Raw genomic sequence first — 209,116 nt, forward strand, 5'->3', positions numbered from 1 at the left:
AAGCTTGGAAAACCCGAACAATGTAAAATTCCCGGTAAATATTTTGTGACAACAACCGGCTCGTCAGTTTGAAGCAGTTCCTCGTTACCAGTCGTCTGTTCTTGGCTGTCACCCTCCCCTCAAATGGAATTTAGACCATCTGTTGGCTGCCAGCGCCAAAAAGACCCCGATGTTAATTGAAATAAATTTCAGTGAGCGATCAGAATATCTGATCTAATTTAGCCGTGGAAAGCACTTGACCCGCGAGGAGCTGTAGAGATGCTTCCCGCCCACAAGAGACGGCTCAGTCAACCGCCACGAAGCGACATGCTAAAACAGAATCTGTGAAGAAATATTAATAATACTGAAAAGAAAAAAAAATCAAGTAAAATTTTGAAATGTTCAACGTGGCTATTTTCACCAAAACCGAAGAGATGAGCGACTCTGAAATATGCTGGCAAAGGTTCTTGAGACAATTAGAATATTAGGGGATTAGCTTGAATCATTATTAAAAAGCTCTTGCTGCCAGAAAGATTCCTGCCAGGAATTTTTGTGGAATTGAATTGTTAATGCAACACTTGAGCATAAGAAGCTGATGGACGGCCATTTACAGACATCAATCTCTTTGACTTCTTTCCTGCTCTAGGAGAAAGTGAGGAAAATGAATAGCTTTCGAACAGAAACTTGCTGCAATGCAGCAGCTCAGACTTTGACTGGGAAACACTTTCTCCTCGTCAGTCCCCCAGCTGTGAAACGCTCGACTTGTTTACGTTAAATAAGTTCAAATGAGCTGAAACAGTTAGCAAGACACCCATGGGACAATGTCAAACACCAACGGGAAATAAAATCGGTTTATGAAATTGCGAGTAAATGTGGGATTAAAAAGAAAATAAAATAAAGGATTTTCTTGTTTTTAGTGACTTCCTAATGGGAAAAAAAATTATAATCAATTATAGCTAAACGATAATTGTTGGATTATTTGAATGTAAACCTGATCTGACAACACATTGCAAAGTAAGGTGTGAACAAAGTTCCCAAGCGTCTTACATGTGAGCAGCGAGCTTAATTTTATAAGCACTGAGCTGTTGTCGCGTCTTTTGTAATGTGCTAAAAAAATAAATAAATAAAAGTCTACGTATTAAAGTATCTTTTCATCAGAATACCTGAGCCAGCTGCTGCTGCAGTGATTACAGAACTTCTACTGCGTCACTGTTTGTACGTCTCCTGAAGAACGACGACGACTCTGTCGGTAACAAAAAGTAGCCATTTTACTCTTTGCCAAACATCAATACATAGATAGAAATTGCTTTAGAAAAAAACAGAGCACAAAGCACGGCTAAACCCAATCATAATCATTGTGCTGCAAATAAAGGGCCACTGATGATTACCAACGGTAAATCACACAGCACTGACTTGTAAAGTGTGCAAGTCAGTGCACCTTTGCTATAGGTGCATAAATTGCACAAATAACAACAGCGTAATCAGTCTGTTGGAAAGTTGTTACATCTATGTAGCAAATATAATTCCTCAAGAGGAAAATTGAATCCTTTGAACACAGAAGGCAGAAAATTGATTCTATTTGTTTTTTTCTCTCCCTTCGCTGCGGTGACCATGTTCTAAAGTGGAAGGGAAATATTTTTCAGGTGAACACATTGTTCAGAAGTTTGTGCTCATGCTAAAAAAGTAAAGAAAGTTGTTTTTTGACTTTGGAAAATGGTAACAGGCTCCCGTAGAAACTGAAAGGCACATCACAACGGTCTTCTGACCCACTCAGCTTCATCTGCACACACTTTTCATGCTATATATTTGCACTTTAGCACTTTCTCTTTTCATCTTGTTGGTCAAAAACTAAAAAAAAATAAAATAAATGTTTGAATAACTGTTGATGGAAAAGTGTTAGACCAGCTGAAGTACATAATGTCAGCAGCCTGAAAATACAGATATGATATATGAGGCTATATTTGAAAAACTGGAGCAAATAAAAATTGAATGAAAATTTGGGTGAATCTGAACAATTCTGAAAAGGATCTTCTTCTTTTTTTTCCAGTGTATGTGACCATCTCTCAGCTAGGATCCAGCGAACACCAACAAACACCAAATATGATTTAACTATGAAATATAGCTTTTAAGAACCATGACATTTTTTGCAACTTTCAAAACCACATAAGAAATGTAACTACACAACACAGAAATGTTTATCCAATGTCACAATAAGTCACTAGAATTCCAACAAAGGTCACACAATACACCAATCTCACCAAAAAAAAAAAAAGTATCGGATGTGCTGCAAACTGAGCTTTAATTATATCTGGGCCAAACAAAAACAATAGAAAGATATTTTATTTATTACTGTCTAAATGTCACATGAAATTGGGTTGCTATAGTAACAAATCTGGAATTTGACATCCTCAGGATCATTCTGGAAGATCTAGATGTTCCCATGCCTTTATTCTCCTACTAGAGTCACGTGTTGCAAAAAACCCCCAAGAATTCCAGAGAAATGCATCCAGTCGCCCCGACCGCCATAACTGACCCCTTTCCATGCAGAGGAGCGGGGGCTCTGCTTCCATCTTTTTCCCCCAAACCTTGGGCTCAAACTTAGAGGAGCTGACTTCCCTGTAAATGACTGTTTGCTCGCTGAAGGTCAGAAACACGCACTCAAACCAATACGAATGATTTAAAGAACAAGCAAATGTATCGCTCAGTTTAGGGAGCCATTTAATCCCAAATGCAGATCTGAAACTGGCCAGCAGGACGCTGAAAGCTGATACTATAGTTTCTATGGGAATCTCATTTAGCAGATTTTCCTGGAAGTGACCGACTTTGTTTGCAAGAGAAAAGACAAAAAAATGGCACAGCATTGCACGCATGCTAATTACTACTTGAGAAAAGTAATAAAGAGCGAGCTGATCAACAACGTCGGCTGTGCAAAAAGAAGAGCAAGTGAAATGAAATGAAATGAAATGAAATTTATTCGAACATGATACAAATATAAAAATAAAATAGTGCACAGTAACAAGAAGTGCATAAAAAAGAAGAGGAAATACAGATTTTTTGTTTCAGTTAACATATCATGCTCAAAATGGGGTAGGAAGAAGTGAGAACTTATAAACTCCTACCCCCTAAACACTTGAAACTTTAGAGTCCTACTGTCATTAAAAAAATCAAAATCAAAATGGCAGTCAGAAGTAACAGTTACTAATATTTACCCATACATTTTCCTATTTTTTGCTGGTTTGTCTTTCTAAACCCTTACACCAAGTTGTTATCTGCAATACACACCTTATTGCTTTCTGTCACCCATATGTGTATCTATTGAAAATTACCTCCTTGTACTTTCTTTTGAATTGTATTAAGCTATTGCTTTGTTTTAAATCTTCATGTAACTTGTTCCATAACTTTACACCTTTAATTGAAATACAGAAGCTCTTTCTTGTTGTTCTAAAATTGCGGATCTTGAAGTTTGAGTGACCCCTTAAGTTATACCCCCCTTCTCTTTCAGAAAACGTGCTCTGTATGTACTCAGGTAACAACTTTTTAGATACTTTGAACATAAATTGAGCCATTTTAAATTCTACAAGCTCCTCAAATTTGAGAATTCTAGATATTATGAAGAGCGGGTTTGTATGCTCATAATAACCGACATTATGGATGATTCTAATGGCTCGTTTCTGTAGGACGGTTACCGGATGTAAAGAGCTCTTGTAATTAACTCCCCACACTTCACAACAATATGATAGATATGGTAAAACCAGAGAGTTATATAGAATATGAAGTGATTCAGCATTCAATACATGTCTAGCTCTAGCCAATATGGATATACTTCTACTGAGTTTACTCTGTAAATATTTAATATGAGGTTTCCAACTGATTTTGTCATCTATTATTAAACCGAGGAACTTATTAGTAAAAACCCTTTCTAGAGTTACGTCCTCTATTTGAACTTGGATTTCAGTATTTTTATAACAGTTCCCAAAGACCATGATTTTCGTCTTGTCCAAATTTAGGGATAATTTATTATGGTCAAACCATATCTTTAACTTACTAATCTCTGAGGTGACTGTTGAGAGAAGACGCTCTAAATTGTCGCCAGAGACTAGAATATTTGTGTCATCAGCAAATAAGATAAATTTTAATACATTGGACACTTTACTGATATCATTTATATAAAGATTAAATAAAACTGGTCCCAATACTGATCCTTGTGGTACTCCACAGACAGTCTCCTGCCAGTCAGATTCCACATCTCCCAATATCACAAATTGTTTTCGGCTCTTTAAATAACTCCTCATCCAGTCAGAAACTACTCCCCTAATTCCATAGCGTTCTAATTTTTTAAGTAGGATTTCATGATTTATTGTATCAAAAGCTTTCTTTAGATCTATAAATATCCCTACTGCCAGTTTCTTACTATCTGTTGCGTTGGTTATTTCTTCTATTAAGTCAGTTACGGCCAGCGATGTTGACCGGTTTGCTCTGAATCCATATTGACTGCTGATAAGTAGCGAATGTTTTTCTATGAATTGTTCCACTCTTTTCTTAAAGAGTTTTTCCAGGATTTTAGAAAATTGTGGGAGAAGAGAGACAGGCCTGTAGTTAGTGAAGAGGTGTTTGTTGCCAGTTTTATACATTGGTTTAACCTTAGCTATTTTCATTTTGTTGGGAAATGATCCCGTTTGAAATGATGAATTGCAAATATAAGTTAGTGGTTTAGAGATTCCTTTAATTACTATTTTAATAGTTTTCATGTCCAGATCATCACAGTCAGTGGATGTCTTATTTTTACATTTATTCACAATGTTTATGATTTCTTCTTCTAGTACAGGTTGAGATATAAGGAGCTGGAATTATTCTCAATTTGATATTGCTGAGTTGCAGTTTTTGTAATCGGTATTTTTTCTGCTAATTGAGGTCCTATATTAACAAAATAACTATTGAATTTATTGACGACACTTTTCAAATCAGTAATATTCTGTTCATTATCTATGAAATACTCTGGATAGTTGTTATTGTTAGATTTTCTAATAACTCTATTTAAAATATTCCATGTTTCCTTAATGTTGTTTTTATTCCTATCCAGTAATTTATGATAATAGTCCTTTTTACATGTTTTTATAATATTAGTTAACTTATTTTTATATTTCTTATATTTATTTTCTGATTCAGACGTTCTATGTTTTAGAAATTCTCTATAAAGTTTGTTTTTCTTTTTACATGCCTTTTGTATTCCTTTTGTGATCCACTGTTCATTTTTTTGATTGCTTTTCCTGTTATATTGTTTGATTGGGCAGTGCTTGTTATATAATATTTTAAATGTTTTTAAAAATTCTTCATATGCTGAATTCACATCATTCATTTTATATATTAATCTCCAATCGTAGGCCAACAACTCAGCTTCTAGAGCTTTTAATGTCTCTTCAGACGTAACCCGTCTGTAATGCGTCTCTATTTTTTGATCGTCTGTTTTGCACTTACAGTCGTACACTATGAACACTGGTAAGTGATCAGTTATGTCATTCATTAATATTCCACTAGTTAAATTATTTTCCAGCACATTTGTAAAAATATTATCAATTAAGGTAGCGCAGTGCGATGTAATGCGACTGGGCCTGGTGATTTTAGGATACAGGCTTAGACTGAACATGGTGTTAATAAATTCTTCAGTCATTCTATGTTTATTTGGATTAAGAAGGTCAATATTGAAATCCCCACAGAAAAATGTTATTTTTTGATTAATTGTTATAAATTTTTCTTCTATCCAGTTGTTGAGTACTTCAATGTTTGATCCAGGGGCTCTATAAATGCAACTCACTAAGACATTTTTCCTTTTTTCCACGAGTATTTCTATAGTCACACATTCAAACATGTTGTCCATCACAGTTGACATTGTTTCGATCAACTTATAATTAATCTTCTTGTCAACATATAAAGCTACCCCCCCTCCATTTTTGTTTTCTCTGTTCTTACAAACCATTTCATAACCATTGATTTCAAAGTCTATGCCCTTATCACTATTGAGCCAAGTTTCTGATAAGGCAATAACATTGAAGGTCTGTGAAAGTTGTTGGAGGTATTGTTTGATGCTGTCAAAATTTGCATAAAGGCTTCTGCTATTAAAGTGAATTATTGATAGCTTTTGTTCTGTTTTAATGCTGTTGTTGAACTGATCATCGCTGTAATAGTGACAACTATCATTGCTGACATTGTAGAAGTTGTTATCAGGATCAATGTCAGTTTCAATATCTTGCTGATGATAGTTTCTGTGTTGGAATACGGGTAGCTCTATATCCTCATAGGCCGCGATCTGTTGCATGTTTCTCTTTCAGAAGTGAACGTCAGCTATGTCTGGCTGTCTGTCATACATTGTTGGATAATTTAGGGGTACTAGTACGTGGATGGGTGATCAACTTATCATAACGTAGGTAAGCAATGTCCCCTCTTTGACGTGCTGCTCTTAAGTCCGGCATTAGTTCCGCCCTCCTTTTCCTTACTGCATCCGTGAAGTCTTCGTTAATGAAAATCTTAGATCCCTTAAGTGCCTTGGTGCTCTGCAGAATAGTTGATCTGTCCTTGTATCGTAAAAATTTGACAACAATGGGCCTGGGTCTGTCTCCTCTAGGTTTACCGGTGCGGTGAGCTCTCTCAATGTCAACCTTATGTTGAAAGTGTAGCTTTTCATTTAAAATAGTTTTCACTTTCTCCTCAGTCTCAGCCCAAGTCTCATTTGGTGATTCAGTAATTCCATCAAAAACCAGATTGTTTCTCCTTGATTGCCCCTCAAGGTACTCCATTTTATCAGTGATAGTCATCATGCCCTCACATACTTTAAATATGTCTGACTGCACCGTGTCACTTCGGTCCTTGTGCTTAGCACTTTCTACTTTAATATCGTCAACGTCTTTCTGTGTAAATTGCAGGCTGGTTTTAATGTCCTGTAGTTCTCGTGTCATTGCGTCCATTCTAGTGTTAGTAGTGTCCACAATGATTTTAACAAAACCTTTAAAATTGTCCTGTTGTTGTTGGAGTAACTCCATATACATTTGCTTTTGCTGGCTCAGCAGCTCTTTGACTTGCGTGAGTGATACATAGTCCTCATCTTGTCTCCCGTCGGTCTTGGATCCTTTTGGAGGCATTATTTCGCTTCTTTTTGCCTGTCGCTTCCTTAAGGCTCCTGCTCAGCAGTTGGAGGCCACTGCGCTGTCTCTCTCTGCTTGCTGTCAATCCAACGTGTCGTTTTCCACTGGTTGTTTTCTCGGTTAGCTCGGTTAGCTGCCGGACGTTGGCCTCGTCCCGGTTAGCAGCCGCGATGTTAGTAAGCTAGCCGCAGCAAGCTAGCCGCAATGAGGTGATTGCTCAAAAAAAGCAAGCCTGCTGATTGGACCCCTATTAAAATAAACAAAGCGGAAGGTCGAGCTTCACAGTGAGGTTTGGAGGCTGCTCCTTCTTCGATCTGGAAACTGGAAAGTTTTAGTTTTGCTGCTGATTGTGTAAATTGCAATGTGATGTCATCCCTGTGTGACACAACTATCAGTCAAGTTAGGTATCATCAATCAGTGCCGCTGCCAACACCGTTTGACAAATTAAGATGAATGCCAAAAATGTGTCCGCAGCATTAATATCGCATCGATTTTGCTTCCGAAATGCTGAGTTTTAATCTCGAAAAATTTCGGCCCGTCACTTTCCGGGGGCCCCCTCTGACCAACCCATTACGCCAACAGATGCGGATACATCCATCAGTTACCTGTCAGGTATGTAAGTACCGCAAATTAATGGGCTATCAATCACCTATTCTCGCCTCTGTCAATCTGCATAAAAGAGATGAGTTTTTTGTTGTTTTTTTCCCCCCCACCCCTCTCTTGCTTTGGCTGTCTTGATGTTTTAATATCATAAACATCAGAGAGCGAGAGTGACGACGAAGAGGAGGAGGACGATGATGAGGAGGCCAGAGCTTGCTAGACGGAGCCTTGGTGAGTGCGCCGGGCCTGACTCAAGAGGATGAGATGTTTCCAAAAATATAAAGGAAAGGAGGAGAGAAGGAAGAATGAAGGGAGAAGAGGAAAGAGGGATTGTGCTGAAGAGGCAGGAACACAAGAAAACGAGTGGATTAACTCCCACAACAACCCCTCCACCCACCCTGTCGTTCTCAGGCGCTCGCACGGAGCCCATCCCCCGTCCCCCTTCCCGCTTTTTTTTTTCCAAAAGCCCCTGGATTCGTCACAAACAAATAAGATGCGGAATTAGAGGGAACAAATCGCCTGGATAAACATCCCTAAACACTCCTCGGTTGCGGTGATGCAGAAATAAATGAATTATTAAAGAAAATATTCAAAATAATCCACATTTTTAATGAGATCTGTGTCAAGTTTAGTCTCCTTAATGTGCTTTATTTTTTTTTCTTCCTTCATTCCTCCTTGGGCAAATGTACCTGAGAGTGAGCAGATGTAAGCAGTTGGTTGGACGTTTTAAATAGACAGACACCATGTTGGCTTTTGATCACAACGAGATGCACTTCTGGGAGAATATACGCATCTGTACGCCATGAAGGTTTGCCGTCTCCTTCATGCAGGGTTATTGTTATTATTTTTTCCAGATTCATTTTACAATCTTAGTATAATTTGACGGAAAAAAAAGAGAAATACAGCAAACATTTGTTGTACAACCGGGGATGTAAAATACCATCGCATCCAGTCTTGCCGCGATTATATCATAATGTCAGACTTGTCAACACATTCATGGGGAAGCAAATGCTCCTTCTAATCTGATATTCCTAAAAAAAAATAAAACCTTTAGAAGTCGCCTAGTAACAGGAGTGCCCCCGTGTGTCATTTAATAACAATATAAATACAACAGTTCTCCAAAGGCATCAGAAAGCATCAGCAAACAAACAGCATCAAGACAACCAAGAGACACAACAGACAGCCGAGAGTTTCAAACAATGTCCAATATTTAGAATCTGAAAAAAGGGGGCAGTGTTCAATCCATTATTTCAAAACGGCAACTAGTTTAGCTCAAATAAGGAACAAAAAAATGTGAAAGTAAGACTTTTTCTTGGCAGAAAGCTGCTGTTTAATGGTTCTGTTTTGTGCACATAAGGTGTGAAAAGGTCTCAGTTAAATGTCAAACCTAAATACAAATGTGTATTTGTGGTTAGATTTGAATATTTGTACAATGGTTATAGTTTTTGTTTGTTTTTTTACCGTTAAAAACAAATCTGGGGAGTCAAGGAAACTTCAAACCCAGCCCTGAAAGGAAAAGACAACAACGACGATGCCGACAATTTATCATCCAGAGCATTGATTCCACATCAGGACCCAGACAGCACAGCAGGGTATCATGGGACCCTTTAATCTAGCATGAAAGACATGGGTAATCCTCGTCAGGGGGATTACCGCCGACCAGTACTCTCTCTTTGCATATTCTGACTTCGGTGAGCTCTGGTGCTTAAGCACTAACCCACCAATCATGTTCAACCCAAGTCTTCATCACTCATCCGAAGTATTAGCAACGGAGACGTGTTTACTCTTGAACTCCTACCAAAGCGGGGAGAGTTTTAGAAGCTGAACCTGTATAAGATCACAAGCTAAGCTCCACTTTAGCAAAATATGCTGCTGTCATTTTTATTTTATTTTTTGCCCTGTTTAAACCAGCCATTAGTGTGTGGTTGTGTTATCCTAGCATGTTTGTATTCTAATAAGCAGCTTGGTCTGGGCTTTTTTTTTTCTCGCCAACAGATTGCAGAGGTATCTTAGCTTAAAATGTTCAAATTTAAGCTAATATAAAGCTTCCTACCATTTGAACTACTGACTCAGAAGTTTGGACCGGCGTAAGGCTGTTAGCTTAAGCTGCTAGCTTTATAAAACTAGCAGCTTAAGTTTGCTAGTACAGCAAACTAGTGGCTTTGGTGTACTAGTTCACAAAAGGCTCAAGAAAATATTCTCTAAAAACAACTATGGTTACCAGGGGGACCCATGCATAGTAGGTAACTGAGGATAAAGGTTTTAGTATTTTTCATTTCTTTTTTTGTATTAATGGGGTTTTCTGCTTCCATTCACACATTTTGTGTTTTTTCCATAGCTGCCCACAGATATGGTCCATATAAAATGTCTTTTGGCATTTCGAGGGCAGCAACCACCTGCTCCTGGTCACTGGAGGAAAGCTTCTCACTGGGACCAACCTGTTTCCATTTTACTGCCTCCACTGTCATCAAACTTTGGTTCCTGTGCCACTGGTGGAACATGGGTAGCCTTCTGTTGTAGCCAGAAGAAACTTTGGGATCAAATGGGCGTAAACAACCAAAGTTTTGTAAAAATAAAAAAAAAAGAGGTGAACAGGAGAATTTTCCAGAAAATCCCAATGTAAGCTAAGGATGAACGATAGTAAACTTCAAACAGTTTCTCGTATCAAGTCAGATCTTATTGTTTCACCACCGAACATTATATCAACTCAAAATATCTCCCTGCATTGCAGTCTCAAAAAACATATACATTTTTTGTCCACAGAACAAAAAAAGGTAATTTTCTGTTTGAAAATTACAACAAAAAAAATACCCTCCTTGTATAGCTACGTTAATTGAGAAATAAATGACAATTAACAAACCGAGCACCGTTTTATCAACATACATTCTCAAATGTTGTTCACCGATACCACCAGCAGTAAATATTCTGTCATGTTCTGTTCTTTCCCCACAGGTTACACTTCAGGATATCATTGTTCTTATGAATGACAAACATGAGAATTGGCAGTCATCATCTTACATTCATTTATATTGATGTGATGCCAGTGACACACTTAAGAAAAAAGGGAATCTTAAAAAAAAAAAAAAAAAAAGCATCAGCACATTTCCAGAGAAATAATCCAACTATTGAATATAATTCTACTAGGGAAGAAAAAACAAACAAAACAAGTTTAAATATGCAGGAATAAAAAACATTTGAAGCTTCTTCAGCAGTTTAATCAGTTAATATTTAAAGCAAGGGGATTTCTTATCGTCTTTTCAGTTTTCCACAAGCTGTCACGATGTACGGTTGAGAGGTGGTGAGAATGACGCTGAGGACCCAGGTTGGAATGAAAGTGATGTTTTAATGACGAAAATCCAAATCCAAAAGTCCAGGCAGCACAGATTGAGCAGGAGGCTAAAAGCTCAAATACTGGTAGCAACTGGTTACAAAAATAACTGACAGCAGACAAGACCGAATAGACAGGAACAAGGAACACAGGTGGGTTTAAATACACAGGGAGACAATCAGGAGAAACAAGGAACAGGTGTTACTAATCAAGGGTTAGACGGGACAACACAGAGACTCCACTGAACACAGAAACCTAAATAAACACACAGAAACAACCAAATCCTTACACAAGACATTTTGGGGACGCAGAAAACATGTGGAAGAAGGCAATCTGAGCAAATTAGACCAAAATTGAACTCTTTAGCACAATTACAAAACACTGTATTTGGCAGAAATCTAATACTGCACATTACACTGAACACAGCATCCCTCACTGTAAAACATGACAGTGGGAGCATCATACTGTGAGGAAGATGCACGAAGCTAAATACAAGTCAATTATATACATAAAAAATAAGCCGGGGCCAGAGGTTAATGTCCTGCAGCGCAGTGACCCTGAGCAGCAGCAATGGAACAATTGAAATTAAAGCATGTTTATGTAGTACAATGACCCAGTCAAAGTAAGGTCATAAATTGAAGTTATGTAATGAGATTTAGAAATTGCTGCTCTGCTTTTTTATTTCGATTTGCAAAAAGATTCGGAAGACAGACCATTTTTCCCAATGTACGTGTATGGACTATTTTCTATGGTCCATCATACAATCCCAATTATAAAACATTGATATTTGATAACTAGTCATTACTGAAAACCATGGTTTTAATGCAGGCTTCGCTTGCAGTATCCCAGATGTGTTGGTAAATTGTGTGATGTCATCGCGTTCAGATACTCTGGAATTTAACCGTAAGGATTTTTGGAAAAGACCGACAATTAGTTGAAATTTATTGGGGGGGTTTTCAGGGTTTTTTTCTCGCATTAGCAGCTTTTGGCTGTAGTCAGGCAGATGTAGCACATCAGCCTCAAAGCCGTAATTCAGTTAAGCAAGAAAACCACTGCAGCGCCACACCTCAAAGACTTTCCATCTCCAAGAAGAGAAAAAGCAATTGGCTGTGTTTTTTCTCCTAAATCACTGCTATGAACCCAACACACTTAACCTCAGAGGTCAAACAGAGGCAGCGTTTGGAAAGATCTCACGCCAAAGTCCGCACGAGTCGTTGCTCATAAACATCTCCATTCCTGTGCAAAGAATATCAGCCAGTCCTCATTTTCAAGCTGCAACGGTGAAACACATAAGACATGTCTAGTGAATAATAAATAAAAAATAAAAATAAAAACAAAAACACAGAAAGCTATTTTTCCTCCCCTAAATAGCTTTTCAAAAGATTAAGTTATTCACTTCATTTCATCCCCATTTTTGAAAGCTTGTTGTCATGGACACTTACTGCTCGTTAATTAGGGTTTCGTGCGATTAAACAAACTCAATGAGGCCTATTTTTTTCCTTCTTTTTTTTTTGTATTTCCAAATGAAATTGTGTTTGCAAGTCGCCAGATGGTATTGATAATAAACATAACACAGAGGCGTGTTCTATTGTTCTTAACCCATTCTTAGTAATAAAAATCTCTCCAACTGCGTGCGCCAATCTTGGTAGGGAACTGGAGAAGACGTGGCTTGATTATTCATAGGCAGCCAAAAACCTAATTGAATAGTCTTCTGAGCATTAAATAAAAATTACATCCAGCGTGATTATCGTGTTTTCCGTCTGCCATAATCTAAACACGTGAGCCCGAAATCAAGCAGTCAGTTGGTCAGTAATTGCTTTGATTGTGAATGATATGTACCTCCCCGTTTCTCGGAAGAGAAGGTACCTCGGAGGGGAAAAGTGGCTCAGACAGCTTTCAAGCCATGCCGTCACCTCTGCCTGTCATATTTTCCTCAGATGTAAAGAGAAAGAGGAAAAGAAAGATTGAGAGAGAGAGAGAGAGAGAGAGAGAGACAGGGAATTACTGGGGCACTCGAATCAACATGCCAGAAAATGGGCCAGTGCTCAAAAGTGACACCGTTTGCTAATTTGCATGTGCTCAATGAGAATGAAATATGCATCAGTGAGATGTTAAACTCGTGCCACAACCGTCAGTAGCGAAATTTCCACCTCACTGTGAATAAGTGGAACAAATAACAAAAGTGGAACAGATAAAAGTTGACACTTTTATCTCCCTCATGAATCTAAAGAAATATTCCCAAAAGGTAATATTTGGTGAAAACCCCCCCCAAAAATACATTTTTTTAGATGGATATATAGTTTGATCTGGCCTCTTTGGACTGTGTTTTTGCAGGCTTGGAATTAAAATGAACACCGACTGAGATTAAAACAGCATAATTTCCAAAGACCGGTTTTATTGAATAAATTATGACTTTGTTGGGCACAGAAATGCTAATAATAAACTGCATGCATGCTCTTGGGGTGAATAACAGGATTTGTTTGTTGTGAATTGGGCTTGTATGGATAAAAAAAGAGCAGAATATGGCAGCAAGACTTTTACATTGTTCAAGCTTTAGACCAGTCTTATGGCGTTGGCCATTGTCATCATGAACGAAATACAATAACTTTGCACAAAAATTACATCACAAGTAGAGAAGCTATGTAGTCAAGAATATTCCAGCTGAACCAAGTCTTCCAAAACATCAGAAGCAGAAACAACCAAAGAGACTAAAGCCTTTCATGAACTGGTAGATGCTGAAGCACTGGTGTGACTGACCACTGGTGGTGAATTTAACATCAATATGGACTGAGAGAGGGGTGACCGCTAGGTCAACCTCAAACCAACAGCTAGTTGGTTGAAGATTTGACAAAGCTAGATGTTTTGACATAAAACAGGTTTGGTCTGAATGACCTAATTCCAATCTTTTCAACCCTCCAAAAAAAAAAAAAAAAGAGGTTATTTTACCCGGTAGTTTTCAAAGCGTCTGTAGTCTGAACTGTCAAGTTGCATTTTATCCGGCTTTTATGTCATCAATGTGAGACATGCGTCATAATTCTGTACCAGAAAAAAAGCAAGACGCGGTAAATCAGGATGTAAACATTGGTTGAAAGTTATTGTCACTAACATATGAAAGACGTCTGTGCCGTTTGAGGGAAGACAATGACTAACACGTTATCTTCCCTCAGGTTGTTAGGATTTTGTGACATGACTGTCGACTCCCGTCGCTGAGTAAAACTTTAAAATCGATCCTTTAGCGGCTCCATCCGTTGTCAGGGCGGTAAGCGGTGCGCTGCCGTGTGACGTCAACGTTCCTCTTCTGCGCATGCTTTGGGTCGCTTTGGGGACGTGGACTGTTTTCACGGTTGTGTCATTCACAACAACAACAAAACAGATTTAAGCAAAAAAATAGAAAAGAAAATTCAACATCAAGACCTCCTGTGTGAAAGCAGCACAAGCTACGAATAAATGACATTGCTTAAACTTCTGAACAGAACGGTCTCCTCAGTAGAACCTTAGGAACATTGTGGAAAAACCTTGAGAGCCATTTCAGCACCATGGTTAGAGTACTCTTTTTTTTTAAACAGCCCTCATGTCATTGGCATAAAGATAAAATTTCTTTTTTTGTTTAGAAATGCTGCTCAATAACTAGACATGTCTGGAAGAGCTGTTAATTGTTTTCCAAAGGGTAAAAAGTTAACTATCAATTAATTGAACCATTAATCTCTGCAGAGGAATTCTATTATCATATAGTTACATTTATTTCCTACAAAAATAACAACAAAAAAAGCAACATAAGAAGTTTCCCCTTCCCCAACCCACATGCATTCCAAGGAAAATGTTAAATTGACTCATTTCTTCAGTTCTCATTTCCATAATTTACAGCTCATCTTCAGTGCAGCTGCAAAACAATGTGACCTTAAAAAAGAAAAGAAAGACTGGAACAAACTGCTGGGGGCCCCAGCTAAAGGGTTATTGGGCGCCATTGTTCTATATGGTGGCTGCATATATGTCATGTGAAATTCACCGGCGCTCCTCTTTAACACAGAATGACACCCTGTTAGGGTGAGCGACCCCGGGAGATCAATCCAAGCAGATTATTTCCATTAAATGTCCAAGCCACTTCACGTTTCGCGGCGAGACGCAGCGCGTATGCTGCTGCGATACGCTGTTCCACACAAACTGGAGCGAAAACTATGCTCATATTTAAAAAGCACTCACATAAATTATACATAGGGAAACCTTGTAGAAGTGCCAACCAGCAATAGTCACTTAGAAACCCACTTTAAAGCGAGGCTTTTACCCTCCGTGTTTGATGTTTTAAACGTTTCCATGTAAAGCAGAGGGGAGCTTTTCCCGACGCAGGGTTCTTTGGAGAGGATGTGAGTAATCATCATCTTACCTGCAGTAGATAGCGCCGTTAATAAACTCAGTTTGGACAAAGACAAATGAGTTCAGGCCATACATGTGATAAAATGGCTAGTCAGAGCTACGCTATTAGCCAACTTAACTCAGCTAATCAGGAGCATTTGTTTTTTTAGTGCTTAGTTGACATTTTGTATTAGATGGTAATTTACACAGACATCTACAGTTATTCATGCAAATAAATTGACTTATGGTGAAAAAAAGCACAAAAAATGTTTCATAATTCTACAGAGGCCTGCTAATAAATAATCCTTTGATTCAGCCGTGTTGAACCAAGGAAGGAATTAAAACATGGAGGAAAATTTGAGCTTTGTAACAATTGCACAGCTAAACTTTACAGAATAGGTTCAAATAATAATCTTTTTAAAAAAATATATAATAATTACCTCAATTACAGTCCACATTGGAAAATAATAATCTCCACAATAATCTAAATCTTTGAGTTATGCAGCTGAACCTTATAAGTGAGCTCATAATAAATCAGATTCCTAAGGCAATTGCTGTTTTTGAATAACAGCAATAAATGTTGTGTCTGTTTATCCCTAACTGGCCCTGCTAATATTTACTGGCTAGTCTTTAGAAATCTAAACACTTAAGTTGGTAAAAATCAACTTTCTTGAAGACTTTAACCAAAGGAAAATCAACGAGTATCGCACAAACCTGATTAAAAGCAATCTTTAAGGTAGAATAAATCAGTTTTTATCTTGTCCTTGTGAATAATTAATGACCTGATAAAAGTGTACAGCCATTCACTATCTAAAGGCAACTGAAGATTGTTATCGAGTGTAGGAATTAGTACAATTGACTAGTGACTATAGTCGCAAATGTATTTTTCTTTATCCAAACCAAAGTTGCTAAAGGAGTTATCTACTACGTCGCTAAGCTAGCGCCACAACAATAAGTAAATCCCACCAGTTTTCCTCACTTTGAAACTAGAACAAATTTAACTCAAGTGGGACTTGGTTCCGAGTCCCAACGTCTGAGGCACCGAAAACCAGCAAACATAGCATAAATAATCAAACAGCCCAACTCCAAACACAAATAAAAAGTGTTCATGTAGCCATGTTGTGTTGTCTCCACTCAGCCACATGCATTTAAAAGAAAAACAGGTTGTTTTTTTTTTGTTGTTTTTTTGTTTGGTTTTTTTTTTTCAAAATTGATAGTTTCTTTTATTTCCAAAAAGCAACAGATTACACAGTTAACTTTCAGCAAATGCAATCCTAACTGAAAGCGTTACTCACATTCGGGACTTCAAAATGAAAGACTCACATACTGACACACTATCTATAATATACAAAAATGAATACATAATAAATATTAAAATGGCCACAAGAGAAAAAAAAAAAAAGAAAGAAAGTAAGTCATCGAAAACAATCAGTAGAGAGCAAATGTAGGGAAAGTAGAAACAAGACAGTGTGCCTTAAATGTCTTTTCTTTTTTTTTTCCTTTTATGTTTTTTACAAATTGTGCAAGATTTCATACTAAGGCTCTGGTCTTGAAGTGAAGGTTGTCAAGCTCACGCACATCTTTGCTGTAATACACATCCACTGCAACACACACACACACACACTCTCTCTCTCTCTCTCTCGCTGTGCTCGCCGCACTCTGTGGGGTGTAGCAAACCATTGCAGAATAAAAAATGGGCTGCTCAGTGTACGGCCTGCGATGCTCATGGGAGTGGACCAGCTTTTTAAAAAAGATGGACATGCATTTCACGCTGATGTGACAAAGAAAGAAAGAAAAAGAAAACAGCTCCCCTTGCATCTACAAAAGAAGAAAAAAAACCGTTTTCTTCTTTTTTTTTTAGGACTGAATGGGAATAAATAATAATAATTAAAAAAAACATGACAATATCATCACCATTAAGGCAAGAACACCCGGAGTGGCATCGGCAATACTGTCACAATATGATAGTGTTTAGGTACATGGATATGATGAAACATTAAACTACGTCTTCAATGTCTTTTTTTTTTTAAGCACAAGATCCGTTTTGTTTTTGTTCTTTAAAAATCAGTCTTTTTGTTTTTTTATTCCGAACCCATACATTGCTCCATCTTTTATTTTATTTTATTCTCATAAAATCAGTTAAGAAAGTAACAATGCGAGACTATGGACTATGGACATATGGATCGTAAAACTACAAGAAATAATTTCTAGTCTTAAAGTTGCAACTTCAAAAAAACCAAAAAAAACCACAAATGGTAAACCCTCGCCCCCGGTAACGCCCGCCCGCCCTCCCGGTAAATTGAAAAGGAAACCACTTACATTAAAACCATCTCATCCTCTTGTGATGGTGTGTATCCCAACGTCACCAAGTTTTGCTTTACGTACGGTAAAGACAATTGTGTTGTCTGTTGCAAATTAAAGCATTCATCGTTTACGCTGAAGGAGAACAAAAACAAAGAGGGAGGAAAAAAAGTTGTCCTTGCAATGCAGATGGCAACCATCGACCAAAGAAATGCAACTTTACATCTTCTTTTTAGTGCAACTCTTAAACTGTAAAACATTTCCAATGATTCCTTGAGAGGTATTGTTTCTTCATTACATGTTCACTTTTTAAACTTTTTTATTTTTATTTTTTGTATTTCACACATCACAGAGTAACTCGTCTTCGAAAGATCCAAAGCAGGAGGTTTTGTTTTCATCGTTTTGTCAAAGGAAAGAAAAAAAAAACCTTTTTTTTTTTACTTTTTGCTTTTCTGCATCGGCATGGCCTTCCACAATGTCTGTTTACTAGAACATAAACATAGGAGGGGATCCATATCTTCTCTATATTCCCATTCCATTCGGTCTCCATGTTGAATTGGACTTTTTGTAATTTAATCACCCACGCAGAGCCGCGTGATCGGCAGTCCACCCTCCACCCTCTGAGAAGGAGGAGCAAGGGAAAACCAGGAGGTTGAAGGGGAAGGGCGTAGAACAAGAGCTGTACAACTGGGACAAGCCCACATCAAGATAAACCAGGGTAACCAAGACATAGTTGAGTAAAAAACCCCAGCAAAACCGTCATATAACGCAGTAGGGTTCCCTCGGTAACCTGGATTTTCTACAGTAGAGGAGTGTGGTGCTGAAGCAGCGCCGAAGCTCCCTGTTGGAGAAGATGCAGATGAAAGGATTGACCCCGGCCTGGGCAAAGCTCATCCACACGGCTGCTGTCAAGTACCCTCTAGGAACCACAGAGCCCCTGGCAAACACGCGCCAGTAGCAGGCAACCAGGTAGGGCCCCCACAGAGCCAAGAAGAAAAATGTCATTATGTAGAACATCCTACTAATCCTCTTCTCCGTTTTGAACTCATCGAGCACTAGAAGACGTCTGCGGCCCGCTGCGTTGCTGTTCTGTCGGATCCCCAGCAAAGTAGGCGGGGTGGGACCGCGGCCAAACCCAGCCAGCCAGTTGGCCGCAGCCTGCCCGCTGGCGCCCGGCCCGTGGAAGGTCCAGTTCTGGCTAACGGCAGGCACGAACTGGACGGGCTTCATCTTTCGGCGGTCGTGGACGAAGAAGATGAGCTTGAGGTAAACCAGCTGCGTGGCCAGAAGGATGAGCGCCAGCAGGAGCATGAAGCCCAGCGAGTCGTTCGCCCTGAAGGAGCGGTGCTGAAACGTACACTGGTCCTCCTCCGGGATGAACGTGTACGTCCCGACGTCTAGCACCGGAGGGAACGCCATGGCCACCGACAACGTCCACACCATGCAAATGACGGCCAAGCACGTCCAGAACGTCAGCCTCTTGGTGTAGAAGCGGTGATGCGCGATGGCCAGGTAGCGGGTGACGCTGACGCAGAAGAGCATGAATGCTGTATGAAAACAGGAGAGCACACCGAGGAAGGCAATCACTTTGCAGGTCAGTATGCTGTAGGTTAAGACAGATCCATTCTTTACAGAGGTGAAGACAAAGGGGAAGCAGATAGCGGAGCGTAGGATATCCGAGGCGCACAGGTCCAGCAGGAAATAGTAGGGTGCTCGGTGCAGGCTCTTGTCTTTGACCAGCAGGATGGAGATCAGGAGGTTCCCTACCACACCGACTCCAATGATGAAACCCAGGGAGGTTAATTTGAGGAATGTGGCAAGAGGAGAAACATTCTGCAAGATGGTGTGGTCCCCTGCATGGCTATAGTTCGCCATAGATGGAGGAGGGATCATAAATGTAGTGGAATAGCTTCAGCCGAGTATCATGATCTGGAGGTGGCAGGGGGAGGCGTTTGATCCATTTGGTGGCGCGCTTTGAAGAGGTTTCCAGGCGTACAGGCAACCTCCTCTCTAAGGCATCCTTTGTTTCTTTGTCTCATCACACACCTGGAAAAGATCCCTGAAAAACATCATCCATCCATCAGCGTTGAGTGGCAAACAACAACTGCACTTGCATAGTTAATACAAAAAAGGCAGCCAACCCTCCCCACCCACCCACCCCCTTCTTCCACCCCTAACGATGACGAGTCGAAGAGGACTTCTTCGCGTTTAAGCATAACGGTGAATCAACTTGAGGGGAGGGTGGGGGGTGAAAGAAAGAAAAAAAAACCCTAAATGAGACGAGAAGCAGAGATATGCAGCGACGGAGCCCGATGAAAGTGATTTCTTGTCATGACGCCTCGGAATTTCCAGAACAAAAGATGGCAACAGCTCAGTCCAGCCTTCACCGAGAGACGACGCATCTTTACGCGTCGGAAAGCAGCGAGTTCTACATTTGCAAAGGTTTAGGTTGGATTTCCAGCCCCCCCCCCCCCCCCCCCCCACCCCCCCGTCCCCTTCCACTCAGCTCACAACCCCCCCTGCCCCCTCCGACCCCCCTTTATAGTTGAGGGGGAGGGAGGTGGGAAGGGGGGTTGTGCATTTTCGGCGCAACTGTTAAACATGAAGACAAATGCAGACAAAAAATAAGCTATTCTTGATCACACCCTACACTTTCCCCGCAGAACAGAGGAAGGCTCTCTCTATAGAAAACCGACGCCTCGCCCCGTGCATTTAGGCACCGTGCAGCATAAACGTTAAAGCATCCCTCTGTTTTCCTCCGATTATCAGAAGGTTAAAGGGATTACCGGGTCGCTAATAAGCGCTGCTCTCATTAATGGATCTATCGAGCCAAACCACCATTTTCCTCAACATCTCGCATAGAGTTAAAGCGGACAGATATGATCCATTTTGCCATAGAATTTTGCGTGTCCGCTGATGGAGATGGATCGACACGGCTCGGGAGAAACAACAAAAACAAGCCGCCTAGTAATAATCATATGACATACTTTCGCATTGTTTACAGCTTATTCGATTACACACAAAGGCGTTTGGGTCTATACTTACGCGTCTGAATTGCGTCCTCTTAACGTTTCAGCGCTCGAATCCAATAAGATTTCCGTCTTATTTTTATTTTTTATTTTTTATCAGAACGGAACAATAATCTCCGCATCCTGCACGATTCGCGCATCCATTAGACTAGAATCATTTCCAAGGCTCCGCTACGAATTGACCAGAATCGCTGCCACCACATAAGAAGACAGGGCCAGAGGGGGAGAGGGGAAAAAAAAAGAAAACAGAACACAGAGAAGACAGACATCCGATATCACACGATCAATCAAACTCCTACCTGTTGATAATCCCAATTCGTGTCCCTCCGGTTGGTTATTTACATTGCACACGTCGGGTTTTTAGCAGTTTTTTTTCCTTACATTTGGTGCTTGCCCACCCCCCCCTCTCTCGCGCTCTCTCTCTCTCTCTCTCTTTTTCTTCCTCCACGGTGAATATCCTACAGTAAACGGAGCGCACTGCGCATGCGCCCTGCATCCCTCCTATTTGTGATCCAAGACGCGTCTTGTCTCTTGTTGCAGCAGCAGCAACTCTGTCTCTCTGACGGTAACATCTGCTCAACAGGGCCACTGCTGACCGGTAACGCGTTACTACAGCGAGCAGGGCCGCCTCCTAGTAACGAGGAACGGATTTGAGTCATTACTTTAGATGTGTAAAATTACGTTTTGTTTTTTTTTAATTGCTCGTCAATAAGTTATAGCTATTTAAAAAATATATTTTCCTTTTTTATATTATTTTCCCCTAAGAGCAATATATATATATTTTAAATAAATGAATGTTAAATAAAAAATATTTAATCCGAGGCGCAAATGAGTATTTAGCCTCATTTGCGCTGATTGCCCCTGAATAAAATGAAGTGTAACCAAGGCAGGTTCAACTACTTAGTAAATATGGTGGTGGAAGCATCATGCTGCGGGGATCCATTAGTTCAGCAGGGGCAAGGACATCAAAATATGGTGCAACAATCTTGACCCAAGCATGTTGATGTGTCAGAAAGGCTCAAGGTCCCAATGTATGTACAAGTGAGAAGCCCAAAACAATTGGGAGATGTTGCAGCAAAATATAGAGATATGATCGAATTGGTGGGGTTACTACACAAGGCCTAACTATTATATGTAGATTTTTTTAAATATTATTTTTTATTATTATTGTTTGTACGTACTTTGACGAAATGCACAAGGCGCTGTGGTTCTAAGCCAGACCAACATCACTGTTGGATGGATTCCTTTTGTACTGTAGGACGTATGCATTATACATGAGCACTCTGGGCTCCCGCTTGTTCGTTCTGCCTGGTCAGCATGAGAAATTCATAGGATCTGATTCCTCCCCCCCACCCACCCACCCAAACCATGTACGACGGAGCTGTGATGTCACAGACATGGCCACCGTGGGGAACAATGACTCAATCAGCCATATGTACATACACCCAATACATGCAGGGAGGACAAAAACAACAAAACAGATGATGTAGTTGTTATCCTACATGCAGAGAAGTTGAACTTGAAACTGACACATCTATCACACAGGGAAGAATATCTGACGTGTCTATTTTTTTAAAATATTGTTATTGATATCAAAAGCCTAAGTGAGTTTTCACAGCAATGTTTGATGATACTCAACCATTTCAGAACCTTGAAAAAGTATTTGTTTAATGCAATTCATCTCGCAACCAGAATTTAATGAGACAAAACAGCACAAAATGCTTTATGAGAAAAGTAGAAAAAAGAAAGATAGTTTTTTAAAATAGCTTTTAAATTCTGCATCCTTACTCGGCCCCCTTTGACTCTGACGCCTCCAAATGAAACCCACTGCAACCCACGGTCTTCCTTTTCCATCTAAATAGTGCAGTTTTAGCTCCATCCATCTTTGTATGCTTACTGAAGAAAAGCATCCCCACAGCATGGTACTGCCACCATCTGAGAACACAACTGCTCAAATTAGTGTGCGTTATTTGTTTCCCTTTCCATAGCGCTTCATGTCTAAAGCAAAAAGTAAAATTTTAATTTTGATCTTATCTTATGAAATAATCCATTAGCAGCACCTGAGCAGCAGAGTGCTGTTTCTCCTCCAGTCCATGTAACATCAATTTTGATATGATTTTAAGAGTGAAAGAGTAAAACAGGGCACTATGAAAGACTAAATCTACTCATGCAGGCATTTTAAATTTTTCTTTTCATTAATTTTATTGACTTCAGTCCTAACCAAAGTAGTCTTTTTTCCTTTCACTTTATTGAACAACTCGGACCAAAATATATATCTTGCCCAAATATTAAGAAAACTTGAAATAACACAGCCAAAATTCTGAAAAAAAAAAAAAAAGACAACATATGCCCAGGAACCAAGAAAAGGACATTGTGAAGTACCAAAAAATCAAGAACCATTAAAAGAAGTTTGATTCAATGTGTTTATTCTTTACAAAAGCTGTAATCAGATCTATCAGATCGAACTTTCCAAAGCGAAGTTAAGTCATGTGATCATGACAGATCAAAATCAATCAATGTTGATTTCAGAAGCACACCAAGTAACCACAGTGCTCGTTTAAAGCTAACATATCTGGTTAAAGACAAACAGGCATTTGAAGCAGAAATCTAGAAAGTCTTTGTTGTGCATGGAAGGCAACAGTGTTCGGTCCTCAATCACAGCGCACTTCCTGGATGTCTCCTTCCTGTGTTTCACGTGGATCCCCCACCCCGAGTTTTGGTTTGGAAATACGGCTCCAATAAGGCACGTTTCAGAGCAGAACCTGCGCCAAAACATCCGTAGATTGCAGGGAGGTTTAACGCGGCACGCCGTAAAGAGGTGACAACTGTCTGAAGTCCTCCGTGCTTCAGAGCTGCGGCCCATTCCGCCTCCGCGCGTACCAGCCGAGGCCGACGCAGAACCCCACCACGGCCAGGACGGTGCACAGCAGCAGGGCCAGAGCGTCGCCCGCGTCGTACGCCTCCGCCGCGGGGATGAGGGAGGAAAACACCAGCAGCCACACGACCGCCGCGCCGCTTGGAGCCTCAACCATGTTGGTCTCTTTCTTCCGTATCTGTCGCCGTTGCTGTTCTGTTGGCTTTCAGAAAGCAGATACGCCTGCGTTTAAATAACAGAAAGAAAGGAAGAAAGAAAAAAAAAAAAGTCAGGTGACTTGCCGAGCCGCGGCTGGACTTCCTGGTTCGCTCAGCCAATCACATCGTTGCTCGGTGTTCGTATGAACACAGCCGCTGTACTCGGTGACATGAAAATAAATCTGCGTTTAGATGTCTCCGCTTGATTTGCTTATGGTATGTAATGGATATAATAAAAATGAAACTTATCCCGAGGATTTTAGACCTTCTTGATTCTTGTCGACACAATCAGTCTGACAGGCTGCGTATATCTCTGCCTCTCCGCCTTATTATAAGCAAATCAGGCTGTTTTACCTTTGCTCAAGATAATCAACAGCTCTTGGCAACCCCCCCGAAAAAACATGTTGATATTTGGGTTATTATTGCATGTTTAAACAGTTCAAGTAATTTTTTTAAGTGGGAGGAATGAATGTATTTCTATTGCAAGTGAAAATAAACAAGGAAAATGGGGTGGAGTTTACTGTTTAAAGCAGGCTTAGTTTGGGAAACTATTGTGTGAAACTTAGTGGTGGCAGATCAGGCCGTGGGAATGTTTTTCTTTGGGTTGCAAGGGCCACAGTTAATATGTGGATAAAGGTGGTGTGGTGAAACCAACACTGCACATCACCCTGAAAGCACCATTCCCATGGTGACACCTATTTGGCAAAGAAGAATAGGAAACCAAAGGTCTCTAGATAGTGGCAGCATGGTGATGAGGGGAGAAGTTGCGTCACAAAGTGTTGGCTCATATTCAACATGTACTATTATACATATTCACTTCATACTTTTCAATGATTTGCAAAGAAAAAAAACCCTTTATAATTTCCCTTTCACTTTACAGTGTAGCGCATAAAATCATAATAAAATACTCAGAAGTAATTGGCTGTGATGTCAAAAAAATTGAAAGTTTAATTATGTTTCAAGACGTTGTTGTACTTTTGCATCAGGAAAACAATTCGCAGGCGATGCATTTTCAACCAAAATAAGCCGCTCACCTCCCCGTTCAAAAAGCGCAGCCCTGCGTTGCTGCGAGTCGGGACCCACCGTGCCAGCGGCCTCCTACACGATACAAATTGTGCTGCTTGTAGAACCATAGGGGCTTGAGTTTTGCAGCATCTGTTGATCTCTGCGTGCTCTTTCAGTGGCGCTCCGCCTGTAATTAAATTGAGCCGCCGCTAGCCAAAGTAAAATATTGACCTTGTACGGGCCGTCATTCCCCTCCGTACCCGCCTGCTCTGCAGCGAGGAGATGAATGGTCACATGCAGGTTCGGCACACTGTTCCCACCTTTGAAATCATCCTCTGCCTCACTTGCTCCTGCTGGCTGTTTGGCAGTTTGTCTCACTGTAGGACTCACACACACACACACTTGCAGAAGCTTTTGTGAGTTGTCTGATATATGTGCCTGCCTTCAGCGGAGCACATGGCAATTATAAGCCCCTCAAAGAGCTGCTTTGGAGGAGCAAATCAGATAAAAATATGTTGCGTTTGATTTGATATTTGTTCATTCTTAGAGGGTATAAACGCATCGTCTGTGCAAACTTTAAAGGAATAACAGAATGACACCAGCGCACATGTATGGAGCGCGGTAAATCCTCATGTTCCTGACTAGGCAAATTATTTCTCTGGGAGAAATAGGCTTGGGGATGGCAGTAAAAGTTGCGAAGCCTATTTTTATTGATCAAGAGTAATGATTCCTTCCCAAGTGTGCAATTTTTCAGTGTCGTTTTTGGTTCTGCGCCTCCTCGCTATGATGGCAAGACGAGGTTGTCAGCTCTAAATGTTTTCCTACATCAGCCCCAGTCCATCATTAATGAGCAGTTCTGCGCATGAATGCACTCGAAAGAGTACCGTTTGCATTTTCTAAGAACCTTGACATTAAAAAAAAGCTATTTTTATGCCTGCCCCGTGTGAATTGCTACCTTGTCATCAAGCGGCGTTCTAAATGACAGTGCTGCAAAGTTAAACCCCAATTTTGCCAACTTTACACAGAAAGGACTAACCAAAACGTCATCTGCATACAGAGAGCAATAAGAATGGATATATGGACATTTCAGAGTCCAAAATCTTTTAACCGGTCTTGTTACTTTAGAAGTCCTGAATCTTTTTAAGACAAACACACCATCATCAAAAAAAGCAACAACGCCAAACCGCATGCTAACTAGGTAGGAGCTAATCTTTGTTTTGACTTGGTAACCCCAAGTTGAATCTCAATGCTACCGCTGACAAGGAGTAAGTTTTGGAGAACTTTTATCTCCTTTCCAAGTCACGTCAGGAGTTGAATATGAATACTGGCAGCATCTTCACAAGAAATGTTTCTTTTTTTCATAGGATAGAGAACCTGTCTCTTTCCAGGGGGCTGTCATGGTCGGACATTGACCTGGTGACCAGATGAACTTTCAAGCATTGTGGAAATTGGTCCTCAATGATGGGACAGAGTTGAGGAGATCTACAGTTTTCTTTGTATTTTCTACTTTTCTGTCTGTTTTGATGCTGGACATTGACAAGAAAATCTGTCTACAAACACCCTGTTCAACTCATGTAAAAAAAAAGAATAAAATTTTGACCCATTTGTTGATCTTATCAGTCCTCACATGAGGATGTTTCGTCTTGAAATCCATTTCCACTCCGCACAGTGAGTGACCAGGGGATGGCACTCTTTACCAAAAACAACAGAGGACATATCTCCCCGAAGATTAATTATTTTTCATAAATCAGTTTCTCAGAGAGCGCTTGAGGATGACCCCTTCCGCTTTATTTTGTTGCGGGTCAGTGCCCCATCCAATAATAAGCTGTGCCTTGAGCAACGTGGGAAAACAAATCTATCAATGCAGTTCATGTCTGCGTTCAAGGCCATGAATATTTGAAAGGGAAAGAAAGGTATAGCAGATTGGATCGGCACAACGCAGTGTCTGATCAGGACTGGCACACTGGTAGGGACGTGGGATGAACTGAAACACATAACAAACCTGCTAAGAGATGAATGACCCAGTGTAATTATCTATTCATACTGGAAGCTGAGAGGGAGTAGGAAGCTGGATGCTTGAGAGTCACGCTTCAGCGTGTTACACTGACAGTTGCGTGATGTTTTAAAGGGTAATGAATTCATCCTGATATTGTCTTTTTTGTTGTTGTTTTTGTTTTGGCAGGCCCCAAGATGTGGTTTGGTTGAACGTTTACTCATCTTTACTATCATGGCAGATGCTGTGCCGTCATTGCACAAATTTCGGTTTGTAGTCATAACCTTTCCCTTCAACTCGCCTTTCAGTTGTCAGAGAACGACGCATGAAACACGTGGACACTTTAGAACATCTTTTGTTTTGGTAAAGTTCAGTCTCCGAATGCCAGATCTGAGTTTTTTTTTTAGTTTTGTCAAAAAGTACCTAAACACAGGCAGCTAAAAAAAAAAAAACAAACAAAAAAACAACTCCGGATAATAACATTGACAGCTGTGATTGATTTCCCCACTTCTCAAAAGTTACAGTTTTGACAGGCGCATTTGCTGAAATGAAAGGAAACTAATGGCTTCCAAGAAAGTGGGTCATCAGTCTTGAACAGTTGTTCCAAAAGCTGAGGTCAGGGGTCCCAAGTGGTTCATAAAGAAATGTTGTTTTTTTTAAAAGGCAATTGCTTGACATCTGAAGCAACAGTAACAATTCCAAAACACAACCTGTATTATATTTTCAATGCAACTGCAAAAGAAAAGCTGAACACATGAATATTGATTAAATGTGCATTTAGTTGACAAAGCCATTTGTGTTGTTTTCACGCAGTTAGCTATTAATATAAGGCTCGCAGGTAATTGGCTTTAGGATATTGAAACAGCTAATGGGTAGGCTTACTATTGACAAGTTATCTTCAAAAAGTGAAGGGTGGTCTTTACCTTTCGTTGAAGTTTTTTTTTCCATTTCCATCCACTCAACTACTAACAATAAACTTAAAGCTAATTTAGCAAGCGTATTAGCTATAAGAAGTGGATAACAGTGAAGTTTGCTATCTAGTAAAAGCAATGAAATTGAAAATTTACATCTAAATGGTCCTACGTCTGAATCTGTTGTTGAAGCAGAAGTTTGCTGTTGTCATAATCCACTCAGCATTACCAATACACCAGCAGGTAATTAGCTAATCGAATTGGTGCAAAGTAGCTGTGAACAATTAGATAATTGCTGAGCTTACTGTCAGAAAACCTATGAGGGAAAACAAATGAATACATAATAATGGTTCAGTGGTGTGAATCAGTCTTTCAAATGAAACATTTTGCATGTTTCCACTCACATTTTTGACGACGCATGGCTGGGCAACCTTCAAGCATCAAATCATCAAAGCGCTTCAACATTCTCCATAGATTCTCTATCAAATTCAAGTCAGGACTTTGGCTGGGCTTCTCCAAAGCATTAATATTCCTCCCAGTCAAAATAAACATATTGATGGAACTCAAATATTGAATATTTGCAGACTTAGCTGTACATAAACTGTCAAAGATACATTTTAGAAAAATCATTTTTTTTAGATGCACAACACGTCTAGGATCTGCATGGGTTCCAACTTTTACCCAAAATGCATTTGTATCTGCATCTGGAGTTAATTTTCTCATTTTCCAAACGGCTGCAGAAAAATCAAGTTACTGTTATAAGAAAACAGTTTCACCTTTATAACAAAGCAAGTTAAACTGATCCCTGTGTGAAAATAATAATCACCATTCTGCTCGACGAGCAACGAAGTTCAATGAAACAGTTTCCCTCTGGAATGATTATAAGAGAGTTATTCATGCTTATTTATGAGTATGCTTATGCTTTAAAGTATTTGTCTTTGCCAAGAAGACAGTGGGCAGATGAAGAAGCAGTTCTAAAAAGAAAAAAAGAAAGACTTTCCTAGAAATTTCCTAGAGAAGATTTGAGTAGAATGCAAGGCTACATTTTTATAAGCAACAGTTTGGCTATTGCGTGTCCCCGAAAGAAATAACGATGGTTGCGAAATTATTGGTGGAACTGATGAAAGATGCTGCATGTACTGGTTTACCCTCAAGGTAATCAAGCTTTCTTCAGCTGCGCCCCATTGTGTAGCAGTGTCAGAAATGGCCGACGGCTAAGTTCATCACGGTTATTCATAGCATGCGAGCGAGCGAGCGTCTGCGCGCGGCTCGTGCAGGGGAGATTGATAGCTCATCACATTTCCTGTCATGGTGTAAATGTCACCTCTACTGTTCGCTCCGATGACAGCGCGACCGTGCATTTGGCTCATCATCTGCCGTGTTCATTTACATTTAAAAGAACAAAAATTAAAAGGTCAAATCCGTCGCCGCCTCATACACAAGCAGCATGAAAACAGTTTTCTTCAAAACAAGAGGAAGCTCGAAAGAAATCCTCGATTTTTTTTATTTTGCTGAAGCTAGTCCGATCCATTTGGCGGCTCGGAAAAAAAACCCCTAACCGTGAACAATAAATTTGTCACGCTGTCGCAGTTTTAAAAGACGTCCATTTTATGAATAAAGTCAAACAGGAGTAAGTTGGTGGTGGCTTCTTGACAAATTCACGTAACTTTTGTTTTAAAGCAAAACGGCTAGAAATAACATTCGTTTTCAGCTACTTTACATTTATCTGTAATACAGAGCAGAGCAGAACAGAAAACGATTCCTGATGCAGAATCCTATTAAAAACTATGGTTTTACAACTTGTGCTATAAATATTTACATACTGGCAAACTATCCACTGTGTATTCCGTATATCATCAATTGACCTCTAAATATAACTACTCGCACCCCTGCATGGACAATGGATGGATGGATGGATGGAAACATACAGACTTCAAGAATGTATTTTTTTGTATTAGTTAGGCAGGAATAATAATAATAAAAAACACAAATAGGGAAGTCTCAAAGTTATTTGATGCCTGTTGTAAATACGACTCACAAGCAACTTTTGACATATTTCGACATTTTGAATGTATTTTAAATGATCCTGCACTCATTTCTGTCCATATTATATGTCAAAATACAATGTAAAACTTGACCACGAAGGAACTGATGGATAAATAAGTTAGATTTATTTTTGCAACAAAAGCACTGCAGCAATCATAATGACTGAAAATAAACATCAACGTGTTGTGCTAAGGTTCTAAGTTCAGATCTGAACTTGATTAAAATGCTGTGCTCCTTAAGAGAAATGTGCATAAAGAAAGCTTGCCGACTGTAATGAACTGAAACATTTTCGTAAAGCAATTTTGCTTTTGGCCCAAATCCTTCCTAATGGTGTTAGCGAGGGAGAAAGAAAATCACTACTTTAAGTTATTCCTGCACATTGGGATTCTTCTGAATCATTAGCCACAGCACTTTAATTTTCTACAGTTCAAATGGAAACGATAACATTCTCGACTACTTGAATTTAATTGGTACATATGTGAACTACGCTCATGTAAACATCAGTGCAATGTATCTTGATAGAACATTTTCAGCCTTAATCCACATGTTTGCTGCGTTCCCTGCACAGTTTGTGACAAACTTTAAGCTTGTGTTTAAACACAATCACACATATATGGGCTACATCTACTAATTAACCAGTTTTTGAAGAGTATTGGATTTTATTTAGGAGTATTTAACCGTCATTCCTCAGATATGTGCTATTTTGTGTTCATCTATTCCATCAAATCCAAATATAGCACATTGAAGTTAGTGGTTTTAACTTGACAAAATACATGTAAGTTACTGTTAATGAAGAAATAAGACGAGTGGAGCACGAGAACAACGGCATGACCGAGTTTGTTTGGCTTTCACCTTAGGATTGCAGGTTTCCTACATGATCAAATCTAAAGAATTAATCCGGCTAATTTCCCAGCATGGATTTGTTACTCCAAATGTTGTGAATGGTTTTACCAGGGAATTGTTGGCGGTCGTCCACTGACTCAACCATATATGTGCATCATGTAGCCACCAGGAAGCACAAACTGCAACCTTAATTTAACCTCTGACCTACGCTCGGGAAATGACGCGCACACTTAAATTGACGAATGCGGCGTATTTCACGAATAAAGCGCGACCACTCTGTGGATGTTTTCCCTTCTTCTCCGTTGTAGTTGTAGCTGCAGCGTCTCTCCTATGTCGGCATTGAACCTTCGTTTCTCTCTTGCGCCATGTCAAATTGCAGCCATGAACAGCCTATTATGTGACCTATTTATCTGGGCCAATTCTGCCGGCTCACTCAGCCCAATTACTTTGCTGCTGGAATCTAGTTTGTTCTCCTTCACATTCTTTTATGACTAAATCAATACTTCCCGAGAGGCGGAGAGCTCTTCCCTTTTGCGAGCTCTCGCAGCAGCACCTCGGGGTTACATAATGTAAGAAGCTTGATTTTTTTTTTTTAAGTTATTCCCCCTTATCTTTTTGTTGCTTTAATGCTTTTGTCGTTCCGTCTATCGGTTAAGACGACGTTTCGTGGAAACAACGAGCGCGCTGCGTTGCGCGTCGCGGAACACGAGCGTTATTTGCACTTTTCTGAACGCAAAAGCGAGGGGGACGCTTCAGGTTGTCGGTTCCATTTACTTATGAAGTCGTACCAGTGCATTTTCCCGCAATTGAGCCGTCAGCGGCTGTCAGTCAGGTGAAATTAACGAGTGTGCTGATTGTGCTGCCGGTAATTACAGAGTGCAGCTGGAGCAGTGCTGTGTCAAGCCTGGGAGGCATTTCAAGCTTACGTCTGTCCTTTCTCCCCAAACAAGCCAGGTCAATCAGTGTTCCTGCAGGGGGAAAAAACAAAACAAAAGTAGCTCTGACCAAAATCCGTAAGCAACAGGACTGCTTATGCAGGCTGGAGACATGAACAAAATGGGGTCATCGATGGTAGAGTTAGCCAGTATCCTCCAGCAGGATGCTAAAGATTGTCCTCCCTTAATAGGCCTGACGTAACGCTTTTAATGATGCGGCGGACATAAAGGTGCCAAATGCTTACTGAGGTTGGTGTCTTGGCAGTGGTGCATATGTCGCGTTTTATGGCTTCAATGTTTTATGGACTTGTTTCCATGGAATACTGATGTGGTTGTAAACATTTTCCTCATGGCTCGTCTGCAAATGGATAAAAGCGCAACGCTCCTGTGCCATCTGAAAAAGTCTGAAAAGTCATAGAGTCGGATTTGAGTGTTTTGTTGGTGTGAAGGAATGTAGAAAACCAAAAGAGTTTGGGAAATATTTGTTTTTCCAGACTGTACTCCCCATTCTCTCGTCAAAAGTTCACATACCTGCATCCAGCTGTTAGCAGTTCATTTAGTTTTTAATTAATCCAAGCAATAATTTCTCCAATATTCACCACCCATCTGTCTGTTTGCCCATCCATCCATCAATGTCCTCTTTTTCTTGAATCTGTTGCACATGGGAACATTTAATTACTTTTCCATATAAATTAGCTATAGGAAGCCCAAAAAAGTACAAATTCACAGCTTTTAAAAAAATTGTTTACCATTACTGTACTTTTGGTTCAAATCCTGCATTATGACGTCTGAGGGGGCAACGGTGGTTAAGTGAGGAGAGTGATTGTCTTGCAAAGCCAACGTGAGCGGTGTATGAATGTGTGTGTAATTGTGTGATTAGATGAATATGGCTGGAGTATTAAGAGCTTCAAAAGGTCAGTGTGACTAAAAAAAGTGCTTTATAAATCTGGTCCATTTACCATTTATTAGTATCCAATTTTGATGTTTGGTGCCTTCTGTTCCGTAAACCTTTTGAATGTTGACAGCAAGTTCTCAATGGCATTAAAGATGCTATTGCTATTTTCATTTTTAGATATGCACCTCCCATAAGAGACAACTGGGTATTTGTGTATAGAGTTCTGCTTGTACCGTAAGTAAAATGGGATATATTCAAAAAGCTCACTGAGAAAAAAGAAACTGGCCTTTTATTTATTGGGGTTGATGACATCACAAGAGACACGAGTATCAACTTGATCAGCTGACATCAGTAGGTAGTGATGCAGATTAATGACTTGATATATTAGGACATAGATTCTGAAGTATTTGAGTTGCTGGTTTGAAGTAATGCACATTGAAAATAAAAAAAATAAAAACTCGACCTCCAATACTTGATTATCACAGTTCTGTCAGTATTGGAGCCAGTTTTTCTACGTTTCTTTACTTGTTGGCACTACTTTAGAAAACAGGTGACGTTAGCGTGCGAGTGAAGGTGAAATGTTTGCACAGCCAGTCCAAGAGGCCCTGTTTAGCAAATGACTTTGCCGCTTGGCCCCCGATGTGTCTTTTTAATAACACAAAAAGGCAACAAGGGACCACATAAATGTCCTCCGCAAACTCCATTTGTTATTGAGCTGGTTTACACCGTCCAGGCACACACTTTGTAAAAACCCACAGTCGAAATCTTTATGAGGCTTGTAACAGTCGGAAGGGCTTCTAGCTCTTTTCATTTAAAGTTCACCGTGTTGTTCGCTTTGTTCACATTTTCCCCACGTTTTGCTCTGATATTCACAAATCCAATACAACTGTCTTCAGAAGTAACCTAATTAGTAAAAAAAAAAAAAAGGTGTGTTTTTGTGATTTCATCTCAGTATAAATCCAGCTGTTCTGTGAAGGCCTCAGAGGTTTGCTAGTGAACAAACAGCTCAAACACATGAAGACCACAAACACAGACCGATGGTTAGGTTTGAAATAACATTCCACATTTGTAGTTCGTGTTGAGGTAGGTGCTCTTCTCAAATGATGCCATCAACTTAGGCATTGTGTCTAGGTCTGAAACTTGGTGTTCATAGATGCTCTATTCAAATCTTTACAAAGAGGAATGGACAAAAATGCTAAGTCTGTAGATGTGGAAGGCTGGTAGGGACATTCCCTAAAACAGTGGTCCCCAACCCATGTATCATTTTCCTCCCACTTTCTAATGGTGCAGTAATTTATGTTCCTCCACCACACTTAGTTTCATTGACTGACACTAAGATTTGTGGTTGTAACATGAAAAAAAAAACACAACAACTTCTAGACAAACCCCAAAATATGGAAAGACGGGGTAAAGTTCCTTTATTGTTGAACACTATGCAGAGCACCAAAGTAAATGGAATACTTTGGTCATGGTAAGTTTCTGACCCACATCCAAGACAACCCTCAGGAGGTAGAGTGGTTTGTTGAAAACAACAATAATGAATAGTGCGATGTACTTGGTCCAGGTGGTTCTGGAAGCACAGGGAGGCAGGAGCGCTGTGAGGAAGGGGGCCAGAGGCGAGCAAAGAAGATGAATGTATAAACACATAATACATGTGTAGTGAGAGGAGAAGCTTTGTGCCAAAGTCCAGTCCATGAGATTTAACCATCCTGCAACTTTTGGTTTAGATACTTCTCCAACACACCTGAATCAAATGAGTGGGTCATTACCAGGCCTCTGCAGAGCTGATTAGGGAATTCAGTCATTTGATTCAGGTGTGCAGAAGATGAGACACATCTAGGCTAGAAGTCGCAGGATGGTAGTTCTCGAGGACTGGACTTGGGCACCTCTGTGGCAGATGAAAGCAGATGAACGGCAAGGAGGATTGAGTGGAATCCCGAGTGTCGGTCGGCGTAGACGTTTGGAGCAGGTGGAGACGATGAGAGCAATGGAGACTTGGAACGGGTTGAGTGAAGAAACCATTGGAGGCTTGAAGCAAGGTTAATGGTCAGAGCATTGGAGGGCGGACAGGTCTGTCTGAAGAAGGTGATGGCGAAGAGGAGCTGAGATTGCCAGTAGTGGAGGTGAAGATCCAGAGGTTATTTTAAGATGGTTTTTGGAGCGAGAGGTCCAGGAAACAGCATAGAAGAATAAATCCAGGGAACACCGTGGAGGTTACCTTGACAAAGAGCACAAGGAAGATGATTAGTTTTAGCTTAATGCACATGGATTAACCTCCACAAGTAAACACTCAGGTTGGCAACCAGCTCCTCTTATTCCTCCTGCTGGTGGTTTGATAAACAGCAGACGTGCAGGGGGACACCTGCTCAGCTCCACCCTTTGTTGCAGGCCTCAGCTGCGCCCTCTGGTGGAGACCTGCAGCTCCAGAGCAGAGGAAGAAAACGCCATGCAAAACCAATTAATTTTTACAGTGTTTTGGGGGCTGGGGGATATAAGTAAGATGTCTTTTTGTCACAAAAACCCAAAAGAAAAGGAAATATGGTTATTTTTTATTGTTTTTTATATTCGATTCCACAAATAATCTAAGCAGTAACTTTCAAAATTAGCTCGGATGAATAATAACCTGCTTTTCTATGCCTGGCTTTAGAATATCCACTCTTTGAATTTGTTTGATTGCAATAACTTGGGCATTAAAATGTTTGCCATGAGAAGTAAAACATCCTTGCTCTTCATTACAAAAGGTTCTGTCCTAAAGGGATAAACGTACTTAAAAAAAAAAAAAGAAGAAAAATAGAAGTAGCATGAACATGCATTAGTTTTTGGTTGAATATTTCCTTAGTAATTCCCTTTCATTGTATTTTCCGTCATGGATGCAATAAGTCTGAACAAGAAGACTGAATGTATTTGTTGTACAATTTCTGGTCATTTTACGTTGGTGATTCAGTTGATTGTGCATTAGTCACTGCTCTCCAAGCATCAGCTGTCACATACTCTGCAATCAAGACCCAGTAAACAACATCAGTAAGAGGCTTATCACTTTTGGTATTTCTGTTGGCCGCGAAACAAAACACAGACTTTGTGGTAATTGTTACTGGGGGACATGATAGAATTTTTCTCAAGACAGATTACTGTAGTGCTCAGGAAAGCAGGAATAGTGGAGATTGTGTGCATTCGATCATAACATGCTCAGTAGCGTATAACTGGGTAGGTTTAGCAAGGCACCTCTATTGCAAATGACTGAAATAAGTTCTACTGTAATTTACATATCTTTGGAAGAGTTTAATGTCTCGCATTTTGGCACATAATGGAAGCAGCCAACATAGGACTACACTTCAACACCTTAGTTATCCAGGATTCTGTTTCTTGGCCTTTAATATTATCAACCCCGACATCCTTCACGGAAAGCTCAACGTGCCCACAAACAGAGGGGTGACATTTTCACCTCAACTTTGCTTTCAAAAGCTGCTACATTCACAATTTAGAGTTCGTAATTTCCTTGGTAACACTTTATTTGAAGGGGTATGGATAAGACATGACATGACACTGTCATAAACATGACATGAACATGAAGGAGTGTTTGTGAATGTTTACAACTGTCGTCGTGAAGTGTCGTCTGGTACACGATGACCCTTTTAATGCAAAGTTGACACTTTTAAATGACTTTTTATGCAAATGTTAATAGAACTTTGCATTCAAAGGGTCATTATTGACCAAATAATGCAAGGTTTACACTTTTAATGGACTTTTTGTTCAAAATTTAGTGCAACTTTGCATTGGAAGTGTCACTATTTACCGAATGACACTTCATGACAACAGCTGCAAACATTCATGAACACTCCATGTTCATGACCGTTATTTCATGTTTATGACAGTGTCATATCAGTCTTAAGCACACCCCTTCAAATAAAGTGTTATCATTTTCTTTCTAAATGCAACCATACAATATAGCCAACATCAAAAAAAAAAAAAGAAAATGACAATAGAGTTATTTGATCAAGAAGCAAAGTGACTGAAAAAAGCTCATATCAAGAGCTCTGAAAGCATACATTTGTGCCTTACTTGGGGGGAAAAAGGGGTCAATGGCTTAAAGCCACAGCTTCACTTCAGCTTAAACCTTGTGTTATATAATTCTTTCTCTATCCCCTGATTCATATCTAACAGACCAAGCTCACCCAGCTGTCTGTTTATGCGCTTCATCCTGCATTCATGGGTGCTAGTGCTTTTTGTATGTGCATGTGCCCCCGAGACCATCAAGGTTACATAAGTTTTTTAAGACCGTGCCAAGAAGACGATTGGAGAAGCGGCGTCGGGGATTTACGAATTGTAATCCGTGCAGACTCGCCCGTACAAACGAGGGAGATGAATGTAGAGTCTACTTTGCGAACAACCTAAAAATGAACCATTGTCATTCTTTTCCCCCTTCCACCCCTCACAATTAGTAATTAATTCTTCCCAACTACTGCTCTGCCTTCATTTTTTTTTAAAAAGAGTGCCGTTCTAATTTTCCCTAAAAGAGAAATCCCCCACTGCAAGGAAATAATAGCTCTTATTTTTCTTTGTCTGGCTTGTTTGTAAGGACTTTTTTTTTGTTGCTTTTCCTTTTTTTCCCCCTGCGATCTATAAAAACATAATTTCACACACACAGCTTACATCGATTTCTGCTGTGTTGTCATTGATTGCAAATGTAATTTGCCAACCTCTGAAATCCTTCAGGTCGGTTTCCACACTCTTCATACACACGCACACACGCACACCCACACGGCAAACAATGCAAATGAATTGGAAGCTAAACATTGTGAGCATACAAAAGAACTGGAGCAAAACCGCGGCATTTTTGATTCTGGGGTAACATTATGTAGAATAGAATTTGGCAACCCTTGTAAAAATGAGCAAAATACATTCATTTGCATTACAGAAGCAGCTCCTGAGGGGAAAAAAACAAGAAAAATACATTTTTTTGTAAAAGACAATTTTGTGGATGCTGGAGTTATATGTACATCTTTTTGTTTGGTAAAAAAAAATTGGCTATCTGTAACACTGATAAGTGTACAGTATCTTTTAAACAGCAATTCATGACTCCACTTCCTTTTTCCCTGGCGTATAAGCACGATGCGACAGAGATTAAATTCCCTTAACCTTTTTGAAATCAGATTTAGAAAGCTCAATGTAGGTTTTTAACAACTCAAAGTTTTTCCCCCCAGAACTTAATTTCCCTAGTGAGGTGTCTAAAAGCAATCGGCTCATGCAAATCACACATGGTGAAGATGAGCTGGTAAGTCGTCCTAGTGCAGAAGCTTTGATCTCACTTAGTCACCAAGTTCATGTGTCACAGGCTCCCATTGCGAAACTAAAACTACTCTCTAAAACTATAATTGATAATTGTGTTACAGCGATTACATTCGTACACTTTTTCAGACTTAATGGAGAGATGTAGCTGCAACAAATGTCAAATTAATTGTACCAGTGAAGACTTCCTGGTTTAGTCATCTTTAAAACAAGAGGAGATCAGAGAAGTGACAGCGACCCAATGCTTTTAACCCTTTCATGCATAGTGGTCACTACAGTGGACAGCTATCTAAAAGCCATTTTCTTGTGCTTCCTGTGGATTTTTATGTTATAAATGCACACAGACCACTGAAGTGGACACTAATGCATCATAAAATACACTATCAACTACTGGCCATCAGCTGCAAATGCAAGAAATTATTTTTGTTAAATACAATATGGCCGACAGACAAAAAAGCATGAGAACAGACCCGGTCCCTCCTTCTACTGTAGACGACTCTTGCAAGTAAAAAAAATATTGTGACATCAGATAACCCCTAAGGAACAATACTACTGATGTATTTTTCAAATAACAACTTTGCATTTGGACAAAATTACAATTGATCACATAAAAATAAAAAAAAATTATTTTTACAAAAAAATTTTCCTACCTTTTTTATGCCTTAAGAAAAGAATTTTAAAAAATGGAAAAAAAATTCTGACACAAAGGATCATAATTCATGCATCAGAGGGTTAAGGATGACTGCACAGAGGTTAGACTCTGTCGAGCTAAATTTAACCGACATCTAACTCAAAGGAAACATGTCATATTAATAAAATAATCACACCAGTTGCAGCAAATATGAAACTGTACAGGAGTTAAAACTGACTAAAACAAATGCTAGAAATAACTTGATATAATTGTTATATACTGTATGTGGTTGAATGAACTGTAGATTTCGTTTTGGTTTTTTTTATCGTTTCTTTGTTGTAAACTTTGCATTTTAGCTTATTCTTTTGTGCTTGCTTATTTATTTATCCATCCATCCGTCCATCCATTTTCTGTACACCTTTGTCCCTATCGGTGTCAGGAGGGATGCTGGTGCCAATCTCCAGCGAACGTTCCGGGCGAGAGACGGGGTTCACTCTGGACAGGACGCCAGTCTGTCGCAGGGCAACAAATCACGCAGGACAAATAACCATGCACACACACACCTAGAGAGATTTTAGAAAGACATGTCATGTTTTTCATGTCACCAGAGTACCCGGAGAGAACCCACACATGTAAACTCCATGCAGAAAGACCCCAGGCCGGGCATCGAACACAGGACCTTCTTGCTGCAAGGCAACAGTGCTACCAACTGCGCCACTGTGCAGCCCGCTTGCTTATTTATTCATCTGTTTTACCCCTTTGTGCCAAACCATGTTGGTTTTCTTGTGAAAGTGAGGCATTACGCAGACTAGAGAAAGAGCGATTGAGCTGTGATGTCATCGTTTTTAAAAAAGACGTCACAACCCACGGCGAAAAATCGCCATTTAGGTCTGCCTTGGTACTGATTTCTACAGAGGATGTCACAAGGGTTAAAAGACTGGTCTAATTCTTGAGAATAGAAGATCAGTCTGGAACAATTACATTTTTTTGTTCCAAAGTAATTATGACTTCCATTATGCCATTGTAGGTTTATTTTATCTTTATTGTCACTGCTGAGTTTCAGATTTTCGCTGCGTGGAATCCCTACTGTACCACAATGTTGCAGAACTCCATCTACCTGTCGAGATAATGGCTCACAAATCAGGGCTTCCCATTTGTCGTTTCCACTTAGTGAATGGGCCACCGTTCTGCTCTTTCAAACAGGCCGTTCAGGGAACACTCCCCCCGGACCAGAGCTTTTATCCAAGGTTGTGTCCTACTCAGCGGGCCACCTTTATAAAAGTATGTGCCTTTTGCCTGAGTGAGTGCATGTCATCCTGAGGGTCTCCATAACATTCGGTCGGGCTGATATCTGTCCCCCGTGCACAAATCAACGTGTGAACTGCTCGGTTATGTCAGAAGTGTGTGAGTGCGTGCTGAGCCGACCGAGCGCCAGAGGTTCCCACCGGTCTCCGGTGTCAGATGGAGGGTAAACAGCTGTTGGCCACAAACGTTCTTTGTGGGTTTTTTGGGGGGGGTTTCTGACACATGACCACGGCCGAGACACACATCCTGTGTGCTGTGAAGACAGTGAAGATAATGCAAAAACTCATCATCAAACGATGGCTTATGTAATAATCCTACGCCTGGCTTGCCTGATTCTCAAAAGCTCCGCATTCTGTAGGGCGCGTACAGTATACGACATCTTTCAGATGTGTAAAAAACAAACAAACTGTAAAATCTGTTACAGTTATATAAATTCATACTGAAAAAAATACAGCAATTGTCCAACAATGTGCTTTGGAGGGGTTTTTTTTTTTTCCTCCCTTAAACTTCAAAAACCCACCACTGCATATTTGCTTCACATTTTCACTCAATAGTTTAGGAAGAAACAATGCCTTCGGTAAACAACGCCCCAGCACTGCCTTTCTAGGCCCCCGATACTGTAAGCATTGCAATTTGATATCTTGCCAAGCAAGGTTGAGATGGGCTTTTTTAGCATTGCGATGCTAAGACACCCATGCCCTATTAAATGGTACTTCACCAAGACGTGAAGATAACTCAATCTCATGCTGCAGGAGTTATGTTTTGCGTATTTTTGCTGTTAATGCGGCTTTTAAATTTGTCATCTTTGTTTTACTTTTTCTTAATAGAAGTTACATCTGCTCCAAACGATTTAACACGGACCATGTTTGGCATATTGAACTTTCATCGAGCAATCATTAAGCGTGGGAAACACTGTGTATATATTGAAAAGACTAACATATCCCAGACAATCATAATCTAAAAATGAGAGTAGAATTGAGAAGTGAATTTATTTCAGTAACTCCACTGAAATGAAACACATTGCATGGGTTAACTACATACATACACTTTGGAACCATCCAAAAAGGGGAATGCAATGAAGAAGCAAGAAACTGGGCAAATTGGGTCAAAGAGTTAGAGTTTCGCATGTGAAATACCGGAACTGCATAACCTCAGGTTATTCTTTGTTTCGGTTTTTCATTTCAAGAAAGTTCATGTGTGGAAATGGGTGTGCACATTTTGTTAACTAATGAGCTACTCTGAATTGTTTTCAATAAGGACAGCAATGACTTTCTATTAGACAAGCTAGAATATCTGGGTTTATTTGAGCCACTCGTGATAACACCCTGACTGAAGATGAGGCGTGACATCGTCTCAGGCTTTAATCTCAGCTGTTTGATACTTTCCACTGTTTGTCTATAAGACAAAATTAAAGCGACTTAAATTTTGCCCATTTTAGGACCCTTCATGGGCTAGAAATTTCTTTCATACAGCACATTTTCACATAGACTGAACGTAGCAAGATAAGAAACACTAGCTGCTTTTTGAAGCACTAAGCGGCCTCTGTGTGCATTTTTTGTAAAAGGACCAAGAATTCATGATAGGGTTGAAGTCGGCACGCTTCTGTGATCCCTTTGAAATTCTAAGCGAGGTAGAGTCACAGCTTGATATCGGCTGACTTATTTGCAGGCGACTTCCCCGATCGGTGATGTGATGCAGCAGTTATGAATGGCCTCTGTCACCGGTTGGCTGGTGAATTTACAGCAGAAACACAAGATTGTCGATCAATGTGTCACACACACACCATTTGTTGCTATTACCACACCTGCTGGACAGGTTAATGTGAATAGTGCCAAGACAGAATGAATCGCTGGACTTCAACCAGTGGTATTTTCTTTAGTAGTGGTTATGCTAGAAGTAACACTATATAAATTGTGCAGTTGCACTCCAGGCCTCACTGTGGTTCCACAATGCTGCCACTATTTCATGTGTTTGGCACATTGCTTGATTTTTTATTTTTGATAAGACCGGATTTATAAATGTTTTGTGAAAGTTGCCATTATGGCAGTAGCAGCCGAAATGATTTGAACAAACTTGGGTCCAGTTTCCATTTTTTTTCCTTTTTACTTCTTCATTATATTTCAATATGTAGATACTTCTCAACACTCCTTTACTTAACTTAAATGTCGTCTTGTCTTTCCCATTTTGAAGAGTCACAATGCCATGTGTCACATTGCATTTAAACTCTTGGGAAACTGAAAGTCACTGTTTGCTGATACACAATCAGCAAACGCTCAAATCAGCCTGAGCAAACGGTATAACTTACAAAAAAGATTTTTTTTCAAATGAGAGAATGACTCACAAGAAACGAGTCTACACCAAAACAAACACTTCCGGTGCGATAAGAATCTTAATCATAAGTAAATAAATAAAAATCCTTCAATTGGGTCATTGTTTGTACCCACTTATTCCTTCTCGAGGCGACAATCTTCTTTGGAAACTTCTTTTACCTGTGACAGTAAGAAATGACACAAAGACTCAAACTTTCTGCTTTATGACATAGCAAAGCAGGGAAATATATATATATATATATATATATATATATATATATATATATATATATATAAAGAAGATTAAGTTTCCTGCATACTTAGATGAAGCAGACGCCCACCGTCACAGTTATCGCGGCATTCCCATTCCTAAGCTCCTTTTGCAAAAGGTTCATCTCGGAAAGTCATGTAAGGTTATCTCCACCGAGGTAACAATCCGAAGCCGTAATGAGGCTCAGACACTGATAGAATTATAGAGGGCGGAATAATAAGTTCGGACCTCAGTTGGCAGAAAACCAACTCCGACACCTGCATTTGTTCATTTAAATGATGTCTTCCTTATGCTTGTCTGACGATGCTCATGAGATAAAACACTAAGACGGAATAATGGCAGATTTCATGAGATATCATCTACTAGTTTTGATAATGTGTTGTATACAAAAAAACCCCCAAAACAAACAAACAAACAAAAAAAAAAAATAGAACATCAACTGGAAGATCAGAGAGGAATAATTGCGGATTTTTCACAGCGTGCCTTAGCACGTCCAGTAAGATTTTCATCCTTTACCTTTTCTCCAGTGTGGCATTGATTCAGTTCTGCTTCGCTTGTATTTCATTACGGCTCAAAGAGCAGCTTCTCACCTACGCTGTGATGTGTTCATCTCTTTTTCTCTGCTTTTTTCCCCTTTTTTTCCCCCTCCACCACTCCCTGTTGCTGGTTAGGTTCCGTCCTTGGCTTAACCTGCCCCCGAAACGAGTATACATTTGCATGCATTAGTGCTCTCCCGTGGCTTGCCTGCTACCCACTGCGCCGTCGAGTCTGATTAATGATCTGAGTGTGCCACTTCTCGCAGCAGCTGAGCGGGCTGCCTGCTTGCGCTCATATCAAACATAAAAATGCAAAGTGAAAAGGGGGCTGGGGGAGGGGGGGAGGAATTTCATTTACCACAACAAAGACAAAACAAATGCTTTGCTATACAGGAAAAACTCAATAGTTATCACAATCTTTTTAAAGCACATTTTAAGTTAATGCTTAGACTGGTGTACACATAGTGCAAATGAACATTTAACATCCTGGTTAATAATTTGATCATTTATGCGTAAAAGAACACCAAAAAGACTCGAAGGGTGTGCAGCCTTAGGGTACAGGATTTTTAAATCATACGTTTCTTTTCTGTACATTTAATCACTTACTGCACAGCACTTCATCTAACATCAAAGATATGCCAATATAAACATGGATAGTTAAAAATTTCGCATCTATAGTACCGTGCCTTTTTGAAACTTGGGGGAATTATGAATGTCCCCGAGGGCACAAACCGCCCGACTAAAGTTGCCGTCGAGTCCCTGCATTCATTGGACCACATTGCGCATCAGAAAATTCAACATTTAAACATCACCAAAACGAAACATAGCATCTAGTTCCATGTGCGTTGGAATACTGAGCAGCTCCAGTTGTCCCCAGATGTTCGCCAAGAGGGATCCCGGTTAACATATTCCATCACAAAATTGGATAGTCTCCTCAAGTTGCTCATAGGTCATTAATGTTTGCCAGACTGATTCTTCTAAATGGACATCTGAGGTTTTTGCAAGCTTCAATATGCAACATAACTTAAAAAAAATAATAAATGCTATAACAGTTATAATTTTCAGTTGTTTACATTTTGGATTTTGTTTGTGTTTGAGTTTCAAACACTTCTGAGTTCTTCATTGTCGTTTAAAAAGGTCTTGGAAAGTAATGCCAAATAGTTTAACGATTTGTGTTTAGTTTCTTAGTTTAGTATTGTGTTCTGTTCTTATTGCTCTTAGTATTATTATTATTACATCAGTTTTAGTTTTTTTTTTCCTTCGGTGGTTGTCTTGAACCTCGTTCAGCTTCCTTTGTATTATTTAATGTCCTTCCATCGATGTGCCCGCTTGCTCTCTTCCGCAGCTGTTCCCAATCCCCTGATTAACTTTCCTGCATTAATATATGGTCTTTAGTTGAGCTAACAAAACTGCATTTTCTCTAACAATGCAAGTGTTTTTCACCCTTCCCATTGACAGCCACAGCACAAGACAGACTAAATTTGTTGCCACACGCTCTCTCTCTCGTGTTACATTACCTGCTCTGGGTTCTGTGGTTGGATGATGCCAAGCAGCTGTAAGTGTGGGGAAAACTGTGCAGAGAATGGCTACAAAACTAATCAATTTTTTTGGGATGTTTATATCAAAGTCCTGAAATTACGAAGAAGGACAACGCTTCATAAAGTCTACAAACGAATGGAATTCCAAGATGCCCCAAATTTATATGAGTCAATTAAAACTGTTAAGATGCTGAGATTAGCCCAGCACTTTGGAAAACTGTAAAATGAAAACATTATCGACAAGAACAACATTTTGTTATTTATTCAGGCACATCTTTGGAAAAAAAAAATAATACATTAAGTGTACTCATTTCAGGTGACTATTGGTCACAACTGGTGCACATCTTATATTCATTTACCTTTGTATTTTTATTTTTTACAAGGCAGAGAAGATGTGAACAGAAGGGAAGACACAGAGAGGGGAGGGAGCTTGGGAGACCTGACGATGAGGAAGATTGGGGGTAGCCGTGGAAACCCTCTATGCGTGAGCTGCCATTGGTCGAGCGCTCGCCGTGTTCCAGCAAAGGATTGCATAGGGCATCTCTCACGTTTCCTTCTTTCTGCCACTTATTTGCTCTCCAAGTCCAGATTTTCTGCTGCAAGAGATGTGGAACAGCGGTACTCTCCCACACATTTGATTCAAAAAAAGGAGAGAAGAGGAATGGGGCTGCAAATAGATTCAAAGGAGTCATGTTGCTTGTCTGTCTGTATAGCTCTCTGTACAGACCACCTCAACACAGAGTTAACTCCTAGTTTTAAAAAACCATTAAAGCATTAGGTTAAAATAATAGACTACAAACACTCTTTTATAGGTTTAGTCAACGGTAAATTAACCGTGAAGACAACAGAAGACACTGTAAGCGGAACCATCAAAGAGTCATCTGAAGACGTTGAGAACCAAAAGCAAAACATCAGCCTGCGTCTTTAGCTAACTGCTTTCTTTGCGAAGACGTTCAGTTGACGTGAGATGCGAGTTTATAGAAGAGTTTGTTGCCATTTGTGCTGAGTTGGATATTCTTCAAGAAATAAATTGAAAGTTATGCTGCATTTAGTAGCTTTCGGAGACTAGCTAACACCATGCTGAAACCAGAGTAGGCTGTACTGCAGAAGGAACTAGCTTAGCTGTTGACCTAACAAACAGGCTAACGTGAACATCTGGCCAATGTCTGAACATCATGGACACATGATTTAGTGCAGCAAATTTTTCTTGAACACAACCCGAAGAATCTTTGGCCATCTAAACTTATTTTGAATCAAGAGCATATACGATCAAAAGATAATTAAAAGGATGTGTCATGTAAGACTGTCTGCTTTCATCATCATCCACTAATCAGGTGGGGATCAAATCAAGGACTAGCTGGCAGCTCATTAAGTGAAAGGGAACCTTGGGTTCTTGTTTTGATCCAACGTTTGGAGGTTTTCGAGTCCCCTAAGAAGACAACGGGTCATAAAAACGCCTGAAGAAATGTCATGTTGTGCAAGTATCTGTTTTCATATCACAGGCAAGGAGACAGACAGCCACTAAGCTCCCTAGAAGAATGAAAGAATGCACTTGAAGAGAGAAAGCCGGGGAAGTGTCGGAAATTCAAGCATCTTTCTTCTAATGATTCGATGCAAAGACAGTCGCCATGGAAACACAGCGGTCCAACTGTAAGCGGATTTCACTCTTCGCCCCCTCTTGCTCTTCTCCTGACAAGGTATACAGCCGCCCCGCCGACGCCGAGCGATTGTGAAATGTTTTCTCTGGTGGAGTGTTGACAGAGGGGCTTCCAATCATTCCCTCCGCCACCCGGATTTGTCTGCATTCTGATGCACTGTTTTATTTACCGCTCTTTTTCCCTGTATATCACAGTGACAGCCTTTTTTCCCCCCTTTTTTCATTATTGAGAAATAAAATGCTTATTCATCGAAGCTAATGTCTGAACAGACGGGAGTGTGGGGAGGGATATCATAAACGGCTTTGACTAGCTGAAGTATGACTGGGAGAACAGTTGTGCATCTGTATTGTTTGGGTGTCAGGGAGGGTGATGGAGTGTGTAGTGGCACGAAAGAAAGCGAGGGATGTCGGAGAGATGGCGAGAGAGAAATACAGAGAGGGGGAGGAGAGGCAGTTATTCACCTAAGCTGACAGCAGCAAGCTGAGGTGCTGCTTCCTTTCGGCTGCCACTCAAACCAAAATCAATTGCTGTAAAAGGCAAGGAGGAAAACGAGACTTTCTTCCATGGAGACAAATACACACAGATGGAAATCCCTTCCAACTACTCTTATTAAATCTTTTTACTCAAACTTTTTTTTTTTTTCCCTTATAAAGCTTTGTAACTGGTGAAGTATAGTAGAGTGATCCCCCCCCCCTCCTCTATGTGTTAGCAGAGAAGATGAGAACAATTTGTGAAAGCTTGGATCTTTAAAAAATACCCAAAGGTTGCCATCTGCATAAAAGCTACAGACTTCTATAACTTAAAGCCAAAATACATCAAACTATGATCCATAACTATCAATTAGCTTCTCACCAACTGAACCTTGATACGTTTTGCTCACAATGCGGATTTCACACAAATTGAGACCGCTTTCTGACTCTTCACTATGGCAACAATCGGGTTATGTTGAGAAGTCACAGGCTGCCATGTCCCGGCACCAGAAAATAGTCAACCATTTCAAACTTCTGCTTCACAATGCACTACATTGTTTTGGTCTACCGCACTAAATACCACTAAAATGCATGCAAGTTAAGAGTTAATTGTACTTGTCCCTAATATTGCAACAGAAGGGATATGATTTTAATCTGGCATTAAAATCAATGGCCTTGAGGACTAAAGCACAATTGATTTCCATTTCTTTGTAGTCGGTGACAAATACAGGCATGTTATGTTGGACATGAAAACTGTATTTTTTGTACCAACAAGTCATTCACAGCAAGCTCAGAAAGAAACCAAAGTACTTGGGGGCAAAGGAATAAATGGCACAAACAATCTAAATAATACCTGAAGAACAATATCTGCAAAAGAGATCCCTCTGGAACAGGAGAGAAAACATCCAGACAAAACCTTAAAGATGTCCTGATTTCAGTTTTACTTCACCAGGAAGAGCCTTCATTTTGTTAAATCCACTTCACCACATGTTTCTTTGTGCAAGTCTTCTTGCAGACATTTTCCTATTTCTTTTCCAGGTCTTTGTCTTGCTTAATACGGCCCACTGTTCCTTTTTGTTTTTGTGTTCTTTCATCTCCTTGGTTACCTGAAAATGAAAGCATGCCCTCAGCTACCATTCAGCTCTCCCAACATACACTCATTGTTCTTCACTATTCTTTATGACTCTCCTTTGCCAGTCAGCTTGTTGGGTTTCTCCCCTCCGTTCTGGCTTTATTTCTGCAAAGGAAACAGCTGGCTTGTTGTGCTTAGTCCTAACTGCACACTAAGCCATGTCCATGCAGCGCACTCAGTGCGTGGTGCTAAGTTTAGGTGTGAAGACTGGTGCGAACATGTCTTTGAACTCCCAGCGGGTGTCCTGTTGAGAGAACATTAATCAGATGCTGGGCATCCGGGCTCAGACAGGGTATTCCGATGTTCATGTTTGTGACGAAGTGTTAAAATGCACACGCCATATAGAAAAAAAACTGCAGAAAGAGACAACAAAATGAATCGGTGAGGAACCAGTGGCTTTTGAAGCTTTATACACATCTGGTAGATGATTTTTTTTTGTATCCCTAAAATCAATAGTTTCTTGATTTCCTTATAGGGCGGGACTAGATGTAGGACATAGATGTCAAATTGGAGGGACAGTTTCTGTGAAGATCAACTTACAAGATTTGCAACAAATTGTCCATTGGACTTATATCCCAACTTTGACTGGACCATTCTAACACAAAAAAGCTTTAAACTAAACCACTGCATTGTTGCTTTGGCTTTGTGGTAAAACTCATAGTGTTGAAAGGTGAGCCTCCACCCCGGTCTCAAGTCTTTTGCTATTGCCATACAAAGATCTTTAAGCTCTTACCTAAAGGCCAAATTCGTGGAATTAACGGCTATCAGTTTTCGTTTACGGTTTCTCCTACCTGAGCTCTGGATCGCTGCATTTTCAAAACATTAGGCCTCTTGGTTTCTACTCTGATTATTCCTCCCAGTTTATCAATATCGGTGGACAGCCTTGTCTTGGTAGGTTTTCAGTCGTTTAATATTTGTTGGTGTTATAATCTGTTGATGGATTTGGTTTACTGCTCAATCCGTTTTATGCCAGATCTCTTCTGATCTCCACATTTGCACTTCATGAAACTCCAAAGTGATTCAACTTCTATATTGCTGCTACTGTTTTATGAAAAGTAGTGACACTGTTGCTCTGTACTTTTAACATTCAGTTGTTTTAATGAGACCTCTTCGCATATTTAGGAATCCAGCATAAAAATGTTTCCATTTTAGACTCACAAGATAGAACATAAAAGTTTTGTTTTTGTCAACATCAAGCAGCATTTTTCATTCGTACATACAGGTGTGGGATAAATTTAGAAAACTGCCCCTGAGATTTTTGTGCATCTGTGACCCTGATGAATGTAACACAGTACAGACTCCATCTAGCACCAGCAGGCGGCAATTAGACAGTAACTTGCGTTCTGGTGTCGCATTAGTCAGGTGTTTTAGGCCATACACACTCATGAGCATCATGGACTCCAACACAGTAACCTACAGACACACACACACACACACACACTCAGGCTGATGATTTATGATAACAGAGAGGTAAAAATCGATTGGATTCGGCGTCGCATCATTAACAGCAGTAAAGTACAAAATCTCAAACACCTGCTTCGGCTTCTGTCTTGTACAAGTTTTAAAAACTCTGGATTGTTTTGCTCCTAATTCTTCACTACCTGCCCTCTTTGTCACTTTTAATTTTCATTCTTTAAGTTATCAGTTCCTTTTGAGAGATTGTGATCATTTAAAAGGGTGACAGAAAAAAAAATCTGTAAAAAAAAAAAAAAAAAGAAAAGAAAGAAACGATGTAGTCAGTTGCGTGGAAGATTAAGAAAGCTTTCATGAGTTATTTACTTTTACATCAAGTAATATATTTTCGACAATATGGCATTGGACATATTGTTCTCTAAATAAATAAATAAATAAAACCCTAATTATTACACAAGACAAAAGTTTTACTTCATGTAAGAGTCTTTTTCCGATTTCCCGCACTAATTAGGGCAAGAAAAAACTTTCTAGCTTTTTTATGTTATGCCATGCAACATTAAAACAAGACATTGATCAATTAGAAGAGGGGTTGCAAGTATGGAGGATTGTTTTTTTTTTTTATTTTTTTTTTTTCTAACAAAACCTACAACCACTAAGTCCTGCTTATACAACTTTAAACATGAATTATTTCTGTGTTTTGGGGACATTTTTTTTTACTGTCTTTATGCCCTCTGACCCTCCTGCCAAACATGCTGTATTGCCAGTACCGAGCCAATACCAACTACCTCCTTCCTTCTTTCTTGTAATCTGTCCTGAATTAAGCCTCTTACCACCAATGCAGAGCTAAATGGAAGGACACAATTTTCCCTCCAAACAGTCCATTTTAGAATTCACCCTAAAGGTTCATTGTTGGTTTACAAGTCTTTTTTGACTTTGCACATCCACACGCTCATCGGACCTTTGAGGTCTTTGAACCGACTCGTTTTACAATTTCCTACAGGTCCAGGCTGTGTTCCAGCTCACTGAGCTGAAGCTCAGCAAGAACACTGCATTTTTATGAGATTTAATTTCATTCTGTCTCCTCTTTCCACCGTCTAGTCCATTCTTTTATTTATTTCAGCTCCACATTCAATTAATCCGCTTTCAGTAAAAAACAAACAAACAAAAAAAAACATGCAGTAGTCAAAATAAAGTAGTAACAAGGTAAGAGGTGCTCTATTTAACTTTTAATATCAGCTCAGTTGTATTTTATTCAGTGTTTGATGAGTAACATTTTTTGGTTCAGCGAGTCTATTCTGTGTTTTTTTTTATATAAAAGCCTAAAATATAAAAGAACACATTGCCTTTGAATGAGTTTCTGCTCAGAGAGAAAAACTCACTGGAACCTATTTCTTTAGCCTTCCTGCCAACAATATGTTTCTCCTCAATATGGTGCTATCTTTGAGTAATCCTAGCTGCCCACACACAGACATACAACATACACAGGCACACATGCATGAGGCGTTCTTGAAATGCACATTTTTTCCTCACACGCCCATATTCCCACACGCCAAAAAAGGCACGATTCTGGGCATGAACACATGCAAACAAAGCTTCACACACAGACACACTTGCTGTGTGCAGGCACGAAACATGACACGGTTTACCTTGGCTCCAGACCCTCTGAGTCACCAAGAAATCTGTCCCTGCTGTCCAAAAACCTCTTAGCCTATAAACCTCGTTCTGCTCAGGACAGCAGGCATCAGATATCAATAGATTACATTGTTGTTTTTGTTCAACGTGGCTTGTAATATAGGTCAGCCGCTTTTGGCAAAAAGCGTTCTGCAAAGTGGAACGTAAACGGACTTAGAATGGTCCGTTTCTTTAATCTTGCAAAACTATGTCAAATGCAAATGTTTACTGCTTCATTGGCTCCACCATTTTGATATAGAAAAGCACTCAAATAATTTACACACATGCACTTACAGAATTACCTTAAATTCTATACTTGTCAAATATTTATAGTTTTTATGATTATTTCCAGACGTAGGTCAGTGATTGAAAACGATGCAAAAACGCAGAGATCCTTCCAGATCCTAAGAAACAAAAGAACTCCTTTTCATTAGTGAGCTGGTAATGCTTTGTGCTGCATCCACCAAACCGACTCCTTTGTTTTTAAAGATTTCAATACAATGTCAAAGATCAAAAGGTCTACCAGTCAGATTAATGTACATTTTTTTAAACAGAAGTGGCAAAACCTAAACGTGAACAGCACAAATGTAGAATAATTTCTTAGTACTGAGATTGTTAAAGGTGTGCGAGAGCCTTGCTGATTGTTGACCTCTTAACTTTTATGAATATCTTTTAAAATTTTGCAAATCAGAATCTGCACTCCCACGGAAAAAAGCTTTCCCAGTTTTGTTCCCATTTATATTACCCCTTGTGTCAATTTGCTAATTGTATTTTTTTTTTCCTTTACTGGAATACATCTATCTAAATTTGCTCCCATTTAATTTCCACTTCACAAGTGTCCTTTCTTCAATTTTCTCCCCATTTGTTTTGTACCTCATTGATTTCGTCAACATGGCCTGCATATGATCTGTGTTTAATTTACTTATTTTATACAGGCAAAAGTAAGAAATCCTACCAAATATTAAACAGGGAGCACTGGCGAGGCTTGAAGGCCCAGTTGAAAACTGAGTGCAGCAAAGCCGTGTGTTTTGGAGAGTTAACGAGCTAAAGAAGATGCAGGTGATCAGTACCAGGTGTGCAGGGCAGAGTGGAGTCGACGCAGCATAAAATAACACGGCAGGTAAGTTTCATATTTTTATTTTGGGACTTGCTTAACACAAAGGTTGAAATACTATCAAAAAAAAAAAAGATCTCAAAATATCATAGTCTGAAACAAAATGAGTCATGAAAGTTATGTTCCATAAGATATTCAGGAGATTGTTAAATTAGTTTTTGGGGGTTTTTTTGTCATGTTGAGCCGGTATTTAGGTCAGGCACACTGACCTAAATACTGTTTATGTGCAATTACTGAATGGCTTTCTATTAAACCAACTATATCTTGTGATAGCTGAGTACACGTGGTCTGCATACTCATTATTGACATTTCAGCTTGGCTTATTATTATTATTATTTTTTGGTCCACATTAATGCCGTAACAAACGTGAATTGTATTTTATTACGAATTAAATTATGTCACTTGACTTAATGTCATGTTTTGATTGTTGATTCTATGTAGCATGACTTTGTGTTTTTGCGTCTGTTATGATGTAAAGCCCTGCTGAAATGTGCTGTACACATAAAATGTGATTGATTGATTGATTGATATCAGTAAATTCTTGATGCTGCAATTTTAGACTACAATGTTTTAGCTACTGCACATTCTCTTGTCTATTCACCTTTTTCAGATGAAAACATTTGGAGATTGACTACAATAGGTAAATCTAAAGTCTTCACATTTAAATCACATAATTTAAACTTCTTTCTAAAGCAGCTCTGCACAGAGTCAAGGCACTTAACCCCAAATTGACTTAGTTTTGGTGTATAGATGTAAGTGTGATGAGGCTCTAGTATAAAACACTTCAAGTAATCAGTTTGACTAAAAAAGAGCTAAATTTAACCCATTATGCAATTTTCATCAGATATGGGATGAAGTGGAAAACTTTAAAGACAGTACAGGAAAGAAGATTATGGTATGGAGATAATTTTCTTTAGGCACAGCGAAGCTAGTCAGAGTTGAAAATTAATGTTCACAAACACTCTGCACTGACCCAACTTGAGATTGAGCTGTTGTACAACGTAGATATGCGCGTCTGGAAAACTAATTTTTTTTTTTTTTTAATTTCAGCATAACATTTCATGAGGTGGCTGAATAAAAATATGTCATAATTTCTCATATTTATTTGCTGTTTGTAAAATTTTTTGAAAATTACTAATGCTTTTTTTTTTTTTGCCTCCCAGCTGTGCTCTACTTCGTGTTGATCTATTAAATCAAATTGAAATAATAAACATGAATGTTTGTTCGTGTGGAAAATTCAAACTACAACCAACAAATACATTTTTATAGTTGTAGTTGAAAGTTTAGCGCTAAACACATTTCCTAAAAAGTTCACTAAACACTGTACACCCTCACATGCTGCCTCTGATCCCTTTTCTGGGCAAAAATGAATCAATATGAAACTGATGTTAAGAACAGCCCTCCTTGTGTGTGATCTAATTACACCCCCTCCTCCTTGTGTCCTGCTCATCTTCCTCCTCATTCTTTTCTCGCACCTCCTCGTTGCGATGACAAAAAAGCAAAACTGGCAGCGGTGGCGATGACAAACAACCCTGTCATCGCGCAGTAATCCTGTAATATAAGCAAAATGAAGCAAGAGCTTGATAATGAGTGCTCTGAATAAGACCGATATACTGTGGAACGTGTGGTCTAAATGTGGAACATTTCGGATGGCTGTTATGAATTGGATTATGGAGCCACGAGATGAAGGGGGAATGAATCACCTCAGCTTGGAGAGTCTTATTAGAGAGTTTTATCATTAAAAGAAGATAGTCAAACGATAAAAGTAACTCTGTGCCGGATGATTTCTCCAAAGACGTGCCAGGCTTGTCTTATCTTTATAAGTATGACGGTAAAGGCAATTAATCTGGCAAGGAGAGGGAATGATACGTAACAGCCAAATGATGGAGCTCATCATCGTCAAAGATAAGAGATGAACCTTGAGACATAAAAGCAAATAAAATACATACTTTGGTGCTTTTCTTAAGATATTGTTGAACACAGCTGTTTCCAACCCGCTCGGTTCGTGGGGCGGATTTCTCAGAGCAGGAAATGAGGAACAAAGTTTAATAATGAGTTATCTACTTATTTGAGCTTGTGCATTTCATACTCTGTAAAGTGAAAAACCCAGATTGTTTTAGCAATGAGGAGCCATGTTTATTAGAATACAAATGAATTTCAGTAGAATCACGGAGTGGAGAGGATAGAACAGCCCGTCAGCATTTCTGACTTCAATCCCACTGAACACTTTGTGCTGTTTGTGCTAGAGTGATCAGCACAAGTATGTTTATTGACTTCTTGATGAGGATGGTATGTCATCCCACAGTAGTGTTTGATCAAGCAGGTAATCACACACATTCTATTGACTCCATTTTTTTTAGCTGCATAAAAAGTTTAATTCTCAACACATCCTGTTCATCCAAGCCTATAAACACAAAACATGAGTACAAACTCAACCTTCTTCAAGTGCTACAAAAGACCCCAGACTTAGTTATTATACAAAGTCTATCAACTGATGTACACATTTGTGACTTAGGAGTAAATTATACTTTAGACATGAAGTGAGACAATAGATTAATGGACCACTGCCAATCGGGACACAAACGCACATAAACATTAACCGAAAAAGCCTGCAGTCTTTTTTGGTTATATAACAATTCCTCAGCAGTCCTCCAAATGCATCAACTTTCAGGGGCCAAATACTGATGGCAGAAGTCTGAGCGTCTCAGTATCACAGGAGCCCGTGGACATCTGGGAATGTCGAGGTGCTGAGCGGTTAGAGAGATGTGAGCTTGGCTGAGGCAATGACGGAGAAAGGTTGGTGGGGGTCTCAGACAGATGTCGCTGCCAAGGCTGAAGGTTGGGTGGGCTGAGCACAATGTGCCAGCAGGGCGACTGCTCAGGCTGGGGCGGAGGATGAATAGAAAAAAGTTGTTCTCAATCTGATGAAAATGTGGACGATGCAGTCTGTCAGGTCGCCAATCTGTCAGCACAGTGCCTCAGGTCCCTTCTGGCCGCACAACACACAGCGCTGCCTCATTTTGTGCTCTTCCATTCACATATCTTGTCCTTACGTGCCCTCTTTTACCCACCACTGCACTTCACTGCAAAGTGATTTTTGCCATAGGGAGATCATGGATTATATTACTTTGACTTCAGTTCAGTAGTATGCTTATGTCATGCCTTTCATCTCTATGTATACATAACCATGTATGGTAAGGTCAATGAACTAAAGTGAAGAAAAATATAAGTTATACACACTTCCATCTGTACATTAAACATGGTATGATCACAGGCTGCTTGGTTTTAGATGCATAAATTTGAATAGTTGAATTATACTGACATCTGCTGGCAGAAATATAGCATTGCACTTTCTCTTACGGGAGGGGGGAATGTTTGTCTCCCTGGTAACAAACTATTGATCTAGATTCAAAGATCCTAATATTTTAAAAGATGTCTTTCCTGTTATGTATGCTAAGCACTTTAGTGCTGGCATTCTTATCATAGTGAAAGATTGACTTTTTTGCACTGGAAACGGTATTTATATTTTTTGGATAATTTACTGCCACTTCACTAACAACAAAATACACTAAAGTATATAAAATGCCTTTTAGTGTTAATTATTTGCAGTGCTGCTTTTAATATACTTAAGTTACTACTACTACTCCAGTCCACTGTCTTTTAATATATTAATAAAAAAAATACACTGGCATTCATGAACATTGAACAATAACATAAAATGATTCTGGGGAATCTTAAAAATAGTTAATCAAACTCTCTTTGAAAGTTGCAAATCCCGGGTGCCATGGTGGAGCATGTCAACCATGTACTTAGGCTTTAATCCTCGATGCAGCCGTCATATTGTTTTATTTATTTTTTCTTTTTGACCGATGTCTTCCCCCTCTCGCACAACCTATTCGCATGTCTAACCACTCTCAAATAAAGGCCACTAGAGCTGATGAAACCTATATAAAAGAATGAATAAGTGCAAAAAAAAAAGTTGAAGTTGCAAATCATTAAACTTCTATAGAGCTGCCACTGTAGTGACGGAAAAACGTCCATCTCAATTGCCACCTAATCTCCTAAGTACATTATGGGTATCTCATAGTTATGAGTGAGTTATGACATGGCTTTTTCATAATTATGTCTTGACTAAGTCAAAGTCATGAGATGGTCGAGTCGTAATCATGAAATAATGATCCGATCATCATTCTGACTTGGCTACCTCACAACGATGAGATATGAATTCTATTTTGTATTTTATCAGTGTTGCTTCGGTGAGTTACTGTCATACAACTGTAGGAGAAAGATATGTATTGCTGTTATGTCATGACTATGTTAGGCTCTGTTGGAGGCAGGGAGCTTGTGAGGATACAGCTGGAATGCATTCTTTAGAGTACTATTCACTTGACAGCAGCATTGTACATTGTGTATTTGCTTCTGATTCCTGTTGCACAAGAGCAACCATAGCATTTAACACAGACACATTTATATCTTACACTTTTATGGGTCTTTTCATTGTCAAAATGCCTTTTTTTACCCCTCTATAAAGTTCCAGTTGTCATAGCTCTGTCTAAATTTTAACCTTATCAATAACAAATAAAGCATCCCGAGCTATCAAAGAGCTATCTGGCCTTCTCATGCTTTGGAAAGTCTTGCAAATATAGTCGGCTTACTGCACACATAATCCCTTTATACACTGTGTTATGTGAGAGGACCAATGTAGGGGTCATTTATGCATGATGGGCAAGATCTCATTTTAGTCTTGTATCACAAGGCTCTGGCTATGGTCCAAGGAGTTGGTTCTTCACGTCCACAGCAGGGTCACTCAGTGGCCTGACATGAACTTGGGTACAATTTATCTCTGGATTTTTCTGGTCTATTAAACTGACTTTTTTTTTTTTTTTTTTACAGTTTTGTTTTCATAAAAGTTTGCAAAGTAGACTGAATCATACAATGACGTTTAAAATCCCTTTTGTGCCATATCAACAACAAATATGAGTTTGAAAGGTAGAATTTTGCAATTACACAATGTACAGTGCTGCTGTCAAGTGAGTAGAAGTTTATCAGGAAGAATTTTGCATACTTCCTGACAGCAACAGTCCATAAAAAACATCCTGTCCACATTTGTGATGTGGAAGAGGAGAATTATTTTGTAAACAACAGTCTGAAACTATTGTTTGCATTTTCATTAGGTGTTTCATAATGCAGTGGCCCTCAAACCCTTGTCCTCAGGTTTCACTGTCCTGCATATTTTAGATGATCCCCCACTCTAGCACACCGGATTCAAATGATTGGATTACCTCCTTAGCATACCTCCAATTGCTGCAGAAGCCTGTTGATCACTCATTTATTTAAGCAAGGTTTGCAGCAGCAGGGAAGCACCTAAAACATGCTTTAAAATTAGCCCTGAGGACCAGGGTTGAGGTCCTTTAGTTATAATGAAAATATCAGGGTGATGAGCAGGGTTTGTATTTTTTTAGAATGCTCTACAAATTAGCCCACATTCTGATTGAATATAAAGTGACTGTGAACATTAATTTTTAAGCTCTACCACATATTGTGATCTTGATTTCAGCCTTGATCTTTACTAGAGCATTCAAGCATGGGTGTGTTTTGATCTAAATCATTAAATTGCAGCCATGATTGTATGTTTAAAGTAAGGTGAACATACAAGTCAGTCCCTACAAGTCAGTCAGTGCTGCAGAATTAAGGTGCTTAATGCTGCCACTACTGTGTCTTGGAGCCATTTGGAGTATCAGTCCTCTGCCCCATATTTTCATCTACACGTAGGCCTCAAGGTTCAGTTTGGGTTACATGCGAACAGAGTACCTTCTTCAATATTTTAATTTTGGCAAAATGTGAATACCTTGAAAATGAGCGATGCTTATCCCCTCTGTGTACGATGCAGATTCTTCTATAATCACTGACTGTTGCAAGCTTGTCAATATTACAAACAGCCTTCTCTCTCTGGCCAAGCACAGTTAATTGAGATTCTGTACTTGTTTCTTGGCTTCTTCCTGATCACAGCTACTTTTTGTCTGCACACACTGTAGTGGATGTGCCAGGTGCCCTTTGACGAGTAGCCGGTACTCCGTCAATGCTGGCTTATTGCCACATAGATAAAAGTGCCAGCATGGAAATGGAGCCAACTTACAAAAGGTCAACATACCCCAGATGGGCTCAAGTAACTCCTAGTGAAATGCAGCGTGACTCAAGATGCCTGTGTGTTGCAAACAGTGTTACCAGCTATTTGACCAAACAGGTACACATATAAATCAGAAATTATGGTGCTTATTGTTCTGCCAAAGCTCTTCAAGGCATGATGACTTGTTTGAGTATAACTAGGAGATGTGAAACTATAAAGTACAGAGGACTCAACTTGACATCTGGGAGACTTTACCTTGTTGCTAAAGCTAATCTTGAGGAAAACTTTGTGGTGTTATGAAACGCATTGTCCCGCTGAGAGAATCTATACAGAAGTGGTGACTTTGTTGCCTTACATGGATGTTTTCTTCAATGTGGGATGAACCCCAAATTTCCGGAAGTAGCCCATGCATCCAAGAAGAATGGGTACAAACATAAAAGGTTCTTGCCAAGCAAAATATGTTAATCTTAATTAATGTTAAACAAGAAATTATTATCAAAAAGCAGAGGATAATCCTTGTAAATACATTTATTGAATGTCACAACATTCACTTTGTTCAGTCTCATACATTGTGAAGTAGTATTGGGCCCAAAAAAAAAAAACACAGCAAGTTAACACACATAGGACAAATACATCTATGTATTTTGTAGCATTACAGCAAATCTGCAGTTCCATTTGAAGTTCAGTAGTTGAATACCTCAAAACAAAACAAAAGAAATGAAAGACTTCAGTTCAAACTACTTGTGCTCCTGATCCAAGTTGTTAGGGTTACAAGATTGCATTAAAAAAAAAAAGGCGAAATAAAAATCCACAATTACACAAACGCACAATCAGCATATTGCACTTGGTGTTATTTATTCTTAAAATGTGATTTCTCCATATTGTATCGTGGAAATGCAGCATTTCCATTCTGCATTTTAGCATAATGCAGAATACATCAAATTTAACCTATTAGGTAGTCTTTTTGCTTGTCATCACCTGGTGCCTCTTCCACTTAAAAATCCACCAAGACATTGAAAATATGTAGAGGGCAAAGAAGGCCGGGAAGTCATAGAGGAAGACCACGACGAAGAACCCACCAACCAGGAGTATGCAGATTAGTAATCTAGTAATGTGGATGATTGTGTATAATATAGTCCACCAATAAAAGGCATCAGACTCTTCTAATTTGTCCAAGGAGCTCTGGTGTTTGTAGGAAAGGTGTGAAGACTGATTAACACTCTCTGTGTCAGCAAACGTGCAGCTTTCTATTTCAAAGTCTTTCGTCTGATGAGAAACTGATCTGACTTTAATTTGTGAGCTGTTCTCCTGATCCTTTGGAGAGCTAAGATATTGGGCTGGTTTAAACATTGGGTCCTCATTATGAACTATTGGGCTCAGATTGGCAATTGAATCCAAATCAGTCTGCCATTCAGAGGGACTGTCTGTGTGCTCTGTCATGGGAAGCAGATGAATTCTGTCTTTCAGAGAGTATTCATTGCATTCAGTAATTAAGACTGGCTCTGATCCTTGGCAGGGTTTTACAGCTGGATCTGCTGGAAATTCAGTCAGTGAAAATGCACCTGAATCATAGGTGTCACTCAAGTTTTTCTGGTAGTCTTCAGTCGCATCTGTGACCCTGCTTCTCAAGTCATCGGCAGTATTTGTATGCCAAGCAGACGTTTGTGATTCCCGGGCAAAGACCTCTTCCCAGATGCTACAAACCAAATTGTCTCCAAATCTCTCTATGAACATTTGTTCAATTCCTGTCTGTGTCGCGTCAAGTGCGACACTATTGCCAACTGTAATGGGATCTTTTATTCCCTCTGCCATTTTGTTGTATTCAACATGTGGAGAAGTCTTAACTTTTGCTGATGATTCTTGTTCTTTCCAAGCATTTCCATTCTCCCCCTGAGGGCTCTCTGCATTACCTATCAACTCTCTCACTGCCTCTATTTTAAGCCTTCCAACACAGACTCTCTCATCTTCTTTACTAAGATCTTGTTTTGTTCCTCTCAATGTTTCAGGTCGGAGTTCTACCGAAGTGTCTTTCTGTGCACAATTCTCCTTTGCCATTACTTCAGGATTTTTGTCTCTGCCTGAATTTGGCTTTTGAGTCTTTGAATCTGTCTGGGGATCTATCAATCTTGGTTCGACCACCTCCAAGTGGTTAAGATTATATCTATGAGTGTGGCAAGATATTTGTGTATCATGGCTAGTTTGGCAAACTATAGCTTCCAGTGTATCGACAGAAGGGCTTAGTTCTTTTTGCTCTATGACTTTTCTGTCACAACTCAACTCTTGTTGGACTGCTTCAGATTTCTGGTCACTGTGTTGCTCTATTTTTGTGACAGGCAAATCTCCAGTTGATTCAACATGCAGATTTTCATCCACTTGGACAGACCACGACTGTGCATCATGTTCTTTTATAAGTAACAAAGATTGTCTATCTTCTTGTTGCAGTTTTACCACATCAAACATTTGTATGAGCTCACTATCTTTATCAGTTACTTCCTCCATTTCTTTGTTTTGTGTCTCAACAGCTCCGACTTCATTCTGTACTACATCCATCTTGCAGTAATTGGATGAGCTAGCTTTGTTCGCTTCCATTAAAATGTTTTTGGTTTTCTCTAAATTTCCGTCATACCTTTGCTTTGACTCAAACTCATCTATGTGTCTTGTTGCGTTTTTTGGTTCATTCTCAACCATCTCCCTGTTTTGGTTTTGCCTGAATTCCTCATACTGGATTTTATCTCCATATCTTAGGGGCGTATTACATTCTTTGCTTTCCTGTGGCCTAAATATTTCCTCTTCTGTTGGCACTTTCTTTGCTGCATAGTTCATCATGATCTCCTCCTCCTCTCCTTGCCTGGATGCAGAGAAGTCATACCTGGCCCTGTCCCTTGTCTCCTCCCTGATTGTCTCCCTAAATGCCAGGATGTCACCTACCGCATTGTGTGCAGTGCCTGTAACCTCTCGTTCCCCGCTCCAAGAAAGCCCCCCATCCTGCCTTGCATCTGGCGAGATGGTATCAACATTGCTGGCATTCGGAGTCTCTGGCATTACTGTCATGTCTGTTGTCTCCGATTCCCCTGAGCTTGTTACTGAGTCAGCTGTGTGCAATGCGAGGGGCTCGCCTTCCCCTCTTCCTCCTGTTCCTATTATTTCTTTGCTTTTTTGCTCCCAGTCCTCGTGTCTGTGACACTCCATTGGACTGTCAACGTTGCCCTCGGACAGAGGCGGTGCCCTCTTGAGGTTAAATTCCTGTGGAGTGTCTGTTACAGAGTTTGTCTGTGACCTTTGGGATGGGTCTTGCGTCGCTGTGTTGTCATCTCCTGTGCAGCTGACACATGCCTCTGCCGGCTGATCGTCCTTAGTGTTCAAGGCAACGACAGCCAACAACGTTTCACAAGTGTCTGACAGCAGCTGACACGCAGCTAAGGTTTGTAAGGTGGTGGATGTATCTGTCCCCTCCTCAAATTCTTGACTTTCTTCAGAATATTGGATTTGCGGCTCCTTATCATTTGAAGGAAGCACCGATGCTGCTGTCTGGAGCCACTCTGACTCTGGGACATCAGAGTGGTGCTTGCAGCTGGGCCCATTAAGGAAAACCTGCCATTCATCAGTCACATAGGTTTCTTTAGTGTTGCTATCATGTGTAGTTTTAGAAAAACTCTCCCACATATCATTAACAGATGGTGTATTTTTTTCTGACTCTTTTGACAAAGTCACTTTATCTCTCCCAGTCAGGATGTCATTGCCATCAGCAGTGCCCGGCTGATCTGGTGTATGGCTGTTCCAGTCCAATGTTAGCAAAGGAATCTGATGGTAGGTAAGTACCTGTGGACTCTCACTTGATTGCATCTTTTGGGATTTATAGAGATAGCTGGCAGAGTCACCTGCTGCACAGGCAGCTGACACATGCTGAGAAACCTTTAGGCCACAGGCTGAGTCATTTGAAAATCCCTTTGGTTGCTGCTGCGCCCTCCGGCAGAGGTAGTCCTGCACACGTGCCAAACGGATCGCTCTATGCCGCCTTTTCACGCTTTCCACCTGTCAAGAAAGCAAAAAGTCAAAGGTCAGGCTTGGTGTGCACTTCAGCTAATGCACAGATACCACCTGAACTGTTCAGAGTTTAAGGTCATCAGCTGAACTAAATCGCAGAGCTGGCATTCACTGAATACTTTTTGTAAGATTAATGTGATGATGCAATGCTCTGTAACACTCTCGAAACATCTTCTCATCATCTTGTCTTAGTTTACATAATCAGTTTTTCTGCGTGTGTGCAAGCAGGCTACTTTTAGTTGTAGCTGTCTGTGTGTGGGTGAAATCAAATGGCTTCAAAAGTGTCAAGTTACCTAAGCTTCTATATATTGCAGAGGTGAACTTAACAATGTTCAGAATGATGTGTGTCTCTGACTCTATTGTCGCTTTTACTCTCACAGAAAAAACAATGTTTGTGTATTTAGAATAGAATTTAACTTTATTTCAATACCTTGTTTTGCCAATATATGAAGTAGTTGGATAATATTTCAAGGTTTGAAAAAGGTTGTTTGTCTCTGTCTCACCCAAGGTTTTTGGTCTTCATGATGAAGTGATGACTCCACAAACGTCTTTTCTACTTCATGTGTCCATTCCCCATCTGTGGAAGAAATGCAAGAGTGCCAAAACTTGTTTCACATGTGTTACACAAACCAGTTATTGCAAATGCTCATTTTAGTTCTTGCATAAATAAGAAGTTGCCTTATACACACCTGTAGCAGCAATATTAGTGTGTATGATCTCCTTGGACTTCTCTTCTGTGTCTCCATTCCTGTGGTTTAAAGAAGTATTTAATTAAATCACAAACACAGTGCATACTTACAGTACTTGCTCAATTCCATTTGTGAGCTTAGTGGAAAACTCACACTCAGTGGAAAGTAAAGTGATTCTGACTAGATGTTTTCTGAGGTGTGCCTCTTTGACTTTGCATCTCTGGAGATTGAAAGTCGTGTCCATTATTCTTTGCAAAACATGCTCAAACTCTGTCTGATTGGATCAGTAGTGTTGTGAACATTCCCCCCCACAACCCCAAGTCTTCAGCAACAGGTTTGCAATTGGATTCATGTCTGAACTTTTTCTTATGCTTTGATCTCAGCCATTCCCTTGTAGCTCAGGCTCAAATAGCTTTTCTATTACGATTATCTTGTATTTTTTTTGCTCCTACCATCTTCCAACCAACTCTTATCAACCTTGATGTCACTGCTGGAAGAAAATGTGTTTTTTTTCACCATGAGGATATTCAAGCTCAAGCTGACTTTTCCACTATGCACAGCTTACCAATGACTTTCATCTCTCTACTCTTTCATAAAGGCCAGGTTTGAGTAGGGCACAAGTAATAGATGCCCTGTCGTAATACTGCCATAACCTGATCTTTCAGTTTAGGAGGATGGCCATCTTTTGTTAGGTCTGCACTTTGGACAGATGCTCCCAAAGCTTACTAGCCCATATTTGTTTCCATCCTTTGGCTGTTTGTCTCTGGAGGGGCTGCAGAGGGCCTTGGCCATGTGGTATTTGTTTGGTTAAATGACAGCAATAGTGATGCAGCATGAGATGGTGAGTAGCATAAATGAAGCACAGAGGTAGAGGTGAAGTCAGTGGTGTGTTCTTTTTAAAGGTGCCGAAAAAGCACCACATTTCTGGCCAGTATATGCCAGTATACTGGTAGAGATCAGTTATAGTCCATAACTGCAATATTGGTATCGGACATTGGTGTGTTCGTATTTATAACATGACGGTGCATTAAACTTCTCCACAACACACAGTGACCTATCAGCTATACAGGTGGTGCATGAGTGAAACTCCTTTCAGTAGACTTCATGAAGAGTGTTGAAGGTCTATGTACAGCACATTTTTAGATTTTCACCTGTAAGCAAAAATGTTACCATATAAGATTGTCCTTCTGCTTCACAATGTATGTATTGTGTTGACCTGTTATAGAAAATGTCAATAGTTTTCTGACTGTGGTATTAGTGCAGCAAAAGGTGAATTTTTTATTTTTTTTATCAGAATAAATACTTTTAAATGGAAATATTACTTACTTTTAGAGAAATATTATAAGTCACGTCCAAATAGATGAGCTACAGTAAGACATCATGGAAACCCGAACTGACATTTGACCATAAAAGGGGAAATGTGTTCAGTGGGCCAAACACCCCTCACCAAGTAGTTATATAACAACTTAGTATAAACAGACAATGGGCCATACAGCAGGGCTTTTATTGCTTTCACCTTCATTTAATGAGAGGAACAGCACAGAGTAAATAAACCCCTCACACTGTCTCAGACTACTGCTTGGGGCCTTTCTTTGCTTCTCTCTGTTTTTAAGCAAGCAGTCAGAAAGTTCTTGACTTGTCTCACCTGTTGACTTTGAGACAACTCCTCTTGCTCTTGTAGCTGCTGGTCTCCTCTTCTGTTTGGGTCATGCCTTCTTTTACTTGTGCCTTTTGATGGCAGAACATCACATAGTTCATCCCGTTGTTATTAGCCCAGAAAGTGCCCATTGGAGTTTCGTATCGGAGGCAGAACTCCACTCTAGTTCCTTCTTTCTCAAACGGAGGAACCACAGTGTACCTGAAAGTGAACCGGTCTGTTTTTCTGTCGCTGGACCCTGGTACGTAATCTGCCAGCAGGTCAAAGTAGCTGCTCCAGCGATCCAGAGTTAACCGAGCAAAGACTGTCTTATTGTAGCAGAGGTTCGCCACCCGGACGATGCCACGGAGGGTTGTTGTTCCAGGAAGAAGCTCGATGCTCTCCAGCTCAACCATCTGCTCGCACAGCCTCTGATCCAGCTCTTCTGTGGATGAGGGGACAGTAAACAGGCAAGACAGATACATTTCTTCTGTTGATTTGACTATATTCCTCCCATTTGACCAGCTAGGCTCTGGTTCTGTCACCTCAGCGTTGTCAAACTCCTTAACCGAAACCAGGTTGAGGCCAAATGCATCTGCGAACGACACCTTCCTTCGGATAACAGGCGGGGGCTCCGGTTCTGAATCCTCATCGGTTTCTTCCTCTGTGCTGGAGACAACTGGAGAAGAGGCTTCCATTTCTCCTTCATCTTGTTCCCCATTTTGTTCATCATCCTCCTGCTCCTCAGTCATCACCCGATCTTTGATATGGGATTGGACGTCCAGACCCTCCATGGCGTGTGGTGGTCTGGGAAGGCAGCTGCTCACCTATCCTACTGTTTGTCTGGCTTGTAGGGTGGCACAGACCGAAATGCCTTTAGCCTGGCTGCAGCGATACTGTGTGGGGGAGAGCAGGAAGAGGACGTGACTTGACAGACGGAGTACGGTTACAGCTGAGCGCTGAGAGTCTGAGCCAGGCCTAATAATGGGACACAGCTCAACCAGGCTGACCCTTTATCCTTTCTCCCCAAATATGCGCACTTCTTACTGGGGGCAAAATAGGAATACAACCTTATCCAATAGAGGTCTCACACTGAAGGTCTATTTCTTTTTTTGTTTTGTGTTTTAAATGGAACTTTCCTTTTTAGCAGTAGGAGCGCTCTATCCTGTGTGATCAAATAAAAGACACAAATCTTCGGACGTTCAAGCTGCATGCAGTTAAGACTGTGCAGTTCAAGCAGCTGGCTCTGCCTGACCGACGTGTCCGCTTGCAGCAGAGTGTCATCCTCCCCTGTGTTGCGGAGCTGACACTGACCACTGACCCCAGGGGATTAAAAGGGAGAATTCCCACCAATACTCTGTCGAATTAATAACAACTTTGTTGCTATACTTTGGAAGCTTCATGTGTTAAGAAAGCCTTTGTGACAGTGTTTGTATCCTATCCATTTTGACATGTTGATACCCTGGACTTGAGCGTGCTGTACTGAAAGTTTTATTAGATGGACCACACAAAACGGCTTACATAACATTAAAGTTAATTAACCTTTTGTTTCCTGACCAAGAAAAGCCCCATAAATGTAGTTTTGTGTGCATTTGTTGAACACCTTTTACTCTGATCCTAATATACCCAGTGCAACCAATTATTTTTTTAAAGTTATTGTTAAAAGTGGACTTCTTATAACTTTCTTTATGTTTTTCGGTTTCAGAATTGCTATATTTGGGAAAAACAAACAAAAAAATGTGCACATCACCCTGAACACACTATCGCCACAGCAAAGCGCGGTGGTAGCTGTATCATATCATAGGAATGCTGATTAGAATTGATGGAGTAATGAATAGAGCTAAATCAAAGACAAATCTGTCAGAAAACTTGTTGGTTTTTGCAAAAACTTAACTGAGGCAGAGGGTTCACTGTGCAGCAGTGCAAGAACTCTAAACATGCAGCCAGGGTTAGGTTGAAATAGCTTAGATTAAAATGTGTATGTGTTGAATGGCCCAGTCAGAATCCCAACCTGAATCCAGGTCTGTTGCTATAGACTTAAGGTCGTAACCTTCCTGTTCAGATGCCTTTCATCCAGTCCCAATAAGCTGCTATTTTGCGAGCATGAACATACAAAACAATTCAGTCTTTATTTGCAAAGCTGGCAGAAACGTTGCCCAAAATGTATCAACTGCCACTTAGCAAGCGGTTTGGCTAAAAAGTTGTTATACACTGCAATTTTTGTTTTTTCATTTGTAAAAAAAAATATGTTGACAATTACATATTTTCAACTTTGCTACATTGTGTTGGTCTAGCACACGAATTCCTAGAAAAAATGAATTGAGGTATGTGGTTGCAACATGGCAAAATTTTAAAAGTCCAAAGAGTTTGAGAACTTTTGCAATGTAACCACTTACAGATGATCTGTACTTAATCTTGATCAGCAAAACGTACAACTGTTCCTTTCTGGACTTTCTGTTTTTCTCTTCCAACCAAAACTACCTTACATAAGCAGTGTAACCTTAGCCCATGAGCAGTTTGTCTTGTAAACAGACTTTAGTGCTTGTTATATAATCCCTCACAGGTAAGGGAGTGGATTTTTGTTCTCAATGCACTCTTTGTTCAACACTCTAAAACCAAACCGGTTGTCTTCTGAATTTAATTGCAGTTTTGCAATCATTGTGCCGATAAAACCATTGCTGCAAATGTGCAAATTTATTCAACGTTAAAAATAATATGCTGACATTGTAATGGACAGAGAAACACTTTTCATCTACTGATATTCAGCATATCACTAGATGGCACTATGTGGCCAAAATAGTTATTACATAAGACGAAGATGAAACAAGTATTTTCAACTTCTTTAGTCAGATTAAGTTCCAAATGTATCGTTACTGTACATTTGGAGTTGAAGGGACTGTTAAAGGAAACTTTTTTCATTTTTATAAAATATTTCATTAAACTTCTTTGTCCATGTTACCTTAAGCAAAATGTTTTAGAAAATAGCCGCTAGGTGGCAGCAAGCCACCATCACAACTCGACGTGCTTTCCTCTCAAGACTGAACGCTGAGCGCCCAACTATATTTTTATATGCAAAAAGGTTGTCTGACATAAAGCACAAGAAGTAAAATTAACCATATTTATTTGGATTAGAATTAATAAATAGATTGTTTATACTGTGTATAAAAATAAAATATCGCAAGACTGTATCTTAAGTTTTTAGAATAGACCAAAAAATTGTTTTTTTTTCTTTTTTTTTAAAATTACCTTTAAGATATATGACAGATGTTGAATACCCCATACGTGCATGGAGGTTACCAATAAAGTTCTGCTTTTTAATAAAACAGCGGTTATATCTCGTTTTTTGATTATAATTAAAACGTCTTCATTTGATCAAAAATCTCAGTTCAAGAAACCACATGATACAATATCAAAGGGAACATTTTTAAGCAGCTGAAACGAGCAAATATACGAGACATTTCTTGCCATGGTTTTTTAAAAAAATGTATTTTATTTATTTTTTTTATCAAAAGAAACACATTCCCACGTCATCCCTGAGCTGGTCACTCATTCCTTCATCACGATTGTCGCAGCAGGTCGAATAAAAAGGAAAAGATGCAAAAGAGAAACTGTTCGACAGGTATTGAATATCCGACAATGTCGATCCAATGATGAACAGGCTAAATAGGCAATTGTGAGGCAATAAACATACTGTGTTGTTAAAAATAAATCAATTTGGTTAATTCCTGTAAAATACTTAAAAGTCAAACAAAGTACTTCATGGATGTAATTGTATTTGGAAAATGTACCTGTTATTTAACGCTAAAATGCGTTGCTGTGTGTTGTGATATGGCTAAAACTACATAAAGTAGATACAATACTTAAATAAACTATTTGTTTCCTTAACTTAAATAATGCGCAGATGAAATCTAAGGGTTTTTAAAAATTATTATTACGGTTTCCAAAACGCACAGTGTTATAAAGTTTGTTTCTTCTTTTTTTCTTCTAATTTCTTATTTTTAAATTATGAGTGTCACATCCACGAAAAGACACGTGCAATTATATCCGACATTTAATGTGTGCGTGCCTTCTTTATTAATTTGACAGAATGCGACAGGAAAATTGTATAAAACTAATTTACATGCATTATGGTGGAAATGAGCCCCTAACGTGGAAATATTACTGGAACAGTCCTTGAATACATATTGGCTTTCGCAGTTTCCAAATAATGTCAAATTTCAGCACGTGAAGACATCTTGTAGGCACTGGCTGTTTGAAGTTTACCGACTTGGTCCCGTGCAGTTGGTGACATCGCAGCTAACGCTCCCTGCGCGCGCGGAGAGGACGTCTCACACGTCACGCTCTTGCCAATAAAGCGGCAACAAAGTTGCCAAAAAATTAGTTTTTATTTACACAGTAGATATCCTGACGTCACACACGGGGGGATGGGGGGGTCGTAGAAGCTGACGCCCCAAAAAATAATAACACACACCTCCGTGGCACAAGCAAGTGCCTTCCACCCTCCCCGGGGGGGTTTCTAGCCCCAAATATACGCGCTTGCTTGAGATACAGCTTGATGTGTGTTTGAATCGTAACGTGGGGGGGTTTAAAAAAAAAAAAAGAAAAAAAGAAAAAACAAGGCGCTTCTTCCTCGCATTGCGCGTCATTCAAACAGGACTCAGTGTACTGCTTTTTCCTCTCTGTTGCATTAGTAATAACAGCAGCGTTGACGAGAGACAGCAGGAGGAGAGGAGAGTGTGTGTGTGTCTCCCGACAGCGGTGCCCAGCAGAGGAATACTGAGCTTTTTTTTTTTTCTCTCTCTTTTTTTACCCCCCCTTTTTTTTGCTGGTTATTTACACCACCGCTTCTTGTCCTGTTGTTTGCTTTTTACCCTCCGCGTTATGCTGAACTCGGACAGTCACGTGCGAACATCGCCGCGAGTCTAGAGAGAAGGAGGACGACGACTTCTCACCTGGTGTGTCCCTTTGACTTTTACCGACAGGGAAATATTCCTGTTTTTTTTATGTGGTAAGTTTTTTTTTTTTTTCCTGCCCAAGGAGATGATTCTTTGACTTTTAATGTTAGGAAGTAGACTGCCGCGCTTGTAAAAGTTTGCACGGTGTTGTTAATACCTGCTTTGAGACACTAGCTTGTTGTTTACAAGTTCCGCGTGGACTTTATGCGCTTTTTAATTAGTGACCGGCTGTTTCCTACTAAGCTCAGTTAATATGCGGTAAAACCCAAATAAACACAACTTACAGTTTCACACCTGCGCATTACATTACCGATACGCATCAGGTTATAAACTACGCTACTTAAAACATATAATATAGGAGTACAACACCGCTTTTTGTATACGGTTGCTTATTTAGAAGCCCACATGATCATTTACGGTTTTTAATGTTTGCGTTGACCTATTGGATTTGATAACTTTCTCTTTTTCAATTTTAAAGAGGTCACAACTTGATATAAGAAAGTAAAATTTTGCATTTACAATATATGTTTTTTTTTTAAGTGTTTCAGTAACCTTCAATTCATAATAATATTTAATTTTAAGCCCATTTCATTATGCATGCTTCATTGGGGGGTAATGAAAGACCGCCATAAACCAATCCATTCTAGTGTCTGTTAAATTCCAGCACAAAAGCAAACCCCTGTTGTACTTAATGAGGTACTGATTAGGTACTGATCACCCGAACGCAACTGCAATGGGAAAAACAGAGAAATATGGAACTAGTGATTGGGAATGCATAAAAAAAAATCTCTGTCTGAACTCTTTACAGGTTAAAATCACTCTTTTGTGTTTAAAAATGAGTATGAACTTGTTTTTGTGTTATTCAAGGTTTAAAAATCAAATCTTTTTACTTGTTTTGATCGCTTGCTATTTTGTATAATTAACTGACATTACTTATATATACTTGCAGTGCAAGAGAAATGTTGTCAGTTGCTCATAGTATAAAACAAACAAACAAAAAAATTGTTTTCACAACGCCTACCGGTAAGTAGCAAAACCAGAGAAACTGATCATTTTACAGTAGTTTCTAGGGCTGCACATGTTTTTCTCTATGGAATTGCCTTCATCATTCTTTTAAAAGTACACACACATTTAAAATTATTTGCTAAATTTTAGATTTCAGATAGGACTGGCGAAAGCCTTATCGATAGACATTATCAGCAGTATGATCACCTTACCGTTGATGCATGCTCCATTTTTCAATATTCCACTCCAAGTCAAAAAGGGATAGAATATTAAGTCTTATCATGACGATCCTACAATCACAGCTCAATGCTAAATTTCTCCTCATACTCTTAAGTGTCTCGTCACTGCTCTTCTAATTACAGGGGGAGCAGGGGGGAGGAAATAGCCCTTTTTTGTTTTCAGAAAATTCTAACGATCTTCAGGCCTGTCCTCTGATCAGCTTTCAGCCCTCGGATTTAGCTGCAGCCACCCTTCTTGTTCAGGCTGCAGGGTGCACAGGTGTTCCCCTTCCCCAGTTATGCAGGTGTGGGCAAATCCCTCCTAAGCCCCCCAGCCCCACACACACAGCTTCACTCAGCAGCTCTCACTCTTCAAAGGCCAAGGCGGCAATAAATGCCCCTCATGAAATATGTCGGCGACCGTGCACAATCGGCCCCTTTATTCAAGTGCCCCCCTCTTATGATTTCTTAGGACATAATTAAAGCTGGTCCTGCTCTCTTGTTTACCTGTTGTTGGCATGTATGGCAGTAAGCGAGGTCACTAGGAGGCATTAGGTTTTTTTCCCCCTGAAGGCAATAGGAGAGATGGAGAGTGACCAATGTTGGGAGCAGCGCACTTATTACCCCGGCTCTCCTTTCTCTCTCGCAGCGTCCCATTTTTTGATTGCTGCATTCATCATCGGGTGGTCGTGCTCTACATTATGGTAATAGGAAAATGAATGTCCTCCACAGGATTAATGTGTATACCCTGTCATATGTTTCAATCATTTATCAAAATTAAGATTGGGGCTGCTTTCAGCTCGATGAACGCTGGCTGTTTGCAAGGATTGCGTCTTAAATATGGAAATAATTGCTTCTGTCTGAGGCGAAGCAGAGGGAGCTTTTTATTTGTTCTTCAATTAAAAACTTTGCATGCCGTTCCTGGTGAATACAGAAACCGTTTACGATGGCAGTTGCTGAATGATTTGGATATAAAACAATTTTAGATCATCACTGGAAAGTGGATTATAAACTGTTTTTGGACTGTTTCTTCGCTTTTGAATTTCACCATCTCTCATCCCTCCCCACCCCCAACTCCTTCTGTAATTACACAGCCTGCTCGCTAAACCCCTTGAGGTGTTGTTACATTTCAGGGAAAGTGGTTAATACTATTAAGAGAGTGGTACACCAGCATCACTTTCCCTAAACACATCCCAGAGCCCAAATCTACTAAAACTACTCATGGATGGCTAACTTTGCTCTGTTACAGAACTTGAAGGCTTTTAAATGGCACCTGTTCAGGTTTTATCTCTGTTAACCTCACAGAAATGTTTCCATGACAACCTCTATGCAAGTTAAAACAACCTGAAGTGATCAAGAGCCCGCTTTTTTTTTCTTTTTTTTTCCGCCTTCCCTACTTGCACTTTGATTCTCTTTTCTCTGTAAGTAAGGATGGAATCTGTGTTGACAGTTTTGGCCTTTAATGGCACTTTTGTGCCGCACAAAAGCATTTGTTTACCAGGATCATACGCTGCAAGCTGTCAGGCTGAAAGAGATTGACTTCTTAAGATAAAAGAGTGCATTACATGCTTAAGAGGCCACCCCTTTTTGCGCTGTAATTATCCACATCACGGTAATGATGTTTTGTGTGCCCCAGTTACTAAGAGTCTGGAGACAGATCAGACTTTTTTAGTTACGCTCTGGGTCACTTCTTAAAGCCCGACCAGACTGACTGTGAGTCGACAAGAACCGATGTGACTCCTTGGCTGGAGAAAGCTGTACAGGGTGGGGTCAGGGGATGTGGATTATAGAGGAGATTGTTGGAACCTACTCGCTTGCAGTTTATAATCTAGTGTAGAATTTCCTTTTTCCCTTTGTTTTCATTTATGTCAGATGTCATGTTTGGTTTGTCAGCTTTGGGTTTCTCGGAGCCAGAAACAAATGGAACAAATGGCCAACATGAAATGGAAAAGGGATATTCAAGAAAAGTTGAAGGAAAACAGATTCGAAGGTTGTGTAAACAGTGATTTTTAAATGCATTTAAAATGTTTCAAGGTTTTCATGCAGCAGTCCTTTGTGCCCTCTTTACTGTGCTACCCCTGTCCTTTCAGCGATTCCTTACGCATCTTTACATGTATACATAGATATAAGATAGATTAATTACACACAGACTGATGTTTCTGAGCCTTTTCAACTCAGTCAATGTAAACACATTGACACAATTTTTAATACAGAATTGTTGGCTTAGCAAAAAGCACGTCAAAATGCCTGCTTAAAGGTGATTTTCAAAGAATACCTTCAATCTGAAAAATGAGCCTTACCGGAAGGCGTACACTAATTTATTAAAATATGATTACACATGCTTTAAATTAATTTGGTAAAGCACAGCTATACCAAATTAAGATTTTTGTATTCTAGGTAATCAAATGCAGTCCATAGTCCTTAAAAAAACTGAATATGAATCTTAAGTCACTTATCAGCTTTAGAGTCATTAGCCAGATGTAGTGAATTACTTATAATGCAAAAATTCCAAAAAATATTCTTACATTTTTGTATTTCTTGTGGCGCCCCTAAACAAACTGGCGCCCTGGACAGAGAGCCACAACATCCACATTAAAACCAATACTACTGGCCACAGACCAAAGGTTGTATTTGGTTTGCTTTTACTTCAAAAATTGCATGTTTACTTGCAGGTCAGTACAGTGTTTGAGGCATCATTGTTTTTACTGTGTGAAAAATGTCGGTTTTGGGGTCTAGCCCTGACTAAAAGACACAGAGGGTCACTTGTGGTAAGAGGCAAGGTCGATGTTGCTCAGACCACATTCAGCCATCAGCCTTGTCACTCGTAAACAGTCAGACATCATGCGAGGCATCACTACAGCCAAGAGCAGTAGCTACCTCAGCCCTTGTTTGAATGCACAAACTGTTGTCAAGACATTGTTTGAATATAAGATAAGTAAGAAGCGAAATGCATCATCATCAAATCAAATTAAAGCCAGCAAAAGTTGAATTATAATTCCTCATAATTGAGAACTAGCACAGCTGCTTTAGCAATAAAAATCTACTGTTTTGTATTGCTGAGTTTTATCAAGATATATAAAAAAGGAAAAGGTCACACCATAAAGACTCAAAAGGAGAAAAAGATCTGTTTACTTTGAACATGTTGTGGGTGAAAGAAAAAAACATGGGTGGGGGGTGGAGGGATAATGACAATAACAGTTTTTGACAGGCACATTAGGCTGCAGAAAGAGCATCCAGCTCGAGGCTGAGGGCATATGGTGCTGCCTTCTGCTGGCATAGCTTTAGACCAAGTTACAACACTCGCGCAGGGTCACGACTGTCTCGGGTTTGCTCCTTCTGTCTCACCCATCTAAACAAAAACAGGAGGCATAATGCAAATGGGGGGAGCTTGGTAGTGGGGGCAGTGGCGTAGAGGACCATGGTCAGGCAAAGGTTGTTGTACACTAGCTGCATGAATGCTGCAAGTCATGCTCCATTTGTGTCAGGACGTAATATGGTCAAATGTAGAGGAGAGACATTTGACATTTGTATAAATGCGTCTTTTTAACTTTTTTGGATTCTGTCACTGCCACACTGGCACATATCTTCTCTCATCATCTGAACACCACTCATCCTTTCAGTCCTTAATCTTATTCTAAACAATGGCAGTTGTTTCCACCACTTGGGTTTCTTCTTTGCAATGTGGGTCGGACAGACTTGGCTAATGTGTAGGATGACGCATGGCTTTGGTCAGAAGGCAGCAGATCGGTGGGCGGGTAATTACAGCCTTCTGTGTGCCTTCCTGGATTTTCCTTGAATCACAGTCATAGGCCGTGAAGTTCAGCTTCCAGTGCAACTCTTGAGAATGAAATGAAATAGTCAAAACATATGGAGCTAGCAAAACAATGGCTTATTTTTATGATATTTGATGAGTGGGTTTTAATTTAGATTGTCATTTCTGGCAAACACTAGGGCAGATGGTGCAGACTTGAGTGCCCATCAGAGCCTAAATACCCCCAGGCAGCTGTTAGTCATAAACTCTTTTTTTTTTTTTTCAACTTTTTTTTATGCTCTTGCTCTCTTTAACACGACTTGGGTCAAGAGGAATCAAACCTGTTACAACACCTGTTTCTGCATATGCAAATCTGTTGTTTTGTCATTTCATTAGGCAAGGCAAAAAGACGAGGGTCCCTTGTGGTTGCAAATGCGACTGGCACTGAGCCCAACTGGCATGCCACGCAGCAACAAAGATGCTTGGGGCAGGGTTAAGGGAGCGCGGAGTAGTTGGAACTCAGCCACCAGGTGCCTTCACATCACCAGTTCAGTTTGAATGGGTTTTAAAAAAGACCCAACAAGATAGTTAGCAGCAAGCCTTAGAGGTCACTCTCTCTAACAATATGTCTTTGTCTGCTGTGAAAAAACAATATACAAGTATATATTTTTAAATGACCCATTGGCATGGTGAAACCTGGTAGAAGCAGCATCATCTTCTGCAGAGACATTATCAAATGGAAGATAAATGAAGCTAAACAAAAATCAACTCCAAGAGAAAATTTGCAGAAGCAGCAAAATAATTGAAACAGGGCCAGGAAGTAAAGCATTATTGCAAAGTGGATGGAAAATGACCTGATTTTTCAAAATAGTTTACAAATACTTTGTGTTTATATGCGTGCAACTTTTTGTAAGCTTTGCACATCTCCAGAGTTTCACAAACATATTGATTTAAAGAGTTTCTCATTTTGCTTCTACTTCACACATATTCACAACCTTTATTTTATGTCTATCATGATTAAAATACAGCAAAGTTAGTTTTTGAAAACTGACGTGGAAAAGTAAAAGAGGTGTGAATATTTTTGCACAGCAGATGCTGAGGAGGAAGGACACATTTCGAAGTCAAAACTAGTAAGCACGTGCCTGCCACGCGCCTGTTCCATTCTTCCCCACCCATGCAACGTTTTCTCCTCCTTCCCCTCCTCCCATCCTCATCCCTTCATCATCTGGCACTCTCCCGCAATGCTCGCCTCTTAACCACATGTGCCAGCGCCAGGCCTGCTCCTGCTCCGGGGCTAATTGTTCACTGGTAAACTGGGGGCTCGTCAGTGGGGGTCTTCCCCTTCATCCAGACGCGGGGATAATAAGCAGGTCGGTGGTGGTGGCAGCGGCGGTGGCAGGGTTACAAATCATGATCCCTTCACGCAGTTTATTTTTCTCAGTGCAAGTCTGGAGATTGTCGGTTGTAATCCGTCCTGTGTGCTAAATGCAACAAATACACCATGAAATTAAAGGTTTTTGCACGAGCATAAAGCAAAAGCTCTGTGGAGATGGCCAAAGCTCTCTGATAGTAGAGTATGCTTCTTCTTCTCATCCTCTACCTCTGATCATGAGTAATCCACCAATGGTAACATGTAGTTATTGACACTGTTTGATATTCTTTCAGAATCTTTTCCTTGTCCGGGTTAGTTCGCTTCAGTTTTTGAGAAAAAATGTGGCCCATCTTTTTCCATTTCGAATTGCTCTAATCTTGTACCACTGATGTGTTTTTTTTGAAGTGCCTCCCTCAGCCGACACTTAAAAGTTTGATGAACGGATGGAAAAACCTATAACTAGCCTCGCCACTGAGTTAATCTCATCTGATAACTCAGGCCTTCCTCTTTCTCCTGTCTTTCTCCACCTCGGCTTGGTGGGTCTGGCTCTCAGGTTTGCCTCTCTCTCACCACACAGATGGTATTAAAGCTAGGGCCCCGCAAGCCCCCTCTGATACGGGAGAGTTCATTAGAGATGTGCCTTTGATGGGCAGCCTTTTCATGTGACTACCGGTTTTTCAAATACCTTGATGTCGAAGCTTAAGAAGGCATTGTGCAGTAAGCCCTCCTTTTGATGCGACTTATTTAGATCTGCATAGTAAATCAGGGGGGAGTAAATAACCAGCCAGCAGATGGAAGCAAGGCGATAAGGCAGTGGCGAACAATCGCATTTGTATTTTGTTATGATGTTGACAGCAGCTAAAATTCACTAATCTAGAGCCACTGATCTGCATTTCAAAGAAATCTCATTTAGCAGCAGGGAGGATAAAGTTCCACTCATTGTGTCTATTTTATTGCATTCTTCGCTAATTTATCTGCCCGCAGATTTAACGCACGGGGCTCTGTGGTGGGAGCCAGCGTCCGTGCGTTGCATAGGGAGGGTCTTAAATACTGTGAAAGCGGTTACGTCTAGACTGTGAGCTGAGGGTAATTACACGTCTGACCATGAATAGAATGAGTTTGAAGACTCATCTTTCTTCGGGCAGGCCTGAATCGCTCGACTAATGCTGATAAGGAGCGTTTGGTCCCCACAGAAATATTGCCAGTGACTTTCCATAACACCCAACCCAAGGATGGTATTTACTTTTAAGATAAAGTTATTGTGTACAGTAATCTGACTTGTTAGCATAATGTCGTCTTTCATGGCAGGACGCTTTCCTTTTTTCTGCAGTGTGGAGGTATTTGCGGCCCGGGCCTTAAATAGTTTATCTTGACTTAGTGTGTGGTGCTTTATGTAAATATTAGCCTATAGCATTATTAGGCCTTCATGAATACTTGAATGCATTTGCCATATTTATAGTTTGATAGAATTTACCAATGGTTTTACATTTGGCAAAGAGACACGTGTGGTATTTGGAAATCCAAGAATTGGAGGTTATTCAGACTAATGGGATGCCAGATGCTTTTCTAGTGAATAAAATATGACACATGTGCAGCCTGAAGGTGTTGAAGTGTATGTGGGAGCAAATAATTTAGGAATGGGGGTGTTAAATTTTTATGTCTGAAGGCCATCCAAAACTGTTGGTTTTACAGCTGTATTTATTCACATCAAACTAAATCAAGTTATCATTTCACTGTAGATCATGTACGTTACTGCTCAAATATTAAGTTTAACCATCTAGTTCACACAGATTTAACTTGAAGAGATTTCACAAACAGGTAGAATTCAGAAGTAGTTAAGAAGTTAATTTTGCAGCAATTCCCCATTTTGAGTAAGTATATGGTTACAGTGAAAAGAAACTACTCCCTTTTTAATAGGAGGAAACCCCCAACAGTCCCTGGCTCAGTGTGAGAAGCTATGTGGTCGATTGGGAGTTGTGGAACCAGACCAGTCGCAGACAAATAAGCACTGACCAGAATGTACTTCCTGCATTGAACATTAACCTTCCCCCACCCCAATAATTTAACTGATAAGTTTAAAAATGATGAAATAAAGCTATTTATTGACAAGGAGTAGTTCTGAAATAGCTAAAACAAAACGTGTGTAGAACAACAAAAACTATGACCAATCACGAATAAGTTAATCAAAATGAGCTATACAAGAATATTGTATAAAATAAAAATACCGTTCTCAGTTTTTCATCTATGTCTGTCCCTCCACTCACCTTAAGGAACTAGGGTGAACCCCGTGCCCTCTTTTAAGTAAACGTTCCCTGGCAATCGTTGTGAGTTTCTGCAACATTTTCCAGAAACTCACAACAGCAAAAAATTATCACAGTTGGCATGTTTTGTTTTTCGGCTGTTCACTTTGAGCTGAGGGGTTTTTTGTACAGTTCAGAGAGCACATTCCTCAGGATTCAGCAGCCGCTGGTTGCCTGTAGGGGTCATTGGAATTCTGGGAGAATAAAAGGGGAAAAGCACACATGTGCACCCGCACACAAATATGCACACTTCAGAGTGGAACATCTAGTCCATTGTGTAAAATTTGTGCCCCATCTGCTGCTGCTAGTCTCCAAAGTAATAATAATAATTATTATTATTATTGTTATTGTTGTTATTATTTTACTGTAAATGAGAATCATCAGTAGCCGCAGTCTTGAACTGAGCACTCGTCCTGTACTGGTGTGATTAAAACAACAGAACCCTTCATCCTAATGGTTCCTAGCATGTGTGTTTTGATGCAGGCCGCTGAATGGGGTACATGAGAGAATCAATGGTGTCAGGTTAACAGTGTGATTTACTTTGCGCTGAGAGCTTGAGCCTTGCAGGCACAGCACCTTTCAACTTTATAGTGTGTGTGTGTGTGTATTGGGGGTAGTATATTGTACATTGCCTGTTAGCGCATGCACTTAAACACACATACGCACACACTCAAGTTTCTCAGCCGATTCCAGGTGCACTTTGTTGATTTAAAATTTATTGCTCTCACCTACACACCATGCAGAAAATAGTTATGCAACACACCATCCAGCCCACACTTGCCTGCAAAAGCAGTAAATGTATCAAAAGGGAAGAAAAGAAACTACTTTGTGAAGCAGATTTGGACTAACTAAGTACTTTCGGGTTCTCTCTTATCTTAGTGAGCCGACATCGCCGGACTCCCAACCCAGCCTGCGAAGAGCATCAACGACAGCAAGTTTTCTCCCTTAGGGTGAGTGCTTGAACCTAATCCCCCTCATGTCAACTCTTTAACCTGTGGAAAGATTAGAGCAGTATTACGTATATCTTTTCATCTGTTAGTATTTAGATAGCAGTAAATCAAAACGTGCATCATCCGAAGGTGTGTTAAGAGTATTTTATTTCTATGTGTTTGGGTGATTGTATTGTAGTGGTGGGGGTCACAGGGTTCTCATTCCTCCTCTTCAAATGTAACAAATCTTCATCTTGTCCACGCTGATAGAATTCCCCCTCCACTGGGCAACCTTTCCATTGTGCCTGTTTGGTTTTCACACCCCAAGGATTTTCAATCTACTCTCACTTAGAAGTTATGCACTATGGCTGGCAAATGTGGCCTAGCTGAGATTTCAGCTTTTCTTATTGTTTTGATGATCTCTTCATTAGAAGTTGTTCAAAGATGAAGCTGAATAAAGTGTATCCTTGTTTAGACCTGTTACCAATTAGGCAAAGAAAAAAGATATAGAGCACAAACTCCAAAGGTATTTAAAAAGAAAAAAGTTTTTATATTTTAGATATCTTCTTTTCCTTTTGTTCTCTTCTAGGATGAAATATGCACACTCTGCATCCATAGAAAGAAGAAGACACACTGTGTGAGGTGAAAAGTGGTAAGTGAAGACCATTTTACTTGATCTTCTGCATTCGTGATGTTGTGAAAATGTGTGTCAGTCAGTAACTGTTGAGTTGATTCAGTTTTAGTTCAATATTCTTTGTTGTTGGAAAGAAGTGTGGGTAAAGTATATTTCTTTGGTCAAGGAAAATGATGTGAAATGATGTGGAAGCACCACCTAGTTAAGAACAACAGGCATTAAAAATGAACACCCAATACATGTAAATGAATAAAACTGCAAAATCAAAGAAAGCCCAATGCTATTAAGTAAATAAAAAAAAAATCAACGTACTGTTGAACAGATTAAAGTTTAGAACTAAAAGCAACTGTAGGCAAACTCACATATAATGTACATCTATTACAAGTTAATTGGTGAATGTGGTAATAAAATATTTAAGATATTAAAATGTTTTTCAGAAATGCTACAAAAAAGTGCCAGAATAAATTTTTTTTTCTTTTTTCTGCCTGTATGGAGTAAAGGATTACATAAAAATCATCTTCCCCACCTGTTGCTGCACACAGCTGACCAGCTGGCTGTAAAACAATTAGAATTATTTGTTAAGATCTGATCATGTGAATTTTAGAATCCAATTTTGTTTTGTTTTGAAATAAAGTGCACCAGCTTGTGCAGGTTTTTAAAACATGTGAAAAGGATGAGATTACATCAAAGCACCTTTCTTTAACCTTTATTTCATTTCATGATATGAATATATCATCCTACATGCTGTAGGTTGATTTGTTTTGTGTTTGTCATTGCATATAGACATCGAAACAACTGAGCATTTGAACTAAAAAACTTTTTTGATTAAAGTTTTACTTTAATCAAAAAAGTAGTGCTTGTACTTTCTGTGGTTACATCCACTTCCCTTTTAAGGTAATCTAAACTCTTGACATAAGTGAGAATGAAGCAGAAACATATGAAGCAGAAGCTTTTAGGTGAAGATTTATTTAGCAAATTTGTGAGATGCTGAACTCTCCAGCACTGCCGGGTTTCTTTAGTCCAGATTTCCACCTAAAAGAGATTTAAATATTAGTTCTTAATTTGTCTAGTACTTCAGTTAAATCTTCAAAGATTCTGTATATCTGCTGGCCAGAAGAAGTTCTTCTAATCATTGCAGAAAAGTGTAATTACCCTAACACTGCAAGCCACACTTGCAGTGTAGACATACAAAAAAAGGGAACAGGAAAAATATACAGCAATTAAGCACATCTTTTGGTTTCTTTAAAGAAGTTGCAGTTTGGACTCAACAGCCCTCTGCTCACATTTCCAGTCTGAAATTGATTTCTTGTCATAGATCAGAGACCTCTTGTCATTCCATTTTCAATCCCCAAATGGTTTCTCTGAGCTGCTAACTGTCATCCCTGTGAGTGGGCAAACAGGGGAAACCTCCATGGGTCTTTACCCTGGGCACTTAAAGCAGCCAATGGGGTAAAGGCAAAAATCAAAGGGACTTGGACCATTCCCCATTGGTAGCCTCTATTGTGTGGCCGGTTTGGGATTGGTGGAGAAGATGAACACTGGATAGTGGGATGTGGGGGTGGCTGGAGATCAGGAAAAGTAACCCCTTTTTTTCTAATCCTTATCCACCATTAACCCCAGTGCCCCACTGTGTGGCTAAGATCAGGGCCCTTGGTCAATCCCCCATTCACTTCCACCCAGAATATTTTAAAGTTAAGCCCTGATACTTAACAAAAAAAGTCTTACTCATCAAAGGTTTACTTTCCCTGCTTTCCATCTCTTTGCTTTTGCTCTGCTGCCATTCTTGTCTCTGTGGTCTGCTGTTTTGTCTTTGCACTTGGGGAGAGGGAGGTGTTGAAAGTTTTGCAAGTTCCCAAGTTTCCATTTTTCAACTTAAAGTTTAGTCGGAGGTCTGATGGTGTCATGCTGTGAGCAAAGTGGAGCAAAAGTAGCTGAACCAATGGAAACCTGCCCACTGCTAATCTCTCTGATAAATAGTCTCCTGATTTTATTCAAATTATTTCCATAAGGGAGGTATATTTTCCTACCTGATATTTATATCCCCAGCTTTCTTTTTCTCCTTAGACATTTGCTGATAATAACAAGACTGATTTGAGTCCAGATTTCCAACTCTGTGTAAACATTTCAAATTCCTCCTCTTTTTTTTTCTCCCTGTGCCATAGCTTTTCCTAGCAACTGTCAGGCATTCGACACATCTGAAAGAGAAATGATTGAGGGTCAGAGTAGAAAAGCAAGCAAGCATATGGAGGTGCAGAGTTGACGGACGGGAGTGAAGAAAAGAAATTGCATGGAGAGTGTTTGTCCAGAGTGCACAGTTGCCATGAGAATGGAGGTGCAAAGTAGAACAGGCTCAAAATGAGACTAGCCATCATTGCTTAAGAGAAGATAAAGAGTCTCAGTAAGGCTATTGATCCTCGTGTCTCTTATCTTTCATCCAGCTTTTTCAAAGTTCCATTTTTTGGGGGGTATTTTAAGGAAGAATGTGTACTTTAAAAATGTTCTCAGAGAAACGATAGAAAGTCTGCTTTTCCTCAGCAAAGGTGGCCTGAGCTTACTTTGGAGCCCCTCCAATTGCACTATGCACCTTCTTTTAGAGAAGGCTGACACTCTTGAAATGAGTGATTGCAAACATTGCATGCGCGACTCTAATTAAAAAAAGCATCTAGTGTTTCATGTGTTATCCTTTCCCCCCAACCTAATTGGAGAAACGTCGAGTGCGGAAGCTGGGCTGGATGGCATCCGTCCAAAAGCCAGAGATTATTGTGAAACCCAACCTGAGGCTGGGATGAGACCAGAGAGGCCTGACTTTGCGCTGAACTCCGTCTTTCAGGTGGGAAGAATTACGAGCGGCTTCACTCGCAGGTGATCGTGTCCAGTGGATCAGTTGCACACAAGTCCTGCATTCTTCTCCCAAGGTCTAAACGCTGATTGCCCTGACAGATTGAACTCGTGTGTTATCAGCAAACTGTCATGGAGCCTCATTTTTCAGACTGCACACATAGTCCAAAGTTTATGTTAGCCATTCACCAGTACGATGTTTTATAAGGGAAATTGTCATCACAACATAAACTAAATATACAGTCATTTTACTTGCTGGTGAACTATTTCAGTTTAGGCTGCCAAGACGTTGATGCTGTATCTAAAATATGTGAAACATTTTTAAAATGCTAACATTGTCTCAATGCCTTGTCTTAAACACATATATAATCAATAAAAAAAATTATTTTTAGTATTTTATAAGCCTCAGAGAACAACAAATGACTTTTAGACTTTGGTAGGGTTCGGATTGTTTATCTAATATAAATGAGGTTAATTTTCAAGTTTCTGATTGAATGTTGATTTACATCATTTTCATCTTTGCACATTAACAGTTCCTTTATCAGACGATAATAAATACATACTAGATATAGCCTGAAGAAATCCTGACAAATATTTTATTTGTGTTTTAGATTTTACAGCTGCCATAGAGCAGTTAATTTTCATTCCCCTTTACTCGGATACTCCTAATTAAAATCTACTTAAATCAATTTCCTTCAGATGTCTGGTTAGTAATTAAGTTTACGAAAGTGTTTAATAGAAAATATTATTGAAAGTTAGCTAAAGAAAGTCCTGTTTAAAGTTTTCTACATGTAAAGCAGGGGTTACAACATAGAAAAAGGAGCTTTGATGAAAATTTTGGCCTATGTGCAAAATTGATGACAAAAAGCCAATAATATTTCCCATGTGCCTATCTATCCCACCTTTGGTTTCAGTACCATAGGAAGACACAATGGTAAAATAACAGTGTGGGGTTACCTTACACATATGTTAGTACTACACATTTCATATTCACTTTATTCAACAAATATTCCAGGCTACCACAAATTTATTGGACCTGTCAAAAAAAGCGGATGCCTCACTCACCTTGTCATACTAGATGCCTGAAATGATGGCAAAACTGTCAACATGACTTTCTTTGGGCTCTGTTTGGCTAATAATTATCTAACCACTTGGTGCTGCTCAGAAAGCATTAAAATATCATCACTACATGGGCAGTTTCTCTGTAAATATGATTAAAAAATAAAACGGAACAGTTCTCAAAAAATATTTATATATCCAGTCCAGGCAAAGCAGAGTACTGATCAATAGGAAATGGTGTCACAATAGTTACACTGGGCCCTAAGCATACCATCACTATAGTGAAACATGGTAGTGACCGGATCATGCTGGAGGATGCTTATCGTTTGAGTCGAGAACGGAAAATTGCTTTTCACATGGTCTAAATTCAACATGAAACATTTTTAGCTAGTTTATCTTTTTACTTGAAAAGGTTATAGAGACCTAACCCAAATACTTGCAACTGTAGTTGCAGCATAAGTTGGCAGCTGAATACAAAAGCCTGCTACACTTTTGAGATTTGATTTGTTAAAAAAAAATCTTGAAACCCATCTATTATTTTCCTTCTACTTTACAAAGGTGGGCTAATTTGTGTTGGTTCACCAAACAAAATCCCCAAAAACTAAATTGAAGTTTGTTTGTTAGTTAAAGTGACAAAATGTTGAAAAAGTTCAAGGGGTGTAAACACTTTTGCAAAGTTTTTTTTTCTTTCTATTTTCAGTCTCTCTTAATGTAAATATTTCAAATCAAACAACGCGGTTACAGTCGGTGGAAAAGCTTTTACTCCAGAGGCAACAAGCCAAGTCCTTTGTTCGAAATGAACATTTGATCGCAGCTTGAAAAGGGATACCAGTGGCAGCAAAATCCTACAAGATCTTCGCGCTAAGACTTCCTCACCGCAGCCCACAAGCCAGACAGTGCAACTGCTCCTACCTGGTTTGAGGCAAAACGGGTAGAAAGCATTCTTGTGTGTATAGTGTGGGGGGCGAGAAACACACACAAACTCAGCCAGCATGCTCGATTTGGGTCATAGAGCTGACAGACAGTGGAATGTGAATGTGTGTATGTTGACAAACTCCACTGCACCCTGAATGGGGTTTGTGATTACACCTCATCATGCGTGTTGCATCGGCCCCTGTCCCTCCCTTCACCACCCTGCTCCCACATCTCTCCCTCTCCCAGGCCCTCGCTTCCCTTTCCCTCCCTCCCTCCCTCCTCTCACCATGGTGCCTCTTGGGCAATCATGTGGTCACACTACCTGACTCCTTGCTGCTCAAGAGTGCAGTTGACAAAAACAGCCCGAGGCCCGTCATGTGGAAAAGATTCAGTCGGCACACAGCATACAAACCACCCTCCCACCCTGCGCGCTCCAGCTCCTCGCTTTTTCGTACTAACTAACCGAAGCGCTAGGGTGTTTCCTTCTTCTGCTCACCTGTGAAGGAAAACGGCTTCACTCTCCTCCTGTCTGAGCGCGCGGGCTGCGTGTTTTGCATCAACGCGGCCGCTGTGCGTGAAGGCTGCTTTAAACAGTGAGCATAGGGCGCCGTTCACCCTCTCCCTCCCGCACTCTGAGAGGTTCAGGCAGCTTCTCTTTGTCAGTTGAGTTGCACTCCTCGTGTCATGTAACATAAAGCTGGCGGTCAGTGAGAGCTTTCTGCTGTCAGTCAGCCTGGTGGTCTTAGGCTGTCGAGCTGCTCACCTGTGTTTATTGGACAAGACCTGCTCCACGCTACCCTGGGAGAACATCTTTTCTTCTTGCCTCGACTTTCTCCCTTCCTTTCACTTTCTCTTTTACTTTGTTTTTGTCTCTTTCTATCATTTCTTTTGTCTGTCAAGCTCTGTCTCACTGTTTCTTTTACTTCTTTAGCCCACCAGTACCCCCCCCCCCCCCACCCCTCTCAGTTTCTCTCCATGCTGTCCTGTACAGTTTATTTTTCTGACTTTCTTTTTTGGTGCTCTTCTCTTCTCCCCAATCTTCCTCTCCTTCAGCTGTCCAATTTTATTTGTGTATTATTTTGGGACCTCTTTGTCAGCCTTTCGCTTTATAGCTCTGCCATCTCTTTGACGGCAGTTTTCATCTTTTCTCCACACCTGGCCGAACACACGCACGGACTGGCGTGCGCAGCCGCTCGACGGCTGATTGAAACTTGTGTCTCAAAGTTGCTAATGCTCACTGAAGCATTATATTGCAGATAAAGTAAATAAACTAGGCTACCAAGGGAGGAATCTCTGGGATAGACTAGCAGATGACACACACTCCTATTCACTTGGCCCTGCAGCGGCTCTCTCTCGTTCACTTACACTCGCATGAAGAAGCAGAAATGCATCAAGTGAATGGCTGAAAAGATGTCAGTGATGCTGAGGTGTGAAGAGAGCTGGGGCACGGAGATACTTTCTAAGGCTCAGGAATTTCACAAGTCTAATGTTTTTTGAGGGGCTCTCTATAGAAGTAACAGGCAGACTCAGAATATGTAGAGATGTTCCCTCCCTCAGTAAACACCATAATACAAGGGGTATCTGTGCTTAATTTGTAAATATTAACATAATAAAAGGCTAAAGTAGACCACACTATTTCCACTGTAAAATGTGTCTGTAGCGGCACGCATTGAGGATGCTCTTTTTCCATCAGGAACAGGGTTAGATTCATATTTGAGAGGACCAGTGTATGCTTGAATTTGGACAGTCATGGAGGAAAAGATGATAGAAGTTGCAAATATGTTGGGGACAGGAGTAGAGGTTTACCTTCCAGCAGGACTACAATTGTAAAACATACAGAAACGCCTACAATTGAGTGGGATAGGTAAAAACAAATTGATTGGTCCAGTAGAAGTTAACACATAAATGAAGTTGAAAATGTGCCAAGACTTGGAAATTAATGTTCATGCTTTCCATCTATACTTTACAGATAGACCTGTGCAAAGTAGCAACCACGGTTGTGTTGCAGACATGGTGGTGGCAGCATCATAATGTGAGGAAATCTGAACTTTCAAAGTACAGATTTAGGGGGAGTTAAATAAATGTTCATCACATCTGTCAGATTTTTACTGGGAATAATTATTGGCAACCATACATGTATCAGTTTCCTTCCACTTCATAAACATACACTACTTTTTTTACACTATCACAAAAAATCCTAATAAAATACATTGAAACCTTTGATTTTAATATAAAAAATGTTCATTGAGTGTAACTAGTTTACACACACCAAACAGCAGTTGCCTTCTTTGATTCTGAAACTAGCCAATTATTCTCAGAAGATTTTTTATTTTTTAACGATTGCAGTTTTATTCATCTTCAGTAGGATAGTTAACATACTGGTTAAATGCACAGGTTTGAGTCTTTGTGACTTTAAAGCCACTGTCCACTAAATGATTCTTGAGCTTTTTTGTGCTATTGAGGCAGAAAAGCCACACGTCAAAAGAACTGTGCCCTCAAATTTCCCCCTGGTTTTATGTGAAAGTTTTCTCGCACTCATTGAAGTTCCATTCTGTGCTGTAAAGTGGTATAGCTGACATGGTAATACATTTGTATTGTGCCCAATGATAAATACTCTACCAGGTCTTACTCACTCCGCTGCCTCCGAATGTGTCCGGACAGAGTCTGTATTGTCAAAGGCACGGGGGGTCATTCAAATCTCACTCTCGTTCCCTTCTGCCTTTTGTCGAATATTTCTACGCCGGTGATAGTTTTCTCATTTATTTAGTGAATAGTCTGCTGGGTGATGAAGGAAAAAAAAAGACTTTTGCATTATGGAAATGATGGAATGGGTTATAATCTCCCACATATTCATCACAGCAGACATTGGACCCTTGTGATACCGTCCTCCATTGGCTATTGTTCCCATCCTCTCTTTGCGTACTGTTCCGCTCAGTGGGCAAAGCAGGTTTTAATCCTGTCTCTTTTTGGAATGACAATGTTTACCAGCTATCATTCAATAAGGAGCACGACACACATCTTCTGATGTGTAAATGCCCTGAGAATGAGCTGAAGTTAGCTGTGGTTGACTCACTGGGAAGGAGGGGCGACGTGTTTAAAACATTACTTTAAAGGTCATCGATTTTACAGTTTCTCTTCGTCAGTCATGCAAAGGGTTGTAGCTCACAATGGTTGGTTCCACTTATATTTATAAAGAAAATATTGAAAGAAAAGCTTAATAAAATGCAAAGCAAAGCAGCCAAGGACACAAGAAAGTTGCAGAAGAAGAACAACATTAGGCTTAGAATACCCAAATCAACCTTCAGAGCATAACACAATGTCTACTCAATCAACAATGGTGATAGCTAGATCCCCAACTCAATTTTTAGTTATGAAATTAAAGATTTCTTGGCAATTTATCCAGTGGCAAAGACAAAGTCATGAGAAAAGTTGTCTGGAATTAGTATGTTAGGGATCTGACATACTGGCACCTCCTAACCCAGGGATATAAAAGCTCCCACTCAGCATGTAATTTACCTCAGTGTGAACTAACCCATTGTGGTAATGGTAGACCTTCTAATTTCTGGTTTGGTTTCTCTCTTTTTTTTGTGGAAAAACTATAGAATGGACGTTAATTATTTATGTTTAATTCTATGTATATTTTTTATTTTCAGTGCTAAAATATTTTTGCCTTCTAATTTTTTTTAATGCTATCTACCATCACTTTTCTGGCCTATGTTATTGTATTTACTGTTAAACCCTCCTCTTTCCCCCAAAACTGTTCTGTGGTTTTCTTGGCTACTTCTCAACATGCTATCAAGCTAATCATGGTAAGAATCAATTAAAACTCAGCTGTTATTTGCTGTATGTTGCCATCTTCATCCTAAGCCCCGGCTATACTGTTTTCCTGCCGTTTTGACAGCATGTCAGATTAGCACCATTGCGGCTAACAACCATCAGTGTGTTTTTCCCCTTATGCCAGCTACCATTTTCTCCCATCACCACTGATCCGCTGCCATACCACCGGCATGTGTCTCTTGCTGTTGCGTGAAGTAAGAAAATGAAAAACAATCACCGCAACCTCCTGCGACCCCCTCCTCACCAGCCCTTCCTGACGCGCAGTCAGTTAAGTGGTTTGTAAGATGTTTAATTACCAAATGGTTTAATTGTTATTCATCTCATCATTAGATGTATGATATTAAGTGAATTGCTTCCCCTGGGTCCCAGTGTTTCACAGATCAATAGATTTAGATGGGACTTGAAGGGACTTGGGGGTGGGTGAGTGGTGGGGGGGCAGTTTAAATCACTTCATATGAGTACACCCATTGTCTCTGTGATGCACGCAGACGACATCCACACGCTTATTTTTGCAGCGAGCTATTATATAGGTTTAATTATGCTAATTTCCACATCTGCATGCATCGGGATGTCACTTTTTAAAAAGAAATATACAGCTTCTGGGTTTATTTTGATAATGGAAGGAAATGAAACAATGAACGAGGCTAAGGCACCACACAATTTCCATCACTGGAGTGCTTATCTTCGCACTTTTGGACAAGGTTGTTGGTATCGAGCTTTGTGTGAAGGCATTGTGTAGATCTCTAATATGGCACGGTACACCTCTGAGATCCAGTAGCCAGCAGCTTTGTATCGCCTGTGTTACCAGCGTGAACATGGCTGAGTGGTGATCGGGGACTGGCTGCACCAGAAGCTTCTATTAACCGCAGCAAGCACTACTAGCTGAGTTAATTGTCCATTATCTACTATTATCTAAGCCATTCCTCTCTTTTTTCTCTTTTATTCTGTCTCACTCGGGTCTCTACCCATCATTCCCAGTTTCACTCAGTCAGTGCGCTGTATCCACTTCCTTTTTCTACTTTAGCTACACTTTAGCTACACTAAAAAAAGCATGCTGGCAAATCCTGGCAACTGGGTTCAATGGTAATAATTCCCTTTGTTCCAGAGGTTGCTTGTACAGCAGAAAGTACCACATTTTCACAGTCTTATCATCTCGCTACTCGAACAAAACGTCCCCACGTTTCTTCTAAAACCATTCAGTGCACTGATGAAGATTAGTCAAATATATAAACAAAAATATCTTTTTGATGTTTACTGAATCAAACCAACTTATTCACCATTCATTTTGATAATGTAGCTGATCTGCTGAGTTCTTTGAGGAATCCTCAGTACTTTCACTTGATGGCACTGTTTTCCTTCTTGCTCCCACAGAAGCAACAGGGCATGTTTTATGCATGCTGGGCACAATGTGGGGGGGAAGAAAGCATGGCTGTGCCACAGAGATGCATCTCTTTCGTTTCTCTTCCTGTCCCCCAAGCTGCAGAAGTCACATTAAAATCATTACAGCTCAAGTAAAGGGGTTGAAATACAAATACACATTAACTTTTGTATATTTTCAGGTGCTTGCAAAATATAAGCATCACATGCATAAAAAGTTGAAAAAAAAAATAATACAATGAATCTTGAGTTGTTTGAAGTTGTTTTTGAACTAGAAGATTTTTTTTTTGTCAAAGTAAATGGACAAAAAAAAAGTCAAAGCATATTTCTTAATTTTATTTGACCTACATGTTTAAAATTTGGTTGCACTTTTGGAGGCTCTCAGTTTAGGTTGAGTTGAAATTGACAAGTTGGCACAGTTTTATGAATTAGTCATCTAGGGTAACAGAAAACCGAGAATAATTTTGGGTTTATAGCAGTCTGCAGAAGTATTAATACACTTAAGTTTTCTTATTTGGATTCAGAAATAACAGTCTTCAGCCTTTTTTTACCTATTGGAAATTAATAATTGATAAATGTTGGAAAAGGATGCACAATTTTTCACATTTATTTTATGCTACCTCATTTACTTTGATTTGCATAAATAAACTAAAACATTTGCCTTCAAATGTGAGCTACTTAGATGTTGACCAAACTGGTTAGCAATAAAGCTGTGGAGAAGTTTGAAAGCAGATTTAAGTTATAAAACATGATTCCAAGCTCTGAACTTCTCACAGAGAAGTAAAGAAAATAGAAACAGCATGGCACAACGGAAAATCTAAGCAAACTTGCAAGGACAGCATTATTCAGAGATGCAGCCAAGAGACCCATGCTAACACTGGGGAGGCTGCAGAGTAGCTGCTAGCCAGCGTTAACTATGTAAGGAGCTAAAAGCAGGAGAAAGCTGGAAGAAAACTTGTTAGAGGTTGCCAAACACGGGAGTCTGGGGTGGAGATTTCCCTTTCAGGACAATGACCCAAAAACACACAGCCAGAGCTGCTGATTGGTTTAGATCAAAACATATTTATGTGTTAGAATGGTTTGTGGCAGGAGCTAAAAACGTTTGTTCACAATTGAGTTGGCGTTTCAGTTAGGGGATTCTTTTTACTTAAAATGTGCTAAGCAAATACCAAAATATTAACATCTGTAATTCCAATAAAAGATGTTAGTGTTGATATTTTAATGTAGAGCTTTATTCACAAAGTATACACATATTTTCGTCTTGCTACATTGTGTTTATCTATCACATGAATTCACACTGAAGTTTGTGGTTGGAACAAGACAAAATATGAGAGGACATGAACCTTTTTCACATTTACAGTGCCTTTTGCAAGGTACTATAAAGAGGGGGCCGGATAGATGAATGGGAAAACTGCGGGGTGGCGATTGGTCAACATCATATTAAGTCCTCAAAAAATAAATGGTTCGGCATTAGAAAGTGTTGGCCTGGTGGTCCCGCCTTGTGAGCAGCCTGTAAAGAGGCAATACATCATAGTAAAAAAAAAAAAATAACCAGAGCTTGTATTTCAGCTTGGTGCGCATCATAAATAAAGGTGGGCCATGTATAATTGAGGCTCATGCGTGAGGAACTCGGCTAGAGATGAGAAATGGAAATCTGTGTACTGGTAAATAGATAATCACACAAAAGTAATTGAGGTTTTCAAACCCCAATCTAGTCTGCCAGCGTGAGCTCGTTTGCATGTTAATCACGTCAATGATTTCCCTTCATCACAGGGAAGTCCATGCACACTTCCATAACCAGCTTTTAATTGCATTTAAAATGTCACAGAGGTGGAACACATGTAATTTAGCCAGAACTGTGTCCAAATTAATGGGCACTATTGAGACGCTCCATTGGACAGGGTCGGAAATGAGAGAGGCTGTCCATTGTTTGGGTCTTTATTAGAGATGCTTTAGACTTCCTCTCTTTCTATGATGACATCTCTGTGGCGTCTTTTGAAGTTTATATCAAAAATTCAAGACAAAATCTGAGGGGGAGGAATAAAGAAATTAAAAAATTGTTGATGACTCAACCTTGAAATGCATGCCAACATCTTGCAAATTTAGCAACTTGGATGGACGGTGGAAAGAAAGAACCCCAAAAGTAAAAGAGTTGGGTTTGAAAGAGGGAAAGAAAGAGAAGAATAGTTTATTTTCTTTCATCACCAGGTGTTCTGTGGCGTATAAATTACCGAGATGATGTTTCCATAACATAGCTGAGGGTACTCCAGAGAGGGGAAAGCTGCAAAACAGACCTATTTAATTTTTCATAGAGGTGGACCATCAGGAGCCATAAGCCAATATTCCTCTTCCCCTTTTCCAGATGCCTTCTACACCACTATATCTTACCAAAACCCAAGCCCCTCTTATTTTTTTTTCTCTTTTCAAAAAAAGAAAAAAGTTCTGCCGAGACCTACATGAAAGGAAGGAACTGTTGAAATGTTAATTTTACCATCTGCTGGCGAGGTCTGCTACCTTTTCGTGGATGTGTGTGAGTCACTGCGTGCGGGCGTGTGCGTGGGTGCATGTATGTGTGTGTGTTTTCTTTTTTCCTGCCCTTTTTTTAAAATTCCCTGTAGTTCTGTTCTGTTTCATGAATGTGCTGCTATTTTGGCTGTTTGAAGTCATGGGGTCTCTGTGAGTGTGGCTTTGACTGGCTGGAAAATACAATGCCACATGGTGGATGGTGGAGAGTTTCCCATTAGTTTCCTGTTTAGAGCCCGCTCCCCTTCTGGTAACCCAGTTTTTTTTTGTTTTTTTTTTTATCAGTCCCAAGGTTCCTGTTACTAGTGCATACCCACCTCCGGAACACACTGTGCCGATCCCTCTTGCTTACTTGGGCTTGCCCTTTGCCTCTTCCTCCTCGCCATGCACATCTTCGGGGACCCATTTGTCGTGTTTATCTTAATGGTGATGATTTTAATCACTCGTTTACAAGACCCAAGGTTCTTATTTGACACAAAACTTTTTTCCCCACCTTGAACGCATATACGAGCTTGTCGCAAAAGTATTCGCACCCTCTATGTTTTTTTTACTTCTTATTGTGCTACGATCACAAACTTTAATGTATTTTAGTGGGATTGTCAAGTGGAAGGAAAATTATTCATCGCCTTAGAATCTTGTTTCCTAATAGCATTCTAAAACGTGAGATTTTTATTCATTTAATTATTAGTCCCTTTGCATCAAAACATTGTAGAACCCACCTTACCTCATTGCATGATGCTGCTATCACCCTATTTTTTGCTACCTTACCTTACACCATGTATTGAGGCACAGGGAGTAAATATTTTGTAGAGCCAACATTTGCTTATAAATAATCACTGCAGCAAGAAAAAATTGCCTTTACCGTGTTTGTGCTTTCTTTGTGTCAGTCTTTTTGACTGACACAACAGTGTCAGTCAAAAGTGCAACAGTGCTCACAGTGCTTTAACAGTGAGCAACAGTGCTCACTGTTAAAGCACTGTTATGCTTTAACAGTGAGTTAAAGCATAATGATGCACTACTTTGTGTTTGTCAATTTCATAAAATCCTAGAAAAAATACATTTAAGTTTGTGGTTTTAAAGTGGAAAAAAAGGGCAAAAACCTGTAGGTGTATGAAATATGAAACACATTTGCGGTGAGTTGCTTTCATGTAAGCTGCACAAACCCAACTTATATCAAACAGACATTTGTCTGTCAATGAAACTTAAGTTCCCGTTTTTAATCTTCGCTACACTTTGTTAAAACTAAAGGTGCACCGTCTAGATTGCTGTGAAATATGTTGCCAAATGGCTCAAATCCATTGTGAGATTTGATAGTTGGCTATTAGGGTGAGGCATCCTGTGTGCAGAGTTGCTTAGCATTTTCCTTGGCTCGGACCAGATTGTTTAGTCTGCTTTCATTGTGAGCTGTTTCTGAGCTGCAGTTGACGGTTGTTTGCAGAGCACTGGGGGGAAAATGTGAGAGGGGGCCAGCACCTCTCTCTATTTATTTATTTTCCCCGTACTTGGAGCTGGAATCTGATTTGTGTTCTTGTTGCTCTATTCTCTCTGAGCGGTTTTTTAAGTGTGGCTGCTGAAATCTAGACTCTGTATGACCTCACCGCTCGGCCTGTGTTTCATTAATGACCAGCCCCTGTGGTTTGGGGAGAGGAATATTTTTCATATGACACCGCCTTGCATTAGTGCAGAGGGGCAGCTGCACAAACCACAAAACCATCCAATTTTGTGGCTTTGAAAGGTGTGAAAAGTTCAGCTCCCTATAGCAAGTCTTGCATTTATAATTATGCTCTGTGTGTATGTGTCAAGAAGCGGAACTACTGAAGGCTTGTAAAAAGAACAAAAGGAAAAAGTCACCTGCTAGAGAAACATTTGTCTCTCATTCTCCTTAAATTGTTCAGATATATTATATTTCAAGCTGAAACTTTCACACACTTATTTAACTAACTTTGAGGAGATACATAAAACACAAAGCTGAATTTCAAAGCGGACAATTTAACCTTTCAGAAATGTTTCATTTAAGCAATCTCTGGACTTTAATATATATTTTTTTCAAAGTGCCACATCTGGCGTAAGAGGTATTTCTTTGACAATTGATTGATTTCCCAGACTTAGATGGAAGCAACACATGCAAGCTACGCAGCAGTTGACTAAGAGGGGGTGCAACAATTCACAGACAAGAGTCCTAAGTCTCTGGAGCCTTCCTCTCCATGCTCAGACACTACTGTAAGACTGCTAGGTTACCTCGCAGGAAATTGAATATCCGAAAGAAAACCTCAGATTTGTCCCATCTGAAACGGAGACCTTGTGCTGCAAAACTCTTCCTGTCTTTGACCTTTTAAGCAACTTTAGCGCAAAAAGGTTTCAGCCCTCACCCCAAAAACATAAGACAACATATGTATATTTCCGAGCTACTCAATTCGGGGTGGGGGGTATCCTATGCTTGTGTCAGCTCCAAGGCAAGAAGAGGTGGAACGAGGAGAAATTGAGGTTAGTCACCGAGGCTCAGAGAGAATGAACAAAGGAGAGGATTACCTAATAGCCCTGCTATGTATTTGAAGTAGAGCCTCGTGTTTGTTTGGGGAGGTTTTTGGGAGCGGACGTGCGGGGAGATGTCTCAGAGGCAGCTGATGGGTACTTTTAAGCTGTCAGAAACAGCCCTCTTTCACCATTTGTCTTCTAAAACAGACAGCAGCAGGCTTAAACAAAGGACAACAACAAGACGATGCTGCCAAAAACTGGATGCTTTCTTTTTTTCTTAAGTTGTCCAAATGCTGAAAAGTGTCGCCTCCCACTTTAATTGGGTGCCTCCTTCATAAATTAAAAGTCATCAGGCTTAACAAGTGTAAACCGCAGATGCACGCTCGGTTTGCTATTTTCAGGGCGTAGTGTCAAGAGAACTGTAATGAGTCTGCTCTTTACTTGGGAATGTTTGTAAACAATAATCTAGCAGTTTGTCAGCAAGAAAAGAACTACTGTATTACATTCATGCCAGAAATTAATTCATAGTCACAGCGCAAACATCATCAGCCTGGCATAAGCTGCTTAATTATATGCCAAAACTCCATAAAACAAATGGAGATGGAGACATCTGCCTACATCTGGAAGTAATTGGTTCAGTTTGTTGTATCATTCTATGCGTACTCAAAGGAAATGAATGAATAAAGTTTTGGAAAAATGCTCAGGAATATTTAGAAACCCTGTGCATTTCTTTGCACTAAATCTGGACTGCATATATTTAGAATGTGCATTTTTGTTGTATAGATTTTAATTCTTATCCTTTTTGTCCTAGTTCAGCCACAAATTTCTGTGTGTTTTAATGCAATTTCATGTGATGAGCCAAATCAAATCGCAATGTAATTGTGATATAAAGGCTACAGGATGGCACGATTTTCAAAAGTTTTTTCAGATTAAAATCAAAAACTGCGTCATACATCTGTACTTGAATAGAATCAGCTGATTACTTACGGAAATCTTTTTTTAATTTGCATTGGATAAACAACAGACATCATCGTAAATACACCATCCCGCTGGTGGAACACGGTGGTAGCAATGTGATGCGCAGATGCTAAATACAGGGCAAGTTATCTTTGAAAAAAAAAATAATAATAATAAATCAGTCTATTTAGGTACAAACCAATATTTCATCAAGCTTTCTGTTCTTTTTATTTTGTTAATATAAATAATATACACTATTGCTTGTGGTTTTAATGTGTGAATATTCAAGGATGTGAATACTTTCACATGACACGTCAAGACGAGTATTCCATTAATTAAAAAAAATATACATTTACAGAGCTCTTTTAAGAAAAAAAATCAGCTACAATCATCTTGACTCTCCTTTGATTATATTCTTTTAGAACGGATATGAGCTTTGATTCTTAAAATTCCTTGTGCGCCTTTTTAGTTTGCTAAATTGTACATCTAGTCCTATTTTAAAGTCATCAGCAATTGCTTTTTTGCCACTCAGAGCACTGAACATGGACAGCTTTTAAAGGTAGTGAGTAGGTCTGATAAGTGGCTCGATTCTTGTACCAAAGCATTTTTACTGAAGGTTTAATAGCGCCTGTATAATGAATTATAATGTATTCTTTCCAATTGCAAATTTTCCTTTAATACAGCCTTTCTGCTATGTTGAAAAAGTCCATCTGAATATTATTGTGACCAGCTTTTAAATAATACAAATCAATTGCATGATTTTAAGCAGTTAGTTTCCGCCAATGCCAAATAGGACGTTGCTTGTATAACTGGATTCGTCAATCAATTTTTGAGCGGGGAATTATTTTTCTTTTTCACCCCAAAAAGGATTGACCGTGTTTGCGGTACATTGTGGTCAGCTCTAAGTAAGCTGTGTGCATTAGAAGAAAATGCAACTATTCAGGTGAACATTTCAGCCGAGTTCAAACTCGTCTAAAAAGCAATGTGCTTATAAACTTTGCTGTTCCGGTTTAATGGAACACACCTTTCAATGAGGACGTGCGGGCAGCCCATCATCAAAGTGAAACTTCCAAAGTTCCGCTTAACTTGTTGCCGAAATAGTTTCTCGTTTTCAAGAAAATTGCCGTGCGCCAAGTGTGAAGAAGTGTATCAGGGAATCTTCCCCGGAGGAAAAAAAATTGACACTTGCATACTTGTCTTTGACCAAAGTGAGGCTTTCTCCCACTCCAGGGAACATATGCTGTTTAGGAAGATATAAAGGAGTAATTTTATTACTTGGTACATCTCCCCTCTGAAGCCATTTCATTTTTCTTTTCAGCCTCCACAGAAGCCTTTATTTGATCTCATATTCCAGGGTATGACTGCCTCAAACCAGTTGGACTCCGTTTATTTTCATTTGGAAAACACATTTAGTGTTGAAGGGATGTCAAAGAGTTTTAAGTGAAGAGCAGGGGGTTCAGGTGTGGAATAGACCAAGGCAAGTTTCTCTACATGCTAATGTCCTCCTGCAGGGACTATTTGGAGCGAAACTTGCAATTTTATTTTCTCACATTTTTATACGGAGTCTATTCAATATAATCAAAAAAAAATATTCAAACATAACCAATGTGAGTCTTTTTATCCTTACAAATACCAACCTTATTTCTTGAAAGTGCAAAATGAATCTTTTTTACACTACACTACACCACACCACAATGTTAAAGGTTAATTAGGATTTTTCTTCTTTTTAAATTGTTTGAACATACATTAGAAATGCAAATATTTTGCTGATTCCATTCTTCTACTATCTTGGATTTTAGGCGATATTTAAGAGAGCAGTTACTGTAAAACAGGATTTTACTCATTTAAAATAAAGTCTAAGACCTGGAAGCCTCTACATAAGTATTTCCAAATAAGTCTGTCTTTGTTGTTTCATAAAAAAATTACTATAAAATAGAACAACTTTGCTGTGAAACATTCAGACATAGAGGTACAGTTGAGCTCAAAATTGTTCATAATCATGGTAAATTTAGATTGGATGTTTTTTTCACTTAATAATAAAATGGCTTTGACAAGAAATGAGACAGGGGTTTCTCAGAGAATCAGATAATGTAAAATGAGTATGAATTTTGAAAATAAATAAATAAAATTAATGTAAAAAAGAATTCAAAGTGGAAAAGTGGACTTGTCTGATCACAAAATTTTAGTAACAGCGGTGCTAACTGTAAAATTTAAAATACTAAATATTATGCCCATTTTGCCATAAAAACATATTATTCATTAGCTCCTAATGTGTTTTCCTTTTAATTTAATTTTTACATGCTCACCCGCCACCAGTTAATTTCCTAATTGTGGATCATTTCAAAATAGTCTCAAAGTTTCAAGTTTCAAAAGTTCATTTAATTGGTTTGTAACTAAAGAAAAGTCTAAAATTTGTTCATTACTTAAGAAACACAGAAGATGTTTTATTCAAATACAATTCCAGCAGAAAAAATACTAACATCCTGTATTGCTTTTGTTTTTGGAAAATGGAAACGACGCCATTTGACCTTTTTAAAATGTCGGCTAAGTTTGCCTGGGTACAGTGAAACCAGTGCAGCTGGTTACTCTTTACTCAAAGCTTTGAAACTGCAGATCATTAAAAAAAACTGTGCCATTTATTAGGGCGCACAATTGGCCTGCCCAGATGTAGCTGGTCACTTGAGAAGGAGACCTCCTCATAAAGTCTAAGCTTTTACAGCAGGCCCAACTGTGAAGTCCAAATTAACCCCCAACCTTTCCTAAACTGCACATATTTATCTATTTATTAAATCCTGATCCGGCACAGCTGTCTGGAGAAGGCTGCACCTTCTAAGATTCTCACTCCCTCTCTCATTTATCAGTGTTTCTGTCGGTCTCCCCGCCTGAGCCTTGCTGCACCGACTGTATATCCTCTCTAGCCTGTGTCTAGTGACAGCACAATGAAAACATCTTTGTGGAAAGTGTCGTTTCACTTCTCAGGAAGTCGCACTCACCGAAATAGTTCCTCCTCTATGTCTTGTCTGCCTTGCTCCTTTTCGTGTCTGTGTGTGTGTGTATGTATACGGGAGGGGAGTGGAGTGGTGGTGGGGGGGGAGTGTTAGTGTAGGTGACTTGGGGGTATTTCAGCCTCCACTGGGCTCTGTTCCACACATTCAATTACCTCCAGATGTAATTCCTATTCCCCACCCATCACCCTTAAATTAGTGGCTAGTAAAAATTAGATCTGAATTAGCCGTGGAGAGGAGAATATGAGAGTTTGAATTTTCCATCTAATGACTTTATTATTCTTACCTAGGAACAATTTTTCTGAATTAATTTTATCCAAACTTTTTTTCTTTTGTTAGGTATAATTGGTATCTAGTTAAATAAAGGGCTTTTATTCATGACTGAATAGCTGCTACGTAAACAGGTAAATGAGCAAGACTTGGACATTTACGTCATATTTCCGATCTTTTGGAGATAACTCCACAAATATTCAGCACTGTGAAAGTTAGTGTTAATCGTTATGTTTCTTTATGTCCCATTAAATGCAAGCATTTTTTCACTGCTTCTTGGATTCCATAGACGTTAGGTAGCAGTTGTTGCATTGCATATACAGGTGTTGTGCTCTTTTGACTGCCAGTGAAGCCTGCCTCTCCGTCAGTCAACTGTGTAGCTTTGTGGTTCTGGGAATGATAATCTTTTTGGCAGAGCCCAGGCTGCTACAGATCATTGTCATAAGCTGGTTTCAGATTCATCCCAAACAGGAAACCTAAAAGCATGAAATGGCTATTAAACCTCACGTTTCCGGATGCCTTTTAATCTTGATGACATACTAGAGCAGTGGTGGAAATTAAAATGCTCACCCAGCCGTTGTTATTCTAGGGAGAACCTTTGCATCAGTCACTCAAACATTTTATAGGGACTATTTCTTTCAAACATTCAAACTTGGTTTGTAGTATATGCCACAGTTACCTTAGGATACAGGTTTTTAGTTGTTTTACCCATTTTTACCATCATTTTGTACATGTTGCCGTTTCAACATAACTTACTTCAATTTCTGACCCGTCGACAAACCATTTCATACCTATTTACTGAAACCATTGCGTATCACTTTGGTGTTCGTTTTAGTTAGTAGTTAATTATTTAATGCTGTATAGATATTCAAGAAAAATGCTTAGATACTTTATCCTTATCCCTGTTCAGGACAGCTAACTCCTATGAAATACAACAGATTGACCCCTCATCATACTAAAATAACATTAAGAAGCCACCTGCTGGTAAATATTATTTACTGAAGTCATAAAACCACATTTTCAGACAGTAAAACATGAGAGGAACATGGAAAAATAATTTCAAACTATTGGTTTGTTTGACTGGATACAAAATGTCCCCCTGTCCGATGAGTTGACACAAACTTTCCGACTCCCAAATGTTGAATTGATCAGTTCTATATATTTATAGAACTTAAAAAGAATGACATTGTATAAAGTACTAGAAGTATGCCATGCATGTTTACTTACACAAACCAAGTCTTTTAACTGTAGCACAATCTGTTGACCTCCCTAGAATGAGTTTGATGGTTTAGCCAACCACTTTACTGTTTCAATGGCAATTAAAGCTTGAGTGCAATACTGCCTCCAGTAGGTTGGGGGTAGAATTTGAATGCTGTTTCTCTGTTATATTGCAAGCGTAAAATTTCCTAGTGTTAGAGGAAAACACACACATGCACACCCACAAAATAAGAAAACTATAAATGGTGTGTGATTTCTTTTAGAACTTAATAAACCTGCTTCCATCCTTACCACATCACGTCTCAGCTACTATGAAATAACATTATCTCTTGTTGCTCCTCTCTTTCATCCAGTTCCAGTCTGCTATATAACAGGTAAACTGCTGTGAGCAGCTCTTGCTTGCACAAATGTATTCATCTCAGCTGAGGATTTGATTCCAGCAACTCATTTAATTCAAATATGCTTTTGAACAAAAGCAGGTCTTTTTTTTTCTTTTTTCTTTTTTTAGGAAGGGGTTTGGCTTTGAGGGCAGTTGTGGTGGTGAGGAAAATAAGAGGAGGCATGCAGGAGTGCCAATTTAACCTGAAGTGTCTGTCGCTCGTATTCCAGCTCCTTCGTTTCAAGAGGCCGGGTCAGCTTGAACTGCCTGACTTCTGTCATTTCGATCTCTTTTGTTTTTCTGCTGTAATGTATACTTTAATTCCCGCCCACCTGCCGTCTGTGTGTGCAGCAGCAGCGGCGGCGGCAGAAGCAGCTGGAGGGGAGGTGTAGGTATCATTAAGCCTTCAAGTGGCACAGGCGGACCGCTGCCGAGGGCTGGGCACGGTTCCTTGCAGCGTGTGTTGATATTTCTGGGCCTAGCAAAGGTAGAATCTGGTTTATTTTCAATAGGAAGCCAAGGCTGGGCTTGGTTAGACTGCCTCCCCCCCAGCTGCTTACTAAGGCTGTTGATATTGAGTCAAGCAAACAGTCTCTCAGGGATGTCCTGTTTGGAAGTCAGCCAAAGACGCAAATGGAAGTCACATGTGGAGATATCCAGAGGAAGGCAATAAAACCTCAGTTCACACTCTCACCCACAACAATCAATTCTACAAGCTTTAGAAGAGATGACCAAGGTTTTTATTACTTTGACGGTGAAAATATCCCCCGCACCCTCCAAAAGATCCCCCCAAAATACACAAAATTATCATGGCAGTGATCAGGGACCCATCTACCTTCATTATGCGCTCTCTTTTCCCACTGAAACACATATGCAAATATATTTGGACACTGTCATTATCATCCTCTTAATAGACATTTCATTAGGGATTTCTGAATGCACGGTGAAAGTGCAAGTTGCCATGGATACCCTGGTGCTTAAGTACAGTATATTAAAATGGTGCTGCCTTCCAACCACTTATATAATCACCGGTCTGTAATGGCCTCTGCTTTGTGGCCATAAGCAACATATTGTGTGATCAACATTGCCCAGGACTTTAAAAGAGCCCTTCTGAGCCATTAGGCCTTATTTGCCTTATTATTATTATTATTATTATTGGTTGTAGTAGTAGTATTTGGGAGCTGGACTTTACAGATCACGAGTTGTGCTTGTGAAACATTTGATTGACAAAGAATGAATAGGGGTATGCTTTATTTCATGCATGTGGGTTTCTTTATTTTTTGAAACATTGGATTTTTTTTCTTGCAAAGTGACAATAGTATTAGATTTAATGTGAGATGAGGGAAGTCAAAAGAATAACAACAAGGGAAAACTAAATACTACTAGAGATGCCATGAATGTTGTGCCCAATTTAAACATTTTCAGGAAGCTAAAACTTTGTGTGGCTGCTTTTTAAGCTGATACTGATTTTACTAATTCTTAGTTCTTTTTAAGTACTACTATTGGCAGAATTCAACATGTAATTTTCTACTCTTCCTGTTGTGGATTCTAATTTAATTATTTATTCAAGAAGCAGAGGTGACGTCACAAAGACAACAAATTGTTATAGCATCATACAACAAGACTGTGTGCAAGGTGTTGTTAACTGCCGGGTTTATCCTTTACTCCTAAAGAAAATAGACTCTTAATTGACTTTTAAATTTGTAAAATAGATAAACAAAGCAATTCTTTTGTGACAGTCTGAATAAACAACAGGCAAATCTGGGAAATATTTTCCTTTTACATATTTTCCAACAGCTTTAGTCTTTCATCTGATTTCATCTTCAAAGACCTCACTCTTATGGAAAATGGCTATATTTGAGTCTTCACTGTGTAACAGTGTCCACACTGAAGAGTGTTTGACGTCACAACCTACTAGTGTTGTATGGTTCATTCAGTGCTGGAAATTTTTATTTGCGCTTCCAAAGCACTACTGGTCAAAGCCAATTAAGTTGAAAAAATGTCAACCTCAATCATTGTCCAGTTTCGAGATGCAACTTGAAATATGCCTAATGCTCAGAGTACCCGGAGATTAGTCAGGTTAATGTCAAGCAATTGCTGCTACTCTCAAGCTATTCTTTCTCACCATCTTGTGTGATGAAGTGACGCGTAAACCAACTCTGCCTGTCTGTATCTAATTACCCCAAAGCAATTCACTTTGTCGCAACCTTAATTGAAAATGAATGGTTTCAAAAGTCTCTGTAGTTGTGTGCAAACCGCTGAAATCGCTGCGTTGAGATGAAATGGTAGTCAACGTCCTCCGCTTTCGTTGTCATGACGCTCCTGCTGCTCTTGCCAAGGTTGGTAACCAGCTGCCACCCCCACCCTCCTCACTGTACCCACTCCACATGTCTGTTTCTCTCCCCCGTTTTTCTGTTGCCACCTCATCAGTGCGCTGGTGGGCTTGCTTGTATCCCCTGACCTTGGTAGCAGAAACCCCCAGAAGAAGAGTCATGGAGGGAATAAACACCTGAGGGGAGAAGGCACACAATTGTCAGAAATATGAAGAAATGGGCATAACAATCCCCCCTTTCCCATCCCATCTCCACCCAACCATCCTCCACCCCTCAAAATGTGTCTGAGGAGTTCTGTCGTCTAAAGCCTTTGGCGCATAAAGAGAAATGGGAGAAATTACTTGAATCATGTTGATGCTTAGAGCAATTAACAGCAGTTCTTTAACGTTGGCCCCTTTTGATTCCTTGCACTACAGCCTCCGACTCCGCCATGATTGTTTAGTGTTTATCGCCTCCGCCTTAGAGCTCCGTCGGTTGACACTAATGAAAACACTACATCTTCTGGTGTGTGTTGCAGCTCTTAATAATATTGTGCAGCTGAAATATGCCTCAGCAGAGCTGCAGAGATAATGTACCATTCAGAGTCTGCTAAATAATACTAGTGCACAACTCAGAGCTGGGAGGCAGAGTGGTCCTTAACCCGTATTATACTTCTGCTAAACACATGTAGGCATGGTGCCGGTCAGCAGTATCAAACAGCACCAAGGATATGTCAGTGTTCCTACTATTTAATGAGATTTCAGAGAAATTGCGGAAGTGACCTGATCCCCCCACTTCTCCCCTTCCCCACCTGTTGCTTTATAGCACTGATTACCTGGCTGAGAAAAGGCTTCTGCAGCTCTTCTTGCACAAAAGCAAGCAAAATATGTCTTGGTTATTTATTAATTGTCACAGTTAGGGGAAAAACAACAGAGATGGCTAAACTAAGTATTTGCTCAAAATATGTTATTCTAAAAAATATGTGGTATAGCTAGCCTTATTAAGCATGTAATAATCATTAAATGATCAGAGTGAGATTAAATTGTAGCTTTCTGTTTACACCAAAAAAAATAAGTCATGTAACATATTTTTAAAAGAAATTGTGTGTAAATACAGTGATACATTTAAAGCAGAATCTCTTCCATGCTCATAGTTTATTTGATGTTGTTTCCAACTTTTTTTTCTTCTATAGAAATGCCCCAGACCTATAGAGATAAAGAAATAAATGCCCCCCCCACCTCACTCCGCTTGCATTAGCGCTCTCAGGCCCATGTGGCTCGGCAAGCTGGTGGCAGATGGACTAGCTTTCCCCGCATCTGCTGTGTGCAGACTGGGGGGCTTTGTACTCTTGCTCTCGTGGGGAAGACCGGGGCTTTCTTCTTGCCAGTGGATTCCTGTCTGCTGGAGCGTCTAAGAAAAACATCTGTGGCATGCAAGAGAGAGGGGGAGAGAGGGAAAAAAACAGTGACAAAAGAATCGGCAAACACCATTAGCCCCTAAATGTTCCGTCTCATTGCCTGTTGTGTATTGTTTACAGTGTGTGTGTGTGTGCGGGGGGGAACACAGTGCATCACATTTGAGTCCACTTTGTTGGAAGGTCTTCTAAAACATACTCTAGTGAATCAGTTTAGATTATAAAATCAGGCTGTGGCTTGTCTTTAAAAGCACATTTTGATTTCTTGAACTGTAAAAAAAAAAAAAAAAGAATAAGAAAATGTTAGAAATATTCCACGTCTTACCTTTTTCTCTAATAGTCAGTAAAAAGTTTCTTTTTTTTAAAGGCCTATCAAGGCATCATAGATGCAGATGGTGATCCTTACATTGTGACAAAGGAAGTCTCAAGCGTCACTTTAGAATTTTGTCTCGGAGAAACTGCATGCACGCTGCATGTGGTGGTCTCCCCTTGCAGTTTTCAACCTTTGTAGTACCCCTCCCCTTTCAGATTCCTCCAGAACACCCCCCACCATCTCCTCCTCCACCCACAGCCCCCGCCCCACCAATCCCTCCCTCCTCTTCCTCCTCTTTCCTTCTCACTAGTTCTTTGCCAACTCTCGCCACCCTCCGCCCCCTCTCCTCCGCTCCCCACGACAAGCCACGTCCCCCCCACCATCCCATCCCTCCATCAGCACCCCCTCCTGTCCTCCTCCTCCTCCCCCCGCCCCCTGCCCCCCGATCAAGCCACTGGTTTTTGTGTACTATTGGTCCTCAGGCGTCAAAACAATCCAGCGGGGCTGCCTGACTTGTTTTAATTAGGCAGCGCTGAAACGGCAACTGTCTCTCAGACGTGACCAGGCAGAGGTGCTTTTCCCCGCGCACTACTGTAAATACGGCCGTAAATACTTCTCTGGTGATGTCTTTGACAGTAAGCGCCAGCTAGTTGCCCTCTCTACATTTTTTTCCTCTTTTTCCCCCCTCACTTTTCATTCTTTTTTCTGCGACTGTCTCTCCATATTTTTTTTTTCCTTGTGTTTTTTTTGTTTTGTTTTGTTTTTTTGACACAGTATTGCCGTCAGGTTTCTAAGAATACTTCTTCAAATGCTTCTTACTGAGGAGAGTGGATTTCTCTCTCGTTGTTTAAAAGGTAGGTCATTTTCGTCTTTGTGACTCTATTTTGGCATGTACTTGGAGTGCTTTGTGACAGCGTGCAGGTTGGAAATGCACGGATGTGATGTTGCTAATTGTTTTTAAGTGCTCTTTACTTTCTGCTCGAGCTCAGCGTAGGACTCGGACTGACGCTCAGGCTTTCACTAATCCTTTTCAGATTCTTTACCCGCACACGCACAGCCCCGCACGCACTCACACACACACACACACACACTTTGACCTACGCACAATCAGGACTGAAAAGAAAAGCTCAGAATAAAGCCAGAGACACATACCTTTGCGGCGATTGCACCTCTCTTAGCAGCGTCCCTGCAGCCCCGCTTCTGTCTCCGTGCCCCTGTCTCAAAAACCAGTCCACATGTGCGAGCGAGTGAAAGAAACAAATTTTTTATATATATATATATATATATATATATATATATATATATATATATGTATTTTTTATCCCACTTTAGTAAAGCAGATGCATGATCGGAGCAGCGAGAGCACACGAGCAGAGAGCCGGCAAGCATCCTCCGACGAGTCGAAGCAGTCCACATGTGAACGTCTGCTCACACACTCTCTCTGGCGTGCGCACACACACATAGGACCCACCCACATGCAGGGAGCACCTGGATGTGCACTCTTGCACCTAGAAAGCACAGATTTAACAGTTTTTTTCTCTCTTTTTCTAACTTATTGAGGAAATTGAAATAAATGTTAAGGTTGTTAAAATGAACCGTGGAAAGAAAAACTCAAAAGAATTAGTTTTTTGTTTTTTTTTGAATGGAAAAAAAGTGAAGTTTTCCACAAAATACAAAAATTGATCAACAGCAGGCTGGGTAAATGACAGTCTAATTATATCCAACGTGGAGAGAAAGAACCCACCGTCTCTGCACACACACCCTCTGCGTTCCCCCCTCCCATTTTATTCCCTCTCTCCCAAGTCGAGCCTCCTCTTTTGGGCCTGCATGTCTGACCTGTTCAGGGGCCCCCTGTCTGTAATTGCCCCACTGACAACTGGAAATGATAGAATAATTGTCACGAAAGTCTCTTTCTTTCTTTCCTTCTTTTTTTAATAGGCCAAGGGTGATTTAAGTATGCATGAATGGCACAGTGGTGGTGAGGTGGCGAGAGGAGGGGAGAGAGAGCGAGGGAGCAAGAAGTGGTGTTGGGGGGTGGGGGACAACCGGGGCGGGGAGGTGGTGGAGGTGGTGGTGTTGGTGGTGGTGGTGGTGGGGGGGAGGCGGCTTGTTTATGATGCTATCCCCCATAAACACGGCTGAAGTGATGACACAGATAGTGTTGCCTCTTCACACGGTGACACCAGTCGAGTTGCGGGCGTCGCTGCGAGACACCCCTCGCCGCCGGTGGCAGAGGCGAGCTCTCTGTTGTCCGGTCAAGATCTCTGGCACTCCTCAACTTCTTCAGGTAAAAAAAAAAAAAAAAAAAAAAAAATGCCACGCACACTCCACTCTGTCCATCCCTTCATCAATCCATCCATCTATCCGTCCGGTCACCCACCCATCAATCTTCTGTCATCCGTAGTCGACTCCAGGCTCTTGACTGTGTTTAATGGCTGTGTTTTATTGCCGGGCTGCCTTCCCCCCATGTTGGTCGTCCCACTGTGGAGCTGTTCAGCCTCAGTCTGCGGGCTCTGTTAATCTGCTGCTTAATTAGTGCTGATGAATTGCTGTAGTGTGTGCGTGCGCGCGTGCGCGGGTGCATGCACCAAGGTGGATGTGTGATTGTGTAAATGTGACTTTTTTTTTTTCTCTCTCTCTCTCTGCACTTGTATTGAATCCGATGTTGCTATGATAATCACTGATCAATAAACTAAAAAGAAAAAAAGACAGATGCATTACTTGCATTTTTAAAATTGATAGAAATAACAATTGTGTTTTGAAAGTGATGAAAATTTGACTTGTTTGTTTGGGGGGAAAAAAAAATGCAAACTCTTCAGAGCAGATGTATAGTTTGAAAAGGCAAGAGGTCACGAGACTCATCATTGTCGAAGTGCTAATTATCTTTATCAAAGGCGAGCGGGATCATTTGTTTACTTAAATATTGATGAGAGAGAGCGAGGCTCAGTATTGGACTATTGTGGGCATATTATTAACATTTCATAGGGCTTTGTGCAGGAATGCGAAAGGGACTCTTCTTCATAATTTAATACCCTAATGCATAATGAGCTATGTGATTAGCTCACACGGAGAATTGGCCAAACTCCATTCTGAAGGCAGATAATTTACATTGTTCTCCAGAGTCTGGCATATAATAGGTTCTTTAGCACAATAAAATTAAATGCTACACATTTTATATTTTAGCTTGCAAATCCCCCTGGCAGTATTCATGAAATTTTCTCTTTTTGTTGTTTTTCTTCCCCTTGAAACAAAACAACAAAATTTTTGAATTTGTTTAACTGAAACACATGTTTACCTCCGTGTTTTATTTAGAACGCTCACCGGCCAATTAACACCATTCATTAGCCGAGCCGCGTTATTTGTTTTGAAAGTTTAACCAATCACTTTGTTATGCTAATTGTGATGTAATTTAATTTGAGTTCCCCCCGTAATGATGATGCCGCTATTATCCACATAAATGATGCAGTTAAGCAGCACGGCCTCATTTGCATGTGCTTGAAGGGAGGGAGGCTAGAAAAGGAGCCGTATCACTCCGCTTTAATTTTCCACCTCTGTTCACTCCTGCCCTATGGGTCTTCCTGTCCTGTCGCTCGACTATTGAATGATCAGCACTTTTATCAATTCTTTTAATTTTTTTTTCATTACAAAGCAGACTTTTATTTGTTGGTGAAAGGATTTCCAGAGCCACGTTTTAGAGGAATCAAAAAAATTTAAACATTGCTTGATTAGAAAATGCAAATGACTGTTTTAATCAGGGAACTGCGAAACGTTGACCTCACACACCTGTTCACTGATGCAATGCCTTACTTTGATTTTACTTTCTTTATTTTAGCTCAACATTTGCATTTAAAGGTGTTTGATGAAGCACGATCATCTTTATTTATCAATCTTTTATTTTAAAAAATATATACATATTTTTGTTATTTGGTTATAAATTACGTTAAGCAAGTGTGAGTCTTCTTTTTGCAATTTAAAAAAGAAAAAAATCTTTTAACCTTTCATGTGAAACGTACGACTTATCCGAGGTTAAAGAGTCCTCATTATCTGTTTGCAATTTCCAAAAGAAAGATTATTCAATTTTTTTTTCTGCCGAATAACCCCCCCGTCCTGCTTTTTATGCTTCTAATTGGTTACATAAATCTTGTCTGGTATGAATGAGGAATGTTGAGGTGTTGTCAGGTGCAATCTTCGCCCTTATTTACCAATTCATTAAGATCTATCGATGCAGGACTGCTGAGAGGGAATGACAACATAAATCAGAGCCTGAGACATAATGGCCCTAATCAACCAGAAATAACTGGAAACGTCACAATGAGCTATGTCTCTGTAGCTGGAGCCGTCCGCTGGATCTGCCCCGCTGTGGAAAAAAAAGGGGGACCGGAGAGTCAAACCGATCCAGCTGTCATTACCTCCTCTGATTTTTCTCTGCTCTCTTCCCAGAAGGGAATTTGTCCATTCGCGTCTTTTTGTTATCCAGGTCTTGTTCCGCGTCAAAGCAGCTCAGTTGTGATCACTCGCAGAATAAAAAAAAAAGGAAAAAAGAAAACATCTTTTCTCAGCGCAATACTTCCCACACGTGAGGTTCATAAATACAGTTAGGTTGGAAGTGCCGCGCATTCACAAGTGCAACCTCCTCTACTCCTGATAAAGATGATTGGATGAGACAATGAGGCCTCTCCTCTTTATAGGTCAATTAGCCCTGATTAGGTGGGCCGAGTTAATTAACAGAATTGGCAAATATGCAAATGAGAGCAGATGGATCGGCCTTCGTCACAGTCTTGCTCAGCCGTCTCCTGCCTCAGCAGAACGTGGCATCTGACGGTGGGGGGAACATGTAAATGATATGGGACGAGCCTAAATGCGAGAAAGAAACTATTCACTCTCCTCCTCTTTTTCTTTTTCTGTTAGGGGTGTTATCTGCAGCATGCCTGTTTCTGCTGCACAAGAAGTCACATAACAATTTTATTTTTTATTTTTATCTAATATTTTTGCACTGATCAGATTTTCCTAGCTGCTGCCAATTTTTCTTTTTCCTTGAGGTCTGACCAGCCAATTACACCCATTGGTGTAATTGGGTGCAGTTTTCCATGCACGGAAAACTGCATGATTCTTAATTGTGAGGCATTCAGTGATTTGTAAAGAAATTCAGATTTTTCAGTCACTAACCAGTCACATTACTGTTGTGTGTTTTCAGACTGAAAATGATGGGAGTTTGCATTTTGGATGCATTTAATAAAAAAAGAAGAAGAAAAAAAGATTTTATCAGGCGATGGCCAATCAGATCAAATCAAGCAAATAATTGGTCAATGTCGATCAATTGAAAAATTGCTTTTTGTGTATTCTTGCTTTTCCTCAAATATGCTTTTTGTGACCTAGCCGTATCTATTGACTATACATTTTCCTTAAAACAGTATCATGCATATGATCCATGAATTCTTCTTGCATTTGATCATAAAAGGAACATTGTGCAGCCCGTACAATTGAACACGCAGTTTATACTCTTTCCTCCGGTTGTCTTTGTCACTTTTCTCCCCTCGCTCTGTTCTCGTCGGAACGCCAACTCCGACACATCCCCGCACATTCATTCAGGGACACTTCCACACTCTGGCAAATAGTCCGCCTTTTATCTTATTCCGTCTCATCTCCTCATTGTAAATAGAGGAGAATTAAGTTCTGAACATTCTTCACTGAATGTCTCCTATCACAGAACTACGATTTATTGTCGGGGCTCAAATGAAGAATTGAAATATGACTGTGGTTTTTCTCAATGCAGGGCTCATTGAACAGGAGATAACCACATTTGATTCTGTTGCTTTGAATAATGTTAATCCGGCGTTAAAAAAAAAAAGCATAAAAAAAAAAAGCAAAGTCCATTATTCACCTTCATCGCTTTTCATTTGGCCCCCACTTCAGATTTTGTAAATATGATTTCTTCAGCCCTTTTCTTTCTTCCCCTCCAATCCCCACCCTCCAAAGTAATCTTTATTCACCGGTGAAGCACTTTTGAAATTCCTCTATCTGTGAGCAGAAACCATTACCATACACAGGTTTATAAGAAGTAGTCATTAATGCTCCTTTATGTGGTCCTTTAGCGCCAAAAAGGAAGCTTTTAATTCTAAGGTGTAGCAGCCTGACTTTGCCTTGCTTAATCCGAGGGTATTTTTTTCTTCTTTTTTTTTTTTTTTAACTAGAACTCCTCATTTTTGCTCTAAGCGTAAAAGAATTAGATTTTGGATCATGTGACAGCTTGTTGCAAAAATCAACGAATAAACGACACAAACAAACACTGAAAATCAAGTTTTGTTGAATGTGTCGCCTTTTCTTTTTCTTTAAGTTTCAAGCTGTTCCAAACTAAATTTTTTGTCTTTCTCAACTCTTTTTGTCAGCACAATGCGTGGCATTTTGATTTATTAAGCAATCTCAAGTATTAAATATGTGAGCTCTTGCCCTTGCACAGCTACTTCTTTATATTGCACGCACAGTAACTTATGGCAATGATGAATTAATTTCACTCAAGCACAGAATCAGTGATTATTTCAAATGGTAACCATATCTCGCCTTGATCAGAGAGCTGTGGGGAGTCATCAGACTGTGAAATGTAATTTCTATTATTATTTTTCCTTTTCTTGTTATTTTGATCTCTCAAACCCAACAAGAGATCCTGGCAGCCACCTGAAATGTGAGCTGATAACGAACGCGCGTCTGGGATCACAGGTTTACCGGTCACTTTTTGTTCTTTTTTCTTTCTTTTTTTTTCCTTCCTGTCCTGCCTCTCTGGTGAAAATATTCTTTTGCAACTCATGCATACAGAATGAGCAAACGGAGAGTGTCGTCACACCAAAAACGGATGTCTCGGAGATGAAACCGGTGTCAGGGCAGCAGTGTGTTAACACTGCATCACGGTAAATTCCTCAGTGTTCTCGGAGCAGACAGCTGCACTCTCCCCTCTAGATGGATGGTCAGTGTCACGGTGTGTGTTTACGGCACATGATAGAGCAGGAGACAGGTCAGGTAATGAGGCTACATTAAGGGCTTTTAGAGCTCGCAAACAAAGATGGAGCGCCGCTTCTTCTACCCTTTAATGATAGGTGTGTGTGTGTGTGTGTGTGGGAGTAAAGGCTCAATTTTCACTAAACCTTTGTTGTGTCACTTCTTAAAGGAAAACGATAGAATTTCTCCCAATTTCGGAGCCAAACGCCTTGCCCGGGACGTCTTTCTCGGATTGTGATGGAGCAGATTAGTTTTCAAGATCCAAGAGGAAATATTTGTTGAAGCTAATTTGAGGCTTCACAGTGGACCTCATCAGGACACATCAAAGGCATCAGTGGTTTGTAACAGCAGCAAATTTAGAGAGGAGATCAAGATTTGCACCGATAATTATTTTTCATCGTAAATATTGATTTCTTTTGTTGTTTTGGCATCTACTTGGCAGCTTTTTATTTTTGTGGAAATTAACACTAGGATTACCAGGATTTTGAGAAATTCCTATCTCTACCAAGAGGGGCCAGATTGGGTATCTTCTTAGAGCTACCGAGAGAGGGCCAAACTGGGTTATTAGCATCCAAATGTGGCCAAACTGACGACTCTGAATGGTCTAATTAGCATCCCTGTAGATGAGCAGGGGGGAGGAGAGCCAAACTCACTACATCAACTTTCACGCTGATTGTCCTTGGAACAGGATAGAAATTTTGAAAATAACTACTTCTGGTGGTTCCCAGATCTGGGAGACTTTGTACATGCAAATTTGCATGCTGCCTTTTGTGCTGTGGAGTATAAATATCTGGACATTCACTCAGCTTTTTAGTTTGCAAGAATCAAGATGGCGAAGAGGACACAGAAGCTGATGAATGCTGAAGAGGCTTTGGAATTACTTATGCAGAATTCATCCTACAACCCTGGTCGACACATCATTGTTGATGAACAGCTTTTCCCCACTAAAACCCGCTGCTGTTTCCTTCAATACATAGCAACAAAACCGGACAAGTTTGGCATCAAGTTTTGGGTGGCTTGCGACTTGAAATCAAAGTACATCTGCAATGTCTTCCCATATCTTGGCAAGGACCCCAGTCGTCCCAGCGGGGAGAGACTGTCCGAGACTGTAGTGATGAGGCTGATGGAACCGTTCATGGACAAGGGCAGAACTGTAACCACGGACAATTTCTTCACATCACTGTCACTTGCGCAACGACTGCGTAGCCGGAAAACCACCATCCTCGGCACAGTCAACAAGTGTCGCAGGGAAATTCCACAATCCACTAAACGTAAGGATCGCACTGAATTCACCACTCAGGTGTTTTCAACCTCTGATGCCACGCTGCCTGTGTATGTGCCCAAAAGGAAGAAGGTCGTTTACATTCTCAGCAGCATGCACAGCGTGGTTGAGACTGAGGATACCACCAGAAGAAAGCCAAACACCATCAAACAATATAACAAAGCAAAGTGCGGTGTGGATGTGATGGACAAAATGGTGCGGGAGTACAGCGTGCGTGCAGGAACACAGAGGTGGCCAGTTGCCGTGTTCTACAACATGATTGACATGGCAGCACTGAATGCGCATGTGCTGTATCAGGCATGCACTGGGGTGCAGGAGAGACGGGTGGACTTCCTGGTGGAGCTCGCAAAAGAGTTGGCTAACTCTCATGTGAGTGAGAAGAAGGCGTGCAAGGAGCAACTGCTTTGCCAACAACCTGCCACACCCAGCCCAGGCAAAAGGGCGAAGTGCCAAATCAACCGTCGATGCATTAAAAATAGTACAAATAGGAGATGCGTTGACTGCTTCAAATACGCATGTGGCAAATGCAGCAAGCCCATGAACTGGCAGTGCCAGATGTGTGCCGACAGTGCAGACAGTGCACAGAATGAGGGCTGAAATGCCACTGTGCCTATTGCAAATAATTGCGGAATTGTTTTATTTCTTGTATTTTTTTTATTGTTATTAATGACAAAAATAAAAAGCATTCAAACAAATAACAGTTGTTCTTTTGTATATTTTTTTTGTATATCTTCTGTATACTCTTCTCCATCCTGCTTCTTGCAAACTAAGAAGCCTCTTGACCTCTTGACTTAGACACAAATACATCTGGTACCTGTCTGTAAAATTTCTAAATCTCCATTTAAAATATTAAAAATAATTCATTGTGCTTTTTTGCTAAAATAAAACTAAGCTAAATATAACATATATATAATCTTTATATTATATAAGCAGGGAAATTACTTCGCTTTTGCAGCATAGAGACTATCTACAACTTGAAGTTGTAGATAAAATAAAATAAAGAAATAACATGAAATTTAAATTGATTAGCACTAGGAGAGGGCCAGGTTTTCGATTTCTCCCCAGACTGGCTGAAACAGGGCCACAAGACCCTGTCCAAACTGACGACTCTGATGGCTCAAATTAGCCTCCATTCATCCATTCTTCTATTCTTCTATTGTTCTATTGTACATGTGGTCGTTGACCGTCAGGCCAGAAGGTAGGGATGTGAATAGTCCATGTTGGGGGTGGGTATCTATGATACCTACGACTAGTCAGTTTAGTTTTGAAGCATACATGAAGTGTTTTTGGAGAGATGTGACTTTTTGCAGCTGATCCATGATGTTGTGCTGCATTATCCAGGTCATTTTGCCAAATGTACATAGAGTTTGCAAAACATACAATCTGTTTCAAAAAGTATGCAAAGGTTTTTCTAAAAGAAATTAGTAATGTTTCTCTTTGAAATAAAGCTAAGAGGGTATAAAATGACAGTTTAGAAATAAACTAACCAAATTAATTGTGTTGATCCACCTCAAAAAAATCATGCAAAAAGTGTAAGCAAAAGAAATCTGGGAGACTTTGCACATGCAAATTTGCATGCAGCCTTTTGTGCTGTGGAGGATAAATAGGTGACTGCTTCACCTATTTAGTTCACAAGAACTAATGGCATTTATTTCAGTCATAATCTTGCGGGGGGTGACTAAGGTTCCATCACTATGTGACAGCTGGTCAGCAAACCTGGCAAACATGATTGACATGGCAGCACTGAATGCACATGTGCTTTATCAGGCATGCATTGGGGTGCAGGAGAGACGGGTGGACTTCTATTTTGCTGTCAGTCCTGCACTTTATATTTTATATTTAGATTTATATTCATATTTTATACTGTATTTTATTTTACTCACAACATTGGAACCTCAAACATTGTCCTGAGCCTGAAGTGTTCAATGACCCTTCTTATGGAATGCAGAGTTCAGCTTTGCCCCCCTCTTGTGGTGCGTCAGTAATGGCCTTATTTACATAACAAAGGCGCCTCTTCACACCCTCTCTCGGAGGGCCAAACTGGCCCCTCTCTGGTAGCTCTAGGGACAGGGCCAAACTGGCCCCTCTCTGGTACCTGGACGAAGATTCCCATTTTGGGAATCTTTGGTAGTCCTAGTGTTAAGGAATTACTGTATTACTTAGATTTTTTTTATGCATCCAAGCATATATCTCTTGATATAAGAACTGCATTATATCCTAAAAAAGCATTTCAGTCTTATCTCACTGCTTTAGCACATGCAGCTATAGAATCTCACCGCAGGTTGCACTCAAGTACTTTTTGTAGAATATTGGGCCTTGAAAATCTGTTTTAAATTGTTTCAGTGCTGCACATGTTACTGCCATGTCTGAGTGGGTGTGGGTATAATACGTCTACAACTATTAAAAAGGTAAAAACAAGGACAAAGAAAATAATTACAAGATTATTTAGATTTATACAAATATTTTTCCAGAATATTTGACTATTTTTTTATATTATTATTTAAAAGCACTATTAAAAGTGAAAATCTAGTCATATATGGCCTTTAATCATGAGACATTCAATGAATTAAAAAAAGGAATTTTTTTTCACAATATAAGCTGCTTATCATCACCAGTCGGGCTCAATCAATCACCCATTTCTGATCAATTGATTGGTCTATCTCTAGTGACGCCATCCAACTACCTCAGTCTCACCGTCCCTTATATTCTCCCCTCCATAAGAGGGGCTGTATTCCCAGGTAATATCAACCCTGGAAATCCCTAGTAAGGCCATGTTGGCAGCTTCAGCCCACACACTCCGGCACATTTCTTTTACCCGGGGGAGGTTCTGTGGCTCTTTCCAACCCAGTTGGTTCAGTGCAGTCTGAGCTGGGGTCAGGGCCCGTACCCCCTCAGACACAAACGCAGCTCCATGCTTCACGCAGTCACACCCTCAGGTGCCGGGGATCGTCACTATCTGCCTCTCGTGAGCATTGTGTGACAGTCCCATCACCCCCACAGTCAGATCCGCAGCTCGGTTAGCTCGTCGCCGCAGCCTCAGCCTGGCTGTGTTCCTAATTGACATTCTAATTGGCAGATTTGAATGCCGCCTTTTGATGGCTAATTAATTTATCTCACCGCTGTCATTAAGGTTAAAGCACCATCTGATCTCTGCGAATATGTTTTGCATATATCTGCATTATCAGAACGCCGCAGCTAGCCGTAAAGCACAAACGTTTTATTTTGGAGCGAGGAGATAAGATTGTAGAATCTTACACAAAATCTGAATTGTTCTTTTGCTGGGCATTAGCTTTTCACATAATAATAATAATAGAAATCCCAGCAGCAATTTTTTTTTTCTCGGTTTGCATGCATTCAGATGTTATTAAAAATCCTTATTTCCTCGTCTCATATATCTTCCAAGTTTCTCCGAACATTCCTTGTTGGTCTAGGAAAGAAAGAAAGCACAAAAAAACTGAGAGATCCGAGCTCCATTAGAATGTTCATAAAATGGTAGTAAAGGCAATCAGACAGTCTTTCTCTGAATATTTTAAACATTGGGCATGTAAAATTTATGCCTAATTTGAATACTTATTAGCCGGCTGATCTCGGCTGCAGCCTTGAGTTTCTTATGCTGAGATTCATCACCGGATTGGATGTCACATTGTGCCAATCCAAACCCCCCTCCACCCTCTCTACCCTGCCACCATCTCCTTTATTTTCCTTCCCACTGTCTCTCTCTCCGTCATCCGCCTATCCCCCCATCCCACCTCCCCTCACCCTCTCCTTCCTTTTTCTCCTCCTGTCTTTTCTGTCTCTGTCTTTTCTCACCGCGTCTTTCTCCATCAGCAGTAAGCGGCTCGGTGTTAAACAGGGGCCCTGTTTGTTCACAAGCACGCCTTGTCCTGGCCTCTTCCCTTATTTACTTGTGTCCCTGGCAGCTGTCGCCCTGCTCTGTGTAATAGCTCAGCCCCTGTTTGTTCTCCCTCCGCAGATCCTGTTTATCCTGGCTGTGGACATCCTTTAAGGCCTGTCCTGTATCTGCCCCTTGTCAAACACACACACACAAGCACACACACATGCAAACACACGCAAGGACGTGTCCACACTTCTATTAAAATGGTATTTACAGGCCAGGGAATGCACACGGTTGGAAAACACACTCGCATACACGTAGCTTTTTCTCGTTTCTTTTCTATTTTAAAAAAAACTGTGCACATTGTTTTTAAATAGTAGTTTAAAATAAAAAAAGGTGCTCTCAATGGAGAGATAGTAAAATTGTGTGTTATACTATGTTAAGGGTCTGAGACTTTCATTTATTGTAAAAATGTCGACTGATAGTGGAGCTCCTTTCTCTTACGGCAAGTGCACTTAGCATTAAATGTTGGGAATGATTATAAAACATTTATTACTAAAAAGACAGGAGGTTCTATGCATAATTTATGCTGTTTTAGCACAGTTATTAGTGAGATTACGTTCTCATTTTGTGGTTTCAGTTTTCCGTGTAAAATATCAAATTTAACTTTGAGGGTTTTTTTTGTTCTTTCTTTTGTTTACAGTGTTTTTAAGTTACACCTACAGCAGTTTATTATTTATATAGCTAAATGTCATTCTGAGCAGTGCTGGATTTTAAAAATAAATGTCACAGAATAAACAGCTGTGTAAGGTTTGATTAAAGAAAAATGAAAGGGGAAAAATGGGCCAATAAATGAAATATGAGCATCCTTTCTCTATGGAAGCCTGCAAGGCAGATTTTATTTAGCGAGAGCAGGGATGACAAACCCATTACAGTGTTCATCACCAGGGCTGCACCATGTGATTTGGTTCCTCCTCTTCCTACTGCCCCCACTCCCAAATTTTAATTTAGCATGATTAGCTTTGCATCATTAGGCTACTTCTTTCAAATTGATCAAAAAGTGTGTTTTAGATCCTGCTTTTTCCTTTTCTCTCTCTCTTTTTTATAGATAAAACAGATACTAAGAAATGGGCATATTTTCATAATGAAACTACATTTTCTAAGTTAAGTTCAGCAACGATAAAATAAGATGCTTCAGTTTTTAGAAATGTTACTGAACGTAAACATTTTACATATTTAGAAGCCCTTTCAATTTCTAGAAAAGACCAGGATATGCATGTGTATTGCTTCATTTACACAATGAATGCATAATTGCTCCTCCTGCAGCCCCCCATACCCCTCCCTCTTCTTTAAATGCTTTAATTTGCAAAGGGGGACCGAGGGCTTGATAATGGACGCGTGCAAAGAAAAGAAAAGAGGAGGAAAAAAAATCGGAAGGGGGGAAAAAAAGAAAAAAAAAAGAAAGGGGGGGAATTGTAACGAGAAGAGCCCTAACCGGTGCCTCTTAATCACTTCTAGGTTTTAAATCATGATGATGCAGGAGTCGGCCACAGAGACAATAAGCAACAGTTCAATGAGTCAAAATGGAATGAGCACCCTAAGCAGCAGCCAATTAGAGGCTGGCAGTAGAGATGGGAGATCAAGCGCTGGTGACACAAGCAGCGAAGTAAGCACAGTCGAGCTGCTGCATCTGCAACAACAGCAGGTAAGTTGTGTTTCTCCCCCGTCTCTTCTCCCGTCTCTCACTCCCACTCTGCTGTGCTCTCCCCCCTTTCTGCGCTCTGCTTTGCTCTCTCCGCTCAGGCGGCACCGGGGCGTTCTACATATAGGCAGGAAACAAAATGACTTATTATATTGTTTTGTGTGTTTTCTTAGACTATGGAAGGCGGCAGTGTTTACATAGCAAGCTGTTTGCGCAGTTGGTAAACTTTCTCTTGTCAGTTTGTTGACGTGTTTTGCTTGTAGATGCCGGAAAGGAATTCTTGTGACTTCTCAAAAGGACTTTATTGTGTTTGTAGTGAGCTAATGCACATATAGAAGTTGTTTCAGGCCACGTAGCTGAAGGTCGGGAGAGAGTGTGTGTGTGTGCATGTGTGGGCGTGTGCGCACAGTAGTAAGAGAGAGAGAGAGAGAGAGTGAAAGAATGTGTGCTTAGGTTTTGTACAGTCCAGTTTGGGCAGTGGGGAAGTGTACAAAGGGTGTGTATGTCATGGCTGCACTGTATCCACCAGAGGGCCTCCTAACTCGCCACATAAACATGATAAACCCTTTAATGGGACACTTGAAAATTACATTTGCATGCACACTTTTCTGCTAGTAGAAGTCGTTTACAATACAACTGACATTTATTTTTGTGACAAATATTTCAAAGTCCGCTTTGGATTTGTCTTCTCAAAGCTTTGTCTCGTCGTATTCGTCTCAGTCTGAGCAAGTTGCGGGGTGAATGAGCTGCAGGGGGTGTGTGTTAGAGGTGGTGGTTGGGGGGGCAGGAGTTGTGAAAGTCAGTCGCCAGCAGAGTAAAGGAGTCAAGTGTCTCTCGTGTCTTTTCACGGTGAATGATGGCTTTGACAGTTTGCCAAAAGAGCAATGGGAGATTAGGTCAGAGGGCCATGCTTCGGGTTGGATCGGGTGAGGGGGATAGGAGCGACGCTGCAGGTTTGTAATGATGCGTGCTGTCCTTTTGGCCTGATGAGAGTTTTCATGCAAGCATATTTATGTGCATGTGTGTGTGTGTGTTTTTTTGAAGGCAGCTGAACCCCCGTGGTCAGATCAGCCAGGAGAGTACAATAGATGCCGATGCGTCTGGGTTTGTGTGTGTACATTTGGTATAGCACAATCCTCTTGATCCCTACTGTGGTTATCCATCCACAGCAGAATGCCAGAAATCGTTCTGGTGGTTGCATCATTGCCTCAGTCCTTACTACTTTTACCACACACATCAATGGAAACTTGCAATGCATGTTGCTTCTCAGAACATTCACATAATAGTTTCTTCGACAAAAGTTTTATCTTTCACTTTTGTTGGTGTTTGGGCTTCTAAATTCTGCAGCAATTGCTTCAACTTTAAAATAGAGAAGGAAATATGATACCTGGTTGTCTTTGAGGTCCGACTTGTAGATCCTAACCCAATCAGATCTTTTTTCAAGTGCTGGAAGATATAAGAGTAAAAAAAAAAAGGTAGGCAATTCTGATTCTGGTGTATCTTTAAAATAGTTTTCTAGAGACAATCTGGCATTTTTTAAGCTTTATCGAATTTTGGGCTTACGATGTCTGTTTAAATTGCTTTACTAATGCTGGATATGCATGTGTAACATTAAAATCTTTGTGGGCATTTTTTTATAACCTTTGAAGTTATAAATGACCAAGTCTGACTGAAATCATACAAAACATCACACTGAAATTAAATAGTCTTCCTGGAAATAGAAGTGAACTGATCAGACTTTATCTTAGCCAAGAAAAAATTCTGGTCTAAAGATGAAGATAATAAATTTTATGCATTATAGTCTTGAAAAAATGTCATTTTAAAATCTGAGTCTGTCAATCAAAGCTCAAAGAAAACCAGACATTGGCATAAGCCAAGAAAAGTGTGACTTTTGTTTTTTTTTGCATCAAATCACATTTTTCTAAACTTTATGTAACTTATTCTAAACTCAATCCCAAATATAGGAACTAATTAATGGTTTATTATTGTGCTTGAATACCAAAGAAGTGGGAGATAGTGTAATACATGAAATGACCAAAAAATATGATCAGACATTTCTGGATTTGATCTTCTGATCACAGGTCATTGATGATCAGGAGCAAACTGGACGTTTTCTATCCATTGCCGATGGATTAGTGCATCTCTAAATGGAAAATAAAACCAATGAAATAAAAATAAAAAGTGGTGTGAGCTTAACGTGTCTAGTTAAAACTAGACACTTTTGCTGTTGGATGGGTGGGGTTCGCGGGTGAATGACAGTGCGTGGCTTGTAAAGGGGCCAGCCCGAGTCTTCTCTCAACCCTGAGACAGACACATTGAAATGAGCAGTACAGCTAACAGGTCTCTGGAGGCATTTTTAAAACTGGGGCCCTGCGCTGCTAACTTAACACACACTTCCTTTGCCGAGTTACACTCTGCAACACTTCGAAGAGAGGCCATATTTTAACGAAGAATAAAAAAAACTTTTTAAATTTATAAATTATGCTTCCCCTGTCTTAGAAGTGATGTTTTGCAGTTGTTTTTATGAGAAGAATGTATTTCACACAGATTTCAGGATGGGTTATCTATAAGGAATGCTCCTTTTGTATTTATAATGTGAACATATATATTTGGACATCAAAAAGAACCCTATTCACATTTGCTGTGAGTCCATTTACAAATAAGGCTGTTGGGTTTAATTTTCTGCCCATATTTGGAATGACATTGAGTGGTCCAGTGGGTATAGGAGCTTCAGTCTCTCATCACACTGCTGGGGGATGATTAATAATAAGCACTGATGAATTCTCTACTGTCCCTATGGGTTCTGACATTACCTAGCAGCCCCAAAATACCACCTGCAGCTATAATTAGAAAAGTGGCATCTTAAGGTCTCGTCAACTTAGATTCGGCCAAAGGCTTTTAGAGCACAGAAGTTCCACACACACTTTTTTATTCAAAATACAAATTAAACTCTCCTTTGCCAAGCACAAGAGATACATTTTTATTCCATCTAACATAATATATATCTTCTTCCTATTTTTATGCAGATCAACGCCCAGCAGTCTGTTATCCTCCCATCTCACTAATAACCATCGTCACAATTAAATTTCCGGCCCCTAATTTCTGTCAGGGTTTCATCACCACGTCCCCAAGGTTGTCCAAATAGACCTAATTTGATTTGAGATCACAGATTAGATACCTACTGTATCTGATTGCAATTTGCCAGCTGCAGATATGTATCAGAGCCAATGATGAATGTTACACAGCTGTAATTACTATGCAAAACGCTCACTGTAAAATCTCTGTTGTAAAAAAAAAAATCTGCTGAGCTCATCTTACCAATGAATTTGTCGTTGGCTGTGTAATCAGTATTGCGATTTAATGTGTAATCCTGGTATGTGTGTACATGCAAGAAATGCATTGATCTTTGAATCCATACCTTAATGTACCATAATGAGCCAGTTAGTTGATTACAGTGGTCTGTAGACTTAATCCTGCCAGGGTTATCAGTGGGATTGATGAGCCAGTGCTCAGGACTACTGCCCCTTCTAAATTGGCTCACTTCCATAGGAAGTATATTGATATTTGGAGCATGAGGAAGTCCCGGCTAATCCATTACTGTCATGTTAGTTATTTTAGCCAGACTGCTAGAGCTAAATTGCCGCAAAACAAGCAAGGAATGTTATGAGATTCTTTAGTAAAAATGCCATAATTTCACATTCTGCTGCACAATAAAGTTAAAATGTTGGCGCATAACATGGTAACTGTTGTTCCCCATGTTGTTAAAATAAAATACCATGTTGATTACTACAGCGATCATAATATCACCATATATTTGCAATTTATAGTTTGAGACTGGAGTAAAAAATATAGATTAAACATTCACTGAATAGAGTAATACATTTTTGAGCTGAGAAGTTGATAAAAATACAGCAAATATTACACAGAAATGCATAGCTCTGTTATACACTCATAAAAGTACAACAAAGAACAAAAGTTCAATGGTCATATTTTCCAAACATGAAGTCTTTGACAGATAAGTTCAAGTTGAAAGATAATACTGAAATTAGCATTATCCCATCTGCCTAAAACACATAGGCCTAATTTAACGTGTGAACATCTAACATTCAATTCACCACTTACAAAAACTATTGGCTGTTGTAAATTATTTTGAAAATTGAGAAGATCTGATATTTAGCCCACTAGAAACATAAATATTAATGTATGTTCAAAGAACATTGGTTTTAATACATTTGCACCAATTATTGTAATTTAAAAAAAATAAAAGTATCTGAAATTGCCTTTACTTTGAAGAACTTGAAGTGTGTTTGCAATTATGTTAAAAGTGAGAGATAAAAATGTTAAGTCTGTTTCGATCTGAAATGAACAGAGTTAAGGTTGAGAGACACAAACGGGACACTTATTGTGGTGCTCCAAAACACATGAACACATTTTTAATATCCACATACCGTCAACGGTTGGTGAACACCCCAAATTATCAAATTAATTATGAATTTAACAGGAAAAAACATGCATTTGTGTCTGAGCTGCAGTTTTGCCTCATTCTAAAATCTCTGTCAAATTTAACACAAAGTAAAAACAGACAAATTTGGACGGTGCAGGTAACTCTATTAAATATCATGTGCTGTCGAAATATTTCAGCTATATTTAGATTGTTGCATTATCATGACGACCAGCCATTTGTATATGCTATAATATTTTTGAGAACACAAATTTAATAATTTACTTATGATGCAAACTTACTGGCCTACTTTCTACTCTGATAAAATTAGATACATATTAGATATATTATACATAAGCATTTGTCTTTTGAGCTCAAGTCCAAGTTAATACTTTATTTTTGCAACTTTAGTTCTATTCTGCTCTCTGTAGCAGGCAGGAGTTGTATCTCAATAAGCATAACAAGTTGATATTAGCTAGTAAATTAGTTGTGTAGCCAGTTTGTTAAGCAGTTGGCTGTTTAATAGTAACTTTATAGAACGAATGTGCAATGCTTATTTAGTTTGCATCGTGCTAACTGTTTTTTAATTTATTTTTTGAATAAATTATTAAATGTTTTCTGTAGCTAGCTAAGGGCAGTGCTACATTAGAACTCACTCCTTAAAGCCAAAAAAAAATAACTTCTGCACTTTTTATGGCAGTTAATAAAAGAGCTTCAAATCATGTAAGCAGTAGGATGGAAAGAATAAGCGTTTTTGAACCTTTCTTAACTCTTAGTGTACCTTGATACTTCAAACCAGCCCATGCCTGCTGTACTGACAGTCCTTTGCCACTAAAGAGTAGCACTCGTTTTTAGGGTTTCGATGATTTCTATATTAAACTCAACTTTGACTCAAAGGACTTACAGTTTTGACATACTATGTTTTCTTTGCTTGTTTTTCCCTACAAATATTTGTTTACTTTTGCACAACCCCCACCCCCCCCCCCACCCCCCTGCATATTGCGATCGTGTCAGAGGAAACAACATGTTGAAATTTGGTAAACTGGTTGAGTATTTACTTTAGGGTTCTCCTGAGGCACATGATGCAGCAATATGCAAATGATCTAACCCCATTTAAATGACTGCAGCATTTTGACATAAATTACAATAAGTGCACCAAGGTGCCATCTCACTTCTAGGCTTTACCTCTGTCGCTTACACGAGAAGTAGGCAGTGGTCCAACTTGAGAGTGACAGCAATTAACCTGCCTTCCTCGCAGTTTAGCTGCAGGAAAAAAGGGGGGGATGAGAAATCTGACAGCTAGTGATGGGTAGTATTTAGGGTTTAGGGGCAAATGAAATTCTCCCCAAAATGAAAGTCATTAGGGAGAAAGTTACCCCACAGACACAGGACAAAATGACAATGTGTGTATTTGTGTGTGTGTCATACCTTTGACACACACGCCTGAACTCATCTCCTACGTACGTACAGGAACTCAAGTTTGTTGTTGGAGATGGGTAAATTCTGGATCCCTGACACTCAGTTTTCACCGACCATCACTTTTCACAAACAACCCTCCAGCATCTTCTGCCGCCTGCCCTTCACCTGCCTCCCTGTCTGCCTCTTTGCACCATATTTGAGAAGGCACACACACCCTCTCGCACACACACCTCTCAGATGCAAATCTGGGCTTTGCCCTTGAGCATAATTTAAAGGCCTAATCACCCAGACTGTCCCTTTGGATGGAGCACGAGAGGGAGGGGTGGGAGGATGGTGTCTCTCATTTGCACCCTTACACAAAGAAGCTCATTAGGTTTATCTTTCAGGCCTGAGATTGCCCCCACTCAACTGTGTAAATAAGACACCGGTCCTGGACTGATGCATCAATCACCTCTCAGGACAGGAGAAAGACCTCAACTGAAATATGAACGATTTCATAAAGGAGGCCTTTGTTAGCCATCATTGTCCGTGCCAAGATAAGGTTTTGCAGTAAAGGCAGGAGAAGGCGCAAGGAAAAGCAGGGGTACTGTATGTCTTTGTAAAATTATTTCCCCCTTTCAGTGAAAAGACAGCTCTTCTCTGGAAGTCCATGTGTCTGACTTATTTACAATGAAAGCCATCCTTCTTTTTATTTCAAACCTGGCTATCAGCAGACAGTCCCAACAGAATAGTACATACAGGCCTGTGACATATAGGGCTGTAGTTCCTCCCTTCGCGATGACACTAAAGATATAGGATGTGAATGACAGCGTAGCTACTGTTTGCTCACCCTTCCCCAGACAAAACACAGCATTATTCTATTATCTATCTAGACACCACCTCTTTCCCAAGCTCTCAATCTGTCTCCCCGTTTTGTTTTGTTTTTTTCTTTTTTCTTTTGGCCTCCTTATTCTTCAGCTCCTCGAAACCTGGGCTGTCCATCTCCGTTTAAGACACATTACATGCGGCCTCCTGGAATTTACAGTGGCGCTCTCCCACTAACTCCATTTCGAGCAGTCGTTCCCTTGAGAGCGTGGCGAAATGTCAAGCTGCAAGGCTTGAAAGAGAAACGAGGAGGATAGGGACATTCAAGAAGAGATGGAGGAAAGTGTGGGGATGAAGTGAAATCTGATGGAAGTGAATGTTTATGGACATTTTATCCTCAAGCAAGTGGCAAGAAGGAGTGAAAGGCTTGAAAGATGGGAAGAAAATACCTTTTCTCTGAGTTTTTTTTCACATTTTGCCAAGTTCCAAACCACAAACTTTATTATTTTAATGGAAAAGAAAAGAATACACGCTTGTCAAATTGTATTTGTGTTTGGAGTATGCCTACTAGATTTGCACATCCAAATACTGATATATTTGCCTTTTCTTTTTTCTTTTTTTTTATCAAATATGTCTCGCTCGGTCACATTGGATGGAGAGCATATGTGGAAGTCAGCTTTCCAGTCTGGCCACAGATTCTCACTTGGATTTATGTTCAGGGCTGCTGTTATTCATGATGCCATTTGTGATGCTCCATGACAAAACTAGGAACAAACCGCCACAGAACAATCAGACAGGAAAGATAACCAGTCACATCTAATTTTATTGCTTCCAGGACTGTCCTGTAAATAGCACTAATCATGTTTTATATCAACCTTGATGAGCTTCTTGGCCCTCACTGAGGAAAACTGTCCGCACAGCATAATGCAGACAAAACCACATGTTTGCCTCATCCCGGATATGTCTTGTGGCAAAGTGCAGATGGGACTCTCTATGGCTTTCCGTCAAGACTTTATTTCTTTGTAGAGTGATGGGGTGCATAAGTAAGAGTTTTCCCATTAATAATTTCTACATCCTGAACTGTGCTTCTCTGTATCTGACATGTCTAATACCCTCTTTGGTCTTTCCATGGTGTCTTTTTGACAAATGTCCTCCAGCAAACCTTTGAGCACCTCAAAGAATGGCTCCCAGTCTCAAGTATTTTTGCATCTACCCATCTTTCCAAATGCTAACATACTTTCCTGTCCCTGCTGAAGAAAAGTGTTTCCATGACATTTAAATGTTTGGGGTAATGTTCAGGAAGAGTCTGTGTATTAATTCAATAGGTTTTGTGGGCAGTTGGTTAAGTTTGGTTGAATTACAGTAAAACAGCTTTGTCTTGATTTTCTTGCTTAAAATTCCCAAAAGGTATCTTAAGTTTCAGGTTGAAATGTAATAAAATAGTTCAAGGGGTGTAAATAGTTATTGCATAATAGTACATATTCACATTGTTTATATTATTTCTTGCTGTATTCAGTTTAATTCTGATGACATGATTAAGATTTGATTTAGGGGTGTCTTTTGCTATGCCCCTCCTACCCTCCGGCCTCCATGTCTTCTGTGTAGTGCACCAGTCGAGTGATGCACGTCCTGGCCAGGGTTAACCACCTCCGTTGTAAATAAGAGGCAGTCACCGAGTTGCACACACTGTGGCCAATAATCTCGCTGTTTTTCAGCTAACCTGGCGTAGCCCGGGATCAATGGCCACTTCACAACTCATTTCCTTTCACGCCTCCCTAACTGCCCTGGTCCAGCTCGGGGAAATAAATGGCACTGGATCCATACGTCCACTCACAATGAGCGCTAACACATAACACAGAAATGCGTACACACTCGCAGACGCACACATTCTCTCTTCAAGAGCTGCAGCTATTGCCTCACCTCGATAATTTATTTGCAGACTGACTTGGTGTTGAGTGGTGCATCATTTTTAGCAGCTTCACAGCCCAAAACAGGCATTCTGTCATTGTTTGTTGCCACTCCCCTGTCATCAGCTTAAACAGTCATTAATACAGGAGGGTGGAGTGTTACTGTCACACACAAGCTGGAAGCCCACATGTAAATGCCTCTGTTTTGGTCTAATATGGAGTTAACAGCAGGATAAAAAAAAATGTTTTCCAATTCATGGAAGGTAACGCACTGCTGCATGCTCTCTCTATAAATGTTTCTCTTCCCTCCCCCTCCGACAAGGCAAGTGGCTTACAGTCATTTGATAGGCCACGACACTGCTATCCATTTAACAGAGCTTAAAAATCCTACATATGCATATGCCAGGGCGTCTTAAGCTGACAACCAAAAGACAGGATTTGCTAGAAGGCAGCTTTGGAGTGTTGTGAATTTAACAAGCATGTCTCGTATTACAGTCCCTCTCCGCTTTGGTCATGAATAGTAACAAATCAGACTCTGAAACGCATGCCCGATGGTTTGTTGTGTGTACCCGCTTTGCCTTCTCTAACTAATATTAAAATGACTGCAAATCTGGTTAAGAAGATGACTACCAAGAGGAGAGCGCTATCTTTAGTGTCACTGGCGCTTCTCCCCATAATGCGCTCGGAGTCTCTGCTAACAGATTCCAGGTGTCTTTGCTGTGTTGTTCCATTTGTTGGCACTCGGTGCCGCTCTGATTGCCTTCATCACTGACCCATTTTTCAACGAATAAATCTCTCCCAAGATGTTTGTGGTCGTGGCGCCACCCGTCCATAAAAAGAAAACACTTTTTCAGGCATTGCCTCTGCACACTGTATACATATGTAAGAGAGCCTTTTGCTTTTCGCAGCTTTTCATACAAATGCAGTAAATAAGTCCGGGCCTCGGGGAATTGAAAGCCTCAAACTGAAAAACTGACTGACATGTCACTTAGAGCTGGCTTTGGCACTCTTCACTGCAGGCTTTGGAGATCAAGCCACTGGGTCTCGGTGCATCATTTGAGGTCTTCTCCTTACTGTACCATTTTCAAGCAACATAATAGATATTATTTGCTTTCTAAAGTAAGCAAATACACTGAATTGCGAGGCCTGTATAAGGTCTGGAGAACTCAACGATTGATTGCTTTCAACTGAACATTTGTTTTGGGTGATGGGTGAGAATAAGATGTACTAGAGTACTGAGGTTAATGATGGAAGTGACACTTGGCATCCATTGCAGCAGAGATAGACAGGCCCGCCCCCCTCATGCTTGTATTCACGCTCAAACCGCCTGCCATTCCTCATCAAGACTTAACCACTGCTTATTTACCCACACGGGAGACTTAACTCGCTGGAATTGATCAGTGATAACGCTGGAAAGCTGCTCGTTCCACCCTGATATATTAGAGAAAAAAAAAGAAGAAAAGGCGGTCATGAGCATATGCAGAACATGCTTTTGTTGGCAAGGCGCGGCACTTCAAGCATGAGCGGACACTAAGCTGATATTGGTTTCACGCTTGAGTCTGTGTAGTGCAACAATCTTCCAGTAGAAGCCCGGAGATTTGATTGTTTCTGCATATGCATTTATCAGAAGTTTACATGATAAATATACATTAGGCTGGTGGCTTGGCCATGCGTATTATTGTTTCTGAGATACTGTTCTGCAGGCGTTTCTGTTCACCTGTTTGGACTTCATCATGCCATTCGGCATGAGCCTGATAATCCTCATTTGCACAAAACTTCAAATGGATTTGGGAGAGTTTTTGCTTTGTTAGTCTTTGCCTGAATTTCTCTCTCTGAACGTGAAAAAAATAACATTTGTAAAGAGGATAGAATTATACAAAATGGCAAATTCTGATGTTTTTTTAACAGCAACCTATTGCATGTTTTTGTGTCAGAAATTTTGCCATCTTTATGTGTAAAATAATATATCTGTCTCTTTGGTTAGTTAATGCTTCATTTGGTAATGCCTGTATCAAAGTATTAATGTATGCGTCATTTATCTTTCATGCAGATTTCAACCTTAGCTTTTATGTTTTCCTTTTTTGGAACCACGGTAATTGTTTTGGTTCTTGCACGGAGTGCTATGAAGGGAATGATCATGCTTTTGGCACATTTATCAAAGCCTTAAAAAAAATGGAAAGGGCGGCCTTTTTCTCACATAGCCGGACTAAGTGTGCGACAGAGTGATAAATTTTCTTGTTAGGAGAAATTACATCCACTAACTTGAGCTACTTCAGCATGAAATTGAAAAAGAAGCATTTCTTGTGAATTTCCATCCTTGATTCAATGAAAGATGTAGATTAGACCCTTTCTTAAAAAAAAAAAAGAATGAAATGAAAGAAGTGATTCTGCTCCTGCCTGCTTGTTCTTAGAAGCGTGATATAGGATGCTGCTGGAAAAGTCTTTGTTTGTGGAAGTGAGACGTACTCAGGCTTGTTGCAGATTAAGAAAGACGTTTTTAACATCTCTTTCTTTGGTTTTGTTGTCTGTGTATGTGGCTGCATGCCTCTGTGGTTAATTCATATCTAAGCCATATGATATGGACATGTTTCTGTCATAGGAACCAGAGATCATTTCTAAAAAAAAATAAAGTTAAACATGGCTCACAACCCAGAACATCATCGTACCAGGGGGTGGCTTAAAAAGACCATTTCTGTTGCTTATTTTGTCCAGTCATATAGGTCACAGGCGCAATTTTCTCATTTTGAGCCTTGCAGTAATGAAACCACAAAAATATTATTCTTGGTTCATCAGTGTTCTCTGAGGCAGAACAGTTGGATTTATTGAAGCTGCTCATGTACGGTGATTTCTGAGTAATGTGGTTACATTTAATCTTATTTATCAAAGTAAATAACATTAATGAACATGTTCATGACAAGTTTTCATCAACTTTTTGGTGCCAATATTGTGGTATGAGGGAGGGTAGTTCTCCAAAATTTGGACACAGGATAGCTGAAACTTTTTAAATTTGTAAAAACATTGACAGCCAGAAATCCCTTTAAAATACATTCATAATGCATACATACGTTCATAAACTGAACTTTATCTTCGAACACAATTGCAAGCTTGCCTCATAAATCCCAGTCCAGCCGTTGGTGAATGGCGTGGTGAAGGAGGATGAGGCCAACAACTGATTGACACAGGCTGGGTGTCAGTGAGGCAGGTAGATAACTATATCTTCTCTTGCTCACTTAAAGGTCCAACATGCATCACTGTAATTGGAAAATTTGCAAGACAAGCATCATGGCACAACACAGAATGGACCGAAGAGGAGGAGGGAAATAAAGGTGTCACATGAGCAACGCAATCTAGAGAAGAGACGGGGAGGGAATGGGATGCATTTCCTGTCCAGTATCAGATGCTGCGGCTTTTACTGAGTTTATCTTTGAGGGTAGCGAGGCATTCACTGTGGGATGTGTTAAACAGCAGGGAGCTACTGTCAGGACAAGAGACAAAGTAATGACATGGACTTGTTTAAAGTGCTGTTAAACTATTTAAAGTCCACACCTGGCAGAAAATAAAACTGCGTTGAGTTATTTCTTCCGATCCGAATTAGGTAAAGAAGAACTATGACTATATAACTTAGCTTAAGTTCACCTACAGCTTAGGTCAAAGCGCTCTCTCTCTCATCGACCACATGAAGAGGGTAACACTTAGACTCAACACTTAACCTGAGCTCTGCAGGATGAGACAGACAGACACTGGTACTATTGAACTGCAGCAGCAGAACCCGCCCCCAAGAAGAGGTCATGCAAAGAAGCGCTCATTCGCCACGCAGGCTGAACTTGTGTCAGTGTAAGCTGACATTTTTTCAGCAGCCTTTACTTGTGTTGGGTGAATAAAAGAAGCAAAAGAGCTTAAAAAAAACCCTGTCTGCTTGTTGTCTCATGCCACAATCAGCTTGTCAGTTGCCCCTGGCCTTTTTCTTTGGAGTGGAAGCCGCTACACCTTGTCAACAAAAACTGACACGAGCTCCATAAAAGACATCTTCATTCTGTATCTGATCCCTGGGTAAAAAAAAAAAAAAAAATATATATATATATATATATATATATATATATATATATAAATTCAGTTTTGCTCCCATAAAAGCAAGAGAGTACAAAATTTTCATGTTACAACCTTGATAAATTCATTCAAAATAAAATGCATTTTGTTTTGAAAATGGGAAGCAGCAATTATTATTGATTCCAAATTAACCGAACATATTGTGATAATACAAGTATTTACAAGTTATTAGGGGTATTTAAATATTAATTATTTGTTATTTTGATACAGAGACGAGAGCAAAAATATAGAATAATGTAGCAGTAGGTTTCAAAAAACGTGCTTCATTTGAATATTTGTCATTTTTGGTGTTCTGATCAATTATTAACCTTTATTCAATAACTTTTTAAGTCTAACAAACTGAGATTGGCTGGTTAATTTCACAGCCCGTCTGTTTTGTTAGTTTTCACTCTCTGTTTTACAAACGGTCTCAATTTACAGAAACATTTAAAACCTCATCATGACTGATGGCTGATGTTCCCTCAGATTGTTCAAAATGACTGTTCTTGTTTTGTGAAACCATTTTCTTTTTTTTCTTTTTTTCAAATCGTGGAATTATTGTTTGATTATTTAATTTCCCTTCAGGATTAAGAAAGGGTTTTTTAAATTTAATTTAATGCAGTGGACATATTCAATGAAAGTTTAATTGTTTTTATTTAAATATAATAAAATCAATGGATAATTTGGGCACTGTTTATGAGCAGTTAGGCTCTTTTTGTAAGTAGTTTTTTTATATTGCCTTGTAAATGTTGCTGTTCTATCTTTAATATGTTATGTCGTTCACAACAGATCTCTTCTTCCATCCACGCTAATAATCTCCTCTTCATTTTTCTGTTTTTTTGCCCCCTTTTTATAAATGAATGCATTATAAATAATCTGTCGCTTCTGAAAATAAAGACCCTGTGTGAAGCGTAACAGTCATATGTAAGTTTTTATGGAATAGCGTAAGTTTCAAGGAAGTAAAACAATGTGTCCATTTATATTTGTAATCACAATTACATAAAAATGAGCAATCATAATCCTTAAAAACTTTTGAATTAGTGGAACATGGGCATTGGAATGAACCCACATACTTCTGTGGAAAGTCTTTTATCAAAAACAATCAGAATTTGTCTGTGGTTTTGCTAAAGAATTTGCTAATTGATTGGTCTGTTTGTTTTTTCATCAGTGGTCTACCCACACTCAAAAAAAAAAAAAAAAAAGGAGCTGGATTTGCAAATACTTAGACATGCAATTCCTGCAATTACAACATTTTTGCAACTAAGGCACATCTTTATTTTTGTTTCACCATTATCATGAGTCCCCCACCCCTTGCTGTGAGCTTTTGCGTCCTAGTCACCAAAGATTTATATCAAGCTTTGGCATAAAGTTCAGAGTAAGTTCATCCAATTGGACAAACATATTATGAGCATGCAGAGAGTGAATACATGGTCCTTGTAAGACAAAATCTACCAAATATTACATCCAAGAGGGTTCCTTTTTGCTTTTCATCTACATATCCTTTGTTTTTTTACTTTTTAGTTTTTGGTGGCAACATCGTGCTTTGGGGAAAAGTGGATCTACAAATTATTGACTCAGGAGAGCTGAATGCAAATTGATTTTGCATTTTCAATTTTTAAAACTACCTATCCTTTGTCATCCATTAAAAGAGAACCGCAATAAGATGCATTGATAAAATGCAAAAGGGTTTTTAGGTATTGATGCTTTTGCGAGGGACTGTATTGATGTTTCAATGAACCTTGCATCTGTCTTTGGGAATATACTTGCTTTTATTTCAAATTTTAAAGGTAAATATATGCAACATTTGACATACAAATTTTCAAGGATTGACAAATAGGTTTAGTATCAATGTTTTCCATAAGTAGATATGCAATTCCTGCAGTTAAAGAGAAGAAAGGCCGCTAATCATGCATGGTCATGGTCTGCCAAGCAGGTATATACGTATATGGTGCGCATGCAGCGCTTCAGCTTTAAAACATGAATACTGATCCACAATCAGCAGAGTAAGCTCACAGTTTGTCTTTGTTAGACAGAGAAAAATAAGTGTGAAGTTGCACAATAGAGTTTAGGCCCTTAGCACCAGAACGCCTCTCTCTTTCCCAAGCTTTCTACCTGGGGCAGAAGAGAGCAAATTCATCTCATCAGTCCTCCGGGGACGGTGTAGCTATGCGGCTCTGTTTACTGTGGTAGAAAGTTAATATAAATTTTCATCAGTGGGAGAAGTTTACACATACGATTTCTATTTGTCCTTCATTATTAGCACCTGAGTCTGGGACTGGGTAGGCATAATTGTCTACAGACACAGGCCAAATAGATGCAAGGGAAATAAGCACACCCCAAAATAATTTGATGCTTGTGTGTTACAATCCGTCTCCCTAGGAATTCTTAATCTAGAGAATCAATAAACAAGAGGTGAGAGAGGGGGAGGAGAGGAAAGACGAAGGGGAAGAAATGAATATTGTGAAATGAGTGTCAGGAAAGGGAACAGAGGAGGAACAGATGGATTCAAAGCGATGGTTAGGAAAAGAGTTAGCAATCAATTTGCAAGATTTTTTTTTTTTCTGCAAAGGGCTAAGTATCCTTTCAGAGGTAAAAGTCCAACAATGCAGATGTGCATAAGATGGAGTTTATTTGAGACAGAGGGAACTGAAGTAGCTGAAAATATAAAGACAGAGGTAATGGAGTGGGACACAGAAGCCCATTGTTCTGCTGGATGTTTTTACCTCTGTCCTGAGGCCCAGGCAGATTCTCCACGGACTGTTGATTTATCGAGTCATACATTAAAATGCTCATTACTCCTGCATGCTTTCCAAATTCTCCTTTCTATCGGGTTTGTTCTTTTATTCTGTCCCATGGAAATATTGTCTGAGCAATCACCCGCGTATTTCTGTTGGAACTTTTTTTTTATGACATCATTGACATTTGTCTCCCATTTATCAGCGCCAAACAATCCACTTTGGTGAAATCATTAAGCAGCACCAGAAATTTCCACCAGTGAGTTTTTTCCTCCAAGTATTTTCTCTCTCTGTACTTGGTTTCAGGAACTAAATCCTACGAATTTGAGTCCCAATCTTTTTGTGGTTAAATAACCCTTAAATAACTCTTGACTCTTGTGCCATTTTTGAATGCCATCAAAAACTCTGAGCTTTATATAAGATTAAAAACATTTTCATTCACACTGATAAGTTACTTAGGGTATGCTCTTACTTTTCACTAACTTAGCCTGTGTTTTACATTAAAGTTTTGTGTGGGATATCTCCACCCACCAATCTTTTCCACTTCCCCTTCCAACTCTGCCAATTGTATATCCAGCCTTCCAGCTGTGCTGAATTTACTCAAACATAAGAAGGTAGGGTGTACATATTTTAGTTCTTAGTGCATATAGATTCCACCAAGAGGCAAGTAGCGTCTGCCCAATTAGCCATTATTATTTTAGGTAAAGGTGGACCGGGTATATTGAGGTTTAGAAATGTTTGGTTACAACATCATGACCATTTTCCTCGAGCATTTCTAGGGTTTAAAGTCCCATAAATCGGAGGCCAGACAAACAACAATTTATTGTTTTTCATGTGTTTGGAGCATAGCAAAACACACCATTGGCCCCTCCTCAACCTGTTGCTACAGACTGTACTAGATGCCACAAGGTTAAACTCAAATATAAGACATCCTAATATGGGAATTTGGAAATATTTTGATAAAAACACAGAAGGCCATGGTATGAAAACTAGAGGAGCACCAAGCACCATTCTGACCAGGCTAATGTTTTTAAAACTACAACTGGTACGCCACAACCAGAACTTCTGTAAAGCAATGGTTTGCAGGCTGGCTACCTGAGCAGATAGTCTAAATACTTGAGCAAGTTTTCTGTACTTTTATCACACTCAAAATAACTATTAACAAATGTTCCGGATAACAATTTACCTGTAAAAATCAAAATGTTTTATTTCTGCACATGTGGAAATAATTGCAAGTGAAAATCTCATTCAGCCCATGCCTACTCAGCTGTAAAAAACATAGCCACACAACACTTCCCCTCCCCGACCCATTGCTGGGCGGTGTAAAATTTTAAATATCCCCCACTTACAAAAAAAGAAAGATGTTCCTGGTGGGAAATATTTATGGTTGCTAAAAAGTGCAGTCATGTTGAGGAAACCAAAGGAATGCCCGCCCATCACTCGCTATGGTAACACTGTTTTAAAATCAGAATTATCGAGGTACAAGCTCCGTGTCTTGCTGTCCAACCAGCTAATCATAGATTTTTATAGTTGTGCTATTCTCCAAACAGCAGAATAACACAAGAAAACAAATAGATTTAAATTCTCTATTTGTGATTATAGTATGTGTCAAAATAACAATGTCATAGACAACATTATTGAAACAGTACCATCAACATGTGAGATTATTTTAGCAGTAGTACCAATAATATTTGTTTTTCTATTTTAAATAAAAGCAGTTGAATCATGTTATACATGTTTATTTGAAACATCTGTGTTAATGCAGATATGACATGAGAATCAACAAACTTTTTTTTTACATTATTTTTATCTCGCTTGGCCTGTTTTTTTTTCTTCTCTCTTTTCTTATTCACACCCCACCTCCCCCTGAATCTGTTTTCTCGGAAGCAAAGATGGATAAGCCTGGCGAAGCTGCGTCGTGCGTGTGTATATGTATATTCTTACGCAGGAAGTGTGTGCGAGTGAGAGTTGTCAAAGCTGTCAGCTCAGCTGGAGTTTTTCCAGAGTTACACACAGTCTTTTTTACTCCCCAAAACAAACACACACACACACGCATCCACACAAAGTATCTGTTCAGCACACTCGAGATAAGTTGTGTTAGCCCTGATGCAACCCCATTTCTCACTGATCGACAACTGACGGCTTGTTTACAGCTGCTTTCTGCAACGTGGAGGCATTCTGTAAAGAAGTACCTGTTGAGAGCGGGATATTACACGCATGTGTCATCATTCCAATATCAGCTAAATCCCCTAATAACAACAACTCCCAGTGTGATTTGAGTCAGGAAGTGATCTGCACTGTCCAAACACAATGTCACAGCCCCTCAAACATTTCCAATGTCATGGCTAAATATCCTGCTGTCTCCATGTGGATTTGAAAGAGCGCCATGCTTCAGTTTGTTTCCTTTCTCACCCCGCCGGCCACATTCAATAAGCAATCTGGAGATTTGCAATGGTTTGGCCCAGTATTAAAGCACCTAATAATTTATTTCATGCTTGTTTAAGATCTTTGCATGCTTCCTACAAAGCTGCATTGTGATGGTTGCTTATTACCATGTTCCGGCAGAACTCCAGTGGGAAAGTAAGACGAGGGGTAGCCTCCTCTCACTTTCTCCTTTTGCGCCCTCTCTAGTGATCTCTACATGCCTATTAATGTAGGAGAGGAATGCCTGTGTAAACATTCTTGTTTCTCAGTTCGATTCGCATAATAGTTGCCTGTGTCGCCTTTCTCCCTGACCTCACTATCTGAAACCAATTACACCAGATCCATTTGGGCTGAATCTTATTTTCATAAGGATCCCTGTGTCGCGGTCTTGGTCGCGCTGTGTTATTTTCCCTCCCCGTATTTCTTTTCCCCCTTTTCCAGCCTCAGTGATGGATATCAACATCAAATATGCCTATGAGTGCCTTGTTATTTATATAGTGGGGGCCTGGCTCTTTTTTTCCCCCTCTTTTGCACCGTCTGCCGTGCTCTCTCATTCTAAGAATGTGTCACATTGTGCTGTTTATACAATGTATGAATTAATAGACTGGGAATGTCATTTTTTCATGCATAGCAACCCAGGTTAAATAGTTGGCGCATCGGTACTTGTGTGTGTGTGTGTGTCTGTCTGTGTGTGTTATTCTTGTCTGCTCTGGCAGCTCTTCAGCCAACTTTTGATGACTTTCCTTTTTGTGCTTTCAGAAGGGCTTTAGCCGCACCATGTATGCAGAGCGAGAAGTGGGTGGCACAAATTGGTGCTTTTTACTGTAATGGCTGAATACTCAGAGCCAGTGAAAGTGAAGGGGACAGAACTTTCATTCCCCCCCAATACCCCCTTCTTTTTACCTTCCACACCATCACACACTTTCCGAAAAAAATGGCTAACCCCAATTCCATGGAGGAGGTGCCAGACGGTTGCAGACATGACGAGCCACTGTGGAAAAGTTCTGTCCGGTGTTGATAAGGCCTGTGTTATGTTTGGAGAAGTCCTCGGTATGAGGAGGCTTCTTTCTTTTTTAATAAGCTTGGCATAGATGATCTCCCTATGTATATACTTGCCATGAACAAAGCTTTTTGGAAAAGTATTCTTTTCACAATATAAAGTTACAAAGTGCTATAAACATGGCAGCTGCTTTGTCTTGTGGTATCACAAATAAACTCAAATAAAAAGCACTGAAATTTGTGGTTTTAACGTGGCAAAATGTGAAAAAGTTCAAGGGGTTTGAATACACAGCACCATGTTGTTTTATATACTTTATATCGTTCCATCTTGGAGAACTCAAGTAGGGAAGTTGGTCAGCGTCTCCACAGCAACATGTTGTTACTACATTTGCCTCAACTTGGCAATGCTGTGATGAAAGGTAGTTCAACAAAATACAGACTCTCTAGCTTCTTAATTTTACTTTGCATTTTCCTGTCATATAAGACCCTCCCCAAAAATGCAGTTGTTTTAAACAAAATGTGTTGAGTTTAACGGATATGAACACTTTAGCAAGAAAGTGTTGTTAAAAGATGTCCCCCCCTTTTGTTCTCTTGACCGTGCATAACATCGAGAAGCTTTCTTGACTTTGGCTGTAACACAGTGAGTCATTATTGATTCGCACGCGGATAAACATTCCCCCCTGACAGCTACCTTGAGTCGCACTCATCAAGCAACCCTCCCCTCTAACTACTGTGTGCAGGACTCAATAAGCCTTATAATTACTTTGATTCACCAATCATGGTGAGATTAATTGGGCCCTGTGTTTTAATTAGCAAAGTGATTGGCTGCATTCAAGGAATTTATGTTGTCTTTTATGCTCGGTAAAAGGAGAAAAGAAAAAGGGGGGAGAAAAAAAACCACATTTGATTTCCCAGCCAACGCAAAAACTTTGTGCGTGCCAGATCGCTGTGGTTGATGATGTCTACAAAGGTGTGTGTTTGGAAGAAAAGGCAAAGGCTCAGCTTACAGCCACCATACACACTCGCATGTATATAAACTAGTGGCGACTGGACTCCTTTTTACAGACGGATCAATGCAGTTAGGACTCAGTGCCAGTGTAATGTGTTTGTTTACTTCAGATCAGAAGCCCTGGCTCCTCCTGAGTAGCCAGACAGCTCCCTCCCCAGCTCTACCTCCACCTCTCAAGGCACCTCCTGAGCTCTGTCTTTTCATAATTGATCAGCAGAGTGGGAGGGTGAGGGGGGATTGGATGTGTTCCCTGGGGGGTCAAGATGTGGCAACTTTTCCCACTCCTCCTTCCCCTCCCTGGTTTTTCCCCCCTCTGCCTTTTCTCTGTCTGTCTCCTGTCTTCTCCTCCTGTTTGCTCAGGATCTCAATGTACTAGTTCAAACATTGTTCCCACCAGCTGGCTTGAGCTGTGCCATATGCACGCCCTGTCAAAGCAGCCGTTGTCATGGATACTGGCAAGCTCCGGAATGAAATGAGGACCAGTGGTTCTTAAGGAAGTGTCACTCTCTGCCTGAGTTTTATTTTCCATTGCCTCCTTGATTCAAAAACAACACAAAACGACAACAACAAAAAAGCCCAAAAACCTGTGAAGTTGTTGTGCTACTCCAGCTTGATGCTTGTAGACCAGCGCAGAACAAGCTATTCTGTTGTGTGGAGCATCTGTATGTGCAGAGTGTTCTTTACTGCCAGCCTCTTTCCTGCTTCTCTTGAAGAATCGTGTGAAGTTGCTCGCCCAGCCTGCTTGTTCACCACGGAGCAGGAGGGGAGCTGTAAGCCCATGAAACCGTAAAGAAATAACTGCGTCCTCAGTGTCTTTGATTCTCATCATTCTGTTTTCTCTTTAACACGTTGTGTAATAATAAGCAAATCTGTTTACTCAGGGTGTTGCACAGAATCTCATGAGAATAATTCCACTTGTTATTGCTGTACTGAGTTGTCTTTTGTTGTTGTTTGGTGATGTGTTAGCTTGACATCCTATTGAATCTATTTTTGAGATTCCTATGTTCAAGTAAGAAAGGAATAAGTCCTTGAATTGCCCTGTTGCGTTGATAGAGCTTCTCTTTGGGCAACACTCAACTACTGTATCTGACTATTAATGTTGATGCTTTGCATCTGCTTTATAGTTTCCATTTATCAATAAGCTAAAGGGCTTTTTTGACTTTTTAAATGACCTTGGTGAAGTTTTATGCTTCCAGAACCCTGATTTTGTTTTGGAAAAGACAAAAAAGGAGCCCTTTGGATACTTTTTTGTTTAGAAAGATATTGTTCTCACAATTTGCCGTTTATAGCTGTATCCAAACTGCAATGGAGCATTCAACAATTACATATGTGTAAAAATGCAGTTTAGGATCTGTGAATCTTTTACTTTAAGTGAAAATAATTTTTTTTTAAATGGGGGGGATGGGGAGGATCCTCATGGTTTTCCAAACTGTTGCTCAAATCTGGTATAGTTCTAGTTGAACGCAACATTGCATATCATTTCCCCATCTCAACTCATGTTGATGAAAAATTGTACAGTTTGCCAAGGCGAACTTCAAATACTCCCAGACATGTGTAAACAGCTGTGTAGTAATTTTTTTTCTTTATCAAGAAGGGAAATCTATTAATCTCTCCATCTATCTACCCATCTGCGGCACATAAGCACCCTTAATGCACAGTGTAAAACGCGGACTGCTGGTTAATTCATTCTAAATGTAATCTGATGTTGATTTTGTCAACTTTAATTACAGCTCCCAGGGACACTTCACATGGTGCTGCCTCTACTTCACATTGATATTATGAATATGCAAATGTGGTGGTAATTTGCAGAGGGAAGTGGATATTTCAGTTGAGCACACACTAGACAGGTCAATTCTACTCCCCGTCATCCCCCCCTACTTCTTCAGAGGTGCTCCAGACAAACCGTATTTATTTGTGGTCGTAGCCGTACGAGTTGTTACTGAAACATATCTCTGGTGCCGTTTGTTACTTAAGATGTGAAATGTTTTCCCAGTCATCTCCATCTTTCAAGATGCCTTTTGTGTTGTGCTCTCGTCTTCCCAGGCACTACAAGCAGCGAGGCAATTACTCTTGCAGCAGCCAGGCAGTGGCCTGAAATCTCCAAAGAGCCAGGACAAGCAGCGTCCACTGCAGGTAAAGAAGTTCCCTCCGTCTAATCTCCAAAGTCCATTCGTAATATGTGCTCCTCCGCATAAAGAAGATTTCCTCTGTTCCACAAAGCGTGTTTGGTTTGCCCACGCAAGCCTCGGACGAGAATCTTTTAAGATGAACAAGTCAGTCCCATGAAACCTCGCAAGAGTAATACAACAAAGAAAAGTACAAGCTTTACTCAGAGTACGTGTCAATTGAGCCGGACATTCTTGTGACGAGCGTATCCAAAGGTTATTTAGTAATCTGCTTCTGCATTCTTCACCAGATCCATGCGTTGTTGACACAGGAAATCCTTGGGTTGGTTATTGTTTGAAATGTGTGTCAGTCTGAGTAGCTGGTCGCACAGCTAATTTTATCCGCTTGTCATTTTCCCCCCCTTCGGTGCTAATTTACCTTATTGATTTGTAGGGTTGTCTATTTCTGTTGTCAGTGAGTCGGAAAAGGTCACACATATGCCGGCGCACCCCTTCACACTCTGGTCCACGCTGCCTGCCACCCTCTTTCTTCCCGGTGTTAAGATATTTTTCTCACACGAGCATTCTCTTCATCCCACTCGTTTACGTCAACAAGGCAGTTAGTTAGTTTACTCTTCTATCAAATTAGGTAAGGCCCCTTGACATCTGCTCCTATTTTTCATATATGTATATATTTATATTTGTCATAGTTTTAGAGGTTTGAAATTGAAGTGTGAGAGCTTGTGCCCTGCTCTCGGCTAATAAGTACTATCAAGGAGCAGTGGTTTACCTCATTAGGAAGCTCTGTGCATTTCATTAATGACAGGGAAATTGGCGTTAACCTCACCCGTTAATATTTTCACAGTCTAACAATGGCGACACCTTGAATTGGAGTCACACCCCCGTGTATCTAATTACACACCGGTGAAGAGATAAGGTTGCCAAAGACTCTTCTGTCATATTTCTTCCTTGAATTATTCAGCGTAGACTCCTCAAATGTGTTAATATTGATAGGCCTTTCACAGACGGAAGCATCCAAATTGCACCTTGAAACTGCGGTACGTATGTAGCTTTTGGAGTCTGTGGGATCCGAAGTGAGTCGGTGCCCTGCAAAATAACTATAACCCTATCAACTTGTTACATTTTGTTGCTGATGTACTGCAAAAAAAATCTTGCTGATGTACAGCGCACACACACCCCCACATGCCCACACACTTTTGACACACCTAAAGACGATGCATTGGAACAACTTTCCAATGAGTGACAGAAAACTGACTATAGGTTATTTGGTGGTGGTAGTGTCATACTGTGGGGATTGTTTCTTTTCATGATTTTCAACATTTTTAACAAATATAAATTTGAAAAGTCTGACGTGCATCGGTCTCCCCACTCCCTGAGTCAGTACTTAGTGTAAATACATGTTCCCACATTATGATGCTGCCACCTAAAACCTAAAATTTATACCAATGTTTCTTTTCAAAACAGCTTTGAATCAGTCAGACAGTATGTATGAACAGCAATGTTCAAGAATTTATGTATAGGCTTTGACTGGTCCATTCTTATACATGCTTATCTGATATAAACTATCTTATTGTGGGTTTATTTTCTTTGCTCTTAAGCTATTTTGAGCTACTAAGATGTTTTGTTCCAGCACAGCTCTCTTTGTGACTCTAACCATCCTCCATTAACTTCTAACAGCTTTTCTGGCCGTTTTCATTTCGCATATTACATTTTCATCTCATCTGACCAGAGAATTTTCTTTAATATTTTCTATTTCCAAGTACAACATATTGAAATTTGTTTTTGTAACGTTGCAAAATGTGAAAAAAATACTTTGGCGTGACAGTGTAGATTCAAACAAACGCAATCTTGATCTTATATGTGTGTGCACAAAATCCAAAACAGGATTTGTGGACCCATATCAATTTAAAGATGTGTTGGGGCTTGATAACTGTCCACCCAGGTCCGAGCACCGTACTGTAATGACACCAACAGATGGTAAATATTGAATATTTACATTTGCTTACTCCATCCTTGACTGGTCGACGGTGGGAATCTGAGGGCCCGTAAAGCTCTCTGCGTGTCCATTTGTTGATCCAGCCTTTATTAACAAGGTCACCTCTTTGTTCTAAAAGTTTGCGTCCACAGAGTTGCACTGTAAAAACAAAAAGAAGAACTGTTGATTCTGAGTTTCAGTTCAACTTCATTTCTACAGTAGGAATATGCAGCTGAGTAGCTTTGAATCCTCTCATTTCAAATGACATTTTCCCATAATACATACATACTCCTGTGTGTAAATATCAGAGTAAAGCAGGAGGAACTTCCTTCATTAAACCACCTTTTTTCACTGCCAGTTTTTTTTTTCTTCTTTTTTTTTGTTTTCTTGTCTTGAGGGAGTTTACTCAATAAAGCTGGGTTATTTACCTGGATTATGAGGCCACAACAGACGCTACAGTGCAATATTTTATTAGCTTCACAGCTAGATAAAAGTCAGCGGCAATCAAGCTACATGTTTTCCACCCGAGGAATGGAGCGGATTGATCCCCTTGTCTGATTAAGGCTGCTGAAAGTGGGAAAAGGATTAATATAACCATGACATCCTGCTTATGGCAGAAGACGCTGATAAATCCTCTGCCTGTTTTCCCCTCCTCTTGTTCTCCCATCGTTGCTATTTAGGAGAGAGAAATGATCCATAGATCATGGCATGTAAATTATTTAGTACACAAGCATCTAAGTGCCTCAGCTTGCAGTTTTAATTACTCGTATTAGCAGCTAAAGGCTCTTGCCTGACTAATTCTATCCGTTTGCTCGTCATTGCTGCTCAGAAGTTGATGATGCGGAGGCAGGCAGCTCTGCCACGGAAATATGCACACACACGCAGACACACGCAGGATACAAAACAACAACAGCCCAACAAACACACACACACAGAAGCTGTTTCTCCACATTTGCGTTATGTGACAGGTCTATTATTACCCAGTAAGCCCACGGGAGCACTCAATAAACACCTATTTCTTCCTGTAAATCCTCCTGTCTCCGGTTGCTGCTTACACGGCTCTCCCAAGGCACAGCACCCTCTTGTCTGTGCTCCTTTTTTTTTTTTCTTTTACCATTGCTCATCTCCACTCTTCTCTTTGCTGATGTTTTCACTCCGCCACACACCCCAAAAGGCATTTATACACTGACATTTAGAATACAAATAAAGAAATGCGGACAAGGAGATATGAAGGGGATTACAGAGGCCTATGAATGTGGAAGTTGTTTCGCTCAAGCCCGCGTGTACATAATACATCTTTACACTCCCTTTCACTCGTATGCAAACATGACCAGTAACTCTTAAAGTTTTCTGCTGCAAAGGTGGTCTGAGTAGTTTTATGACGGTCGGTGAATAGACATTTAAATGATCGCAAGACTTTATTTGGAATTGTTCCCTGCATGGTTTTCATGTCAAGATTCCTTTTCCAAACTCAAATCTTCATTTCTCAGTCCGTTGCTTTCCTGATTTTAAACACTTGAGTACAACATTTAGTATAGGAAGACACGCATGAAGCAGAGATTTGGTGGGTTGACAGGAAGGAAGGAAGGAAGGAAGGACTCAGTGGGTTGGAAGTAAGGAGGAAAGGAAGGAAGGAAGGAAAAAGAAGGAAAGAAATATTTGGTGTGTTGGGAGGTAGGAAGGAAGGAAGTGAAGTGAACTTAATCTGTGAATCAAAGAAAATATGTCAGTCCCATCCCATGCTTTTTCAGATCGTGTAGGAATTCTGAGGTGCACTTAAAACAGTTGGAATTCCCAGCCCAGACTTTACTTTGCCAGTGTTGGACGGACGCTCGATAATGTGAGCCTGCAGCCCGACCTCCTCTGGCAGGGATTAAAGTTGTATCCTGCATCATCCAGAGCCAGGCAACTTGCCCCAAGTGGCTGCTACGACCACCGTGGTCACCCTCACACACTGTCAAGCTGTGAATGCACTTTTATGAGACCAATAACTTTGGTTCCATCTGTGCAACATTCGTTTCAAAGTAGAAAGGCTTTATGGATCATGAAGGATGTTGGCTTTTGGCGCCTTTCTCCTGTGTTTGCAGCGGTCTGCCCAGACCAGTCAGAGTAGCTGTGGGCACTGGGCCATCTCAGGAAGTGTCACACTTTTAAAGGTCAACTTTACACATTTCAGCAGCGAGCCAATATCATTTCAATGGAAGCGCACGTCTTTTAAAGGGTCTCGGCGCTCGAGTACAGGATGGCTTACTCCAGTGTGCTTGGTGAAAAGGATGCTAGTTCACATTTACATTTATGAATATATCTTTCCACTGCATCCCCTCTGGTTGCATCTGAAAATAGAGAAAAATTATCACAGCAAAAACTAGAGGGTTTGGGGGGGGGGGTATTATGTTATTCATGAGGAAAACTTGTGTTGACTCTGAGGAAGAAAGAAAGAAAGAAAAAGAGAGAGAGGGAGTGAAAAAAAAACGTCAGCATGTTTTAAGTCAAACACCCTTGGTTGCTTCTTTTGTAACCAGAAAACAAGATTTTTTTCATGCACCCCCCTCTCCCTCTCACTCCCTACCCTACCTCATCTTTTTTTTTTCTCTTGCATTTACAACACCTACAGGACAAGATTGCTAAATTGCGAGGACAGAGTAGGTTCATCATTGTGATGCAAAAGAAGTTGAAATGCAACCCCAAGGCGAGGTAGCTGAGTTTGAGGGATCAAGAGAAAGTGAGAGGGAGGGATAAAAAAAAAAAAAGTAGCTCAGACCTTTGATGTAGCAGCAACAAATTTACCTTGTGACAGAAGATACATGGGTGCAATAAACGAGTTATACCAGCCCTTACACATGCAATCAGATGATTCTGGCCAGGGTGTTAATTGGATCCTAACCGGCAGATCTGATACGCCTGGGCCCCGGTGGTGAGGGGGGAAAGCCTTTCCAAGTGATGAACTATAATTCACTGAGCTGCTTGAAGCACTTGTAATTTACTGTGTGTCACTGATGAAGAGCCTGATCCAGTGGAGGCCATATTACCTGCAACATCAGAGGAAAATGTCCCCCAACCTTCCCCCATCATCCACCCCAAATCCACATACACACACACACACACACGCATACCAACATTCCCGTCACCTGCTCTCACACTTTCTATTTCAACTCTCTCCTCTCGCTGCAGTTTCCTTTTAATTCTATCCATCTCACTCTCTTACTGTTGCACCCCTTTAGGGAGTTTGGTAAGCATCAGTGGGGAGAGAACTGTGCCAGTTTCTTTTTCTGATAAAGGTGTGACGGTGTGCACTGATAATGAAGCAAACAATGTGCATGAGGTGCACACCAGTGAACAGTGGATTCACAAGGCCTAATCAGTAAGTTTTTACATGTAGAGATAAATCAATATGGAAATTGTGCTAAGCCCATCCCAAGCTCCTCTGGGACTTCTATTAGATGCTTTTACATGATGGGTCTTTATGTTATTATTAATTGCAGTTGCTGTGCACTCCTGCCAAACTGCAATAGAAATTGATTTAGGAAAACGTTCAGTAATCCACTTAACTTTACGATTGACAAACTAGAATATCGATCTCCAGAAGCCGAACATGTGTTGGAGACATGATCCCATGTATGCATGTTTGATTTAAACTCAGATGCTCTACTTGTCCACCATGTTTAATTTTTATGTTGTTTTTTTTGGGGGGGGGGGCGGAGTATTAATACTCCTTTAACTGTTTTACAACTTGTCATAGACAAACTGTAAAGAGGAATAAAAATTATGCATTTTCAAAATACAGCAAAGAGAAAATCTGGGGGAAAAAAGTAGATTCAAGCTATTTTACTCTGATGCATTCAGTACAACAAACTGCTTTTAGTCACCTGATTAGTAAATAAAGTCCAAATATACATCACAGACCATTTGCATGGTGAAACATAGTAATGGCATGGGAAAGTTTTTCCATCAGAGTTTGTGGGAAAATGGGTGGAGCTAAGCACAGTTCTGAAAGAAAATGTGCAGGAGGATGAAAATGATTTACAACTGGGAAAGTGGTTCAATAGTAAACATACAGTCAGAGCTTCAGATTAATAGGTTAGGTCAAAACATTGCCATGTTCTAGAATTGAACAAAGTTCAGACACCAATCCAACAGAGAATCAGTGATCAGCTGATCAAATATTTCGCAAAGAAAAATGATCAAATAGGCAGAGACATAAATGGGCAGAGACATACCCCAGCAGATCTAGGTGTGCTGTTGCAGCAAAATGTGTTTCTACAAAATACAGACATTTAGCTCCACTCATCATCCTGTCAACTCTCACTAGCTACCCTGTCCCTACTGAGCAAAAACATCCACCACATCAAGATGCCACCACCACCTAATTGTGTTCTAAGCCACTTTCTGGCATTGGGTTGGAAATTACTTTATTTAGGGGCATCAGGTTAGTGGGGTAGTAATCCAAATGCATACACTTTTCAAATTTGTATTTTAAAGCATATTTTTCAAAGTAATTAATCTGTTTCTTTCCACTTCACAGTTGTGCACCACTTAGTTCTCTATCATGGATAATCTCAGTGAAATAGATTAAAATGAGTAGCTTTAATGTGAGAAAATGTGGCTGGGATGTGAATACTTTTGCAAGGCCGCGTACTTAAACGTCAGAGTTGAATCCTGCCAGCTTTACCAGCACTGTTGTTCTGCTAAGGGAAGCGTCCTGGCTATCAGTATCGCTGTAATTGGCTGGCAGATGAGCAGCAACTATAAGGGAGTCAAGAGGTCACAAGTCAACAGGCTACCACGGGGGTCTGCATTTTGCCAAACAATGATGAAAGTGGTGGGGTTTCTGCCCTCTTTTCCTGATTTCTTAATCTTTCCCTGTCTCTCTGTGTGTAAAAAAAAATAAAGCCAGTGGCTTAATTAGCAGTCACTTCTTTCCTGCCAAGGATTCACAGTAATTAAAGACAAGGACCCCTCGATTTCTTATTGCTTTTATCTCTGCGGTGTCTGCAGCTCCGCTCTGTTTCCTGTCCTTATGACAGGAGCGTCTGCCGTTGATAACCGCCCCACAGTGTTTGCAGTTGGCATCTAATCACTAGTTCTCCTCCTTATTGGAAAGTAAGTTGTGTTAAACTCAAGTAAAATGAAAGGAATATGTAGCCTAAAATTTTTTTTTTCCTTTTTTTTTGCCTGGTTTACCTTGTTTTGATAGAAACACATTTAACATTAACTCTTTTCAAGACAAAATTCATCAACAACAAGCTCAGTGTAATGCTGAGCTTACACTAAATCAAGTAAGCTTCAAAGCATCGCTTATGGTTCATATGACAATGAAAGGGTACAGTCATACCTGGTTTGTAAGTTTGTTACAATGGGAATTTCCAGTACTAAAACCTAGGGACTAACATTTTTAGGTACTAAGACTCCAATGGCTTTGTCAGCCGTGGCTAATTTTCAACATTTCAATAAGTGTCATCAATACCTTCTGCATACCAAAACTGGAAACCCATCCTTTCTCTCTGGATAACAGAGAAACAAATGGATGTACAGTTCCCTCTTCTGCAATAGAAGAGCCTATTCGTGGCGCGTGGATGTTTACGCCGCTGCCAACGTCTACTAAATGCTCATTAATTTCATCCCTTCGTGGCAAAATCATTTCAAGGAGAAGCAATTCAGCCTCCTGTTCCTTTCAATTCAGCGCTCACGTCAATCAAGCCCTCCTGCAGGATCCTGCAGAATGGAGGTGTTATATTGCCGCAATTATCATGTCATATACTCGAAAATGTAAATGAACGTGTGTGTAAAATTAAATTTATGGGTTGTCAGTGAAGAATAAGAACCAGGAGAGCAATTACTTATCTGCTTTCATCTAGGAGCCTCTGATACGTCAAGCAGAAAAGCATGCAGTTAAATGCTGGAATTAGCATTGTGCTGCACTTCACAGCAGATGTGGGCCAGTGCCTTTTTTCCCCCCTCTCTTTTCTCTTCTTGCCTTTTCTTTCTTTTTCTCCCTTTTTTTGTGGGTGATTATCACCCATTATGTATAAAGCTAATGACAGCATAAAAAGAGCTTCCATATTTCATAAACTCGTTGTTTTCTGTTTCTTACCCCTTTCCGTTGCTTTAATTTTGCATTTCTTGTTTGAAGTCTTGTTTTATTCTGTGCTGATGACATCCTGCATTATTCACCTACAAATACCTGACTTTGAGTGCTTGTATTTCACCACCCACACAATGCAGAAACAGTTTGAAGCTCCGTGTACAATTTATATTTAATTCCACTTTACATATGTATGCGCATACATTTGTGGTAAACCCTGCACGGCTATGCCTGCATCTATTTTTTTTTTTATTTTTTATGCCCAAACGTCTTTGAGCCAGTACCCAATTAATACCCTTAATGAGAGCATCTCTGCTGTTGTTTTCCCGCTGCACTTGTCCCATTGTAATGGCATCTAACACAAAACCAGGAGTGACTGCAGGGGTAATTACTTACCTAGCAAATGTACCTTTAAGGGTTAATAACACTGAAGGTGTAAGCACAGCATTTGCATAATTACACATGGACTGTTTAATTTGCAACTTTTGACAGCTTTTGTTCGACGACTCGCTTATTGTGAATGCAATTTCTCCTGTCCCCTCGCAAGCACGAAGGAGTCCAAAGAAGAAAAGAGATGCACCACAAACAGCCGCCACCTCCTCCATCTCTCCTACCTTAGATGGAGTCCCTTCTCTCTAAGACCCTAATGAACAATGGAGGCAGGATTTGTTTGAATATGAATATGAATGTGCAGCGGGGCCGGCTGGAAGTTGACCTTCAGCTGTGATTTTCAGTTCATCAGGATTAGTCAAGGCGGGCGATCAGGAGCCACTAATGGATAATGACTTCTAAAATGAAAAATGTGTAGTGACCATGCAAATGTCTCGGCTAATCAAAGAGGGGGGAGAAACCTGGGGTGGTGGTGGCGGCGAGGGCGGGGAGGGGTGTGGGCATCGAGGAGAGGAGAGCTAAACAAGGACGTGTCAAGGCCTGACAGAAAGAGGGAGAGGAGCAGAGAGGAGGAGGGAGGAACGAGAGACATGCATGGAAAGTAATCAAGCCAGCTTGATTAGCTGGCAATGAGGACAGGGATGTCTTATTGGCCCCTTGACACCCCATATAGGCTAGCTACTGTCATGGCAGCTCCGTGGCAAACACTGTTGCAATTAGAATCAGTGAAGGTGTTACTCCGTGCTGATGTTCCAACCGTGTTTGTTTGTCCCAAACACTTGTGGCTTACACTGATTTCCATGTATGCTGGTGATGTTAGAGTGTATTTTAAAGGTCATACAGAAAAGATGGACTACACCTCACTTTTTTTTGGCAGTCTAGTCAAGTTTTGCACGTTGGACCAAGGTATCAGCTCGATACTAAATCATTCACAGGATTTTACTCTTAATCTTCTCTTCTTGAGGGGTTAAATTTTTAAAGCTGCCATGCAGAGCTAAAACTCCAAAATAAAACAGTTAGCTTCTACTCCCCTGTCAGAGTGCGCACATGCAATCAAAGCAGCAAAACATATTGTTTTCATATTGATCTGCTGTCTCAGAAGTTTGACGCTTTTGCCTGAGAAGAATTTGGAAGAAATAAAGTATTGTGTTAAATTTTTTTTCTACCTCTTGACAAGTTAACGTCTAGAAATGGCACCATTTTTAATTTTTTTTGGTTGCTTTTTTTTCTAATCAACATGTCCAAAGAGAATTAAAAAGGAGTTAAACATCTGCTTCTTTGGGGGGGTTTTCTCACCTTTATTAAAAACTTAAAGGTGAGTCCTAAATTCCCAGCACTTGGCAATGTGTTATAATCAATTTTACAATTGTGCATTTTTAAGCTGTTTAACAGCAGCAGCACTGATAGGTACTCTAAAGTAGGGGAGTTCAGGGGTCCTGCTAATTAAGGTCTATGTCTATTTAAATCCCCCAGCTTCTCCCAGCAGAATAAAGGCAGAAAAATAAGATCAGCAACACAAAGATACAGCACCCATGTGTCCTTCAGCATCTCTTCTAGGCTGCCAAACGTCACAGCCTGCTCTCCCTACCTTTCCAACCACCAGTTTACTCGTTCCCAGTAGATCCACACTTCTATGTTAGATGAGGGTTTTTTTTCCAACGCTCTATTTTTCAAACTTTTTCCAATTTTTTTCTCATCTCCCTACCCATTCCCCCTGCTCTCCCATTGTTTGCCCTTCTCTCCACTCTCCATTTTCACATTTATTGCATCTTGTTTGTCTTGCCCCTCTCCGTGCCTCTTCCCTCGCCCCGACTCTCATTCCCATCATTTCATTACATATCATCCATGTCCAGGTTCCAGTGTCAGTGGCCATGATGAGTCCCCAAGTGATCACGCCACAACAGATGCAGCAGATCCTCCAGCAGCAGGTTCTTTCCCCACAGCAGCTCCAGGCTTTGCTCCAGCAGCAGCAGGCAGTGATGCTGCAGCAGGTACATAGACACACACTCATGCACAAAGAAAACTATGAAACACTAAAGCAAAAAACAAACTTAATGACACACGTAGCCGGGAGATTGCAGGAACAACAACACTTGAGGTATGCATTGTTGCCTGCGTATTCACACCTGTTCGACTCTGCAGTTTATTTATAGAGAGAAAATTCAAAATGAATGTCACCTGTTTGCACTTGACAAGGAAAAATCAGCTACAGTTGAAAATGTTTCAGTTTCAAATTCAGTTTGGTCCAGATTTTGTTCAAATCAATCCTAGTCATTCACAAGACGTCAAATCATGTTTACAGTCACATTCAGTCGGTCATTTAATTGATGATTGCATCAAGTTGCTGATTTAATCCTGAATGTGTGGAGACACTGATGAGAAACCACTGGCTTTTATTTGGAAGCCACCAGGACCAAGTGCACAAGAGCAGCTGTAACTGTCTCCTGTTCAAGGTAGAAAGGACAACGATATTAAATAAGCACTGACCCAGGAGTTCCTTCTATATTAGAACCAAAAACTAAGAGCTTATACAGTGGCTTTATCCAGTAAAGAGACCAAATTGGTGGAAATAATGCAAACTTAGGAAGTAAAAGAAAATTGCAAAGCGAGGAAATAATGGCCAGTAGCTTCTGGAATGTCTAACCAGCCTGATCAAAAAGCAGAGGGTGCGACTCGCACAAAAGTAGAGAATTCTAATTTTGGAAAGTCTAAACTCCACAGAGTTGAACGGATCAATAAAAATCACTACAACACTTCTGTAAATGTTACATTTCATAAGGGTTTTACATCTTGATTGTAATTTTCAAGATTTACATGCAGTTTGTCAACACGCCCTCATAAGTCATTCCTGCCAACACTCACTTTTGCTAACTCACCACAGTGTCCTTGACACGCTTACCAAAAAGAATCCTAAAGTGATGTACATGTTCATGTCACCTCTAATTAACCATCTCTGGTGGTGTCGCTGGTTCAATTCCCTGACAAGCTTCCATCAGGGACTCTGGGAGCAGGGCTGAGCACAGGAAGCTGAACGATAGGTGATGGATGATGTAATATTTGAAATCGACTTGAGGAACCGCACGCTTGGTACAGTCTCATTTCGGAGTTGAAATGCATTTCCCATTCATAGACTTGATTAAGGGAAAGAGAATAGTTTAATTAAGAATGTCAGTCATTCTGATTGTCCCTCTTTAATAATCGTGTCACTACTCCAGGCGTGGTTTCAATACAATTGAATGTGGTTCCAAACACATTTTAAACTTATGTTTATTGCATTTTGTTCAATATTTTCCTTAAGCTCCACTGAGTTTCTGACTACTTGGTGATTAAATCCCTAATAGGCTATGAAATACATTCTTTACTGAAGAAATGTTACATCTTTACCTGTCCTATATGCAGTTAACATTTCAAAATCCACTATAAATTCTTGTTTACTCTTTGAATAGCAGTCAGAATAAACAGCCAGCATGTTCTAATAGGGAAAAGAATTTAAGTTATTGGTTACACCTGTTGTGCTTTCTCTGTATTCTTTTTCAAACACCTTACCGACAGTGAATCATCTTCACTTAGTAACAGCATCCACACAATACGTTAATGTTAATAAAACAGGTGGTGATAAGATATGGTAGGAAAAAATACCTTTTTTTTCCAGAAATGGCCCATTTACCGGTTAGGTAGTCGTTTTATCATTTGGAGATGAAGAGTTGGGGAAAAATTTTATTCAATGTATCTTCTCTTTGTTCTTTGTCTTTCTGTGGATGTTTTTTGTCTACAGCAACACCTGCAGGAGTTTTATAAGAAACAGCAGGAGCAGCTTCATCTGCAGCTTCTCCAGCAACAGCATCCCGGCAAGCAGGCTAAAGAGGTAGATGCAACATCACGCATGATTCCCATGCACAAAGATTTAAAGACACGTAGGAGATATAAAGACAAACACACACACAGGGAAACAAATGTATGTCTAATTTCCACGGATATACTTTTACTTTTGAGTCCCTTTTTATCAGCCAAAACCAAAAATGTATACTTCCTGTTCCCTTTCAGGGGAAACTGACAGCTTCATGGTGATATAATCATAATATAGCATGCCTACTATTCAAGTGTGTGTTAATGAAGGGTAGTGAGTGACATCTGAATGATAACAAAATTCAAACTGTTAATTAATTTTTTCTCTGGGTGTACAAACACCTCAACAACATCAAAGTTACAGTGTTTGACTCTCATAAATCTCACTGAGATGCAGCAGGTTGACAGACACGGCGCTGTTCCATTCCTCTTACCGAAGACAAGCGAGACACCTCAAGCACATTTGCATAAGACTGTTGATGCTGAACCTTGTGAATCCGTGCAGGGCCACCTCCAGAAAACAGTGGAAGTATTTAAATTGATATGAAAGAAAGAATGCACCACCTAAACACACACACACCCTTTCTTTTTCTTTGCCTCCGTGATGCACCTCTCGGTGTCTCCTCAATCAGCCCATTATGCTGCCCTCAACAGGAAGTCGCAACCGACCTCCCGGCGGCTTTGTTTCTGTTTGGATTTGAGAATAGAGTTTTTCAGTGGCCTTGCCGTCAAATATGGAATAGAAATTGCCCCTTTATTTCTCTGGAGGCACGCCGGAAGGTTGCAAGGGAAGGGAGCAAACTGTCTCCCTCCGTCAGTCCATTATGCAGCCTGTTTTCCAGTGAGTGCATCTCAAGTTGTGCCTCTCCTATGCACCGTTCACTCAATCATCTGAATATTTCAAAACGGCAAAACCTACTGGTATGTGTCCATTCACCTCAGCTGACAAAGAGAGCAGTAATGAGAGAGACAGCCAGGAGGCCTGTAGTAATTCTGGAGGAGCTGCAGTGATCCTCAGCTTAGGTGGGAAAACTTTAAGTTATTCACTCCAAATCTAGCCTATATGGAAGAGCGGCAGGAAGAAAGAGATTATATATTGGGGTGGTATTTTGTTTTAGCACACATAGGCAATATACCAAACTACTCCTGCTTACAATTGTCCCCAAGTTTGTCTTGGTTTTTTGCAGAAAATCTTGGGTGTTTCCTGTAGACTTAGTTGGACTTCACACTGCACTGAGCCAGACAAACCAAACCCTTTGAGCAACTTGTTTACTCTTTCGCCTGTGGTGGTGCTGAAATGAAAACAAAGATGACCCTTGAAGAAGACACTGACCTCAAATTCCTTCTTCACAAAATGTATACAAAAATGGAGAAGTGTCAGTTTTTAACAGTTGTTGGGTTTGTCTTTTGTCTTTGGCAAAAGACCAATAACCAATTCTCCCGTAACCTTAAGACACCGCAGTCCGCTTCCTGCTTTTCAAGTGGTCTCTGATCTTGTTGGCATTCACATGTCCATTCAAACTGCACCAGAGTTCACTTCAATCTAAACTAGACCAAGGTTTGTAGGCACATCTGAGGTCGATGTTGTGGTCCACGTCAGAGTTCACTTTCACTTTCACATCTCTGCATATAAACTGGATGTTCTAGGCAAGCAAACTAGAGTTGGATTAAAGCAGAATAAACAGGGCCACTGTGAATGCATCCTTACCTAACCTTTAATTGTAAAAAAAAAAAAAAAAAAAAAAAGCTCAAGGGGGTTTGAATACTTTTGCATGGCAATTTCAAGTTTGATACATCCCACCTTGCTTTGTGTGTCACCACAGTCTGTCTGGCTTGGCGATAAACGGCTTACTGAGGAGACTCGAGTGTACAGGGGGTTTGGGAGCAGTGGTGGCATGCTACATGTGCGCTTGAGACCGTGCATCCAAATGCACAAGGAGCCTGTAAACCTCTCATTCTTTCTGCTCCCTCCGGTCAAATAAGCTGTAGCAGAGCATCAGTGAAGGCGAGACAATTAACTATTGAGGATGGTGGGGAAAGGATTATACCAGAGGCTTAGTATCATGCACAATCAGAAGCTACACACACTGACAGCCTCACTTTTGTGAGGAGATAACAGCACTTTGGTACAGCCCAAAAACCAGGAGGGAAGACTTAAGTGTGAGCAGACAGAGAGCGAGGACCTGCGAGGAAGAAGCAAAGAGGCATAGCTAAGGTCACGGAAAAGGCGAAGGAGATTTCTCCAAATGGCAAGCCAATGTCTTCTGCTCTCTCAGCTGTTAATTCCACCATAATTTTCACTCCCTCCTCTTCCTCCATGCTCCCCTCTTGCTCCTCGCCCTCCTCCTCCTCCTCCCCCTCCTCGTCCTCTCTATAGCAACAGCAGCAGCAGCAGCAGCAGCAGCAGCTGGCCGCCCAGCAGCTCGTCTTCCAGCAGCAGCTCCTGCAGATGCAGCAGCTCCAGCAGCAGCAGCACCTGCTTAACATGCAGCGGCAGGGCCTGCTCTCGCTGCCCGGGCCCGCTCCAGGCCAGGCCGCCCTGCCCGGACAGACCCTGCCCCCACCAGGTAAGGCGGTTGCGTCCGTTCGGAGCACATGACTTCCTGTTGTTTGTTTGCAAGTATAAGTGCTGTCTTTCCCTCTTCTGTCTCTCTCCCATGTCTTAGTTGTTGTAATTGGTATGCACATGTAATCCTGTTGCGTTATCTTTAAGTGTGTCTGTCTGCCTGCCTCTCATTGGTATGCTCCCCTACCATCCAATTTGTCCTTAACTCTGCACATGAATGTTTTGTTTAGTCGTCCATTCTTCCTCCTTGTCTTTATTGCTCTCTTTGTCTACCTCTGTCTCTCTCTTAGCTCTGCAAGTGTTTGTGTTTACTGTTTTCCATCTTTGTCTTTATTCCCCCGCTCCCCTTCCTATCAGTGCTTGTTGTTGTTGTTGTTGTTTACTACCTCTATTGAGATGAATGAAAAGCACAAACACAGAGGGAGAGTGGCAAACAGACTCCATTTTCTTCCAGCCGGATCAAGTAAACACTCCTGTTTGTTGTTTACCATTGAAATGGCGGAGACGGAAAACAACAGGCAGGAAAGTGTTTGACGAGATCACAGGAGTGAATTTAGAGTAGTGAGTTTTCACACTGAAATAGAAAACCTTGTTTGCCTCAAGGTGGAACTGGCAACTATTCTGTGTATTCAATGTTTCTCTTTTTACACAAGTGAGCTGTTTTCCAGTTAAAGTCAATACCTGACTGCAGAAAGATTAGAGTGGTTTAGAGCTTTTCAGCAGTGAACCTTCTCCAAAGTTAGGGTTTTCAGCACACTCACTATTTACTGCAACTTCTCCCTCCTCTTGGGTGTCTACAGGTGGCCTGAGCCCCGCAGAACTCCAGCAGCTGTGGAAGGACGTGACTGGAGGTGGCGGCGGCGGTCACACCATGGAGGACAACGGCATCAAACACAGCAGCGGCGGAGGCAGCATCGGCAGCGCCAACACCGGGACCGGCGTGGTCAGCAGCGGTTTAGACCTCTCCACCAACAACTCCACTTCAACTACCTCCTCCTCCAATCCTGCCAAAGCATCGCCGCCCATATCGCACCACGCCATCACCAACGGACAGTCGCCCATCCTCAACCACAGACGAGAGCGGGAAAGGGAGCGCGAGAGGTAGAGGAAAGAAACCATCAGGCTGCCTTTTAGAGATAATGGCAGAGCACAACAAGCTGCTTGATGTTGTTGTGCGGAAACTCGAGGGAAAACAAGATGTTTTGTTTATTTATTCAATTGTTTATTAGTGTCTCACTGATATTCAAGCACAAAATAAAAGCCTTTTGCTCCCAGGGGAGCTTCTGAACAAACTTAGCTTGCACACATATATCAAACGCGGGGAGTAGAAGCCATCCAGGCAGGCACACTTACACTTATAACAAACCTCTCTGGCAGACAAGACAAGGTAACCCCCTTGTACATTAAGTATTTAGTGCTTTGTCTCTCTTTTTTTCCTCTTTTGAAAATTACCTTCCTTGCTTGCTTGTCATGTAAACAGAATATGTGATGCCTTGAGTGGCGTTTCTAGGATGTTTATCCTTGTGATGGCGTCTTTTATAAATGCACCCAGCACCGAAACACTGGCTGTTCACATATCTGCCTATCTGGGCCATGCATTATTCAAAGGCTTTTCTTGGGCGATATTATAATAAGGACTAAGGATGGAGATGTGTGTGTGCGTGTGTCGGCGTGTGTGGATGCTTGGTGGAGACTTGCAGTAGACGTGGAAGTGCTGTGTAATTGGTTTAAAGTAGATGCTATCTCTGCAGTCCCACTAAAAGTAGGCTGGGAGGAAGAAAGAAAAAAAGGAGACAGAAAAGAAGAGAGAGAAAGTAAATGAGAAGGCCAGGAAGAAAGGAAAACATCTGCTTGTGTCCCTAGGGGGTTTGTGGTGCCTCGCAATGATCGAACAAGGAGTATTGTCAGGAGCGCTGCTTACTAACACGCCATGGATCGATGTGGGGGAAGCCCCTTTGCAAAAACGCAGCGTGAGTTCTGCCAGGGCTTTCGACCACACACATGCACAGGCATAACCTGTTCACACACTCTCCCTCGTGTTTCCATGAGCACACTTACACACCAGTGCCAAGCCTAAAGGTTAAACTGTCATCTTTAATAGGATGTGCTGTCTAGGCAGGGTCGTAACTTATTTGGGTGCCATTTGAAAAACGCCAGAACACCCTTGTCCTCAAAGAACATAAGTTACACAGTGTATTAATCTCCTGATGAAAATTATATGGCTGTCTGGATTTTTAATGTTTACTCGAAAGCCTGAACCCCTCCTCCCCGATAATGGATTTACAAGATGGAGCGTTGGCTGCAGCTCCAACTCATTCTAGATTTCCATGGGGGGTGGAGGGAGGGAATGTTCTTCACACATAAGTCACCACTGTCTATGAGTTCATGCCGGAAGATCTAGGATGTGACTTGCTTCTAACCTTTTTTTGTTTGTTTTTTTTTGTTTTTTTGCTGTCATGACTAATTTTTTCTGTCTTGGTCAAAAAGCAAAAACTTTGAAAAGCTGAATAATTTGACTTCTTATGCCTTATACATTGCTCCATTTTTCTCTTCTGTTTGATCTGCCTCCAGCTCACTTCATGAAGAAAGTGGAGGAACGCACCCCCTGTACGGTCATGGTGTGTGCAAGTGGCCCGGCTGTGAAAACATGTGTGAGGACTTTGGACAGTTTTTGAAGTAAGAACTTTTTCTCTGACAATGTGGTGCTGGTTGCAAATCTCTTCTTATTTCTCTTGATTAGTAGTCAAGAAAATACTCCCACTTTTCAACAATTTGCCACATTGCAACCTAAAGACCAATAAAACACTTTAATGTGTCTTATTGGGCTTTTGTCTAATCTGGAAATCAGATGAACCCAAATACTTGTTGTCTCTGTTTGTGCTGGTGAGTCAAATTGATACCAGGTGCAAAACCGTCAGAAGCACCCACATTTGGACATCACAGATCTGTCCCGATGTAACATAATGAAGATTCTGGTTGTAATGTGACAAAAGTTTAAAAAAAAAAAAAATAAAACAGTTAAATTGATGTTGCCATGTTTTATTTTTAGTGACGCACATCGAAGCTGTCCCTTTGGTTCCCACTCTCTCAGTGGCCTTACTCTTAAACCCTCCCTGTCTTTCTACAGGACACATTCTGACCTCTAGACAGCTAGCTGACAGGGTTCTGCTCCTCCAAAGCATGACTCAAACCAACTCTGATCCATAACAAATTTTCTGCGCAGCGTGGAGGGACCTGATAGGTTTGTGAGGAAAAAAAACAAAAAAAAAACGTCAAAAGCTAATGGCAGCTCGCACGGCCGCACACTTACCTCGACAACAAAGGGCCCCCATTCACTGTTGTCATGGTGCAGGCGCTGGAGCAAATGAACTCTTCATGCTCCATCAACAATTTAGTTAATTAGCTCATTTGTAATTGGCCGGCTTTGTTGCCAGGATGTTAGTGGGGGGACATCAAAGGAAGAAGGTGTTTGCAGCGCTGCCGATTACAGGTTATCACATTGCCACTCACCGAGAGCCTCTCTCCCTCCCTGTATCCCTGACTCCCCGCTCTCACACAGAGAAGAAAAGAAAGGGAAAGCTTTAATTTGAATATTCTAATTAGATTTGTAATTAACTGTGAAATAACGATCTGGTGAGTGTTTTTCATGGGCTGTAAATGTCCATGTGAATTCTCATAAACTCCCCCAAATCAGGACAATGTATCCACTTATTTTCCCAGTCATGCAATTCTCTGCAGTATTGACTGTAATAAGGTGCGGAAAGCTAGGAGACGTAAAAAAAAGAAAGAAAAAGAAAACTAGAATGTAGGATTTGGGTCAAGCTTTTGCTAACGCTACAGCATCTTCTGAATTACTGCCATGAGGAGTATCTGTGGATTGAAATGATTCCAATAAACAGTGTTTTCAAGTCTTTCAAAGACACTTGCAGGCAGCAGATTAGACTCCGTTTTCACACGCTGTCGAAGCAAATAACAAAGTTAAAAGAGTTGTAATTGACAGCAGCGGCTTGCAATATAATGGACACGAATAGATGTTACTGCCGCAGCAGAGGGAAGTGTTTGCTTATATTCTTTGGAAAATGCGAGACGTACATGTCAGAATTAATATACAGAGAATCTTTGCATTCATGTCACAGCCACATTGTCATTTTATGTGGTAGACTAAAACAAAGCAGGACGTAGTTGTAGCGTGGAATAAAATGTGTACATTTAAAACGTTCTTACGGATAAATATCGGAACTTAAAAGATTTGGGTCACTACAACATGCGCACATACAGTATGTTTCCCTATACTATTCCATTGCTGCTCTGGTTACTCCTTTTTGTTGTGTCTGGTATATTTAGGTTTGTACTTCACCAAACTTCCAAGTGTTTCACTTCTTCTAACATGTCCCCTCGCAGGATTGTTCTTTCCTTTTAACTCTGCATAGCTTTCCTGTCCCTGTGAAAGGAAATCGTGACGCTACCACCATGTTTGTGTTGCAGTGTTAGTTTTCCACCACACAGGGTCATGTGTGTGGGCTAAAAAGCTGTAGTCATATGTAGACGTCTGTAGTCAGTCATATGTAACCAGAACACATTCTGCCCTCAAAATGACTTATTACAAACTGCAAAGGTGGTTTCCACATACTTTCCTTCACTTCAAAACAAATGATCACAGTCTGTCACATCACATCTAACTAAAATAAGTTAACGGGCCTATTGACAAAATATGAAACATGAAATGGTATATGAATACTTAGATTCATGAAAGTCATTCTTACGAAACACCGGATTGTAGTGCACACTGCAGGACTACGCATGATGTAGTCCGGGTAAAGCAGTTTGCCTTGCAGCTTTGGTAAGGGATGCACCTGTGATCCAGCAAGACTGCAGGGGATTAGCAGGTTTTCTGGAATCATATCCAATCACCTAAGCACACTCACTTAATGGAAGACATCACTTTATTTCTTTTGGTAACGTATGCTCTGTTCACACACAAACACCCACTAGTCTGTGTGCTTTAAGGATGCTGCGGGTAGGTAGATTAGCTGGTCACTTCAGTCAGGCTTGGAGACCCACTGTAAAAGATGCGCACAAATGCTGGATACAGTAAGCTGGTAAGCTTCTGTGAAATGATGCGTGCTTTTAAAGTCAAACCAGAGGAGCCAGAAAGACAGGTGGCGAGAAAACAGTTGGATTTCAAAGTGAAAAACAGGTGCGCAGGTTGGCAGACAGTTTTGTAAGAACATTTTCCAGAACATCGCCTGTTACGGAATTTCTGTCTTGGCTGAGTCCCGCACACAAAACTGTACGGTAAAACCCAGCCAGCACAAGAAAACAGACGGCAACAAAGAAGGCAGGCTCGTCATTAGAACAAAGATGGCTGCTCTGTGCCGTGCCTTGGAGCAGTCATTGTAGGTGTCAGAGGGAGTCCTTTCATGTTTCAGGAGATGCTATTTGACTGCACACACACACCGATGCGCCCGTGCACGCACGCACGGGCGCAGTTTAAATGGGGTTACATAAAGCGGATGTCAGATTTAGATGACAGCTTAGATGTTGGTACTTCAGTGGAAGGAGGGGGCCACGTTTGTTGGGAAGGGGTTGGGGAGAGACCCAAGTCAAGCTGCCGCCTCGTAGCTCTCTGCAGGAGCTCGGCTCAGCAGCAGTGACACGTTTAGTCATCTATTGTTTTGTTGCATGAAGAAACTTGTCAAGATCAGCATTTAGTGGCTCCTTGGCGCGCTTTAAAGTGTTCTCACCTGGAAAATGTAGCCGCAAGGTGGCATGGCACCCTGAATTAGCTCTGTGAAGTTCAAAATGAAATAATATCTGTGGGAATATTTCTTGAGTGACTGGGTGTTTTGGTTTGCGGGCGTATTTATGTTAGTTACACGACAAAGAGGGCTGAGACACGACAAGGCATTGAGGTTGGGAGGAAGGTTTTTTTTTTTTTTTTTTTTTGCAAGCAGCCTTTGGTGAAAATAATAGGAAACAAAATTGTAGTTAAAAAGATCAGCTTAATAATGTGGGAATTGAAGCCAAGGGATAAATGGTTTTCCAAGATTGTTACACTAGTAAAAGGTGAACCTAGAGTCCAGTCTGAAGTCTTTCACTGCTATTACCTTCATCCATCTTTCTTGCCATCTGACAAGCCTCCCTATACCTGTTGGTATTTACCACTAAAATAACAACATTAATATATCAAAGACGCTTTGGCAAAATGCAATAATTGTTTGCTGATACACTCACTGTGTTGGTTGAAGCCTCCCTGCTGCAATACTCAGCACATTATTGTTTCCAAGATGCTGAAAGTCACAGTGTCCGATGTACAGATAAAAGGAAACAATTGAGGAAAATGTGGATTTAACGCAAATTCTATTTTCACGGCAGTTTTCATTAATAATATTGTCATCAAATTATTTTTTTTTTCTTATTTGCACTGCAAAAACAAGATCTTGGTTATTATTGGTCTAGTTTCTAGTGCAAGTATCTTATTATGCTTGAAAAAAATGTAAAATGTAAAAGTACCTTTTCAGCAAGATATATTAAGTCTATAATTTTAAAAAAACTACCACTTCCATTGGCAAATAATTTTACTTTTGACATGGAAAAAAGTCTTGTTATAAGTGAAATACTCTGCCGATGGAACTAGCACTTTTTAATCAATAGTAAGGAATTATTGACTTAAAACAAGCTCATAAATCTTGCTGAGAAGTTACTTTAAGCTAGTTTTGTCTTTTTTCAAATCTACTAAGATATTTCCACTAAACACTAGCCCAAAACTACTTGGTGAGATTTTGGGTTTTTACATTGTGCACCTCTTGTATTGTGACAAAATGTGAAAAGGTCCAAGGCAAATGAAGCATTTTGAAAGGCACTCGTACATTTCTGAAGGCATTTCATATATACAGTAATGTTACTTCATAAGTTTTCAAAGCTAAAGTTCCACCTTTGCACAAACCAATAGTAGCAACCCCCAACCAGCTCTGCCAGAGTTCTGTCACCGTTCTGCTCTCCTTATTAGTGGCAGCAAGCCAGGCTCTGTTAAAATGGCAAGCTCAGCCGCTAACCTGAACGCTGGTGTTTGTAACCCGCTACTAATTAAACCCACAAGGCAGCAGCCAAATGTCTTTGTCTTTATATAATGTACACATATGCACATTGTTGAGGCAGGCATTTGCTTTAGTGGGTTTTCCCAGCCCCTACATGGTGAAGCTTTGCTCCACCCTACCAAGACCTTTAAAAGGCAGGGCACCACCACCAAATGGTGACAGAGTTCATGAAAGAGACTGTGTGTAAGCATGCTTTGTTCTAAAGCACTTATTTTTTAGAAGTGTACTGCTGAATCGGTGTTAGTGTGTCATTTACAGACAGCTCAACTTTCTCTACTGGGCCTTTGTAGCCCCTGATGATACACACCAACAATTATCACAAGTGTACAGTCCATATATACTGACTTGAATAGATTTATTATTGGGCCATTAGTGGACTTTGATGGCCTATACATATTCATGTTTTCAGCCATGGGAGAAAAAAAAATCCTTCAAGATCTTTTGTTCTGCTCTCTTTAAGACAAACTGCAGGTTCTAACAAAACAAAGGATCGTTTTTGAGATTTAAAAACAACAGCTGTGTCTCCCTCAGTGTCTATTTTTACATCTTTTTGTTTTAATATTTAGTGTCATGTATTCAGAAGTTTTTGCCTTGGCCATCTTTTCTCTCCAGTTTTCCATTATTCATGCCTGATGATGGGGGGGACTTATTTTCTATTATATATATATATATATATATATATATATATATATATATATATATATATATTTATTTTTAGCTGCAACTATCTCAAATACATGGTTTATTACAGGATAATACTTTTTTATATCAGGCTACTAGTAAGGCAAATAAAGAGGCACTTTATATTTGGAGTAAGGTGGGCTATTAAAAGTGCACACCACACTTTTCAGATTTTTTTAAAATTTATTTTTCTTTGTTAGAAATATTTGTTTCCCTTCTTTCTTGTTTTCTTTTGAAATCATTGTTTAAAATCCTAAAATTGTTTAGAATCACCATTATCAAGGTGAGGTTAAGGCCATCAGAGTAAAGGAGCTGAACACCACAGTTGGCACAATTGTTAATAAAAAAAAGAATAAATAATAATATCAGGTGAAAGACGGTGACTAAAATCATTTTTGTTGTTCAGACAGGTTAGAAACCTAAGGCGGTCTTCTTCTTCTTCTTCTTCCCCTTTTCACTACCTTAGATTTTCTTTTGTCATGTTCTTTTCTTCCTGTCCTGTGTGTCTGCCCACCCCCTTCTCCTTCATTTCTGTCTTTGTTTGGCATTATTAATGCTCAGCAGAACATGCTGCCATTTGAATATTTTATAAATGCACATTGTAATCTTCCTGTAATCGCCTTGCTAACTGGCCAGCAGTGAAATTGAATGTACGAAGCCCTAACTGTCTGCAGGACCGCCGTGAGGCCTTGCGCACACAAACACGTGCACACTTAACTAAACGAAGCTGCTTGCGGATGAGACGTAGACTCGATAAAGATTTTTGCACATCTTTTTTTTTTCTTTTCTTTTTTTTTTCCTTGTTTTGTAATGAGGTATCTTCAGGGACGGCGAGCAGCCATCTCTGTGCTTTTGAAGCAGCTGTAATTCATGACACACACCATACATCAAGTGCATAAGATAGCATTATGGGCAGTGAAATGAAAAGGGTATTTGCAACATTAGTTCCCTCATCCTGCGAGGGACGTGATTAAATGATTAATGAAATGCCCCCCCCACCCCGTCCGCCCTTTTTTTTTGCATGCGTGTTCTGAAACAGCAATTAGGCACAGAGCTGGTGGAAATCCACCAGTCCTGTCCCTCACGCACTTTTCTCTCTACCTCTGCTTGTATTTTTTTTAATACCACCTCATTCTTGATTTATAATGAAACATTTCAGAGCATTAAAACCTGAAATGGTTAGGGGAAGCAAAGGCAGGGACGAGATGAAACGGTTTTTAAGCGTGTTCAGTGTTAATTGAAAGGTACAGGACTATTGTGATTACAAATGTTCTGCTCGGCTTCTGATTGACAGGCCAAGAGAAAGCAGCTCAATGAGTTGTCTTGTTTTTGCGCTTTGCAGATAAACAAGAAGAGATGTGGGGGACGGGGATGTGGGGTGGGGGGGGGCAGAGAAGAATATGTGCTGGAAGTGTGTGTGTTCGCGATAATGTAAGCAAGCGTGTGTTTTCAGATAAAGCGAATGCCAGAGAGGAAGAGATTTTGTACTCCCTCTAATGCACTGGAGGCTGTGCTGTAAATGATCATTGAAGGGTCTGCAAGCTAACCTATAATTACTGCAGATAAAGTGGCAGCTCTGGCATTTCATAAGCATGTCTCCTCAAAGCTTTGCTTTGTGAGTTTGTCTCCAATGATCATTTAGATAGAGGCTCATTACCCAGCATCACAACACTTTAGGAACCCCTTTTCCACCACATATTTGCGCTACCGCGTACTTGTGTCTGGAATAGAGGTCTATCTTAATGGTTGAGTTTTTTGTGTGTGTGTGTCCTACAGATGAAATCCAATCGAGACAAAAACCTTCATTGACTGTTATGGCTGTCTGGCCGCCTTTTTTCCTTCTAATGAGGCGAACACACCAGATACGTTTAATATGTCTGTGGCACGATAATGCACCTTCAACTGAAGAGCCGCCTTTGTGTGTCAAATGTTGCCCGTGTTAAATTGTGTGTATTGTTTTCAATAAATTAGGGGGACAAAACCATTCTGCTGGGCCAGCACGTTTTATTCTTAGAAGAAAGCAGCTGTCAGGGTGTCACTGAAGCCCCTCCCAAACCCTGCTGCCACCACCACCACCACTACCATCATCTAAACTGGCACAGACCTATTGTCATGTTAAAAATGGTGCCTCACACCATCCATGTTACTGCTAATTACTTCATTTCAAATAGGAACAATGGGTTCTAACTGGGATCCTATAGGTAATTGTCGCTGTATGGAAATTATAAAAACAGAAGTTGATACTGTAATTATAATCCACCACAATTTTTTTCGTCAAGGTAAACCAAGTTCTCACAGCTGTACCACGGGAAACCTTTAAAAAAGTCTGTAAACTCCTTGAACATTTTCACGTTTTTCAGGTTTCAACCAAAACCTTCAGTGGTGAAAGGTGGAAAGAAAGGTTTTCAAACATGTTGTTTTAAATTAAAATGTGGGAAAAGTGCGATGTGTTTATTTTTTAACCTCCTTTTATTTTGATACTCATAATTACAATCCTGCCCATGCAATGCGCTTCAGAGATCACTTAATTTGTGTAATTGTGAGGGCCAAAGAAGTTTGTCAGAGAATATTAGTCAACAAACAGCATTATGAAAGCAACATTAGGTTGCAAAACAACATCTCAAAAACTATATGAGATGACTGCAAACAATGTGTGGTGGAAAACTGAAAGTACATGCCAGCCTGAATATATTATAACTGTGAAACATGGTGGAGGCAGAAACATGCTGTGGGGATACTTTTCTTGCTGATCAGAGTTGAGTGGCTGATGGGTGAAAGCTGAATACAGGGCAATACCCAAATAGACCGTAAACATTCAAACATCTGTACAATCTTTTTTAATATATCAGTGTGAAATCACAATATGGATGTCTTTTTGTCCTTTCAGGCACCTAAACAACGAGCACGCCCTCGATGACAGAAGCACAGCCCAGTGTAGAGTCCAAATGCAAGTTGTACAGCAACTTGAAATACAAGTAAGTTTCTTCATTTTAAGCTAGTAATAATGTCTCAATAGCGTAAATTCACATGGCCTTATTATTTTTTTTTTTTTACATTAGTGTAGCCATGACTCCAGCAGTCAAAACTTTATTTTGTGAAACTTACACAAGTAGGAGAAAAGGCCACATTGTGGTTTGCTTAATACTTCCAGACAAGCAGGACCTGCTGAATTCAACAAAGCCACTAAACAAAGGAATCCTCGGGCCTTACAACGAAAGCCATTATGGCTGTTTTAATTGAATTAAGCCCATGCTTTATTTTCTCTGCTGCTTCCGTTTTTTTTTTCTCCTTCTTTTTCTTTCCAATTAATAGCGAGCGCATCTCTCCCAGTCTGCTGTGTTAATTAACTGCACTTTGCACCTGAAGAAAGCTCAAAAGGAGGGAACTATTTTCAGTAGGTGGAGCGTGACCTTATTAAGAAGTCATGTTGGATAGATAATGAGAGTGCTGATTGAGTGACTTTATTACTCAGCACTGCAGACGAACGCCGCTCTGCCTTTAGAAACAAATAAAGACAGGGGCGAACAAATGTTTCGGCACCCTTGGCAAAGATGTCTAATAATAATAATTTTAAAAAAGTATAATAAATTCTCGTTTTATTGTAGTAGTACAATATTATGCAAAAAGTTGAAAAAAATTGCCTTTAACATAAATGTTTTATTCCATGAAAAGCAAGAAGTTGATTTTGTAGAATCATCAGTGGCACGATTGTTGCTACATCTGCTTTTTAACAATAGCATTATGTAGTGCTCTCCTATAGCTTTTAATAAGACATACTGGACTCTTCTAGTTCACCAGAATTTGAATTTATCTCTAAGATTTTAAGAATATATGTTGAGCCCTTTGGTCACTCAATTTTCTGCTTTGCCACAGTCCTTGAAAGTCATCAAACTAAAGAACTTTTACTCAATTTTAAATGTTTTTATTGCATATTGTTGCCATCCCAGTGTGATTACATTGTAGGTCTTGTTCTTTTTGCACTCTTTTGCTCCTCCACTCTGTAGCCCCATCATCTCTGTTTCTTTTCACCACCATACCCATCACTTGTAATGAGGCCCAGCTCTGCGTGCGTGTGTGTTATTAAGGGGCGGGAGGTTTTCCGCCTTTCACAAGGTCCGGTCCCTGTCACTCCAGGTGAATTAGATTGATGATGAGCACCGGCTGGGGCCACTAACTGGACCGGGGAGGCGGGGCCGCCTGGCACCTTGTTTGGGAGACCCCTTCACCTCTTGGCAGCTGCTGGCTGCGTTCCATCCCCCTAACAGTGTCCACAGGACTTTGAGCAGACACTCAGGACCACCTAATTTATGAGCCAACCACCTTGTTACTGTCAAAGCCTTCGCTGACCTAAATTCGGATATTGACAAAAAGATGAAATGCTATTTGTTTTGCCTGACCTGGCTCTGTTCTCCCCTTACTTTCTTCCTTTCCTCCTTCTTTCCTTTCCTCTTTAATCCACCCTAATGCACTCTCTCCTCTCCTTCTGTCTTAACAGCTTTCTAAAGAACGTGAGCGTCTTCAGGCGATGATGACCCACTTGCACATGCGGCCCTCAGAGCCCAAGTCATCTCCCAAACCAGTGAGTGCATATTGCTCTGCCTCCCGTAAACACGCTCGCCTCCGATCGCCGAAAATGAACAGTTTAAGCGGGCGGCAGAAGATGAAAGGGAGGCGAATGGGATTTGTAATACACAGTTACATGTGCTCCTTATCGCTTTTTGTGCATTGTGAGAGGACAATAGAGTTTGGGAGTGTATTAGATGGCAGAGCGGCGGAGTCCTCGGCTAAAACGGTGGGAGTAATTTCTTTGTGATAGCTATAATAGGGCAAAACAACCTGTTGGCTGCCGATGATTGTTTGGCTCGGTGGCCGAAGAAGCGCTCAGAAGTGGAATGAGAGGAGAGAAGATGTGTCATTTTGACAACAAACAGCAGAAAATAACAGCTCAGTGTCGGAGACTGTGGGATGTTGACATGAAGCTAAAATTGACCACAGGAGAATAAAACAGAAAAAGAAAAAGTGATTTCAGCCTGGCCTTTTTTTCTCCTTTCCCTTAAATGGAACGCTTATGAAAGCGTCTTATCCAAGCGATATTTGAATTTTATATCCCGATCATACATTTTGGCAAACACTGTACCCCCCCCCCCCCTCCCTCAATTTTAGGAGTCTTGAAATATGAGACATCAAAACATTGTTAGCGTTTTAATGCTGCTTAGTAAGTGCCTACGTTCAATTGAATCATTTTCCCAATCATCTCTCATCATAGAATGTAGACGATCATAAGATAGCATAATTATTCCATAATTCCACCAGAAATCAAACCCTTTTTATTATTCCGAGTCCCCTTTTTTTACTCTATGTCTGTGTAGCACTTTTTTTATATCATCTTTAAAACTCCAGCAGCTTGGCGCCAGCTCGTCCAATAAAGAATTTTCAGCTTCTAATCCGTGCCCGAATATGAATGAATGATGCTAATGAAGTATTGCATTACATAAAGCTCACATGAAAGAGCAGCTAATTGCATTTGATGGTTGGGGGTAATTCAGACAGAATTCCTAAACGAACAGTTAAGTCATTAGATTTTTCTAAGACCTCCCTACTTTTTAAAGTCTGACAAGATAAAGATTTGATTGGGGGATGTTGGAATAGAAATAGTATAGATGTTATGAATGTTTGTGCTTTGCAAAGATATTAAAACACATTCCAATTTGTTTTAATTGGATAGAATGTAGGAGAGGCACTACTATTGGTGCATAAATGCAAAGGATCAAGTAGAAAAGCAGTCAAGAAGCCCTAGATGACTTTGGAGGAGCTGCAGGTATTCACAGCTGTCATAGCAACTCTGCCTTTTATAGAAGAGTGAACAAAAGAAAACCAAAGTTTGAAAGTTGACAAATGAAGCCATTAGCAGTTTGCCACCATCCACATAGGGAATACAGTTGTCATCTGGTAGAAAGTGCTCTGATTAGACAAAAACCAGTTTGAAGCAACAAAAGGCTGGATTTCGATCAAACATTGATGTTGTAGACTGACCTAGTCCAAGTCCAGAACTAAATCCAATTGTGGCAACACTTCAAAGTAGCTTACAAACATTTTCTAATTTAATCTTCCTATTTTTGCCAAAATCAATGGGCAGAAATTTCAGTCTCTAGATGTAAACGTCACCCAAAAGATCTGCAGCTCTGACATCTTGTGAGACGTATGTTCAACTTCTCCAGAGTCCCGTCTCTGGAGGGCTGAACACAAATGCATGCCACACTTCACATGTGCTATTTTGCACTGTGCTACTTTGACAATGCACTGTCATCGCATAAACCAGGTACAAAGTGTGAACTTTCTTTACCCATGACAGAATTAGTTTATTAATACGCCTCTCCATTGCCAGAGTCTCTCTAACTTTACATTTTATCATATTTTTCAACACTAGCAGCAAATGACCCTGAATGCTTTTTCATATTTTTTTTTTTGCTTTGCCCCCTCTCCATCTCCCAGAGCCTTTGGCTCCCACACTGCTTCCCATCTTTCAAGTCGCCTTCAATTCAGAGATCTCAATGTGGACGCATTCCACTCGTAGGCTCACAATTAAGGCAATTTGGTTTGAATATGTAACGACGTCATTACCATTCCAGCTAAATTAGCGCAGGGACTAAAAGGTCAGCGAGGAATTTTCCAGTCGGTTAGAGCCTCTCATATGAGATTTGGGAAGCAAGTACAGAAGCAGCGGACAAGTCGGACGGCTACCGCGATCGTCACTCGCTCACTGCGCGGCGGAAGAGACAAAGATTCACAGAAGAGAGTGTTTATGTCCACAGTGACCATCTAGCCGTCTACGCGGATTTGCTTCTCATGGGAAAGAACTTTGACTTTCTAAACTTTCTTCTGCACTGGAAGTCACTTTGAGTTAGGGCTTTTAAGACCCTCCTTTTTGTAATAAAAAGTTGTTGATTTAAAGTTCCGCCAATGCAAGCGTTGGTGCAGCAGTAAATTTAAACTGCCAAGCTATCAAGCGATGCTTTTAATAGAATTATACCCTCTTTTCATGTGCAGCAAATCCTTTTGCCATCAGTATTCTATGACCTCAGGGTTTGTGGGATATTCTGACCAGGAGGCAACTCTCTAAATCCTCACATCAAAGCAGTCAGGATTGTTGCTGTCGGTGGGAATGAGCCTAGTAAAGTCAGTGAGACCTGGCCACGGAGAAGTAGTTTTCTTTTTTTTTTTCAGCTTCAAACTTTTAACACTATTGTATTACTCAATTAAGATCTAAACCTAATCCCAGACTGAATTTTGCAACCTAAGCATGAGAAAACAACCAAGAGGACTTGTCATTGCCTTAGTTTATTATTTATCTTCAACACACATTGAGATATTTTAACTAAAGTTTCAAAATCAATATAATGGTACTAATGCCTAGCAAATGTCTTCTTAACTATTGAACTGTGTCAAATTACAACCACATTTTTGTATATTGGGATGCAAATAAAAGTGAAAGGTGAGGATCTCAATCCCACAGCACTCTGCTGCCACTATCACTTGTTCAGGGTGTCCGTTTTCTCTCCCATGCACATCCTCCCTGCACTTTTTATAGACTTTAGATGCTTTTACACTTTGATTAAATGATAGGTTTCAAAGACTTTGAAAACTACATAAAAATAAAAACACCTGAATACCTTGTCAAAGGCGCTATTGAATACTTAGTTAACAGTGTATTTTAACAGGTATTTATATGCCAAAATCGTTTAGATTTCCAAAAGATATCTGTCACTATCAAGAAGCTTGTATCCATCATTTCACAAGGGAGAGATAACCTGTGTTTAGGGGCTCGTTTCTTCACTGTTTAAGAACGATGAGTGTTTGTAGTGTGGTGAGATAGCCGAGGAGGGAGTGAGAGAGGCAGAGTGTGATAAATAGAGAGATAAAGAGAGATGGGGCTGGGATAACATGGAGGCTGATCGTTGGATAATCTTGAACAGCGTGCTCTAATTAGAATTCTTATGACACAATTTGGTGGTTGTAATTAGTGGAGATGGGCTGGCTCCTCTCCACAAGCCTTGTTAGTGGAAACACAGCTGTGTTAGAGAGGAGCGGCGCAGACGCTCAAATCTGTCAGGGAAACCACAAAACGATGCCTTCCGCCTCCCCCTTTCACCCACATTTACGTGTGTGTGTGTGTGTGTCTCTTTCCCACATCATGAGTCATGACTCGCATTTCGTTTTCTCCCCGCCGCAGCTCAACTTGGTGTCGAGCGTCACCATGTCGAAGAACCTGCCCTCGACGTCGCCCCCAAACTTACCTCAGACCCCCACAACGCCCACAGCCCCCATCACACCCATGGCGGCCATGCCACAGGTGCCGTCAGTACTGGGAGGAGCCAACGTCCCCAGCATGGGAGCCATGCGCAGGCGCCACTCGGACAAATACTCCATGCCTTTGTCGTCGGGTAGGACCAACTACTCAGCACTGCACACAGCACCACTTCACTCAGATCAAACTGGCAGCTAGGATGTGTTTTTGCGCATTCTAAACCATGAAGTTTCCCACTTTTTGTCATGTTACATCCAAAACTTTTGATATACTGTATGTCATTGGGATTTTGTGTGATAGACTAACATAAAGTTATGTGTGATTATAAAGTGGCAGGAAAATTAATGGTTTGCACTTTATTTTATTTTATTTTTTTACCAGTAAAAGTTTCTTTCTCTCATTTCTAGTCACCACTTCTGAGTTATTATTTTGCAGAGCCATTTTTCTCTGTACTGTCAAAAATATCACAAAAGCAGTGAATTACATTTATTTGTAATCTACCCTCTTTACACTGGTACCCCTCAATAAAAACCTTCTACTTCACAATTATTTACTACTTTGGTTTGGTCAATTTTATAAAATACACTTAAAACATGGCAGTAGCAGCTTTATGCTACAGGGATGCTTCTCTTTAGTATCAATGGGGAAGCTGATCAAGGTGATGGTTGGTTGTAACATGACAAAAATGTGCAAAAGTTCTACGGTAGAAGTATTCTTGCAAGGCCTCGCAGTTATTTAACTTAATAACTGAATAAAATTGACTTTTGTTTCATTTTAACGGAGTTTTAATTTAAAATTTAATCACTGCTGAAACAGACAATTACAGCCATGCCTCAACGCTAAGTGCAATTAATAGTTTGAAACACATCTCACATCTCAGATGTACACAATCACAAAGGCGTGTTTGAGAAGTCTGTTAGGTTTATAAAAGCAAGCCTATATTTAATCACTGTAAATGTAAACAGACAAGAACTTCCTCTGTGCATAAATATTGCATGAATGTTAATTAAGTTCAAATAATGGTGGAAAAATACAATATTTATTACATTAGGACATCCCATGTATTAAGCTTTTGCATTTTAAACGACCCGTCTTTGATGTTTATATTTACGCGTTTAGTGTGAAGAAGCATAAATTATTCAACTTCACCCTAACTAACTACACGGATCTCATATATGGATGTGTAAGCGTTTAATGTCTCTCACGAGAGAGATTAATTAAAAATGCATTTTGTTAGACATGGAAAGTGCTGATTTGATGTGCCCTCCCTTTCAACCCGCCCCACCCTCTTTGTCCAACATCATTCCCCCTGCCTCACCCCCACACCCATCCTCACCCCCTCCCCAGTATTAATTTGATGAAACCTTGAGCAAATTCAGCACCTAAAGGTATCAAATTTGCCAATTATTTCAGGTGGTGACACAGTATTTATTTTTCCAGAGATTGCCCCAAACTACGAGTTTTATAAGAATGCAGATGTTAGGCCGCCATTCACTTACGCAACCCTCATAAGACAGGTGAGTGGGAAATAAATTAACTTTCGCCTGATTAGATTTGAATCAATTGCTCCACCTTCTCTTGGCTTTGTCACTCTCAACCGAGCCCGGCGTGATCGTTGTTTGGTGTCATTTTAGGCTATCATGGACTCTGCCGACATGCAGCTAACGCTTAACGAAATCTACAGCTGGTTCACGCGCACGTTCGCGTACTTCCGGCGCAACGCTGCAACCTGGAAGGTAATCCTGCTCTGCACTTTGCTCCCTACGAGTGCAAAACGTGAAAATGGCTTGAATTACTCCTCAACACTTCTCCATTCTTTTTTCTTCTTATTTATTTTTCCACCACAGCGCCTTTTCTGTTTAGAAATGACAGCTGGAAGAATCATTCCCCCCGCCCCCCACGTATCGTTTTCTAATTTGGTGCAATTAATAGCGGAGGCCCGGTGTAGAGAGGAGAGGGCTTTGACGCCCTAATTATACAGCAGCCACTCCATCATCAGCATCTTTTGTTAAGAGATACACCCCTCCTCCTGGTCCTGAAACCACCTTCTCTCGCGTATCACTGGTTAATTGTGAGGAAGGGTGGCTGGTTTGCCCGTTAACCAGCTCTCTGGCGCACAAATGCATAAACTGACTCCTAGAAAAGGAGTTAACTGAAGCAGGGAGGATGGGAGGGGGGCAGAAAGTGAGAATAGGCCTGTCATGGAGGCAAGCACTCTTTATTTACTTGCACAAAAGGACCCCATTTGTATGTCTGTCGCTACAACTTTATGGTCCTGTCTGGCTGCACAAAGATGGTGAAAAATGTCCGTCCCGCGGAACGCGTTTTCAGCCAGGAGTGTGTCTGCATGCTGATAAAGGAATCCCAGCCAAAATCTTCAACGTTCCCTTTCCGTGTCATCTGTTTTTTGTTTTGTTTTTCCCCCTTCCTTTCTTTTAGCCTTTGTGGCTGCACAGAGAGGACTGGAGGGAAAAACTCCCAACAGCCGCTCATCAGCATGCAAGATGTGTTGCGGCACTAGATTTAGCAAAGTGAATTAATTTGGATTTGGGATGCAAATGAGCACACGGGTGTGTGATCGCCAATCCGAGGGGGGCACGCGTAGAGATCAGCGCCCTTTTCCAGTGTGTTAGGTACAGTAGCGCACCACGTTTTGCTGTGTAAGACTGTTTTGACAGGGTATGTCTTTTGCCGTGGAAAACATCAGAGCCTCTGCTGGTTTAAAACCGGTTTCACCGGCCGTTTCCCTCCCAAAACGAGTCCCATTGTTCCAGTGACTTTAAAAACGTCTCCAGGTGATCTATTTACATCTGCAGCCCCACGACTCCCTTTGTAAGCATTAGCAGGGTGATCAGCGATGGGCTTCTCATTTGATTAACAGAGTGAATGTGGGTTTTTTTTGTAAGTATTGAGAGCAAAAAGAAATGAAAGGTAGTTTAATATCACAGCTTCGTCTCATCTCAAAAGAGGGATCTGCCCCCCACCCTATCCCACTTTCCCTTTCTCTCTCTTTTCTCTCACCCAGAAGCTTATTAGTTCTAACTATATAGCATGCATAATAAAACTGCTCATTTGCTCATTAATATTAAAATTATCATATTCAGAGCCATGGGCATTAAGATCAATCAAATCATGGGATTTTCAGGTCAGATGCAAGATCTGCTTATGAGGTTTTTTTTGAATTCCTTTCTTTTGCAGAAAGAGCTGTACACACCAAGCTAAGGGGAGATGATAAATATAAGAGACAGGGATATTAAAGCCGGGGTTATTATTTGTAGGGCTTGATGCATGCTTTAATCATGCTTATGTGGTCATATAATTTTCTTTCTAGAGTTTTTTTTTTCCTCCTCGGGTTTTAATTCATGCACAAATTCTGCTGTTTTTAATTTTTAAGACGGCAAATTCAAAACGTGAAACGGAAAGAAGAATATTTGGACATCTTAGATGTCTAACCCTCTCGCCAACACACATATTGGCCTCGTCTCACACAATGATACCAGGCCTTCTGGGAGACAGTTTCTTTTTTCTTTCAGTACTGTCATCTTTAAAGCGATGTGTCCATTAAGAGCTCTGCTTTTCTGGAGCAGGAAGGGTTACTGACATCACCATTATCAAGGCCGGCATTACCACTTCTGTCACCACCATAAGCCATTCGCTATGCTGATTACCTCCTTTTAGCCTACTTACTCTGATTGATATGTACTGTGTGCAGGACTTGTAAGAGCATTCACTCTCACTCAATTTTTACTAATTAAATCAATGGTGCGTGAATGTTAAGAATTTCTTCAAAATGTAAAAAAAGAGAAAAAAATCAATTTCCAGGCCCTTTTCTTTTTTTCCCTTTTCTTCATGATGGAAAATGAATGAATATGATTTGTTTTACCTCATCCTGCCTGACCTGCGCTCGTCTTTTTCTCTCTCTGCAGAACGCCGTTCGCCACAACCTGAGTCTTCACAAGTGCTTTGTGCGCGTCGAAAACGTGAAGGGGGCGGTGTGGACGGTGGACGAGGTGGAGTACCAGAAACGCAGGTCGCAGAAGATCACAGGGTAAGGGCAGCGCCACTTACCTTCTCCCATGCAAAGGTGCTAATATTTCTTGAAGGTTTTCACACATTGCCACAGACTTTAAGGTAATATGAGTGATTTTATGGGGTGGCCCAAAACATAATTGTGAAACGAAAGGAATAAAACAAGTTGAGTTTTTGTCTGAACTAACCACATTATTCCACAGTTGTTGTGTCCAAATCAGACTTCTTATGGCTCTTCCATAATGTTGTTCAGTGCATGCCATATAATTGTAAATTACACAATATTGGGCATTACTCGTCTAAACATTTCTCCGTCGGCATTGGATTTTATTTCAGGGTTTCTGAGTAAATGGGTTTTATTACAATTGGACGCCACACCTTTCAGATTCTTATTTTAAGAAAGAAATTTAAAACCTTACAAAGGTTCCGACCAAATGACAAAACCCCAATTATGTCGTAGTGTGGCAGTTTATGGATATTTTCAAAACTAGAGTTTGTGATATAAATGTGTGAAACTCCAAAGAAAATGTGGATTAATTTAAATAGTTTGCAAAGTTTGACAATTATATTACAGTGTGCCATTTCCCTAAAATTACCAGGGCAAGTGAATCTCTCTGAAAGGCACTGCAAACTATGTTACAAAGACGAGGTCAAGCATTGCATTATCAACATTTACATATGAATTTGTTTTTTGTTTTGTTGTTGTTTTTTTTCCTCAGAAGTCCATCTCTCGTGAAGAACCTTCCCTCCAGTCTTGGCTATGGAACGGCGCTAAACGCCAGCTTACAGGTAGAACTCCACATCAGTTCCTGCATTTAGCATAAAGTGGGAGCATTATTCTTTTCTCTCCTTTCTCACACGCTTCCTCCACTCCTCCCTTCTTCCTTCCACCTTTAGACCCAGAAGGCCACCCTGTGGTCAAACCGAGCAGAATGTCTTCCCTCCCTCTCCCCGCTCTCCTCCCCTTTCTCCCAGTTTGTTGCAGCCACCTTAGATTGATTGTGGCATGTGCAAATGCAGGGGCATGTGCATTAATATTTATCTAAGCTGTCATAAATGATTTGGCTTCATAGTGTACGCCAGCGAGGTGCTCATGGCAAAAACTTTAAAAATTTAATCACTGTATATAACTTTAATGCGTAGCAGGCTAAAGTGTCAGGAGTTTTTATTATTTTGAGGTAAAGTTTTTGGGAGCCTTTATTATTATTATTTTATTAATACATAACCACTCCACACAAAGGCATTTGAATGGCAGTTACTGGGAGGTAATCTGCAAGCTTTCCACACATGGGAAAGATTTCTTGCAACATAATAAGAGAAGGATATTGTATTTTAGTAATTGCCATGGTAAATCATTTTATTCCCTCAGCTGTCTCTTTTTTCACTCTTCACACTGCTTCTCAGCCACTAAATACCTTCTGTCTTTGCAAGCCATTTATTCACCCAACATTTCATGTAATTATGCCTCATATGCTTCTCATATTTCTTGCTTCTTAATAGTCACACGTCCCTCATTCTTTACCTTTACCCTCACCAGGCCGTGCCCTCTTCTCTCTCTCTCTCATTCTCGTTCCTTTTTTTTCTCCGTCTCTGCAGGCTGCTCTGGCGGAGACCTCCCTGCCGTTACTGGGGACCCCCGGCCTCATGAGCAGCGCCGCGGGGCCAATGGGCGGCAGCTGCCATGGCCTGCTTGGTGGTGACCCGTCCGGACCGACTGGCGGCAGCCCGCCCGGACTGTTGGGAGGGAGTCCGCCGGGTTTGTTGGGGATCAGCCCGCCAGGAACGCTGAGCTGCAGCCCCCCGACCATGTTGCAGTCTGCCCACGAGGAGCTCAATGGCTCACTCGACCACCTGGACACCAACGGACACAGCAGTCCTGGATATTCCCCTTCAGTACACATGTGAGTAGAGGAAAAGAAATTGCCACAACTGTTTAGTTTTGCAGTCTTAAGAATTCTCCACAGGGATATCCATGTGCTTTTTCACATTTACTTAAGAACCACAAAGTATTTAATGAAGTTTCCTGTTTAGATTGACAGAACGCAAAGCATGATTGGTTTCAAATCAAAGCTTGAAGAGTGCAGCATGCATTGAGGAGACTAGAAAACCTTCAGCAATAGACAAAAAAAATAATCAATTCACAATCTAAAAATGGAAAAGAAACATGGCTGCAAAACCTACTAGGAAGTGACCTAGCAGCCACTTGGTCCATGATAACAAAAGGAGTTCAGAGATTGTCTGTTGACAACTATTATTGATCTTTTCCACAAATTTGAACTTTTGACTGAGTGAAAACAAAAAGGGAAAAAAAGGCATTAAGAATTCCCTTTTGCAGTTCTATGCCCTGATAAAATGAGACTAAGATTGGACTTTGTGGACTACATCCAAAATGACATCTGTGGCAGAAAGCTGACACTGCATGTCTGTCCACTCGGAACAGTCCATCCCCCCGTATAAGGCATGGTGATGGCAGGATTATGCTGTGGGGATATTTTCCTGAGCAAGGACGGGAGATCTGGTCAGAAACAAAGTCGAATGAAGTCAAATACAAGACAATCCTGAAATAAAAAAATAAGAGCTTGCAAACCCTTGAGACTGAGCAGAGGTTCTACAAAGTATTAACCAAAGAGGGGCGCTCCGGTGGCTCATGTACGGCTCACGGGTTCGAGTCCTGACCTATTGACCTTTGTCGAATGTCTTCCCTATCTATCATAACTCACTATCCTGTTAATGCACTCTAGTGGTCAGATAAAGACCACTAGAGCCAAAAAATCCTTAAAAAGAAAATTTCTTACATTTGACATTGAAAGCAATAAAGCATGTACCTTTCTTGGCTAATATGGCAGAATTAGAAACGGTTCGATGGGGAAACTTACTTCTGCAAGAAACTGCTTTTCAACCGTGTAACATTAAAAGTATGACTTTATAAAGATATGTGTAGAATAAATTGCACTGTAACTACCAAGATAAATCTCCTCTCGCCCACAGTGCTAAATACGTAAAAAATATTTAAATAAATAAATGTTGCGTTTAAATGCTTTGGAATTTTTTACAGCAATAAAAGCATGCCAATTTCCACCTTACAGATCTGTAAGTGTTCTTGTTTGATAATGCAAGCTGAAGCTGCCTTTCCCACTTCCATGCGCCCACCTCCTGCTCTATGTTGCTCTAATTGTCTGACATTTAACCCCCTGAATCAGTGTCTGTTTAGTTGGCACCGACCTCGGGGCAGAGCTCAATTTCTATGCTGGATTGCATTGTGAGCAGACTTTCCTCTCTCTTTTAGTGGGATTTTATTGCCTTTGTGGTCGTACAGTTCGAGTCTATATATAGAACCTTGTGATCAAACCACTCTGTACATTTTAGCTGCTTTTTTTTTAATGGAGGACTGTTCATATTAATATTTAGCAAGCATAGCACTAATTACTTTAATCTCCATCTCCTCTTTATGTAGCTGGGAGAGAGTGTTTGTGCTTGACTTTCAGAAACATCCAAGCCACACACACACAGGCTACAGTTTGAAACAAACACACCAAAGATGTCCTTTTAACGCTTCTTATGTGCTGCCTATCAAAGCCTCCATTGCAACATTAGCTAACCATTTGTGTAATGGATAAAGGATGCTTCCCACTGCCATGTGAGTAAATGTATTTATGAGAAAGGAAGCGTCCATACCTTAATATATTTAGACGTGTTTACCTCTCCTGAAAGGGGGTGCTAAGTGAGGCAAATTTGCCATGCTCCTGACAGACTCCCAGTGTTTGCACTCCCTGAGGTCATTTAATTTTCAGTAACAGGACAGCGCAGACTTTTTCCCCGTTCTCCTTCCCCCCTCTGCTTTCCGCGGCCTCGTCGTCTCGACACTGACACGAGTTGTTATGGGGGACGAGAGGCATCTAGCCCCAGCCCTCCCAGCCAGCCCTTTTTTCACGCAGTCCACAACAACCTTCGAAATGGAAGAAATGTGTTCTCCAGCGCTACTTTTCGCTGTACGCGCTTAAATAATAGAGCGGCTCGCAGCACTAAACTAAATAGTACATCACCTCGAAGACCTGTTTTGGGAGGAGAGTCGTCAGCACAACTGAGTCCATTCAGCAGTTAGACAAACCTCCTCTTCCCCTAAATGTCTAAAGGTTAATGATGTCTGCTTAACCACAGACCAGCTTGCCCTGGGCCATGCTGGCTGTGTGTATGTGTAAGTATGCATGTGTAATAAACTCATGTTCACCCTAAGGGGTTCTGCTTAAAAGAAGTGGTAGCTGTTATAACCATAAAGGCCTGAACTTACAATTAGAGCTTCCAACTTCTCTCATGCTCAACACAATATGTCGAGGCCCAGTTATCCCATTTTGTCTCATGTTTTTAATTGTTTCGTGTTCGTGTGATGAACGTCTTTCTTTTATTTCTGCCCCTTTCCTTTTCCTACCATCAACCTTCTGGACTAATGACCTTATTTGCATCCCTGGCTTTACCTCCGCCTGGTTTCCAGTGCTAATCTCCGATTGATATGAGAGCAGGCATCTCGGCGTATTTATTACGCTGCATTTCAGGCCGGCGTTTACTCCTTGAGTGACTCGATAATGGCATCCAGCCATTAGGCACTAAATGGCTCATCCACATATTTTAATAAAGCGTTGGAAAGCCGAAAGCGAATACGGCAGCTCGTAATTTCTTTCTTCTTTTTTTTTTTCTTGTCAAGCATCCAAACATCCTAATGAGGATTATTTTAATAGTGAAGAATCATTCATATTTTTGATATGACTAGAATCAGGATCTTCTCGCGAAGCGAGAACGAGGGGTGTGTTCTCGTTGTGTTATCTGACGTCAAAATATTTCAATTTAAATGTGTGTGAAAATAGAAAAAGGGTTCGCTGAATTTCCCCTTCCGTGTTACGTTTTGATATTTTTCTCGTCTGCGACCACCCCCCGCCCCCTCCAATGCCCCGACCTCCGTTCCTGTAAATCTGCAGGACAGAAACAGAAATATTCATCGCTCGGCTCGAATCCTGCTAAGATCTCCTCATCCCGACCACATCAGAATATTAATTTACAGTATTTGGCTCTGAATATTAAAGTGATCTGTACCTTTTAAAAATTCTTTTCAAATTCAAAAGGCCCCGGCGCCCTGTCTCTCCCCCCGCTGATGAAGGCAGCCCAGGAGAGACGCATCCTAACGTTGCCGCCGCCTGATAAGTCTACCTCTCCTCTTTCCGAGTCTACGGGGATTTTCTGATGCATCCGATGTGTCAGAAATAATTAGGTTTTGTCAGATTTATCATTGTTGCACAAACCCTTCTCCCCGACTAGGGCCCCGGATCATGTTATGCCTTGTTTGTGTGTGACAGCATTATTATTCTTGTTAGCTGCCCAGCAGTTTTTTTTCTTTCTTTTTCCACCCACTCCTGTGGGAAAAACTCCTGTTCTGAAGGAAAAAAGGCGTCCTGTGCTGCTTCCTGCCCAGCGCTTATTGACAGTGGCTAAAGATATTCATCCATTTAGAGTTAAAAACATGTATCATGGTGTCCGAGCGAACTGCCGGGGCTGAAGTTGATTAATGGCAGAAGCAAGCTGCTGGTTTTTCCTCTTGAGGAGCGACACGCCACAGCCTCTGCATATTAACGAGTGGCTGCGCTTTCTATTAACTAGATAAAAAAGCCTCTCCTCTGCCTTTGCTCCAGGGGGCTCAGGGATGAGAAATTCTCCATTATTTATCATGTGGCCTGTTTTCCCCCCCACCCCTTTTTTTTTCATGTATTTCAACCTGGTGTCATCAGTAAACTTTTAAATGCCAAACATGTCTGGAACATCACAGCTTATCGGCCTTACAGGGGCCGTGTTTTTCATGCAATTTTCATGTGCTTACTTACAGTAGACGTGAGGCATCATGTCGAATTAGCGTCTTGCAAACAACATGGTTTTTACTTTCACCAGATAATGCGTGTCACACTTGTTTTGTTTTTTGTTACAAGAAAATGTCAAATTGTAAAACAGGGGATGGGTTGGAAAGAGATCCTTCCTATGAGATGATATTAGGTAAATATCTTCAATTTTGTTGTTTTTATACACGCAAGGTTTTAGACAAATGTCTTTGTTGAAGCAAAAGCAGACAAGCTGTCTGCTTCTATGATTAGAACATTAATAAGTGTTATAGTTATAGAGCTAACTGAATTTAGTTGTATCTTCAAAGTGTTTCTAGTGAATATTTCCCCCTTTTTAGTATTCCATTTGTATACAACAAGTTGATGTCCTGTGAGTTGGGCAATCTGGATAGGTAGCTAGCCTACGGCCATCTTGTCAACTTGAGCAAAATAGCTAAATTTCTCTTTCTTGCAAACATGGAATACACAACAACAGATAAGGGGAAGTGGCGTGTTACTCTATGCTCCATATAGACAGGAAAAACTCCACCACTCCTTCACTTTCTCGTCTGTATCATCAAAAGGCCTCCGAACCGGAGCTGAACCGACTCCAATTTTTACTCACAAAATACTAGTTGCAATTTCCTCCCTTCCTACTTTCTGTTCCACAAAATCCATGTACCTAACGGTTTATTTACCTTGGTAGCTATGGTTTTGTAATTATTATTGCCCATAATTAATTGTCATAAAGCATGTAAAATTTACTATATTAATATATTTTTCATCTGAGGAATATTGTGTATACAACAATACGCAATATTGTTGCGTATTGTTTTGTCAATACTCCCCTTTGTTCCCGTTGGACAAATGGGATCATTTATCCAACTAGAGCAAATGATCCCATTTGCTCTAGTTGGACATTGACCTTACATAGCCATTTGAGTCACAAAATCAGATTTCCATACAGGAGAGTTTGATTAGTTAGTTTAATTCATTAGTTATCAGATGAGAAATGGCATTTGGTTGCTAAGAAAAAGTTGAAAATGAAATAACCAAAACTACAGATGCGCAAAATGACAGAATGACCTGCTCCCTAAAACCTTGGTAGACTTTAATACTGGAAACCAGCCAATGCAGCGAAAGGGAATGATATTTACCAGTTCATGGATCACCGGAATGGTTTTCCTTTAGCTTCTGAGTAAAGACTATTGCTTGTCTAAGAACATTTGAAAAATCTGACATCTAGGTGCCTATGTCCTTTTCCTCACAGGCCACCTGTTCATGTGAAAGAGGAGCCGCTCCTCATGGATGACGACGACTGTCCGATGTCACTCGTGACGACGGCCAATCACAGTCCGGAACTTGATGATGACCGGGAGCTGGAGGAAGGGAACCTATCGGAAGACCTGGAGTGACTAGGATACGATTTTTGGTCAATGTGTCCCACCATTCTACCGCACTGTTTCTCTTACACAGACCTCCAAGGCTAGAAAACCACTCCACCGTCCAAGAACCCACAGCTGACTCTCTTTCTCACCACTGGGACTATTTATTGAGCATGTATCCGGATAGAGACCAGTCCAGAGGAACTCTTTGTTGCAGACCTTTTGGATTCCCCAAACATGACAGACATGAGATGTCTGTTGTAAAAAGAAGAACAAGAAGAAAAAGAAACTCTCTGAGACCTGTTATATGTGGGGGGTGGCGTGGCCACATACAGTGAAAGGATGATGGACTCATGGATGGGGGAGAAAACATGAGACAAATAAGCAAATCATGTTCTGTTGAAAGCTCGCGGCCTCCTATACTGCCAAAAAAGGAAGACGTTTTATGTTTGTGAATAACCCAACCCACAGTAGTTGTTGATGTCTAGAGACAATTGCTGGTTCAATTCAAATTGTTGCTCTGTTATCATTTGCACAGGAGTAGTCTTGGAAAATTGTGTCACTGCCTGTATGTTGCTACTATTATTAAAATCAGCATATTATTTTTAGCTTTTTTTTTTTATTTTTCTTATTTTTTATTTTTACCATTGTTAATTTCCAGATCTGACTTATAGACACCACCAACTGTAAATGCCATCCCTCGAATCACAACTGCAGTACCAAGACTGTTTTCGCAACTGTTCTGAGAAAAAAAAACAAAGAAAGAAAAAAAAAACAAGGGAAAAAAAGTTGGCTTCCAGTCTGTTATGTGTTTGTGATTAAAAGTCTAAAACGAAGTTGGAGAAATAATAACAGTTTGTGTAAAAAAAAAAAAAAAAAGGCATTTACAAAAACGAATGCATTTCTGCGCAACTTTCCTCTTGCTCTTCTTACCTCGGCGTTCTAAAGCTTTGTCTACCTGCAAACAGTGACAGGCAACAGCTAAAAACCAAAGCCAAACTCTAGCAATGGCCAATAGCTTACAGGCAGAAGCCACCAAACTCCTCTTTTTGGTCTCACCTTCTGTGACTTTAAACTAGTTCAAAGAGAAGCTTTTTTTTCTGTCCACAAACTACCTTGGTAAAACCTCTGGGATTGTTTCATTTAGCCCTATACAAAGATGGTCAGAGCAGAAACGAGTGTTGATTCTTTATGTGTAATTTGGGAACTCATAAAAAAAACATGTCTACTCCGGTTACCTTCTGCCAGTCTGTGAAATAACCATAAAAGTGGACCATGACCAAAATAAAACATTTGTGTATTCAATAGAAGTGCAAAAACATCTTGATGTTGTGAAGGTTATGTTAATTTTTTTTTTTTTTTTGTTATGCATTACACATTGAAACTCATTGTTGTTTTTTTTTGTATACAAACCTGTTGGATACCATTTTGTTTTAGGTGGAACCGTCCGAATGCGTTCACGCCTTTACTTCCGTGGCGGTTTTTGTTCTGAGCTGCGTCAAAACGAAAGAAAAAAAAAAACAAAAACTGAAAACACTACTAACCAAACATGAAAACTATCTAGTGAAGCCAAATAAGTCATAATTTCAAGTTAATATGAAATAATGTGGCTTGGTTAGCATCGGAAAGCAAACAGTGATAGCCATTGTGGAAGGGGAAAATCTAAGGTAACCTTTTCTAGGTGAGATTTGCTTTAACTTCATCCAGCTCTCATTATGTGGGTTACGGATTTGAAACTTTACAGGTTTATACACACAAGTGTAATCTGGAAAGGTGGTCAGCTTTTTATGATACACTTTGTACTTATAGAAGAAGAAGTACTTCCTGTTGTTTTCCTCCTCTAAGCCTGCATTGAGTGCTGGTCATTTCACCCCTTCACCATTTCGTACTTTTGCAGTTTCGATCGTTTCGCACCACGACTTTTTCAGGACCAAAATGGTTCCATCGCTGGTGGAAATTTTGTATCGACCATACACCGATTTGTATCCACTTTGATAACCAAACGTTATTTTATTTAATTTACTCATAGTCTGCTGTAAGGAAGTGAGGTTATTTGACTCCAGTGTCTACCAGCAGGAGGTTGCATTTTATGGGTCAACTTTCAAAATGCTGACACAACCACAAACAATGGGAAAAGAATGCAATTGAATCAAATTACAAGTGAGAGTTGACACTTTTTAACCATTTTATGTTCACACTTTATGGAATTTACTGAACAATAACTGAAAATAAACTCATCCATCCATGAACTTTGTTGCCACAATGTTGGTAGGCAGAGTTGCTTTAGACATGACGGGGAGGGTTTTTTTTTTTTTACACATCTTGCAATGGTTATTTCAATTTTGGGATAAAGGATGTTCCAATTATAAAGGCAGTTCAACAAAGTCCACTTTTTACTACATCCTAACAGTCAGGACATGTAAAAGACCCCAAACGGAGAAGTTAAGCTCGAGTTTGGCTTGGAATTCATTGTTTTATTTTTATCCAAATAGCAGTTTAGTTTCTATTTGATCGTCTGGAAGCCATAGTGATTGTGATGGCCTAGTGCTGAGCTTGCCTATCAAAATGGCGGTCCACGTCCGGTTCAGACATGCCGTAACTATGTATTGAAAAGGGGAGACAGGAGAGTTAGGAATGACAATGTGTTGGTACGAAATGGTAAAGGGGAAAAGTGACTCCCAAAGTGTTGTTGCTTTAATGGTCATTTCTGTTTTCAGTAAACCAAAGTTACACAAAATTCTGCCTCCTCTTGAATGGGATAAGCCGTAAAACTCACACTCATGCCCTGTTCGAGTCTGGCATGAAGACATACAGAGACCAGGTGGTCAGCTTTACCGTCTTTCACATACATAATGGCTTTTTAAACGAGTGACGCGTTAAGCTTCGTTCTGAACCAAAATCTGAACCGCACTGTGCGTCCGTTGCTTTTGAGTTGCCAGGGCCAGAGCTGAAAACACACACTGTACAAAAGCACTGCTTGTAGGCACATCCTCACGCCCCCGAGAGCCGGTGCCGCGTCGAGAGGCCAGGAGTCACAATGCCGACTCCTGAGGGAGGGATAGAAATGACATTCTTAATAATCTTATTCACACCAAATAAAAAGGGCGCTTCGTCTTTCATTTTAAAGGAAAAAAACAAAAAAAAGGTTCTCCCACTTATCACCCCCACATCCCCCAAAAATGGCTTTCCAAAAGCTTCTACCTCTGCACAACAACTTCAGAACAACCCCAACAGATTGCACGAGTTTCGAGAGCTGTCCCACTTTCCCCACTGCTTGTCTTTCATAGGATGTGGCTCAAAACCAACGTTTACATTCCCTGCGTCAGGATATACGGAGGAGTCGCATTGTGATAGGTTGTCTGCAAACATTTGTAGAATGATAATGTATAGATTACCTGTAAGGGGAATATTGTGTTTTTAAAAATGCATGTCTAAAAATCATTTGGTGGACTGGAAACAAAAAGAAATACAACAAAACTCATCGGGACGATGGCCTACGTGTTGCAATGCATAGGAGTGCATTACCTCAGAGGGATAAAACCTGTCAGCCACAGAATGCATATTACCTGTAGATTTGCATGGGTTTTGTACAAATTAAGCAAAATTAAAAAAAAAATGTCTAAAATAGTTGCTTGCACATAATACCAGAAAGACCTCCAGAACTGCGATCTGCTCCTCCACTAGATTTTAGGATTGTCTGGATTTTCTGGGTTGATTTTTGTCTGTATTTTGATAACTGTGCATACTTATGTAAAAAGGAAAAAAGAAAAAAAAATGTCGGTGGACCCATGAAATTTACCAGACTTTTTTCTAAGAGGGGAAAAAAAAGAGAGTTCTGTGTTTCTTTTCTGACTTACCTGAATTTTTACTGTTTCTCTCTCATTGCTCGCTAAGAATAGCAAACCTGCTTTTTCTGCATCTGCTTTGCGTAGCTGTAAGGCTTTAACCTAATGTGTGTATTTATTGCTTGTACCTCTGTGCATACTTTATGAAGCATTATGTCTGGCAGTTGAGTCATGTATCCTTTCTACTGCTATCCTTCTCTAATAATTGAGAATATGATCCCCCCCTATGTATACAGTAAATTGGGACTGTAGCAAACATATGTTTATGTAATTGGTGATTTTTTTGTTCTTATTCTCTTTTACTTTAATCGAGATTCAACAACCCTTTTTTTTATACTTCTCATTCCTGTGTACTGTGTCCATATGTTAAAGGTTCCCTGACATTAGAAGGTCATGGTTGAGAATTGTAACAGACATTATTTTCTGTATTCATGGCATTTCACTGCTGAATAAAATAAAGGACCAAAACTTGGAATTTGAAAAAGCAACTGACTACCTCCAGCATCAGAGAGTAAATCATTTCCCTCTTCACTGTTGCACATTTATCTTTTATTCCGCAAAGGCACAGCCATGAAAATCTAGCGTGGCATTACACATTTAAGGTTTCAGGGGCTGCTACTTCAGAGAGATAAAAAATAATAATAATAAAAATTTGATGTATGTGTTGCACTTTTTTTTTCTTCTTCTTCTTTTCTGGCAGCTGGAGCCTTGTTTAGAGGAGCGGGACATGGTAGTGCTTTGCTCACCCCTCTGGACCTGTAATGGGTTTAGCCTGTGTGTGATTCAAGCCCACTGCTTTCATGTAGCACAAGCATGTCCCAGTGTCAAAGAAAATGCTGCTTTGAAATGGATTTTGGAGAAGTTAGAAACCTAAGAAGGATTTCTATGCAGTGAATTTGGCAGAAGTAGGCACAGGCTGGTTACTTTTCGCTGGTTTCAAGTCAGTTTATTTAGTCGCCAGAGAAAACGCCGGACTGTTTTGACTTTTTCACGCTCGTGGAGCGTTAAGTAACACGGCGTTCCCCCCTTCCTCACCTGTTGCTGTGCAATGCCAGTCAGTTCCTTCCTGAAAGAAGCCTTTTACACTTTCTCTTTGTTTAAAAAGGGACAATATCTAACATTTTGGAAAATATTTTCTGTTGAAAAAGACATAAACAGGCCTAATTTATCTATTCTTTTGAAAAAGCTGTTCAAAAGACTTACTCATTTCAATTATTATTATTTAAGAAGCCAGTTTGCCTGTGAGATGTCTTGGGGAACATCTCACAGGACGCATTCCTCTTGCTTCAGGCATGCAGTTTTTTTTAAAGCAGTAGGTGTCGCTTCAGCTCAAATCTGGCGTTTTTGACTAGATGGGAGCAGAAGAAGAGTGTGTAGCGGAAGCCCACCCCCTAATTCAAGGCCCGGTCCTAAAACTCGCACTGCTTTTTTTTTTTTTTTTTTTTTTTTTTTTTTTTTAAGTTGCGTCCTGATCCACACTCCATACCAGTAGGTGGCGGTAATGCACACCATTAAGTTGCTTGCCAACCGCCATTAAAAACAAAAAGAAGAAGAAGAAGAAACTCGCACTGCACCCATAGAGGGTGTTGAGTACACCCTCCATGAAGTGTGAACTCAACCAAAGTGAACATAAATGTTCGAGTTTGCAGGTTACAAGCGTGTAAAAATTTGAGAACTGCGTGAACATACGTGGAAACATCAAAAACAACACGGCTTGCAACTGTGACTGTGCTAAAGAGTCAACTGATGTGGTAAGTTTGTGAACATGACAAGTCTACACTCTTCACTCCATTGGACCTTACCAGAGGGGCCGCGTTTCATTGGCTAATGCTCATTCTACGTGGTCACGTGCGTGGCCGTCTCACAAACACCGTTAGCTTCCCGTTAGCTAAGTACAGCATAATGGCAGAACTGATACAACTTCTACACCTTGACGCCTGTCTGCTACACAGTCTTACGTTAGCTAAACAGATCAATATGCAATGTGTCTGTATCTGACATACACTAAAGATTTTATTTTAGCAGAAAAGGCTTTGGACTAAACTGTTACTCGTGTTAGCCACGTTAGCACCAAGTACAGCTAGTCAATCAACCATCGCTGTGTTCAGGGAAGCGCTGATTAATAATCGAGAAATAAATATCAAGCCTGGAAACTTGATATCGTAACGGACTGAATGTTTTGTTTTTAACGTAATGTTTGCTTGTCTTGCGGGGTGCAGGCGGTTGCCACGGTAACAGGTGTGCTTAAACTACAAAGAGAGAGAGTGTGTAAAAATATAGGAGTGGTTTTGAGTTGATCACCTGTTCGGGTTATTTTACCTTTGTTTACCTTTGCTGTGGCTCATTACAGCCGCTGTAGTTTCTAAATGTTGGACTAATTACCTCGTTCGTTTGTGAGTTTACGTCATTCACAACAAACATCAAACAGAACAAATATATTTCATAACATTTTAACAAACAAATGGCTTCTACCGCGATAATTATGTGAAATTAAATTAATTATATCCCAACTTCAGAAGATTTGCCTTTACCTTTACAGAGCTCTGTGGTTCCTCCTATCAGTCTGTAGCGTCTCATATTGACGTCATCAAACCAAATGTCAGATCTACCATAACTGACTGACACCTGCTGGCCTCAGGTTTGCAACCAGCTTGTGACTGAGAAACCAGTAACCTCCTCCCAGATGATGACATGAACTTGTTAGTTCCTTTGTCCATTTAGTAGCTGATATATTGTGAAAATCCGGTAGAAATGGTGCACTAATGGAGTCATGTTTACATAGAAACAACGGTGAGGCTTTGTTTGTGAGACTTGCGGTCACGTGGGTTGGTTGTGACCGACCCACGTGACCAATGGACCTCACCAAGCTCCGAGCTAATGCTGATTTGAAACTGTATTTGATCTAAATCCGATCTTTCCTATTTTTTGAAGTTCTTTTGATGTGATGCTAGAGAAATTGCCATTGACCAGAATAACAAAACTCCAGCCCTTTCCCCACCTGTTAACACACAGATGTAGAATTTATTGTTGTGGGGGGAAAAAAAAACGTTCATGGTGTGGAAATTGTCTTTCTTATTAAGACAATGCAGTTTTAAAACTGAAATAGTTAAACTAGGACTAGAATGATTTGCCTGTTACTTACTTACCCAAATGACTAAGCTTGACTAATGAACCAGTAAACTCATGTTTACTTTAAAAAGTAATACTAGACGGTGTCTTTCACATTTAAGCTTGTACAAGAATCAAAACAAGTGCAAGTAGTTGTTATAGATTATATTGTTCCATCAAAATGGTGTATTATTTCAACACCAGTAGAAATTGTTTTAAAACTCAAGGTTGATAAAGCACAGGATCTTGTACGGGCCCACGGTCGAGGCACAATTCGCATTATTGTGTCTGTTGGTCAGATATTTTAAATGTTTGACCATCAACGTTCTGTATCATGCAGATGGGAAAAATGTATTGCACCAGACGTGCTTCATTTTCCATCTTCAAGACAGTGGTTTCCTCTTCGGTGCTTTAAAGGGAGAATAACCCCAAACCCCACTCTTCGTCCCTATGATTGATGGATGTTGACTGGTCTGACAGGCTATGTGGCTAAATCAAGTCCAGCAGACTTACCACACCTTGCCGGTCATGGAGCAGTCACACACTGACACACTCATTGAGATTCAAGCTGAATCCACCATGACCAATGTGTTGCCCATTAGCTTGTCTGTATGCCGAGAGCCTTCTACACGTTCCAAAGGATGCTCAGGAGGGACATTGCGGGAGTCTTTTGAATCCCATCCACTGGTCATTTAATCATTTCACCCGATGCATGTTCTTTTTGCCTTGCCATATGATGTCCCATGAGAGGTCAGGAAACAACAGCACTTTTCATAAAGGCGCGCAGACACACTTGCCCTCCCCTCCCTCTCCCCTCACCCCGCCCCGCCCCGATGACAGTCTTAGACATCAACTGTGGCAAGCTCCTGTTATCTCCTCAGCAAATGGTGTTCCAGAGCATTAGTTAACTCGCAAGGCGCTTGTCTTCCATGCTGTTTATGCACTTGGAAGTGTTTGTGAATTCAAGTGAGGCGTTGCATACGAAGCGCAACAAGGGCCGCTGTGTACTGCACAACATCAGAGGGAGCTCCAACATTAAAGTGGGCAGCGCAGCCTTCTATAGACCCTTCTTTCAAAGGCCATGAAATAATAATGGGTTGTGGTTAGAGAGGTATCCGTGAGTCACACTGGTTGCTTTTCATAAAGTGGAGTTATTTACAGTGCGATGAATAAAAGAAAGGGTAGCTGGTGGTGCAAGCCTTTTCCACATGAATGGTGGGGAGGAATAAGTCTCTAATACAGAGTGGCAAGGCATGGACGTGTACTCTAATAAGTGAAGAAACAAACAGCTGTTTTGCGGGGGATTCAGACAATTATTGGAGGCTTGTTTATGCTGTTTTGATTAGGTTTAGCTACACTTCATGGATTTCATTTGCTTTTGATTTTGAGAGTAGAGCAGACCTGTGATACAGGGGGCCATTTGAAGATAAAATGGCCGAGATCATAACGGTACTCAACAGCATTTCGATATATTGATTAAATATTTTACTTAAGACTCACGTTGTTTGTTGCCAAAAAGCTCCATCAGACCAAAGTCCAGTTAAAGAGTAGAGCAATTTCCTACCAATTGTGTTTCTGATAGTAAGACAGAAAAACCTTTTCTTCAGGTTACTCATCAGTTTAGGTAGTTCTACCCAGTCTTTGCTGGAGTCATCCAACACAAAGCCCCTGTTAATACATGATGCGTTCAAAGATGCTTTACTAATCTAGAAGGAACTGATTTGAATTTAGTTTGAGGAACTTGCACACCGATGTGGCTTAAATCTCAGCACATTGCTCCACTGTCTCACAACCTCCTTGTCTAAACGAGACTCTGTATCCAGGCATCATTTGTCTCATCTCCAGCATCGACCAATTAGATCAATTTATGAGCCGTGCCCTTGTGGGGCCGGCTGGTAAATATCTCTAGTTTCAGCTTATTGATTAAGAGAGTAGACCGTCTCGGTCACTTTCTTTTCCTCCAAAGCCCTTCTGACCCGACGATGCGTGTCGGCTGCCTGGAAAGACCCAGGGCCCCCGGGCAGCAAAAATTGCCTGCTAAATAGTCTGAGGCAATGGCAACGCTAATTGAGATCATCATTATTATAATTGCGGGCCCTGAAAAGCACGTCTTAACTAATTTGCATTGCTCTCAAGTTGATATTGGACCCGGTGCAAAAATAATTGCGTGGCTCAGAGGCATGACGTTTGGTTCGGTGGTGGGCAAAAGGGGGACACTCGAGCCCCTTTCCTCCCCCAAACCCAGCTTTCACAGGCGAGAAGCTGGTCCTGAAGTGACACCGGATTCAGTCAGATGTTTGGTTCTCATGTCATTTAAAAAAAAATTTTTAAAGTGAGTTACCCAGTTGTTATTCTTTAGATAATATTCTGACAAATCAAAACCAAATTGCTTTTTTTTTTTTTTTTTTCTAATATTTGACCAAGTAATTTTTTATTTTATTTTATTTTCTAGGACATTTTGTGTTATGCTTAACTCTGAGTTGGTTATGAAGTTAAACATAATGTCGAGCTTTTTCCATAATTTTGTGACATCATAGCACAAACTTCAGTTGGATCTTATGTGATAAATCAACACAGGGTAGTAGCACATCAATGTGAGATAAAGGGAAATAATTAATCATCCATTTGGTTACCTACTCCAATATTGGTGTGGGGTTGCAAAGTCAGGAAAGCTGATCAAAGTTAACGGATAAGGATGATTAGAGCTGGAAAAGTATTCTTTTCCATCCAAACTTCGGTTGGTCTGCCACGCAAAATCCCATCAAAAACACTCTGAAGTTTGTGATCGTAATGTGACCAAATGTGAAAAACTTCAAGTATTGTGCGCATTTTGGCAAAGAATCCCTCAACACTGCATTAAAGAAGCCCTAACTCCAAGGTTGGCATCACACAGATGCAGTGCCCAGGCACCAACGTTGTGCCTGCCAGAGAGAAATCTATGTTTCCCAGACTGAAACAAGGGATTAACCCAACAAAATGGTGAGAAAATGCTGAGATTCCTGAATTTTTGCCTGCGGCATCATCAGCCACCCCTCCGCGTACACACACACATCCCATCAGGTTTCTTTCCCCCTCTGCAATCCCCCTCATGGAAATTAATGCTTGATAACAGCTCTAATGAATAAAATACATGTAGCACGATACAACCCATTGTTTGTTTGTTTTATGCCTTCATAACAACAACAATAACCACCCTTGAGGGGAGATTATGTAAATCCTCTTAGAAATATCCCACGTTGCTTTTGTCAGAGGTTTCCCCGCATTTAAAAGCATTCCATTACTGTTTTGTCTTATTAGTTGGGGAAAAATAAACACTTTGAGGTGTGCAACGGTGGAGCGGTTATGTTGGGGGTGTAAAAAAAAAAAAAAAATTACAACTTAATCATTAATCTGCTCTTAATCAACAATTCATAATGGAATTTATAATGGAGTGATTTCAATTATCTACCTCCACTGGAAGCAGCGTCGGTTCCCAAATTAAATTGGGACGATGCGTTTGAATGTCTTTGTCTAAATTTCACTGTTTAAGGTGTCGGATTTAAAAGTTGTTTGTGGCTTGGAGTTAAAAAATATATATATATATATACATATATATATATATGTATATATATATATATATATAAATAAAGAACATTAAGGATGAATGGTGGGTTAAATCACTTACTGAAGATTTTTAATGACATTTCGGTGTTCCTTGTATAATTACTCTTCATCTGAGACGGGCCGTAATGCTGTTGGACAGTTGCGGTTCAGGCTCGCTAGCTCGCTTCATTAGCGTGTCATTCCTATTTCACATCACAGGCTTTAATTGTAATGCTGAATATGCACAGCTCTCCGCCGAAGCCTAATCAAAAAGGACCCACTTGTATTATTAATATCAGAAATCAGCCCGCTTGCTTTTTTTTTTTTTTTTTTATATAAATAAAAGAATACAGACGCATAAATCAGCTGTCATTTATTAGCATGGCCCTGGCATATCCGCTAGACATGCGAGCAGATCGACCCCACCCCTACCCCCGTTCTTTCCTGCATCACTCATCAAGATTTAAAAAAGAATAAAAGACAAGAGAGGAGAGGAAAGGAGGGGGGTGGAGGGGATGCATTAAATATACATGCTAATTCGGATGTGAAGTAATCAGATTACATCGCAGGTGACACCTGGTGCAAAAAAAAACAACAACAACAAAAAATGTGGACAGGTGGCAGTTGCAAGGAGACGAAAAGACAGAAGGATGAGAGCGTACGGTAGAGAAAAGAAAAAAAAGATCATCATTCAAAAGCAAATGCCATGAGAGAAAATGACTGTTCTACAGAACAGGCAGGATGGCAGCCCCGCACAGGTTGTGCTGACCAGACAGAAAATAACAGCTGTGTTTTGAATCCTGCTGCAGCAGTCAGAAGTCAAACTGCTGCGAACCCCGAATCCACATCTGTGGAAGCGTTTAGTGCTGATGCAGACATCACCCGGAGAACCTCGACCGAGTACCCACTCTGTCTCCGACGTGTGATTAGCTCGGGGGACGTTTACCCCCGTGGAGTTTTATTCTTCCAGAAAAAGTGCTCACTTTGTTTTAGTGCCTAATTCTTCTCATCCAGATTATGTAAAGAATTTGGTCAAAAAGTACAAAACCGCTCTCGTGCGTGCTGCGTCGTCGCGGGCCCCCCGAAGGCCCCGCGAATGTGAAAACGTGCATTGTCCAACGGCGGATTTAATGTAAACGTTTCCATCCTGTCTTTCATCGACCACAGCCAGAGGCAGACAATAAAAGGTATGCCTGGAGAAAACATTGTCACGTTGAATTTCCTGAGACAAAAAAACTTATGACAGCTTCAGGTGGATGAGACCGACATAAATTGTTAATTAGACATTAATAGGGAGACAGACATTAATTAGGTATTAATGTGGAGACTCCTGGAACACTCCTCCCCTCTCCCAGTCACGTCCTTCCTCCTGGTTTCTAACTATAGCTCTGGCCGCCCTCCGCCCACTGGATACTTTCTCACATCCATGTGTGCAGAAATATCACCGCCTTGCAAAAGGCTTTCGTAGCCCTTGAACTCGCTCATATTTGGTCGCTTTACAACCATGGAATTCTCTGTATCTTACAGTGATTATATGAAAGACAGCAGCAGAGAGTAGTGCACATAATGGAATGCGAGTGTTCCATAATTCACACGTCTAGACTAAAGGAAATTTTAGCGAAGTTTTGAGTAACCGACACTGCATGTTTCAGTGCTGTGGGAGAATCTTCCTGCTGCGAGGTAACCGTGGCACCCAGTCTATAAATGGAAAGAGTTATGACAAAAAAAAAGATGTTTGAATCTACCCAAAATGTTTGGCAAGACGAGTAGTGCATTAACAATGCAGTCAAAGGTTCCATGGTAACACTGGAGGAGCTGCAGAGATTCACAGCTCAGGTTTGAGAATCTGTGGTTGACTCAGTGGACAAATAGGTGTTGCAAGAAGAATGCAATTGTTTTAGAAAACACGTAGAAGAAGAACATCGTGCTATGCTAAAGCGTATTTAAAACGGGTCGCCTAAATACAGCACAATCTTGGAAGAAAAAGTGTTGAAGCAAAAAAAAAAAGAAAGAAAGAAATACCTGAGGCTAAGGTTCAGGTTTTGACTCAGAGGCGCTAAATGCAAATATACTCCACCCTTTTTTTTCAGAATTTTAAAAGCCGGGCATAATTTTCAAAGGATCCCCCCCCCAAAAAAAATAAACAATCGCATTACAATACACTGAAGTTTGTGCCAAGAATCTACAAAGTACTTCCAGTGTTCTGTAGATTTCATATTTCTACAGCCAAAAACTCTGCAAGTATTCAAAACATTTAAAGTAGATTTATTTTTTGTTTATAAAGCCCTAATTCAGCATTTGACTGCTGCGGCTCACGCTCACTTTTCTTCCTGGCTGAATCTGTTTACCAGAGGCGCTCAGGCGGGGTAAGGATGTTTCCCTCCGTGCAGTGCAACATGCAAACAGGCCATTATATTTTTCACACGTGAGGTTAGTGTCAACACGCAGGAGGGGAATTTGGCGGCGCTTCGAGAGGCGGTCTGTGTAAACTGCGCGTTCGCTCGCTGATGAAAGGAAGGCCTTTACAAACAGAGTCTGGAGGAAACAGCGAGGGGGAAGAAGGGTACTGTAAGCAGAAAGTAAATTACTTTCCAGTGTACGACGCTTGTTCTAACTCTGGTAGAAGAAGGAAAGCGGGGGAAATGATAGTGGCAGTGAGGGGGACGGAGAATGAGTGTGTGGAGGGGGGTGAAGGGGGGTTAGTGCTTAAGTGCAGGTCAGCTCCATTACCTGAGTCCAGCATGTCTCTCTCACATCCTGAACATACATATATAACCCCAGCTTGATGATATTCTCTCCCAATCATGCTTGCTTCCATTGCACACCTCTTTGATCTGTGATTTGCATTTCAGCGCCCATGGGCTAAAAATTATTTGGATGAGATTTTTTTTTTTTTTCTCACTATCTCGTTGCCTTCTTTTCTGCATCTTCTCGCTAACCCATTCACCGTACCTGGGGCTTGTAAACTCATCCCTCTTCCTCACCTCCCTCCCTTTCTCCCCGCTTCCCCAGCTCCCTTCTTCCCTCCGTCCCTGGCGCTCAGGATTTCCTTTTAATATTGGCTGTGCCCCAGAACGAAACAAACAAATTAGCTGGCGGGGGAGAGGGGCAGAGTGAACGGCATTCTGGGCGCAACACCTGGATGTGATCCTCGGGGTGAAGCTACCAGCCCTAAACAAAGCTTTTCGCTGTTGAAAGCAAGATTAAAAACATGCTAAAATGGTAATAAAGGGCCAAATGCCTAAGATGTTCTGCGACTGAGTCAATTTTCTCGCACTTTTAAATTCGCCGTGCACACTCACCAGCCACTTTATTAGGCATTTTCAATTGCTTGTTGACACAAATAGAAAATTAGCCAATCATATAACAGAAACTAAGAAAGTTTATTGATCTAAAAGGAATTTAAGTGACTTTGAACATGGCGGTCGGTGCCAGATAAGATGGTACAAACATCTCAGGAAGGACATTTTGAATAAGCCGTGTGGACAGAAATTTATTTTGGATGTTAGATAACTTCTATTTTACTGTCAGTCCTGCACTTTATATTTTATATTTAGATTTATATTCATATTTTATACTGTATTTTATTTTATTCTGGAGTAACCTCACAACATTGGAAGCTCAAAACACTGTCCTGAGCCGTATGCAACGAAATTTCGTTCTGTATACACCCTGTGCATGCAAAATGACAATGAAGTCAGTCTAAGTCTAAGTCTAAGTCTAGATGTCAGAGGTGAATGAGCAAGTTGCTGGAAAGGTCAGAGCAGTTCAAATAACCACTTGTTACAAAGAAGGCATGCAGAAAGTCCTCTGCACGCAAAATACATTGAACCTTGGGACAGGTCACATGCCAACCAAAATCGTACTTTAACAGTTTGGACTCTGAAGATTCACGAGTTCAGCTGCAGTTTTCAAATGGAAGGGGCAAACAACATGAAAGCTTACAGTTAGTTCTTTGTACAATTAGTTCTGCGTGGTGCCGTAATGTGGTTGGGGATTGTTTGTACTCATTCATACCAACTGAGCATCAATGATACACCACATACTATGTGAGTGTTGTTGTTTACCATATCCATCTGTTTTCAAAAAAGTGGCAAGAACGAACCCAGAAGTACAGAGGTCAATCCTCAAAGTTTTGAGCCCTACTAACTTGATAGACTCGTGCATACGGTTCTCGCTGAACATTTGTCAGCTGGACATTTGTGATTTGAATCTCTTCCGCCACATACCAAAGGTCCCATATTAGATCGAGGTCTGGAGGTCACTCAAGTAAAGTGAACTCTGTGTCACATTCGAGAAACCAGCTAGAGATGTTTTGAGCTGTATGGTGCATTATCCAGTTGGAACTAGCAACCAGAAGATGGATTCACTGTGGCTACACAAAAAGATGCATGTGACCAGTGACAATATTCTTATGATATGGCAATGCCCTTACAAGAAAATATCCCACACACCAAATGTAAAGTAGCTTTTACTGATGATTTTGTAAATGTGTGAACAGGAACTGCTTCTCGGGGACAACTTTCAGATTCTGCAGAAGGCAGAGAATGATGATTGATGGTAAGATATAATTTAAGTAGGTGAGATACTGTGTCCGACACTCCAGCACAACAGATGACGATAATATATCTAAACATAGAATGGCACAAAATCCACAAAAAAAAAAGCAGTGACTGATAACACAACCAGGAAGTAACATTCAAACAGGAAGTAAGGCTTACGTGGCAGAAGACTCAGAACTGGATTGACTGGAGTACTCGAAGCATAAACAGTGAGGGAGAGGAACGAGTCAATTTACAGTGGATTGTTTCACTAGCAAAACTTTTCAGCGAGATTAACTCTATGATGTGGAAACCTGAAGTGATCAAGCATTGGAGAGCAGGAACTCTGGGAGCAAGGTACACTCAGCAATGACCAGGTTTCACCGTGGAAAAGTGAATGATGAGGTGATGAGGCAAATATTTGTGATGGTCAGGAGGCAGGAAACCATCATGACATAAACATCAGACCTCTTTCATGATTTAATTTTAATTTAAAGTTTTAGATTAAAAAAAAAACGGACCCGTTATTATATGTTATTATTTATTAGACTCACATAATCATATTTTTCTTACAATAGATTTCCCTGTCCCTATCGGGACCAATTTTATTGGATTTTGTGCTGTTGCGACAACTATAAGGGAACTTTCAAAAGAAAAGGAAAAAAAAACAAAAAACCTGAATACGTCCTAACCTGTTCTTTGTGGAAAACCTCAACATTAAGAGGAAACCGTCTTGGCTTCAAATGTAAACTGCATTGTCATCCCACAATAACATCCTGGGCTTCAAACGAAAAAGCCTTCAGCAGAATATTCACGTGCTTGTAGGCGAGCAACATTACCTGCACCCCTAAACCAGACATCCGCCACAGCAGGCCTGTTTCCGGCTTACTGTGTATTGATGTTTTAAAACAATTTTATTTTTGTTATCATATCAAAGAGAAGACGCGTGGCTATCAAACGCGGGAGGTGTGCGCTCTCAGCCGAGGGGCCCTCTCAGCCGCATTCCTTATTCTATTTTATCTCTCTTGGTTTTTCTTTCTTTTCTTTTTTTTTGGACTAATGTCAGTAACAGCTACCGGTAATAAAATGCTTGTTAGAGTTTGCGCTGTTGCCTCGCAGCGTCGGCTTTGATACATTGTCAGGCCATTTGCCAGTGTTTCCTGATTACCTCGCCACCGACTGCATGTTTATTGATTGGGAGTTAATAAAGCAAGGGCCCTCCGCTTATTTCGTCTTTGCTTCCTCTGCGAGAGGTGAGGCTTCCTTTGATGTGGTGGCGATGCATTGTCAGGCAACATAAATGCGTGTGTTATAATGTCAGCTTTGCTCCGAGGCCCTTTTGTTGTTTTTTTTTTTTTTGGCATTGCGGTTGAAGTGAAGGAGCAGAGACGCATTGTGATGGCTTTTATCGTCATTGTTTGGAATAAATTCAAGGTTTAAGAAGAAACAAATGGTGCCAATTACCTATATTACAACCAGGCATTCTGGGTGACCTGATGTAATACTGACATCTAATGCTTCAACATATCTTTGCATCTGAATTTAGTGTCTTTGTTGGTCTTATTGTTTGTTTTTTCCTTTTTTTTTTAAATTAAAAAGTACAAATCTGAAAAATATCGTGTACATTTATATTTGGCCCCCTTAAAACCTCATCTTATTTTGCAGAGGTAAGTCTTTCCATAGACATTAGTTGTCAGGTCTTAACAGAATTAGACTTCAGTCTGATCTTTGACTAGACCATTCCAACACATGAATATGCTTTGATCAAACCACTCAATCGTAGCACAGGCTGTAAATGAAGGGGCCTTCCCAGTCTCAGTTTTTTGGCAGTCTCTAAAAATATCAGTTCATCTACACTGAAAAAATGTTTTTCCCAGTAGTTTTCTCAACAACTCCATCATTCCAACTTTGGAATATAGAGCCACATTTGGCAGCTTTGCCAAATGTGCGACTTGAGTTTCACACCAAGTGGCAGCATTAGAACAGGATGTTGCAGCTCTGGTTTTGACCAGACTCTGAGTTCAGCGAGTTTTGAGACTGAGACGAGACTGGTTTCAGGTACCCTGATAATAATGTCCTGTATAGAAAGTAAATTTATCGTCTTTGGAACATTAATCTGTTGGCTGCTGTATCTCCAATCCCCACCCCACGCTTCCCATACTGTCCACCCCCATGATTGTCATGTTCTGTGTTTTCTGTGTATTTATTTAGAGTTTTCTGTGTCCCCATGTCTTCGTGTTGTCCTTTCTTCCCCTTGATTGTTTCCCAGGTGTGTCTCGTTTCTGTGATTACCCTCCCGTGTATTTAATGTCACCTGTGTCTCAGCGTCTCTGTCAGGTCCTCGTCTAATGTGCGTTCAGTCCTTCGTCTTGTCCATTCTATGTTACGGTTGCTACCGGCGTCGAGCCCTGGCTTCCGCTCGGCCGTGCTGCCCGTTGCTGGACTGTGTTTTTCTTTATTAAAATCACTTATTCATCTTACCTGGGTCTACAGCGTCTGCTTTACCACCTCAACACCCGCAATTCATGACAATGATAGCCACTTTGCTGATTAAATCTCTTACCAGCTGATTATCCTTTGTCTCTGTCCTCCCCAGCTTTTCCCACTAATATTTATTTTCCTTCCCAGGAAGGATGATTTTCCTCCTTCTGCCATCTTGTACCCCCACCTTCTGTGCTGTCGGCCATGTCAAATCAAAACCAACAACTTTAAAAATTCAGTTGGCGTTACCCCCTACAAACAGCCAAGGCCTCCTTGTTGTCTATTCATGTATTCAGGTGTACACTGTATCATGGCGGACACGCTTTTCTGAGCGCGAGGGAGGCCCCTACATGGTATTTCTATCGAAATGTGATGTATTCATTCATAGTCACTAGTAAACTCTGTTTGTTTGCAGATAAGCTGGATGTTTACCGGGACAGGGAAGCAGACGGGCACATGCAGATCGGATTTCTTATCGGAACAAGTGGTGGCCCCGCACCTGCTGGCCGTGTAACCCCTGCCGGGTCCCTTGTGGAATGTAAGAAATGGAACACGGCAAGGCGGTTTCCCTGTTTTCCCATCCCACACCCTTCTCTTTCTGTTTATCATCATGCAAGCCTGTATTTATGAGCACTCTGCGAAGGCAAACATGATATAAACACAGCCTAAGAAATTTCCCCCCAACCCTCCCTTCTTTCCGTCTTCCTCTCTCCATTTTCGGCTGTATCTACATCCTTGCTTAGTGTCACATTCGGGGGGTCAAAGCAAAGTGCTATAGCCTCAGGCTAGCTCACAGGCTTGTGTATCATTGTGTTTGCTGATCACTTTCACTGCCTATCATAAACCGCCAGCTCTGCATCCTTGTTTATTCTTTTTCATGGTAAAAAAGAAAACTCTCAGTGGGGCTCGTACAGAAGGCTGGGTGTGGAAATAAAATGTAAACACCAAGTACTATTATGGGTTGATTTGCTTCCTCGACAACCACTTTCCTGTTGTGACAAAAAAAAACAGAGAGGTACTCATGCCGAAATGCATTTTGAACATCTAAATATTTCTGTTTACAGCAATGCCATCGTGTCAATTAAACCCAATAAATTATTCAAACATTTATCTTCCCTCTCCAGCCCGCCTGGGGAATTTTTAATCAAGCCCTCTTATTTGCTTTAAATTAGCACCGTCGAGCATGTATTTGTGTAAAATCCCTGATATCATTAAAGATTTATCAGTTGAAAATCTGTTTCGGGATGATCTCACTGTTAATTGGCCGGGAGACGTGCAGCGGCTTCGCACTCATCTGCAACAAGTGCAATCGTGCTTAGGAGATAAACAACGTGTTTGGAGTCGAATTAGATGTCGGGTTTTTATGTGAACGCCGCAACAAGCTGACATCAGCGTTCGTGCCTCAGGCCACACTTATATTTCACGTACAGTATTTCAAAACGCATTGAAGTTGTAGCTATTCATTAACATAATAAGAAATCTATAGATTTATATTGGAGCGTATTGCTCATGATGCTGTTCTTGCTGTTCTTCACACGTCCACTAGTTGGCAAAAGAGGTACTAGCGTGAAGATGACTGCAGTCAAATCAGTCGATAATCGTGCTGGCGCATTTTCCTTATGTGGAAAAGTGGGATTTTCCACATTCTGCGACGGGCATACGTCCACGAGCAGTAAAAAGACACCTGTGTCTGGAAGACCCATTAACTAGTTAATCAAGCATGAAGACAAAGGAACACTCCAAGCAAATCAGAGAAAAAAGTTATTGAAAAGTATAAATCAGGGGATGGATACAAAAAAAAAAATCTAAGGCACAGATCACCTCCTGGAGTTCAGCTACATCCATCCATCAAGAAATGGAAGGAAATGGAACATGTGTAAATCTGTCCAGATCACAAATGGAGTGTCCATGCAGGCGGACTGGTGAGGGCCTCTGCATACAACTGTTACCCGGGTTCTTCACCAGTCAAAGCTTTATGGAAGAGAGGATATGAAGATGTCGCTGTTAAAGAAAACTCATCTCAGTGATGTGCACCTCACCGGCTAAGCTTGTAAAGGTAGTAGAAGATAAAATGAATTCATCAAAAAATGGGGAAAACCTGCAGGACAATTTGTTTCCATCTGCAACGGAACTACAGTTCCAGAGAACGTTTGTTTTCCAGAAAGACGACAACGTGAAACATCCAGCTTAAGTTCTGCAAACATGGTGGATGTTCTGGAGTGGCCCAGTCAAAGCCGAGATTGTGATCCTGCAGCAAATTTGTACCAAAACTTGTAAAGGAACAGCTTAGCAAAGAAAAAACAGAGTGTTCAGATGTGTAAACCTGACTGAGACCTATCCACGCATGCTGTACTAAATATTGAGCAGAAAGGGGTGAGCATTTATGCCAGGGTTGTCAAACTCCAGTCCTCAGGGGCCGCAGTCCTGCAACTTTTAGATGTGCCTCTGCTGCACCACACCTGAATAGAATAATTAGATCAATAGCAAGGCTCTGGAGAACTGATCTACACAAGGAGGAGGTAATTAAGCCATTTCAATCCAGTGTTTTGGACCTGTGGCACATCTAAAAACTGCCGGGTACCGGCCCTTGAGGACTGGAGTTTGACAACTGTAATTTATGCAAACACTTATTTTATGTTAAATATTTTTATTTTTATTTGTCCTTGTTTTGTAGAAAACAGTTTTCACTTTGAGATTAAAGTTTTATTTGTGTAAAATAAAAATCCAAATTAAGTTGATCCTGTTTAATTTGTAAAAGCAAGGTGAGTCCTTTTTATATGCACTGTAAGTGACATTTAAAGTAAAGCTGTGCTGTTTGGCACACTCGACCAGACAGCACCCACATTTTCACCTAAGTCAGATCTGTAAGAAGTTAGACTCAAATCAAAGTTCAGATCTGTGATCCTGACCTAACCCCGGTCACTTTCTCCAGCACACCATATCTCTATCCTTTTTCCCTTCTTTTTTTCTGTAAAGCTAAATATCCCCCAGCAACAGATGGGTTAAAAAAAAAAAAAACGACTGAAGAGCCAGTTCCATTGTCCCGCTTTATTTTTGTAGAGCAGAATTTCAGGGCACATCTAACGCGTTTTGAAGCCATATCACAGATGACATGTTTTGTGAATATTCGCTTTTGTAATGGAAATGGCCCCGGCTCTGTCAATAAGCACAAAAGCGGATGCAACGCAGGGGTGGAAAGCCTGAAACTTTTGCCAGTGCCGAGTTTTGACTGCTGTGAAGGATTGTAATGTTAACCACTTGTGATAGAAGGGGTTGGAGGGGGTGGTGGGTGATGGGGAAGGAGGGTTGTTTTAGGGCTCCACTGGCTTGGCACAACCACGCTCACACATGATTTACAAATAGATTCACCGGCTCACACACATCTTGCGGGTTCGCACGTTTGTGCTTCACTACTCTCCTTCACAGCTCAACCTGCCCCCCCACCCTTACCCCTCCCCAACCATACACACCACTCGCACGCCGTGCTTCCTTGCCTCCCAAAAGAACCTGCAGCACATCTGTCTGCACCGCTCCTCCTCCTCTGCTCCTCTAACCACGGCCAGGTGTTTGCCCACAGCCACGCGGCTCTTCATCTCCAGGCCGCCAGACCGACGCTGATGTAATTGCTCTCTCTGTTGATCCATGAAAACAGGGGGTTTGGGGGTGGTGGGTGCGCAAGAAGTCGGGGAAAATAGAGAAAGACGCTTAAACTTATGGAGTCAAAAATTGAGAAGCGGGGAAAAGGGGTTTTGGGTTTGGAACGTGTGTGCCCAGAGGTTTGGGTGACTTGTATGAAATCGTGCATGTGACTTTTTTTTAACGGTGGGCGGAGTTCTCTGTGTTTACGAGAAGGTCAGGGACAGGTCGGGTGAGAAGTGTGGCCTTGTGCAAGTGAGCACGCTTCCCGGTTTGCTTGAAGTTATCTACAGAGAAAAGCATCCTGATAGTGTGCTCTTGCTTTTAGTAGTCGATGTAAATTAATGCATTCATGATATTTATATATTTAAATATATTTATAAGGGTTTAAACCCACAGGGGGGGAGAGGTGGCTTGCCTTTTCTTAATGACATGCAAATGGGCTCTAATGTTATGTTGCATCTCAGGCCCAAATCACTGAGTTCTGTTGGTGTTTTGGGAATTATTAACTCACAGGTGTGTCTAAAGGCAGGTTGACATATCACCAGCTGAACCACAAATACTCTATAAATGGAGAACTTAAAATGAAAAGAACCCCCCCCCTCTAATTTCCAGTTTTTTAATAAGCGTTTCTATCTGATTAACCCAACGAATATGGCAACACAGCCACTTCTGCACATCATTTAAATTTTCCTCAGCGAAGATACTAATTCATCAAGCGTATCCCATTTCATCACGGAACAAACAACAACAGTAATGAGCAGAGTGCTACACTTAGCTGAGGATCCCCTGGAGTTTCGAATCAAGTGTTAGATTAGATTAATGTTTCCTCCCTATGTGGCTAACCTGTGGCACGGCGGTGAGATGATACCGTATCAAATTAGGGAGTTAGAGGGAAAACGCGTCCCGCTGTTAAAAGATCTAATTATTGCAAACACAATAAACAGCTTGATTGTTTTTAGCATCTGCCGCTTACACACATCGTGGAGCTTTATGGAGCCAGTAAAAATGTTCTACTAAATAACATGAGGTACTATTTCACACTAATTGAATACTTTATTGGATTTTTTATTTATTTAAATAGCTAATTAATACTACCTTAAATGCTTTGTTTTGCATATTTATGCACATCACTTTTGGATAAATGTGGAATTTTAAATAATAAATGGCATTTTTTAAAATTTCAATGGGACCAAAAAAACTAGCACATTTGTGAGTAATTACTAATCAAACCCAAACATTTTTAATATGTTGTTAAAAGGCATTATGTTTCATTTCCACACTATAGTAACTTCCTCCGTCAATGCATCTAGCTAAAACAATATCTCTTTTCTAGAGACATGGGCATACAAATCAAGGTATACTAAGGTGTTGTATGTATTATTAGCTCTAATTAACATCTTTATTAATCGATTAATTAGCTGTAATTATATACAGATTACAGCAACCAGACGCAGGCCTGATTGCTTCCAGACTAATAGAATCAATAAGTGATTTTCTTAATTAGCGCCTATCTGATAGCTAGATGTAGGCTACAAATTCTAAAAGAGCAACATGTCATGCCACGATCAAAAGAAAATCAGATAATCAAAAAGTGATTGACATCTATCAGTCTGAAAAGGTTTCCAAAGCTAAGTGGAACATTAGCGAAGCTTCCAATGAATGGCTGGTTAAAGATACTTCAAGAGTGCACAGATGACTTACTCTCGAGGTCACAGAAAGATTCCAGAAAAAATATCTAAGGCACTGAGATATTTTTTTGCTGGCCTTAGTTTAGGTCAGTGTTCTTTGTTCAGCCATAAGAAAGGGACTGAGCAAAAATGGTATCCGAGGGAGAATTCTAAGGTACACACCATATCTGATCAAATAGAACTTGAAAATGTTTACCAAGATGTTTGGCAGACTTATGTTTGCCAAGCAAGCAAGCATCTTAATGATCCCCAAAACACTTCCATGGAAATATTCCATGGACTGACACAACACGAGTGAAACTTTCTGGAAGTTGTGCATCAGACATAAAATTTACATAGCATTTCATATCATACCACAAGCCAAACATGGTGGTGGTAGTATAATAATAGTAATTAATAGTAATATTATACTAATAATAGTAGTATATTATTGGTGTATGAATGCAGCTCCCTAGCAGAAAATCCTGAATGATAATTTCCAGCTTCACCCTAATCTTAAACTCATTAGAGTTATGCAACAGGATAACGCTCCACAACACATCAACAAGTGCACTCCAGAATAGCTCAAAAAAAGAATAGGTTTTGGAATGGCCTTGTCAAAGTCTGAAATTAAATCCAGTTGAGAAGTTGTGGCATAACCTAGAACAAACCCACAACATGTGGCTTAAATAAAACAATAATACAAAGAGTAGTAATTTCTTGATAGTTATCTCAAGTGCCTAATTGTGGTTGTTGCCGCAATGGGCGGTGGAAGCCATTATTGGGTTTAGGGCAGGGGTGGGCAACTCCAGGCCTCGAGGGCCGGACTCCTGCAACTTTTAGATGCATCTCCACTTCAACACACCTGAGTCAAATAATGAGGTCATTAGCAGGACTCTGGAGAACCTGACTGCACTTGGGAGGTGATTCAGCTGCTGGATTCAAGTGTGTTGGACCAGGGAGACTTGCAAGAGTTGCAGGACACCGGCCCTCGAGGACCAGGATTGCCCACCCCTGGTTTAGGGGGTAATAACTTTTTTTTATAGTGTACGAGGTGGTACATGTGTGCATTGAAGATTTACTCTTTAAAGCTCTGAAATTTGTCTGTTTACAAGCCATTTCAATTTTCGCCATGCCAATATTTAATTCCAGCGGCTTTGACTTAGATTCTAATGGAGTAAGTTTATTCAGTTTTACCACTGACAACATCTCTGCTTTACTTTTTCCACACAATTTCAGTTAACTTTGTTTGATCAGAGACTTGCAGATGGGGGTGCCACTCTCAAAAAGTTGGCACACTTCTTAACTCTTCGTTCCCACAAAGCCCCGGACCAAATCTTTGCCGATTTGCAGCAGGAAAAATATTTATCCAGATACAAATTGATTTTTTTAATTTGCGCACTCGCTCTTGATGTGAGTCCGCAACTTGAGCCCGGCTCTTTTTGTATGTCTAACTTTAATTAATTGTCACCGCCATCGTCGCCGTCCAGCTGATTGGTTTGTTCTTCGTTCACGGCGCCCTCTTCTCCAAATCTCATCCTCTTCAGCAACACTGACATTTGGAGAATTCTTGATTAACATAATTAGTCAACTTTGATGGGAGATTTACAAAATCCCCTTTTTCTCCTGTCCTGACTTGTCTCCATCTACACCATGCAATTTTCACATTAATGCTTTGAGTCCCTGGATTAGCGTTGACATTTATAGGAGCATATTTAAGTGCAAGATGCATAGAAATTGTGACTGCTTTGATTATGTTTACTGTGTGGGATTTCTCTCAAATGTTTTTTATATATTCATAGAGGCCTATCCTGGGATCTTTTCATTGTTTGTGTCATAGAAAACTGGGAATACTGTTTTTTTTCCCCTATCCTATAGGCATCAGAATTTCACCGTCATATTGATGTGCTGTGTCATTTTTGTCATCAAATCATTCATCTAATTTTTACAGATAAATGTTGCTTTGTCTTACAATTCTCGGCCAAAATGTCTTTGAGCTTTTCCATAATTTGTCACATACCACAAATGTCAGTTACTGAGATTCAATGCCATAGATCAATGAAAAGTGTTGGCCTTGAAAATCGCCTATTTAGTGGTTTACCACTTGTTGGTAAATGAAGATGTTTTGTGAACTCCTCAGATCAATTTTGGAGAACATTAGCGTCAAAGAAACCAAGACACACAAAAAACACTTTGGGGTCTTTTGAACTAGATAATGTGCTATGCCATGTAACATATTATGAAAGAGCAGCAAGAAGAACAGTTGTAAGAAAGCCAAATTTCAGTCTTCCAAAAGACATGGTGGATTCGGGTCCAGTCAGACAAGAACTAAACTTGAAGTGTTGCCTGGCAAAAAAACAGCACTGTTCTAAAACAACAACAACACAAAAAGATTTTGAGGCCAGAAAACTGATCATCTTCCCACAGTTGAAGAGAAGATGGATGGAACTAAATAGAGCCCTATTTTGAGACAAAGAGGTACAGATTAACCTAAAAGTTCAACCGTAAACCCGCAGACAGAGATGCAACAGGAAGGTCCAGATTAAAGTATTCATGTTATAAACTGAAACAGTCAATGTACACACCTCATTCCAAACAAGAATGTGTGCAAGACTTGAAAATCAGTGTTCATAGAGGTCCTGCATTCAATCTGATTGGTCTTGGCCCAAAGAAACATGTAGGGAAAAAAATGAATGTAAAACGTAAAATTTTCCTCCCACCTCACAATGTTTACAACTTTGTGTTGGTCTATCACATAAAATCCTACTAAAATAATGGAAGTTTGTGGAGGAGGTCACAAAATGTAAAAGGGGTTGGGGCGGGGGGGGAAATCAAGCAGTATTGATAGTTTTTGTAAAGCACTGCAGCTATTGAAGAGTTTAGTTTAGCTCCGTGACGCAGTGGCATTTTCAATATTTACCAAGCATGACTCAGACATACTAACAGGAACAAACTGCATAAAACCATTCTTGGATCTCATCATGTCTTCTGCAAGAAAGAAAAGCGATATATCAACACCCTGGTATTGTCCACTAGCTTCTATTCTGAGAAGGTCGGAGTAAGATGATGCCGAGGCTCACCTTTAGCCAGGGTTTGTCTTTAATTATTGTCAGGAAGGAACACACAGCCCAGCTCATCAACTGGATAAATATTTGACCGCCATTTCATAAATTGGCATGCGGGGAGATAGGGCTGGGTGTTATTTAAATGACGCATTCTGCACAAGCCAGACATCTTGCAATGCGAATCGGCTCTCTGCAGGTGACTGCAGCCAGTCTCTGCATGGGGTAAATTAAAACTCACATTTCTGCTCCGAAAGGAAGAGAGTTCATACTCTTCCTGAATTTGTCTTATTTAATTATAACCTATGTCAAAGCATCATTTTGGAAGCTTAGACAGACCAACCAATTATGTACGAAGGACTATGAGCCAGAGAGAGAGGTGGGGGCTCCTTTTACAAACATAAGAGCGTTTTTGTGTTTTCTTGGTTTAACATCTGCACATTTGGGTGCATCTACTTGGTGGGGAGAAAGGCAGCGAGTAAAACTTTGAACGAGGGGGTGTTTTGCTAACAGGACTCAGGGGTTTGTGCCGGTGGCATTTGAGGAAGCTCAAAGTAGGACAAACAGGGTACGAGACATCAAGCCTTAACAAATAAGAACCCCTCTGTGATTTTAGCCAGTGTTGCTTTAGTTGGGGGCTTATGGTTTATGCAAATGGAATATCTGTAAAGGATCAAAGAAATCCAAACACAATTTCCCTTTAGACAACATAGGCAAGGAAGGACGATGAGGACAAATGTTTTCTAGGAGAAAGAAATGCTGAAAATGATATGTGAACGCTGCAAAATGGATATTTATTAGACTCTATGAATGTCAGCTGGTGAAATCGGGACACTCCATCAGTTGTCCAAGTTTTGATGACTGTCTAGATGCCATGTACTTGAGCCCAGCAAAAGTACCTCTGACATT

General features: G+C 40.4%; 4 protein-coding genes and 1 long non-coding RNA gene across 14 annotated transcripts; 1 reads left to right on the forward strand and 4 right to left on the reverse strand.

Annotated features, from left to right (window-relative positions):
* Nucleotides 1-16,874: 16,874 nt before the first annotated feature.
* On the reverse strand, nt 16,875-21,179 carry gpr85 (G protein-coupled receptor 85). 2 transcript variants are annotated; one of them, XM_028044379.1, is made up of 2 exons: nt 21,023-21,179; nt 16,875-19,753 (listed from the first exon to the last, which is right to left on the reverse strand). In XM_028044379.1, exon 2 carries the CDS (start codon nt 19,585-19,587, stop codon nt 18,454-18,456), a length of 1,134 nt encoding a protein of 377 aa, XP_027900180.1. In that variant the 5' UTR covers nt 19,588-19,753; nt 21,023-21,179; the 3' UTR covers nt 16,875-18,453. The 2 variants fall into 2 exon arrangements, with proteins under 2 accessions (XP_027900180.1, XP_027900181.1); XM_028044380.1 differs by lacking the exon at nt 21,023-21,179 and adding an exon at nt 20,740-21,006.
* A 1,949-nt stretch (nt 21,180-23,128) lies between these two features.
* On the reverse strand, nt 23,129-25,200 carry LOC114161268 (small integral membrane protein 30). The gene has a single exon (XM_028044485.1). The coding sequence runs from the start codon at nt 23,753-23,755 to the stop codon at nt 23,570-23,572; it is 186 nt and encodes a 61-aa protein (XP_027900286.1). The 5' UTR covers nt 23,756-25,200; the 3' UTR covers nt 23,129-23,569.
* Nucleotides 25,201-58,396: 33,196 nt separating this feature from the next.
* On the reverse strand, nt 58,397-65,993 carry ppp1r3aa (protein phosphatase 1, regulatory subunit 3Aa). Of its 2 annotated transcripts, XM_028044421.1 has the most exons (5): nt 64,799-64,912; nt 64,263-64,698; nt 62,618-62,676; nt 62,432-62,505; nt 58,397-61,916 (listed from the first exon to the last, which is right to left on the reverse strand). In XM_028044421.1, exons 2-5 carry the CDS (start codon nt 64,667-64,669, stop codon nt 58,836-58,838), a joined length of 3,621 nt encoding a protein of 1,206 aa, XP_027900222.1. In that variant the 5' UTR covers nt 64,670-64,698; nt 64,799-64,912; the 3' UTR covers nt 58,397-58,835. The 2 variants fall into 2 exon arrangements, with proteins under 2 accessions (XP_027900222.1, XP_027900221.1); XM_028044420.1 differs by having other exon boundaries at nt 64,263-65,993.
* A 2,823-nt stretch (nt 65,994-68,816) lies between these two features.
* On the forward strand, nt 68,817-186,615 carry foxp2 (forkhead box P2). 8 transcript variants are annotated; one of them, XM_028043833.1, is made up of 19 exons: nt 68,817-69,261; nt 78,734-78,804; nt 79,373-79,435; nt 117,935-118,121; nt 139,986-140,075; nt 150,369-150,506; nt 152,291-152,380; nt 154,739-154,928; nt 155,728-156,028; nt 157,499-157,603; nt 165,593-165,680; nt 167,201-167,284; nt 170,936-171,146; nt 172,451-172,527; nt 172,645-172,746; nt 174,937-175,058; nt 175,759-175,828; nt 176,636-176,940; nt 182,168-182,312. In XM_028043833.1, exons 4-19 carry the CDS (start codon nt 117,945-117,947, stop codon nt 182,310-182,312), a joined length of 2,295 nt encoding a protein of 764 aa, XP_027899634.1. In that variant the 5' UTR covers nt 68,817-69,261; nt 78,734-78,804; nt 79,373-79,435; nt 117,935-117,944. The 8 variants fall into 8 exon arrangements, with proteins under 8 accessions (XP_027899634.1, XP_027899628.1, XP_027899630.1 ...); XM_028043827.1 differs by having other exon boundaries at nt 68,817-69,208; nt 172,424-172,527; XM_028043829.1 differs by having other exon boundaries at nt 68,819-69,261; nt 172,424-172,527; nt 182,168-186,615.
* LOC114160914 (uncharacterized) lies at nt 101,489-105,592 on the reverse strand. The gene is made up of 3 exons (XR_003598895.1): nt 105,462-105,592; nt 103,821-104,005; nt 101,489-102,779 (listed from the first exon to the last, which is right to left on the reverse strand). It is a non-coding gene; the product is annotated as an uncharacterized LOC114160914 (long non-coding RNA).
* Nucleotides 186,616-209,116: the final 22,501 nt, after the last annotated feature.

Source organism: Xiphophorus couchianus, chromosome 17 (assembly GCF_001444195.1).
Source record: "Xiphophorus couchianus chromosome 17, X_couchianus-1.0, whole genome shotgun sequence".
Taxonomy (NCBI): domain Eukaryota; kingdom Metazoa; phylum Chordata; class Actinopteri; order Cyprinodontiformes; family Poeciliidae; genus Xiphophorus; species Xiphophorus couchianus.

Excerpts from the sequence above, each read along its gene's own strand:
- gpr85 (XM_028044379.1), bottom strand. The coding sequence starts at position 19,587 with ATGATCCCTCCTCCATCTATGGCGAACTATAGCCATGCAGGGGACCAC.
- ppp1r3aa (XM_028044420.1), bottom strand. The coding sequence starts at position 65,047 with ATGGAGGGTCTGGACGTCCAATCCCATATCAAAGATCGGGTGATGACT. Across the intron at positions 62,677-64,262 it reads AGTTGTCTCAAAGTCAACAG|GAATGGAGACACAGAAGAGA; the intron begins GTGAGACAAGTC and ends TTTAAACCACAG. Across the intron at positions 61,917-62,431 it reads ATGAAGACCAAAAACCTTGG|GTGGAAAGCGTGAAAAGGCG; the intron begins GTGAGACAGAGA and ends CTTTCTTGACAG.
- foxp2 (XM_028043827.1), top strand. The coding sequence starts at position 117,945 with ATGATGATGCAGGAGTCGGCCACAGAGACAATAAGCAACAGTTCAATG. Across the intron at positions 150,507-152,290 it reads AGGCAGTGATGCTGCAGCAG|CAACACCTGCAGGAGTTTTA; the intron begins GTACATAGACAC and ends TTTTGTCTACAG. Across the intron at positions 175,829-176,635 it reads CGCTAAACGCCAGCTTACAG|GCTGCTCTGGCGGAGACCTC; the intron begins GTAGAACTCCAC and ends CCGTCTCTGCAG.
- LOC114161268 (XM_028044485.1), bottom strand. The coding sequence starts at position 23,755 with ATGGTTGAGGCTCCAAGCGGCGCGGCGGTCGTGTGGCTGCTGGTGTTT.